Raw genomic sequence first — 242,333 nt, forward strand, 5'->3', positions numbered from 1 at the left:
CAAGTGTTTTTTTTTCTCTATAAATGCAATTTAAAAAAAGAGGGAGTACACAAGAGCAATTCACAAACACAGGACCCTACAAATAATACTGACAAAAAACCTTTTTTTGCACTTACATAAAATTTGATTACTTGGTGGTTGCAGTGCAATGCCCCGTAAAGAGAGAAATAAGAAAAAGAAGGAGAGGGAGCGACAGCAGGCAGCCAAGGGTAGCAGCTCACTTACTTCATGGATTAGGCCAGTTTGTAACAGGGAAGAAGAAAAGGAAGGAAGTAGTAATTCAGATGTAGAGAGAGAAGCGATAGATGATGTACAAGAATTTGCTTGTGAACAAGATACAGGAGCCTCTGCAGGAGAGTTACCAGAAGGAGATGCAAGAGAAGAAAGCCAGTATGGAACTGCTAGTGTAGATCAAGAGAATGTGATGGAGACCGGTGCGGGGGAATTACCTCCAGATTACTAAATAATCTTGATATAAATAAAGGAAGGGGGGTGCCCTTTTTCAGTTTCAGCAGATGCCCCTCAAAAGGTCTGTGCACGGCCCTGTCTTTAACTTAAGACTGTACCTTCGGCTGGGCTAATTCCATGCCAAGCAGGAAACAGAAAACAGCCCAGCTGACATATATTTTCCCTTGTCCCTTTGCTGGTTAGTCACACACCACAACGCCAGCACTGCCTCTGGCACACAGGAGCTGGAGCAGTACCAAATGATTATATACGCTTATTTTCATACACACACACACACGCACACACACATTGTCGCTCTCTCATGTACACCCATAGACAGGGAGACTGTTGCATTTAATAACAATAACATGCAATACAGCTGAGGAAGGGATGTATCAGTTATATGGATCTATCATAAATGGATTTTGTGTTGTGCACAAAATAGTCTCACTTGCTGACCATGTTTTATGTGCACTGCCTCTTGTTACCGATTGCACTTGTTTTGCCAGAACTGAAGCAGGAAAAATATCCACACAGCTTAATTAATGTACCGTGTCAGTAAAGCCTCTTTGCTTGTAGCCTGAAATCTTTCACTGCTTAATACAGGATAATTATGTTGAATTCTCCCTGTCTAATAAAGAAGAATGCTTTTAAAGGCTGAAACTGGCAGGCTGAGCATCCTCCCCTCTGATGAGAGAATAAGAGATATCTGTGTAATTATTCACTTCTCTTTGTGCAAATGGGATGATTACTGTACAAATCAGGTATGTACATGAGCACAATACGCAAAAGGTTCTCTACAAATTACACATGCCTGTGCACACACACACACACACACACACACACCAGGGTGTGAGAGAGGTGCAGATTGGAGGTGGAGTGAGATTTGGTATTTGGTCTTTTTGTATGATTCTGTTGGGCAAGGATTTGTATTTTTATTTATTTATTTTGGAAAGTCAGAGCATCTGAGTTTGATTAGCCCATCTCTCTCTAAAACAACTCCTCATATATTAGTAGAATGATGGAGCAAAGCAAAAAAAAAAAAAAGGTGGAGCCAGCAAAGTTAAAAAATAGCAAAGGCTTAAAAAACTAAAACTAAAACTAAATAAATAAATAAATAGTCCTATAGGCAAATTTGTTATGAAAGTCGGGTTTATTTAATATTGTTTTCTTGTTTATTGAACAACTAAGATATTAGTCAGATATGACTAATTAAATATAATGGAAATAGAATAGATATATAGAATTAATATTTTGGAAAGATTCAATTTTTTAAATAGTAATTTTTAGTGACAGTTAATGACAAATAGAATTGATATTCGCTGACCAAAAAAATATTTCAAGAGCATAAAGTGTTTCTTTTCACAAATAAAATGTTATCTAAAGTGTGTAAAATGCCACTCTATTGCTTCACAACTTCACAGAAATTGTGCAAATATGATTTCTACATAGTAATGTCCCATGTTTTCTGTTTTTGTTTCCAAGCACTCTTTGTTGAAGTTTTTCCAATTAACTCATGGTTTGTATTATGTTCCATTGTTCTGGTGTTTCATCCTGTGTTTGAGTTTGATTCCTTGGTTCCTTGTTTACTTTGACATCTTGCAACTTCTGCATGTACATATTGTGTCCAGCCTTGCATAGTTTAAAAAAATATTTTATAAAAAACAACAACAAGCCAATAAGGTTTTCCAATGGCATTTGGATTACTGCAGAAATTAACAAATATTTCTTACAAGTACACTAAAATAGTTCTTACATGTTTTGTTCTTCACAATATTCTTCACAAATAAACACAACTTTTATGAATTTTGATGCCTATATTGCCTAGGGTCAAAAGCTGAAGTGCGTAAACAAGTTACACCACAGTTGCATGACTTCAACATCACCATTACTAAGTTTCTGAAAGTTCTTTTTTAAAATCTACAAATTGAAAAAGTTTGAGTCGGAATAGTTGAAAATGTGCATTTTATGTATAACACAAGTCCATACAAGTCCTAAATCATAATTCTGAATCTGACATTTGTGTCCGACAAACAAACCAGGCAGGAAAGTTAAAAAAAAGGTGTGTGTTGAGTCTTTCTGCGGTTGAAACAAGATACCTTCTGATGTACTTTTATGTTTACTTCATGCTATAAACAGTAAAGAGGAAGAGCTGATCGACATTAAAAGTCACAAGACGTTAAAGAGCCATTTATTTTATTATTTATTGTTTGAATTTCTTTTAAAAATTTCAAAATTTGAGTTGAAATTTTGTTTCATACTGTGGGAATGTAAGCTGATTAGACACTGTAATAACAACTGATGATGTCATTATTGTCAGGGCTAATCACCTGCCTTTTTGGGTTGGGAGTGTGTGTTTGGATGGTTTGACAGCTCACTGCGTCTACCTGTTTGATCTGAGTTTTCCCCGCCCTGTCAAGTCCCCAGAGATCACTCCTGTCTTGTCCACAGATGTTGTCAAGTGTCCAGAGATCACTCCTGTCATGTCCACAGATGTTGTCAAGTGTCCAGAGATCCCTCCTGTCATGTCCACAGATGTTGTCAAGTGTCCAGAGGTCGCTCCTGTCATTTCCACAGATGTTGTCAAGTGCCCAGAGATCACTCCTGTCATGTCCACAGATGTCAATGTCACCTTTATTTATATAGCGCTTTAAACAAAATACATTGCGTCAAAGCAACTGAACAACATTCATTAGGAAAACAGTGTCAATAATGCAAAAATGATAGTTAAAGGCAGTTCATCATTGGATTCAGTTATGTCATCTCTGTTCAGTTAAATAGTGTCTGTGCATTTATTTGCAATCAAGTCAACGATATCGCTGTAGATGAAGTGTCCCCAACTAAGCAAGCCAGAGGCGACAGCGGCAAGGAACCGAAACTCCATCGGTGACAGAATGGAGAAAAAAACCTTGGGAGAAACCAGGCTCAGTTGGGGGGCCAGTTCTCCTCTGACCAGACGAAACCAGTATTTCAATTCCAGGCTGCAGCAAAGTCAGATTGTGCAGAAGAATCATCTGTTTCCTGTGGTCTTGTCCTGGTGCTCCTCTGAGACAAGGTCTTTACAGGGGATCTGTATCTGGGGCTCTAGTTGTCCTGGTCTCCGCTGTCTTTCAGGGATGTAGAGGTCCTTTCTAGGTGCTGATCCACCATCTGGTCTGGATACGTACTGGATCCGGGTGACTGCAGTGACCCTCTGATCTGGACACAGACTGGATCTGGTGGCCACGGTGACCTCGGAACAAGAGAGAAACAGACAAATATTAGCGTAGATGCCATTCTTCTAATGATGTAGCAAGTACATAGGTTGTTATGGGAAGTGTTTCCGGTTCCGGTTTACCTAATTAATGCAGCCTAAAAATCCTTTAACGGATTTGGATAATAAAAGCATATTAGTATGTTATGTGTATGCCAGGTTAAAGAGATGGGTCTTTAATCTAGATTTAAACTGCAAGAGTGTGTCTGCCTCCCGAACAATGTTAGGTAGGTTATTCCAGAGTTTGGGCGCCAAATAGGAAAAGGATCTGCCGCCTGCAGTTGATTTTGATATTCTAGGTATTATCAAATTGCCTGAGTTTTGAGAACGTAGCGGACGTAGAGGATTATAATGTAAAAGGAGCTCATTCAAATACTGAGGTGCTAAACCATTCAGGGCTTTATAAGTAATAAGCAATATTTTAAAATCTATGCGATGCTTGATAGGGAGCCAGTGCAGTGTTGACAGGACCGGGCTAATATGGTCATACTTCCTGGTTCTAGTAAGAACTCTTGCTGCTGCATTTTGGACTAGCTGTAGTTTGTTTACTAAGCGTGCAGAACAACCACCCAATAAAGCATTACAATAATCTAACCTTGAGGTCATAAATGCATGGATTAACATTTCTGCATTTGACATTGAGAGCATAGGTCGTAATTTAGATATATTTTTGAGATGGAAAAATGCAGTTTTACAAATGCTAGAAACGTGGCTTTCTAAGGAAAGATTGCGATCAAATAGCACACCTAGGTTCCTAACTGATGACGAAGAATTGACAGAGCAACCATCAAGTCTTAGACAGTGTTCTAGGTTATTACAAGCAGAGTTTTTAGGTCCTATAATTAACACCTCTGTTTTTTCAGAATTTAGCAGTAAGAAATTACTCGTCATCCAGTTTTTTATATCGAATATGCAATCCATTAGTTTTTCAAATTGGTGTGTTTCACCGGGCTGCGAAGAAATATAGAGCTGAGTATCATCAGCATAACAGTGAAAGCTAACACCATGTTTCCTGATGATATCTCCCAAGGGTAACATATAAAGCGTGAAGAGTAGCGGCCCTAGTACTGAGCCTTGAGGTACTCCATACTGCACTTGTGATCGATAGGATACATCTTCATTCACTGCTACGAACTGATGGCGGTCATATAAGTACGATTTAAACCATGCTAATGCACTTCCACTGATGCCAACAAAGTATTCAAGTCTATGCAAAAGAATGTTGTGGTCAATTGTGTCAAACGCAGCACTAAGATCCAATAAAACTAATAGAGAGATACACCCACGATCAGATGATAAGAGCAGATCATTTGTAACTCTAAGAAGAGCAGTCTCAGTACTATGATACGGTCTAAATCCTGACTGGAAATCCTCACATATACCATTTTTCTCTAAGAAGGAATATAATTGTGTGGATACCACCTTTTCTAGTATCTTGGACAGAAAAGGGAGATTCGAGATTGGTCTATAATTAACTAGTTCTTTGGGGTCAAGTTGTGGTTTTTTGATGAGAGGCTTAATAACAGCCAGTTTGAAGGTTTTGGGGACATGTCCTAATGACAATGAGGAATTAATAATAGTCAGAAGAGGATCTATGACTTCTGGAAGCACCTCTTTCAGGAGCTTAGATGGTATAGGGTCTAACATACATGTTGTTGGTTTAGATGATTTAACAAGTTTATACAGTTCTTCCTCTCCTATGGTAGAGAATGAGTGGAACTGTTCCTCAGGGGGTCTATAGTGCACTGTCTGATGTGATACTGTAGCTGACGGCTGAATGGTTGCAATTTTATCTCTAATAGTATCGATTTTAGAAGTAAAGTAGTTCATAAAGTCATTACTGCTGTGGTGTTGGGAAATGTCAACACTTGTTGAGGCTTTATTTTTTGTTAATTTAGCCACTGTATTGAATAAATACCTGGGGTTATGTTTGTTTTCTTCTAAAAGAGAAGAAAAGTAATCGGATCTAGCAGTTTTTAATGCTTTTCTGTAGGATATGTTACTTTCCCGCCAAGCAATACAAAATACCTCTAGTTTTGTTTTCCTCCAGCTGCGCTCCATTTTTCGGGCTGCTCTCTTTAGGGTGCGAGTATGCTCATTATACCATGGTGTCAAACTGTTTTCCTTAACCTTCCTTAAGCGTAAAGGAGCAACTTTATTTAAAGTGCTAGAAAAGAGAGAGTCCATAGTTTCTGTTACATCATCAAGTTGTTCTGAGGTTTTGGATATGCTAAGGAATTTGGATACATCAGGAAGATAACTTAAAAAGCAGTCTTTTGTGTTAGAAGTGATGGTTCTTCCATACTTGTAACAAGAAGTAGAATTTACAATTTTGGCTATATGAATTTTGCAAAGAACTAAATAATGATCTGAGATATCATCACTTGGCTGAATAATTTCAACACCATCAACATCAATTCCATGTGACAGTATTAAATCTAGAGTATGATTTCGACAATGAGTAGGTCCTGAAACGTGTTGTCTAACACCAATAGAGTTCAGAATGTCTATAAATGCTGATACCAATGCATCGTTTTCATTATCAACATGGATATTAAAATCACCAACTATTAAAACTTTATCTGCAGCCAGAACTAACTCGGATGTAAAATCACCAAACTCTTTAATAAAGTCTGTATGGTGCCCTGGTGGCCTGTATACAGTAGCCAGTACAAACATAACAGGGGATTTATCATTAACATTTGTTTCTTTGGATAATGTTATATGAAGTACCATTACTTCAAACGAGTTATACTTGTAGCCTGCCCTCTGAGAAATCCTGAAAACGTTGTTATAAATTGAAGCAACACCTCCACCTTTGCCTTTTAGACGTGGCTCATGTTTATAACAGTAATCTTGGGGGGTGGACTCATTTAAAATAATGTAATCATCAGGTTTTAGCCAGGTTTCTGTCAAACAGAGTACATCTATATTATGATCAGTGATCATATTATTTACAAAAAGTGTTTTCGTAGAAAGGGATCTGATATTCAATAAGCCAAGCTTTATCATTTGTTTATCCATATTGCTTCGGTTTTTTATTTGTTGAACCTCAATTAAATTGTTAATCTTAACTTGGTTTGGACGTTTTTTGTATTTTCTAGTTCGGGGAACAGACACAGTCTCTATAGTGTGATATCTAGGTGAAAGAGTCTCTATGTGCTGAGAATTAACTGACCTCTGTGACGGGAGGCAGCTAGCAGACGGTCGGTTTAGCCAGTCTGTCTGCTTCCTGACCTGGGCCCCAGTTAGTCAAGTATAAACACTAAGACTATTTGCCATATTTCTAGAGAGAAGAGTGGCGCCACCCCAGGAGGGATGAAGACCATCTCTTTTAAACAGGTCAGGTCTGCCCCAAAAGCTCGTCCAATTGTCTATGAAACCTATGTTATTCTGTGGGCACCACTTAGACATCCAGCCATTGAGTGATGACAATCTGCTATGCATCTCATCACCACGGTAAGCAGGGAGGGGACCAGAGCATATTACAGTGTCTGACATCGTGCTTGCAAGTTCACACACCTCTTTAATGTTATTTTTAGTGATCTCATTAGCCAGCATATTTTAAATTTGCCAAGATGTCAGGCGCTCTGGCTCCCGGTAAACATTTGACTATGGTGGCTGGTGTCTCTATATTCACGTTCCGTACAATAGAATCACCAATAACTAGAGCACTTTCATCAGGTTTCTCAGTGGGTGCATCACTGAGTGGGGAGAGCCTGTTTAATGTTTTGATCGGAACAGAAGAGCGGTGTTTTGACCCACGACTACGCTGCCTCACCGTCACCCAGTTGCCCTGCTGCTGGGGCTCTGTTTACGGAACCGAACAATGTACAGGAATCCCTGAGCTAGACGCATCCAAAGCCGTATCTAGAGCCCTAACATTTTTACTGTCCTCAATTAAAGTTTGGATGCGTGTCTCTAATTCTGAAATCTTCTCTGTCAGCCTAACTATTTCCCTACATTTATCACATGTGAATCCCTCATCAGCGACAGAGATAGATAAACTGTACATGTGGCAAGAGGTGCAAGAAACAATGATAGGAGAAGCCATTACTCACCGTGCTTGATGAAAATTCTTACTGCGGTTGTTTGATGAACTTGTGAAAAACTGGAGCGAGGGAGAGGAGAAAAGAAAACAGCGATAGGTTCGAATGAAAACGCTAATGACAGGCTAACGAGTGCTAACGCTTTGCAGGTGTACTGCACTCACGGAAATAAAATAAAAGTGAACGATCAAAGTTAATCTGATAAGATTGATCGATAATATCAGAAATATGGTGTGAATTAAGTTATATTTTACCACTTTAAAAAACAGAGAGTGATAGTAAGATAAAGATTCTAGAGAAAAAAATAAAATAAAAACAGCTACACGGAGCTACAATTTGCTACAGAAGGCCAACAGGAAGTAGAGAAAACACTGTCCAACAGCGACATCCGCAGGCCAGATGTTGTCAAGTGTCCAGAGATCACACCTTCAGAGGTTGCCCCTACCTACTTTGTCTGTTTGGCCATAGAGATTGTTCCTGTCTTGTCAAGTCCTCAAGTGTTGTTCCTACTGGTCACATCTGGGCCATGTAAAGTGTTCCTGCCTGTCCTGTCAGACCTACAGTACAGAGGTCATTCCTGCCAGTTGGGTCAAGGCCTTAGACGGTGTTCCTGCCTGTCAAGTTATGGTCATGTAAAATGTTCCTGTCGGTTCGGTTACGTCCTGAGGTCGTCTTTGCCAGTTGGGTCATGGCCATGGAGATGTGTTCCTGTTTGCCTTGTCAAGCCCGCGGAGGTTATTCCTGCTAGAGGTTGCGACCACGAGATCATACCAGACCAGCTATCTGCTGCTTCAGACGAGTCCTTCGGAGGATGTTCCTGCTAGTTGTCAGCCATCTGAAGGGGCTATCTTATCTGTTTTATCCTGTCTTTAAAGATTGTTTCTGTTTGTCTTGTCAAAATCTATCGAGGTAGGCCCCTTGGAGGGGGGGGGGGGGGTACTGTCAGGGTTCGGGGGATTGTTTGGATGGATTGACAGCTCACTGCGTCTACCTGTGTGATCTGAGTTTTCCCCGCCCTCCTTGTTTCTCCGTTGTTAACCTTAATTGTTCGTCACCTGTACTCAATGATCTTCTAATTTTTCCCTTTATAATTCCCTGTGTTTCACTGTTCGTTGCCAGACTGTTGTAACTCTTACCAATAGCTCGAGCTGGTCTGTGTACTCACCTTTTCTTGTCTTCAAGCTCCAGTGTCTTTTGCTGTTTTGCTCTGCCTCTTGTTCTCACGAATGCAGTACTCCTAAAAGATTCCAGCTCTCATTTTTCTGGGTCTCGGCTGTCGAACGTGTTAAACTGTGGAACGATACTCATCTGCCTTGTTTCATCTGCTTTTAATAAAGCTCAATGTAACCCGCAACTAAATCCAGCCCGTTTCTCCTGACAATTATGATTTTTTGAATAGGTTTGCTGAGGTGTTACAGTTGGGGGGTAACTTTCTACATCCTTTGTTTGTTCAGATTTTAAGATGTCACCTCTGAATAACACCTCTTATGCTCTTATAGGCCTATGAATGCCTATAAAAATACATTGTATGCATGCCTCAGTCAGACTTTTGATGGCTGCAACACCACACAGCAAGTTTTCAATAAATAATCCTGCTGATTATACTCCTGGTCTTCACCAATGTTTCCACCTGCTCTGTGTTTTCTTATGGCACGTTGTCAGTTTTCTCTTCCGCAATACATCCAATATATCCACAATGTATTTTTCACCATGTAAAAAAAAAAAAAAGATGTGCGGTGTGAGAACGGATGGCTTGTCGGATATAACAACAGTAACGAAGGGGGTGAGTCTTTGAGAAGGGTCAATTAAACAGTGTGTCAGAAATTACACACTTAGTAGGTACTTGAATTTAAACTCACTTTTGTCACCACTGAAAAAGAATGGTCTATACACAGTATGAATATGGCTAGCATGGCTATGAAATTCATTCGTGCTACATTCGTCATGTTGTCATTGTCGTGTGACCTACCAGTTAGTTGTGTCACTTCACTGCCATTCACAAACCCTCTACTGTGGTATCATTGGATAGTTAAGTGTCAATCAAATGCATATTTCAGAATTTTAGAGGTAATAGAAGGTCGTCCTGGAACTTTTTGCCTACTGTTTTTCAAATACTATGAATTCATACATTCTACTCTTTTGGCATGGTGTTATATATACATAGTATATAGTACGGGAGTATTCAATTTCAGATGCAGTAAAGGTCTTCAGGGTGATTTGAAAATAGCAGGCAGGTTTGTTGGAGCAGGTTGGAACTGCTAGCTCTCCAAGAGCAGGGACGAAAACCTGTTTTTTGTTGCATCACTGCAAAACTCCTTTTTTGGAACCTTTATTTTTAAGAGGGTCTAATTATGTAGGTCCCATAAACAACAAGAATGTCATTATGTTCAATGTTTGCAAGAGAAATCAAGAACTATGAAATCTGTTTCACTAAGTGAAAGTGTCATTGCCTGTATTTTCTCACCACCAAACACTCTACACCCGACAGGTCTATCCCTTCTCCTGCTAGGTGAGAAAGAGATGACAGAGAAAAAGAAACTGAAGTTTCTCCACAGGTGGAAGCCCACACAGCCACGCTTTGACACTTGTCTGGAGGCTAAATATAACCGCTTGTTAACTGAGCATAGATATATCGATCCTTTGGGCTCCTGGCACCTTTAAAGAGTGCTTTCTTTCTTCATGTGGTTGACATGTCACCCTTTGCCCAATCACTCTTATTCACTCTGTGTTCATTGTATGTTCCTTCCTCAGCTCCTGCTGAGGCACTGAAATAGATTTTGTGAGCTCAGTTATCTGATCATATGCTGAACGATTCAAGAATTCAGAGCTTGATATATGTGACAAGGTATCAGCATTTCTTTATGGATATGACAGATGTCTTTAAAACGATATCTTCACATTATGAGGTGTGATACATAGGTCAGCATGTCTGGATGCTAGTAGTTTCATGCTCAGCTCCTTGAAAACTGCTAAGTTACAAAATACTTATCAGTTAACAGTAATAAAGCTATTATGTCCATGGACTGTCTGTGTGTGTTTTTGTTCCCATGTGCTTCATCTCGTGTTAATCAAAATGAATTTAGTTCAGGTGTGTCTTGGTATTTGTCCTCGTTTCCCCATACATTTAAGTCCCAGTCTGTGCTGTCTGTCTTTGTTCTCACATACGTCAAGTTCAATCTCCGTTTCTTCCCTCTGACACAGATCGTGACTGCTATAGTCTTTGAAGACTCTGTGTAGTAGAAAGTTAACATTAAACATTTACTGGACTCCCCATTTCCGCACCTTGCTAAAAAAGCATAAAACACTTAATTTCTTCATTTACTCTCCCAATCCAGTTCCATGAAAGGCATGCTGGGAAATGTTAATCGTCTGCCTATAGTTTCAGTAATGCTACTTTAACACACCAAAAACATGCCATACCAGCTCAAATGGATTAATTAAATTGAACAATTTTTCAAGTATTGCTTAATTAGTTTAGTCAACAGCTAAATTTTATTTTAAATACACTTTAAATAAACTTTTATTTTTTTTATTATTTATTAAAATGTTGAATATTTATTTTATTTTATTTTTAAAAAAGTAGGAAACGGTAGGTTGTTCTTTAATTGTGAACTTTGAATAGAAATGTGTGTTGTAGACACTTCCTGTTTGATGGTGGTGGTTTTGGAAATCTGGAAACATTACAGGGTGGAGAGATTTCCAATACGGCCCGTTCCTCTGAAGGTCCCCTTCAGCCTGTAGCTTGCCAGACGAGATCAAAGCAGCAAATCGATACACAAAACACAGGAATACCAGCAAGACGAAATGGACTTTGAATGGGGAAGTGAAGTGGGAAATGGATTTTTAAGTTGGCCTGGAAAGCATTTGCAAGTGGAATTTAAAATAGAGGGGGGACTGTAAGGGAGAGGTCGTTCAGGCAGTAAAGAACCTCTCCGCTAAAGTGCTGCATGTCCATTATGATCACATTCATTACACAAGCTTAAGCACCAACACATGCCCTGGCTTGTTGATTTCTAACTAAAAAGAGTAATTGTAGAACTGTGCTTAATGTCAAGTGTCAAGCTTATATTGAAAGTAATAAATAAGCTTGATAATTGAACCTGCACTGATGGGACTACAAGGCTGTAACTAAATCACAACGCCAATTGCCTTATAACAAATTAGCCTCAACCTTGAGAGGATCTAGTGTGAGAAATGAGTCCTAGAAACTTTTGGAACAAACCTGAGGAACCTCAAAGACCTATAAGCTAATGAGACCGATAACTTTTCTCAAAGTTTTTAAAAATGATTGAAGTGACCTTCGAATTCATTGGTTTATAGATTTATTCTCCTCTCAGGGACAAATGCTGGGTTTCATTAGAGCAAGATCCTTCACTTCAATATGGATTCTACTGATAAAAGTTGTATTGATGCTTTACTTTGCTCATTAGCCCTCTAGCACAGAATGCTAATAGTGTGCTATACTGTTTTTCCTCTTTGATATTGGTGAGGTAGAAAATTAGGTTGCTAGTTGTTTTTTCAACTATGAGCATTTTAGGCCCTGATGACTTTAAGTAAACTCTCCTAAAACACACTTTTCAAACTCTCAATAGTTTATTTACTTTACAGTGTTGGAGTGCATTTAAAAAATAAATAAAAATAACGCACCTAGAATAACTTTAATATTTCATCTCAAGGAACTTTGCTGATGGTAAACAAAAAAAAAAAAAATGTTGGTTATTGTGGAAATGACACCAATTATGAGAGAGTTTGAAAAATGTATATACTAAAAAAAAAGGCATTCAAAAAGTAGTAAATGATGCAGACATGACAGAAAAGTTTCCAAAATAGTTTTAATATGACCTTCATAACAAAGAAATATAATAAAATTGTATAGTTTTAACAACAACAACAACAACAAAAAAGAATCAACCCCTGCAACTCCAACCCATCTGTTTGTTTGGTTTCATTGATATTTTCACTTTTCAGGAGGATCAGTGTATGCCAGATTGCACCGTAATGATCAGCCTTATCGGCCGAATTACATGAATTTAAAATGGCGTCAGATTAAACTCTTTGAGGGATTTGAGTGTTTAAAAAGTTGTCAAACAACAACAGTAATAGTGAAATCAAATATGTATTTACAATGTTCATACGAGACTTAAAACAACACAATAATAATAGTAATCCTAGGCTGTTAAAAGCACAAAGAGTCTTTCCTTCCCATACCATTAAAACAGTCCTTAAGAATTCCAGCACGCTGTCCCAACGTGAAAGTGAGAAGTGTCCACCAGTGTATATATTATCCAAAGAGAATCCAATAAAGTGAGGTTCTGGAATGGTAAGTCCACAAAGGTAACTCCTCAGTCCAGCTTCTGGTCAAAGACCCTGTCTGTTTGTCATGCCTTCTCTTCAGTTCCTATTTCCTGTCATGTGATTAGTCACATGACAGGCAGACCCAGACTCATTTAAAGACATTGCCACATTAAAATGGTTAAGAGGAATAAAATGGCTAAGACAGCATGAAAACCAATTAAAACTCAAATATACATAAAATCATTAACATATACTGAGCGGGTTAAAACATGTGTCCTGTGTGACAGTGTCACAGCATTGCTAGCAACAGATGTGTAGAGTAGTGTGACCAAATGAGCCATTTTCCCAGGATGCGTCCTTGCTAGGATTTTTATATTGCCTAAAATATCCAGATTTTGGCTGTTTGTGCTGTGCAGATCGATCATTGTATGACATTCACAAGAGCTACTGAGAGCAGAGCAGACGGCTCCTTATGCATTAAAATCACTGTCTTGGTACTTTGGTGTCATACAATGATCGGTGCACAGCGACGCTTCAAGTTGAATGAACGAACAAACAACTAACATGTATTTGCATTGCTTTGATCATTCTCTGTAGATCTCACGTTCTCACATGCCACGATTGGTTGATTATGTACCATACCTGCATGTTATTGGTCAAACTACTTTGGATGTTTTAGGCAATATAGAAATCATGGCAAGGACGCGTCCTGGGAAAATGGCTCATATGGTCATCCTAGTGTAGAGTACATATACACATCCGTTTGTGTGTATGTGTTTTCATATTTTAGCCAAGCTTAAATGCTTTGCCAGAAATGTGATGGATGTGTCACATGTTATGTGTGAAACACATAGCACCATAATGATAAGGTGTGAACACAAGAGAAATTGAAGATGGACAGTGGGACATCCATCACGTCCACGTGGAGATCCAAGCATGCAGTCCTGGGCCATTATTTCAAATTTAAAATTCATCCAGAGGTAATTTAACTTTTTTCATTGTTGCTTTGAGCTCTCACGCTGAGAGAGGACTGAATGTAGTTGATGCTGAAAAGCTGAAAATTTGTGTGTGAGTGCCAATACCCAGCTGGCCTTTCCAATGAATAAAGTCTTTTGGATTACACCAAGCTCCTGCTGTTCACATTTGCAATTCCTACTCAAATCTGTCTCCAATATTTCCATGCACTTGTTTTGATGTGAACATGTTTGTAGCCATATGACCACGAGTGTGTATGTTGAACACAAAAATATATTGTAGAGGAGCTTAAGTGATATAAACACCCCTAAAGTGCTCAGAGTGCTGACTCGGAATCAAATGTTATTATGGCAAAAGCTGGAAAAGATGGCCTTCTTAGTAAGAAGCATTTTAGCAACATTCCACAAATGTGCAAAGCATCTTCTCATAGTTTCATCTGCGTATCTGGTGAAGAAGTTTGGGAAAATGTACCCCGTAAGAGGTTTTCTTAGCATCTGTGTCTTGGTGAGAAATGATAATGCAATATATGGCATGTGATTTTAGCAGTTTTAGTACGGCATCAAATGGGATAAAAACTCAGGCAAAGCATATAGCTCTTTTATTATTAGTGCTCTCAAAGATCATGTGGGATTCATTAGATTTTTCCTTTATTCACTTAACGGAAGTTGGAGACTAAGAACATTATTATTAAATCTTAACAATGACCAAGCCTGCCGTTTTAAAGTGTAAACAATCTGCGCACAACTCCTCCACCTTGCGCGGAGTCAGAAAATATTTTTACCGCCATCCTGGACTGCTTTGTGTCACCTCATTCATCTCACCACAAAATTCCCTCTTGGTCCTTCGCTGGACCTAATCCATTATCGTTCACCCACAAAAACAATATCCCAGGCTGCCGAGCGGCAGACATGCTTCTCTCCGCAGGATGAGAGTGGAAGACGTGGACCTCTGCATTAACCTTTCAGCCGGCTTCTTACAGAAACGCTTAAGTCCACAATTCATGTAAATCACCGTACCACTGTTGGCAGCTCACAGAATAGACTGGTGCAGATTCCATTTCAGTCCTTTTAATTAATATCATCTAATTCCTTCCCCCGCTTTTTAATTGTGTCACCATTCTTTGAAAGAAATCACAATGTGTAATATCAGCCAGTTGGAGCGTCTGACCTGGCTGCTTATTGAAACTTTAAACCCAATAAGGAGACATTGTCCATAGGCTGCAGTTAAAATGAACGTTATGTGTCGCCAGAGGTGACTGGAACATAAAAGCCAATTTGTTTAAGATATTATGCCACTGGAACAAAAACTCACCAAGTCTCATGGCTAAAACTCATTAAGATTAGTCCGTATCTTTGTTTTCATCTGCGCAGATGTTGCCTACAATGATTTATGATTTCCTGAGTTTTATCCAAACATTATTTCAGGGTAAAATATATAGAGAGTTGATATATTCGCACTAAAACTATATAAGTAGTGGGTATTAACAGTTGGTTGTAGGTTTATATTTCACTGTAATATTGGATGTTGACCACTCCAATATTTGCAGTTGGCAGACATTTCACATGTCGGACATGTCTGAAGGATATGCTGTTATCAGTTCCAGGGCGGTGCACAGTGGGGTGGCCCGGTGGCTCAAGCAACAGCCCCTTTGCCCTCATCGGCTAAGGTGCCCCTCTCTAACCACCCCCACCCTCACCTGAGCTCAAAGCATTCTGTTACCACAACACTAAAGATCTGCTTTTTCCGCGAATCCGCTACGTGTTTTCCTGCCGTTCCGCAGCATCACTCGCTACCTGTGTGCCACTCTCTGGAGTAGAGACCACTTCTCAGAGCTTGTTCATCATCAGGTAGATGCATTACAATCCACATTACAGTTAGTGGATGATTCACTGAATTAGTCATTTGGTAGTTTGGTTTTGTATTTCTGTCGGTAAAGTAATTAAAAAGTGATTACAACTAAATATCCACGTTCTTAGAATTAGAATATCTAATAAAATTATTATACACGATCAGATAACATAAATAACACAAAATCTGCTTTTGTTGGCACACTTGAGAGAAATAACGAAGGGAGGCTGCCAAAGGCAGTTCAACATTGCAGATATTAATTCAAAGTTCCAGCAAGCCAGCAAGTAAATCATCATATAGGATATTTAGTAGTTTGTTGCACTTTAGTTCTTGTAATTAAGTAGGCTATATTTCACATTATAATCACGTGTCTTGATACAAGTAATCTATAACAGATTTTATTAAAACCTTATTAATAGTAGGCCTATAAATTATTTAAAAATAATATAAAGTGAAGTGACATTCAGCCAAGTATGTTGACCCATACTCAGAATTGGTGCTCTGCATTTAACCCATCCAAAGTGCACACACACAGAGCAGTGAACACACACACACTGAGCAGTGGGCAGCCATTTATGCTGTGGCACCCAGGGAGCAGTTAGGGGTACGGTGCCTTGCTCAAGGGCACCTAAGTCATGTTATTGCCAGCCCGAGACTCGAACCCACAACCCTAGGGTTAAAAGTCAAACTCTCTAACCACTAGGCCACAACTTCCCCCTCAAACATTAACCACCCTGGATTCGAACCCATGACCTTAGAGGTTCAGAAATAGCGGCTTAGCCAAGTGCACTACTCAGACGAATTTTTTTTCTAAATGAGTTGTTTATTAGTATATAATATAGATTTATGATGTAAAATATTAAATTAAATGTCTAATACTTCTAATCAGGGCCGTGCACAGACCTTTTGAGGGGCATGTGCTGAAACTGAAAAAGGGCACCCCCCTCCCTTTTTTTATATCAAGATTATTTAGTAATCTGGAGGTAATTCCCCCGCACCGGTCTCCATCACATTCTCTTGATCTACACTAGCAGTTCCATACTGGCTTTCTTCTCTTGCATCTCCTTCTGGTAACTCTCCTGCAGAGGCTCCTGTATCTTGTTCACCAGCAAATTCTTGTACATCATCTATCGCTTCTCTCTCTACATCTGAATTACTACTTCCTTGCTTTTCTTCTTCCCTGCTACAAACTGGCCTAATCCATGAAGTAAGTGAGCTGCTACCCTTGGCTGCCTGCTGTCGCTCCCTCTCCTTCTTTTTCTTATTTCTCTCTTTACGGGGCATTGCACTGCAACCACCAAGTAATCAAAATTTATGTAAGTGCAAAAAAAGTTTTTTTGTCAGTATTATTTGTAGGGTCCTGTGTTTGTGAATTGCTCTTGTGTACTCCCTCTTTTTTAAATTGCATTTATAGAGAAAAAAAAACACTTGACTCATACATAAACGTGTTAACCAAAATAATACAAATTAGTTTATAAAACCAAACAGAAACCAAAATCTTTTTATATTGAACTTTATCCACTTTTTTAATGAACTTTGCAAAGAAAAAAAAAAAATTCTCTTTTTTAGCTATTCTGTTTGGTTTTATAAGCTAATTTGTATTATTTGGTTAACATGATTATGAATGACATTGAGAAGAAGGCAAGGTGAGCAATGAGTCAAGTATTTTTGACAAACTTTTTTGAAATGTAATTTAAGTCATTATGTCCAACTCAATTGCAGATTATAAGAGACTATAGCCATAACGTTACTATAACATATCCAACATCTATCCGCCTACCTGGCAAAAATTTGATACTGTGGTGGACCAGGGATGTTGGTCTCTTGAAGGTCTCTTATTCACTACACTTTCCCTAAAATAAGCCAGCAATGAAAAAATAAATAAAAATAGTGTGAAAAGTACAGTTGCAGTGAAAAGCATTTCTGAAGGATCACGTGACACTGAAGAGTAATGATGCTGAAAATTCAGCTTTGATCACAAAAATAAATTACATTTTAAAATATATTCAAATAGAAAACAGTTATTTAAAATTGTAAAAATATTACACAATATTACTGTTTTTGCTGTAATTTGGATCAAATAAATGAAGCCTTGGAATGAATCATGAATTACATTTTGCATGATAAAATATAAAGATTTCACAGTGATCTTCTGTAGGCTAATTTTTTCTTAGTTACTACTACATTACTGTAGTAAAACCATGTTTTACTACATTTTATACATGTGAGGACGAGGGGAGCGTATACCATAACATGATTAGCCTAAATGTTAATAAATTAAGTGTATCAGCAATCATAAATCAAAGAGGAAATTTCTTAGAAATATGTTATCTAGGTGACGAGGATCACTCGTCGCTTTGTGTAAGTTCCAGTACGAAACAGCGCGGGGGACAGCACCTGTTATGATTTTCCGATGGTAAAAACAAATTATATGTTGTTGTATTACTTATCAATATATAGTTTTTGACTAGCGAATGTGTGCAAATGTGAATTTTTTTTTGTCCGTCATTAAAACGGCGACGGCGCCTGTCGCTGCCGGCATCACATTACATTTTCATCTACAGGTTACAAACTAGTTTTTGTAGCTATATAGACGGAGCGCTCAGTTTTTCCTGTGGTAAAATGCATTTGGCCAAAATGGCATTTTATAAAATATGAAATGCTACTGTATGCACAGGCTATTTAAGTGTTGGCTATGTATTGGCTATGACTAGATGGCAAATGCTAGCCCTCTCTCTCAGGCAATGTCCCACATGTCTCAGTCAGTGAGTCAGTCAGACATCAAATAAATAAAAATTTATTTTATTTATAGACATAGCCTTTATAGACATAGTGTTTAGTAGTACTTATTCAAACAACAAGATATTTATTTACCCTTCACAAAACTTTGTTCAGCTCAGCTGTTGTGTACTGTGCGGCTGCTGTGGAACTTCAGTTGATTCAATGAGGGGGCGGAGTTATCAGCTTACTGACAGCTTGGATCGAATAAGATTAACACAAGCTCGTTTTAAGAACTTTCATTTGCTAAATATTTGTAAAACAGACAGACAGATGTGAAGGGTGACCAATAGCATTGATTAAAAAAAATTAAAAAAACACCAAAAAAAGGGCACTTCGGAGTGTAAGGGCAAAAAGGGCATGTGCTCTGCACAGGTTGAGCCCTACCTGTGCACGTGCCTGCTTCTAATACTTTTAAAATGTAGAGAGTGGGGTAAGATTAGCCATTTTTTACTTATGTGGTTCTCGAGATAAGGGAAAATGATGCAGAGGTACAATGAAAGTATCTATCCTATCTAATCCTATCCTAATAAAAGTATTGATATCATTTTAAATTATCAGAATTTACCTAAAGGGTTCTAAAAATAAAGCTTCTTTTAAAAAAGTGTTCCCATGGCTCAGAGTGAGGGGTAAGTTGACCCGTTGAGTCGAGTCAGTGGGTAAGATGCACCATCTGAAATTACCATCTGACCAAATCTGATTCAAACCCATGTGTAATTAATAACAATATAAAAACTAATTTAATAATTTCCTCTTACAAACATTCATATTTATAATGTGAAAAGCATTTTCTGATTCTTATCAGAGAAGGATTTGGTGGACTTGTACACTGTCCCTATCAAATAAACTACAAATAATATGTATATGATAAACTAAACTAGTAATATCACATTAAAACATCAGTTTATAATTCAGAGATTTAACTTAAAGGCTTAATTCACCCAAAAATGAAAATTAGGCTACGTTTTACTATGCCCCGAGGCATCTTAGGTATATATGACTTTCTTCTTTCAGATGAATCCAGTAGGAGTTATATTAAAATTGTCTTTGATCTTTCATGCTCTACCATTCCTTCAGTCCCAAAGAAGTGAAATAAAAAGCACCCTTCCATAAAAAAAAGTGTCTCACATGGCTCCGGGGGGTGAACAAAGTCCTCCTGTAGCGACTCAATGCGTTTTTGTAAGAAAAATATCCATATTCAAAATGTGAATTTTCATGGAAGGGTTCTTTATTTAATTTCTTTTGGACTGAATGAATGTAACACCCACTGACTGCAATGATAAAGCTTGAAAAATCAAAGACCGACTGGATTTGCCTGAAAGAAGAACATCATACACCTAGGATGCCTCGGGGTTGAGTAATTTTCATTTTTGGGAGAACTAACCCTTTAACTACGGTGTCTTATGGTAAGTTAAAATAGTGACTCAATTTACCCCACAACATTTGGCTCACTGCCATTTAAAAAAAAAATTGCTACTGTAGCTTACCAGTTCAGGCTAATATTAAGCTAAATGACTGGCATGGTTTTATTGGTAAATCACCTATATGTATCATAAATATTTTTAGACCTGGATAAATTTACTTTGATGTAACAACCATTACATCTGTTATAACTTTGACAAACCAAAAACCGTTTTTAAAGTAAATGGGTGCCTTCCACTCCTCCCGTGTGTTTCTCCAAATCACAGTTTGGCAGAAATTATTGTTGGTTCCAAAATAAATGGTCACACGACAGCAAAAGTTACCCCACTCACCCCAACTTCCAATGAAGATGAGGCAGTACCAGGCTCAGAGAGTGAGGGAGAGCCCACTCTTATCAAAACATCTACAATAAATTCTGAAATTATTACAAAGTGTGCTGTCTTCTCTTTTAATTGTATATTTGTAACAACTGGATCACTTGTATTAACAAGCACCCACCATTTTGTGCCCCTTTTTTAGATTTGGGCCACTACCCCTCAAAATGTGTGTGTAAATGTATGTGTGGGTTCAATATGCATGAAATCCTGCCAGACGTCTTGCCAGATTTACAGATCCAAACCCAGGTACCCAATGTCAGTGGTGAGTGATAATTGGTTCTGGTTTGTTCCGCTCATTTTTCAGTGCAAGCTATACATCATTACATTTCATTGCTTGCACTTTATTATGTATTATTATAATGGCCAGATAACTGAGCATGAGTAATAAAATGAATCCATTTGTACAACCCCACCCCACCCTCCCCACACACACACATATTATACTATATTGTTATACTATATACTATATACTATCTTGTTTCAAATATAAGACGATCCCCCACTTTTTCAAGATATATATATATATATATAAATTAAACCAAAATGTTCTACTTGGAAGATTTAAAGCTATGTCATGCATTAATCTAAATGCTAACTCTAATGCTAAAGTCATGCATTGTTACGAGAAATATATAAGCTCTCTACTCCAAACCTCCCGATTCTTTCTAGTAGGAGTGAGTGGAATGTGAGACAAATTAAATTAGTGTTCGTCTTTCTAATAAGTTTGCTTATAGTTAGTTATTTGATACTATAAAATGGAGTGTGGTGCCATGATTGTGAGCTTGCAATTGGGTCTGCAGGAGTTTGGGCGAGACTTTGATAGTGCAGCTCGACCACACGATCACTACTGCGCATACTCGGGTTCCAAATTATGAAATTTAGCAAAATGACAGCAGCCATCGTGTAGTCGTAGTATAGTGCAAGGAAGTGGAGATGAGTTGTCCATCTTTTTTTACAGTCTATATGCCCGAGCCAGTGATGCCACCTTGTTGACAAACTAATTAGCGCAAGAAATAAATAAATAAATAAATTACACTGTCCTCTCTAACCAGATTTGATTAAGAACTAAGGTTTACAGGTTTGGCAAGATGCTAAGGGCTACACACTAGTGATGCGCAGGTTGGGGTTTTTTCCAACCCGCGGGTTCTGCATTTATGAAATTATTTGGCCCGCCCCAGCCAGCCCCGCAAATAAAGTAAAATTTCTTGACCCGCCCCGACCTGCCCCGCGCATCGGGGACATCACGGAAGTTACGTTGCTACTTAGACCTTCGTATCATAACCTTATCAATATAGGCTATAGGTAATTTCACTATGATGGTTCGTTCGTGAACAAATCTTTTAGGTGAACGAATCGTTCTCGTTTACGTAATCCACTGACCATAGACAGTAAGACCATAGACTAATTTCTCGTACAATAAAGTTCCTCCCACAGCAGCGTGCTAGCGCATCGCTATTAGCAGCGCATGCGCAGCTCGTGAACAGCTCTGTGAACTGTTTCATCCTGTCAAAAAGAGTTACTCAAGATGTGACGGAGCATGTGACTGGTTGAATGTAGTGAACGAATACGATCTTCTCGTAGGTGAAAGAGTTGAATGAACTGATACATCTCGTTCGTGAATGAAATGAATGAGAGTATACAGGGTCAGTCGGCCAAGCATGTAAATTTCGATCAGCAATCAGCAGATACAAAGTGCAGTTATAGGTGCTTGTTTTCATATTTAGCATACAGAACATAACTCCACGTTTAATCCCCGATAAAACCTCGTGCTTTGTTAATCTGAACAATTTATTTAGACTATTTAATGCAATCATGCACACACTTTAATAAAGCCAAATCAGTTGTTGTAACAAGTAAATACGTTCATCTTTTTCGCCAACTGCTGGCGTATTTGTGTAATATGAAGAAATGGTAAATAATTTTGGTGAACGAACTGAAAATCAACGAATCTCTTGAAAGAATCTAAATTTACACCACTAAATGCAATGCAACATAAATGGATTTTTTTTTTAAAAATTGTTTTTAGTGACCCGCCCCAACCCTCCCCGCAATAAAGTGCCAATTTCTTAACCCGCCCCAACCCGACCCGCGGTTTATGACACGACCCGCGCATCACTACTACACACAACAGTAAGACAAAATGACCGATAAAAAGTGACTGATTTTAAGTGCAAAAATATTAATTCACCTTTATGGTATTCACAAACACCCTATAGTAGCAGAGTGGAAAATAAACCCTGAATGTTTATGCTGGTTTGCACTTATTTGATGTGTGTCATAATGCAGACCCCGCTATTACTGCCTTGTTAGTCTTTTGATGCCTAATGATTTTTGTCAAGGCACATTAACTCAGTGCCATTTTGCTCATTTTGGTTATGGACAGGACTGTGTGAGTTATTCATAAGTGAATGGTCAAGAAGGAGTCCAAACCACTATCGTAGAAATACAAATTATAGTTTGAGAGGGGTTTGCATTTTGTGGTGAATATAAAATTCACATGAGGGAAAAAAAGTAAATAATAATAATAAAATTACTGTATATTCTACATTACTATTACTGCTCCTCTTCTTCTTACTGCTGAAACACCTAAACTCTCAGAGAGCGATCAGGTCAAGAGGTGATTCTCTTATGTGAGCAGGAGGTTGAGAATATACGGGCCAGGATCTCTGAGCCCCCAGAGCAGTGACACTGAGGAGGCCTGACAGACTGCTCCTCTGTCAGCAGATGGGCGGTATCAATAATTCAGTCTGGAGACTGTTGCATGCTGCTTTGTCTCATGTCCTATCAACACAGCTCTCTCACAGTCAGTGTAAGGAAACACAAGGGCCACATCTACCACCTTAGCAGTGATCCCTGAATCTGTATCACACATGCCCATCTGTCACAAATAAAAACTAAATGAGAATCAATAGACAGGTTTACACCAGTGGTATGTGATGGATTTCAGAAATAATTAATTATTTTTTAATCCAAGGTAAATTAATATTTCAGTTCCCCTTTCTGGTTTAGGGAACATCATTTTTAATTTATTTATTTAATTTTAATTTAATTTGTAATTAAAACTACACAAACATACACCCATACACACGTGTGCATATAAAAACAAACATTATTACTAATAATGCTACTACTATTAATATACATTATGGATAATATAGTTTAGGAATAATTCAATAAATGTGATTCACCCTAGGACATGGTAACATGAGGGATGTGGATATATGGCTATAATTATTAATAGTTAATGTCTTTTGAGGTCATTTTTTTAAATCCCCTGTAAACACCACAGGTGTCATGACAGTCACTGGACCTTTAATTTAACAGAACTGAGAGGTCATTAAAAACCAGCTCTCTCATACATTATCATGTCAATTTCACTTTCATTTAGATCTGATGATGTCTAAGTGAGTTATTTATAATGCCATTAGTCTATCCTTTTCCATCAGTTTCCACAGATTTAATCTATTGAGATACTAACATGGCTTTTGATTGACAGGGTATACAGCTAATCACAGTGAAGTGGAGGACTTGCCTCGTCCCAGGCTGTATGTCATGAATTAATGCCGGCCCTGTGCTGCTGCAGTGGCCTAGATCCCGGCCTGAGGTTTACATGCATTGCATATGTAGACGGTGTGAGTGTGTGAAGGTCGAGGGTGGCGGGAGTGACATCCTGTTTCACTTAATTCACTTTCACTATGTACCGCCCCTCTCAGATGCTCATTATTTAACAATTCCATCCACTTACTAGGAGAAATGTGTGTGTGTGCGTAGAAGAAGGGAGTAAGAATACGTTGGGCTTTCCGTCAGGTCTGTAGCCTCCTTTAACTCAGAAGTGTTTGTTGATCCACCCTACCACACATGCACCCAGACATGAGCTAATGTAATATTAACCCTCTGGAGTCTACGGTTATTTTTGGGGCTGTCATGTCCTGACATTTGAGCATTTGTGCATTCATCTAAATGGCTAAAGTGTAATCTCACTGTAATCAGCACAAACTTGGCTATAATAATATGTGAGCAGCATGTATGTACATGATAGTGTTTTTGAGAAAAAAAATGTTATGCATGGTTAGCAAAAAACAAAAAATGTTTAAACACTTGAATAAGGCAATTAAACACATACATATTGTAGCCTAGAATTTTTCTTTCTAAATTATGTGAAAATCATCTTTTTTTACTCACTTACAGAAAACAATATATTGATTAAAATTTTCTAAGACACTTTCTGTTGGTAAAAGTCATATGCGAGTAGGTGTCAACTATTATGAATATCATTGTGATTTACACCTGAGAAGACAAGTTACAAGAAAGAATGTGAGGACAAAATAAATCTATATAAGTTTATGTTTGTAGTCTATTTAGAATGTATTTAATTATCCAACAACATAATTTAATATCCACTTGCGATTGCAGTTAAACAGTTTATTAGGAACAATCAAAGCTGACTTTCAAACTAATTTTTTGCATCATTACTCCAGTCACACAATCCTTCAGAAATCCTTTTAACAATCTTATTTTCTATTAAAAAAACATTTATTGTTATTATTATCATTATTATCATCATCATTATTATTATTATTATTATTATTATTAATGTTGAAAAGAGCTGAGAATATTGTTTCCAGATTTTTTAGGGGGGATAAATTGAAAGAACAGCATTGTTTGGTACATTTGTTACAGTTACACTTATTTGTTACATTTATATTATTTACATCAATCTTTTGAATTATATAGTATTGTATATTGCTATTGAAACTTCATAATATTTCATTTGATTATACATTTAGTCAGGAATTATAGTTTGGAAAAAGTCTTTGGCAAAAGTCTAACTAGTAAAATGTTTACACATTATGTGAAAACTAGTACAAGTATATAACTAATTAAAAGAGGCTTACTCATGTTTATGATCTCTGCTGAATAAAGTTCTTCATTCTTTTTTTCTGAGGAAATCCAAAATGTCAAATCCTCAACCACATCACATCTTTTTGGGGTGAATTAGGTCTTATTCCTCTCATCGCAAAGCAAACAGTAAAATAAAAAAAACTTGAAGAACAGTCTGGCTGCGCTGTCTTCTGTTGTGTGGGCATATTCAAGCCGCACGCTTCAGTGAAACATTAGAATCTGAATAGATCGTTCAGCGCGGGGGCGTGGTCGCATTAGAAGATAATGAAGTGAGACGTGAAAAACGGACATCGTGTTGTTTTCATATGGATTATTTTATCACAGAATAAAAGTAGACATGTCAGGCTTTCTATAGATATCTCTCTCATGTCTCTTTGTTGAGTATTCACTGAGTTACAGTTCATTTTAATGACGCGTTTGTAAATGAAGATCAGCGCAGACAAAGGCTGCATACAACACACCTTGTTTGTTATCTTTATTTTATAAGTGCACAAAGTTCTGTTGTTATTATGTCTGTATACAAAAAAAGTAGACCCTTTACAGATTCGATTGATGTATTGCTCTTATCGATCAGGTTATCAGAAGAAAATGACTCACAGCCTATCTCTCTGCCTGATCCAGAAAGGTCATTTTCTCAGTCAAGTCTTTTCTTCCACTTAATCCTCGTCTTTTATTTATTTCCAGTGAGCCCATATAAAGCTTTTTTTTATGATTTAGATTCAACAATGCAAAGTGAAAAAAAAAAAAATAATAAAAAAATAATAATAAATAAATAAAATAAAATGCACAGTGCAATATTTTTTTATTTAAATCATTTAAATTTGAACTAGATTCCCTTAAAGGGTTAGTTCACCCAGATATCAAAATTATGTAATTAATAACTTACCCTCATGTTGTTCCAAACCCGTAAGACCTCCGTTTATCTTTGGAACACAGTTTAAGATATTTTAAGATTTAGTCCGAGAGCTTTCTGTCCCTCCATTGAAGCTGTGTGTACGGCATACTGTCCATGTCCAGAAAGGTAAGAAAAACATCATCAAAGTAGTCCATGTGACATCAGAGGGTCTGTTAGAATTTTTTGAAGCATCGAAAATACATTTTGGTCCAAAACTAGTAAAAACTACGACTTTATTCAGCATTGTCTTCTCTTCCGTGTCTGTTGTGAGAGAGAGTTCAAAACAAAGCAGTCTGGATATCCGGTTCGCGAACGAATCATTTAGTTCACCAAATCGAACTGAATCGTTTTAAACGATACGCATCTCTAATACGCATTAATCCACAAATGACTTAAAGGTGCCATGTGCAAAAATTGAGGTAAAAATATTCAAAAAATTACCTACACGCATCAAAAGTATGAGAAGAAATAAGGGCAATGATGTCATTAAAGAAATGTCAAGTTATAGTGCTGCAGAGATATCAACCTTAATTAGCAGTAGCATTACTAGCCCCGGCCCGACAGGTGTCGTAATACCAGTTTCGACCATGGGAGGCGGTATGCGGGCAACATAACCACCAGCCAACCTGCAATACACGAATAACTCGCACGGCTTGTGGGCGTACTTATATCTGATGTCAATCATGTGGAAAGTACAGCCCACTACTTCAGTTCAGGGAAGAGAGCGCAAGGATGACTTAAGCTCTTGGCAAGAGACCACCACCCTCTACAGGGAAACAACCGCGCTCGGCATCACAAATCAAATCCGATAAGAAAAGGAGCTGAACCAGAGTAAACATCGGCACTGCTTTCAATCGCTGGAGACAACTGATGGACCTGAAAGAAATGAGGTTCGACACCGAACTTGCAACATTTCTTTTGGATTGGTAAGTTAGATGCTGTTAGTATTTCGCTAGAAGTTTGTTTTATATGTTTGTGTATTTTTTTTTGGGAAGTTATAACATAGAAATGTATCGAAGGCTGTTCTATAAACGTGCTAATGTTAGCGATGGCTAACCGTAGCTGCATTTGATAATTAGCTAGCTATAACTTACCCATTTTTTATATCATGAGTAACCTGCTCTAACTAGTCTGTTGGTCTCCGTGTCCTCTTTGCTTTGTGGTTTTTCTGTACCTGAGAAAATTGATGTGTGGTGTGAAAGCGTGTGAAAAGAGTCAATTGCGTGTGTCTCACGGTGAATGCTTGAGAGTTGCCAGCTCTGGTTACGTTGGTTGGCGCTAGCTGTCTGATGTTGACCAATGATGTTGACAGAATGCTGTCTGTCAAATTAATTTAATTCAAATAATGTGTATATACAACTCAATGTAATATGAACAAAACGAATATGAACATATTCACTGGGAAAGGTGAAGGGGAGTAGCTTGAAGATGCCATGTTTCAAAATCACTTGACATAACCAAACGTCCTCTTATAGCAGCGGTTCTCATTTCCAGTCCTCGCGCCCCACTGCTCTGCATATTTTGCACGTTTCTCTTTGTTAACACACCTGATTCAGATAATCAGCTCGTTAGAAATTAACTCCGTTCATGAACTGTTTTTCAAATGTTCATTGCTCCCTACTCTCTGAGCAGGGGAGATATGTTGAAGTTTACCTCACATCGAAACATTCAATCACTGATTTGTGCTGTGCAGCATCTTTAAACATGGACAACTGTGACATCATATACCTCTGTAAATCAATACAATTTAAATTCACGTCTTGCACACTTCAATGCACTTTGATTGGAACATATAGCTACGTTCGCTTCGAACTGGAATCATGGCTGAATATCCTGTGATGTCCACTTCGCAGGGCACTTATGTTCGAATAGAACAAATGTCTGAAGCGCTAAGAGAAACATTCAAAATGTGCAGAGCAGTGGGGCGCGAGGACTGCAATTGAGAACCGCTGTCTTATAGGCTTCAGCTATGCTCTAGGATTGTTGTGAAGGTTGGGGCGGAGCATAGAGACTATGCCGTTTCTCGTTTGTTACTCTAGAGTAGACCAATTCACTTTATTGAGGCATACTGCCCCCATCTGGTATGGAATGTGGAGTATGACTTGATTTTTTTGCCAGATATGACAGATGGCACCTTTAAGCTGTTAACTTTTTTAATGTGGCTGACACTCCCTCTGAGTTTAAACAAACCAATATGCATGAGTAATGCATGCACTCAAACAGTACACTTACTGAACTGCTGTGAAGAGAGAACTGAAGATGAACACCGAGCCGAGCCAGATAACGAACAATAGACTGACTCGTTCACGAGTCAAGAACCGGTTGCATCGGTTTTCGGATCACCAGTAGTTCTTTCGGACAGTTCGATTCAATAAACCGGTTGAAGAAAACGGTTCACCGGTTCTTTTGCGCTCGACGTAATGGTGTTATTTGCGATGATTGCCCTTGATTCATGCCTTCAGTTTACCCGCGCTCATAACACTAGCACAGAATCAGTTCAGAATTAATCACCAAAAGAATCAGTTCAGTTCAGGCGCTCTGTGTGTCAGTCTGCTTCACAATGAATCACACATGCGCAGTATCATCAGCTACTCGGTTCTCGAATCGGACGCGTCAGGCAGAAACGGTTCTTGACTCGAGAATGAGTCAGTCTGTTGTTCGTTATCTGTAGCTCGGTGTTCATCTTCAGTTCTCTCTTCACAGCAGTTCAGTCAGTGTACTGTTTGAGTACATGAATTACTCCGGGATATTGGTTTGTTTGAACTCAGAGGGAGTGTCAGCCACATTAAAAAAGTTAACAGTTTAAGTAATTTGTGGATTAATGCATATTAGAGATGCGAACTGTTTAAAACGATTCAGTTCGATTTGGTGAACTGAATGATTCGTTCGCGAACCGGATATCCAGACTGCTTTGTTTTGAACTCTCTCTCACAACAGACACGGAAGAGAAGACAATGCTGAATAAAGTCGTCGTTTTTGCTATTTTTGGACAAAAATGTATTTTCGATGCTTCAAAAAATTCTAACCGACCCTCTGTTGTCACATGGACTACTTTGATGATGTTTTTCTTAGCTTTCTGGACATGGACAGTATACCGTACACACAGCTTCAATGGAGGGACTGAGAGCTCTCGGACTAAATCTAAAATATCTTAAACTGTGTTCCAAAGATAAACGGAGGTCTTACAGGTTTGAAACAACATGAGGGTAAGTTATTAATTACATAATTTTGCTATCTGGGTGAACTAACCCTTTAATGGTAAACTAAATTATTTACATTATTATTCATCATATTTACAACAATTCCTGTATTTTGAATATATTTTGTCACAATATTTCCACATTTTCTATTTAGTTATACACCTTTTTTTTTAAATCTAACTCATTCTTATCACTTTCTATTGCTTCTCCAAACTACACATCCCATAATCCCACTTTTTTTTATTCAGGTCACATGATTATAAGCAAGGAGCAGATGGTACAGAGTCATGTGATGTTCTGAGCCGGGTTGAATCTGAGAGGTTCTCCTGCATCTGATGTGAGTGTTAAGTGCTCTCCTAAGAAAAAGGATAATGTATGAAAATTAGCTTTGTTCAGTTGTGACTCTGGTTAAATGGATTGTTCGTTTCAGCTGAGAATGTGTCAGGTGGAGGTTAGTGTTTAACGATGGAGAGGAGGTAAGAGGAAGGGGGAGGGTAGGCCAGAAAGGATGCTCTCTCGTTATCGTGGCATTCAGAAAGAACACTGTATGTTGGGATAATTGCATGTGATGTAATACATACAAACATAATGTCCCATCTGTTATGTGGGCTGAAGAATGTTTTTATGAATGTCTGTGTTAATCCTGAGCTGTGTTATTTGGTTTATAATGGCTATGTGAGGGGCCTGTATTTTTTTTTTTAGAGCTGTTGTGTATGTTTTTTCTTCTTCTGCTGCCCAATCAAATTTTGTACAATTGTTTGTTTACTGTTCGGCTGACCATTTTTCTAAGTAGATTATCCATATTAAGCTGTTGCTTTCCATTTGGGTATATTTTGTTTTGCAGTGTTGGTCAAGTGAAACGAGCCTTGTGCTTTCACAATGTCTGTTGCACATGATGCTAAGCTATGGCTATACTGTACTTTAAACACTTATCAGGATTGTGTGCGATTCAGAAATGAATTGGTAATAAAGTTCCTGCTCAATTCCTGATTTTGAATGGAATTTGAAATGAAGTAACAAACAGATATTGCCATTTAAATCTGAATTTTCAAATTTTACATTCAAATTTTAAAAACACAAGTTTTTTAAATTCAAAGTTCAAAGAAATTAATTTAAACTCTTTTAATATACCATTTTTAAACTAGAAAAGCCTTGAATGCTGGCTCGACAAAGCTTTAAAATCCTTGGTGTTTAAAGGTTTATAGGCTTTACCTATGTGTGATTTGAATTTAAACTTTTCTTTTCTCACTCTTTTTTTGTGCTAATTATATGATGTTCTCTTATAATGGGAAACTCATATTTTCAGATGCGTAAGAAGAAAGCCATAATTATTGTATTTTGTGGTCCGCCTCTCTACCACAACAGAATTTTTATTTATATTACAAAATAATAGCTTGTAATACAGTTAAATCACAGCCCTTGCTTCTATCAAATTATTTATGTATTGCACACCAAAACAGTTTCACAGCACTTTCCCACATTTTGTGAGGTTTTTTTTGCTTTCACATTGCTAACGTTCATCTACCAAATGATTTAAGCTGAATGTGACGTAAAATAAATTGCCACTGACAGGAAGTTAACTGACGAAAGACGATATGAACAACATAATTCATATGCATTTTTTTAAATCATAGTTTTTAAAAAAGTTATGAATGTCCATCATGAAGGTCCTTCTCAGTAAAGATCCTTCATAACGGACAAAGGAGCTTTTTTTAATGGATGAACAGTTCTGTATCTAATTGTCAAACAAAGTCCACTGGTATTGATTATTTCTTTTCCATTGACTAATGTTGGAAATGATAAACAATTCAGCACAACGTTAGTATTTCTACAGCTGCGTTACAAATAAACTAAAGATAATTTAAATCAGTTGTCTAAAGATCAGAAACATCACAAGCTGGCTTTGATAAGTTATTTAAATGTATTTCAATTCAATTCGTACAAACCAGTTCACATATGATTCTTTTAAATAATTTCATTTCAGGCTGACCGGGAATTTAAGTGGCTGTAGCAAGTAGCTGTGCAGGTTTCAAAACAAGTTTGCAGTGTAAATATCTCTGTTAATTCATGACAGTAAATAAATCTCTTGTTTTCTGTTGCTGTGTATGTTTGTTTACAATTACACCAAGTGAAAAATTATTCACTGTCCAGATGGAACCAACCCAGGGTCCGAGTATGGGCTGCGTTTCCCAAAAGCATCGCAAGCCAACTAGATACAGTAGTAGATCCATTGCCACCAATGGTCTCTACGATTAACTTATCTCACGATGCTTTTGAGGAAAGCAGCCCTGGACTGTGGTTTGCAAATTGTTTTCCTCTATGCTAGATTGACTGCAGTTTTAGTAAAATTTAGTCTTTAACATTTCAAAATATATCTCATATGTGTGTATCTATTGCACATATAGGAAATAAAAACCATGTCATGAGGGGCTTGATGAGATTTATAAAGCTTCCCCCCACTTTTTAGATCGTTCCTAAGCCCCTGCTGATAAGACTCATTGCAAAATAAGACAGTTTACCTCAGAATAGATCATATTTGTTCAAGTACAATGGATTACATCATACAATCTCATTAATTAAAGCAAGTCTTTTTGGTTCAAGAGAACGATAGAAGACTACAGAAGAGCAATGCATTGTGGGAAATGAACCTAATTATTTCTTTCTTTCACCACTTTACCTCATCAAACAATACTTCTCTGGCCTTGCTGTCGGGGCAAGACAATTCACAAAGTCCTACATGGGTTTTAAAGCAACCCTCAAGGACCTTTTTAGTTCCCAAAGCTGCCAGACATCTCTCTCTGACTTCAATTTTGATAAACTGATGAGATAGCAAAAACCCATGTTCCCTACACCAGTATGATTAAAATGCAATAACAACATCTTGGTCCACATCTCAGGACCACTTTCATGATTACACTCGCTTTTGATTATATTGAGAAAGCAAGTTGACACAATGGCATCATAATTAAGAAGCCAATTGTCACAATCTTGAAAAATGGTGCATCGTTGGACAATTTCCCAGCCAATCTAAAGATTTTGTTGTGCTTGCGACTCGGGCGAGATTTGGTTGTAATTACTTGACTGCATAAGTAACTTGAAATCTGCATAATTGGACTGCATTATAGCAGCCGGTTGGGAAAGAGCCAGGCTGAGATTCAATGTGTGTACCCCTGCAGACAAGAGGTTTCACCCAACAAGAGAACAAGCTATGTGCTTTGGAGACGTGTGAGTAATGCATGGACAACAAGTATGTCTTAATTCAACAAATAATTGCTGCAATAAAAAAGCGCTTACAGATAAGCTTTGGGATGCTCATAGAAATGATCAGGGCCAAAGCAGGGTAATTTTAGTTTTAAAATATTTTACTTGTGTAGCCAGATATTTAAATAATAGATACTTCTAAAAAGCATTCTAATATGTTGGCACAAGAAAGTTGAAATGTGTTGAATACACACATAATATTGTTTTTTATTGACACTTTTGGTGCTTCAATTTAATGCTCTCTTGCTGAATCAAATGCTAATTTCTTTGTAAAAAATCTTACTTTATATAAGAAGTTTAAGATTGTAGAGAGATTGACTTGTCATTCTCAATGATTCCTGAACTCTTCCATCCAGATCTGTTTGCTGAGATTCTCTGGTGGATCTTTTTTCTTTAGGGTTCATGGGAAGTGTATTTCTTACCTGGAATTTGTCTTTTAAATATAATATTTGCTTTTTTTAAATGAAGTTGAAATTACATTGGCAGATGGCTTCAACTGAAACATATGAATAACCATATACTGCAGCTTTTAAAGGTTTATACAGAGTCATGTGAAATGAATTTTCATTTTAATTAATTTAATTTAATTAGGCTTTCCTCATGCAACATTTCAGTTGGGTTGCCAATAGCTTTGAACCATTCTTATGATGTCAGCCCACATTATGAGGTTGAAAAAGTCAGATCTTATGTTTGCACAAACTCTTTAAAAATTCCCTTATAGACACAGTGCTTCTAGTTGCCTTCACCTAGGCCTGTAACATGCCTCAGATATTTGAGAGATTTGATTGTTGTCTGCTTCATTTTTGTCGCCTCATTTGATTAGAGGAACCAATTGATTGTATCATCTTAGCTGAGTAATTGATTGTAACTGGTTATTAACCTTTAAGAACTTTATGTCCAATGTGCTATTGCATGAGGACAGGCCTTAATCACTCACAAATGGCAGCCATTAATGAGATTAGTTCCTGGTTCTGCTCCATAACTTTATTTGTTCCCGGAGGCATTGACAAGGGCATCCAGATGCTGAAGTTTACTTTTCTGTGAATTGATTTCTTCCCTGTTTAACCACATTCTTTGTCACATTGATAAATGTGGGCTTACCGAATGTAAAATACAATAAATATTACTTTTTAAATACAGCGCGATAGCATTTTTGCAATCCAGGATTTTGAGCAATCCTATGAAAGCCAAATCTCATATGATCTCAAAAAGAAATTTTCTGTCTTTGATTATAGATGAGATTACAGGATATCTGATATTCAATACCTGCACAGCATGACTATCTGTTCTATAGATAGAGCTACTGCACTCTGTGTTTCAGTGTTAATCTGGTGTACATCACTGGTTATTACTTTTTTTTTGTTATCTCGTAATGCTTGAAGTGTACGGTAATATAACGAGAGCCAAAGCCCAAAATAGTTTCTGCACATTATCAGATTGAAATGACACACACTTTGACAGGTTATGGAAAATGGGCAAATAATGTGACTCATTGATGGCAGATTTTACCATCTGCCACATTATGTCAGAGAGTCAACAGCGCATGCATGCTTTATATTATCTCATAGCATGAAATAATGAACACCTGCATTTTTTTTGCATTTGTTTGCAACTTAAACTTTTCAAAATCATTGTGACTTTTTAGATACATCTGTAAACAAAGACTACATTAACAACAACAAAAAAGTGCTTTAGGATTACAATGGTTTTATTCATACAATAAGAGTCACATGTTTGTGAATTATAGTTGTTCCGTTCTTTGCTGATAAACTAAATTATGAATCTGACCTCACGGGTTGTGTGGTATGTTTTGGATTCAATAAAACAAATTGGCTCATATGTTTTTGTCATATGTTTATGTTTTTTGTCCATGAATTGGACTACACTAGTCGCTCAGTGTTTGTTTTTGCGTGCAGTCCTCTATAACAACTTAATAGAAAGGTTTGCTTTCTAATTGTTTATTTGCCTTACATTTTTTTTTTCTTTATCGCATTTAATTTAAATCGCAATCCCACAACTCAGATTAGAATTAGAATTATTTTGTGTGGGCAGTGCAGGAAATACAGATTGAGTAATAATGCAAATGCAGAAAATGTTTCTCATTTGTTTGACATGATTTTTTTTCATATCTGCTTTATTTTGTGGACAATACAAGTGAATTATTAAAAAAAAAAAAGTTTGCTAACAAAACTTTAAGTTTGCCTGAAAATCTAATGTTATACCGTTATTCAGCTTCATCTTTGAATACTGGATGCATAATGCTGTTATATTTATTATTTTGCAACCCTCCAAATTAACATTTAATACCATCACTTTACAATGGTAAGTTCAAAGGAAGCAAGTACGAATAAACTCACTTTTATTAACCTTTTTTTTTTTGATGACATATTGCTGGACCCTGCCAAGGAGATGTCCTGTGTGTCCTTCCTTATTTTATTTGGGCCAGCTATGCCATGATTATCTTGGATTGTGGGAAACCTAGGATGTACTGTAGCTGTAGGGGGAAACATATGTGGTGTGAGGAGTGAACCAGAAGGCTGGAACTTGGAGGTCCAGTGTACCATCTGTTTAACTCCCCTTCATGAGCCAGTGAGCCCTTTGAGCTCATATTGAAATCAGCTCTCCCAAAATCCAACCCTAAAACAGCTTGTAATCCCAAAGGAGGGGGGGGGGGGTCATAATCATGTCCAGCAGTGGGGTACAGCACTGACAGACAAAACAGCCTTGGGTCCTGTGTAAATGTCTACATACATCACATGCCATCATCTCATTAAATAGGCAGAATGGCATTATGAGAAACCAAAAGATTTACCCCAGAAGCTCATTTTAGACACAAATTGTTGCGTTCTGATGAATACCACACTCACACAGCGCAGAAATCTTTAAGTATGCCAATGTTTTTTACATTGACATATGTGCTTCCACAAATATAAATAAACTAGCATTACTTATTTTTATTCAGAGCAAACATTATGTACATTTTGTCTGAAAATTTGGTCAGTGGTTACATGCAGTGGGTCTGTGAGGGACATTTTAATGTACAGGTGCATCTCAATAAATTTGAATGTTGTGGAAATGTTCCTTTATTTCAGTAATTCAACTTAAACTTTGAAACTCATGTATTAAATAAATTCAGTGCACACAGAATGAAATAGTTTAAGTTAGTTTAAATAGTTTAGCTTTTTTAATTGTGATGCTTTTGGCTCAAATTTAACAAAAACTCACCAATTTACTATCTCAACAAATTAGAATACTTTGTAAAACCAATAAAAAAAAGTAAATTTAGTAAATTGTTGGCCTTCTGGAAAGTATTTACTATACATGTACTCAATACTTGGTAGGAGCTCCTTTTGCATTAATTACTGCCTCAATTCGGCTTGGCATGGAGGTGATCAGTTTGTGGCACTGCTGAGGTGGCATAGAAGCCCAGGTTTCTTTGACAGTGGCCTTCAGTTCATCTGCATTTGTTGGTCTCTTGTTTCTCATTTTCCTCTTGATAATATGCCATAGATTCTCTATGGGGTTCAGGTCTGGTGAGCCAGTGAAGTACACAAACACCTTGTCATTTAACCAACTTTTGGTGCTTTTGGCAGTGTGGGCAGGTGGCAAATCCTGCTGGAAAATGAAATCAGCATTTTCAAAAAGCTGGTCAGCAGAAGAAAGCATGAAGTGCTCCAAAATTTCTTGGTAAACGGGTGCAGTGACAATGGACCAACACCAGCAGATGACATTGCACCCCAAATAATCACAGACTGTGGAAAATTTAAACTGGACTTCAAGGAACTTGGGGTATGAGCTTCTCCACCCTTCCTCCAGACTCTAGGACCTTGGTTTCCAAATGAAATGCAAAACTTGCTCTCATCTGAAAAGAGGATTGTCAATGATTGTCTTCTGGACAACTGTCAGATCAGCAGTCTTCCACATGATTGTGTAGCTTAGTGAACCAAAATGAAAGACCATTTTGAAGGTTCAGGAAACCTTTGCAGGTGTTTTGAGTTGATTAGCTGATTGGCATGTCACCATATTATAATTTGTTGGTATTGTGAATTGGTGGGTTTTTGTTAAATATGAGCCAACATCATCACAATTAAAAGAACCAAAGACTTAGAGGGCTTTCACACTGGCAGTTTAGTGCGGAACGGGGCACGGTTCGCATGAAAAATCGCTAATGTGAACGCTGTCATCGGACCCTGGTGCGCACTGGGGTACCGAACCCGAGACTACCTGGAGAAGGTGGTCTGAGTTCGGTTGCTCCCGAGCTGTGGCGCGGTTCGCGTGAATGTGTAAGCAACCCAGCCTTGGGTGCGCACTTGTTCAGGAAGTATCCCGCACATGCGTAGTTTCAATGATATCATCAGTTTCTGAACACTGTCGATATCATTGCTGAGGTTGATTCCACACACTCCTAAAATTAAAATTTAGTTAATTAAAATTAAATAATTAAAATAATTAAAATTAATTATTAGACTGTGCATAATAGCACCAAAATAACAAAAAAGTTACAACTATGCTCAGTCGCGTTGTGTTCTCCATGCGTTTTCTGTGTACGTTTGCGATGACGAAAGGTGTCAGCAAACGCACCTGGGTTCGATACGACCATTGTGTGTCTAAGCAGACCAACACTGCGGGTGGTGCCAGGAACAATCGGGCTCGGACCGCAGCAAACGAGCCCAGTGTAAAAGCCCTCTTAAACTACTTCAGTCTGTGTGCATTGAATTTAATACACACATTTCACAATTTGAGTTATATTACTGAAATAAATGAACTTTTCCATGACATTCTAATTTGAGATGCACCTGTAAATCAGTACAGATCAAATTAATAAAAAGTAGTTTTTATTAGCATATCTTGTTTTCTGAACAAATTGACCATATACCAAAGACATTGCTTCAAAGCAACTTTACCAAAAACAAGCATATCTTTTGCATGAATTAAAAATCCTTTTTACATTACATGGATCTATACTATTTATATTAGTGGCTAAATTTTATTAAACAATGGTTACTTTTTATCACTTGTTGCATGGAGTTTCAGCCTCTGTTTCCCTTTATCTGACGGACTGCCACTTGTAGTGTGTAGTCTTCTGTGTTGGAATAGGCCAAATAATCTTATATTTGTCACCCAGCTCTGCTTTGGGCTAACATTTGTCCAGACACAGACTCACCATTCAAACTCTCTCTCCCCTCCATTTCTTTTTATAGCTCTTTTGCTAGCTCTTTTGATCTGGTGACTTGTTCTTGTACGCTGTTGGTACACGTTGGCCTGTTGAGATGGTTTTAGGTTTCATCCCCACATTCTGAAATTTAATTGAAATGAGTAAGACTGTGTTTAGCCCTTAAGCATCACATCAAGTGGAGTCCTCCTACCACATCTGCTCTGATTGACCTCAACATGTGCTACTGCCCAAAATAAGGCTATAGATGAAGTGTGCAGTGTTGTTGCTTTTTTGCAAAATTTATGGAAGCCTGTTTCTGCAAAAGAAAAAAAAAAAAAATAATAGGGGGTATTGTTTCAACTGAAAGAGTCTTGCACTGTTTGATCTTAAAACAGGTCAGTGCCCCTGTTTTGTGTCAAGTTGCACACCAGTAAGGTTTTTTTTTTTTTCTCTCTTAGGCGTGTTTATAAAGTGTCTTAATTGAACTATGGCCTATTCCTGGATTAGTCTAAGACCTGTCTGTGAAACCAGGTCTATATATCATAATTATGACTTTATATTTCACAATTACTAGAGTTTACACAACTGTGACTTCACATGCAATGTAACTTTTCATATCATACTCTAATTAACGTGAAAATTAGCTTTATTTCCTAATTTTGACTTTGTTGTACTTTGGACTTTTAACCATAATTTTGTTTTGTCAATTTTGATTTTGTCATAGTTATGACATATTATGTCAATTTTAAAATCTATAATTGTAAATTGTAAAATTTCATAATTTCAACTTTTTATTTCATAATTATGAGTTCATAAGTTTTACTTTTTTGTTATAATTTTGATGTCAATTGACTGTCAGAATTATGACTAACTAACTATTTATATAATTTTTTTTCCCTTTTGTGGCAGAAATTGGCTTCCATATATTTATATGATTAACTCTTTAAAACGTAATCTCAAAATTTATTTGCTTTCTTTTTTTCTTTTTTATTATTATTATTTTTGTTTTTCCTTTAAGTGGAAACAGGCTTCTTTCTGTGTGAACCAGTGACAGTTTTAATGAGCATTTTATTTTTTTGATAGATATTGAAAGCAGGATCAAGTGAGCGTGGATACATTAAAAGCATTATCTCAGCATACACAAGCCATGTGCTCCGTTTATCTGGTGAGAGAAGCAAAATACCTAAAGGAAGGATTGTTAAGATATAATTAGCTGCTAAGTGCATCTGCATAACAAAGTTCTGTATATGCATCATTTGCACTGCCATTTATAAATCTAGAAATGGTCACAAACCATTTTTATGTGTTTTCAAATGTAACATTATGTGTGCAGAGTTTTCCCTATGGTTTTGATGTTATAGTAGAAGCAATTAATTTTCATAGAATATTACACCTAAAGTCATGTATAAAAGCAGCTGCAAAAGCACAACCGACTGATACAAAGGGGTTTGTGGATAATTTAGATGACGACCATATACAAATGAGTTGTTGCTTGTGGGCTGCACTCAGATGAGAGCAAATTGGTCTATCTCGAATTTGAAAACTTTCCAGCCAGGATGGCTTTGTCTGCCTTCCATTCACAGTGGAAAAACTGCAGAAGGATCCCAGGTGACTCATTTTAAATAAATTGAGGCAGAATATGTTGATAATGTCACAGTGTCTGGGTTGTGTTCCCTGGGTTTCCACTAGGTGTCCTCAGTTCCCACAGTGTTTATCATTTATCACTTCCTGTCTCCTTATTTGGTCACCTTCCTCCTTGTTTAGTTAATTGATTGTTCCCCACCTGTCTCCTGTTTCCCCATCATCCTTTTGTGTATTTATACCTGGTCTGTCTGAGTCTTAGTCACGGAGTCCTTGTTTAGTGTTAAACGTTAATTCATGTCAGTCAATGCCTTGTCTTGCCTTGTCTTGCCTTGCCTTGCCTTGCCTTGCCTTGCCTTGCCTTGCCTTGCCTTGCCTTGCCTTGCCTTGCCTTGCCTTGCCTTGCCTTGCCTTGCCTTGCCTTGCCTTGCCTTGCCTTGCCTTGCCTTGCCTCGTTTATGTTATGTTTGGATTTACCGGTTTTGACCCTGCCTGGACTGTGTATTCTCTTTGGATTACCCCTTATTAAAGACATACTCGCAATTGGTTCTCTCTCCTGTGTTTTCCATAACACCGAACGTGACAGAAGGACTCCGTCACTGCAAGAGCCAGCGGTATGTCGGCTTATGTCTCCTCCCCAGCCACAGTGCGGGAGAGGAGTGGATTTGAAGGAACTCGCCTGGTGGTTTTCCGGGGAACCAGAGGAGGTCGCCGAGGAGGGAGTGGTCGAGAGGATACTCAGCACCGCTCTCAACCAGGGCCGCCCTTCGACCCGGGGCTCGTGTGGGATGGATTAGAGCCACCGTCTCACCATGGCGGACGAAGAGGAGAGAGGAAGCGCACGTCCGCCACAGTGGCGTCACTGCCCATGATGGCCGCTAGTCCAGTGCCACGAGGCAGGATGGACGCCAACACAGCACCACAACCCAAGGCGATCACGAGTCCAGCGCCACGGTGCAAGATGGCCGCCAGCTCAGCGCCAACGCCCAAGAGGGCCGCTGACTCATTCTTGGACTATTTCGCTACGCTGTCCAAGATCCTAGAGATTCCCAAGACGGTTGACGTCATGGCTGCTGAGCCAGCGCCACAGCACAAGATGGCCGCCAGCCCAGAGCCACAGCACAAGATGGCCGCCAGCCCAGAGCCACAGCACAAGATGGCCGCCAGCCCAGCGCCACAGCACAAGATGGCCGCCAGCCCAGCGCGACAGCACAAGATGGCCGCCAGCCCAGCGCCACAGCACAAGATGGCCGCCAGCCCAGCGCCACAGCACAAGATGGCCGCCAGCTTGCAACCACAGCACAAGATGGCCGCCAGCTTGCAACCACAGCACAAGATGGCCGACTCAACGCCTGAGTCTCCAGACAAGGTGTCACCGACTCGCCAAAATAGAGGGCGGAGGAGGAGGAGACAGGCGTCTACCGTTCCTCAAAGCCCAGAGGACGTTCCCGAGGCGGTGCCCGATGCTGTTCCGGAGGCCGAGGCGGTGCCCGATGCTGTTCCGGAGGCCGAGGCGGTGCCCGATGCTGTTCCGGAGGCCGAGGCGGTGCCCGATGCTGTTCCGGAGGCCGAGGCGGTGCCCGATGCTGTTCCGGAGGCCGAGGCGGTGCCCGATGCTGTTCCGGAGGCCGAGGCGGTGCCCGATGCGGTTCCGGAGGCCGAGGCGGTGCTCGATGCGGTTCCGGAGGCCGAGGCGGTGCCCGATGTCGAGGCGGTGCCCGATGCTGTTCCGGAGGCCGAGGCGGTGCCCGATGCTGTTCCGGAGGCCGAGGCGGTGCCCGATGCTGTTCCGGAGGCCGAGGCGGTGCCCGATGCGGTTCCGGAGGCCGAGGCGGTGCCCGATGGGGTTCCGGAGGCCGAGGCGGTGCCCGATGCTGTTCCGGAGGCCGAGGCGGTGCCCGATGCTGTTCCGGAGGCCGAGGCGGTGCCCGATGCCGAGGCGGTGCCCGATGCTGTTCCGGAGGCCGAGGCGGTGCCCGATGCCGAGGCGGTGCCCGATGCTGTTCCGGAGGCCGAGGCGGTGCCCGATGCTGTTCCGGAGGCCGAGGCGGTGCCCGGTGCCGAGGCGATGCCCGATGCTGTTCCGGAGGCCGAGGCGGTGCCCGATGCTGTTCCGGAGGCCGAGGCGGTGCCCGATGCTGTTCCGGAGGCCGAGGCGGTGCCCGATGCTGTTCCGGAGGCCGAGGCGGTGCCCGATGCTGTTCCGGAGGCCGAGGCGGTGCCCGATGCCGAGGCGGAACCCGATGCTGTTCCGGAGGCCGAGGCGGGGCCCGATGCTGTTCCGGAGGCCGAGGCGGTGCCCGATGCTGTTCCGGAGGCCGAGGCGGTGCCCGATGCCGAGGTGGAGGCCGAGGCGGTGCCCGATGCCGAGGTGGAGGCCATTCCCGATGCGGTGTCCGAGGCCGCTCCCGATGCGGTGCCCGAGGCCGCTCCCGAGGCCGTGACCGAAGCAGTGCCCGAGTCCGTTCCAGAGGCGGTTCCCGAAGCCGAGGCGTCTCAAGTCTCCACAGGCAGTCCAGAGTCGAGTCAGGTTCCAGTTGACCCTCCAGAGGCGAGTCAGGGGCCAGTGAACTCTCCAGAGTCAAATCAGGTGCCAGTGACCTCTCCAGAGTCAGGGCCAGTCACCGTTGAACTTTCAGAGTTAAGTCAAGTCACTGGGTGGTCTGCTGCTCCGCCCTGTTGGACTCCGGCATCGACCACAGGGGCGTGGTGGTCATCTGCTCCACCCTGGAGGACTCTGGCCTTGACCACAAGGGTGTGGTGGTCTTCTGCTCCGCCCTGGGGGGCTTCATGTTGTTTTTTTTTTTTCTCTCCTTTTGTTTTTGTGTTAATGTCGGTCCCTGTTCCTTTCTGTTAGTCTGGCCCTCCGTCCCTCCCCCTGAGCCTCCACCTGTCCGCCTCCCTCCTGGTCTCTGTTTTGTGTCTGTCTTGGAGCGTCTGGGAGCCGCTCCTTAGTAAGGGGGTACTGTCACAGTGTCTGGGTTGTGTTCCCTGGGTTTCCACTAGGTGTCCTCAGTTCCCACAGTGTTTATCATTTATCACTTCCTGTCTCCTTATTTGGTCACCTTCCTCCTTGTTTAGTTAATTGATTGTTCCCCACCTGTCTCCTGTTTCCCCATCATCCTTTTGTGTATTTATACCTGGTCTGTCTGAGTCTTAGTCACGGAGTCCTTGTTTAGTGTTAAACGTTAATTCATGTCCGTCAATGCCTTGTCTTGCCTTGCCTTGCCTTGCCTTGCCTTGCCTCGTTTATGTTATGTTTGGATTTACCGGTTTTGACCCTGCCTGGACTGTGTATTCTCTTTGGATTACCCCTTATTAAAGACATACTCGCAATTGGTTCTCTCTCCTGTGTTTTCCATAACACCGAACGTGACAGATAAGGCCAAATGACACATAAACAGCAGAGCCAGACTTGCTTTATAACTCATCCAAATGCACTGAAGGGTTTATTGAGAAAAAATAAAAAATAAAACATTTGTGACCAGTCCTCTTAGAGCTCTCTAACAAATGAAATCATTAAGGTCCTCCACTCCCTTTCTAAAAGAAGGTTACACAATTCTTCTCTCACCATTTGGACAGGCTGTGTTTTAAGTGTCTTCATATCTTATAAATGTGACAGTATCATCAAAAACATGCCAGCCCATCTTTTCTGAAGCTGTTGGTCTTATAAGGAACCAGCTGAAATAAATAAATAATAAATAAATACAACTCTCCATCATCAAGAACTAGGTGCTGCATGCCACAGACACAGATTTCGTAGTTCACCGACCTCTTATTATATGTACGTTGCCAGAAACCGTGGGTCTCATTCTTTTATAATTGCATCTTGATTTCCTTATCCTTAGTGAATCCGCTTTTAATAAAAAGTTTAACAGGTGCCTAAGCATATAAATTTATTCTTCCCATTATTCTGATGTTGATAAATCCAGATTATTCTAATTGAGAGAGAACATGCTAGCAGGTGGTAATTAGCACAATAAGTGCCCAAACTATATCTGTATACATGCTTTCCACACAACCTATGTATAGCCATTTGTCACTCTCTGCAAGTATATTATTATACTCCCCAAAGACGCAGTCTTGTCTGAAAGCATGCACACATTTATATGTTTGAGTTAAGAAAGTATGCCATTCACAAAACTGGATAAACACAATAAATACCTTTTTTATCTAGGTCAGTGACTATCTTGTTTATATTTTATGAATGATTATTAAAATGTCAGTAAGGAAACTCAAATTTCCTATGTCTTCATGTCCCACAATTATAATAACAACAACAACAAAAATAATAAATGTTAGCAAGCCTTATTATTGCTGTAGTTATGAAATGTGGAATTTAGCCATGTGCTTAAAATTGAAGTCTATGAGGAGGATTGGTGGGTTTAGGAGCGGAAATCTTTAGACATTTTGTTAAATTGTATAGTTGCCAGGGTTAAATTGTCAATAGATGATTAGATCGTGCAACTTTGCCTGCAATATAGTAGTTTGCCTATAAATTAAAAATAGTGTGGTATGTTGAGCATTTCTAACATTAGTTTTAGTTCTGTGCAATTTCCCCAAAGGGTTTTATCTTTAGTACAAGCTTAGTGCAAACTAAGGGACAAGTGAAAATGTTTTTTTTTTTTTTATTAGTTAACAATGTCACAGATACTGTTCATATATGTTGTAAGGTTTAAAAAATTATTAGTAGACTAGTTCTTGATATATGAAATCTGAGATCATATGCAGACAAACTATTACCATATTATCATTATTGTTTTTTACTTTGCTTTGTGTGCCAAACAATGCTGCTATGAAGATAAGCACCTCTGGCACAGGCACAGGCTAATAATTTTCCCATTGTACTATTTTCAAAGCCATGTATTTCCCAGACCTCTTGTTAACGGCTGATTACTTGGAAAATAGTGTTGTGCTATCCTTGGATCTCTTAGCAGAATCCTGTTAGGGAATTCTCATCAAGTTACGACTGGAGACAGTGGGAGAGATTACATTTAGCTCACATCCTCCCCCTCATCATTAACAAGCTTGTTAGAATGGGTGTTTTAATGATGGAATTCCAAACTTGTTTGTTCACCAGCTTGTTTCGGTGGCTTGTTTGGAGACAAATCTTGAATGAAAACATGACCTGGTGTGCTCTGTGAATAACTGTGGAACGGTGAGTCATCAGCTTAGCCACTGCTTTCTTATTTTATCTAAAGGGAGCTTGTTAAGACTCTGAAGATTGTATAAAAGCACCCACCAGTGAAACAAGTTGACAGCCCTCTACTTCCTTTTTGGCTGAGTTTCTATGTCTTGATGTCTAAATGATGCTCATGCCGTGTGGTAAATGTGTAATATATGGCTGATATGGTGTAAAAATGGTGAATCACTTGCACTAGCTAACATGAATTAGGCAGCTACCTGGCACCCTCATCGATGATGATCAATAGGAGAGGCTGGATGGAGGTTATTTTTGGGCGAAAACTTGGCAATTTATCTCAATAATGAGTTTTTCTTATATGTGAAAGGGCAATTGTACTGTCTAAATGTGGGTGGGAGTATGTGGGGGCGAGTGCATGTGTCCTCTGCTTTTGGAACTGAATGTCAACACTATTCGAGCAAAGACTTTTGAAGGGGCAGCTTTAGAGATTGAAGCTTTTAAAATCCCACAAGCAATCCCACTCTTTAGAAGGCTAACAAGAATGCAGAGAGAAAGAGACCAATAACTGTGGAAGAAAATCTATTTCTCACATCGTGTTGCTTAAAAGTATAGTTTCAAACTCAAGAGTGATAACTTTGATTGTTTTATATAAAAAATGGTATCATATACACTCATGTTGCTGCTTTTTTTTTTTTTATCTAGTGAAAAAAATAGATGTTTCCAAGCTGCACTTTCAATATACTGTAATGGAAGCTTGGGGTCACACAAGATACTGTAAGCAAAGATGCACATCATTTTGTCACCCTCAGATGTAATCTTGGATCATTTTTCAGAATAAAAAAATGACAACTTATATATATTTTTGTCTCATTTGTTTGATTGGATTTTCTTTGTCAACTTTTAGGACTTAGGTGTAAAAATCTGATGATCTTTTGGGTTATATTTATGCATAAATACAGAACATTTGTAAGGGTTCACAAACAAGTATAACTGTGTGTGTGTGTGTGTGTGTGTGTGTGTGTGTGTGTGTTTGTGTGTGTGTGTGTATATATATATATATATATATATATATATATATATAGAAGGGATGGCGAACTCCATTCCTGGTTCAGGCCCGACCCTAATTAAAACTCACCTGTCTGTAGCTTTCTAGTAACCCTTCAGACCTTGATTAGCTTGTTCATGTGTGTTTGATTAGGGTTAAAGCAAAACTCTGCAGGGCTATGGCTCTCCAGGACCAGTCTTCACCACCCCTGCTATATAGTGATATTGGAACTCCAAACATTTCACTGTTTGTATCACTCCACTTACAGTATTTCTCACAGCGAGTGTAACGCGGATGTCCAAATCCACTTAAATTTTATAAATGATACTGTTTTATGTCACGGAATGTATGTTTAAGAGTTTTTTAGGCAACAATATACTTGTTTAGACTTAAAATGTGCGGTTTGTTGATAATACATTTTTGATGGTTTCGGATATGAGCTCCAGGGCATCAGTGGCTGTTCAGCACTCACGAACCTGCCGAGAGCAGCCTTACCTTGACCAGATCTTCTAGAATTTCAGAATTTTGTCTCTATAGTGGTTCAACAAGGGTTACAATTAGTTTTGGGTAAATCTGACGGGCAATCTTTTGTCTCATGAATCTATTATTTTATTCCAGAGCAAATAGTTTTGACTGAGGGCAAAATCTCATCACTTTATGTTTTATGTCAAATTGCTGTATTTCAGAGCGCTGCCTTTGTACTTTTGACTGCATTGCTTAGCAACTTTTATGATATATATAACAACAACAACAAAAATAATAAATGTTAGCAAGCCTTATTATTGCTATAGTTATGAAATGTGGAATTTAGCCATGTGCTTAAAATTGAAGTCTATGAGGAGGATTGGTGGGTTTAGGAGCGGAAATCTTTAGACATTTTGTTAAATTGTATAGTTGCCAGGGTTAAATTGTCAATAGATGATTAGATCGTGCAACTTTGCCTGCAATATAGTAGTTTGCCTATAAATTAAAAATAGTGTGGTATGTTGAGCATAGGTGTAAAAATCTGATGATCTTTTGGGTTATATTTATGCATAAATACAGAACATTTGTAAGGGTTCACAAACAAGTATAACTGTGTGTGTGTGTGTGTGTGTGTGTGTGTGTGTGTGTGTGTGTGTGTGTGTGTGTGTGTGTATGTGTGTGTCTGTGTTTGTGTGTGTGTGTGTGTGTATATATATATATATATATATATATATAGAAGGGATGGCGAACTCCATTCCTGGTTCAGGCCCGACCCTAATTAAAACTCACCTGTCTGTAGCTTTCTAGTAACCCTTCAGACCTTGATTAGCTTGTTCATGTGTGTTTGATTAGGGTTAAAGCAAAACTCTGCAGGGCTATGGCTCTCCAGGGCCAGTCTTCACCACCCCTGCTATATAGTGATATTGGAACTCCAAACATTTCACTGTTTGTATCACTCCACTTACAGTATTTCTCACAGCGAGTGTAACGCGGATGTCCAAATCCACTTAAATTTTATAAATGATACTGTTTTATGTCACGGAATGTATGTTTAAGAGTTTTTTAGGCAAGAATATACTTGTTTAGACTTAAAATGTGCGGTTTGTTGATAATACATTTTTGATGGTTTCGGATATGAGCTCCAGGGCATCAGTGGCTGTTCAGCACTCACGAACCTGCCGAGAGCAGCCTTACCTTGACCAGATCTTCTAGAATTTCAGAATTTTGTCTCTATAGTGGTTCAACAAGGGTTACAATTAGTTTTGGGTAAATCTGACGGGCAATCTTTTGTCTCATGAATCTATTATTTTATTCCAGAGCAAATAGTTTTGACTGAGGGCAAAATCTCATCACTTTATGTTTTATGTCAAATTGCTGTATTTCAGAGCGCTGCCTTTGTACTTTTGACTGCATTGCTTAGCAACTTTTATGATGGCTGTTGTTGTTCATTAAATATTAGTTTAATAAATTAGTTTATCATTTTCAAGAAATAATATTTTATATAAATAATAGTATATAGGGGTGTAACAGTAAACAAATATGAGGTTTTGGTAGATACCTCGGTTATAATGTCACGGTTCAGTATGATTTCGGTACAGCAGGGGGAAAACTAAACTCTTTTTTTATGGTTTACTGAACAAGTTGCTTTTCCTTTAACCCTCTGGAGTCTAAGGGTATTTTTGGGGCCTGGAGAAGTTTTGTCATGCCAAAATTTGTCAAATACATCCAGTTATGGTTAAAATTTCCTTAGTGATAAAAATCTACCTCAGCTTATGCTTAAAACTATATGGAGCCCTTATACATTATAACAACTTAACCCAAATTTAAATGTATTACTATTTATTTTTAAATAGATGATCAACACTCAACTTTAAAAGTATGCAAACATGTTAATTGAGCATAATGCAGTTTTTAAATTAACTTATGAATAATACTTATTAACTTATGAATAATACTTATGAATAATACAATGCCTTAAACTTATTTGTTAAAATATATTCATTTGCACAATGGCTGTCATAGCATGTTTCATGACAGATTAATTTAATCATACTGTACATTAAATAATTAAGACACAGGTTTAGTAAAATATAATTCAATTCAATTCAAAATTTATTTATAGAGCACCTTTTTAAAACAGCAGGTGTTCACCAAAGTGCTGTACATACAATATAAAATGAACAGTAAAACTAAAAATAATAAAAATAAAATAAATAAAAACACAATAAAATATGCAATACATACAATAATGATTTATAACACACACTTAAAAAGAACTCCTAACAGGTAACTCTCATACTTTTATATGCTGTACTATACAAATATGTTTTTGAATGTAATTTAAAAACAGCAAGTGAAGGTGCCTGCCTAATGTACAAAGGTAAATTATTCCAGAGTTTCGGGGCCGCTACTGCAAAGGCACGGTCACCTCTGCTCTTTAATCTTGCATTGGGGAAGACTAAAAGCAGTTGCCCAGCAGACCTTAGTGCTCTGGATGGAGCGTATGGCTGTAATAGATCTGAGAGGTATTTAGGAGCAGTGTTATTTAATGATTTAAAAACTAAAAGTAAAATCTTGAAAACAATTCTAAAACGAACTGGCAACCAGTGAAGGGAAGCTAATATAGGTGTAATGTGGTCTTGTTTGCGTGTCCCTGTTAATAAACGTGCAGCCGCGTTTTGTACCCTCTGCAAACGTGTTAGAGATGCCTCACCAACAGTGTTGGGAAGGTTACTTTGGAAATGTAATAGGTTACAGATTACAAGTTACCCTGTTTAAAATGTAATAGTAGTGTAACTTTTTCAATTACTTTATTAAAGTAATGTAACTAATTACTTTTGAGTACTTTTTGATTACTTTTCTAAATTTGTGAAAATTAAAGAATAATAAATAAAAGCACATACATCAACTTAAATACAGTTATCTAATAAGCATGTGACGTATTCTGTGTACTAAACTCCTGAAACATTGGTGTTTTTTTGAAACTGCTGTCTCTGTATATGATGATAGTTTTCTCAAAATAAGTAAAATGCACATGAAGTGACACAGAGCAGTTCTAGAAATTATGTTTATGTGCTCGTGTACTCCTATATTGAGATGGCAAAGGTTGAAAACACTGCGAGCTTCAGTAGGCCTATGTGTAGTAAATGAAACCATGTCTTTGCCATTCATTTACAGCAGGGGCGGACTGGGAAAAAAATTCAGACTGGAAAATTCAAACTCATACAAAGAAATTCATGGACAAAACTATTTTTTTGTATGGACTTGACATAAAAAAGGTTTAAATCTTTAATTTGGGGACATGCAAAATAATTAAAAGTTTTCTCCTTAACTGCACCTTCACTTCCATTTTTCTCTTCAGTCTCTTTATTTTGCCCTGCTATCCATCTCTCTCATGACTTTAATACTCAAGATTGAACAAAACTACTTTACAATACAATACCCTACAATACTACAATATTTTTATAGAAAAATCCTAATACTGTACACGAGTCATGTTTTTCCCTTACAAAATTTACCATGCTTTTATATAAAAGTTTTTTTTTTTGCAAATGGATTTGTATTTATTTTTAAATAAATACATTTGTAAAATAATTTTACATTTTTTGTTATCACAGTTAAACAATAGTAACCATTTTCTCTGGATTTATAGTTAAATATTAAAATGTTAATTTTCGTAAGGGTTGTGTTGTTGTCTGTCGTAGCTCCCCCTAAACCTATAAAAAATTTTTTGTAACATTACAACAGATAATAATGATGTCCTTTATATAGTATTTTGAGTGATGACTGATGAGCAACCTGCTGCTGCTTGATTAAATAAATAAAAAAAACAAAGACAAAAAAGCATCTTTACAGATGAAACTGACCTGAAACCCTAAACAGGAGTTCTGCTTCTCTGCTCCAGCTGTGCGCTTCCACACTCCACTCTATTCTCTCTCTCTCTCTCTCTCTCTCTCATTGATTACTCGGAGTCTGATCCAAACCGTTTGGCGGAGGCGCGGAGAGCGCGCGAGTCATGACTAACACTTGAAAGTGAAAGTGAAGTGACATTCAGCCAATTATGGTGACCCATACTCAGATTTTGTGCTCTGCATTTAACCCATCCGAAATGCACACACACAGAGCAGTGAACACACACACACACTGTGAGCACACACCCAGAGCAGTGGGCAGCCATTTTTATGCTGCGGCGCCCGGGGAGCAGTTGGGGGTTCGATGCCATGCTCAAGGGCACCTAAGTCGTGGTATTGAAGGTGGAGAGAGAACTGTACATGCACTCCCCCAACCCACAATTCCTGCCAGCCCGGGACTCGAACTCACAACCTTTTGATTGGGAGTCCGACTCTCTAACCATTAGGCCACGACTTCCCACGACTTCATGACTTATTAGAGATTTAATTATCAAATGGCGGATTCGCAAATGATCGCTTTAGTACATTCGGCAGGCAATTATACAATAATGATATTAAATAGTGGGGCAAAATCGGCTGCCAGGCCACCGGGAATTGTCCCGGTTCTCCCGGTGTCCAGTCCGCGCCTGATTTCCACAGATACGCAGAATGTGCAAGTCATATATTGCATTTTTGAGGCTTTATATTCACAGACACTAGTCGATGTCATGTTTTGATTCAAGTGTACTGACCTACTTTTGATTTAGTCATTCAAAATGTGGCATATTCCGTCCGCGTTAGGCATTTCGTTTTTATGACTGGATTCTACGAACCAGACTGTATTTCCGCATCCCGGAAATTATTAGGGCGGTATGTCTCAGAATAGTCAATGCAATTTGGGAAAGAAATCAGTTAAATCTGTATGTGGATGCGTGTAAACATTCAAATGTAATCCCCTTTGTAATCGTAAAAATTTCATAAGTAACTGTAATTTAATTACTCATTTTTATTAGTAACTGTAACTAATTACAGTTACAATAATTTTGTAATTAAATTACATAACGCCGTTACATGTAACTAGTTACTCCCCAACACTGCTCACCAATGCCTACATAGAGACTATTACAATAGTCCAGGCGGGATGATATAAAAGCATGGATGACCTTCTCAAAATCAGTAAAAGATACAAATGACTTGACTTTAGATAATTGCCTTAACTGATAAAAACACGATTTAACTACCAAATTAATCTGTTTATCTAGTTCAAAGTCACCGTCCATTAAAACACCTAGGTTTTTTACAACGGGCTTCACATATGACTTTAGGTCGCCAAGATCTACATCAGGGGTATTGATGGTACCACCAGGTCGAAACAAAATGATTTCAGTTTTATCTTCATTGAACTTTGGAGGCCATCCAGGCTTTAATATCCTCAAGACATCTCAACAAAGGTGTTATAGAGTTTGCATTATGTTTCAAAGGCAGATAGAGTTGCGAGTCATCTGCATAACAGTGAAACGAGATTCCATGTTTCCTAAATATGGACCCTAAAGGTAATATATATAAAGAAAATAAAATGGGTCCAAGAATGGAACCCTGAGGGACTCCACATACAAGAGATGCAGTAGAAGACACAAATTCCCCAAGACGTACCGAGAAAGTTCTTTCACCCAGATAAGATCTAAACCATTGTAACGTGGCACCCTTTACACCAACACAATGCTCAAGACGAGAGATCAGTATATTGTGATCTATGGTGTCAAAAGCAGCAGTAAGATCTAACAGCATAAGAACAGCATAGTTACCTGTGTCAGTGGCCAATAATAAATCATTATAAACTTTTAACAGGGCCGTTTCTGTGCTGTGAAGTGATTTAAAACCAGATTGATAAATTTATTGCAAACCATGCAAGTCTAGAAAGGACAGTAATTGTTTAAAAACAACTTTTTCCAATATTTTGGAAAGAAACGGGAGTTTCGAAATGGACCTAAAATTCTCTGTGGGACAAACAGATGGATTCATTTTGTCAATGATGTCTTTTAAACAAGCAAGAGACACTGGCTCAAACTGATTGAAAACAGAGGAGCACACAGAGAAAGAAGACATATCAGCAGAAGGGTTAACAATATTGGCTCTAACAGTCACAATCTTGTCATTAAAAAACTGCAAAAAGTTTTCACATGTTCCTTTGGAAAATTCCAAACTCATTTGTTGAGATGTATTTAAAACAGAATTAATAGTGTTGAACAGAACACGAGGTTTATGATAATTATTTGCGTTGACATTTGAGAAATACCTTGACTTTTCCATTTTTACAGTTTTTTGATATTTAAACAAGCTGTCTTTCAAGATCTCAGACGAAACCCGCAGGCTATCTTTTTTCCACTGGCGTTCTGCTCTCCTGCACTCGTGACTAGCAGCACGGGTAATATCATTTAGCCATGGTTATGATTTTGGCTTAGCACGAATAGTCCTGAAAGGGGCAACAATGTCCAATGCATTCTGACAAGAAGTATAAAACAATGATGTTAACTCATCAGTATTATAATGCTGATTGGACACTGAGAAGGCCATATTTGTGCTTTTAAAAACATCAGTAAACCGTTCTGCAGTTAAAGAGTTAAATGAGCGACAGCGACGAGCAGGAGCACATGGTTTGGGACTACAGAAACAAGAAATCTCGGCATGTGGTCAGAAAAAGTAGCATCACAAACATTAATATTGTTAACAGGTAGACCACACGATAAAACCAGGTCTAATGTGTGTCCGTGCTCATGTGTAGAGCTATCCACAAACTGCATCAAGTTAAGCGACTCCGTGAGATTGAAGAAGTCTTTAACCAATGGCTTGGATGGACAACAGATATGGATGTTAAAATCTCCAACAATTAAAACTCTGTCATACTTCGGCATGATTTCAGCCAGAAAATCCGAAAAGTCGTTTATGAAGCCTTTATGTTATTTGGGAGGATGATAAATCACAGCGCAATAGCACTGGGTCAGGTTGATTCAGCTCAAATACAATTAGCTCAAAGCTTGAGTAGAAGTTGCACTTCACACGCCGGTAGTTTAATTTTTCCTTAAAAATAATCGCAATTCCTCCAACCCGTCCTTTAAGTCGTGGAGAGTTAAAAAAGTCACAGTTTGAGGGTAAAACCTCAGAAAAGGGATTAACTCACTCTCGTTCATCCAGGTTTCAGTCATGCACAGTAGATCCAAGTTATTTGAGGTATAAAGTCATTTAAGATAAAAGTTTTGTTTACCAGCGACCTGGCATTTACCAGGGCAATCCTGGCCGGAGCTGGGTTATTTGCTATCCGGGGCTCACGATTCAACACCCGTAGACACGATCTGTTAACTCCACCTCCCCGAAAGAGGGGGGACACGGAACGGGGAGCCCTTGACTCCTTGTCGGCGTCGACCACCGGTACCAGCCAGGTGTAAACAGGATCCAAAGAACGCATGGAAGTATAGTTGAAGTCGTCTTTCTGATACTCCGCTAATGTTCTTCGGAGATTGCGGGAAACTGCCAGACGGGATTTAATTTTTATCAGCAGGCCGCCACGTTTCCCCCAACGTTTATGTTGCTTTTTCTTCCGAGCAGGAAACGGTGTTCGGCAGAGATACGTACGCAGGTAACTCGTGCAGGTGAGGTGAGGTTTTCGATCCACCAGAATTATAAATTATCATATTTTCCATATTTGATCTAATGTTCAGCAGTATCTGGTGATCATACACCAGAGTCCACATTGTCAAAAGTAGTTAGTAAAAACAACACAAACACAATTAAGGCTAGAGACAACAGACGGCCTGCCACATACACTGGCGCCATCTTGGATTCCACTCATGGAATTTTCAATATAATGACTATATGGCATAATATTTCACAAAATGCTCCTATCTAGACTTCATTTCTCAAGTGAAGGAGCTGTGGACTCTGATGACTTGCTGAGGTAAATTAAATGCTAGGTGACATTTTATTTCCACGCTATATTGTTAATGTCTTTCCTCGGTTGAAACCGGAGCTTATCGCACCCGCTCTAGTCGGTGCTTGTGCTAGGATTATACCAGAACGTTTCTGAACCGTCCCAGATGCGGCTTTCCAAGGGGTTTATACAGCGATCTGTCATGCCACATCAAAGACTGTCAAAACAGCATTTTGTTTTTTTAATTTCCTGAGAAAAAAAAGAAACTGTATTCGTTCGGTATACATGCGTACTGAACCGAAAGACCCGTACCGAAACGGTTCGGTATGAATATGTGTAGTATTTATTGGTAAACTGTGTGTTGTGTGCGTGTGTGTGTGTGTGTGTTTGTGTGTGTGTGTGTGTGTGTGTGTGTGTGTGTGTGTGTGTGTTCGTGATGGTGATTATAGTTACGGCCATTAGATGGTGACTGTTTTTATGAGTGAGTGAGCAGTAAATACTTTTATGTTGACAGAGACTGAAACGGCGTTATAAACAATAAATATACTTTTACTTTCAACACCTTTAATATACAGCCAACCAATGCACTGAGCAGCTCTGTAATCGAAAATCACCCATAACAGATGAAAGGATAGTACAACAAAGATATAGCTTTCCTCAGCAGAGATTCAATCCAATGTTTTATGCTGAATATGACATTACACTGAAAAATGAATGCTTTATCAGATGCAAGTGATCACACTCACGCAGAACCATCACTCTGTCCTAATACTCTACATAATACAGTAAGCTTTTAATACAGTAATGCGATAAGCTTTCAAGTGACTCAATGGTCCTTCATTACTAATTCTAAAGTGACGTTTTTCGAATTATTAATGGAGGCTTGGGCTCAGCTGTTAAACTGTGAACCTGAGATTTGAATCAGTGGCAGAAGGAAGTAGTTCGCACAAAATAGGGCCCCTGTTGGCATATTGTAAGTTTTATTATTATTTAATTTAATAATTATTCCTAACCTGCCTCTGGTCTCTCCTCATGTTTTTATATAATTATAAATTTGAGCTCACTGTGGCTATAACCTTTCTAAGGGTACTGATATATTCCATTTAGGTACTAATATGCACACTTTAGGCACTTATACCTTTAAAGTGCTAATATGTATTGCTGGGTGAATAAGGTACAAAAGTGTACCTTTTAAAAATGTACCAGCCCAGTGACAATTTTTGTACCCTTAGAGCAATATTGTACATGTTTAGAGCAATATTGAGTTGAAGAGATAATAATTAAAATTGGGATGGTTTGAATGAGTCCCCTGTAGGATCCCTCTGTTAGGGTTTTTTATTTTATTTTTTATTTTATTTTTTGTAATAGGATTTTGAGCCTAAATGAGAGCTTTAAATCAGCAGGCAAGCGTTTAACAACATAAAACACTAATATTAGATCATTTTGAATGGTTAGAATGAGCAATAGCTTTAATTATTGTTTTTTTCTGGGGTTTCCTTATATTTGACACCCTTGTGTGCTTTGACGCACATGCATGGCACCATGTCAACTACTGTTCTCTTGACTGCATTGTTATATTTAACAGTAGGCGATGAGTAGGCCTACATGAAATCTGCACCCACAGAACTCTACAGAAAGACAGAACTGGAGCGGCTGCCATTCACCAAGACATTCCTCACAACTTATGTGTTTTATTAAATATTTTGGCTTATTAATTTTAGCCGCTGATAAGTTTCTCACCATATAGTTTTGTCTATAATTATGACAATACATAAAACAATAATATGATGACAAATAACACAGCAAGCTGTTTTGTACAGCTATAAATAACTGGCAGTAAAATACTGGAAAGTTGTTATTATTAGTATTATCTCCATAAAGGATGTATAATTAAATTTATAATGATATTATATATATATATATATATATATATATATATATATATATATATATATATATATATATATATATATATATATATATATATATATATATACAGTACAGACCAAAAGTTTGGAAACATTACTATTTTTAATGTTTTTGAAAGAAGTTTCTTCTGCTCATTAAGCCTGCATTTATTTGATCAAAAATACAGAAAAAACAGTAATATTGTGATATATTATTACAATTTAAAATAATAGTTTTCTATTTGAATATACTTTAAAAAAATAATTTATTCCTGTGATGCAAAGCTGAATTTTCAGCATCATTACTCCAGCCTTCAGTGTCACATGTAACATCCGGTCTACCACATGATCCTTTAGAAATCATTCTAATATTCTGATTCATTATGAGTGTTGGAAACAGTTCTGCTGTCTAATATATTTGATGACTAAAAGGTTAAAAACAACTGCATTTATTCAACATAAAAAAAAATTTAATAATATATATTCTAATAATATATTTTCTTTACTATCACTTTTTATCAATTTAACACATCCTTGCTGAATAAAAGTATTGATTTTATTAAAAAAAGAAAAAAAAATTACTGACCCCAAATTACTGACCAGTAGTGTATATTGTTATTACAAAATATTTAGATTTTAAAAACATAGCTTCTTTTTTTTTTATACTTTTTATTCATCAAAGTATCCTAAAAAAGTATCACATGTTCTGAAAAAATATTAAGCAGCAGAACTGTTTCCAACTTTGATAATGAATCATCATATTAGAATAATTTATAAAGGATCATGTGATAATGATCCTAAAAATTCAGCTTTGCATCACAGAAATAAATGACAATTTAAAGTATAATACATTTAAAAACAATTATTTTAAATTGTAATAATATATCACAATATTACATTTTTTTTTGTATTTTTGATTAAATAAATGCAGGCTTGATGAGCAGAAGAAACTTCTTTCAAAAACATTAAAAATAGTAATGTTTCCAAACTTTTGGTCTGTACTGTATATATATATATATATATATATATATATATATATATATATATATATATATATATATATATATATATATATATATATATTCAGCACTAATAATAATAAGAAATGTTTCTTGAGTACCAAACATGATTGAATTCACATGACACTGAAGACTAATGACCATTGCCATCACGGAAATAAATTACAAATTACATTTTTTTTTTATCAAATAAAGGCAGCTCTGTTAAGCATAAGACATATTCAAAAACATAATAATACACTGACTACAAACTTTTGAATGGTGTGTGTATATTGCTTTGTATATTTATGTACATTTAAAGCATATCACATTTAGATGGTATTTTGCACTTTTATTCACAACAGTGTTAAAATGCACCATAAGTTACATATAATATGTGCATCGTATCTAAACAGGTTAACATCACTGATAACATTTTAGGGAAAGTCGTGCTTTGACTGATTTTATGATGCTTATGATTTTTTAAAGCAATCACCACTGTGCCACATCAGTAATATCTGGGGGGGAAATAGCTTGTATCCTGAAAAGCAAAATTTGTCCAACATTTGGGCTTTCAACTAATAATATGTAGTAGTCAAACCTTTTAGAAAATGCAGTCAATCCCAGACACTCGCTGAATGTAGCCATAGAGAATTGGGGCTGATTGAGAGTGACTGATCTGACATCCTTAATGCCTGTTAATCACTCCATAAAAATATGGATTACAGGCTTTGAGACTGTGCACCACTGGTGTTTACGGACTCTATGAGTGATATAGTATGCACGCACATGCGCACACACACTCACATAAACCCTTAATAAGTGGGCACACTGTTTCTCTGTGTGTGTGTGCGCATGTGAAATAAGCAGACAGCAGTGACAGCAGTGGCTGTGTGTCCTGAGTGTTCTGCTTTGTGACTGTGTGCTCTCGTGCTGTGCTAAGCCTCTCTGTGGTGATAATGGGAGACGGGGAGCAGAATAAGGGGAAAAATTCACAATGAGAGGAAGTGATGAAGCATTCTGTCAGCCCCCTGTCAGCCTACAATCCTGCACAGCCTCTGATGGCTGTATTTATTGCCGGCCCACTTCAACCTCTTCTCTGATAACACGCATTGACAAACTATCTCTCCCACACTTGCTCACCACACACATAAAAAGAGACCAAAGACACTTCAATGGCAGCTGTGGGAATGACACATATACTGTATGCACCCTCCCTTCTTCTTGTCTCTGCCTCTTGCTTTCTGTTTCTCACCTTTCAATTTTTCTTTCAAGGTCTGAATACAGTGTGAGCCCCTGTTCCATTTTGTGAATGTTTTTGTTTTTCTAAGATTTTTATTCATCCAATAAACCGGTGCTTTTTTTACTTGCTAAAGACCTACAATCAAGGTGGTCTATAAAACCACCACTAAAATGTTTATTAACCCAATCACTTGAGCTGTAAAAAATAATAATTAATAATTATATTAATAATTAATAATAATAATTATAATAATCTACCTCATGAACAGTTAAATGTTTCCCACTTAAACTTATGCTTATGCAAAAATGTGCAATATCCTTATATTTATTTGTTACCCCTCCATCCTAGAACATTCCTGCATCTCACTCAATCCTATTCCATTATCATTTATAGCACAATTGTTTATACACTTATTTATTTGCCAATTTGTAAATCTCCAGTAATTTTTTTTTTTTTTTTTTTTTTTTTGTCTGTGTGTTGTTGTCTCTGTTTACTGGAAGCTTATGTCACTAAAACAAATTCCTTGTATGCGCAAGCATACTTGGCAATAAAGCTCTTTCTGATTCTGATTCTGATTCTGATAATTAGTAGTAGTAATTATAAATAGCAATATTACATTTATATAAAAATATTACATCAAATATAATAATAATAATAATAATGACAATAATAATACATTTATGTGATAAATTATTATTATTTCACAGCAATAAATTAACAATTTATTATTTTTTATTATTATTGGCCATTTTTATTACCGGCTATTAATCTATCTGTCTATTAATTTGCTTAAATTTAACTAGCGCTGGGAGTTCCAAGAATTTTTGCTTTTAGTTTATTTCTCTCTCTCTTTTTGCTCTTACAGTCTCTCTTGGTTTCTGTCTTTGGAATATGTATTTTTAGAGCTAATTTTCATGGTAAAGGTTCTGGATTACTCATATTACATAAGGGTGATTATGGTTAATGTATCTCTTATTCCAAAAACAATTGATAAAATGATCGAGGGTCACTTGTACAGCATAACAGTTCTTTCGAACCATGCTTTTCTCCACTAAGCTGGCATGCCATTACAGATTAACATTAAATGTATAGCATATCCCTTAAATGTATTTAACATTATACATTTTTTATGTTTGTGGAATGACTGTTGAAATAAAAGTATTTCATATTAAAACTATATCCACTTAGCTAAATCCTACTTAACTAACTAATCCTACTTCTTACAGCAGAATATTTACATATGATATATACTGAAATATACTCAAAAACAAAAATAGTCTAAGTAAATATCTCTCAGGATCTGAGTGAGCGTGAGCAAGAAGCAGCAAAACATTGTCTGGGCTCAAAATCAAGAAGCAGAGAAATGTTTTATTGCTGCCAAAAGTAATTAATCTTTCCAATCTATGGAAATTAATCTGATTATATGGCCACGTGGCCTGGCAAATTTAATCTTCAATCTCATTCCTCCCGCAGGCTTGGCCACCTCGCCCACCTTCACTCTCTACTTCAGAAACAACACAATCTTTTTCAAGGGAGACATCTGTCATTATCTCCACAGGTCCTCACACATTCTTCTGCACTTTTAGAGTTTAGCTTGCATATCCTGCCTGGATCTACAGAAATGGCTAATAATAAACTTTTAATCATATGAAATGTTTCAAACTTAGCAAAGTGGTTTTGCTTAAAGGCATAGTACAGCCCAAAAAGGAAATAGTCATTTACTCGCCTTCATGTCATTGCATACCGTAAAACTTACTTTCTTCCGTGTGAAACATAAAGGTGGATTTCGGAAGAATATCTTGTCTTCTATTTTCAGTATAATGAAAGTGAATACGTTTTGGGGCTGCCAAAATAGCAAAAAAGAAAGAAAAAAAGAAACATCTTAAAATGATCTTACTGTAAATGTGGTCCACATGAATTTAAAGCTATAAAGCATTAGAAAAAGCAAAAAAATTAAGTTGTCATTCACTAAATTATTACAAATGTATTTGGAATATAGCACACACATTTTCTTCATTAATAATAATAATAGTAATCATCATCATCTGCATCAGTTCAACACCCCTGATGATTTCTGATGCTGTATTTGTGATATGATGGCACTGTAGTGATTCCATTGAGCAGGTCTGCTATCTCTCTGTGCACACCATGTTGAGGGTGAGGGGGTTGACACGCTTTCCCAATGCATTCTTTAACCTTTTTACCGTGTTATACACCCCTCACAAAGTTATTATGAATGTGAGAGACCAGTGCAGATGACGGAGTCGTTTGCGAGGACTGATTTATGGCATGAGGTTTAATTCATGCTCGCATTCACATGAATGTCACTGTGGGGTGAGATTCGTGTCACAGATGCCCCATATTAGTTCACACCTTAAACACTTTGCTAATTAATGTAACTGACACATTGTCCCAGTGCACTGATGAAGTAGCATGTGTGCCTCTGTTTATTGCGCACCAGGCCCCAGGAGTTTGATAGGTCATGGTTTAAAGGGATCAGGACAAATTTCATTCAAGATCTATCAGACGTGTGGGTTTCATTTTATTGCATGTTTTTTACCTGAATGGCGCATTTTGCATTGTAAATTCTAACATTACAAAATTACTACTGAAAATGTATTAATTAATAATAATAATAATAAAAAAATAAAAAAATAAAAAATAATAATAAAAAATTATAATAATAAAATAATAATAATAATAATAATAATAATGGTAATAACAATAATAATAATGATAATAATATTTTAATTAATGATTGTTTATTAATTTGAGAAAAAAAAGAAAATGTAATTGTTGTTGTTAATCATAATATTTATTTATTTATTTATTTACTTACTTATCTACCCAACCGTTACCATTTTGTGTCTTTGTGCATAAAACTATGACTGATCCGTTGGTGTGTTGGCAAAAAAGGTAAAAAATTTTTTTATAAAATAAAATACTACTCTTCCTATTTGTGCATTTAAAATGCATCAAATTGTGGTAGGCCCATGGGTGTGTTGGCAAAATAAATAAATATTTTTTGCTTAATTGATTTGTTTGTGATATATTTAACTGGTTCTACTCTTTCTATAATTGTTGTTATAACGATATGCTTTCTGTTTTTTTTTTTTTTTTTTTCTGTGCAGACTAATACCATTTGGCTGCTCAAGAAATTACTGGAGGACCCAGAATGTCTTACGGATCCATTGATGCGGGCTCATTTGGAAGCAGAAATCCATTTGGTGGGCCCACAAGGCAGGGATACCAGCCAGTAGGTAAAGATCCATTTTTTCACACTCACAGATAGAAATTCTCTTTATTAATCACCAGGCATTGTTGAAATGTTTTGTATAAATCATTCGACAGAGACAAAGGTTTTGGTCCCTCCACATTTACTAAGCCACGGCATTATGCATGTATTCCCTCTCGATAAATCATCATGGGATTAATAAGCCATATGGCTAATTTAGTAACTAATTTCTGCCTCGTCTGAGTTCTGATGTGTTTAGTAAAAAGTAATACGCATCTTGTATTAAACATTGTCTCTGATAGGTACAACAAAAAAAGTTGCAGCTGAAAATATTACATTCCCAAAAGAACTATGGATATGAAATATGGAGAACACTTCTGTTGTGCATGGGGAGAGTAAAGCCTCAAGCCTTACCATGTTAGTGAATGTCAGGTTTTAATATAAACACAGGGTTTTTACTGACTTGAAACTTCCTTGAGTTTCTAGAATGTGATTAATATCAGAGCAGCATAACCAAGTGCATATTGGCTGACTTTTTTATTTTTAGCTTGTTCTGTGCTCACATAATCTGGGTTGACCTTTCATTGATTCAGCCATAAACATAAAACTAAATGTAACAAGCTAGGAAGGAATACTAAGCATAATATGAAGGTGTTGTTCACTTTTACTCACACGTTCTCTAACTACTGTGACCGGCAAGTAACGAAGTCAATTACTAGCTTTCATGTCATTTCAAATGCTTTCCATGATCTTCCATGGAGCACAAAAAATTGATTTTAATTCTAACTGAACATATGATGACTTCCTGGGTATGTTGTGTAATACAGATAATGGCATGCATGATGGGATGTGTCATAAGTGTGAATTTAAGTAACATATTCAGTTCATATAAATTAATTTGCATGAATACAATATGTTTTACAAGAACGTGTTGGAATGTCAGCATAACAGGATGTGCCGTTTTTGCATGGGTTTTTGTAGTATAGTTTATGTTTTTATCAGAGCTGTGCAGGAGAAAGGAAGGGGTGTGACAAATGTAAGAGAACACCTTAAGAAAGAAAAACAACATCTTCCTCGTACAGAACCTCTCACAATCAAAACATGCAAGACCACACAGCATGACCTCAGTAAGTCACACATTGAGAGATCTCTCTCTTAGTCTGAGCGTTTGTCTGCTGCCGGTCCCACAGGACAACAGCTAGAGAGTGAGGCAGCTTGAGTTCTAAGAGACAGGTCTTTGATCACAGGTAGCCTGTCAGCTTTGCTGTGTTTGGGCTCCCGCATCAGGCTGGCTGAAGAGGGGCTCAGGCGATGATCATAGCCAGGGTTAAGTCTCTAATGCATTTGTCAGTCGAGCTAATCTTTCCCCTCCTCTCCCCTGCCAAACCTAACTCCCCTCCAGCAGCATATGCACTTCTTTACCATTTTCTCTCTTCCTCTAATCGTTTTCTCTTTCTCTGTCACTCTGTTTACCGCTGTCATTCTCCTTTCTCATCACATCCATCTTCACTCTATTCCAGCTGAGCAGCACCAACACTCACTCCTGTTTATCTGTTGCTTGTTTGTAAGCTCTCTCTACCTTTCTCTATATTTCATCTTTTCTTGCTTTCTTGCTTGTTTAGCTGGTTGTTCGTTTTCTTCCTTTCTTTTCCCTTCCCATCTGTCTTTCTGCCATCAATCTATCAAGCCTTCCAATGTGGGAAGCATGGAACCGGCCTTTTCTTGCTTCTTATTCCTTTTTCCCTTCTTTCTGCCATCAGTTCCCTCCTCTCACACTTTCTTTTCCTTCTGTCTATCTGAAATCACTCCCTCAATCACCTTTCTTTCTTTCTTTCTTTCTTTCTTTCTTTCTTTCTTTCTTTCTTTCTTTCTTTCTTTTTCTTTTCATTTTCCTTCCTTCCTTCAATCATTCCTGCCTACCCGCAGGCGATGTCACAGCACAACCTGACCATATCTGCTCCTGTCATGGTCCTCGTAAGTGGCCAAACCCGGGGCATGCTGTCCGTCTATGCTGAAATGATCCAAACAGAAGGAAGAAATGAGCTCAGGTGTCGTGCCTTGTTCAGGGTGAGAAAGTAGAACAAACAGCTTGACACCACACATGCATACAACTACAAAACACAGGCCTGATTGTCTGCCTGTTCTAATCTGGTGGGTGTCTTTTGTAAGATCTTTTTTTCAAGGATCTTTGGCATTGTGAGTCGGGGTTTTACATATAAGTCCAGTTACTGCTCTTTTGTCTCATTCTATGAATTGCAACCCTCTCAGACTTCTCAGAGTGCAATTTTGCATAAACCTGTATGATTGTCTGTAACCATATTGCATGATACCAGACAAAATGTGGCAAATTGATGTCAAAGGCAAATTGACTAAGGAATAAAGGTCCTTTCGCTCACAGAAGTAATCAAGCATTCCATGATCACCTAGAAAGGCCACGTTGTGCGTCAATGTCTTGATTGCATTGTAATTGGGGGGCTTTGGGAGGTGGGGGACTTTTAGTATATTTCAGACATAAAAACAGACATAAAAGTGGTATTGGTACAATTCTCAAATCTACAGAAATTATACTGCTCCAGGTCATGATTGGGAATGGTGTTGTGCAAATATTTGTGTGTAACCTCCTGAACCAGGAAATCACCTATAACACTTATATCTTTATAATGATAGACTGATATATCTGAATTATGATTTCAGCAAAACTATCATGTCAGTTCTTCAAGCACTCATGCATGCTTTGCTTTCCTTAGTGAGTCATTGTGCGACAGGCCTGGTGCTTGCACTGCGGGGATGAGGACCCATCTCACACTGTATCACACATATCGTCTGACAGGCATCTCTGGCCTATAAACCCCTCTCTCCCTCAGCTCATCTCAGCTTTTTTTTTTTTACCCTCTGTCAAAGCTCTCAGGCAATACATGGGATTACTTTCTAGTGTTTGAGTTGGCGTTTTTCAAAGTGTGTGTGTGTGTCTCTGTGTGTGTGTGTGTGTGTGTGTGTGTGTGTGTGTGTGTGTGTGTGTGTGTGAGAGAGAGAGAGAGAGATTCATCCTGGCCTCATGCATAACAAGGAGAATGCTTTTGATTAAGTCATTTCCTGATTTGAGAGTATAATTGAACACACTGCAGAATCTGCGTTTGCAGCCTCTACAAACAATTCAGAAAGGGCAGAAGTTAATTTGTCCTGTGTCCCAGATATTCATATAATTATATATAATTTATACTTGATATATTATTTTCTCACCACTGACTAGAGAAAGTGTTTTGTATTTTTGTTTTTCAGCACTTCCTACAATACTTTCTGTCTCTATTTATTTCCAGAGGCTCCTATACTCTCACACCCAAAGGCACACTTCCTGAGCTCTTCAATTTTCCATAACTTTCCGTGATAGACCACGCTTTTTCCCTCCTGAATTTGCGTCATCTACCTTACTTTTTATTTATTTATTATGTTTTAATATAAAAAGAATGGAAAATGGACATTATTTGTTGCGCCAGCCTTATAGATAGAATTATCTGTAGATTTATATATCTATCTGTCTGACATTCTGTCCTGTTTTTAATTCATCTTCAAAGTTTAGCTGATTCATAAAAGATCTAACAAGTATATGATTTAATAAAAGTAATGAAACATATAGATATTATAGATAAGTAGATTTCCCATTTCCAGAAGAAATTATCATCTTCAAAGTTTTAATATAAGCTTGCCTCAGGTTTTAGGACTTGCTTTTTTTATTTTAAATTACATCATAGAATCTTTTTCACGACACTTTTGTTTTGTTTTGCTTTGTGTTGGGTGTATACTATTTATAATGCAAATAAATAAATAAACAAATAAATAAATAACTACAAATAAATGAATGAACACGAATCACAATTATGTAACATATTGTTGTTGCAGTATCGTGGTTACATTTTGAATGTACATTCTAATTAAGTCTAAGGGAGTTTTTCAAGCTTACAAAGTATATGTATGAAGTTAAAATAAAATTTAAATTGAGAAATACAGAGAACTTCTTTAGTACCTGTCCTGTGTGTTGTGTAGCACAAGCATAGCTACAAGTGCTGAATACAGCAGAAATTAAGCTTAAAACCTATTTGTCAATAGTCTTTTGCAATAGCAATTGAACAACAAACAGTTGCTAGTGAAGTCTTTATTAAATATATTTTTATTGCAGTCAGCCAAAAGCCAGTGTGTGATAACTATTCATTCTTAAGATAATTTTTTATATACTAAAATTATTATTGTTTTCTTTGCTTTGTACTGAAGTTTAAAAGAGGTCAGTATACTTTTTTTTAAAAATATTTCTTGTTTTAATTTCTTAATTTTCCACACAGAAATGAATGGGTTACTTTAGTAATCACTTTGTGTTCTTACAATATTCTCCACTTATTACGGTACACATGAAAATAAATTATATTTAAATTCCAAAATATTCTAGTTTCAGTTTAGACTGATTTTTGAGTGTGGCACAGACACTAAGCAAATAACAAATAGACAAATAGCACCATAGGCGACAGGAAAAATGGCAGTTTCCCAACACTTTGTGTGTGTGTGTGTGTGTGTGTGTGTGTGTGTGTGTGTGTGTGTGTGTGTGCGCGTGTTTGTGAGTTTAGCTGAATCTAGGTCTTATAAAAGGGTGAGAGATAATCCTGCGGGGTCTTCTCACATGTGCACAGGAAGTAGTGCCCTTGTGGTTCCTCCTTCTACTGTATATATATAGGGATACTGCTCAATTCAGAGTGAATGAATATGGAACATCCATCTATCACGATGATGGAGGAGAGAGAATGAGAGGTGTGTGCATAGCTGGAGGCCAGTGGCGATAACAGTAAGGGCACAAAAGGTTGTTTCCCTGAAAAATGATCCACTGAGAAAAGCTTATCACGTTTGTAGTACACACACACATACATAAACACGTCTGGTCTGGAAGCACTCAATTAGATAATGTCATACACTTCTCGCTGTCATGTAAAACTCACACCTATTTTTTTTTTTTTTTTAATCTGCTGAACTATCCCATGTGAAATGTCAAGAATTCTGTATTTTCTTGTTCTTTAACATATAATTAATGTCATTTATCATGTCTTAGCACTGAAAACATTTCAGGGATGATCAATATTTATTGATATTGCCTATACAAGTCAGCCCATAGTTACAGTCAACAATGTGTCCTATACTGAGGCTTTTATTCACGATGAAACATCGTTAAAGTTCAGCCAAAATTAAAATTTGCTTAAAAATGACCCTCAGGCAATCCATGATGTAGATGATTTCTTCATAAGAACAGGTTTGGAGAAATTTTGCATTACATCACTTTCTCACCAATGGATCCTCTGAAGAGAATGGGTGCCATCAGAATGAGAGTTCAAACAGCTGATTAAAACATCACAATAAACTGCAAGTAATCCACATGATTCCAGTACATCAATTAACATCTTCTGAAGTCTGTTAAAAAAAAAAATCCATAATTACATGTTTTACTCCAAAAACTCGTCTCATGTGAATCAGGAGAGACATATGCACAGAACAAGCACCATTTACAAGTGAAAACAGCCCAACTAGTAGATTTTGAAGCGAGAGGACAGTAAATGGACTTTTTTTTTTACTTGAGGAAGCATTGTTATGGGTTATTTAAACCAGAATTGATGGTTTGAAGTCAAAGCACCTTAATGTTGGATTTGTTGATTACAAATGCAGCTTTTCATTTCATAAGGTGATGGAGTGGAATCGTATGGGTTACTTGTTGATTATAAGTTTTTATCAGCGGTTTGGACTCTCATTCTCATGGCACCCATTCACTGTAGAGAATCCATTGGTGAGCAAGTGATGTAATGCTAAAAAAAAAAAAAAAAAAAAATTCTCAGTGTGATGCCATGAAGCTGTCAACATTCTGCTTTAATAAAAATCAAAGCATGATTTTAGCAATAAATAGGGGTTTTGAGTCCCTCTAGCATACTCCTGAGTAGCATTCATGAGTTCTTTTTTCTTCCTGAAGGGTTTCTCCTTTATTTGTACAAAAAAAAAAAATCTTTGAGTTATTTTGGGAGCCGCATACATGCTTCATTGGACCAACAAGAATCATGGACAGGAATATTTGCTGCTCTTCCCTTTTCCTCCTCCTTTCTGTCTTTACCTGTGTCTTCTGTACCAAATCCAAAACCTCTCTTAGAGTAGAATATGCTTTTGCGCACATGATTGCCTGTGATTTTACCCTCTCAAAAGTGAGTGCATTAGAGCACAGATAAAGATTTGTGAAAAACAGCAAGTCAATTACAGTCATTTTGAGTGCACAGGTAGACAAAAGCTGAGAGACTACATATTTGTGTGCATTTGCAAAGGACCAGTGGGTTGTACTTTGATACAGAGGTTGTGCAGTGAATTTTTATTAAGAGCTCTTGATGATTACCTGTTCCTATAAGGGTGTGCATGATACATGCTTTTGATGAAGAAAATGACTGTGCCCACACACCCATTTGGGTGGCTCACGGCTCAATCTGTTTAGGTCTAGCTGCTGCCCAGAAACCTGGTGCATTTAGAATTTTGCTTTGTTTGGATTCACTTAGCAGAAATATGGAGACCCTCATAAATAGGATGTGCCAGTTAAATAAAGAGAAACTATATGCATAATCTTAGTAAAAGCAGTGTGTAATTGTAATGATAGTTTCCTAAAGCCTAAACGCATGGCCTCAAGTGGGCTATTGCTTTAATAAATAACAATAAATGATGTACTGTGTATATTAAAATGAATAAATACATTTATAATTAATTGCAGTTATTTATCCTATTTATAATAATTCAATGAATAAATGCATAAATATTCTACCAAAAATGAGTGGTTTGTAAAATGTCATGATTTCTTATGTTTATGAAAGAAGTAAATATTTTGCTCACTAATTTATAAAAAAAAATAATAATAAAATAAAATATATATAAATATATATGTATAAAGATTTGAGTTTGAACTATTTGTTTTATCACTAGTTTTGAATAAATTGGATGGGATACTATTTTAACATCCAATAAATTACCAAACATAATTTTTAAAGGCTGTGCTTACAATTTAACATTTTGTCAGTAGGTAAATACTTTTTTTCCTTCTACAGCTACGCAAGTCAGTCCCTCAGAGCTGCAAGATGTGTTCCAGGAAACCTCCTCTAACATCTTTCAGATCAATGCTAACGGTGAGTTTAAAAAGCCTCCAAATATTCAGAACTTGGATGGCATAAGGTATGAGTCGTGAGGTGAAAGTGACACATTTAAAACAGAAGTTTCTGTCCGTTTTTTTTAGTGGTAACACTTGAGAAGAACCTTCAATCGCTGGGAACATCCAGAGACACAGCAGAGCTGCGGCAGAGTTTGTAAGTCAACACACACACACACACACACACACACACGTAAACATGAGATTGCATGCAAAAGTTGATTTGACCTTAACACCTATAAAAAATACAAATAAAAAAAACTCCCAGGACCTTGTATTGCAGTAGAGAAAAGCAGATTTGTGGTATATTATGATGTCATGATATTCCCTCACATACCTTCAGTGGTTTTAATAGCTTCCCTTTTACTGACTCTAGACCACTTTGAAACTGACCAACATCTGAGTGTTCTCATTGTTTCATCACCTACTGCCCAACATTGATTACTCATCTGACTTTTGTAGTCAGGATGCCACAATTACTAAATTTATTTCCTATGACAAACTAGCTGGTCTGAAATTGCTGTTGTTTGAAATGCATTACACAGTCTGTGTCCAGTGGCCGATCATCAATTATAACAACCATTTGTTGTTAATGAAAGCACTGAAAACCTAATACAGTCTAGTGTGTGTTTGGTTGTTTTCATTTCCCTTGAAGAATCACCATCCCTAGGGCGCAACATGACATCTATTGTTAGCTATAAAGCCTAAGGCAGATTGGCTGCCTAAAACTAAATGAGATAAGCAGCAATGTCTTTCTACTGCTACACCATCTACTGTTCTTGTGAAGTGACTGCACACTAGACAATAAAGAATTATGAGCCAAAATGATATCACGAGCTGCATTACCATGTAACATTTCCCTTGTGTACTGCTACAGTCTTGTCTTGTAGGGAATTTTATGAAGTGTAGGTTTATTGCGGACAGCTAGTCTCAAACACACCTGAGTCATTAGCTGATGTGAAAAGTCTAGTGTGAAAATATCTGATATTTATATATATATATATATATATATATATATATATAGTATCCACTAGCCTCTCCATGTAACAAAGTTGCACCTACTTATCTTGCTCTTTATTCGCATCTCTCACTTTTTCGGTCTTTTGAACTCTCCATTAGGGATGGATATTACAATTCCACTGGAGTTCCTTGATAGTTTTGTTTAATTGGACCTAACTATATACATATAGATGGATGCCTACATTTTGGTGACACATTTTCATTTTAAAATAAATTACTTTTTATAATGACAATTTACTCAAATATTCAAATACTGGTGTATAAACATTCACCATTAATTGCAATGAATTAGTAGTTAGCCCAAAAAATGTGTTTCAAACCTCTTTTTTTTCTTCTGTAAAATACAAAAAGTGGACTTTAAATAATTATTATTTATAAAAGAATTTATAAAGAAGAGTTATAAAGAATGAAATGCAAGGATATTAGTTGTAAAAAGACACAAAAGCAACCTAAAAGTCTAATAAAAGCAGTTTGTATGAGTCATGTGCTATATGTTTGTATGAAGCCATATGATACAAAGTGATCGTTATTCACTGTATGTAAATATTGACTTCTGTTCTAGCGGTGTTTGGAATGTTCATAAGAGAAGCAAATAATGCCAGGATTTTCATTTTTGGGTGAACTATTCATTTGTCTCATCGTGAGCGATGTGTTAAGGAGGAATACATTTAACACAATAACACTTCTCTCATAAGTCAACGGAAGTCCATAAATATCATTGTGAGCAAACCAGCCCACAGTGAATGTACATTTTAAATACCATACTTACCGTAGCTTATGCTTTTCACTTTTTTTTTTCTTTGCTGTCTCTTAGTTGACCTTGAATGTGCTTCCCTACTTGCCAGGTTTAATCCTGCTGCTCCAAACACTTGACAGCTACCCCGTCTCTTGCTCTCTATGTCGCTTGCTCTCTGACTCTACCCATTTTCTTACACTTTCTGCCCTCTGCTGCACCCCAGCCATGATTCTATTACAGCCAGTTTCCACGGAAACCTCACAGTTCCAGGGTCGTACCTCCCAGATGGCGATATGTCGCCCAAAGGCCCTAGCAGACTGCACCCCCCGCCCCCCTAAACTTCCTCACACACACACAAACATTTTCTCACTCTACAATGTCACAGGCAAGCCAAGATATGGACTGCCAGTGTGCTAAAAATGCACTGACTCAGAGTGGACTTCAGAGGCTGGCAATAGAAGATAGACTGTTCCTCTTCAGGAACTCGAGCTGCGTCAAGTGCTTTGGGGAAACGCCTTTGGCAAGATCAACTCTGAATATTGTGTGCAATCTGTTCAATGGAAGGGAGTGACGTCAAGGGCGGGGTGACGTAGCGACCAGGAAGCTATAAAGGCACCTGCCACGCAGCTGACTTCAGCTTCGTGTCATTCAGCAAGCGCTCTGTGTGTGCATGTCTAAAGTCTGTCTTGTGAGTCTTATTTATTGTTGTCTGTCCCTATGAACAACATAATGCCAAAGAGCAAAGCAAAGACACGACATTTGAAGGGCGATTCCAGATCGCGCTATAGATTGTGTGTTCCTCCCTGCCCACGCTACATCACGGGTGGGGATACACAAAGTCTATGAAGTGTAGCCTATGCGTGGTTTGCCTGGGATCGAAGCACGCTGAGTCGAGCCGACTGCCCAGCCGATGCGGACGCTTCGATCCCGGAGGGCTCTCTTTGAGGAGGGAGCCTTCGCCAGCGTTCCTCGCGATACAGGTCCCGCTTTCTCTGAGGCGGAGCGGCGCCGGCATTCGTTGGGTTCGCAGATCGATCTGATGGAGGGAATGGAGACGGGCACGTCCTTATACCTTACCCATCAGATCTGCCCGATTCCCGGGTTCAGAAGCCCCAGCTTCAGTTCTTCCCCCCGAGTATCGGGCTTGACGCTCCGCCTTTCTTTCTACGAGGAGATTGACACGGAGGGCGTCGGCGAGCTTGTAGTTGCACAAACATAAAGTTGCATAAGCACCAGTATACAATAAACAGTGTTATGCCTAGCATTATACGGGCAGCGTTAATGAGCAGCTATTTAATCTCCGAGGGGATTAATATTGTTTGTGTGACTAAGCTATTCGGGCGCTGTCGAGGCAACGCGTGTATTACATCATTTTCGCTTTTTGCTGGTTGTTACATCCGCTTGTCTGGTTATTTAAACTCCATTTAATAAGAGTTAGTTCTATCACTTCAATGTGTACTTTATCACAATCTAGACCGTGTTTACTTGTCTGAATGTTTGACTACATTAAATTGAGAAATTTAATGACTTTGAGAAGTTAATATATCACTTCAATGTGTATTGTTCACAATCCAGACCGTGTTTACTTGTCTGATTGTTTGATTGCTTTAAATTCTGAGGAATATAATCACTTTGAGAAGTCAATATATCACTTCAATGTGTACTTTATCACAATCTAGACCGTGTTTACTTGTCTGATTGTTGGATTGCATTAAATTCTGAGGAATCTAATGACCGTTATCTAACTTCGAGAAGTTCAATATATCACTTCAATGTGTATTGTTTCACTATCCAGACCGTGTTTACTTGTCTGATTGTTTGATTGCATTAATTTCTGAGGAATATAATGACAGTTATTTAACTCGTGAAGTTAGATGTACTGGAGGGACTGCTGGGCGGGAGCAGCCCCCTCCATGTACAAACAGAGTGTTGCTGCCTGTGTTCCCCCGCTTCGGCACCAGAGGCTGAAGCAACGCTCTGGGCCAGTGACTTCCCAGCCTAATCCGAATCAGATGGAGCCGTACTTCAGGCTGGGAGGTCCACAGCCAAGAAGTCATGACACATTTGGTCACGACTACAGAGGGCGGCCCCTACTGGGGTAGAGCGGAGTCCACCTCATTACACGGAGCCCGTCTCACCTCAGGGCCCTCGGGAGGTGGGTCTGCCAACCCTGCCAGAGTTTCAGGGCGCAGCAGCTTCCAGCGAGCACTGCTCTCAGTTATTTCTGCCCGTGAACGTAGCGGGGCTAAGACGCTTGCCGCCCCTTTGGGGGCCTCTTACACCAGAGGTCAGTCTCGAGAGACTGATTCCCTTAGTACATTAGTTAGCAGCGTGGAAACAACTGCCAAATGTATCCCAATGGGTCCTGCACACAATAGAAAGAGGCTGTCGTCGGCCATCCACCGCCGACATTCAATGGGGTTACACCGACAGTAGTCGGCCCCCAGCAGGCTCTGGTGATGGAACAAGAAGTGAATACCCTATTAAGGAAGGCGGCCATCGAGGTGGTCCCTCCTCTAGACAGGGAGTCCGGGTTTTACAGACGGTATTTCATGGTTCCAAAGAAGGATGGGGGGTTGCATCCGATCTTAGACTTAAGTTATCTAAACCTCTCAGTAATGTCACTGAAGTTCAAAATGCTCACTGTCAAACAGGTTGTAGCTCAAATCAGATCTGAGGACTGCTTGTCACAATAGATCTCAAAGATGCAAACTTCCATATATCCATCCTTCCATAACACAGGATGTTTCTGAGGTTCGCTTTCGGGGGCAAAGCCTACCAATATCGAGTACTTCCCTTTGGCCTTGCACTCTCACGGCGCACGTTCACGAAATGTGTAGATGCGGCTCTGGTATCCCTCCGTATGCAGGGCATCCGCATTTCTAAACTATATCGACGATTGGTTGATTTAAGCTCAATCAGAGCAAATGGCGGTTCGACATCGAGATGTCGTTCTCGCACATATGGGGGAGCTGGGTCTGAGACTGAACGCCAAGAAGAGTGTACTTTCTCCAGTTCAGAGAACCACCTATCTAGGTGTAGTGTGGGATTCGACCACGATGCAGGCACATTTGTCTCCTGCTCGGATCGAGCCAATCCTTACCTCAGTCAAGAGAGTCAGAGAAGGACAGTTACTCACTGTCAAGCAGTTTCAGAGACTGTTAGGGCTTATGGCAGCTGCGTTCAATGGATACCTTTTGGCCTCTTGCACATGAGACCCCTACAATGGTGGCTCAAGACCAAGGGATTTTTCCCGAGGGGGAATCCATTATGAACTATCAAGGTCACGCGGCGATGCCTTCGTGCCTTAGACATGTGAAAGAAACCTTGGTTCTTGAATCAGAGCCCGGTGCTGGGAGCTCTTGGTCGCCGTGTAACGCTAGCGACAGACGCGTCCCTCACCGGTTGGGGTGCCACCCTGTCCACCCTGCCCGTGGTCTGTGGAGCGGTCGCCATCTGACATGGCATACCAGTTGTCTAGAGATGCTAGCTGTGCATCGAGCATTGAAATATTTCCTCCCAGACCTGAGAGGCCGTCATGTGTTGGTGCGCACCGACAACACATCGGTGGTCTCTTATATCAGTCACCAGAAAGATCTGCAATCGTGCCCCTTGTACAAGCTGGCACACCAGATCCTTCTGTGGTCCCAGGACAAACTCCTCTCGTTCGGAGCAGTGTATATTCCTGGGAGATTGACTGTGGGAGCAGCCATACTGTCGAGACAGGGGCCGAGGCCCAGGGGGGCTTCACCCCGAGGTGGTGAAGTAGATATGGAGAGTTTTTGGACCTCTTTGCGACTCAAGAGATATCGCAATATCCCCTCTGTTTCTCTCTTTGACCCTGTTAACTGCCCAGTTGGTACAGTTCTGGAGTTTCTCCAAGCTAGGCTCTCTGCGGGGTTAACTCACTCCACCATAAAGGTGTACGTGGCGGCCATAGCTGCTTACCAAGTCCCTTTCAACGGTCAGTCAGTGGGTACACCACCTAGTTACACGTTTCCTCCACGGTGCGCTGAGGCTGAGACCTCCAGTACGGTCCCATGTTCCCCCTGGGACTTGGTTGTGGTGTTAGAGGCTCTTTGTAAAGCTCCATTTGAGCCAATTCATGACTATTACTGGTTATTATTTCTCTAAAGAGAGTTGGAGACCTTCAGGCCCCCTCGGTGGCCCCTACCTACTTAGACTTTGCCCCTGGTATGGTCAAAGCATTTTTATACCCTCGAGCGGGTTACGTTCCTAAAGTTCCCTCTGTTACGCCACAACCCATAGTACTGCAGGCCTTCTGCCCTCCTCCCTTTCGGGAGCCAGACCAGGAGAAGCTAAATTGTATGTGTCCAGTTTGAGGACTGGACGCATACGTCCACAGAGCTGCCCTGTGGAGAAAAACTGACCAATTGCTTGTTTGCTACGGTCCTCCTAAGAAGGGTTCCCCTGCCTCTAAGCAGACCCTTTGTCATTGGATAGTCGAGGCTATCAACGTCTCCTATGAGTCCTCTGGTCTTCCCCTTTCTTTGGGAGCCAAGGCTCACTCTACTCGGGGTATGGCTGCCTCTAAGGCCTTTCTAGCAGGTGTGTCCCTCTTGGACATCTGCAACGCTGCTGGATGGTCCACTCCCTCTACATTTGCCAGATTTTACAATCTCGATATGCGAGCCACTCCTGGCTCTTCTGTCCTCTTGCCTTAGCTGTGCTCTTCGGATACACACTAGGCAGGGGATTGGTAGTCTGGCAGCGTTGGCACATCGTTCCCCAAAGCGCTTGACGCAGCTCGAGTTCCTGAAGAGGAACGTCTCTAGGTTACGAATGTAACCCTAGTTCCTCGAAGGAACGAGACGCTGCGTCGCAGAGCCATACTCCCGGCACCCCTGCTAGCGCTTGCTTCCCTACTCAAAGCTGAAGTCAGCTGCGTGGCAGGTGCCTTTATAGCTTCCTGGTCGCTACGTCACCCCGCCCGTGACGTCATGCCCTTCCATTGAACAGATTGCACACAATATTCAGAGTTGATCTTGCCAAAGGCGTTTCCCCAAAGCGCTTGACGCAGCGTCTCATTCCTTCGAGGAACTAGGGTTACATTCGTAACCTAGAGACATTTTCTGTGATTTGTGGGTATTTTGTTGCATGACTTAAACTATAAAAGTGTTCTTAAAGGGATACTTTACCCAAAAATGAAAATTTGATGTTTATCTGCTTACCCCAAGGCAGAGGCGGATCTAGTAAAATATTGATGGGGTGGCGAGAAGGGGGCAGGAATTTGTGAGGGGTGGCAACATAAGGCAGACATATGTATACTGAAATTTAGTCACTGTTATCACTGTTTGATGATAAATAGTATATGTACACACTACAAAAGGGCACAGGATGCCATTTACAAACTTAATCTCATGCAATCAATGTCTTGCATTTGAAACAGTTCTTATAAGGAATAAGTGACCATACAATGTGATCTCACTTAATAGGAGATAGAAGTGTGATAGAAGTAAGGGGCATTATCACAGGAAAGGCATTAATGTTAAGACACAGGTGATGAGTGGCAGATGTGTGAGAGGGGAGGCAAACTTTTTTTTTTTGACTGACTGTATATACAAAATAAGAAACATTAAAAAAACACTTCTTCATATTCAGCAGGATTTACACCATTTACACCAGTGTCACATTTTAAACTTTGTTTTTCACTAATGCATACAGTATGCATCGACATGTAATTGAGAGCATTCTGAAAGATTAAGTGTTATCAACATGTCAATTTATTATAAGAAACACAAGACTTTAATACCCAATGACATTTACAGCTGGGGGGACTCAACTGATTTTCAACTGTTTATTGTTAATCACCATCTAACTCAACCAGTCAAGAGCTACATTTAGCATGATGTTATATGAATATGGTCCCTGAAGCATAGGTTTTATTAGCTGACAATAATAATAAATTAATAAAAATAGGCACAAATACAAATGTACTTTTAGAAATTGTTTTTGAAAAATATGGTGTTATTTTTTTGGCAAGTTTATATTAAAACATCTATGAAAACTTGTTTGATATTCCTTTAAAAGCACGTTTTAGTAGATCTTTTAATAAGTATATTTTACTGTGCAATTTCTTACATAATTTCTTTGAGTTAGACCAAACTTTTATTTTGGTGGGTTGTAGACATTTGTGGTGGTGGGTTGTAGACAGAGTTTCTGTGTTTTTTAATATACTTTTATTATTATTAGCTATTAGGTCTACTTGAAGTATATCATAATCTACTGTGCAATACAACTTCAACTTTCTGTTGAAATTTCTTGAAGTTATACCGAAATTTTTTTTTGACAGGTTGTCGTAAAGTTTATGTCTGTGTACGATACGAATGAATGATGATAGTTTTATCAAATGAAATGGTGAAATCCTCTCATAGCACGCTTGCGTGCAAATGTTGTACTCTGTAGTGAAGAGCTAAAAAACACCACGCGTGCTTCTGTGTGTGTGTAGTAGTAGAGCACACATAGATCCCAGAGACGTGTAGAACAACAATTGCAGTCTCTTTGACCTTTAATATTCACAGACACTAGTCCATATCGAGATTTGATTAAATGTACAGCCCTACTTTTTATTTATTAATTAAAAAATGGCCTAATTCCGTGACGTTCTGCTTTATACAGCAAGTTCCATTTGTGACTGAATTCCGCGATTCAATCCCATGTCGCTTTGCAAACACAGACGGGGTGAATTTTTGAAATGAAAGTGTGAAAGTTTTGAAGTGGGTAACGTATCACTTAGTAGACTACACCACTGTAACATAAGTAAGCGAAATAACGTTCTTCAACCTGATATTTATCATCTCAAAGTCAACATTACAACTATGCTAGCACTGTGCTATCATTATAGCTTAATTTCTTGATAGACAGATAATCAATTTTTTTTGCCTCTTCTGTGTCTCCTCGCGACTCCGGGTTCCCTCGCTACTCCGCTTCGCGCGCACTCATAAACAAACAAATTTAAAATATAGTCTATTGCCGCTCTGTCGTCTTCTCATGCTGCCTGCATTCACTGCAGTGGGACATTGGAGATACGCGCTCGTAAATTTTCAAATTGGCCATAACTTTTAATTCCTTGCAAGGGGTGGCAAGGCTTTCTTTAAGGGTGGCATTTGCCAGCCCATGCCACCCCGGTAGATCTGCCCCTGCCCCAAGGACATCAAAGGTGTAAGTGACTTTGTGTCTTCAGTAGAACACAAACTAAGATGTTTAACTCAAACCGTTGCAGTCTGTCAGTCATATAATGGAAGTGAATAGGAATCTCGGTTTTGATAGTCAAAAAACATACATAAACAAAACCAAATTAAACCTTGCAGCTTGTGACGATACGTTGATGAGTAAAGATGCAAAACAATCAGTCTGTGCAAGAAACTGAACTCTTTTTATAACGATTTTTACCTCTGATTCACCGCAATGTCTGAACTGTCCTGAGCGCATTTGCGTCGTCTTCTTCAGCCGGCGAATGACACATTTTCTTCTTCTTGCTTTACAGAAAGATTGCAGAATTATAAGTGCATTATTACCACCTATCTCTCAAATGGACCATAGATATTGTCAATGGTCCATTTGATATATATATATATATATATATATATATATATATATAGATATAGATATAGATATAGATATATATATAGATATAGATATATATATATATATGTGTGTGTGTGTGTACACTGTTAAGCATGGTTTATAAGTGAGAATTTAGCATGTAATAAATATCATAAGTCAATTTAATATAAAATAAAAATAAAAACAATAATTAAATAATCATAAAGCATAATAAAATTTATTTAGAATATTAAAAAGAGATTACTTGATTATTGAAAAAAAGAAATTGCTAGTTGCAGACCTAATCTCAAGTGTTAGCTCAACAGCTTACAACTAAAAGTGTTTGTACACATGTGGTGCATGAAAAATCACTTGGATAATTAAATTCGACCCATCTTTGTAATCATAGAAACACACACGCAGCAAAACTAAGTGGATTAATCGTTCACACCCTTTGTTTGTCATTGTGCTCGTTAGAGCAGTACACATTCCGCTCTGCTGCATACAGGGCTTCTGAGAGACACTCTTTGTCTTTGGAATGGAGGACAGACTGCACTGTCTGTCCTTGTTTCTGCTGAGGATTCTGTAGACAGAAGGTGAACCTTATGCTGAGAAGCCTATAAGGACCGAAATTACATTCAAGTAGTTGGTGGTATTGAAAAGGTGCTTTGAAATTATGGCATTATTTACCCTCTGTGACTTTCCTTCTTTTGTAGACCACTAATGGAGATTTAACGTGCCATGTTTTATTAATTTTATATGCAACCATGAACAAGATTTCTTGAGAACTACAGCAGATGTGAAACTTTTCAGTGAGTAATGACTTAAGTTTCAGTGTTTTCTCACACAAAGCTATCGTATGGCTTCAGAAGGTGTATGAGTTTTTTGCCTACTTTTTGTAGTTTCTGGAGCTTCACAACCTCTAGTCACAGTTCACAGACTTTCCTTGCATGGAAAAAAGCAGCACCATTCAAATGCTTCCTCTTTTGTGTTCAAATGAAGAAAGAAAGTTCAAAACAACATGATGGCCAGAATTTTCATTTTAGGGTCTTCACAGTACTGGGTAAAATCTTGTTTACATAGTGACAGTAAATTATTGATAACTTATTGATTCACCCTAATTCTTCATTTTTCTCTCAAATTTTCCCTTCTAAAAAATCTTACCGCTTGTATACTTTTGGAAAGTCTTTTAGTTTTATGGAACTGCTGACTCCAGCCACTAGGCAGCTGACTATAATTACACATAAAATCCACAGAATTATTTTAATTTGACATTTTTGTGAATGCATTGATTATTAGCTTTTCATCACCTCACAAACCCCCTGCAGTTCTTTCAGGAACCCCAGTACGGGAAACCTTGACAGTTTGGGAAACCCCAGTTTGGGAAACCTTGATGCAATGCTTAATGCACTTCATGATGTTGATAACAAAAAAATGGAAAATTAGGTCAAATGTAATCTAAAAGTAATCAAAAAGTAGATAGAATACATTACCTAAAATGTGTAATCCAATAGATTACTTTACTAACTACAATTTATATTATGTAATTCGTAATCAGTAATTAACTACTTTGTATAAGTAATCTTTTACAAAAAAAGTGTTGCATATTTCATTTGTCTGCATTGATTTTATTGTGGTTGTGGTGTTAAAAAGAGTTGAAAGAGTTGAAAGAGTTGACTCTACCCAGCATTGGCTATTAATTTTATGATGTTGAGGATAAAAATAGCAGGTATTTACAATGGCTGCAGATCAGAAATTATATTCAGTATTTCATATATCTTGTACAGGCAATCATATATATTGTAATGTTGTATTTCTGCAGAAAAACATACCCAGTATCAGTCATGACAGTAACGTTATGATTCAGTAATGCAATCTTGGCGGAAGACCAAGCGTGTGTATTATTAATCGTCTGGTCTCCTAAGCAAATGCAAAGTTAACTATGCATAATCAGAGCAATCAGAAAATGAACAGATGATTATAAGCGACTTTACATCACTTTACATTCAAGCTTTAAAAGCAAAACAAGTGCAATTTACTTGCAAACTCATCTAGCTAATTTCACTTCTATTAAACCCCCCCCCCCCCCCCTAATCAATGTAGTGTGAAATATATTATTCATAAAACCAACATACCAAATATGCTTAATGAAAAATGCACCATAAAGACCATTAGCTAAATTAAGCTGGTTCTGAAAACCTGTTGTGAATGCTCACTCCTCACACACAAATAACTAATCAAGTGTTTCAGTTGCCCTTTTAGTGAGTATCTTTTGTGAGCCGTCACAAGATATGTAGTCTCCATCTTTTTGATTATGTATGGCATCACTGCACAAACTTTGCCTTACCTGACAATGTCAGAATAGTGTCCGTCAACATGACTGATTCGGTATGCGTCATTACCCCAGGTCAGGATCGGGGCTTAATGGAACGTTACGATGGGATAATTGTTTTCTACTCATTAACCCTACATTTCCTCTGCTCAGTTGGCAAGTCAACTGTGGACACTTGGTACTCTGGTTTCACGAAGAGTGCAGGAAAAGTACACCAGAATATTCATCAATGCTTTACTACTGAAGTGGAGACCTTTATTTTATAAATGGTAGGGGTGACAACATATAATTACGCATGTTTATTTTTATTTGCCATGTACTTAAATTGTAAAACCTGAATCTTTTGATGAGAACTGAGAGAAAGAAGCCAGAATACAAGCATATTTAATCAAAAGTGAGTTTTTCTTCAGTGAGTGTAACAAGCAGGATAGTGTAGTCGTCCATTCCCTATGGGCATATATATATATATATATATATATATATATATATATATATATATATATATATATATATATATATATATACGTAAAATATTTTTTGTGTATGTTTTATGGTACGATTCAGGCAACCACATCTGCTGTTTTGCTTTCCTCATAAAAAATGTTTATTTTATTTCACAGTGCATGTGATTAAGGCCATCCAGAGAGCGTGCTGATTTGTGTACTTTTTTTTCTGCTCGCATTTAATGTTTGCAGAGTGATTTTACTCAGACTTTCACTAATCCCAATCGCTGTAAATTATGTATCACTCACTTGAAAACAGTGTTGATTATCATGCACAGCTGACAGAAAAAGAAACACGCTGATTGTCATGACAGCAAAAAAAAGTTGTATGATGCAGTGCAAGAAGAAAGGTAGACCTTAGAGTACACTTGCTTATATAAAGTACCAGCTGACAACTCTCCATCATCAAAAGGCAAAATGGAAAATTGGTATATTCTCAGGTCTGTGCTGTGTGGTTATACTGCATCTGTTAGAGATTATAGGTGTTATTTTTATATCCCTAGACTTGTTAAAATCACAGAAAGAGAGCTGAGTTTCTAGAAAACAAAAAATAGAACAGTGTTTATTAGATTTTGAATGCATTCATGGTGCAGTATGATTCATATATAATTCTTGGTTAACTTGATCTTGGGCTATATGACCCAGACTGACTTTTGCAATGCAATGAAACACCTTAAGAAAGAAAAAGATTGTGTTCCTTACACAGCTGTCTGAAACTAAATAAAATCTCACAAAAGTAAATACACAGCATGACCTCAGTACATCACACATCTGAGGGAGAGAAGTAGCTTTTGAGTCACTGTAACGAGTATCTTTGTGTTACAGTATTTTCTGACCTCCAGGTAACCAGTCAGGATTTGAGATTCGATTTGTATCATTCAGGTTATGCAAGGCAGTGTGGAATTACAAAGCTTTATACTTTTGTCTGTCAAGTTGTGTGAGTTATTGCAGAACTGCACACAGGGGGAGACTGGGGCAAGTTATCAAACTTTTTACTCACTTACATACCTTAGTTTTGAATTAATTATTAAATACATGTTTAGCTTATGTGTTAAAAGGTTCTTTATTGGCATCAATGCTTCGATTAAGATCATTCATGGAGTCTTTCAATTCCACAAAAGGTTCTTTGTGCTTCCTTAAATTATTAATATGTCCATCATACAAAAAAATTGTTCTTTTAAGAGCTGTTCACCAAAACGTTCTTTGGAGAACCAGAAAAATGGTTCCTCTGTGGCATCGCTGCAAAAAGCCCTTCTTTGAACCTTTATTTTATTTTTATTTTTTTACAGAGGGCAAGTAATCATCTGAAAGCATCTGATGGTGTTTGGCCTTGGCCTCCTCATTTTCCATCTTCTCGTAGATTCATTTGATGATCTTCAGTAGCAACCCACCTCAGCTGTAGCTAGCAGTAGCCGCATTTCCACTGTCGGGCCAGTGCGAGCCAGGGCTTAAAACAGGCCAGGTGGGGCTAATAGCCTCGGCCCACTAGCACCGAGGCCAGAATAGTGCAGGGTTTCCACCATCAGGCCTGAAGCTCCGCTGCGCTTCACTTAAACATGCCCTTTACATGCCTCTCATGAACAATGTCATGCAACCCCATCATTTCACCAACAAAGAGAAGTTATCAGAAAACTAATAAGAAATAAGTCACTGGAACATGCGCGATCACACACGAACACGATAACAGCGGCCGTTTGTTTGCATGCTTTGTTAAATATTCAAATTCAAAAGCATCGATGTTTTACTATAGAATAAATGATACATTGATCATAATTAAATAATTTATCAGGACTCAAAATTAATCACACAATAATAAATGTATTTATATTTTATTCATTTATTTTTAAACGCTTATGAAAATAGCCTGCTTATTCAGTTGAGTTTGTTTCTGTTTATTTGTAACCACAGTAGCCTATATACGTCACATTAAGAATGAATGATAATTTTTCCTGGTTGCATTTACCATGTTTACTATGGTAACGTTAATGTTTAGCGTGCACAGTGTTTTACATCGCTTATAAATATTTCTGCCTTGTGTGGTGATCATAATCCACATCAGATCAAGTTATTTCAAACACTCGCTGCTGACTGAAAGTGAGTTTTGAGCTGAACTTATTTTAAAATGCTGGTGTTATAGCTGTTATCTTTCTGAAATGATCTGCAGCACTGATGCTCTCCAGACTCAGAGAAACTCCACCTTTGTTCATAACCCCTGCTCTAGCCACAGCTGGCCCGCTTTGGCCCAAGGTTTTCGTCGGGCCAAAAAACCCTGGCCGTTGGCCCCGAGGAAGCCCCAATGAGGCACGATCAAGCCCCGGAAGTGACAGTGGAAATGCGACTGGCCCTGGCACCCACTAGCACGCCCGGTTTAAGCTCGACAGTGGAAATGCGGCTAGTGACTCAGTCTCTGTTCAGTACTCCAGGGCTTCAGGTTGAAGATGGCCATAGCCAGTCAAAGCAGAGGAAGATTCAGATTCTCTTCCACCGACTCTACAGACAAGAAAAAAAGCTAAATGCGGACCATGAACAGCGTTTGGGGAAATAAACTGCTGGGTTTTGAATATGTGGGATGAGTAATAACCGAACTTGAGATTGTGTAGGGCATATTGAGTTTCACATGTTACCGCTGAGGGAACACGGGAAGCTGTAATTGAGAGAATATTTAAGGTGTTCAATGGATCACAGTGTGCAATATAATAAGGTTGAGTCATGGATGTTTCAAAGGGCTTTATTTGTAAACCAAGGCATTATTGTTGAGTTATAAAATGATTTATAGCAGTTAAATTTTTATTTTGTCACAGACAAATGTCTCTCACCACAGGTTTATTTCCTGTTGTTTTTTTTCCCTTTTTTCTCTTCATAGGACTTTCTTCCGTCCTCCAATTGGAGAAAATTCTTTGGTCTGGCCTTGTCCTTAACGTGATTTTTTTTTTTTTTGTAGGTTTTTTTTTTTCTGCCTCTGTTTGTTTGTTGAATATTATCCGGTTCTGTCAGTCAACTGACAATAATGAAGTCAGTTTTACAGGTTTGGAATGATATGAGGGGTGAATATGATTTTTTTAATTTTTAAGTGAACTCTTATTTTAATAATCAGTTTATAGAGAAGTGATGACCTGTCAGAGATGGATATATCAGCTATTAATTCACCACTTCTGGGAATGACCCAACAAGGCACTATCAACCGTGCCCTAAAACCCAATGCCAACCAGTTTAACAATGCCAGGAGGGGTTCTCATATTAAAATTACTGGAGGGGAGAAAAAAAAGAAGAAGTTTTTACATTTTAACCATCATGTAATACACTTCTAGGCAGGAGAAGCTATGGTCTCTCCAAAAATCTCAGCCAGTAATATTAAGTCCATGCATGCAGAACTGTAGAGGAGTGAGTCATTGCACATGTTCAGCCTTGAAACAGACTGATCACATTAAAAGAAGTGCCCAAAGTCAAGCTTTATGGTTGAACTGCTCAGCCATGTTCGACTATTCTCTGGCGTGTGATTAGAACGTTCACTGTGGACCTTTGCCTTTTTTTGTTCACACAGCACGACTGCTGCTGCCGCTATTGTTACAGGTGCTTTTCTGCTCTACTGGTCTCGTTTCTCTCTCATGGACTGAGAATGACAGTGACATGCCCCCACCCATAACGAATGCACTAGAGATATTTCTGCCCGACGCCTCTCTCCTCTCCTCTATCCTCGCTTTTTAAATCAATATTTGATTGGTAGGGGGGGGGGGGGGCCCACTTTCGCTGGTACATATCTCTGGGGAGCAGGAGGCACTCTGGATGGTGGTCTTGGTTTGGGATTTAAAGGAAGGGATCAGACGGAGCAGGGCACAGACACTAAATCAATGGCCTTATCCAAACCCCTTGGTCCGCATGAGGAGAAAACGGAATTTCTATCAGGAGAATATATTTGTTCACTAGCTTCTGACCCATTGGCCCCTTTTTCCCTTCTTTCTTCCATCCAGTTCAGAACTGCAAATATCCAAGCTCAAGTTTTTGACATTTAAATTCTTCTGAATTTTTCCCTTATTTCTAGCCTTTTTCAGGCCATGTTGCCTCTATTTTCACCCCATTTCCAGAGGTGGATTATGACATTGATGTACCCAGGGCCCTTGACACAGGAAGCATTCTAGCATTAAAAACAGCTAGACGGAGAAATAGAAGTGTACAAAAGGGACGTTTATGGGTGCATGAAATCCCATACATCATTTATCATAACCCTAGATTGCTTTGACTGGTCAATGGTTTAAAATAGACATTGATTCAATAAGCCACATCAAATGTTTTTAACTTGCTAAAGTACCTAAATTGGACATTTCTCTGTTATTTGGCATAAAACAGTACATATTTTAAACATATGCTACAAAACTAGCAAGGATGGGCAAATTTAGCAATTTTTGTTTCCTTTCGATTCGTAAATGTGAATTTGAATCGAATTGCCTGTAACATTTGATTTTGGATTACAATGGCAGGAACAGGAATTGTTTCTCAATTCAAAGAAATTCCAGGTAATGCATTCTGGGAAGCGTAGAATATATACCTTAAAACCTCAAAGCTTTTTAAACTCTAAAACTTTTTATCAAGCCATCATTCCAAATTTGAAAAACTTTGTTGATCTAGTTATGAATTAGTTTGAATTTACGATCATTTTAAGTCTATTTCCATTTAATTGCAATTCTCCTGTTTGCTACCAATTCAAATTCAGTTCAAAGTCTTGGAATTGATTCTCAATTAAAATATGAATGCCTCACAAACATGAAGTCTAGTTAATATGAAACGTTTCTGTAACACTTCAGGGCCCCCTTATGGTTTGGGGCCTTGGGCAAATGGGAACAGACAGCCATGTGTTCACATAGTCTACTGCTTCCCTTTCTTCTCTTTTATTTGTGCAATCATAAACATTGCTCTATATAAGTCCAATTTATGCAATTTTGATTTAATCTGCTCTATAAATACATTCAGTACAGCAAACCTCTAACTGTACCGTGCTACCTTTCCTCCATTTGAATTGCTGTCTCTGTACACAACGTCTAAAGGCCCGTTCAAACCAAGCATGATAACTATAAAGATAACTATAAAGATATAGATATTTCCAGCTGATGAACGATACAAACATTGACATCCAATCAGAATCCATCCTGCTGTAACGAGCTCGAGGATTAAAAGCGGCAGACGCACGTGTGCTCAGAATAAACAGACGATATCGTTCGCTGGTGTGGACGCTAATATCGTTATCTTTATAGTTATCTTTATAGTTATCGTTCTTGGTGTGAACTGGGCTTAATCCTTTGCTTCACCTCCGGGGTGGCAGATTGACTCCTGCCTGGAGCCTAAAGCCTTCCTGACATCATGTGTGCTCTGCAGCCATGACACACAGTCCCTCACTGCACAATGTTGTCCCTCTGTCGCACAGTCATTGATATTGATTTACTTAATTGGTTGAGCCTAAGCCATCCAATAAGGTTGTAAACCTATCCCAACTTGGAGAGCATTGCACCTTGGTATAATTAATGAACCGTTTTGATTCATCTTTCTTTGGTTTGTAAAGCACAATTACCTATCTTTTCACCCCTCTCGTTCTGCTCCCTCTGTTACAGACATTCCACACAGCAGCAAACCAATAAACTCATAACAAGCACAAGCCAGCTTGTTAAACAACTCGCTGACATCATCAGCGGGTCTTCACGGGTAAAATAAATATTTTCTAAATCTCTCAATTTCTTATGTTTTTGGAACAATCGTCCTTATATAAGTATAGTCCGTGATATTGGGTTATATCATGAAGCATTCCACTGGCATGTGTTCTAAAATGTCATGGTAAAGTTATGGTGGTGTTAAACTGAACCAGCTTTCATTTTAAAATCATGCTCTTTTGTTTCCTCACAGCAAGACAGGCTCCGTCTGACGAGACTCAAAACAGAGCTATCAGATTCTTTGCAGCGATATGGAGACCTGCAGAAGGTACACATGAAGAACTGGCTTTCCTTTATTTGTCCACAAAATAACACGCGGTTAGGGCTGTAAGAGTTTCTGCAGCAGCTGTCAGTATTGAAAATTTGGGGAGAAATTGTACCAATTTTTTTGTTTGTTGTTGTTAACATTATGTGAGAAATTTATAATGAGGTTTGAGAAAAAATGTATATATGCTGAATGTAACTCTATCATTGTAAACTTAAATCATATCAAATTTAATACAAGTTACTCACATTGTGACATTTGAAAAAATATTTTGTATTCATTTCTGAAATGAGAGCACACCTCAAGCTATTAAAATAATGCTAATTAATATGATATATATGATTATTAATATGAAACTGAATATTTTTCTCTTTCACCTGTAAAAAAAATTGTTGTAGAATTTTCGCTAAAAATATGCTGGTAAATTTCACAAACACAAACAAACCCACTGAAAACCTTAAACAGAAATGTATTCCAAAGCATACTTTAATAATCTTTGTTTAATTTACATTTTTTTTTTACATTGTACATAAAAATAAAGCAATAGACTAACAGGGATCTATAATAAGTTAGAATAAAAATATAATAAAAATATATTTATTGACTGACAAGTAAAGAGTACTAAATGTTCATTTACATATTTCGTGATGTTATATATATATATATAGTTATGTAGTCATACAGATTTTGTTTCTAAGATTCTTTCTTACATTCTAACTAGTTACAGTTGCCTCCATCCTCAAGTAATGAAGATCAAATGGTATATTTTAATTTCCAGCGACAGTGAGCATATATGAAATATTATTTGTCATGTATATATATATATATATATATATTTCTTTTATATATTGTTTTCTTTTTTCTCAGAAATTAAAGCAATTGCACTTGGCAGAGAAATAACTCTATTAAGCATGTGCTGAAGAAGTGTCAACACTGTATTTTGTGTTCGAAGAAATGTCGTTTTAAAACAGTCCCCAGTCTCCTCTTCTGTATCTGTGCAGCCCATTCATGCAGAAATAATATAAACCAGTGAAAAAAGAATCCAATGAACTTCTCTTTAGTTCAGCTGCCGTCACATGTCTGGCTGTATTTGCATATTAATGTAATTTTTTCCCTTCTCTCTGACAGAAAATTGCAGACCGTTCGAGGGCCTTACTTCCTCATGCACAAAAGGACAGGAAACAGGTGAGTGGGCTTTAATATCTAGTTCAGAGAGAGTCCACTTCTTCCTCTTTGTTCTTTCACGGGCTCTTTAACGTCCCTGTGACAGTAAGATAGAGAGTATGATTGCGTGTGTGATTGCGTGTTCATGAGGAGCTCTTTGATGCCCCTGTTTTTTCACCATTTCATTTTCTAGCAGGTCAGATACTGACTGTCAGAACTTCATGACACTTAAAAACCTCCGTCTGCTTATGAAGATTGTTTGGAACCACTAGGCTTGTGGTCCAGAATTTGCAGCCGTGGCAGTCAAAATGTGGTCCAAGATCAGGGCTGGAAGGAATATAGATCCACAAGATCAGATACATGACCTACCTCCTTTATGCAAGACATTTAAAAGGAAAATTCAACCAAAAATGAAAATTCTGTCATCATTAGCTCACCCTCATGTCATTCACCCAGATGTATTTCTTTAATAATGTTGTTCTTATGAAATATTAAAGAACATCCTTTCAGATGTTTTCATATAACGAAAGTGATAGGAAACGCGGGATGTTCAGCCATACAAAAAAAAAAAAAAAAAAAAGTTTAACCTATCCCTAACACTTTCATCAACATTGACAAGATTTTCCATTATTTATGACGTATTAGTTCCCCGCCATTAAGTTATTCCAACAACCTGTGTTTTCACTGTTATACTCTAGGGGTCATTGTTACGGATCTTCTGAAATAGTACAGCGTCTTAAGATCCAAAAACAACCGAAGAAGATGATCAGCATAACAAAAAAAACTTTGTTTACCAGTGGACTGAAGTTTTTTACACAGTTGTTAAGCTAACTTGATCACCAAACATTCAACGGCATATAAATCAAAACTTAATATTACTAAGAAAAATAAATAAATAAACACACGTGTGCACAAAGTTCAAAATGTTAGATTTTTAATTTTTTTATTTATTTTTATTTTTTATGGGACTTAAGAATCACTTTATTTAATTTAACCCTGATCCGAACGCACGTGCTGGAGATATACTACTAATTACAGGAGCGTCTTTACTGTTGAGATGTGCATGAAAATCGCATTCGATTTTTCGCACAGCCCTAGTCTTTGGATTGATTGGCGGAAAAAATGGCTCCACTGATGTAAATAACTTGCTCTTTGCTATAATTAAACCATCGCTCAGCTTCAATCACTCAAAGACTGCTGACTTCTATTTAAACAAACTGTGGAAAATTGATTAAAATTACTGCAATATGAGTCTCTTCAAATCAGAGGTACATTACATAATAGCACCTTACCCTCCAGAGAATTTGGATTATGGAGACATTTCTAAATAAACGTCTTAAACTGGGAATATCCCATCTTGAATGAGTCATGCTAATCCTATGATTTAATGTGACCCCCCTCTCTCATAGTATATCACTTGTGGATTTTGAGAAAATCAAAGCTAATTTTATTGTACTGTATATATTCTAAATTTGAAATAAGGTTTAAATAAGCCCTTTTTGAAGGTATATAATACATTTTAGACAAAATTTCAGGGCAAATTATGCATTCGAGATACGAATGCAGATTGAAGGATAATTTCTGTTGTACATCTTGTCAGTAGACGAGAAAAAAACTCCAACTACAAGCCACTCTATGACCTAATAGACAATGATATCCTCAGTGAGTGGGATACTCAAACGCGCAAAGAAGATGATGTTCTTAGAGTGGTATTGTGCTGGACCGAGATGTATTGGATGTGTTAATTCTGAGAGGGAAGAATACAGTGAGTCATCCAACACATTACAAAAAATAATAGCACGCATCGGGCCTTTATCGATTTCATGCATATGCAATTTGAGAAATTAGCAGATCAATGTGGCTCTCTCTAAGTGACCAATTCCAACCTCTTCAACCCTTCAGTCTGACAGAGAGTTCAACCTAAATGACTAACAAAGGCAGCAGAGGCTTCCTTTGTGATTATTTTGCTGCAGTATGAGGTGACGAGTCATTATCATTGTATTATATTCTCCACAGCCATGAAATGTCAGTGCTTTGTTATTATATAAGATGCTTTGCAAATGGATCTCAAGGAAAGTGGTCTCACTTCTAATATAGAAGTTTCGAAGTCAGGTCCACATCTGTAAATGAGCAGAGGTGGTTTTGGGGTCAGTAAGTATTCAGGGCATGAACATAGAGTCATCCTTTGATTAAATACTACTATGGTACACTTTAAAATTAATGTTAAAATAACTGCAAGAAATATTTTAATGAAGTAGCTGTCCAGAGTTGAACTTAAAAGGTTGACTGAACTTAAGGCCCTTATATACTTCAAGCAAAACCGAAGAACGAAAGTAGGCAAAAAATAAGTTTGTTTGAAAATGCTTGCCAGAAAAGTTTGGTCTGGCCAGTAAACATCTCCACACTACCATTGGTCCATGGCAATTAAGTTATAGTGCTTTTGGGCTCAGCTTTTTTAACATGTAAATTTGCGTGTAAATTTTCTCGGTTTAGTCTGTGGTGGTCAGACAACTGCGACTGAAAATATGAACACACTGGAAAGCTGCTTTATTGTAGAAGTTGTAGTAGAAGTTGGAATTCTAATTTAAAGTGACACTAACACCGTTGGTTTTTTTTTTTTTTTTTGTAAAGCTTCTTACTTTAAAACAATCTATTTGTATAAAGTGATCCATATATAAAAGTGACATCACTTTACTTGTCTGGAGTGCCGAATGGCGGAGCTTGTGTGTGAACATATTACCATCACTGTGATCACTGCTGTTTTCTCACTGCTTTCATTTTTGTTGTGTGTTTATTTTGTTATTGATAGGAATGCGCGCAGCACATGTATACACACACACACACACACAGTATATTTAAATATTAGTGTTGTCAAACGATTAATTGTGATTTAATCACATCCAAAATAAGTGTTACACAGTTACATACTGTAATATGTGTGTGTACTGTGTATATTTGTTATATGTATATAAATAATTGACAGCACTAATATACATACAATATATATATACAATACAGACCAAAAGTTTGGAAACATTACTATTTTTAATGTTTTTGAAAGAAGTTTCTTCTGCTCATCAAGCCTGCATTTATTTGATCAAAAATACAGAAAAAAAATTAATATTGTGATATATTATTACAATTTAAAATAATTGTTTTTAAATTTATTATACTTTAAATTATCATTTATTTCTGTGATGCAAAGCTGAATTTTTAGGATCATTATCACATGATCCTTTAGAAATCATTCTAATATGATGATTCATTATCAAAGTTGGAAACCGTTCTGCTGCTTAATATTTTTAATAGAACAGAACATGTGATACTTTTTTTAGGATACTTTGATGAATGAAAAAAAAAAAAGCTATGTTTTTAAAATATAAATATTTTGTAATAACAATATACACTACTGGTCAGTAATTTGGGGTCAGTAATTTTTTTTTTTTTTTTTTTTTTTATACAATCAATACTTTTATTCAGCAAGGGTGTGTTAAATTGATAAAAAGTGATAGTAAACAAAATATATTATTAGAATATATATTATTAGATTTTTTTTTTTTTAATAAATGCAGTTCTTTTTAACCTTTTATTCATCAAATATATTAGACAGCAGAACTGTTTCCAACACTCATAATAAATCAGAATATTAGAATGATTTCTAAATGATCATGTGATAGACTGGATGTTACATGTGACACTGAAGGCTGGAGTAATGATGCTGAAAATTCAGCTTTGCATCACAGGAATAAATTATTTTTTTAAAGTATATTAAAATAGAAAACCATTATTTTAAGTTGTAATAATATATCACAATATTACAGTTTTTTCTGTATTTTTGATCAAATAAATGCAGGCTTGATGAGCAGAAGAAACTTCTTTCAAAAACATTAAAAATAGTAATGTTTCCAAACTTTTGGCCTGTACTGTATATATAAATCAATGCTGAGCTCATCTAGTGCTGAATCTGAGGATTATATGTACTCTTAAATATTTTAAGAAATTGTATCTCTCTTTGTGTGTGTGGATAGAGCCTACAAACTCCATTCAATGAACTGGTTGAAGAGGGGCCATTGTTCGGAGCAGGGGAGGGCATTGAGGGTGACGGACAAGCATTCCTGTCAGAGATCAGTGAAGAAGATGTGGAGATCCTGAGGCAGAGAGAAGAAGCACTGCTGCAGATTGAGGTGGGAGCTCAATAACCTAATTGTATTAATAAGCCACGCCCAACCCCTCATTATAACAGAGCATGCATTTTCCTCATTTGTTTTCTGTTTTTAATGTTTCAAATCTCATTTATTCCTGTGATGGCAAATCTGAATTTTCATCGGCTATTACTCTAGTCTTCAGTGTCATATGAGCCTTAACATGACACTATGTATATAATACAATATGCAACGAAAGCATTATAATAGGGCTGTATATAATAAGAATTCAGGAATGATCAGTAGATTTATTCAGAGCCCCGTAAAATTGTTGATTTTTGTTATCTGTCCATATAATCGTCAGTGCCCTGCATAGTCCTTTAATTCCAGATTTTCGACACGATTAAAAAGAACATTATCATTGGAAAGAACAGCGTTGCATTACTTACATTTCCATACAAACAGAACCCTCAGGTCTGCATACTCGCTGTACTAGCCACTTTTCTTTAGCAACTGTCTTTTTACCAAAATAGTAAAGACTCAATAGTTTTGTTTATTCTGCTGTCTAGTCCCAAGCACACAACCAGAAGGCTTTTTAAACTCCACTGAAAAACAGCATCCCGTTGCTCCATTGAAGTATGTCTCGTCTTTAGCAAAACAGCTGTTTTCCTCAAGTTGTGAATTTGCACAGATGTGAACTTGCGATGATGTGGTCATTCTATTGTTCTTTGACATCCGTTTGGGACTGTTTCAATGCCATTTGTTTCGGACGTGCACAGTGAGCTGTTTTTTTTTTTATTTTATTTTTTATGCAGGATGTTCTAAGACAAGTTTGAAAATTAAATAAATGTCAGCCCGACATGATTATTGACAAGGCTAGAGGGAAAGCGAATCACGCAGATGAAGCATTTAAAACAAATGACTGTTACTTTTTTGAATAGCAGGGAGTTCAGAAGCAAGAGGTGCCACACGTCCTAATGACTGATGACAACCTCGAGAAAGCCTTGAAATTAAGACAAATGGCTTTCCCTCCTGAAGACCTGTCTGAAGTTCATAGATGCTTGCTTGCTAACGCAGCTACCACATCTGGCTAACAGACAGGCATCAAACAATCCCACATCCCGCAGCCCTCTTAATAAATTCCCATTTATCACACGGACAAAACCTGAAAGGCTCAAACAAAAGCGACAGCTTGTTTTAGTCATAGAGAAATTAGATTTTTTTTCAGGTGATTGGAAGGGTGATGAGGACGACTCTGTGCTCCGAGAGCTCTGACGCAGGTTGCGGAGATGTCTCTGGCCCCGGGCCCAACCGAGCTGATCATATCTGACAATGTGCCTTTCCTGTCTAGCATCTTTCCGCCTTCCCAACCCCCCAAACCTCCAGCCTATTCTGCACCGCCTCCTCACGCAACTCCGCTCAAGTGAATCACCAGCATTTGCAGCCCTGTCTGAGCCCCATTCTCTCTCTTTTCATCCGTCTCTCTCTCTCTCTCTCTCTCTCTCCTCCTTCCCGTTCACTGTTAGATGGATTCCCAAGGGAAATGGAGAAGATGGAATGTGTGTTATCTGTGTAAAGTACAATCAGTCTCCCCTCGTTCACTCTCTCACACTCTCTTTCACTCCAAAAGCTGATCTGTCCTCCTGAGTACTTCGCATTTACTGTAGTGGCTTGTGCATTCAGGCGAACCCTTCTTCGGAGAACTGTTCAAAGGGACAGACACGCACACATAAGCCAGATAGAGGGCGGGGGGTTATTCCACATGCTGTTATGGATTCTCCTTCTTGATTTTCTATGAGGCGACCCACAAGGTTAATGAACTGTACTTCTGGGAAGACTAATTTGATTTGGATTAACCCTATATTGCAGTGAAACAACGGACACATTTGAAGGGAGGAGCGAGACGCCAGACTCCATCCTCCACTGTTTATGACATCAACCCCAGACGCACCTGCCTGACACTTTGGCACTGGCCATCATTTCATCAAAATGAATCAGTAAAAAATAATAATAATAATAAAGGAAAAAATGACTAAGGCATGACTAAGGACAACTTTCAAGGGGAATCTGAATGCAACACCTGGCCCATCCAGGAGAAAAAATACAGGCACGTGTCTTCCCTGCAAATGTGTCCAGTGCATCCCTTTTGCCCTTCAGTGAGAAATGGAAGTTTCATAGTATAGTGGAGCTACAGTAAATGATGTAAATGGCAGACAAGCAATGCTGTAATCTGCTTGTGAATCTCTAGTGTAGTAAAACTCTTAACTCTAGATTGAAAGCCCCTACTTACAAGATTTCATTTAATTTTAGTGGTCTAAGACAGAAAAGAATATATATATATATATATTTGTTTTTTTTCCCCTTAATTCTTTCTCTTACGCAGCTATGAGATTGAGCTATGAGATCCTACAATGTAAGATGTTTCAATTCAGGAAACACCCTTGTTTAGTTTTGGCCTGTAGTGTTGCTCATGCCTGTAGACATGGTGTTACTATACTGTAGGTTGTTCACTTTTTGTTGTTTAGCCAAGCAATGTTGGTTTTTAATATTTGTTTTTTAGTTTAATTATTTTCAGTTAGTTTGCAATACCTTTAATTTTCACTGAAAGTTTAATTCTAATTTATTTATCTAAACTGTGTTAGGTGTGTAACGGGACATGTATTCATCCCGAACCATCACTATGCATTTCATGCAGTCAGATGACGAATACAGTCAGTCAATAGGGGATCAATCCAGAAGGGCGCACACGGTAATGCACTGCTAACTGTCACAACAGGAAAGAGCAGAAGAAGAGACGATCTACTCACCAACCCAAAACATGAACAGCATTGGCACGCAAGGGCTCGAAGAACCGCCTGCTTGTTTTGAATCAGCAGTGTGGGAAAGTTTCGGTTTCTAGAGATGCTATAAATCAGAATCTGTTTTTAGTTTTATTTTGGCCGATCTCTATTGCAGAATTGCGCACAAACTGCATAGCCATCATTTCCCAAAATGTAATTTGTGTGAAGTTTTTATGAAGTCCGTAGAGGAGAAAATACTGTACCCGGCTGATCAAGCTTTAATGTACCTCTGAGAGGAACTGACCATCTTCAGAAATGTTTCCATGGCATTTTCTTTTCCTCTTACCTCCATTTAATGCATATTAAATTGCATTAGCACAGGCTCAGCTGGTTTGTTTATGGCAGTAACCAAGGAAATGCTATAATCACTGCTGTTCCATATGGGGGTACACTTGCATTTTCATTCAGTCCGTCTGCTGTTTTTGTTTTGTGCAAGTGTCTTATGTAGCAAAATCATCATTACTTAATCTAAAGTCAGACCATTCTGTTTTTGCTCACAAATCGTGAAATTATACAATCTATTTCTAATCAAAAATAACTGCTTATTGTACAGTACAGTATGTTGCACAACACTACTGTCTGTTCAATAAATAAATAAATAAATAACTTCTTGTACCAACTTGTATCAAACCACGACCCCAAAACCGAGGTACGTCCCGAACCTTGTCTTCTGTGTACCATAACACCCCTACTAAATGTACTGAATGTACAAAATGTCCAGTGTCTGGGCATGTAAGTGTACGTCATGATCTCGTGATGTTACCATGTGTTGCTGTACTTTGTTTTTGAACATGTAAGTTGTTTTGACCATGGCCATGGCCATGTCAGAGCACATTGCATGCTTTTCTACTCTGATGCATCAAGGCAAAGACATTGTTATTTTTATAACAAACAGCGTGACCCTTGAGAGAACTCTGACTCCATGGTGGTGCTCTTTCTCTCTCTCTCTCTCTCTCTCCCTCTGCCCCCCGCCCCATTAATCCACAGCTATGAACTTTGAAAGACCAGCCCTCACAACTCATTTTTTTATAAATTTTTCTCCTCCCCAATTAAACCATATAGGTATATGACTGGGAATCCTGAACTATATGTTAAGAACCGGTGAACCAGGAAGAAACCTTGAACAACCAGTCTGATCCCCAAAAAAATGACTCTATGAGTCTTTTCTTTTCAGAGAATTAATCAGTTAGAGCAATCACTGAATTAATCAGACTCACTTAACCTTTTCAGTAATTTCGTCATGTCTGACTGCCATAACAGCATAGTTATATATTATGTAAATAGCCTAAACAGTCTAAAACATGGAACATGATCTGTAAAGCATTAAGATTCCACAATACAGTAACATTTAAACAGCATTTAATACTTCAGTATGCTCATAATGTGCTATTATTTCAGGAGCTCTAGTTTTATTGACATCGATCAATCGTTTTTGAATGTGTAAAACAATATTTTTTATGTTTAATGTTCCTTTAAAGATAGCTCTTTAGTTCAAAATATGTTTTTTTTTCTTCATTATAGCATTAATAAGCAAATGGACTAAGATGAATTAAAGATGACAAAAAGAGAGTAAATGTAAAAGGAAAGATTTTTTCTAAGCCGTTTTTGTAGTCGTCACACACTAAAAGGCTCTTACGACCAAAAGAGGCTCTCTCTGATTTTACATTTGCTGTATTGATTTGTTTTTCTGAAAGTGATTTCTATCCTTTTTTAAACATTAATACATGTCTTGCTTCCTTTAGTGTTTGCCATTGGCTTTATTGTGCATCCCTGTGATGTGCCTCTGATTATTTTATTGTTGTTGTTTTTGTGTCACAATCAATAGCAAGTGCTGTTGAGCAACTCATATTCTAGTCCTCATCTAAAACATGACATACACAACACTCCCCCTACCATCTCAGTTATTATTATATATATATTTTTTTCCGAGATTAGATGCATACACACATTCTTTGTGCCCTAAGACTGTGTGCTTTGAGTTTTGAGGTCCTTGGGCTGTGACAGAAAGGAAACATTTGATTTTACATTATAAACCGTTTATTCAGCAAGGGCAAAAAAGAGACGTTTCACGCTTAAGCCCTCAGCAGGCTGTGCACGGAAATGTCATCATTTTTTGGGGGGCTGTAAGCGTGCGCGTAAATCTGCTTAACAGTTTTTCTTCTGTGGCACTGACACCACGTCCTGTTGCCCGTTGCCTTTGGGCTGGTGTGTGATGTGGGGAGAATCTCATATCAGCATTAAACACATTTATCTAGGAGAGTGAGAAAAATGGAGAGAGAGAGAGAGAGAGAGAGAGAGAGAAGAGGCAGGGAGGGGAGAAGGGTGGTGGATAGGATTCTGGGAGGAGGATGGAAGGCAGCATTAGGAGTGGAAAAGCAAAGTGTTCCACAGTTCAATACTGCATTAGTACATTAGAGCAGAGCTTTTCAACCTTTACAGGCCTAGAGACCCTCCAAACACACTCTCTACCAACCCAGTGACCTCCAGTAGAAAAGATTTCTCTGTAACACTTTATAAATTAATCAGATGTATCCTTCTGTACTGATTAACTGAACATTTAAAGCCAACTTGACACTCCGCTCCGGAAACCTGTTTTACTTTTGTTGCATTTAATGTGGTGAATTATTTTGTTTAATGTGATTTCATATAAAACTGGATATTCAAGGAACATATTATTATTATTATTATTATTATTATTATTATTATTATTATTATTATTATTATTATTATTATTATTATTATTATATATGCAATAGTAGCAGTATAGTACGTAGTAACTTTAATACTAGTACAATTTATGGATAATAATAATGAAGAGGAGTTGTTGTTATTATAATTTTAATACCACTAATCTGTTTTAAAATAAATAATTTGTAATAAATTATGAATATATTAAATTCTAATTATTATATTAATGAAAATTAATTTCAGTTTATTTTATTAAAACCTTTTAATAGTAGTAAAATATATGGATATTGTGTATGTTAAGGTATATTTTGATAATGATGATTAATACTAATTATTATTATTATTATTATTATATAGAAATAATAATTAGATTAGAAATAATAACTAGATAAAGGTCAATTATTATTCAGGATAAATTTAAAGTACTTCATTTTGAAATCTACACAGAAAGGAAATCTTGCATTTTTAATACAGAATTTCAGTTCATAGATTTCACTGCAAAATCCTCATGGACTTCGAGGCTGAAAACCCCAACGCTGAATCTGGGTAGTTTCTCAGATAAAGCCCAAATCATTTTAAACTAAGGCTCGCATTGATAGTTTTTAAAGACAGCTGGATTTTTAGGGGCCTTCTGCCAGAGCATTGTCATTTAAGACCACTTTTCATGGCCCAACTGCACAAGCCCCACCTGTTCCTTGAATCCTTTGAGCTGCAGCAATCAAGCAATAAATAAGCTGCCAATTTGAATGCAGTGAGGCTGTTAGACTGGCAAAGATCAAAGCCTTCTGTGTTAGCACAGCAAATACAGCATAGAGCCCAGCACCTCCCCTCCCTAAAACAAAACCTACACACCAAGCATAATTAGCCAGCATCTCCCCAGTCACTCTCCACTACTGTCAGAACAGCAAAGATGGGCATCAGTACAGCTATCGCAAACATAATATGCTCTTTTATTTTCTTCTAGTTTGCAAAAATCAGCCATTTAATGCACAGTCCCTTGACATCATTCTGGAGATTGTTTTATGATTCTGCTTACTTAGTAAAAGCGGCCTTACATAAGTCTTATTATGCCCCTCAGGACCACACAGGCCATTCAAGGAGACTGAAGAACATTTAAATGAAGAAAGAAGAGGTGCGCGATACGATAAGACTATCACTTGAAGCAATAGTTCACCCAGAAATGAAAAACCTTTCATTTATTTTTTCACCCTCATGTCATTTCAAACCTCTGTTGTTGTTGATGTTTTCCAGTGAAAAACAAAAGGAGACATTTTTGAATGATTATTACACAGCTTTTGAGATACAAAAAAAAAAAACTAATAGCACGTTATTATTTAGTATACATTTTTCAGTGTTTTACCCAATTTCCATTATTGCACAATATTATTATTATTATTATTATATGGAGAAGTATCGTGTTTAATTTATTTAATAGTACATTTCTACACACACACACACACACACACACACACACACACACACACACACACACACACACATAAAAGCTATTTATATACACGTGTTTATATATACAGTCAAACCAAAAATTTTTCATTATTTTTTACTGGTGGGACACTATAGTTCATTAATGTAAGGAAGGATAGCCAAATTAAGTAAACTGTGACATATTATACCCTAAAATTCCTCATACATTGGATTACCAGTAAAACTGATAAAAATTTGGGAACCAAAATTATTCAGACAATATTTGGAACAATATGAGAGAGAGAATAATATAAATAATGACTGGATAAAATTTTTTTGGTGAACTGTCACTTATAAAAGGTCAGGTAACAATAGCTGAAATAGTTATTATTTATTTATTTAGTTATTTTTCTGTAGTATGTACTGTGCTTTAAAGGGCAGAAGTTACACTCTTCACACAAAACTTGTATTTCATAGCTCCAGTGAAGTGTGTAGTGTTACTTAAGAGTGAAATTTAGGGCACTTATGGGTCACCCAAAAAAAATTTTTTAAATCCTTGGGGGTTACTGGATGTTTCTGTGTGAGCTGCACAGCCTGACACTGAGCACAAGCTTGAGAATCTGATGCTTAGTTTGACTGACATTTGAATCTGTCCGTGGCCGGTGCGGAGTATAGTTCTGCACGCTAGAACCTATGTTGTTTGATCAGAAGCTGATGAAAAGCTGGTCTGTTTATCCAGCCACCTCGAATGGCAGAGAAATGTTAGTGACAGAGTGTATCTGTCCTGGCTTTTTGAATATTGGGGTCTATAAATGTTGGAAGTAGATTTGATTTTCATAGTTATATAAATACAGCCTATAATGTTTTACAGTGAATCCCAACACACACACACACACACACACACACACACACACACACAGACATTCATTTATCATTCATAATAATATGACAACCATTTCAGTTGAAGTCAGCTGAATATAAGGGTTAAAGACGTGCATATAGCAGTTTTCTGTTTTTGAATTTGAATGATTTAATCTGTAGTAACATTCTTAAAAAATAATAATAATAATTAAAACAGTAGCATGATATTAAATGATGCAGCCGCTGTGGCATTCACACAGGGTTGGTCTCAGACTTTGAGTGAGAGAAAGACTGGCATTTTGGAAAGGTAGAACAGCTGTAGGCTCTGTTTGGTGGTGGGGGGGTTCTAAAGAGACGTGCAGCAGGGGTGGACGGATGGATGACTAGAGTAATGACATGTGCTTCAAGCAAATGATGATTAACACACTTGCACCATATGCAATTCTTATAGAATTAAAAAAGTGCATTGATGTGGCAGTGAAGTAAGCAGTGCACTCGAGAAAGCCATTCAGCACTGCAGAGCCTGTATCATATAATAAAATGGCGCAAGGTAGTCATGGAGTCAAATAGCATTGCTTAGAATTTCTAAGTTTAGTTTGAATGGTAGCTATTTATTTGAATTCCCACACCAGTGCTCTGCTGTGTGAAGAAATGTTCTGTTCCCCAGCTGTTCCTCTCCTGATAAAGTTACTGTACAAATTTGTAGATGTGGTTTCTGGTAATTCTTTGTAAAAATGCAGTGACATTTCTTTCTGCAGGGATCATTTTGCGGTAGTACAGACTCAATTTAGTACCTTCTGAAAACTTTTGCAGGCTCCTGCGCATATTTGTGTTTTTATTTACAAAGGCAAAGGTTTCTGTTTCCAATATGTTTTGCAGCTAGTCACATTGAAAGATCGAGTCTGTTGAGCACTAGCGCTATTTTTCCACATGTTCTTTTCAAAGCAATGTTAATTTACTTGTAAAATATTTAAGAGATTTAAGGTAAGTATTCATTATATTTAATTTATTATTTTATATTATAATTGTTATATTATCTTATTTTCAAATAGTACTAAAACTGAAATAAAAATAAAGGTTAATAGAAATATATAACAAAAATATAATAAGTAAAAACATTGACTACATCACAAAGTTACTGCAGCTAAAACTTTAACAGCTAAAACTTTAAATGATTCACATTCACAAAATAGGTAATATGAGTGTGTTACAACAATTTTTGCTCTAGAATAAAAATTGCAGAAGATAGATTTTTGAGGTTTTGTAAGTGTTTTTCACAATCACATCTCTTCAACTGTCAAGCCCATTATGTGTCATAATTGTGTTGATTAAACTTCACTTATGGCAGTTTAATCTATACAGTGTGAGGTGGTGCTATACAAAATAGCAGCACCACTGTGAGGGATTGTCTGTCTTACAGGGCATGTTGTCTTTTTATATGCCGTGTTGTAGAATTGACAGTACCTGTGATGATTTATGATAGAGCCACAATCTGATATTCCACTGCTTCACCTCATTTGTGTGTATCACCCACGCATTAGCTCACAGCTCACAAGCCAGACTCATAAACAAAACTCACTTCACTTCAGCCACTTCTACACTTTACCTCTAAAACTTTGATATCACCTTAAAAATTTTATTATTATTATTATTATTTTATATTTAATCTTTTTTTTTTTTTTTTTTTGGAGGCTGGAGGTTTATAATATTAGTAAGATTCATATGGGGCAGTAAATGTTAAAAATACATTTACTTTATTTATTTATTTATCAATATGAGACAAAAGGTGGTGACTTGATAGTGTTTTATGGTTTAATGTCCAGTTATGCTGGGATTTAGGACACTTTTTGTGTCATGTTTGGCAACCATTGCAGTAAAGACTGATGAAGAGCAGGCTATCTGTTGCTTTAATCAGTAAGCCATTATTGTTTTGCACGTAGAATGCTAGCATTTGCTAATGCTAGGTAGAAGTTAGTTACAGTAGCTAGTAGAAGCTTATTATATGAGTGAGTAATTAAACAATTATGTAAAAATGAAGATTTTGAGGACACACATAAAATCAATTTGATGCAGTTTAAATGAGGCATCCTAATGAATTTAAAAGCACAAACTATATTTTGACAGGCTTAATGAACTGAACTGAGAGACAAATTTGCTTAGAAACTTAATTTGCTATTTGTGTGGAACAAGGCTGAGCATTATGAATAAATTGTTAATTCTAAGCATATATATGTAGATATTCTGTGGGTCTGTACATTATATATGAATAGACTGCAAATTCGAAGCATTGTATTTATATTTCATTTTGACACAAAATGATGTTTTGGTGGTGCAGAATGAATGTTGTCTTTTGGGAGTGTGTTGCCCCTCAAAACTGTTTTTATCCTTCTTTTTTCACTACAGGGGCTCTCACTCACTTATTTCTGATGGTCAGAGCTCTCAGAGCTGATTGTCTAGCAGTATGAACGAACACTCTTTTTCGCAAGCTATTATGAAGCCATCAGCCACCAACTCACTGTTCGAGGTTTATTTTTTTCTTCTTCTCATTCTATCATTCACAGTTCAATGCTATACTTTCTAACCCTCTCTTGGAGTTACACACGCCCAGCTGGCTGCTTCTAAATATGGAGATTTCAGGTTGTTTGCCCCAGGGGAGCTTTGATACATGCAGCGTTTAGTTCAGGACTTGAAATCAGAAACACAGAGGGTAGTCATATCACATTATCTTCACCTAGCATAACACGTCAACATCATCCAGGGCACATTTCAGCTCTTATAAATGCATAAAAACACTGCAATTGTTGCTTGACCGTAACTCCATGTACTGTGATATTTACTGCAGGTTATCACCCCTATATTAGGAACTCTGATTTCACCTCAAGCTATTTATATATATATATATATCGTATATATAATTGTTATTACATAAATTATTAGGATTTTGTATGATGTACCATATATGTAATTAAATGATTATTAGTATTATTATTTACATTACAGTTATACACTATTAAGCTTGTGTGGAGAACCATGGGGTTGTTTCCAGCCTTCAGATCCTGAAAGCCATTTTGAACCTGTGCCCAGTCATTTTGTTGGGCCTTTCACTTTAGATCATCACCTTTTATCAATGATGCTGCCAGGATTGCACATGGTGTACAAAAACATGGACTGAAGCCAGCATATTCTTTATTAAGAGACATTCATTTTGTTCAGAGCTGCCTCATTCTGTTAGCTTAAGCAATAATAGTGTAGTTTCAATTAAAGGAGTCATTTAGCAGATGTGCTAATCCAAAAAAGACTAAAAATACACTTATTACAGGACAATCCCCCAGGAACAACCTGGGGGTTAAGTGCCTTGTCTTTAATTACCAGCTTTGAGCTTTAACCACTGCAGCCCAGTTTTGCATTTTAAAGGTAACATGGTTTTATTTTAAATCAAAAAGGTTTAATTGGCCGGTCATTTTTGGGACTTCAAACAGTATTTTTGGTGCATCTTTCACCAGTAACAGCAGATGGCTCTATTTTGACTTCAGATATATAAAATATCATGTTGAACTTTATCTTATTATTTCACAATATTTCACATACTGTATCTTGTCCATCCATCACCTGTCAAAAACCATTATAGCTTTCCTCAGTGTTTTCTTGTCTTAGATACTGTAGGCCATCTGATGACTTACAGTCACTCTCACATTCGCTCCTGTCAGTCTGCGCTCCTGCAAAACCTCCTGATGTGTTGCATTCATAGAAGTGTCATTCATCTTCTGTTCTGGAGAGTGTGTTTTTTCCATGACTTCTAGCCTTATCAGTCCACACATTTAATTGGGCGGCTGCTGCGGTTCCTGTCAGCGGCTCTCGCTGAAGTGTATGCGCGTTTGTGGTGAAAAGCAGACCTGTGTGTCAGATGCAGCAGATGTCTGAGATTTTTTATCTAATGAAACAAAGGCAGAACCTTTGAATCCTGTCAGATTTGTGTTTGCAAGCTTTCTCCCTATATTTACGTCTCACGTCGATATCTTTCTCTTTCCAAATAAAAACAGAATGATGTTAGACATGAGCAACTTAATTGTGGCACTAGGAAAAGAGCATCAATCTGATCTAACTGTTCAACATTAAGATGGCTATGTTTCAGAAATGAAAACCAGGGACACTTCTAGTTCCTCAGAATATAAATTTGCATTGCCATTATTGATAAATTGTCATTTAATATATATTGACCATGATAAATATAGTACATTGTGCATTGCATTTTTTTCAAAATCAAAATAAATGTTTATTAAATATTAAGCATTACAGGTGTTTTCAACACTGTTAATAATAAGAATTGTTTCTTGAACAACAAATCAGCATATTAGAATGATTTCTGAAGGATCATGTGACAATGAAGACTGGAGTAATGATGCTGAAAAGCTTTGGCTTAGAAATAAATTACTTTTTAAAATATATTACAAAATAAAAGTTATTTTAAATGTATTACAAATAATTTATAAATTATTACACAATATTACAGTTTTCGTTAAATAAACACACCCGCTGATGAGGATAAGAGACTTATTTGAATGTTTTCTGAAGGATCATTGAAGACAAGAGTAATGAAGCTGAAAATTCAGATTTACCTTCACAGTAACAAAATATATTTAAAACTATATAACAACAGAAAAAAAGCTGTTTAGTTTGTTTAGGTCATTTAAGTAATTTCTTCATATTTCATCAGACATTTTTCCCCACGGATTTCCCTCACAGTGTTTCACAGTGTTTGCTTTGAATTATTCTGAATTCAGTGCCTGTTAGCTACAAATCCAATTCTCAAAGGGGATGCAGCGCCAGGGAGATGTGTTTACTTAAGGAGCCATTCTAAAAATTACAGTAAATTAACTTATGATTGCTCTAACTAGATGTGTATTGTGCTGTTTTTTCTTCACCATCCTTTAAGTTTCTACCATCTAATCAAGTGTAATGACACTTTATATCCTGTCGTTTCTACACACCGAATTTAGACTGTGCACATGCTTTGGTGGGGAAAATAAATATGTTGCTCTGTGATGGTGCTGACGGCCAGAGACAGAAAATGCAGAAACTGTTAAGTAATGTGTGATTGGGGGCCATTTTGGCTCCGGCCAAACGGTTTGTGCCAAGAGCCAGGATGGCTGCCAGTTTCCCAAACAATTGCAGACACCTGTGATGAATGGCTCAATGGTTTAAGCTCCACTGACCCAGCTGCACTTACATAGGGTTGTGTATGGAGAAGAAAATGTGTGTAGAGGGAATTTTGACATGAAACAGCACCAGAAGAACACGTTTGGTTTAAACATGTTAGTTGTCCATGTTGTATGTTTTTTTATATGTTATGGCTGAGTATATTGTGTTAGCGTTGTCACAATAGTTACCAACAGCTATACCAACATTTCACAGTTTTTTTTATTTACATTTTTCATCTATTGAATAAAAACAGCATCTTTTAAAATGTAAAAATATTAATAATAATTTTTATCAGTATTAATTTATTTTTTGTACAGATTCATTATCATTGTTTTATTTGAGTTTTAGTATTTTAGGGCCATCAATAACTAAACTAAATTCTTGATACCAATTTGAATCTACCAATTATCTATTGAATAAAAACAACATCTTTTAAACTTTAAAGCATAAAAAGAAATGTAAAATATTAATACTGACAAATTTCAGGACAACTATAATTCTGACATTTAAAATTTGTATTTTTATTTTATTTTCAATTTATAGTCTAGTTTCACTTTTTCAGAGTTTTCCATTTTCAGTTGAAATGTTTTTATTTATTTAGTTTATTTTAGTTTTAGTATTTAAGGGCAAAATAGTATAATTTAAAACCATTTTTTTTTTTCAAATTTATGGACATTTGTATTTAATTAAATGTAATTTTGTTTGGGAGTCAGGAGAATGTATTTAGCTTAGTTTTTTATGTTTTAAAATGTATTAAGTTTTGATATAATCTGTTAGATATAATTAGTATATAGTATATTTATTATAGCTGATCTACACCTAAGCATCAGCTCCAGTTTATGTGTAATAATGTGTAATCGGTATTCAATAAGACCTACTTCCTTTCTATCTCTCTGCTGTGTTTGTTGTTGTTTAATTAATTTAAAGTAACACAAGAACCATGAGACTGCATAAAAGATCACTTCAGAGCACTGTGATGTTTGCTTAACTCACCTCTGAGCTCCAGCCTCTGTTTTGTTTTTGCAGAGAGACGTGCTGGACGTCAATCAGATTATGAAAGACTTGGCCAGCATGGTGCATGAACAAGGAGACACCATAGGTGAGATCCTATTTGTGTGTGTGCGTGTGTGTGAGTGAGTGTGTGTGTGTGTGTGAGTGTGTGTGTGTGTGTGTGTGTGTGTGTGTGTGTGTGTGTGACTCTATATTTCCAGTTAAGAGTCTGTTGACAAATCCTTGTTTGTCTGGCCTTTTATTGATAATCACTTCTCCCCCATATCCATCCCATAATCCCCTGTGGTGCTGAGGTGCAGTTTCAGTGGAGAACAAGGCATCACCTTCTCCAGCTCAATACATGACAGCCTGAGGGTTAGTCTCTACAGCGTGAGGCCTTTAGAGGAGACTAAGATCAGAGAAGATCCTCAGAGATTCAATTTATATTTAACGGGACAGAAGCATTATTCAGGAGCTGAGTCCCTGGTTACATGAAGATAATTTTGTTATTGCTTAATTATTTAAAAAATGTTTAGATTAAACCTTTGACATTTTATCTTGGACATGTCAGCAGGCATGATCTGTCTTAACATTGTGCTGTTTATAATAATTTATTATTATTATTATTATTATTATTATTATTATCATTATCATTATTATTATTACTATTATTATTATTTAATGGTATATTCAGTGTTGGATATTTAACTGGAAATTTAATTTCTATTGTTTACATTTAGATTACCTTTTAACACTCATAATTTAAGAACACAGTTAAATATAAACTTTAACAAATTTTAAAACTAATAAAATATTTTGAAATATTAAAATACATTTTTAACTGCACATGGTAATGTTGTGATGCTGAAATTCATTTGATTTTAGTATTCTGAATTTACTTGTAAATAATAGTATAGAATATAAATGAGATAAATGATACAAATTATTTTTAATATCAGCCATAACATCTAAATAATTATTAGCCTTTCTGTATTGGCCAGAATTTTAATATCAGTGGATCTTTAGTGATAAATATTATTGTAAATTAAAAAAGCTGTTTTGTTGGTGCTTCACAAGGTTTGGGGGAGTGAACCATGACATGTGACCTGCCCAAATGTGATATTATGCATAAACATTTATATCAGGTGATGGAAACACGTTACTGTTATTTTGGGTAATTTGACATGTGACCCTTAGCCATGACCTCTTTGTTAGATAATGCCCATTCCTGTTCTCTCTCCAGGAAAATTTTCTGTACGCTTGGGTCAGAGTTTGCATGGATGTGCACACATTTTCCCGTCAAGTTTGTTTTTTATAAATCCCACCTTTTGCATAGGAAGTGGCGTACACTTCTTTCAGGGCAGGTTTTGTGCATACCCAATGGTTATAAAAGAGGTCCCAGATGATCAAGATACTACTCCTTCAGGAGAGGTTAAGGATGTGCTTTTCATCCTAATTTAACACTCTCATGGTCACAGTACAACTGCAGCTCAAGGAAAAAGGAGAGAAAATGGAGGCGTAACACAATATGAAAGGAGTTCATGAGAGAAAAGGGATACTGAAACTTTCCTTGTCCCCCACTTCCTTCCTTGCATGGACACTTAACATTTACACAGGGAAATGATGTTGGACACATTGAAGGGTATCACAAGTTATGTGACACAAGTTTATTGTATACACACAGTATACAATAAAACCCAACAATGCCATTCCGCCCTTTAGAAGGACAATTGAGGATGTAGGTGGACTATATTTTATTTTATTTTACTCTATGCCACTTTCTGATCTTCTCATTATACAACATGCATTAAGATTTTCATATTGTTTAATTTATTTTTATTTTGTCACTTTCTGGTTTCTCTTCCCCTGCAAACTTTGTTGATGAAACGATGATGCATTTGTACTGTTCCAAAACCATGCCTATTTCGGCCACGTTTACCAACATTTTTACTAAAATTAAAAGGAAAAACGGAATATATTAAACTAAATCTAATTCAAAATATAAACCAAAGCGGTATGATACTAAAATAACACTGATTATGAGTTTCCACTTGCACTGCCAGACTCACTCTCTTAGAACGTTGTTGTTGATGTGTATGAGATTGTATACACCTACATATGCAAAGTGCAAACATTTCATAAATGGCTGTTAGAAAACATTAGCGTCATTGCATCTAGGCATGATGTTTTCAGTAGTAAGTAAGGCTAGAACAAAAGCCTTTTTGCTCAGAGTCCATTAGAGTTTTAAGAGACTGAAATAGAAGTGGCTAAATTGGTCTCTGCCTTTATACCCAGGGTGTTTATTAAGAGGTGGATGTGAATAAAGTCTCTGTGGATGGCCGTAATTTGAAGGGGTGGAGATAGGACAGATTAGACAAGTAAACAGGTGCATGAATTTTAGATGCTTTTAGCACAGCCTTATGGAAAGGTGGACTTTTGTGATAAGGCAAGAACGATATGCGACGTACCTGAATGAAATGGGTCATGCTTTGTTTTTAGTTGTTAGATGACAGGAAAAAGCTCAATATGCCAATGTTACATGTATTAAAATGTGTTGTGGCATTATGTAGTAAAAAGCTATTGGTGTATTCACATAATAATGGTGCATTCACATTAGCAAAATTTTTTGTGAAATTTTGTAGACAAACAAGGTCCATTGTCCACTGTCAATAACATAGTGATGCATGAAGCACAGCTCACACAAATCACTTTCAAACCAAGCAACTTTCTGTTTGTTAGTTTTGTCAAATTCCTTTGACCAGCTTGAGAATGAGAGAAATCTGCATGAAGAACTTTTTCTTTCTCACATGAAACTCACAATCGCACAGATTCCTACTGAAATTATTTTGCCCATGAAATTAGCAAATGGAAGATGCGACTGCCGACTGCACCTTTAAAGTAGTATGATGACAACACTGGCACATAGCCTGACATGTTCTGATATGATATACTGTATATGTGCAGTTGACTTCAGGTTATGCTCAGTCACCATTTTCATTTGAATTTGTTAGCCTAACTAAATTAAGTATATTAAAAGTATATTAATTTGTTATTTTTTTACTTGTTCACCCCATACACATGACGTGCATGTCCATGTTAGCATTTCCTCAGGTGTGCTTGTATTGTGTGCCACATTTGTCTAACACTGTGTAGTCAGCGTTGATGCAGTCATGTTTATTTACTGCTTCAGCATTGCTTAAGGTTATCTGTGTACATAGCGAGTCTATTAATTCCATAAAGAAGTGATTTGATTCTGAGCCACGAAAGCTAAATTATGTTTTCAACTAATTGGGTGTTTGTTTTAAAGCTCAGCTTTGTGCCTTCCTAACTGGTTGATTCTTTAATTATTTCTAGTCTAATGTTTTCAGCAGTATTCACGGTTCGGGTGTGTGTATGTGTGTGTGTGTGTGTGCGAGTCAGTGGTGACCAGCTGAGGAGTGCTTGTCAAACCTGTTCATTTAGAGTCATTATAAAGTATGTCCCTGTAATTCTTAAACAAATTGAGGATGATGAAAATTAAAAAGCAACATTTGTATTTGTGTTTTCAGAGGCTGTTTGCCCATGTTTGGCAGTCGATAAGGTTATATTACACAGAGCAGGATTCTGCATATAAAAAGCTGAATTAAAAGAGGAACCAGAGCTGGTGTGATTCAGCTAGTTTAAAACAGTGAAGGTCTTTTTGGATCCCAGTGATACACACAATGCTTTATGGTTAACGGTGCATCTTTTATCAATTTGTTTTTAACTTTAAGACATTTTGTTTAGTAAGTGAATTAAAAATGAAACCAAACACTGTTGTTCCTTTGCAAAATTAAGCTTACTAAGCAAAACCTGCTTTTTGCTGTTTTTGGGCAATATGGCCTGATGTGAAGCCAGTTTGAAACAATATGTAGCAAAATTATGTTGTTGTATAAAATAACATATACTTTGTTTATAATAAGACAATCCCAGAATACATGTTTTAGTAAATGTTTTCGAAAGGTTTAGCTTTTCTAAATGCTAAAACCTTTGGAGCCTATGGAAATGTCAAATACTTTTATTCAGTACTTTTATTCAAATATTTGTGTGCTGTATTTTTGTATATTTAGAGTATCAGGTCATTAGCTTAGTGTTGGTAACATCAGGCTCTAAATTGTGCAACAGTCATTGTGTCTGCATTGATTTTTGACAGTAATACATAAACTGTTCAAGACAAACCTACCATGAAATATTAAGCGATGAGGTATGGTGCTTTAAATATTATTATTATTATTGTTGTTTACATCAGGGATAGGCAACTCCGGTCCTGGAGGGCCACTGTCCTTAGCTTCAGGCCTCATAAAAACTCACTTGCCTGTATCTATCTAGTAATCCCAAAAACACTGATTGCCTTGTTCAGGTGTGTTTAATTAGGGTTGGAGCTAAACTCTGCAGGACAGTGGCCCTCCAGGACCGGAGTTGCCTATCCCTGGTTTACATTATTTGTTATGTTTTACTAGATTCTCCAGGAAGAGCCCCAATGCCCATTATTTTGAAGAGAAAGGCAGCCAATCAGAAATGTTGCTATTATTAAGGAAACAAAACTCCAAAAAGGCCAAAACCACTCATAAGTGACCACCCATTGACATGAAGCATTGCATCATGTGCCCAAACTCTCAAATATTTGTAAATATTTAAATATTTTGTGCATAAATTATTTATAATCAATGACTGTAAATAAATTGTTTAATATTGTACCATCATTTAGTTTTAGCAGTAATCTGCAATGCTTCATGGGACTTCATTCTCTCCCTAAAATAATTTAAATGCCCAGTATTGTGCCTTTGTCTGATTTTTCAAATTTGTAATATTATGCTTTTCCTCTTAGAGTTGGTTGGTTTGGTTCCCAGTTTAACACTCTTTAGAGCAGAATATTTTGAAAACTCTATGGAGGGAATAAATGAGAAGAATCCTTCTGTATCCTTGGCTGTTGAAAAAATGGGTGGCCACCATGGAGCTCTGTTGAAATCAACTGAATCTCTTGTGTGCTTCATGTGAGAAGTCATTTGTCCCATTTACATGAGTGACAGTTTGCAGAATTGCTATGAAAAGCATCTCTCAAATCATTCGCTTATGAAGTTCCATTTCAGTTGGGATGCTTCTGTATAAAATAGCTGCCTGTGTAGACCGTAAACAGCGAGGAGACTTTTGGAACAGCATTGCTCAATAGCTTTGATAAAAATCCATTTAGAATGTCTTTTTGACACAATTGACACTAATAAGAGGCTGGTTGCCCTGCAGGGTGTGTTTAGCAGACATGGCTGATGATTCATCTAGCACAGAGCCTTCTTTTCAGTTTCGCTATTGAAATATTGATTGATAAGTCTCCGTATGATGTGTCATCGCCTTTCAGTGTTTCTAAATGAGCCATTTCTCATTTCCACCCAGATTCACTGGGCCTATATTGGGAGTAGATCATCTTAGATGGAGACAGAAGAAATGTTCACGCTGGGAGGGTTCTTTTGGTCACTGGAGTAGATACTGAGCACTTTCTGAATATCGTGCGGCCCACACACACTTTCAGATATTGCTTTGTGTAAACTTTGGTTTGTTTCTTCCTGTCTGCAGCACCCAGAACCATATTCTCGCTATTTTTCACTTTTGTGACTCGATGAAGCTTGTTGTTCAAGCACCTCGGGCTTGTGATGAGAAGTACGGGAAACTGTGATGTGGTACAACAGGTGCCTACAGGTTTAATTATCCCAGGGAGCTACTGTGCTCCGCTCATTTAAAATGGCCAATTTAGCTGTTTCCAGAAATGTGGGGTTGAGATGAATCCAGGTAAGGAATATGGGATGAAAGTTTACAAATTGATAGCACTTTTTAATCCTTTAGAAGGCCATCTAACTGAATGATGAATTAAAAAAAAAAATAGACAAAAAACACATTCCTGAACAAGTTTCCAGCTTCTTTCCATGCAAACACTCCTCTGCCACATCTCACGGTGACGACGGAGACCAGCACCAAATCAAATCAGAGAAAGATAAACAAAACCTCATTATTTTCTCCAGCTAGGCGGAGATGAGGTCTACAGTGATCCCCTCAGCTGAGCCTGCCCTGCTTTAACCCCGCTGTAACTCTCCCGCTTTTGCTTTCGTTCTGCACTCCTGTGTTGTGAACCACACATTTGTTTTTAATTGGGAAGGGAATTGACTCTGCATTTAAATCAATGCTCTCTCGCTAGTATAAGTACATGTGCATTGGAACAAGACACCTCATTTGGATTATTCAAAGTTAATAATTGGCTGTCTTTGCTACAAATTAAGGAAGCAAGGACATAACTGAGTCTTTGTGTGTTTTTAGCTGATTATTACACCGTATGTGTGTTTCTAAGCACAATTCTCAGCGGAAAATGACCTTTTTTGTGAAGGGTTTCTTGAGTAGAATATTAGCTAATCTTCTTTTGGTACAGAGAGAGATGTTAAAACTATTTGTTTATACTTTTATACTAGATATACACAAATGGTCATACAATAATAATCAAGATAAATGTAAAGTACTTTCAGTGATTTGTTTTAATTCATTTAATAGCATCAAAACACGATTATGGAATGATATTGCGACATTATTCAAAAGGCATTGCAAATTGTATTTGCAATAGCGTTTTCAATTTGTGGACGCATAAAATGTGACATAATCCAAACGCAAATGCAAATCGCACATTACCGTTTTCATTTTCGATTAAGTGAACGCACAGTGTCTGCCAAATCTAAAATGGAAATGCAAAGTACGTTTGCAATTGTGTTTTCCATATCTTACGAGCTATTAGCCTGTCATATTTAAATAGCAATATTAATTACCACATTTGCCTTTTCACTCTCTCTGCACTGTGCATGTAAACTGCCAAAACTCAAATGGAATCGCAATACCTTTTGCATTTGAATTTCTAACGTCTACACGGAAACCTGTCAATCAAGTGACGGGGTGGGGCAATTTTATTGGGCGTGTTTGCATTGGGAAGTGAAGATCGTACTAAAATGTACCATGTTTTTACTAGGGTAAATATGAGTTAGCGATAGTGTTTATAATTAAGCCACAGTAGCCACAAATGTACAGTTGTCTGAGACGTTATGAAATGTTCTTTAATATCATGAACCATAAAAACTTAGTCAGTGTTCTGCTATTGTTTATTTTCATAAGAGGCATACACAGGCCATAAGTTAAGACGGTCACAGATCTGGTGTTGATTCAGTGTAGCTTGGTAGCTGAGTGGTTAGTGACTGTTATCTCTAACGGCATACCATCTTTTAGCGCGTGTTCGAAACCCGGGCCAACACAGACGTTCTTTATTTTTTTGTTTATCCTACTAACTTCAGCCGCTGATTTCGGACTTGCATCCTCAGTAGTTCAGACTTTGTGCTTTCGACTTGGGAGTGTGATGTCTGCGAGGACGCAGGTCCGGTAATTCTGCAAACAGCAGCGTACTTGATAACATGTCAGCTCGCCTTGACAACTGCAATTTTCCTCACTGTATGATCGCCCGTTTGGCGGCTGAAGTCAGTAAACAAAAAAATAAAGAACGCCTGTGTTGGCCCGGGTTTCGAACACGTGCTAAAATACGGTATGCTATTAGAGATGACTGTCACTAACCACTGACCTGTGTATACCTATTATGAAAAAAAAAAAATAGCAGAACACTGACTATATTTTATGGTTCATGATATTAAAGAACATTTCATAACGTCTCAGACAACTGTACATTTGTGGCTACTGTGGCTTAATTATAAACACTATCGTTAACTCATATTTACCCTAGTAAAAACATGGTACATTTTAGTACGATCTTCACTTCCCAATGCAAACACGCCCAATAAAATGGCCCCACCCCGTCACTTGATTGACAGGTTTCCGTGTAGATGTTAGAAATTCAAATGCAAAAGGTATTGCGATTCCATTTGAGTTTTGGCAGTTTACATGCACAGTGCAGAGAGAGTGAAAAGGCAAATGTGGTAATTAATATTGCTATTTAAATATGACCGGCTCATAGCTCGTAAGATATGGAAAACACAATTGCAAACGGACTTTGCATTTCCATTTTAAATTTGACAGACACTGTGCGTTCACTTAATCGAAAATGAAAACGGTAATGCGCGATTTGCATTTGCGTTTGGATTATGTCACATTTTATGCGTCCACAAATTGAAAACGCAATTGCAAATACAATTTGCAATGCCTTTTGAACAGTGTTGGGAAGGTTACTTTGGAAATGTAATAGGTTACAGATTACAAGTTACCCTGTTTAAAATGTAATAGTAGTGTAACTTTTTCAATTACTTTATTAAAGTAATGTAACTAATTACTTTTGAGTACGTTTTGATTACTTTTCTAAATTTGTGAAAATTAAAGAATAATGAATAAAAGCATATACATCAACTCAAATACAGTTATCTAATAAGCATGTGTCATATTCTGTGTAATAAACTCCTGAAACATTGGTGTTTTTTTTAAACTGCTGTCTCTTTGTATATGATATGATGATAGTTTTCTCAAAATAAGTAAAATGCAAATGAAGTGACACAGAACAGTTCTAGAAATTATGTTTATGTGCTCATGTACTCCTATATTGAGGCGGCAGGGGTTGAAAACACTGCGAGCTTCAGTAGGCCTATGTGTAGTAAATGAAGCCATGTCTTTGCCATTAATTTACAGGAGGGGCGGACTGGTAAAAAATTCAGACTGGAAAATTCAAAATCATACAAACATATTCATGGACAAAACTATTTTTTGTATGGACCTGACATAAAAAAGGTTTAAATCTTTAATTTGGGGACATGCTAAATAATTAAAAGTTCTCTCCTGAACTGCACCTTCACTTCCATTTTTCTCTTCAGTCTCTTTATTTTGCCCTGTTATCCATCTCTCTCATGACATTAATACTCAAGATTGAACAAAACTATAATTTACAATACAATACTCTACAATACTACAATATCTTTATAGAAAAATCCTAATACTGTACACAAGTCATGTTTTCCTTACAAAAATTGACCATGCTTTTTTTAGCCTATATACAATAACCTTTTTTTTTGTTTTGTTTTTTGCAAATGGATTTGTATTTATTTTTAAATAACTCAATTTGTAAAATCATTTTAAATTTTTGGTTACCACAGTTAAACAATAGTAACTATTTTCTCTGGATTTATAGAAATATATTAAAACATTAATTTTCGTAAGGGTTGTGTTGTTGTCTGTCCGTAGCTCCCCCTAAACCTATAAAAAAAATCGGATTGTTTTTCAGCTAAATTACTACTGTAACATTACAACTGATAATAATGATGTCCTTTATATAGTATTTTGAGTGATGACTGATGAGCAACGTGCTGCTGCTTGATTAATTGAATAAAAAAACAAAGAAAAAAAAGCATCTTTACAGATGAAACTGACCTGAAACCCTGAACAGTATAGTTCTGCTTCTCTGCTCCAGCTGTGCGCTTCTAAAGTCCACTCTCTCTCTCTCTCTCTCTCTCTCTCTCTCTCTCTCTCTCTCTCTCTCTCTCTCTCTCTCTCTCTCTCTCTCTCTCTCTCTCTCTCTCTCTCTCTCGAATTGATTACTCTGAGTCTGATCCAAACCGTTTGGCGGAGGCGCGGAGAGCGAGTCATGACTAACACTTCCTGATTTATTAGAGATTTAATTATCAAACGGCGGATTCGCAAATGATCGCTTTAGTACATTCGGCAGGCAATTATACAATAATGATATTAAAATAGCGGGCAAAATCGGCTGCCAGGCCACCGGGAATTGTCCCGGTTCTCCCGGTGTCCTGTCCGCGCCTGATTTCCACAGACACGCAGAACGTGCAGGAGATATATATTGCATATTTGGGGCTTAATATTCACAGACACTAGTCCATGTCATGTTTTGATTCAAGCGTACTGACCTACTTTTGATTTAGTCATCCAAAATGTGGCATATTCCGTCCGCGTTAGGCATTCCGTTTTTATGACTGGATTCTACGAACCAGACTGTATTTCCGCATCCCGGAAATTATTAGGGCGGTATGTCTCAGAATAGTCAGTGCAATTTGGGAAAGAAATCAGTTAAATCTGTATGTGGATGTGTGTAAATATTCAAATGTAATCCCCTTTGTAATCGTTAAAAACTTCATAAGTAACTGTAATTTAATTACTAATTTTTTCTTAGTAACTGTAACTAATTACAGTTACATTAATTTTGTAATTAAATTACGTAACGCCGTTACATGTAACTAGTTACTCCCCAACACTGCTTTTGAATAATGTCCGCATTATCATTCCATACACGATGATAACAGCAATGATAATGCTGTTTTCTCTCTTCACAGACAGCGTTGAAGATTACATTCAGACCACCTCATCGCATGTGGAATCAGCCAATCACGAGCTTGCAAAAGCTAGTCATTATCAGGTATGTTATTGACTACCTGGGAAGCTGTTGCTTTGATAACTGCATTAAGGTACACAATTACACAATTATTGTAGCAGGTTTGTTTATTGGTTTCAGTTGACATCACACAGTGAGATTTTCAACATGCTGTCATTCATTAGCTGCTCACTTCAGTAATCACCCTTCACCAATTACCTAACAGGTAGACCATAAACCCTTTTGAAAATTAAAATTTGTCATTGATTGTTCACAAGCTCTGTCTGAGTATTGTCTGAAGAAACAAATGGTTGTATTACCCCTTTGTTTACCCTGATGTCATGCTTGTTGTTCTGTTTGTTTTTCTTGTTTTTTTTTTTTTTGCATTCAAAGTATTTATTTTATCTGTTCATGAAACAGTTATGCTGCTTTAATACTTTTTTTTGTGGAAGCCATGATTTTTTTTTTTTTTTCCCAGGAATTTTTGATGATAGAAAGCTCAAAAGAGCAGCATTTACTTGAAATTGAAATATGTTGCAACATAATAAATGTCTTTACTGCCACTTTCTGTCATTTTAATCCATCCCATTAATTATGTATTGATAAATATGATCAAAGAAGGCTGTGAAAATTTATCTGCATTGTTAATCCTTTTGATCTTTTATTTAAAAATTTCACAAAAATGTATCCTTTCATTGGAAAATAAGAATTTAAAATGGGGGGAAATATCATTATGAAATAAAGGTTTTTCTCTAATACACATTGGCCACAATTAACGGCACCCTTTTATTCAGTACTTTTTGAAACCTCCATTTGACAGTTTAACAGCTCAAAATGTTCTCCTGTAATGCCTGATGAGGTTAGAGAACATCAGAGACTATTCCTTCATCCAGAATCACTTCAGAACCTTTAAATTCCCAGCTCCATGTTGGTGCTTCACTCCTCTCATTTCTATAGGGTTCAGGTCAGAGGACTGGAATGGCCATAGCAGAAGCTTGGTTTTGTGCTCAGTGACACTTTTCTGTGTTGTTTTTGAGGTTTGTGTCTGAATTATTGTACGATTGGAAGATCAAGAACAGAGTCAGTCACTTACTGATTTTTTTATCTGGTATTTGATAGAATCCATGATGCCATGTATCTAAACAAGATGTCCAGGACCTCCAGCAGAAATATAGCCCCATAACATCAAAAATACAGCAGTATATTTCATTGTACACATGGGGTACTTTTAATCTCTGTGTCCACCAAACCCATCTTGAGTGTTTGCTGCTATAAAGATATTTTTTTTAGTTTCATCTCACCATAGAAGCCAGTCCCATTTGAAGTTCCAGTCAAGTCTGATAACTGAATATGCTGGAGTTTGTTTTTGAATGAGCTAAGATAATTTTTCTTGAAACCCTCCCAAACAACATGTGGTGATGTAGGTTCTGGTTGAATTTTTAAAGGTTTTCTGAACCAGAGCCTCAACTATTTTCTGCAATTCTCCAGCTGTGACCCTTGAAGAGTCTCTCCTTCTCACCATGCATTAGGACGATATAAACACACGTCCACTTCCGGGCAGTTTTGTTACATTTTCTTTTGGTTGGAAATTCATGATGGTGGACATGCAAATTTTCACTGCTCTAGCTCTTTTCTTAAAGCCACTTCACTAATTTGTGAAGCTCAATTATCTTTTGCTGCAAATCAGAAGTATATACTTTGGTTTTTCTCATTGTGATGGATGATTAAGGGCATTTGGGCTTTGTTTACATTCTTATTTATATTTCTGTGAAACAGGAAGCCATGGCTGGATAATTTCCTGTTTATAATCACCCTGGACTGCTCAAAATTGTGAATATGAATGGGAATATACGTCAGATATATTTTACTCATAAGAATTTCTAGGGGGTCCAATAATTGTGTTCAACGAGTATTTGAGAAAAACCTGTATTTTATAATGATACCCCCCCCCCATTTATTTATTCTTATTATCCAACGAAAGGATACATTTATGTGAATTTTTTAAATAAAAGATCAAAAGGATTAACAATGCAGATTAATTTTCACAGCCTTCTTTGATCATATTTACCAAGGGGTCTGATATTTTTGGCCACGACTGTACATATATATATATTATTTTTTTCGTTTTTTTTTTATTCTTCACTTCTCATGGTATTTTAGAAATCATTTCCCTTCAGTATCATTTACCTTTTAGCTCTGTTGTCCAGTCATATAAGGGTAATTTGAGACACTTAATCATCTGTTGTTGTCTGCTTAGGGTATGTGGGGTATTTCTACTTTGACGTTTGTTTTCTTAAATTCCCATCTGAATAGAGCAGTAGGTGATTAGAGCATGTGGCCTTTCATATAATTCCTTCCCTGGGATTCACAATAAAAACACGGGCTAATAATGGATTGCATTCCATTGTATTGCATGTGTGCTTACCCACATTGCGTCTGCTTCTACCTGTCCACCAATTCCTATCCATGTGAGTGTGTGTGTGGCAAAGCAAATGAATGTCCCAAACGGGTGCTTTAGCGTTCCTCTCTTGGCCATAGTTTTCTCGCCTCTTCTTTCCTCCACTTACAAGAGTGCAAGGGAGTAAATGAGTGAGTAGCAACAGCTTTTGGATTAATTGTCATTTCATTATCTCAAGGAGAGCTCAACCATGACCAAACTCACACAGAGCAATTTAGCACTTCGCCAGTCCTGCTGCCGCCCACCCTGAGGGGCGGAGGGAAGCGCCTGACTTAGGGAGCTACCCCGTTTCCTTCGAACATCTCCCATAAACCCATACTGTTAAACATGGCACGCACAAGTCAATTAAAATAGTAAGTAATTTTCTTTCCACAGACCAAAATGACAGTTAACGAATGCAGAATTTTTTTTTTTTAAATTATAATCCATCAAGCCAAAAGCAGATCCTCTCCGCTCAGTCATGGAAGGTCTGTAAGTGACAAGAATGATGTTGTATCAGCCCCATCAGAGTTCAATGGAGCATGATGGAACATGATTGTTCATTACCATGCTGCTGCTCCAAACTCTAAACTCAAATGAACAGACACTGAACAGAGTTCACACCATAATACACAGACTCCAGACTTCATTTACCATTACTCATTTTCTCACTCTTTCCATTACAAGCCCACTTTTTCATGTGGAAAAGTGCTTTACTGGGTGCTCTGAACTTATTTGACTTCATTCAATTTAGTGCTAAGTTCAAGAAGTACTTTTACAGTTATTGTGTCCCTTTTCCTGTAGCTAGAAATACTGCATTTATAATTGCATGATGTTTATAATTGACTAATTTAGACACAATACTTACAGTTATATATATCTGTCTGTTTCTGCACAGTGTGAATAGGTCTGAGCCACAGGAGAGCCTTTGTGTGTCTCTGAGAAACACATGGCAGTGGTGTTTCATTCCTTTTTTTTTTATACTGTTGCTGCACTACTGTTACTGTTTAGTGTTTAGAATGTCTATACTATTTATAGTGTTTAAGTTTCTTTTATCAATGCATTTATTACTTATTTTCAACTTGTTTTCTGGTGTCTTAATGACCTGCAAATGTTATTTTGTTTATATGTACCCCTGGGTGCATACAGTGACAACAAGTGAATATAATGACAACATCTTAATGACCCCAAACTTTTGAACCCTATACGATATATTAATTTGTGTGATTTATGCAATGAATGAGCACTGTTTAACTTCATATTTTGCTTGAAGATGTGTGTATATAAAATATGCATGCTTTTAAGGGGTGATGAATCATATGACTTGTAAACAGTTTGCTTTAAAGAAAAGGTTGGTATTCACTGCCCTTACCGAGATGAGACACGATGAAATAAAAAGAAAATCCTCCTGTATAATACATGCAATATAAACATATGTGTATTAGAATAGACATGGTTATCTAGTAAAACCAATAGCGTAACCACTGTTGTTCAACAAATGCATTCACATTTTTCATAGATTATTGCTCACACATAACTCATGTCTGGTGTGTAGAAAGTGCCTTTGTGTGAGTGTGTGTGCGTGTGGGCTGTGTTAGGCTGTATTTATGTCAGTTGGATGATCACGTGGCCTATAGAGTGTGACAGTTAGCGGGGTGTTGGATTATTATTTGCTATCTTCTTCTACATAAGCTGCATGCTGTCCCGATCGCACTGAATCCATACAGACCAGACGGCTTATTTGTGTGCCCAGAGCAGATTCAATGCTTCAACATACCCACCATAACCCTCCTTCCCACACACAAAAACATAAGAGAGCCAAATCGGGATCTAAGGAGGACAAATGAAATTCAGTTTATTAGTATCACTGCTACTGTTGTGGATACTTAGGGTTGGGGACTTGATGACACCTTAAATCATGCAGTTTGTTGAGCAGAGGTGTGCTGTTACATTTCTAAATGCTGTTACATTTGAAAAATTACTGTATCTTCCGGACTATAAGTCGCACTTTTTATAGTTCATAGTTTGGCTGGTCCTGCGACTTATAGTCAGGTGCGACTTATTTATCAAAATTAATTTGACATGAACCAAGAGAAATGAGCTAAGAGAAATGAACCAAGAGAAAATATTACCGTCTACAGCCGCCCGAGGGTGCTCTAAGCTGCTCAGTTCTCCTGTAGTCTACACTGAGCAGCACAGAGCTCCCTCTCGCGGCTGTAGACGGTAATGTTTTCTCTTGGTTCTTGGTTCTAAATAAATGCGACCTATAGTCCAGTGCGACTTATATGTTTTTTTCCTCATCATGACGTATTTTTGGACTGATGCGACTTATACTCATGGGCGACTTATAGTCCGAAAAATACAGTAATTGACTTGAAGGAGGGTTCAGAGCCATATCCTGAGACCACTATCACATTTTTGACTTGGCAACAACCAAGATCCAGTGAATGGGTGCCATCAAAAAGAGAGTTCAAACAGCTGATAAAAACATCACAATAATCCACAAGTCCATATATTAACATATTGCAAAGTGAAAAGAATCAAATCCATTATTAAGGCATTTTAACTCTAAACTGTTGGTTCTGGACAAAATATGCATCCATAATTCATAGAAACGCTTTCTCCACCCATTAATTACAGAGGATCCACTGATGAGCAAGTGATGTACTGTAATGCTAATTTTTTTCCATATCTGTTTTGATGAAGACACAAACTCATCAACATCTTGGAAGGCCTGAGTAAACTGTCGGTAAATTATCATTTTTGGGTGAACTATTCCTTTAAAAACTACTTGGAACACTTTAACAACCAAATAGCATTAAAAAAAAAAATTATAAAGCATCACTCGCATTTTCTTCAAAATGGGTAAAATGTATTCCCATTCAGTATGTGAATTAGTGGTGCATTTTCTGCTCTTTTGTTGTTTAAATGTGGTGCAGAAATAGGACTATATTGATCACAGCATAGAACATTTATGTAGTTTACTTATTCTTTGCAAGAGTATTGCTCCTCATGTTGTAAGTTTGTCAAGTTTGTTTAATGAATGCAGAAAGCAGCTGATCAGTGTCCTGCTGTGATCAGGCACAGCAATGCAAATCAATCAGGCAATGTAATTTAGGTAATGGTGATAAATAAAGTTTAGCTGGTGGTGATGACTGCGACACAAGCCTGCCTGTAATATTGGAGCTGAAGTAGAATGAATATGTATGTGAATGAGGGGATGTTGTGGAGAGTTTAGCTCAGGAGCATTATTCTCTATGAGGTTGAATGTGGCAACTGGCCAAATTGCCAAAGTCGCTGCTGCTAATGTTATATGCTTTATGTACTGTATATAAAAAGGCTCTCTGTCTGGTAAACCCTGACTATAATATAATATATTGTATGTACAGTATGTGTGTGTGTATACACACAAATAGAGTGAAAGTTCCTGCTGACATTAAAGTTGCTGACTTACGGATTTATTTAATAAAAACAATTCTTAATGACTTATAAATGAAATATAAATGACTTATTAATGACTTATAAATGAAAGTTATTATAAAGTGCTGCCTTTTAAAGTGGCAGGATCAAAGTGCAACTTTAAAACCTTTCTTGTTCACCTGTAACGCTTTCTTCCACAGAGCTTTCACACACTTGTGTACATCAGCTTGAGGCAGAGAATGGCTCGTGTTTGCCAAAGGCTAAACTGCAAAGTGGGGACCTCAAGTTCTTGTATATTTGCTGTGTCTTTTAAACTTCATAATCAGGAAGACTTGGATTCTGAATTTTTATGTAAATTGCGCATAAGCCGATTACAAGCCAGGCAGTGGCAACACTAACATTATTTATTTTATGGACCTTTAATTTTCTGAGCAAATGAGATAAAGGCAGAATAATATTATGTGGGTAATCATCATGCTGCATTATTATGACATTATCAAGACGTTTCTCATGTCGTGCAAGATAAAAGACTCCCTCCCCGTCTCTGTCTCTCCTAAAACCAATGTCATTCTGTTTCTCGTGAAAATGCGACGTCCACCTGTATGTGACTCAAATGTGTTAAAGTGAAATTTGCTGCATTGTTCAGGGTTTGCTACAGCTAGGGGTTAATTTGGTCGAGTGTCTGGCACAGAGGTTTAGCAGATATGTTCCGCCCCTCTTTATGGCTGGAAATCCATTTGTGGTCACATGCCCTCATATAATAGTCCATTACAAGTGGAAAATTGATGGTTCTCCTTATGTGAAATCATTCAAATTTAGAAAAAATTACCAAGAATTAAATGACCTTTTGAGGCAATTGTCCCATCCAGCCACAAGGTGACCTGAATAGTAAAATAGGTCTAAATAAAGCGCAAAACAATTAAAGGTATAGTTCACCCAAAAATAAATGCAAAATTTTTTTAATAAGAGACAGTAAAGATTTCTATTTCAAATAAAAACTGTTCTTTTGAACTTTTTAATTATCAAATTTTACTGAAAAGAAACGTATCCTCAAATATGATCAGTACAACAGCTTTAAATACCTTGATAATAAGAAGAATTGTTTCTTAAGAACCAAATCAGCATATTAGAATGATTTCTGACGGATCATGTGACACAGAAGACTGGAGTATTGGCTGCTGAAAATTCAGCATTTTAACATACATTAAAATTTGAAAACAGTACAATTCTGAATTTTAAGAATATTTACAGAAATGTAATTTTTTTTTTTTGTCAAATAAATGCAGCCGTTCGTGCACATGAGACTTTATAAATAAATAAATAAATCAATACATTACCAACCCCAAACTTTTGAACAGTAAATTATGGGTGCATGTTTATACTTATATTTATATTTATACATTTAAATTATGAATGCATATTTAAACAGTAGTTTAATCAATTATAGGAATACCCCGGAAACTTTTTCAATATCCTGGTGCCTTCGTTTTAGTGCTTCTTCAGCAGCTCAACTAAATTGAGTACACACAGAGAGAGAAATTTAATTTCCCTTTTTCTTTTCTCTCCTCTCACCGGCACTTCACTTCATCAGCTTTCTTTTTATCCTTAAGTCATTTTTCCCTTCTCTTTCTCACTCGGTGAACGTCTGCACTCTCCATCTCCACCTCGCTCCCCCACATCAGGAAAAAATTCAAGCTCCGAAATGGACCAGCAGTTGTATTGTCACCTAAAGCTTTTTTGTTCCCTTTTTACCTGATTTATTTTCCTGTTTTCTCTGAATGACAGACCAGGTCTGGGTTAACACAAAGTTAAAATCAGCGCCTAGAGACTGAATTCTGAGTGATAGAGTGAACGAGGGAGAGAGAGAGAAAGTTTATAAGGTGCGGTTTTGGAGAAATGTAAGAAAGAAACGAGGGAATCTGTGGTGACCAGCTGCAAGAGAGGAGATAGCAGAGAGAGGCTTTTAATTCCCAATCCCTACAGAGTCTTTGAAAATTACCAATCTTCTTATCACAGATGCAGGGCTGCTTATGCAAATTGTTGTGGAGTGGAACGTTTAAACAGAAAATTACTCAACAGCAGTTTTTTTTTTTTTTGCCTCCTTCTCTCCCTCCCTCCCCCCACAAGCACACTTCCACATAGAAAGGCTGTTTCCAGTCTCTGATAAGAAGATGAATTGCTTTTCGCGCTCCTTCATCACCTTCAAAATAAATAAGCATTGTACACTAGGCAACATATTGTAGGCTAGAAATGGATTTCTGGTCAATGTTGGCACTAAATAAATACTGTATCTCCATATGTAAAACAGTGTGCTAGTTTGTCATTAAGATGCTCTTTTAAAACATCTATCATTATATACATTTGTAATATATATATATATATATATATATATATATATATATATATATATATATATATATATATATATATTTCTTTTTTTTCTTTTTTTTCTTTTTTTATAGATATTTATAGATAATTTATAGATAATTTTATAGATAATTTATCTATTGTAAGTCGCTTTGAATGAAAGCGTCCTTCTGCCAAATGATTATGTAAATATTAGGGTGGAACAGTTCAACTTTTTCACAGTTCAGTTTGTTTCACGGTTTTAGAGTCACGGTCTCGGTACCGTTGTATGTGCTATGTTTATGGAAAAACTATCCTTTAAAAAAAATATATATATATTATCACATTATTAAGAATATTCTAACTACAAGCAACAGCACAAATAAAAACAATAGAGTAAAGATACAAATAAAATAAACCCGACTTTCAGGGTTTTTTTAGGTAGGTCTTGCATTAGTTTTTAGGTACATAAATTAAAGTAATCAAATGTAAAATAACATTGCATTTTGGACTATAAATTAAAGATTATTCTTTATTAAAGTAAAAAAAAAAGCTTTTTAATCAAGAGCAGTGAGTGATTTCTTTGTTGTTGCTGTTCGATTAATATAAAGACTGTCACTTTAAGAGAATGCACTGATACAGTGTTCGTATTAATATTGAACAAGAGTGAATGATTTGTAGAGGTTTTTTTCATCGCTGTTGTTGTAATGTCTGGGAATCCAGAATGCGCATGTATCAACAGAAACATATATTATTTGAACCCTGTTTGTTTTACGTGTTATTCATAGTAAACCATATTACATATGCTTTGTCAGATTTAAGTTGAACAACTGTCTCAGCGCGTTTTTTCAGTGAACAGTCCCATCCCTAGTAAATATAAATGTAATTCTGACCGACCTGCTCTCTTACTGGAGAACATGGCTGGGATTTTGCAGCAACTTGCTGCGTCTGTGGCCAGGGCTTTCCTCCTTTTTATACGTTCCGTCTCTGCTCCTCCTTTGTGTTTACGCTCCATTTTTTGCGTGATTTTCTAAGATAAAGTCTGCCTCTGGATATAGCCAATTAGGCAGTGCTTCGCTGATGTTTGGTCATGTGGTGGTGTTATTTTCACTCAGCGATCGCCTGATTCGTAGATTCCTAAGACGTCTATTAATTCGCAGTTGCATACCAGCCTATCGCACGTCAGCCTGATTGACTGCACAGCAGCAGCCGGCAGGCCAGAATGACCTTCAGGCCACCGGGAAATGTCCCAGTGCTCCCGATGGCCAGTCCGCCCCTGACTATGACTGCTGCTCTTTCTGGCTTTGTCAAACAAACAAACAACAACCAAAAAAAAAACTATGGGAATCAGGGAAAGGCATTTCAAAACCACATAGAATCTAGGCTCCCAAAAGTCAGAGCCGCCTGCCGAGTCAAAAATATATATGCATGTATTGAAATCCACTCAGCAAGCAAATTTTTTGTGTTTTTTATTATTCCCACACTTGTTGGTTGCATTGGTTCTAAACTGGATCTTAATTTCTCAACATGATAAAACAATAGATCCACTGGGGGGTTGGTCTTAGACACTGAAAGTCCAAATGACACTTTTGGAAGTTTTTCAAAATTCCTATGAAAACAGAGCAGGGCTTTCTCCCACCACGGTGCATCATCAGAGACGAAGAGCATCAGAGAGCCAGATGGGTTTTGCAAACGCTGTTCAGCCAGAACTCGAGCGCGACGGAAAATGTGGCTCTCTCATGCTTGGCCAACAGCTCATGACTCTAGGTCACAATTCAATTCTGTCTTTGAGAAATCATTTTCAAAGCATGTCTCTGTATTGGGGAGAGAGCCTATAGAGGTCAATTGATGGCAGCACCTTCATTTCGTATGGTAGTATTGCATTGGTGGCGGGAACCTGTTTGGAAAATTATGGTGTAATTTTGTTCTTTTATTCCATGCGGGTCCTTTTGTACCTAGAAGGGCCGTTCGTACTGGATAATGACTGTTGATTTATTGATTTTAACAGTGGCGGGCAACCGAGAAAGAATTTATTCTATAGATTTGTGTGTGTATGTGTGTGTGAACAAATCTATTTGACTCATGGGTCTTGCTTTTGTTATTAGTCTATTAAGAGTATTCTGCTGGATGTTGTCTGAATGCATTTTCAGTTAATATCATCCTACTCAGTATTTTCAATACCTTGATAGTGGCTCATTGTTTTCGTTCATGGATATTTTTGTTTATGTATATTTGTTTTGCATAATTTACTCACCCACATGTTGTTTTGAAGCTCTATGCCTTTCTTTCTGCTATGGAGCACAACATAGCAGATTATTGATGCTGATTTAAGTTGAACAATGAAAGTAAATGGTGACCAGGGGTTGTCAAGCTTCGTATATTCATATTCAAATCTTCATATGTCATATCAAACAAGTCATATGATTTTTGTGAAAAAAAGCCAGAATGTTAAGCCATAATTGTCTCCACTGCAGTTCACAAAACAACAAATTTTAATATATGCATATTCAAATGCAGAAGTAAGATTTGAGTGCTACAATGAAAATGAAAATGATTTTTATGGCTCTATTTTATTTTATTTTATTTTTTTAATTATTGTTATTATTATTATTTTAGCATTAAAGCCCCTGGTCAGTATTCACATTGAATGGAAAAGAGCAGCATGAACATTCTGCCAAAAAAAAAAAATCTAACCGTTTTAGAATGACATGAAAATTATTATTATTTTTTTTTTTTAATCATCTTTATCCTTAATCATACAGTAATATCTCAAACCTTTTTCTTCTTCATTCTGTATTCCAGAGGCAGCTGAGGAGAAGGAAATGTTATCTGTTAATCGCTGGAGTTCTGCTTCTTACTTTGCTTATCATCATTATTGCAGTCTCAGCCAGAAAATGAGATCAAGACCACAGGTGAGCTACGTCTGGTGTGCCCAGCCTGTAATATAAATAACAACATAAAAATAAAAAAAGTGAGAAAAGATACTCGAGGGACAACACAAATCAACAGAACAAAAATAAAACAAATATGAAAAATATATTATTTTTAAGCAAATTTATAAAATCTGTGAGCGATATAATTGAGAATTAATGTTTATGATTATGTTAATGAAGATTCTGATTTTTAAATATATATACTGTGTGTGTGTGTGTATATAATACAATATAGATTAAAAAAATCTACAAAAAACATTTATTTATTTATTTATCATTCATTGGCCAAGTATACCATTTCAAACTTTGCTTCCTCATTTCAGGTAGTACTAATAACACGATGATAAAACATTGTAACATTTATCACCAAAATGCAGTGCAGAACATCATAATCAATTAATTTTGACTGAAGCAGGTCATTAAGACATCTGTCGTCAACACTGAATAGTAAAACACCCAAACGTCATAATCTTCTCTGTGAAAAAAAATAAATAAAAAGGTGACGAAACAATCTTGCTTACCTAATTGGTTCTTGACATTTGTGTAACCTGAATTGACATATTAGGATGCTATTTTTCACCACGAAAAGCCACTGCGGTGAAAGCACTAATATTTTACCCATGGGCAGGAGTGGGATTTTATCAGTTATTACCTCCTCATTCATCTCTGAAAGGCCAACTGACAATTACACTCTTCTGTTATTCATTTATCCTCACAATCTACTTGTATTCATTCATTGACTCATTCATTAGTTCATTGTTTTTCTCGTTCATTTGTCTGTGAGGAGGAAGAGTGTTGGAAACTGGATGAGGAGTGACTCCATTTCCATGAGATGTTTATCTATGTGTTCGATCTCTCACGGCCTCCCTCGGGGAGACGAGACTGAGTGACAGCCTGGACTCCCTCTCGTATCGATCCGTATACCCTCTCCGCTCTCCCACTTTTCCTCTGGCAACACACACACCTCCTTTTAAGCGGCGTGTGTGAAACTGAGAGTAGATAGCATCTTTAATTAAGTAGCTCTTAACTCGCATTTGTGAAATAGGGTGAAACAAGGAGCATAAGTTGTTTGAACTTTGGTGCTAAGATCTCATCTTTTACGCAACGCTTGAGCAAATAAGAACAGTTGAGAGATTTTGTCACAAAAAAAAATAATAACTCAAGCACGCTCTGCCATGTGCACTGCTTACAAATGGAGAACTCTTTAGTACTAATTGATGTAGAGATTTCAATATTCCATCGCTTCTGTTGTTTTGACCTACAATGATCTCATTTATACTGGTATTATGTCTTTTAGAATTTAAAAACTAGATTTTAACTCTTTTTTTTTTTTCAGAAAAAAATTTTAATGGATGCATTTCTTTGCCTAAGTTGATGTTATATTATGCGATTGCTGCGGTGTTCTGAGTGTTTTTTAGGATGCTACTGTGCGGTTGCTAGAATGTTCTGAGTGGTTGCTAGGTTGTTGTTATCATTTCTGTATAACCAGGGTCCCCCTTTTTTGGGTCAAGTGCAGTTCACCCAAAAATCTCATGCTGTTCCAAAACTTTACAAATGCCATTCACACAATTGTCATTTTAGTATCACTGAGATATTATATAGTTTATTATTTTTTTCATAGTTTATATTTTATTAATATTTTGAATCCATTTCTGTAAAACCAGGGTCCCCCTTTTTTGGGTGAAGTATAGTTCACCCAAAAATCTCATGCTGTTCCAAAACTTTATAAATGCCATTCACACAATTGTCATTTTAGTATCACCGAGATATTATATAGTTTATACTTTTTTTCATAGTTTATATTTTTTATTAATATTTTGAATTCATTTTTATTTATTTATTTATTATTTATTTGCTTGTTTGTTATTTTATTTTACTATAAAATAGTGAAAAATATAGTCCAGACCAAAATTATAATTGGAATCACTTTCTGAACATTTTGAACAATATATGGTATTTTTCGGACTATAAGTCGCACCTACGTACAGTATAAGTCGCATCAGTCCAAAAATACGTCATGACGAGGAAAAAAAACATATATAAGTCGCACTGGACTATAAGTCGCATTTATTTAGAACCAAGAACCAAGAGAAAACATTACCGTCTACTGCCACGTGAGGGCGCTGTATGTTTTCAGGGGGTAGACTATAAGCACCTAGCAGCATAGAGCGCCCTCTCGCGGCTGTAGACGGTAATGTTTTCTCTTGGTTCATTTCTCTTGGTTCATGTCAAATTAATTTTGATAAATAAGTCGCACCTGACTATAAATCGCAGGACCAGCCAAACTATGAAAAGAAGTGCGACTTATAGTCCAGAAAATACGGTATCTGACAAACAATGTAAACATCTGACTTTCAAGAGCCTGAACATTGGAAACTGTGTAGATGCTTATCTTTTTTTTTTCTTTCGTGGTATAAACAGGTCTTAACTATATTCTTGCAGAAAGCAAAAAATATATATTTTAAATACTGGATTGTATTTTTTTTCACCACTCAATTCCTGATTAAGCATGTGTTTTGTTTCTCAGGCTGATTCTATGTTTCTGGATAACTGCTTTAAAAGACCCATGTAGCAACATGTACCAAATCATGTTTTCAGACCCTCTGATTTTTAGAGAAAGGAGTGGTGAAAGGGAGGGTTTCAGTGCCATAACAGACTATAAGCTCATGAGAGCTTGCCAGCTTGTGTGCTAGGGACTGGCTCCAAAAGCTGAATAGATTTATAGAGACTTAACAGCTCTGAATCTATGTAAACATGGGCCATTCAGTTCTAGTGAGACTTGTTTTTATTGCATGCCTTGCACAGTTTGTGATTATTTCTGTCTACATCTCCTTATAACCCCAAGCTGTTCGCAGCCTTAGTGCACTTTTTTTTAGAATTTTAGAATTTATTTATAAATTAGAATTTATCCCTGGGTGACAAACAGTATAAAAAAGGTACACCTTGCATCAATTTCAGATGGATGCTCAGGTAAGCAGACAACACTAAATACAGGTTTAAGCAGGTCCAAAACATTTTGTGATTCATCATTCAAGCCATTTTTGAAGTGTAGTGTAAATGACAATCAGTGTGTGTGATCTGGACAACAAGGACCTCTTACACATCTGTCAAACAGTTCCAGAGATTGATTTATTGAAATGTTTCAGTTTTTTATTTTTTTTATTTTTTTTATTGAAATGTTCCTTTTTGTTTATCTGTTTATTTAATTTTCACAGTGATTTATTTAAGTATTGGACTTTTTCTCTTATTTCTCTATTGTATTTATTTATTGTACTTATTTTACTGTGTAATATTATTTATTTATTTATTTTTACTGTAGTTTTATTTTATTTTATAGTGGTGTGTTTATGTAGTGCTTTGGTTTTATTAAATTATAGTTAAATTATAAATGTATTACTAATTATTATTCAATTATTAAATGTAAATATTTATTTTAATTGATGAAACTGCTAATCAAAGGTTCAAAGCGAAATGCACTTGTTAAATGCTTATATCAGGTGTAAGCAGAAATGTATGATCTGATCACCCACAATGGAGGTTAACATGACCAGGTGTACACAGGGCCTTAGATGTTTAGAAAAAGTGACAAACTTGGGTGGTTAATAGTGAGATCCTTCACAAAAGCAAAAGTGTAAAGGATTAAAAAGGTGCAAAGGATTACTGGAAATGTGCTGGACTGATGTGGTTGGAAACAGACTGGGTGGCAGAGGGAAGAGCATATACCAGTAATTCATTATATATCAGTTTAATGATTCAGCAATGACAGAAATATCCGGGGAGCCGCTTTGTCTCTTAAATCAATAGCCCTGCGCTTTATGGTGCTCTAAATAACAATAGCTGCTCCTTGACACTTATTCCTGCGAGCTGTGTTGACAGTGCTGCCCTTACATCTTGTTTACAGACTCATTTGGGTGAAAGAGATCCTTCAATATGCATGTCAGCGGCATGAGCTAACTGCAGTTGATCCTTCTGCTCTGAGCTGGTGAAATTGAGAGCAATCTGAGAGCGGCCCCAACTCATTGAGTCACCAATTGCTTAAAATGAACCCTCAACAGCATGACAACAGACTATTAAAGTGTTTTAATGTTGTGACCGCTATACGTTATCATATAGTAGGAGCAGTCTGTTCGCAAGTTTAACAAGGAACATGAGAATCTTCAAGCATTTTCAGACCCCAGTGGTGTCTGAACCCCTGAAGTAGATCGCCTCTTATCTCATGTCAGCAGAAGTCTCATGTTTTGACGGGTGAAATTTTTCATTTTATTTAGTGAGCTGTCACTTTACTTGTTCTGGTTGGTGAGTGAATCGAAATCTAATCTTTTTGATGTTTTTCAAATGTAAAAAAAATAAAAATAAATTTTTTATTTTACATTCTGTTAACAAAATTACCTACTCTATAAGATAAAATATTATAGAGCTGTTGAGTCATGATGTCAACTAAGGCTTAGGATGGTTAAAAAGTATTGTTGTTATTTTTATTATTGTTATTTTTTTATTTTGCTCTTACTCAGTGAGAATGTGACAGACATTTACATTGTTGCATACAATTAATGTTTCAAATAAATTCCAGTTTTTTAAATTTATTTCTGTTTATCAAAAAAAATAAAAAATGCCACGGTTTCTACACAAATATTAAGCAATACAGCTTTCAGCTTTGATAATAATTGGAAATGTTATTGAGCATCAAATTAGAATGATTTCTGAAGGACATGCAACACTGAGGACTGGAGTAATGACTGCTAAAAATTTCAGCTTTACCATCACAGGTATAAATTATATGACAGAATTATATTAAAACAAAAAAAAAATTTTTGTTTATTTTCACAATATTACTGTTTTTACTGTATTTTTGATCAAATAAATGCAGCCTTGGTGAGCATTCGAGACTTCAAAAATATAAAAAATCTTGCCGACCCCAAACTTTTGAATGATATTGTAGATTTTAGCAACTTATTAACAACACTCTAAAAAAAGCTTTGGGTAAAATATGGACTAACCCAGCTGTTGGGTTAAATTTTGTAATTAAAATTTTAACCCAAAAGTTGGGTTAGTCCATATTTGACCCAAAGTTGGGTTGAAACAACCCAGCATTCTTTAGAGTGAAGATTAAAAAAAGAAATGCTGAAACCTAAGAATTCATGCATGAAGTGTTCAGTGTGTATAATTTACACTTAAGTAATGACATGGACCTTATTTAACTGATAAACCAGTATTTAAAAAGCCCATAGCCTGAAATTGCTATATATGTTTTCCGGGTTTTAGGACTACAATCTGAACAGCTCTATTAAGTCAATTTCTGAAGCGGTTTTTCTCTTGGAGTCTCAATGTAGGCTACAGTAGGTTTTTTTAAAGGGATTTCTGTCTGTATGGGTACATTTGGCAGTGCAAAATATAACAAAAATCTGTCTAGACTAGAAATAAAACAATTTAATTGCTGGTATATTTTGCCATAGATTAAATGTCAGAACAATATCGGAATTAGATTGTCACAGTGTAAGATTAAGTTAAGGCACTGAGACTAGCCTCATATCCAGCATATAAATGTATAAACGGATCTGTGTAATGTGCATCTGTGTTTGAGTGTGTTTTATGTTTAAGCTATTGTGATCACTGTTGTTGCTTTCCAACCGTGAAAGTGACGTGACATTCAGCCAAGTATGGTGACCCATACTCCGAATTCGTGCTCTGCATTTAACCCATCCGAAGTGCACACACACAGAGCAGTGAACACACACGGTGAACACACACCCGGAGCAGTGGGCAGCCATTATGCTGCGGCACCCGGGGAGCAGTTGGGGGTTTGATGCCTTGCTCAAGGACACCTACAGTAAGTCGTGGTATTGAGGGTGGAGAGAGAACTGTACATGCACTCCCCCTACCTACAATTCCTGCCAGCCCGAGACTCGAACTCACAACCTTTCGATTGAGAGTCCAACGCTCTAACCATTAGGCCACGACTTCCCCAAAGTCAATGATCATAGATAAATGATCATAGATAAATACCATTTCAGATCATCTGCCATAAAACATTGAAATAACCACAGACACAAGTTATTTATCTATGATCATTTATTGGGCAATAAACACACAAAGATTGCAAACACTCACTAGTTTCCATTTTCCAGAATCAAACCTGTGCAAAATACAACCTGGGACTTTTATACACTTACCATGCTGAGCAGCCATTTTGCTGTGTTTGCATGTTCACAGTGTGTGTGCGTGTGTGTGTGTGTGTGTGTGTGTGTTCACTGCTCTGTGTGTGTGCACTTTGGATGGGTTAAATGCAGAACACGAATTCTGAGTATGGGTCACCATACTTGGCTGAATGTCACGTCACACTTTTCTTTTCCACTGTGTGTTGGGGTATGTTACCACGTGTGTGCCAATAGAGCACCCTTCACCTGGCTCCAAGCAGCTTCTGTATCACTTTTGCCTCCTATCCCCCCACTCAATTCCTAACATAGATATTTGCCTTTAAATTGGCTTCTTTGTATTTATATGAATAACATAATTCTGCACATTGTACTATGAGCTCAATATTTTGTTTTTATGATGATGTATGGGTCACCATACTTGGCCGCACATCACTTCACTTTCATTTTTCAACACATCATCAAAAAACAAGGTTTTGTGACAGTGATTGTGTAAGTTTAAAAAAAAAAAAAAAACATGTAACTATAAATTCTGCCATGCAACTGTGACTTGTCTTTTTAAGACTCTACACTCTTTTTAAGATACAATTTTTGACTTGTGTAAAGACCAAAATAATAACTGAATTTTATTGTAAATCTTTTGTGACACACTCAGCACTGCCTAAAAAGGAGCCTGAATTGAATAATAAATGGATACTTTAGCCTCAAAGACCATTTGTACACAACAGGGCATCTCACCAGCTCCTCTCTGACTTGTTTACAGCCCTTGTTTTTTGAAGGAAAAGTATAGCCAGATCTGGTGAAGGGAATTAAAATCTGTGAGAAAATGACTTCTTGGAAATTCATTGCTGCCATAGAAACAGAACAGTTTAGTTTATGATGCAGATTAACTGTAGACCCTGACAAATAAGCACAAAATATATGCACAGTGTAAACCAAGGATTCAAATGTTATAAAATGTTTTATTTTTTTCAAGAGATTTTTATGATAAGACCGTTTTAAATTCCAGTTCTATTACCAAGACCCTGTCATTCATTTCTGTATCAGTTTGTGATTTTCGAATGCACAGCCCACATAAAACCCACAGTCTGTGTCCAACCTCATGTGGGCTGCTCTTTTTGAACATGCTAGAAGAGCACAAAGCCAGCATATTTCTCATATTTCTGCAGTTCTCCTCGGCATAGAACTGCACGGATGGGCCAAGTCTCAGTTTGACCCTTATCATGTCTTAGACCGACCGCTGAGCGGCGGATTAGTGGGCTGGCCTGCACCTGTGTGGGCGTCCACTGAAGCACTGCAGTCAAACCGTGCAGCCAGACACCATCACGGAAAGAAGGGACATAACAGACCCAACCACCCACTATAGGCATGCTGGGAAGGGCAGGGGAGGAGGGCAGAATTTACCCCTGCTTATCCTTAGAAGCCTTTATGTCTCTCTTCCATCACTGCTGCTCCTGGCTTAGTGTGTTGCCTTTGGAAATGTTGACTGGTTCAGAGGGAGAAGGTATTATGGGAGGGGATAGTGGAACTCTTTGAGATGGTTTAACGGTCAGTGTTGCCACAGCTTTTTTAATTACCTTGATTATTCTTTTATGCTAAATGACACATTGAGCCTATATTATTGTAGTATGTATTAGTATTATAAAGTCGCTTTCATTTTATATTTTCAGTTTTAAGTTTTAGTATTTTTATGTATTTTTGCCATTTTTATTATTTTTATATTTCATTTAGCATTTTTTTAAGCTTTAATTTATTTTTATTTCCATTATAGTTTTAGTAATTTTAATAGTTCACCAGCTGCAAAAGAAACATTTCTAATTTTCATTTAAGTTTCATTTAATTTTAAGTTTCATTTTTTTAAATTAAATTTAAGATCAAGTTTTTTCTTCTAATATTATTTAAATTATTGATTTATTATTATTTCAGATTTGAAACTATGATTAATGAAATAATAATTTATTCATTTGACCTTTTTATTGTTAATAGTAATAACATTGAGCAAGATATTCATTCATTCTTTTCATTTATTTACATTTATTTTAAGTTAATTTAATTTACCCTTCATATTTAAAAAAAAGTTTACTCTTAAAGTAAAAGTTCATCCAAAATGAAAATTTGCTGAAAATTACTTACCGTCAGGTCACCCAAAATGTATCAGAACAGATTTGGAGAAATTTAGCATTACATCACTTGCTCACCAATGGATCCTCTGCAGTGAATGGGTGCCGTCATATTTAGAGTTTAAACAGCTGATAAAAACATCACAATAAAAAATATTTCTAATTAAATTTTATTTTTAGATTTTAGACATAGTTTATTTAAAATTCTCACCTGGAAAGACTCCAGACATCCTCCTCCTTTTCAGAGGTGGATGTAGACCAGTCATAGCCACACTGTTGGTGTATAGGTATCAACATATACCATATAGATCAAACAAACATTGATCCTGTCAAGGCGTCAATACACTCACTTTTACTCAGCCATTTTTTTTTCCAGGAAGAACACAAACACCTCCTGACTGGAAGTGAGTAACAGTTCAGGAAGGAACTCCACAGAAACCCCCACAGCTCTGGTTACAGATACAACCATCATATATCCAGTAATAAACGCAACACAAGTCAAATCTGAGATCTGTTTGTTCTTTTGATTTACACACACCTCTGTCATGTCAATCAAGGGTGACAGGACCCAGTGACATGGCAACCACTGTGACAGACAGGCCATATAGCTATAAATCAATCCAAATCTGACCATTGCACTTTTGACATATGACTACCTGTCAGTCAACGCTGACTGTATGTACATAAATCAGGCCATAAATCAGGGTCATAAATCATCAAGATTGGAGACTAAGGATATGATAGTAGTACTCACAAGTCATATACACACATCTACTCCAGTTTGAGCTTTTAGGATCAACTGAGGCATCCAAGCTTATGTGCGGCTTGTCGTTCTCTCTAAACTGTTAGCAGGACTGAAGCTGAATTTCAAGCACCGTTTTTCACTGATAAATATTAAAGAATTAATGCTCAGGAAACATTTTTATATTTAGCTGTTAAAGCTGATTTAGCCTCAGTGAAACAGAGCAGACAGGTTCCTGCAGGAAGAGGCTTATTCAAATGAAAAAGCTAAGTTGACAACACTGAGCTGGTATTCACCATGATGAGACATTGCAAAGATGAAAAGAAAGAAATCCGACAGAGGCACAGAGGGAGTGAGAGAATATGTAAGGGTGCCTAGAGTACTAAACATCAGACCTTCAAGCATTGAACATCTGATTTAACATAGCCCTATGCATGTTGTTCTGTCATTTCATGAGCACAGTTCATTAATGCATTTAATATTAGTTTAATATAGCACATTAAAGATGTGTTATATTGTCAAGACAGTAAATAATGCTAGTATTTTATTTTAATTGTTAATATGAAATCACAATACTGATTTAAATGTTTTAACTCTGTGTTATTGCAGGTTTTGTTACTTAAAAAATAAAATAAATAAAAATAATAATAATGAATGAATAAATAACATTTGACAAGCAATGGCAAGTAATACACTTAATTAATAAACATGACATTTAATTTATGTATTTTAATAGTATTTTCTTGTTTCAGTAATTTTTTTTGCAGCTTACGAGTAGTCAATGTTGCTCTGATTAGAATTGCACCCATTTTTTTATATTATTTTATTATAATATATAATATTTTTTCCAGCCTGAGGTTAAATGCTTCTTTCAAGGGCAGAATGGCAATAACTCAGCAACTCGATTAGCCTGCAGCAGTTTCAATAAACTCCTTAGGTTAAGAAAACCCTTGGTGGTGATTTCACAATAGGGTTTTCTCAGTTTAAGGGCTTCATTGCGACCAGCCCATGATCTTTAACCGCCCCACAACCACCAGGACATTAGTGAAGGTCATTTTCTACTTGCTACTAGTCAGTCGCAGCCGTCAGAAATAAAAGGTAGCTTGGAGTCCTAGTATATTTAATCCATGTCCATGAACAAGTGTGACAATAAGCCTTCTGTATGGACTAAAATCCTTTTAGGCAAAGCGTTGTGGGTGAACTTGCCTGATGCAAATTCTAAACCCCATTAGCTTTGAGGAACTAGTCGGCTGCATTGAGATTAATGGCAGGACGACTACTTGACTTCATAGAGTTATTTCACTGCTTTTGGCCAAGAATAAACAACAAACTTAATGCAAAACATTACTCACTTTCTCCACTGACTGATAGAAGTTTCTGAATTCACTTGTGATGAAGTTTGTTGATGCTCTGTTGTCTCCTTTTTTGCTGTACGTTCCTTTTTTTGTTGCCTTTATGTGTTTGGTTTTTTTTAAACGATCCAAAGCCAAATGAAATATGACAGACTGCAATTTGATAGAGCCTGTTATTTAAAGTGCATTTACAATGTTTTATATCGATTTCTCTGTCATGAGAGGAAAAAGGAGTAAGAAAATAGAAATAAAAGGTTTAACAAACTGTTTCCTACCTGCAAAATAATGCTCTTTTCTCTGCAATGAAGTGATTTTGTGAAATTAGGGGATATGGATTTGCAGCCGCTATTAAGGATAAATGCTGAGTGAGAAATGTTATATGCAATTTTCCATTACAGGGTGAAAAATGAAAATCCTTATTAACTATTTTTTAGTGCTGTCAGCTCGCTCTGAACTTTACTCATGGGGATTACTGACAAACTCTACGGATGAGAAACAGGCGCTGAAGCTCCCATGTGAGAAACAGATGTGTGGCAGAGGTATTATAAGTTTTCAGAGTCCCAAACCTAAACGTTAGTAGCTTATAAAAAGGAAACAGAGAGATAGAGAGGACACCTCTCTGAAATGGAGGATGACAGAAATCACACTTGTCCTCTTTTTATTTTTTATTTTTTTGGACATGCTTCTCCAGGTGTCACAATTAGATAACCCCCTCCCAGCTTCAGCTGCTAGCTAGTGTCTACAGGAAGAGCTGAGATTAAAAGCTGATAGGTCAACTTAATGTGCTATAGACGCCACCATTAAAAAATTGAAATTGTCAGTTGAGGAATTGAAAGTGTTATTATAGTCAAAAGATCATTGCAAAGTTGTTCAATCCATGGGGTCCACATGGAAAGATTAGAAGATTTTTTTTTTACAGTCAGTCCCTGTAACATCCAATTATTTAGATATGTAACATGCACAATAACATAAATTACATTGCACCATGAAATATATTATAAGAAGAAAAGCACAAAACAGAATATATGTACACTGCCAGAGGGGGCAAAAACATTTTAAAGATTTTTTTAATTATTTTATTTTATGTTTTATAGATGAAAGTCTCTCTTATGCTGTATTTATTTGATCAAAATACTGTAAAAACAGTAATATTTTGAAATTAGTACAATTTCAAAAAACTTAAAACTTATTCATATAAAAACTATAATAAATGTAATTTATTCCTTTGATGGCAAAGCTGAAAACAGCCATTACTCCAGTCTTCATGATCCAGTAGAAATCATTCTAATAGGTTGATTTGGTGCTCAATTATTATTAATCATTTTTGGTGGTCAGATATTAGTAATGGTTCTTCTTATTATTAATTATTATTAATGTTTATACTACTTAAAGAATGTTATTGATGATATTGCTCCTGTAATAGTAATAGTAATAGTAATAGTAATAATCCTCGGAGAAAATCAACAGCAGTACAGAGTATGAAAAGACAATGCAGAAAAGCTGAGTGGATGTGGCAGAAGACGAAACTTGACATTCACTATAGCATCTATAAAGACAGCCTTCATGCTTTTAATGTGAAACTAGCCACAGCTAGACAGAATTTCTTCTCAAACCTTATAAACAGTAACTTAAACAATACTCACACTCTTTTTGCAACTGTTGAGAGACTGACTGACAATCTTGATAACACCATTTTGAGCAATCATATACCAATATCAAATCTTCCTTTTATATCGGAGTTCATCTTCAGTTCTCTTTTCACAGCAGTTCAGTCAGTGTACTGTTTGAGTAAATGAATTACTCCGGGATATTGGTTTGTTTAAACTCAGAGGGAGTGTCAGCCACATTAAAAAAGTTAACAACTTTAGTCATTTGTGGATTAATGCTTATTGGAGATGCGAACCATTTAAAACGATTCAGTTCAATTTGGTGAACTGGTTCAAGAAGATCTGGTTACATTGAGTGATTCGTTCGCGAACCAGATATCACAAACTGCTTTGTTTTGAACTCGCTCACAACAGACACGGAAGAGAAGCCCATGCTGAATAAAGTCGTAGTTTTTGCTATTTTTGGACCAAAATGTATTTTCGATGCTTCAAAATATTCTAACTGACCCTCTGATGTCACATGGACTACTTTGATGATGTTTTCCTTACCTTTCTGGACATGGACAGTATACCGTACACACAGTTTCAATGAAGGGACAGAAAGCTCTCGGACTAAATCTAAAATATCTTAAACTGTGTTCCGAAGCTAATCGGAGGTCTTACTGGTTTGGAACAACATGAGGGTGAGTTATTAATGACATAATTTTGATTTTTGGGTGAACTATCCCTTTAAGTCTACATTTCCACTTAAAAAAAGAATGAATGAATACATAAATAAATACATTCTATGATGATATCAATCTGTCAAATAATGATGTTGATAATGTCAAATCCATTGTCAAAAAGGCAAACTAAAGGTAGGGTGGTGAGTCATCTTTTCCCATTTACAACAACTAGCATTCCCCACACAACAACTAGCATTCCCCACACTCTGCCTGTGTGCTTTTAGGAATGGGGGAGGGGTCTTTTTTTCTTTTTTCAACAGGGCAAGTGGGCAGGTTGACAGGAAGATGTTTGAATGGCTCTCAAATAGCTTGTCTATTCACTGTTGGAGGTGTAAAAGCTTATGCACTTAGTGAGTAGACTCCATTCTGGTGTGTCCAAAGACATTTGTATCTTATATTCGGTCAGCTGGACTTGAATGTGAAGTTTCATACAGTTCTCTGCCTTCAACCCATCAGAGTACTCGCTCTGTGTCTGTGGAGGTGTGGAGGTACCATTTAATTCCCTCTCTGACAATCAGTACTTTGGCTGTGAAGAGTGCTTGGCTTTGATTGATATGAGCTATCGGAAAAAGGCATCAGGATGTGGCTTGGAAATGGGGCAAGATGGATGCTTTTGGAGTGCAGGCCCCATCTGTCCACATTGATTTGCACTGAATAGTGCCAAACTACTAAATCTTAGAACTTTTGGATTGGGAAAAATAGAGGTGAAAACCCTTTTATCCTGGTCTGGAGTTAAAACGTCATATAAGGCTTTTGATGTCCTTAACAGCATCTATTGATTGCTTAAATTCATGTTAGAGCTGTGGACTCGCAGTTGCGCATATGTTCTGATGCATTAAACTGTCATGCTCACAGAGAGTGTATTTGAGAACAGCATGCAACATTTCCTGGTACCCTTCCCCATCTTCTTTCCATTTATTCCAGGTCCTCTTTTGACTGCTCTTGTATATTGTAACTTTGTCAAAGTATACACTTGAATTTTCTCTCGAACATCTATATGAGGTGCATCTTGGGATGCTTGTTGTAAACTTTACCTTTACCTCTTTCTTACAAAATTAGTTTTAACTAACTTTTAGGTTTTGAAACAAGTAAATAAGTAAGTAAATAAATATTTAAATATATTGTATTTGTCTACAAACAAACATAATCCTTTATATATGTTTTTTTTTTTTCAGTCCATCAATTAACATCTATTGAACATCCATGAAGTGTGAAACTGCATGCTCATCAAGGTGTTTTTTAACTTTAAAGCTTTGCTTCCAGCTAAATTCCAAGTCCTCTATCCATAATATTTATTTCTCAAGTGAAAAAGACATCGTGTCTTAATCAGGAGAGAAATATGAACAGATCAAGCAATGTTTACAAAGGGAAGAGAGTCCAAAACAATTCTAAACAAATAAGTTGGTGGATTTTGACGTGAGGATGACAGGGAACAAACTTTTTCACTGTTGGAACTATTATGGTTTATGGCCAGAAGTGATGGTTTAAAGTTAAAATGCCTTAATAATAGGTTTGTTTTCTTTTAAATATACAGATTTTTGCTGACATTAATTTATGGAGTGGTGGGAATTACTTGTGGATTATTGTGATGTTTTCATCAGCTGTTTGGACTCTTCTTCTGATGGCACCCATTCACTGCAGAGTATCCGTTGGTGAACAAGTAATATGCTAAATTTCTCCAAATCTGTTCAAATGAAGGACTCCGCTTCATCTTGGAAGTGAATTTTCAGCAATTGTTCATTTTCAGTGAATTATACTTTGTTATTTTATCTCATATTTATTTGAAAATATATTTAAAGTTTTTTATTAAATACATAATCAACATAATGTATTCAGTTTTCGCTCAAATGACCTCAGATTCAGTCTTTACTCATTGCAAACAATGACCTTGTGAATAAGGATAGTTTTGCAGTGCATAGGAACAGACGGGCTCTTTTACCCCGGGAGCTTTGGTCCCATTGCACCCTCGTCTTCAGCTATTGCTCTGGTTTGCAAGTTTATGTGCTTATGTCGAGGAGATTCCTCATCTCTTCAGGCTCTATAGCTCCCCTCTCATGTCATTTCCACTCAGAGAATGATGATGGTATAAAGGCTATAGTAGCACAGTTGGCATGAAGGAAGAGTAAGACTTGTGAGCTCGGTGGCTGGGGGAGATCCTCCCCATGGTGGATGTGAAGCAGTCTTTGATGTGGACGTAGCCAGCAGAGCAAGCTTCTTGGCCAGAGAGACAGCCTGGGTGGAGGTTGCCCTCTGATCTCTGTCACTTCAAAGCAGGTGTTCCTTCTTTCTCAGTTGCCCATCCTTTCATCCTTTTACTCCTTTTACCATTCCCCTCACTTACTGCCTGCTCTCTCTCATCGTCTCAGACACATAATGCTCTTCTGTCATTTCTCTCTCTGCCTCTTCCACTCATTATTTTTTTTTCCCAGATGCACACACACCCACCCCCACACACACACATTAAAAACCTCCTCCTCCACTTTTTGTCAGAATCATCATTTGACATTTATGTTGTTGTTGTCCTGTATATTTCGGGAATTCATAGGAGACGTTTAGTTATGTATCTGGCTGTTTTTGAAACAATATTGCAAATCACAGTGTGGCAAGAACAATTATAAAACACAAACATTTATGTGGCATAAAAAAAAAAATGTATAAAATAGAAAATTCTCTAACGGTGAAATGTATATATATCTCACAAATGTCACCTTAAAATTAACAGGTATAGGTCATCCAAAACAGTCCTGTTATAAAAATCGGAATGACATATTTTTATGCATATAATAGAAACAAACCAAACAGACAAAAAGCAAACAGAAATTCCCATTTAATATGTATGCATGCAATAACTTATACACTACCGTTTCAAGTTTTGGGGAAGATTTTTTTATTTTTATTTTTTATATTAAGCAGCACAACATGATAATAATAAATAAATCGTACTTGATCTTATTGATGTGTCACTGAAGACTGGAGTAATGGCTAAATGCTAAAAATTCAGCTTTTTCACCATTGGAATTATTTAATTTTAAAAATAAATTGAAATATAAAATAGATATTTTAAATTGTAATAATATTAACGGTTTTACTGTACTTTTAAAGCAATAATGCAGCCTTGGTGAGCATAAAAGGCTTTTCAAATAAATTGTTTGTTTTTGCTTTCATAGAAGAATGCAGAATTTTTCTAGAATTTCTGTCTGCATTTCACATTTTTTTGTTGCATCCCACTTATAGTAAATACTGTATGCCTACTGTATGCCTCTTTTTTTCCCTTTTATTGGCCTTGTTTTGTTAATCTCCTCTTGTGACAATCCTCATACATTTTCCGTTGTTCTGTCATTATCTGCATTTTATTTGTGTGTGTGGATGAAAAGCCACTCCACATGGGAAGGTTAAAGTAGGTAAAGAAGTACATCAAAAGGCTGCAGTGCCCTTCACTCTTATTTTATTGGACAATTCGGAGTTCTCCATGTGTCAGCGCTGGCCTCAGATCAGCCCTGCAGACCCAGACGGGCAGAGACAGGTCATTTGAGATCAAACTTACTGTTCAGACCCTCTTGACGTGAATCCTTAGGCACAGTGGGTGATATGAGTCTGAGGGAAAAGAAAGATGGACGAGAAGGTGGGTGACATGGAACACTTTAAAAGATGTGGGTAATTGAGCAGACAGTGGGAAGTGCTTAGAGACATGCGGCTGGCTGGTCTTGTACCAAGTTACATAAAAGCTGATTCATCCGGTTTGGTCAGTTGCTTACAGAAACGTTCACATTCTGTTGCACAGATGGACTGCAATTGTTGATAACAAGTCACATATGTATGGAATATCATACAAGCAAGAGTGCTGTTGTGTTAAATATCAGCTGGAACATATATTTTCTAAGTTAAAATAAATAAATAAATACACACAACACATCCGGCGTAATGGCGGCGAGTGTTTGATGCAGGCTGGCCCGCAAGATGCCTATTTGACTTCAAATAACTTATTTTCATTTACGCTACGAATGTAATTATCTTTCCGAAGAGACACTTTATATAAACAACGTCCTCAAAGCCTTTGATCTAAAGCGCATGCTCATCATGGAGCAAGCAGTTACAAACAAGTTTATCGTGGATACTATACAACAATTGAAAGTTGAAATGCTTTCACACTTCGATGCAAAAATGGTCAGTCAAGCTTAACGTCTATCACTGGCTCTTTATCAACTTTAGGCGAACATGTAGCTGAGCTTTAACACAGGGTCAGCTCCAATGAGGATAATTTATCTGACATTTAAAAACGCCTGAAGTCAATCGAGGGTGAAAATTCCTACCTGAGGGATAAACTGGATGAGCTTGAAAACCGAAGCAGGGCCTGCAATCTCAGTTTCATTCATGTTCCTGAAAAAGCTGAGGGTAAAAACATCCACGGGTTCATCGGTGGCCTAATTACAGAACCAGAAGAATCTTGCTCCGAGGCCTATCCTGGTGAAACTCCTCAGTCTTCAGGATAAGTTTAAAATCCTACCTCTTGCCCGTGAAAAACATGATCTTAAGTACAACTGAAAACGTGTTCATATATTCCCGGATTTTAGTACCAGTCTCCGCCAAAAGCGTCGGGAGTTTGACGTTGTCAAAAAGAAACTTCGTGAACTTGACATTGATTACTTCTTGCTCTACCCTGCTACGCTTAAGATTATCTCCGATGGTAAATCTGTGTTGTGTAAGACTCCAGGGGAAGTTGAATCGTTTCTTCGAGATTTACAACGTTTACCTGAATGATGGACTGCACCTGTTAAGAAGGTAGCTTATTGATAAAAGGTTTTGGTTGTTGATGTTGATTTGCCATTAGTAGCGTAATCGGGACTTATTTGTTTACATCTTGAAGGTTATATAATATGTAAATGACTTAAATGACCCGAGACCAGAACATTGAGATGTTTTCTTTTTCCTTGTCGCGCTCTTTCAACAGCGCTACAAAATGAATCCCATAGCTGAAAATATTATTCGTTTTTTTTTTTGCTATGGGATGTTTCATACTGAGGTCTGAACACAGGGAAATTTATAAAGCATTCACAGTTAATAAGTTGCGGTCTTAGCCTGCATTATTTCTCTCTCTATGCCTTGGCCCATTTGTGTGTGCATGGAGGTATGCTTGTTTATATGTATAGGTCACAGGTCGGAGCGGACCACAGATGTCGGGAGTCACGCCCCTCCCTAGATTTCCACCTCGAGGAGGTCCCAAGAACACCCCAATGACCAGACACACAAGAGACGGTAAGTATTAAAACGGCTTTATTAAATTACTAAAAAAAAAAAAAGGTATAGGGAAGGGAGGGAAGCTAAAATCCAACTCTCCAATTGGGGGAGTATCAATCTCAAATCTCTTAGACTCCGTCATGGGAGATCTCGGTAAGTTCTTCACTCCTCTTTCCTTCTGGCTATGTGACGACAATCAGCTTATTCACAAGTGCCCCTTTGTTCTAGCTTGCAGGAGAGCTGCCCGGGGCCCTCTCCTTTTCCTGGACGTATCAGATACAAGTGGCAAGTATTTAGAGTTTGAATACATGGTGGATACCTGCTGCTTCTCGTGGCGAACTCCAAGGCGGCCCAGCGGGTTGGACTCCCAGTCGTCCGGATGCTGGTGGAGCTGCACAATGGCTGTCGGGACCCGACTGAGACAGTACTGGTAAGTGTACGGGAGGTGTTTGCGGTTTCTGTATCCAGAGTAACGGGTCGACGTGCAGGTAGACACTTCAAAGGGACCTGCTAGATCTGCACAAGAACATCCCAGTAAGTATGACAGGACTGGACATGGATGGTGGACAGAGGGGCCACTGGCTCTTTGCTCGGGGCACAGGTAAGTCTGTAGGAAAGACAACTGAGGCTTCACTTGGGCATACAGGCGAATGTACAACACAATATGCTGGCTTTAGCTATAGGCATAAGGCAAGTACATCAAATGTAACTAGGGCTTCACTGGGGCATACAGGAGAGTGTACAACACAATATGCTGGCTTTAGCTTTGGGCAATAGCTTACGGTGAATATACAGGGAAGCAGAAAGTGAAGTGACATTCGGCCAAGTATGGTGACCCATACTCAGAATTTGTGCTCTGCATTTAACCCATCCGAAATGCACACACACAGAGCAGTGAACACACACACACTGTGAGCACACACCCGGAGCAGTGGGCAGCCATTTATGCTGCGGCGCCCGGGGAGCAGTTGGGGGTTCGATGCCTTGCTCAAGGGCACCTAAGTCGTGGTATTGAGGGTGGAGAGAGAACTGTACATGCACTCCCCCCACCCACAATTCCTGCCGGCCCGAGACTCGAACCCACAACCCTTCGATTGGGAGTCCGATTCTCGAACCACCAGGCCAAGACTTCCCCACAATTGGGATGTTACTCACACATTTTGGGGAAATAGACGTCAGGCGTTCCTTTTCTGAGGTTTACCAACTGCTGATAGGGATGCGGGTCGAAAGCTGCTGCTGCGTTGGGCCGAACACGGCCTCCGCTGATGTCACACACAGGTTAGTTGTTTCACCCAGGGAGTGCTACACTGGGTGGGTCGGACGCTTCCCTCTCCTTTCTGCCAACCAACAGGGTGGGTCTTCTAGACAGGGGCGAACCTTTGAAGAACTCCGCAGCAGGTAATACACGCACAGCTGATTTCCTGCTCCAGCAGCCAACTCCTCACCATTAATACTTCCCACTATATCCACACTGTTCTTACTTGAATTTGTTTCCCACCTCCGTTACATGGGGTAGAAGGGTCAGGATGTCATCGACGGCATCTAATTAGAGATGTTGTTTTCTTCGCCCGCCTCAGTACTCACTCCCTCCACAGGATTTCGTCGGGCCTGAAAGGTGGTTTTTGACGACACAAATACAGCACAACACTGCAATTTTCAAGTGTATACACTCACAGCAAAGGACAAAGGCTCACCCACTGCACTCCACACACTCTTGGTGAATTTAGGGTCAAACCCCCCGTCTGACCAAAGACTCGTCCTGGAAATCGTGAGAACACTGATGCAAAGAATATTCAGATTTAAACGTCGCCGCCACGACACCCCAACGTCTTCTCTCACTCCTGGTCCCGGCTCACCCACAATCCTCCTCCACGGTGGGGCCGCTCACTCACTATGCCAAAAACTCAAAAAGGCTCACAGATAGTTCACTCCAGATAATTATGCTGCCGTACAATGGTTTGGAGTACTCACACCGTTACTAACACGAGGTCTCTTTTCCCTCTCCTTTCCAGCTCCTGGATACTTCTCCTGCTGCCACGTGACCTGTCCAAAAAGGGCCTCCTTCAGCGATATTTCCGGTGAGTCTTCCTATTCTCAACCACTCAGAATTCGTTACACATGTCCATAGAGCATTTCACAGTTAGACAGACATCCCAATATACTCAGCCCGGTTTCTGTTTCTGCCAAACCCTTGTCTCCGTCTTCGCCCAGCCAACGATATTCCTCCGCCTTCTTTCCGCTGCCCTTGCCCAAACACTCCAACTCACTCGCCGTATCGGCTGGAATAAAACAACACTCCTCTGCAGTTTCTGAGGCCCTCTTTATACTCCTCCCTCTCTTCACACTGCCCAATCCGCGATCGCCCCGTTCATCTATCCACCTGCGATAAATGAAACCCTGATTTCCTTCCCCGGAGTTCCCGGAAGTAACCGGTGTTTGAGGAATTATGGTCCGGGCGGAACCAATCTCCGTCCTTTTAGTTCCGCCCTTACAAAGTCACTCCGTGACATATATGTTTGTGTTTGTGGATAATTGTTTGTAAATATATGTGTGATAAGCTCACCTGTAATCATCGCCCTTTTCTCCCCGTTCCACCTGTTTATTTTTATTTTTTGATGACTTTGTATAGGTAAAGGTTTATTTGTTATTCATTTAAATATTATGAGTTTGGTACATAAAATTGATTTGTTAAGAGCTTGGCTTTCTTACAATAAGCCCAGTGTCATTACACTTTCTGAAACATGGCTGAATAGTGATATATCCGATGCAGATGTTAAACTTGATGGTTATAAGTTGTTTAGAGCTGACAGGGCCTCTCGTGGTGAGGGAGTGGCTACGTATATATCTTCTCATTTATTTTCTGAACTCATTATGCCTAAGGAGAAAGCTGTACACTTTGAATGCCTATTTGTTAATATTGCTTTTCATGAAAACAAGCAGTTAACTATAGGCAACATTTATAGACCTCTGAATTTCCCTGTTGACTCTACAAATTGTATTCTTGCTACTAATAATTCTTTAGACCATGCAAACGAGCTGATTTTATTGGGTGATTTTAATCGTAATTGGCTGGATCGTTCATCTTCTCACGAGAAAAGTTTGTTTAATAGTCTAAACCTCACTAAAGTGATTACAGATCCAACTAGGGTAGTTAATAAATCCAAGTCTCTTTTGGACTGGATTTTGGTTACTCTTCCTAATAGAATTTCTAAATCTGGTGTTTTGCCAGATTGTTTTAGTGATCACACAATTGTTTTCTGTGTATGGAAAATAAGATTGCCCAGTCTGCCGCCTAAGGTAATTAGAATAAGGCAATGTAAAAATCTGAACACAGAAGCTTTTATTCAAGATTTAATAAGCATTAATTGGTCCAGGTTTCAAATAATTCCTTATGTTGAAGACGCCTGGAACTTCTTTCTCTCAGAGGTACTTTTAGTCATTGATAAACATGCACCTTGGACATCTGTAAAGGTCAAGGGTAGTCATTTACCTTGGATTGATGGTGATTTAATAAATTTATTTAAACAACGTGATAAAGCCTGGGTCAGATTTCGCAAGACAAAGGAAGCTGCTGATTGGTCTGATTATAAGAAATTAAGAAATGCCTGTACAACTAAAACTAGGAATGCAAAATCAAATTACTATAAGCACTCTTTATCAGATGACATCAAAAACCCTAAGAAATTTTGGAAGAGACTTAACTCTTTAATTAAAAAAACCAATACAAGTCCTCCTTCTAAACTTAGAGTGAATAATAACATTATCACTGACCCTATTTTAATGGCTAATGCCCTCAACCAACACTTTGCTTCTATTGGTAGTTCACAATTATCTGAGCTCTCTTATTCTACCACAACAAATACTGTGAACAATTTCTCTTTCTCATTCTCAACAATTTATCCCTCTGAAGTCCTTCAGGCTATCTCAGAAATAAAATCTTCTAATGGTGCTGGTCCTGATGGTCTGGATATGAAGTTTATTAAATTTTCTTCTCATGTACTAGCATTTCCACTATGTGATTTATTTAATTTATCACTTTCCACCAGTGTAATTCCATTAATGTGGAAATCTGCGAAGGTAATACCATTACACAAAGGGGGTCATTCACTTGATGTCAATAATTATAGGCCAATTTCCATAATCAATAATGTAGCTAAGATATTTGAAAATCTGATTTTTAGGCAATTGTCTAAGTATATTAATGACTTTTCTCTCTTAACTCCAAATCAATCTGGATTTAGACCTCATCACTCGACAACAACAGCCCTTACATTATTTACCAATTATATTTTTTCGGCACTAGATAATAACAGGTCTACTGGTGCAATCTTTATTGACCTCACTAAGGCATTTGACATGGTCAGTCATTATATTCTTCTCGACAAACTATATGCTATTGGTCTTTCCGAATCAGCTGTTCTATGGTTTAATTCATATCTGCATTAAAGATGTCAAAGCGTGTCTTTTAATGATGTTTTCTCCCAGGCTAGAATTATTGAAACAGGTGTCCCTCAGGGTTCTTCCCTAGGGCCTCTTTTATTTTCCATTTTTATAAATGATCTTCCACAATTATGCTCAGACTGTCAGATTTATCTACTGTATATGCAGATGACACAGTTTTGTGTACATCCAGCTACGATATATCTAAGATTCAAACCTCACTTCAATTTGATTTTAATCTTATTCAAACATGATTTTCATCAAATTTACTTCTGTTTAATAAAAACAAGTCTTATAGCATGTTTTTTGCAACTAGATCTGCACTCCATAAGCAAAATAATTCTCTTCATGTTAAATTTATGGATGGTGCACCTCTAAAGAATGTTGAGGAGTTTAAATATCTTGGCCTTTGGGTCGACTCCCGACTTACCTTTAGAACTCATATAGATTCTATTGTAAAAAACATAAATTCTAGTTTAAGAATATTATACCGCTCAATTAATTGTTTTACAAAACAGATTAGATTAAAAATTATTACTCAACTATTATTGCTCATAATTGATTATGCGGATGTTGTTTATCAGAACACAGCTGATATCAATCTTAAACCTTTGAATGTGATTTATAATAGTATCTGCAGATTTGTTTTGAGGTGCCCATTTGGAACACATCACTGCCAAATGTATCAGTCATTGAATCTTCTTTCACTAAATTCTAGACGGCAGTTTCACTGGTTGCAGTTTGTTTTACAAATGCATTTTTTGTAACTATCCATCTTATTTGAAACAATATTTGATTCCATATCAAACATCTTATAGCTTAAGAGACACGGACCATCTTTTCTTTTCTGTACCAAAGATATCCAAGGAAAGTGGGAGGAGAGCATTTAAATTTAAAGCCCCTTCTGATTGGAATGCTTTACCTAGGTCTTTTAGATCAATTTCCTCCTTCTACCAGTTTAATATGTCTCTTCTTAACTATTTGCATACCAGTTGCAACTGTTTTTCTGATGTTTGACATGAATATATTTGTCTAGATGAATGTCTCTAATTGTCTGTCTAATTTTTAATGGTTGAATTGGAGACGGGTGGGTTTGATGTGATGGAGAGCTTTATTTTGTTAGTATGTAGGTTATGTATGTATGTGAAGTATGTTTTTTTTTTTTTTTTTTGAGGTCCCCTCGAAAACGAGATGTTACATCTTAAGGGGTTTTCCTCTTCACAATAAAATTTGACAATTTGACAATATATATATATATATATATATATATATATATATATATATATATATATATATATATATATATATATATATATATATATACAGTACAGACCAAAAGTTTGGACACACCTTCTCATTCAAAGAGTTTTCTTTATTTTCATGACTATGAAAATTGTAGATTCACACTGAAGGCATCAAAACTATGAATTAACACATGTGGAATGATATATGGAATTATGTACATAACAAAAAAGTGTGAAACAACTGAAAATATGTCATATTCTAGGATCTTCAAAGTAGCCACCTTTTGCTTTGATTACTGCTTTGCACACTCTTGGCATTCTCTTGATGAGCTTCAAGAGGTAGTCACCTGAAATGGTCTTCCAACAGTCTTGAAGGAGTTCCCCGAGAGATGCTTAGCACTTGTTGGCCCTTTTGCCTTCTGTCTGCGGTCCAGCTCACCCCTAAACCATCTCGATTGGGTTCAGGTCCGGTCACCCTCCTTCTTGGTCAAATAGCCCTTGATGCCTTCAGTGTGACTCTACAATTTTCATAGTCATGAAAATAAAAAAAAAACTCTTTGAATGAGAAGGTGTGTCCAAACTTTTGGTCTGTACTGTATGTATATATATATATATAAGATATATATGTATATATCTTATTTTTCGGACTACAAGTCGCACCTGACTATAAGTCGCAGGACCAGCCAAACTATGAAAAAAAAGTGCGACTTATAGTCCGGAAAATACGGTGTATATATATTACGGTGTAATATATATATATATATATACGGTGTTTTTCTTTTATCTTAGAAAATATATGTTCAAACATATGTGACTTGTTATCATCAACAATTGCAGTCCATCTGTGCAATAGAATGTGAACGTTTATATATGATTGTTTGTTTTGTATTCCACTGATAATTTTTTAAAAGTATTATCCATTTATGTTTTTCACAATTTCCCAAGCAATTATGATAAATAATAATACAATATTTTATATATATGTGTATATATACATACATACACTGGCGGCCAAAATGTTTGGAATAATTATAATCTATTTTTATTGTAAGAAGTCTCTTATGCTCAAAAAGGCTGGATTTATTTGATTAAACACACAGTAAAAACTGTAATATTGTGAAATATTACCATTTAAAGTGACTCTTTTCTATTTGAATATATTTTCAAACTTGATATATTGTAACCTGTGATGGTAAAGCTGAATTTTCAGCCGACATTACTCCAGTCTTCAGTGTTACATGATCCTTCAGAAATCATTTTAATATGCTTATTTTGTTGCTCCGTTATTATCGGTGCTCACTTATTATTAATCATTTTTAATATGCTGCCTATTTTTGTAGATTTTTTTCAGGATTCTTTTATTCTTGGTTTACTTATTTATGTATTTATTTATTTGTATTAACATTCTAAATGTCTTTAATGTTACTTTTGGTTAATTTAATGCATCCTTGCCTAATAAAAGTTTTCTTTTATTTTCTTAAAAATATTAAAAAGCAAAAATGGTTTTCATCACTGATTAAAAACTATAATAATAATAATAATAATAATAATAATAATAATGTTTCTTGAGCAAATCAGCATATTAAAATGATTTCTGGATAATTATGTAACACTGAAGACTGGAGTAATGGCTGCTGAAAATTCAGCGTTGCCATCATAGGAATAAATAACATTTTGAAATACATATTTAGATATTTAGATATTTTTACTTGAAAATAAGACAAAAATACTGATTACGAAAAGTTAATTGTGTGTGTGTGTGTGTGTGTGTGTGTGTTGTAGGTACCACACAAGATGAAAACATAAGTTTGATGTTGGATAACAAGCATGGAATACTAACCCACATCTAGTGACAAGGAATGATGCCTCCCTAACTCTCATTTACTTAAAGGTTTCTTGTTTGCGCTCTGAATAACGATAATTTCAGATGAAAGTGATGAGCTATGGCCTTTTATGGATTGTCTAGTTGGGTGATTAATGAACCACTTCAGTTAAACAAATTAGGCTTGCACTTAAAACTTTAAGTCTGACCACAAATCCTAATTTACATTAACCAAACCTCAGGAAAATGTTTATAATAAAATGTCCAGTTTGCTTTGAAACCAGTTAATGACAGTACTAATATATATATATATATATATATATATATATATATATATATATATATATATATATATATATATATATATATATATATATATATATATATATATATATATATATACATATATATATGAAAATGTCCTTGTATCTTCTTGTACTTTGGTTCAGATATCAATATTATCTCCTTCATAATGGTGTTGACATGCTTTGTGACATTTGACCTTTTTTCAGAAATTCCTGTTTCCAGTCTGCTGTTATCTCTCCTCAACTTCCCAGCAAAATGAGAGTCTACATGTAGAGGTTCACCTGCGCTCACTTCCTCTCTTCTAATCTCTGTCTGTACTTCTTTCGGATTATGTGTATGCATGTATGGAAATGTGGGTGTGTGTGAATGTTCATTAATGAGTCTATTTTTAATCAGTGCTTTGTACTGTGATGTGCAATTAATTGCTCCTTACCTCTTCAAAGTGGATTCGAATCAAAGAACAAAATCCAAATAGACTAAATGTTGCTCTAGGCTTTTATGCCAATGTTAAAATCTACTTTCTGTCATTTATCTCTGATTCTTGAGTACTGAGACAAAACTGGCTGTGGTTTTGTTTGCCTGTAATTAAATTTGGAATTAAAAAAAAACAAAAAAGAATTATAATAATAATTTTAAAAAGTTTAATTAAGGTAGTTTCATACTGATTATTTCTTATAATTTGTATGACAGAGTAAGAATGTCAAGGTTATGAAATTAATATAACCACAATAAAATAAATGGTACATTTGTATGAAGATCACCTGATTAATTTCCCAGTCAGTGTTTTGTCCCATATCTCAAGAATCAGTCTTATGCTAGTTCTCTCAAGTCAGCTCATATTGATCTTTTGCTACTTACACTGTGCTCAAAATACATGTGTATATTTATTTTTCTAGGGCGCAAATATATAAACTGTGTCAAAAGTGTAAAAGTGACATTCTTTTTAGGAACATTATTTGTAAGACAATTATTTGTTTTAAAGAAAAATAACTGGTACATTTCTCTTTAAATATTGTAACCTGCTGTCTGTGTTTAACTAAAACTGGTATAATAAACTGACATTTCGATTGCAGGATTTAACCTACCATTATAGAATACCTGTTGAGAGAGAAAACTGAGTTATTGTTATTATTTGCATAACCATAAAATCATAAACATGTTTTTCATGAAATATTATTTCAAAGGTTCAGTATTGTCTTGTATTGCACTGCTCTTAATATTCATTATCTAAGTTGATTTTTAATTGTTTATTTGCTTGCTTTTATTAAACAGCACAATGTAAAAACTTTCAATTTCCTTTGCAGTCTTGTTTACACACACACTCAAAGCTCATAAAACCTCAGCAGACTTTGATGGAAAGAGGACTGACACACAAATAATCGAAATAATGGGTTTGTACTGGCTCAGTCATTCACCTACTAATCAATTACGGGAACTTCATGGCACACTCTTCATTCAGAGACAGTAACAAGCTCACTATGTTTTCCCCTCAGAGTGATTATTTTATTTTAACTGTTGGATTATCTCTACAGTAAGCTGAGAAAGTCAACGAAGAGTTTGAATGGGGTATAATGCTTTTTTTTTTTTTTTTTCGGTTGATCCACCATGACTAATGGCTGCTACAGAATATTAATGCTTAACATTTTAACATATATTAATTAATCATAATGGAACAATGCAGGTAAATGTGGGGTCAGTAATTTATAGTTTATTTTATTTTATTTTTTAAGAAGTAAGCAATTGCTCCAGTGTTTAGTACAGAAGCTTTCTCATTCAAGCCTTTTTTTTTTTTTTTTTTGCAATTCTGAGAATTCTCAGATAAAAAGTCACAATTATATATATATATATATATATAATTATTATTATTAATTATTATTATTCCGTGATAATAAAAAAAAGTATGGAATCGCAAACTTTTGAACAGTTGTGTGTGTGTATCCAATTATTATTATTTTTTTTAAATTGAAAACATTTTGTGATATTAAATGTTTGTTCAATGTTTTGTAGCATATGTCCATATTTATCTTCTCTATAACAAGACTAAATCTAATTTTGTCCCTCAAAAATCCCTGTAGAAGAACTGTAGATGCTAACATGCTCTCTATTATTCCTAAATCCATCTTTCCTAAATCCGTTTGGTTGCTAAAATGTAGGCTAACTGGCAGCAACAGTACATCACTAGCTTCTCTTGGCTGTCCCATTTGCAACTTTGTAAGCAGGGGATAAATTTATTGCTCCTCTAGGCCTCATGAATCAGTGAGCTCTCTATAGTGAGAATTAAAGTTTTTCTAATGGGCCGAGCTACTGCAACATATTGGTGTTTGCAATCACAATACTGTAGCTACCAAGGCTTGATCAAATTTTGCAAAACAAGTCATTGAAGGAAACACAAATATTAGAACATAATCTGCCACAGGCAATTTGCTCACTTTATCAGGAACCATGCTGAAAAAAATAAAAATAAAATCTTAAAATAGTGTTAGATGGTTCTAGCTGATCTGGCTGGTCTTGCAGACTAATACATTATAACAGAGCAGAATCCCACTAAATACAGAAACACAATTCCGCATTCTCATTTATCTTTCCAAAGTGTGCATTTAATAGCTACAGCTGCATAAATAGACAGTGTTGGGGAGTAACTAGTTACATGTAACGGCGTTACGTAATTTAATTACAAAATTATTGTAACCGTAATTAGTTACAGTTACTAAGAAAAAATGAGTAATTAAATTACAATTACTTATGAATTTTTTTACGATTACAAAGGGGATTACATTTGAATATTTACACACATCCACATACAGATTTAACTGTTTTCTTTCCCAAATTGCACTGACTATTCTGAGACATACCGCCCTAATAATTTCCGGGATGCGGAAATACAGTCTGGTTCGTAGAATCCAGTCATAAAAACGGAATGCCTAACGCGAACGGAATATGCCACATTTTGGATGACTAAATCAAAAGAAGGTCAGTAGCTACACTTGAATCAAAACATGACATCGACTAGTGTCTGTTAATATAAAGCCCCAAAAATGAAATATATGACTTATATGAAATCAGGCGCGGACTGGACACCGGGAGAACGGGGACAATTCCCGGTGGCCTGGCAGCCGATTTTGCCCCACTATTTAATATCATTATTGTATAATTGCACGCCGAATGTACTAAAGCGATCATTTGCGAATCCACCATTTGATAATTAAATCTCTAATAAGTCATGAATTGTTAGTCATGACTCGCGCGCTCTCCGCGCCTCTGCCAAACGGTTTGGATCAGACTCCGAGTAATCAATGCGAGAGAGAGAGAATAGAGTGGACTGCTGGAGCAGAGAAGCAGAACTCCTGTTCAGGGTTTCAGGTCAGTTTCATCTGTAAAGATGCTTTTTTGTCTTTGTTTTTTTATTTATTTAATCAAGCAGCAGCACGTTGCTCATCAGTCATCACTCAAAATACTATATAAAGGACATCATTATTCTAAGTTGTAATGTTACAGTAGTAATTTAGCTGAAAAAAAAATCAGATTATTTTTTTATAGGTTTAGGGGGAGCTACGACAGACAACAACACAACCCTTACGAAAATTAACATTTTAATATTTAACTATAAATCCAGAGAAAATGGTTACTATTGTTTAACTGTGATAACCAAAAATGTAAAATTATTTTACAAATGTATTTATTTAAAAATAAATACAAATCCATTTGCAAAAAAAAAACAAAACAAGGTTATTTTACTTTTATATAGGCTAATAAAAGCATGGTATTTTTTGTAAGGGAAAAACATGACTCGTGTACAGTATTAGGATTTTTCTATAAAGATATTGTAGTATTGTAGAGTATTGTATTGTAAAGTATAGTTCCTTTTCAGGAACTCGAGCTGCGTCGAAACGCTTTTGGGGAACGTCCCTGACGAGACCGACTCTGAATATCGTGTGCAATCAGTCCATCGGAAAGGCGTGACGTCACGGGCGGGGTGACGTAGCGACCAGGAAGCTATAAAAGCACGTGCCGTGCAGCTGGCTTCAGCTTCGAATCTGTCAGCAAGCGCTCTGTGTGTGCATGTCAAAAGTCTGTCCTGTTGGTCCTATTTATTGTTGTCTGTCCCTTAGCCATTAAAAGATCGCTAAAACAGCTCAATATGCCAAAACAAAAGCAAAAGACCTAACATATGAAGGGCGATTCCAAGCCACGTTATAGATTGTGTGTTCCTCCCTGCCCTCGCTACATTACGAGTGGGGATACACACAGTTTGTGCGTGGCTTGCCTGGGATCGAAGCACGCTGAGTCGGCTCTCGAGGGGGCCGACTGCCCGCATTGTGAACGAATGCCAATGCGGACGCTTCGATCCCGCAGGGCTCTCTTCGAGAAGTGAGCCTTTGCAAGCGTTCCTCGCGATGCCGGTTCCGCTTTCGCCGAGGTGAAGCCGCACCGGCATTCGTTGGGTTTGCAGATTGATCTGCTGGAAGGTATGGAGACGGGCACGTCCTTATCTCCTACTGTACCCACCAGATCTGCCTGATTCCGGGATTTGGAAGCCCGAGTTTCGGCTCTTCCCCCCGAGCGTCGGGCTTGACACTCTGCCTTTCTTTCTCCGAGGAGATTGACACGGAGGGCGTCGTCGAGCTTGTAGTTGCACAAACAAAGTTGCATAAGCACAGTATAAAACAAACAGTGTCATTATACGGGCAGCGTTAGTGAGCAGCTATTTAATCTCCGAGGGGATTAATATTGTTTGTGTGACTAAGCTATTCGCGCGCTGTCGAGGCAACGCGTGTATTACATCATTTTCAGTTTTGATGTGAATTTTTCCATACCCGACCGCGTGTCTGGTTATTTTAACTCCATTTAATAAGCAGGAGTTGGTTCTATCACTTCAATGTGTACTTTATCACAATCTAGACCGTGTTTACTTGTCTGATTGTTGATTATTTTTAAATTCTGAGGAATATGACTCTGAGAAGTCAATATATCACTATATGTGTACTTTATCACAATCTAGACCGTGTTTACTTGTCTGATTGTTTGATTTCACTAAATTCTGAGGAATTTGGATTGCATTAGATTCTGAGGAATCTAATGACTGTTATCTAACTTCGAGAAGTTCAATATATCACTTCAATGTGTATTGTATCACAATCCAGACCGTATTTACTTGTCTGATTGTTTGATTTCATTAAATTCTGAGGAATATAATGACAGTTATTTGACTCATGAAGTTAGATGTACTGGAGGGACTGCTGGGCGGGAGCAGCCCCCTCCGCGTACAAACAGTCACGACTACAGAGGGCAGCCCCTACTGGGGTAGAGCGGCGTCCACCTCATTACACGGTGCCCGTCTCACCTCAGTGCCCTCGGGAGGTGGGTCTGCCAACCCTGCCGGAGTTTCAGGGTGCAGCGGCCTCCAGCGAGCACTACTCAGTTATTTCCGCCCGTGAGCGTAGCGGAGCTGGGATGCTCGCCTCCCCTTCGGGGGCCTCTTACTCCAGAGATCAGTCTCGAGAGACTGATTCCCTTAGTACATTAGCTAGCAGCGTGGAAACTACTGCCAATGTATCTCAATGGGTCCTGTGCACAGTGGAAAGACAATAGTCGGCCTCCTGCAGGCTCTGGTTATGGAACAAAAAGTGAATACCCTTTTTAGGAAGGAGGCCATCGAGGTGGTCCCTCCTCTAGTCAGGGAGTCCGGGTTTTATAGCCGGTATTTCATAGTTCCAAAGAAGGATGGGGAGTTGCGTTCGATCTTAGACTTATGTCATCTAAACCTCTCAGTAATGTCACTGAAGTTCAAAATGCTCACTGTCAAACAGATTGTAGCTCAAATCAGATCCGAGGACTGGTTTGTCACAATAGATCTCAAAGACGCATACTTCCATATCCATCCTTCCACAACACAGGAAGTTTCTGAGGTTCGCTTTCGGGGGCAAAGCTTATCAATATCGAGTACTTCCCTTTGGCCTCGCACTCTCACCCCGCACGTTCACGAAATGTATGGATGCGGCTCTGGTATCCCTCCGTATGCAGGGCATCCGCATTTTAAATTATATCGACGATTGGTTGATCCTAGCTCAATCAGAGCAAATGGCGGCTCGACATCGAGATGTCGTTCTCGCACACATGGGGGAGCTGGGTTTGAGACTAAACGCCAAGAAGAGTGTAATTTCTCCAGTTCAGAGAACCACCTATCTAGGCGTAGTGTGGAATTCGACCACGATGCAAGTACGCTTGTCTCCTGCTCGGATCGAGTCGATCCTCACATCAGTTGAGAGAGTCAAAGAAGGCCAGTCACTCACTGTCAAACAATTCCAGAGATTGTTAGGGCTGATGGCAGCTGCGTCCAACGTGATACCTTTTGGCCTGCTGTACATGAGACCCCTACAGTGGTGGCTCAAGTCCAAGGGCTTTTCCCCGAGGGGAAATCCACTTCGAGTTATCAAGGTCACGCGGCGGTGCCTTAGACATGTGGAAGAAACCTTGGTTCTTGAATCAGGGCCCGGTGCTGGGAGTTCCTTGTGGCCGTGTAACGCTAGCGACAGATGCGTCCCTCACCGGTTGGGGTGCGGTCATGAGTGGCCACCCTGCCCGCGGTCTGTGGAGTGGTCGCCATCTGACATGGCACATCAATTGCCTAGAGATACTAGCAGTCTATCGAGCATTGAAATATTTCCTCCCAGACCTGAGAGGTCACCATGTGTTGGTGCGCACCGACAACACATCAGTGGTCTCTTATATCAATCACCAGGGGGGTCTGCGTTCGCGCCCCTTGTACAAGCTGGCACACCAGATCCTTCTGTGGTCCCAGGGCAAACTCCTCTCGATCAGAGCAGTGTATATTCCTGGGAGATTGAATGTGGGAGCAGACATACTGTCGAGACAGGGGCTGAGGCCCGGGGAATGGATGCTTCACCCCGAGGTGGTGAAGCAGATATGGAGAGTATTTGGCACAGCCCAGGTGGACCTCTTTGCGACTCAGGAGACATCGCAATGTCCCCTCTGGTTCTCTCTAGTTCATCCAGCTCCTCTGGGACTGGACGCTATGGTACAGACCTGGCCGAGGCTTCGTCTGTACGCTTTTCCCCCTATCGCTCTGCTCCCGGGAGTTCTGGCGAGAGTACGCCGGGACGGGGCCCGTCTACTACTAGTAGCCCCGTTCTGGCCGGGCCGAGTATGGTTCTCAGAACTAGTCTCGCTCCTCGACGGCTCTCCATGGGAGATACCGATCAGGACAGACCTACTCTCACAGGCGCAGGGCACGATAATTCACTCTTGCCCAGAGTTGTGGAAGCTGTGGGTGTGGCCCCTGAGGGGGCACAGCTGTTAGCAGCTGGTCTCTCAACCGAGGTTGTTGAGACCCTACTCCAATCCAGAGCTCCCTCTACGAGGAAACTGTACGCCCTGAAGTGGAAGCTCTTCAATTCATGGTGCAGAGACCGCCAGCTTGACCCAGCAGACTGCCCAGTTGGTACAGTTCTGGAGTTTTTACAAGCCAGGCTCTCTGCGGGGTTATCCCACTCCACCTTAAAGGTTTACGTGGCGGCCATAGCTGCTTTCCATGTCCCTTGCGAGCACTGGACGCATACGTCCACAGAGCTGCCCTGTGGAGAAAATCAGACCAATTGCTTGTTTGCTACGGTCCTTCTAACAAGGGTTCTCCTGCCACCAAGCAGACCCTTAGTCGTTGGATAGTCGAGGCTATCAACGTCTCCTATGAGTCCTCTGGTCTTCCCCCTCCTTTGGGGGCCAAGGCTCACTCTACTCGGGGTATGGCGGCCTCCAAGGCCTTCTCAGCAGGTGTGTCCCTCTTGGACATCTGCAACGCTGCGGGGTGATCCACGCCCTCCACATTTGTCCGATTTTACGATCTTGACATGCGAGCCACGCCGGGCTCTTCTGTTCTCTCATCTTAGCTGTGCTCTTTGACTACACACTAGGCAGGGATTTGGAAGTCTGGCAGTGTGGCACATCGTTCCCCAAAAGCGTTTCGACGCAGCTCGAGTTCCTGAAAAGGAACGTCCCAAGGTTACGTATGTAACCCTAGTTCCTTGAAGGAACGAGACGCTGCGTCGTAGAGCCATACTCCCGGCACCCCTGCCGGCGCTTGCTTCCCTACTCGAAGCTGAAGCCAGCTGCACGGCACGTGCTTTTATAGCTTCCTGGTCGCTACGTCACCCCGCCCGTGACATCACGCCTTTCCGATGGACTGATTGCACACGATATTCAGAGTCGGTCTCGTCAGGGACGTTCCCCAAAAGCGTTTCAACGCAGCGTCTCGTTCCTTCAAGAAACTAGGGTTACATACGTAACCTTGGGACGTTTTGTTCAATCTTGAGTATTAAAGTCATGAGAGAGATGGATAACAGGGCAAAATAAAGAGACGGAAGGGAAATATGAAAGTGAAGGTGCAGTTCTGGAGAGAACTTTTAATTATTTTGCACGTCCCCAAATTAAAGATTTAAACCTTTTTTATGTCAGGTCCATACAAAAAATAGTTTTGTCCATGAATTTGTTTGTATGAGTTTGAATTTCCCAGTCCGCCCCTCCGGTAAATTAATTGCAAAGACATGGTTTCATTTACTACACATAGGCCTACTGAAGCTCGCAGTTTTTTGAACCTCTGCCATCTCAATATAGGAGTACACGAGCACATAAACATAATTTCTAGAACTGCTTTGTGTCACTTAATGTGCATTTTACTTATTTTGAGAAAACTATCATCATATACAAAGAGACAGCAGTTTAAAAAAAACACCAATGTTTCAGGAGTTTAGTAAACAGAATACTTCACATGCTTATTAGATAACTGTATTTAAGTTGATGTATATGCTTTTATTTATTATTCTTTAATTTTCACAAATTTAGAAAAGTAATCAAAAGTACTCAAAAGTAATTACAACCCGAATTCCGGAAAAGTTGGGACGTTTTTTAAATTTTCATAAAATGAAAACTAAAAGACTTTCAAATCACATGAGCCAATATTTTATTCACAATAGAACATAGATAACATAGCAAATGTTTAAACTGAGAAAGTTTACAATTTTATGCACAAAATGAGCTCATTTCAATTTTGATTTCTGCTACAGGTCTCAAAATAGTTTGGACGGGGCATGTTTACCATGGTGTAGCATCTCCTTTTCTTTTCAAAACAGTTTGAAGACGTCTGGGCATTGAGGCTATGAGTTGCTGGAGTTTTGCTGTTGGAATTTGGTCCCATTCTTGCCTTATATAGATTTCCAGCTGCTGAAGAATTCGTGGTCGTCTTTGACGTATTTTTCGTTTAATGATGCGCCAAATGTTCTCTATAGGTGAAAGATCTGGACTGCAGGCAGACCAGGTTAGCACCCGGACTCTTCTACGATGAAGCCATGCTGTTGTTATAGCTGCAGTATGTGGTTTTGCATTGTCCTGCTGAAATAAACAAGGCCTTCCCTGAAATAGACGTTGTTTGGAGGGAAGCATATGTTGCTCTAAAACCTTTATATAATTTTCAGCATTCACAGAGCCTTCCAAAACATGCAAGCTGCCCATACCGTATGCACCCCCATACCATCAGAGATGCTGGCTTTTGAACTGAACGCTGATAACATGCTGGAAGGTCTCCCTCCTCTTTAGCCCGGAGGACACGGCGTCCGTGATTTCCAACAAGAATGTCAAATTTGGACTCGTCTGACCATAAAACACTATTCCACTTTGAAATAGTCCATTTTAAATGAGCCTTGGCCCACAGGACACGACGGCGCTTCTGTACCATGTTCACATATGGCTTCCTTTTTGCATGATAGAGCTTTAGTTGGCATCTGCTGATGGCACGGCGGATTGTGTTTACCGACAGTGGTTTCTGAAAGTATTCCTGGGCCCATTTAGTAATGTCATTGACACAATCATGCCGATGAGTGATGCAGTGTCGTCTGAGAGCCCGAAGACCACGGGCATCCAATAAAGGTCTCCGGCCTTGTCCCTTACGCACAGAGATTTCTCCAGTTTCTCTGAATCTTTTGATGATGTTATGCACTGAAGATGATGAGATTTGCAGCCCTTTGCAATTTGACGTTGAGGAACATTGTTTTTAAAGTTTTCCACAATTTTTTTACGCAGTCTTTCACAGATTGGAGAGCCTCTGCCCATCTTTACTTCTGAGAGACTCTGCTTCTCTAAGACAAAGCTTTTATAGCTAATCATGTTACAGACCTGATATCAATTAACTTAATTAATCACTAGATGTTCTCCCAGCTGAATCTTTTCAAAACTGCTTGCTTTTTTAGCCATTTGTTGCCCCCGTGCCAACTTTTTTGAGACCTGTAGCAGGCATTACATTTTAAATGAGCTAATTAAGTGGATAAAAGTGTAAAATTTCTCAGTTTAAACATTTGCTACGTTATCTATGTTCTATTGTGAATAAAATATTGGCTCATGTGATTTGAAATTCCTTTAGTTTTCATTTTATTAAAATTTAAAAAACGTCCCAACTTTTCCGGAATTCGGGTTGTAGTTACATTACTTTAATAAAGTAATTGAAAAAGTTACACTACTATTACATTTTAAACAGGGTAACTTGTAATCTGTAACCTATTACATTTCCAAAGTAACCTTCCCAACACTGTAAATAGACATTTAGTAAACATGTCAATGGGGAACATTTGTCACAGCGCTGCATTTCCATCAAAGCTTCCATCATGATGGCAGTCACTTACACAAACATAAATGCAGAAAGCATGGTCAATAACACAACATTGTTTCCACTGCTTAGGCAATGGTCCAATTTGACAGATACAGGATGTAATCACAAAGAGATCGGAGGTGTGTTTGTCATGGAAGATTTATAAAATGGATCTATTGTTATGCAGAGCCGTTTGAAGGAATTTGCGGGCCCCAAATAAAATGGACATAGATGCCCCCCGACCCCGCACACGCACACAAAGCCTACAGGAACCACATAGCCATACAGTTTAAGTTCACCCACACTTTATATAAATAAAAAAGGTTTACAGTGCAAATACTGCTTGAAAAAAATAGTTTGGTGGGAATTCAATAGTGATTTGCACTGTTTTTTTCTAATAATATGACAGCACACACTTATCAGTTTAAACTCTGGGCTGTGCAGGATATCAGCTATAATTATAGAGCTTGTGGTACCTTGTGCTATATAGAGGAAACATCAGCACTGAGAAGTGATGCATCTGTTGATATTGAGGATGAAGTTGATGGTGTAGCTGGAAAAATAATTGAAAAAAAAAATCTGAAATTACCTGTGAAGTACGTTTTACCATTTCACTGTTAGCATATTGAAAGAGGTCACTAGCAGCTCAGGGGTGCGTTTCCCAAAACCATAGTTGCTAACTAAGTTAGCAACTTTGTTGGTTGCAATGCAATTTCCCATTGCCAACCAACTAAGTTGCTAACAGGTTAGCAACTATGGTTTTGGGAAACGCACCCCAGCTCAGTGAGAGAAATACACTCTACCTTCATCAGTGGAGGTATCCTTAGGAAGAGCCTGAGGGCTGAGAAATTTAAGCAAAGCACCTTGAGGGAGAAAGAAAAGATGGTAACACTTTATAACAACAATCATTAATAGGTGGTACATTTATAGTTAATTAATTTTTAGTTAATTGTCATTTAACTGTTAGCAAACAGTATTTTTACTTATTATAAAGTTTACCAAAAACTTAAAGATATGTTAGCATTTCCATATTTTGATATTAGAAGGGAAGGGATGCAGGCAGCTGCTTTCACTACCAATGCTTAAAAACATCCCAAGCTAATGTTTGATGCACGGAATTTATTGTGTGGTTTTCCTAACCACCATTTGGTAAATAGATTATCACGGTGGAATAGTATAGCATGCTATTTACTATGCCACTTTCATCAAAACCTATTACAAAGCGGATTAATGCGTGCCCAAAACACAGGTTTAATCTTTGACACATGGAAGGCGGGATGGATTTTCCTGTACGCAGGAGGAAGTTTGAGTCGGAATAATAAAATCTCTCTCAACAGTAATAAAATCTAGCGCAATGTGGGACCAGGGTCTCGAAGGGACCGACAGCAGTTGGAGTAACCCATCCGGGGGTCGATTGGAAGTCTTGCCAGTGGCACAAACCGAGTAAGCCAAAACAAAACTGCGGATGTCGCGAGCCATTAATGGCCACCAGAATCGTTGCTTCACCAAAAAACTGGTGTGATTTACTGCTGGATGACACGCTATACTGGAACAATGACCCCACTGAATGACGTCAGACCGATACTCCTCTGGCACAAACAAACGGTTCGGTGGGCAATCGGGCGGAGGCGTTACCCCTTTTAGGGCCTTCATGACCTTCGATTCAACCTCCCATCTGAGAGTTGAGACCACTAATGTCTCGGGTAAAATACAATCGGGGGTAGACGGGCGTTCGGAATGGTCAAAAATACGAGATAAAGAATCGGGTTTGATGTTTTTGGAACCCGGGCGGTACGAAAGAGAAAAGTCAAAATGTCCGAAAAAAAGTGCCCACCGAGCCTGCCTAGAGTTGAGTCTTTTAGCAATTCTAATATATTCTAGGTTCTTGTGATCGGTCCAAACGATAAAAGGTACCCCTGACCCTTCTAACCAGTGACGCCATTCCTCCAGTGCTAACTTGACTGCCAACAATTCTCTGTTAACAATGTCATAGTTAAGTTCAGCAGGTGACAAACGATGAGACAAAAACGCAAGGATGCATCTTGTCGTCCGTGGAAGAACGTTGGGAAAGAACTGCTCCTACCCCCACCTCTGACGCGTCGACCTCCACCACGAACTGACGTGATGGATCAGGGGCAACGAGGATGGGAGCCGAAACGTAGCGGCTCTTAAGTTTGGCGAATACAGCTTCCGCTATCAGACCACCTGAACGTCGTTCTGGGGGAGGTCAAGGCAGTCAGAGGCGTGGCTAGTTGGCTGAAGTTGCGAATAAAACGATGATAAAAATTGGCAAACCCCAGAAACCTCTGTAGGGCCTTACGGGAATCTGGATTTGGCTAATCTATCACAGCCTAAACTTTGTCAGGATCCATACGCATTCCCTCAGACAAGACGATGTACCCTAGAAAAGGAACAGACTGTGCATGAAAAATGCATTTCTCCGCTTTGACAAAAAGCCCATTCTCTAGCAACCTTTGAAACACTCGTCTGACGTGCTGAACGTGTTCCTGGAGAGAAGACGAAAAGATCAATATGTCATCCAGGTAGACATATATGAATTGGTCAACCGTATCTCTCAGCATGTCATTGATGAGTGCCTGGAAGACCACTGGGGAGTTGGACAGCCCGAAAGGCATAACCAAGTATTCAAAGTGCCCCCTAGGGGTATTAAACGCGGTCTTCCATTCATCACCCTTCCTTATGCGAACCAAATGATAAGTGTACGTAAATCCAATTTTGTGAAGATGGATGCTCCCTGTAATCGCTCAAAAGCTGAAGACATCAACGGTAAAGGATAAGTATTCTTTACCGTGATGTTGTTCATCCCTCGGTAATCAACGCACAGTCGCAGAGACCCATCCTTCTTCCCCACAAAAAAGAACCCCGCCCCCGCTGGAGATGAGGAAGGTCTAATGAATTTGGATGCTAGAGAATCTGAAATATATTTCTCCATAGCCTCCCTCTCTGGAACAGAAAGTGAATATAACTTGCCCTTAGGCGGAGACTCACCTGGCACTAAGTCTATGGCACAGTTATAGGGACGATGTGGAGGAAGAGAAGCAGCACGAGACTTACTGAACACTTCTATCAGGTCCTGGTACTCCCCGGGCACGTTAGACAAATTCACTGCCTCCTCCTGGAATACAGACACAGGTACAGACGAACATGCAGACACTAGACATGACTCATGACACGTATTACTCCACATAGATACAGAGTTGTGACCCCAATCGACTCTGGGATTATGCTGTGTGAACCAAGGATGACCGAGTACGATGGGTGCAAGAGGTGAGTTCATGAGGAGGAATGTTATTGTCTCAGTGTGGTTGTCAGACGTGATGAGAGTGATGGGTACAGTAGTGTGTGAAATGTTGGGAAGCTGTTGTCCATTAAGAGCAATGGCAGAAATCTTGTACGTGAGAGGGGTGATAGGAATGTGAAGACGGTGAGCCAGTCCTGAGTCCATAAAATTACCTTCTGCCCCGGAATCCAGTAAAGCCATGGTGTCGTGTGTGTTGGTTGCCCACCTTAGTCTTACCGGAAGGAGAGTAGATGATGATGGTGATGATGAGGTCTTCTCGGCGGAGATCCCACCCGATAGTAGCCTCATAGTTACTACCGGGCTCGATCTTTTAAAGGGCATGAGTGGATGAAGTGGCCCGCCTTCCCGCAGTATAAACACAGTCCTTGGGACCTCCGCCGTTCTCTCTCCTCACGGGAAAGCCGAGCTCTACCCACCTGCATGGGCTCAGGATCGCAAATGGGACTGACCGTATCCAGGTTGTCAGAGCGCAGGGTCTCCGTGCCGCAAAACGGATGGTTCTGTTGGAAGCGACCCATTCTGCTCAGCCAAGCATTCACTCGTAGTGCTAATTCAATAAGTCCATTGAGACTGGTAGGAAGGTCCAGCATATAAATCTCAATCTGGACTCGGTCAGCCAACCCATGCAGGAATCTGTCCCACTGCGCCTCCTCATTCCATCGGCACTCTGGAGCCAGGGTGCGGAACTGGATCGAATATTCCGACACCGAGCCGTTACCTTGGCGGAGATCGGCGAGTAGTCTGGCCGCTTCCCTTCCCCGCCACCGCACGATTGAAGACCCTTTTCATCTCCTCGGATAGTGCCTGGAACGAGGCGCAGCATGGGTCTTGATTCTCCCACACCGCTGTTCCCCAGAGAGCCGCTTTGCCCAATAACAGCGTCAACACAAATGCCACCTTTGACTGTTCCTGATCGAACATCTGTGGCTGTAATGAAAGTGCATAGAACATTGGGTCAAAAATGCTCTGCAAAACTCTGGTTCACCTACATACCCATCCGGTGTAGGCAGTCTCGGTTCTCGCCGCGGCTGCGGCTCTGGTGGAAAGGGCTGAATGGGCGGTGTGGGCGGCGCAGTGGGAACTCTTAGCTGTTGTAGTTGTTGGGTGAGCTCGGACACCTTCGTCATAAGTGCTTGGACCGCCCGTCCCGTGATAGAGATGCTCTCTTCTTGGGTGTCCATTCTTGCGATGCTTCGAGCCGCGAACTCGTCCCAAGTCGTAGCGCCTGCTACATCCATAATGAGGTCAGATCGTTCTGTTACGTAAGACAGAAACAGGATGTAAATGCAATAACGCTCTTTATTAGTACTCAGCACAATGGTCAGAAAAAAACTGAACAAAGACGGCTGTCTGCACAGCAGAACAGACGGGCGGACACAACGCAGGGTGAAAGCTGTGACGCAGGGACCTCGGTGGACAACTGGTGAAGGTGCTCAGTCCAGTGATGATCCCTTGTGAATGGTACTCTGGTCCAGTGCAGTAAACCCTTGTGACGGTGCTCGGTGATTCAGTGCAGAGCATAGAATCCAGGAATGAACACGACGACGACATGGGGAATCCAATCCAATGAACAGACACAGGAACGGGTACAGGAAACACACCGGGAAGCACAACGATCTGACAACATGAGACACTGGTTACTGAACTTATAAAGGGAACAAACAATTGAATCCAGCTGGCGCTACTGATCACGGCTGATCAGTGACCACGCCCACAGACACACACAACAGCACACTAGACGAGAGAGAGACAGTGAATTTATGAACCGTGACATCTAGCTGGCATTGATCGCACAAAAGAACTGTCTGCGTGCAGTCGGAGAGAGTGTTTACGCAACGGGTGCTGCAGTTTGGCATCAAGCCTTTGACAGGTTGGCTCTTATCACTGACATATGAATAAATGTCTTCCACCACTTCATAACTTCTCGCTGTCCAGCCTGCTCGCTCACAGCTGCTTTTTTAAAGAGCAGCAAAATGTCAGGAATCCCAAGTCATAAGCGTAAATATATATAGGTGCCATTTTATGGCGTGCAGATTGTTTTGGAGTGCATAGTGGTAATTTATGTTGTAGATGTGACACTGGTTGTTATTTGCATGTCTAATAATGTTAAGGCTTAAATTAGAGGCAAGTTTGGGGCAGTAGTGATTGCTTCATGATGGAGACTTAATGTTCTTGCACATAAAAAGATACCTGCTTTCATTGAGTCACCATTAAAGGCTCTGAAAATACAGTCCCACATCAAACGTCCACATATTTTGGGCATTGATATGTAGATTTGGAGGTCAAATGGAGTCTGCCAATTATCAAAAATTGTACATGGCATTGTCATGTTGTGCAAACTGTACACTTTACACAATCTCCTAACTGTTCTATAGCATTTTGAAGAAGTTGATTTAAATTCTACTGGACTGCGAACACTAATTGTCAACTAAAGCGAGGCAATACATGATTAGGTGAAGCTGTTCCAGGCAGCACTTTTAAAGGGGCCAGTCAGTAAAGAGGTGTTCATGTGCTACATAGGCCTCTTATGCATAATGCATCTATCCGTGCATGTTTAGAAAAGTAAAACTGTCAGGGTCAGTTAGACCTGGCTGGAAGAAGATTGCACCCACATCCCACTAAGCATATGATTCTGTCCAGTCTGTGCATTAACACTCTGTTTTTAACCTTTGGCTTCATATGCAGGCACTAGCAACTTGTCTCACACCTAAAGAACACAGTACTTAATAATCCAGCGAATAAACCTTTCTTTTCACTGTACTTGACTTGGTAAGTCAAGTACAGTGAAAAAAAAGTTGAATGTGAGAAAAATAACATGTATGTTGAGAAAACTTGCCCTAATAAGTGTTTTTGCATGTGTACAGGCAACTTTAGAGTAAAAAGTTTCTTCATGCATTTTTTAAGTGGTTAAAGTGTCCTGTGTTAGAGGCAATAACAGCATGTCTGCTACATAAGATCCATGCTATTTCAAGGAGGACCTTCCAAGAGATCTTGATAAAAAAATAATCTTATCTTAAATGGTTTCTAGGTGGTGGAATTTGAATGTTTGCAAATTCTTGTCACCAGGATGATGATAACTTATTAGTCAGGAGACAGACTGGATGATGATGAGATCAGATCTGTGTGTGGAGCACTGGCTGACTCCTTGTGCATACAAAACTAATTACATTACTGTGAGATCTATTGTGAGCTCTGTTTGACCTAAGTTAGAACCATCTTGACCACCATGTTTGACCTACATTTTTCATCAGGGTAGTACAGTTCAACCCATTCCTTCTCCTTTGGATCAAAACAAGGGCCCTCACTCAAACTCACAATGCTTTTATGTAGTCGATATTCAATTAGATAAGATGAAGCATGACAATCAGTTTCCTTTTTTCTATTTACATTTCTTTTGAACATCCTTCGCTGTGGTGCAAGCTGAAAAAAGGATGAGAAGAATGCATCGCTCTCACCCTGGAATTTGCAAACATTGAAATGACATTCTGTCAGTGTTTGGTGTGTGCAGAGATGTCAAGAGAGACATGCTGAAGACTAGGCTGTCACTGTATGCAGTCAAGCGCTTATTCATGAAATGGAATTACTGACAATTGCCAGGCATTCTTCTGAAGCTTCCTGCCATTGCTGGACTTTAAATCTATTAGTTGGCTTGAAGCCCTTTTTTCTCACTGGTCTTGAGGATTCTGTTACTGGGTGAGTGCATATGATTGTGAAGTGCTTTTCTTCTGTGATCATTTTCAAAAGGAAAAACTGGACAGGAATTATCGACAGAAAGTTATGTTCCAAGAAATGGGCACTGATGTTGCTATGGTTGTAGCTAGCTACTATAATATAAATGTATCATTATTAATGTGCTAAACCATTGTCATTAAACATTTGAAACATCTGAAATGTTGTTTGTAGCAGTTGTGAATATAATTAGCAATAAATATATGTATTTGAGCACTTAATTTCACTGTTTATTTATTTATTTATTTTTAGTCATTTTCAACTAGAAGTAAAATAGAAAATGCAGGTCAAATTTCCTATATTAGATTTCCTAAACTTCACACACTCACACCCAAACATACCTATGTAGGTACTTATTAAAAACATACGTTTTTAAAAATAAACATAACATAAACATAAATAAACATGCTTCAATAATGTCATTTTCAGTATGATGTGTGTGTGAGTTACTTTGTATAAAAAAATTTCCTTACTCATGAATTGAAAAACCCCATTATAAAAACCCATTGGAAAATCTCAAGAGAAAATGTGTCAAATTAGTCTTCTGGGTTTTGACTTCAAGGCTGCAGCCTTTTAGAATTTTGCTGTTTATTAGATTATTATAAACTGGAACAAAACAAGAGAGTTATTTTGTTTCCTTTTTTCTTCCGAACAGAGCCGTTTCCAGACTGTCACGGACATAAACTCGGAGAGATAATTTACTCAGAATATTTTAACAATGAAACACATCACTCGCTTCTCAGAGACTGACATTATTATTATATACTGACTTTGGCTGAATGTAAATTTCATTGTAAGGACAGTACAATAGTGCAAATCATAAAACAAGTGAAAGTAATTAAAGAGAATCAGAGCATCATGACCATTTAGTTTAATTACATTGAATTGAATTTTATATTATTATTATTATTATTCAGTTTAATTGTGTATAGGGTGTTTAAATTCAAATTATTTCAATACTTATAGTTTTATGTAGTCAGGGTTTAAAGGCACAATATGTAATTTTTCGCCACTGGATGGCGCGTATTTAAAATAAACAAAGACCAGGTAGCGTAGTTTGATGACTCCGTGATTGAGTGTGGAATCATGGGAGTTGTGGTATTCATTCCTATAGCCGATGCAATCCCATGGGACTCAGAAATCATGTTTATGGATGAGCTAATGATTTATTAACGTAGTGGAATGAAGTAGGATGAGGCTGAAAGCTGTCGAAGCAAAACAAGGCAGCTGAATGGGCACAACACATGACTCGAAAGCAGCGGAGCTTTCATTATGGCACAGTCGACCCCTTCGCTTCTCCCGATGGTGCGTATGTGGGGGAAAAAAAGCAGCGCTGTTTTATCATACTAGATAAGTTTGAAAGGGGAAGTCGTGGCCTAATCATTAGAGAGGTTGACTCCTAACCCTGAGGTTGTGGGTTCGAGTCTCGAGCTGGCAATACCATGACTGAGGTGCCCTTGAGCAAGGCAGCAAACCCCCAACTGCTCCCCAGGCGCCGCAGCATAAATGGCTGCCCACTGCTCTGGGTGTGTGTTCACGGTGTTTGTGTGCAAGTCTAGTGTCTCGTGTGGCAAGTTCAATGACGCAGGTAATGATGATTCTCTCCGGCAAATCAGTGATCATCATGGTTTGCACGTTACATTTTGGTGATGGTACAGCTTGCTTGGAACCTTAGCCGATGTGGTACTGAAAAAAATAGCTGGTACCAGGCACTGTACAGTACACAGTGAGAAACCCCCCAAATGTGATTTGTGCCATGACTTGCCGTGCAGTACCCTGCAGTGGAAAAGCGCCAATATAAACACTTGCTAGTGGTGTATTCATTAGGGTGCTAAACAAGACAACATGAATAGGGCTCATCTCTGAAAACTGTAAAAGGACGAGATATAAAGGCTTTTTGCAGTGTGTTGCTTTGAAAGATGATCAAAGGACTAAAGCTGAGCTACATAGAGGCTGGAAACTGATGTGGAACCAAACATCAATTTGTGTCTGATAACGTCCAATTCTCAAGAGGTCAGAAGTTGGCCCCTTTTAGCTTCAGAGCCGAGACTAATGAAGACAGTGCCAGTATTAGCAAACACTTACCAGCAGACACGAAATGAGAGTTCAGTTATCATGATCCTTGGCCTTCATTAATCAATTAAAAGTCAGACACTGTCACAGATACTATATATTAAAGTCTGTTCACCATTTATATATGACATTCTAGTCTCCAATCAGCCTCTGCAAGGCAGGGATGTTCCTTAAGGTTTTTTTTATTTATTTATGTTTTTTACTTTTTTTGATAACTATAAGGGCTGGTTTTTTGATCATCTTCCAATTGTTGTTGTCTCCAAAAATCATTCAGAATTAATTATCTTGGATCAGGCTGTGTGCATGAAAAACGCAAATTGATCACATTAGTAATCATAAGAATTTGTACATAAAGTGTTATTTTAGCACATATTTGTTTTCATATATTTTACATAGACATTGAAACGTATATTATCAACATTTTGAACGCAATTTAAAGTTGATAATTTTACATATGAACCACTTGAAATTTGCAAGACATTTGAAAATGTCGGTTAACCCAGGCTCATGGAAAACATCTGCCTGTGTTGACATATTTGCAAAAATTATATTACATTACTTCTTGCACGTTTTGCAGCAGTTTTAAAGTGAAATGTCCAGTGAGTGGTGCTAAAAAGCATGTTAAAATTTTCTCTGAAAAAATTATGTGTGACTGCTGCAAAATGTTATTGCTTTGGTTCATGCACATATCCCAGCAGTTTGGAAATCAAATGTATAATGATTTGTCCCTAAAGTTAATGCTTTACCGTTTTTTAAAATAACTACTTGCACTAAACCTTACCCTAAACCCAATCAATAGTTAAAAAATAAATAAATAAATAAATCTTTATTTGCTGAAGCAACCATGCCATTTTACCTGTTTTTTACACAGCTCTGAGCTCTTTTGTTGAACTGTGTTTCACTGGACTCATACCAAATGATCCAGTGCTGTATCAGGTGAGCTACTGAGCAATCTAACCTTTATGTTGGAAAAGCCATACATATGGAGATCAATATGAGATGCAAACATGAAAATGTAATAGTTTACATATCATGCACTACAGTATGGTAAGAGTTTTTTGAGGTGATAATGTAAACATAGTACTGATCAAAAAAACTAGACGAAAATTCTTTCATATATGTTTCAATGCTTAAGGTAAACTTTACATACATTATAAAGACCTGGTAAAAGTAGGATTTCTGAAAACGTGCCACACTCACATAAGGTTGAACTGGAATGACTCTTCAGCATACAAACTTGCTAGTGCTCTGATAAATGTAAAACAGGTGGATGTGTGCAACCTAAACAGAGATAAATGTTTACAGTCTGGAGTGTGTGTGTGTGTGTGTGTGTGTGTGTGTGTGTGTGTGTGTGTGTGTGTGTGTGTGTGTGTGTGTGTGTGTGCGTGTGTGTGTGCGTGTGTGTGTGTGTGTGGTTTCTATCCACTATGAATGCTACAGCACGTTTTTTGTTGATCAGTGCACTTCATTGCTGTTAGCTGATGGTAGTCCTAGCCTTACCACTCAATTATAAGCTCTTTCTCTTGTGGATCCAGCATGCAGTCCTCATCAGAGCAAGCTATTACCTGGCCTAATTACCAGACAGCCAAGCATAAGCCAATAGCCGCTGGGAATAACCGAACCTGTCCTGCTAGACAGAGTGACCCTCACACCCCTGAAAAATATTGCCATCTATTTTAATAGAGCTTTACATCAATTCAGCCAGCACATGCATGCAGGCTTGCTGAATACTCATATGATATAAATTATTATAATGTGTCTAGAGATAAGATGCAATAATTTCTTTGAATACCCAGAACCTTATTGCAGAAATGGGATATACAGGCTTTGCCAATCTGATTGAAATTAGTCAACTAAAGGTTCTAGCATTTAACACACACACACACACACACACACACACACACACACACACACACACACACACATTTATTTGATAATGTATTTGATCAGAGTGAAAAAAAAAAAAGAACAGTAATGTTGTGAAATATTTTTACAATTTAATACATTTGCTTTCTATTTTAAAATGTTATTTATTCATGTGGTGGCAAAGATGAATTTGAAATTTCATCATTACTCCAGTCTTCAGTGTCACATGATCCTTTGGAAACATTCAAATATGCGGATTAAATATATATTATAGATTATATTTAATATATTTTTTTGTAAGAATGTAAAAGTCTTTAATGCCACTTTTTTGTGGATTTAATGTGTCCTTGTTGAATAATAGTATTAATTTCTTTAAAAAATCTAAGAAACTCTAACAGTTAAATCCTAAAAATATGTATTTCCTTAAATAATAATAATAAAAAATCCAGATGTTCAGTTTGGTCTCAGACTTTTGAACCCCACTATATTTATATTAAATGAATAAAACACTTGACAGCTAATAAAGGTGTGCCATTACAAGCTTACATTACTAACGATAATTGAAATATTTTGTCACACACTAAATTCAAATTAAATCAGTTTATCTTTTTATAACACAAGGGAAATTAATTCTCATACACTCAATCTTGACTTAATTAAACAGTGTAATTAATTAATGTAGAGCTTTAAAAGCCATTGTTTAAAAATGTGTTTTGAAATATTAGCATCAGGTAACTGCGGCATAAAGTTACAGCATGATTTTTATTAACAACTCTTTGTGAAAACCTCCATACTTTGTGTCCACCATCATCATTCGATTTGTTCTAGTGTGTGTATATAATGAAAAATAACTATTTCTAACTCAAGTAACTATGTGAAACTATAGGACAAAGCAAGAAACGACCTACAGTACAAATATACAGCAGTATTAAAATAAATGTTGTGTTCTTGCTCTCCTGCTGTGTGTGTGTGTGTGTGTGTGTGTGTGTGTGTGTGTGTGTGTGTGTGTGTGTGTGTGTGTGTGTGTTTGTGTGTGTGTGTGTGTGTGTGTGTGTGAGAGAGAGAGAGAGAGAGAGAGAGAGAGAGTGAGTGAGAGTCTGTTTGTCACTAAATGAGTGAAGCTGTTTCATAGATGAGTTACATTACAAAGACCAAAACAGCTGCAGCAGAGGACCTGACCAATTCATTATTCGTTTGTTATTCAATTACAAAACAAAGACAGTGTCTCTGAATTCTTATCATAACAAATTACCTCCAAACAAATAATTACTGTTGGCAATAAATCTCTTGTCATATTTCACTATGACACAACATGCCAGGAATATGTTCAGATATACCAAGAGTTTGCTCAGTTTGTCCACTCTGAAATTGTGTTTGTGAGCATGTGTGCCACTGTCAGGCATTTTTACTAGAAGTTTTTACCTGCCTGCACTTTTGTAATGGCAAGTTTGCTCTCAACGTTGAGTGAAAGAATGATAATATTAAGCACTGGTGCTCCCTGTGAAGATGGAGCAGTTCCTCTAAACTTCTCTTAAGCGCTTAGCTCACTGAACCCAATTGGGAATGAAAATCAAGCAACATTATCTTGACTTGTCTGGGTTTCTAAAACCTTATTTGAAAATAAGGCTTAAATCAATAGAATAAACCATAATAGGCATTATTTTTGGAGCGCTGAACAAAAATTCAGAACACATAATCCTATTATGAAGACAAAAGGTTAAGTGTTTGAAATTCTGGACCAAACTGTTGACATCCACACTGAGCAGAGACAAAGTCTGAGCGTCCTTGCGTGTACAAATTTGAAGCCTCATTGGATACACGATATATGGAGATTATGTGTGAACTTTAATCACATTCCATCCTCTTATTAAGCGAAACCCTATCAGATCAGCAGATCCTTTTCCTATTTAACTCCTAAACTCTGGAATAACCTACCTAACATTGTTCGGGAGGCAGACACACTCTTGCAGTTTAAATCTAGATTAAAGACCCATCTCTTTAACCTGGCTTACACATAACACACTAATAAGTTTCTAATATCCAAATCCGTTAAATCCGATTTTTAGGCTGCATTAATTAGGTAAACCGGAACCAGGAACACTTCCCATAACACCTCCCATAACACCCGATGTACTTGCTACATCATTAGAAGAATGGCATCTACACTAATATTAGTCTGTTTCTCTCTTATTCCGAGGTCACCCTAGCCACCAAATCCGGTCTGTATCCAGTCCTACTGATATCTCCCAAGGGTAACATGTAAAGCGTGAAGAGTAACGGACTTGTACTGAGCCTTGAGGTACTCCATACTGCACTTGTGATCGATATGATACCTCTTCATTCACTGCTATGAATTGATGTATGATTTAAACCATGCTAACATACTTCCATTAATGCTAACAAAGTGTTCTTTCTAGTCTATGCAAAAGAATGTTGTGATCAATAGTGTCGAACGCAGCACTAAGATCCAATAGCACTAATAGAGAAATACAACCACAATCAGATGATAAGAGCAGGTCATTTGTAACTCTAAGAAGAGCAGTCTCAGTACTATGATACGGTCTAAATCCTGACTGGAAATCCTCACAGATACCATTTTTCTCTAAAAAGGAATATAATTGTGAGGATACTACTTTTTCTAGTATCATAGACAGAAAAGGGAGATTCGAGATCAGTCTATAATTAACTAGTCCTTTGGGGTCAAGTTGTGGTTTTTTGATAAGAGGCTTAATAACAGCCAGTTTGAAGGTTTTGGGGACATATCCTAATGACAATGAGGAATTAATAATAATCAGAAGAGGATCTATGACTTCTGGAAGCACCTCTTTTAGGAGCTTAGATGGAATAGGGTCTAACATACATGTTGTTGGTTTAGATGATTTAACAAGTTTATACAATTCTTCCTCTCCTATAGTAGAGAATGAGTGGAACTGTTCCTGGGTAACTGCAGTAATCCGGATCCATTACATATCCAGCCCAGATGGTGGATCATACATTTATACAGTCTCAGTTAGTCTAGTATAGAACGCATAGTCAGGTTTTTTTTTTATTATTTATTTATTTATTTATTTATTTATAAATGAAAATACAAGAAAAGGAAAAGTGCTAGTATTAGTTGGTTAAGTGCAGGCGAAAAAGATGAGTCTTTAGATGTTTCTTAAAAACGATTAAAGACTCAGCTGTTCGAACTGAGATTGGGAGGTCATTCCACCAGCTGGGCACAGTCCAGGAAAAGGTCTGTGAGAGTGATTTTGAACTCTATACAGCTGGGCTCATCAACCATTACTCCTGTCCTCGAAGGAGTAATGGTTGATGAGCCCAGCTGTATAGAGAAAGTTGTGATGAAGCAATGGGTTAGCTGGAATCACCAGGAGTTCTGTCTTTGTAAGGTTAAGCTGAAGGTGATGGTCATTCATCCAGCTAGAAATGTCAATCAGACAGGCTGAAATGCGAGCAGCTACCGTCGGGTCATCTGGCTGGAATGAGAAGTAGAGTTGGGTGTCATCACCGTAGCAGTGATAAGAAAAGCCATGCTTCTGAATGACAGATCCTAATGACGTCATGTAGATGGAGAAGAGAAGTGGTCCAAGTACTGAGCCTTAAGGAACCCCAGTAGCAAGGTGGTGTGACTTTGAAACATCACCCGTCCAAGACACACTGAATGATCTGTCAGAGTGGTAGGACTTAACCCACAGGAGTGCGGTTCCAGAGATGCCCATCTTTCTGAGGGTGGACAGGAGAATCTGGTGATTAACAGTGTCAAAAGCAGCAGACAGGTCAGTTAAGATGAGTACTGAGGATTTTGAAGCTGCTCTTGCTAGTCGCAGGGCTTCAGTAACCGAGAGCAGAGCAGTCTCAGTTGAGTGGCCACTTTTGAAGGCGGATTGGTTGCTGTCCAGGAGGTTGTTCTGTACAAGGAACATAGAATGCTGGTTGAACACGGCTCGCTCAAGTGTCTTTGCAAGAAGAAGAGAAGAGAAAGTCTTGAAGAGTGTCCGAGCATCACAACAGTTGTTAATTTTGTTGTGGTAGTAGGATGTTTTAGCCGTGAAGACATTTGCAGAGAAGGAAGAGAGGAGACACTGATACACACTGAGGTCGGTAGAGTTTCTTGATTTCTGCCATTTCCTCTCTGCAGCCCTGAGTTTAGAGCGATGTTCACGGAGAACCTCGGACAGCCAGGGGGCAGGTGGGGCGGTGCGTGCTTGTCTAGACAACAGTGGGCAAAAGTTGTCCAAGCAAGATGTTAAAGTGGAGCAAAGAGTGTCCGTAGCACTGCTCGTGTCCAGAGCTGAAAACTGAGAGAGTGCAGGAAGTGAGGATGAAACCACAGAAGATAGGCAAGATGGAGAGAGTGAGCGTAGGTTCCGTCGAAAGGTGACCTGCGTTGGAGTGTGAGGCGCTTCAGGAGTAAGTGCTAGGTTAGCAGTAATGAGGAAGTGGTCTGAGGTGTGCAGTGGAGCAACTGAAGAGTTGTCCACAGAGCAACAGCGCATGCAGATGAGGTCCAGTTGGTTGCCTGATTTGTGAGTCGCTGTAGTAGACACTAGCTTGAGATCAAATGAGGCGAGCAGAGTTTTGAAGTCAGCAGCCTGGGATTTAGGTTCTACCTCACGCAGGTAGAGTCGATTGTCTTTACACTCGTCGGTCTTCACACGAGGAGGACTCACATGAGGGCTGCCGCGACCGCTGCCGCGGTGAAACCTACCGCTTTTGTATTTGCCTGATTACCTGTGATTGAAGTCAGCTGGCCACGCCTCACTATTTAGCAGATCGAAACTGGCAGTCCTGCGATAGGCATACGCAAAACCAAGCACCACTTTCAGCACCTATTTACCAGGGTAAGACACACACAATTTAAACCAAAAACTTTCCTAGCAATGACGATCACACAGTAGTCTAATGAGAAAACGAGACAAAACACTCACACGCTGCTGTTCTTCTCTGTAGCTCGACTGTTTCTTCTGCACCTAGATCAGCACCTAGAAAGGACTTCTACAGCCCTGAAAGACAGCGGAGACCAGGACAACTAGAGCTCCAGATACAGATCCCCTGTAAAGACCTTGTTTCAGACGATCACCGAGATAAGACCACTGGAAACAGATGATTCTTCTGCACAATCTGACTTTGCTGCAGCCTGGAATTGAACTACTGGTTTTGTCTGGTCAGAGGAGAGCTGGCCCCCCAACTGAGCCTGGTTTCTCCCAAGGTTTTTCTCCATTCTGTCACCGATGGAGTTTTTGTTCCTTGCCGCTGTTGCCTATGGCTTGCTTAGTTGGGGACACTTCATTTACAGCGATATCGTTGACTTGATTGCAAATGATTGCACAGATACAATTTAAAATGAACTGAGATGATGACATCACTGAATTCAATGATGAACTGCCTTAACTGTAATTTTGCATTATTGACACACTGTTTTCCTAATTAATGTTGTTCAGTTACTTAGACACAATCTTTTTTGTTTAAAACGCTATATATATATATATATATAAAACGCCACTGCCTTCAGTCGATTCCCTTTATACATTTCAGACTGTAAAGCAGGCAAAGAAAATCATCTCTGACCCCTCACATCCAGCGAACCACCTTTTTCAGCTCCTTCCCTCAGGGAGGCGCTACAGGTCACTCTCTACCAAGACCAAACGCTTCACAAACAGCTTTTTCCCCATAGCCATCAGGACTCTGAACTCCTCTCTTTAGTTTAGTTTTTCCTCTCATACACTACGCATGGTCATGTACCCACTGTATCTTGTATTGTTACATGTTGTGAAGTGTATTGTCTATTTGTTGTTTGTAATGTATGATGATGTAGAGCTTAAACATACTGTACCGAAAACAAATTCCACCGGCATTGTCGTGTGGCTAAATAAACAATCTATCTATCTATCTATCTATCTATCTATCTATCTATCTATCTATCTATCTATATAAATAAATGTGACTTAACTTAATGAAGATTAAGTTAGGGTTAGGGTAAGGTTAGATGGCTAGTGCAGAACCCAGAAAGAGCAGGATTCACTCGGCCCACGTATGTAGTTCAAAACAGAGTAGAAAATGTTTGGTCAATATTAATATAAATGAATATGTCATTATAGTTAGTCTGAGATCTTATTGGCATAAAGTTGTCTTTTTGATTTTGTTTTTGTTGTATTTGCTAAGAATTAATTGCATTCACTGGCAACATTGTTTATTTGCATTATGAGTGCGACACAGATACCTGAATCATATTTTTCAGATGTTAAAATTACCTTTGACTACACCGTGACTAGGTATATGCCACTAGGTTTTCCATCATTTGATCATCATTTAATGAATAACCACTGCCATTATCAACAGAAAATGTAAAGTATTTTTTTATTTTTGTTGAAATTCTGAGTTTCATCGTCTCTTGAACATAGTTACCAAACTGGCTTGTTACAGAAAGATTATGAAACAGTTAAACTCACTTATTATTATGATTATAAAATGTCTGATGGTTTTATAATGAACTAAGAAGCAAACAGACAAATTCTAATACTTTAGAGTGAGCATATGATAACTCTAAAAGCTCCACTACATTAGTTAACAGCCTAATTAATATTGATTCAAAATCCTAGCCTTTAGAATTTAGATGGAACCCAACAGACATAAGCACATAATCAATATTGCCATTGGTCCTTTTGAGGACAAACACATAATTTCTAATTTATAAAAAATTCCCTCTTATGAATCAGAATTCTATTGAATGCACTTGATGTTTCAGGTTTGTTAAAAAAAATGACAGAATTAATGGTATCATGATATCATGACAAATAAAAAGGTATGTCCTAGAGTGTTTTTTCGTTGTTTGTTTTTTTTATTTACCAATGTTAATGATGCGAATATAGTATATAGAAGTTACGAAGAAAGTAAGAAAAGTTTATAATCCCCTGCGACAATGGGTGAGACATGAGTGAAGATTTGGGGAAAGAAAAAAGAGATTCAATGTTCAGTGGAATAACTCATAGAATACTGTTAAATTCATGGGGAAAACAGAGTGACCAGATCACAATAAATAAATAAACAAAAATAATTTGGCTTAATTTTTCGGGCTCATGTTGGCTACCACTCTCATTCGGTATGAATGTAAATGTTTCCATGGTTGCGATGTAACATTTAATTGCTAACATATTATTTCTTTTGTAAACAAAGCTTTGATCTAAACTTGTCATAATGTTCACCTAAAACAGGATTCACATTCACAATGTTATTCTACCATATGTGGTACTTGGTCAAATTAAAATTTGGTCAATTGAGCCTCTTCTCATTGACTAACTTTTAGTCAGCAGAAAAGTTTTGTGAATTTAATCAATTAAAATATATGATTCAAAAGAATGTTTTGTTTTAGTCTGTTTGTTACACAAAGTTTTTGTGTGACTTTGGAAGACTTCAAATATAGCGCACAAGTCATATAGACCAATTTTATGACACTTTTAGGGTGCATTTTTTAGCTTAAAAGGCCCAGTCTCTGTTATTTTTATTATAATGAAAAAGAACGGAGACTGGGACTGTTAAGCTATAGGAAATTATTTTTAAAAAATCATTTTCTTTGAGTAAATGAGGACATTTTTTTATTATTATTATTTGCGTGTGAACTGTCCATTTATGTTTCATGTTTTTAAGTCTTTGGATGCACATCTCCTCTTTCAGCAGGGCTCCTGTACCTCAGCTAGAGGTAAAAGTAAGGAGAAGAGAATAAAACAAGATCTAAGAAGATCAATAAATGTTTCATCAGATTTAAAGGATGGTATTACGCTGAGCTTTATGGCGGCTCTGACACAGTTTCAGGGTGGTCGAGTCCTTGGGAATTTAAAGAAAAGTTTATGGCGCTGTAAACATGCTACCATTCTCTTTTCCATTTCGTCCACATAAAGTGCAGACAGATCAGTAAATCTGCAATGCATGGAGTTTATGGTTGCTTCTCTCTATCTCTCTCTCTCTCCTCTACCAGTGCTCCTCATCCACATTGATGTCCTTCACACTAGTATTCTAATAGGGCCGATTTATCCTCTGATGTTTGAGTTGCTGTACAATTGCTGTAAAGTAAACATAATGCTTGCACATTATCTCAGCGCTGTGTTTATATTGCTTCTGATCTGGCCCGTGATAAGAGAGCACAGCAGTCAAAGTGCACAAAAAACAAAGCAAACAATCACTTTCGCTCACAATCTCATTTGTTTGTCGAAAACATCAGATACATTATAATAAGCAATGCAATTCAGCATGTCATTTGCTTAAGTTCAGATTTTTTTACACAAATGTTTTATTTGACAAATATGAATGTTGAATTTGAGTTCATTAAATCTACATTTACGATCAAAAATAACTACTAACTGCTGTTAGAAAATGTGTTTTTATGTCCACCAATTTTGCATTTATTTGATCAAACATACAGTCAAAAAACAGTAATTATGAAAAAGTATTGCAATATTAAGTAACTGTTGTAAGATATATTAAATGATGTAAAGCTGAATATCAGTAGCCATCAATCCAGCCTTCAGTGTCTCATGATCCTTCAGAAATTATTCTAATTTTTGCTGATTTGGTGCTCAAGTAACATTTATTTTTTATGATCAATATTGCAAAACAGTTGTGCTGCTTATTTTTTAATAAAAAAAAAACTAAATACATTTTTCTGTTGAAATTTCAGGATTCTTTGATGAATAGAAATTTCAACTGAACAGCATATTTGAAACAGAAAACTTATGTATCTGTAAAAGTCTTTACTATCACCTACTATCGAGTGTTAATTTCAAAGATAAAAACAAAAACTTTTCAATGTATATTAAATGAAGTCCGTTTCTACTTTACGTAAGTAGAGAGAGTTCCAGAAGCAATAATATAATAAGTTAATATAATAGCAGACAGTCAAAAACAAAATCTAGGGATTTTTCCATATATTAAATTCAGACTTTAGTAATTGAAATGGACACCTCATCCCAAATCTCTCGAGGGGGCAAATTGCATCTAGCATTTTCTGTGACAAAGCAGCTGGAGTCGCAATAACAGGACAGTCAGGCTGAATCATTTGAGCCCTGAGGCTACTTGAGGAGATTTTTACCCTTAGAAAAACGATCCGAACTGAGGAGGAGGTGGAGGGAAACCTGCAGTGATGGCTTTGTCCATCCTTATTTTCATATTCCAAACCATGCTTTCTATATGTACTATTGCTTTGTCTGATACGAGGATTGGATGCTGTGAAGGAGTGTGATTGTTTTGTTGTCGGGGAGGCAACAGATGGGAGACTTTATTTACAGAAGAGCTGATAAATAAGGGGATTTACAATGTTTAGCCTAATCATCAGATGCACATGGAGCAATGAAATCTTCGCACCAGTATTAGTGCCATTAAATGAGAAAATGACCTAAATATTAAAATCCATGTGATTCTAATTTCCAAACAACAACAGGAAAAATAATGCATGATTTGTTGGTCAGTTTGTGAATTTGTGAACTAGAAATGTATTACAGTGTACATAGTTTACAGTGTCCTGTCCATTTGGTGGCAGTTGTGTGATATTTTAAATAAATCCAGGTCATTATAGTCCTAAAAATTAAAATGAAATGCGAAGAATCAGTGGTTTTAATTATTTAAAGGAGTCGGTCACCCCAAAATGAAAATTTCCTGAAAATGTACTCATCCTCTGGTCATCCGAGATGTAAATGAATTTGTTTCTTTAGCACTATAGATTTGGCACAATTTAGCATAGCACCACTTGCTCACCAATGGATCCTCTGCAGTGAATGGGTGCCGTCTTACAAACATAGATTTTCACTTTACAAGACATGATTAATGATGGACTAGAGTCATGTGGATTACCTGTGGATTATTGTGACGTTTTTATCAGCTGTTTGGACTCATCATTATACAGTATAAACAAATAAAAACAAGGGTTAGAAATAAAAAGAGACATGTTTGAAGTGTCATATCTAGTACAGCCTCTGTTCAAAACGTTCTTTTATTAGACTTTATGAAGCTTGTGCGTAGCCAACGTTTCTTTGTTTGCACAATTTATAGAAAGTACCTCGTATGCAATCTATCTCATCTGCCGCCGGAGAACCCCAAGACGCTGACTGTGACAGGTTGAATGCTCTGGGCCCTCCTCTGTGGATTCTCACACCACGTAACTGACTGTTGTTTGGATTCATAAACAGAGTGATTGAGTGCTGCTGGCAGCCTGGCTGCCATTACAGCCAGTGCTAGCTGAAAAACGACAGCGAGGACTAGAAACGAGGGAAATCACACCACTGTCCCGCTGACAGCTACTAATCATTTCCTGTGTTTGTGATCTTTGTGGCCCTTTACCACTGCTGTCCATCACACAATACATTTGTGCAGCCCAGTTGTTTCCACTGAATGATGATATATGTTTGAAAGAACCCTCTGAAATATCAGATTAGCTTTGGTGCCAGCACATGCAAAAATGTTGATATTTTACAACTTTGTTACAGCAACTCATCTGAGAGAATTTCTTAGGTCCAGAATATATATGAACACTTCCAGATACTCAGATCACATTTGCAGATGTCTGAAATGATTTAGGCACAAAAATCAAAACAAGTAGCATCTGAACTTTCTCAGAACCAGCTTCAATTTACTAGCCAATTTAGCAATTACTTTTAATCATCTGGGCCTAATACTATTTATTTATTTATTTATTTATTTATGGCAATTTATGCTTTTATAAATATTATTTTTCTTTTACATGTATACATTTAACAGATGTTTTGCCAATGCAACTTATAATGTAGGCCTATTATAATAAAGTCAGTTTTCACTTATGTACCATTTATTTGAAAAATGTTAAATTGCATTTAAGTGCCATTTATTTTGATGTTTTTGAAAAGTGTGGCTAAAATGTGCAAATACTTGGGACCACATTATTTAAATTGGAAGAGCATATAGCAAGTACATGCAGTGTCCTGGGAGTGCTTGTTATGGTACAGCTGTGAGGGCAATGAATGAGACATTCACACTGGAATAAAAGCCATGGCAGATAATGAGCAAGGACAGAGCATGTTTTCATAGATGCTTAATAACTACAGATTAAATATTCATATGCAATTTCTGTGTTCAAATAACAGATACATGTGAGCTGATTTTCACTTGAGATCATTCACTTGAATGTGTTGGCCTCTAGATCTAGATCCAACAAATTTCAAATCCAGCATGTTGAAGATATTTCAAGTGTAGACCCCAAATTGCCTTGAGGCCTGCCTGAGGGCTCTATTTCGGCTCTAAATGCCAGTGATCACTGCATCCTCTCTCCTTCTGTGTCAGTAAAATATATCCCTAATGTTTTAGTGCTGCAGCATTTATTTATTTATTTTTTGCAGTTGATGCTGCTACAGGGATAATGAATAAACCCATATCCCGGAAGTTCTCTTTAGGCTATATAGATTAATTTAAAACATTTTGTACTGCTATTTTGTAATATTATTAATAAAAACATCAAGCTTAAAATGTACAAATTACAATAAAACATGGCATGACATAAAATATGAGACAATGCATTTGATTAAAATGATTCAAATACATTGTTATATTAAATATGATAATAATATGTATATACAAATGTATTATTTGATTCAAGTATTTTTTATGATTCAAGTACATTATTATATTAAATATAATAATAATAATAATTTATTCAGCAAGGACACATTACATTGATTAAAAGTGACAGTAAAGATTTTTATTTCAGACTTTCTTTTCATCAAAATAAGGGAAAAAAGTATCATGCTTTCAACTAAATCATTAAATGGGACAACTGTTTCCCACATTGATAATAATCAGAAATGTTTCTTTAGCACTACATCAGCATATTAGAATGATTACTGTAGAATCATTTTACACTGAAGACTGGAGTAATGGCTTTTGATCAAATGTAACCTTCATGACCATGAGAGACTTCTTTCAAAAACATTAAAAATATTCCCGATCTAAACTTTTAAATAGTATACATTTTTTTTGGAATAATCGTTTGTAGACAATAATGCTTTTTACAAGCATTATTAGAGCTAGTAGTTTCAGCATCAGTCAGCAGAGGCAAACAAGACCATGCTAACTAGTCAAACCTTGGATTGACTCGACATTAAGGGTACATAATACTCATACTCATAATACTTATTTTATTATTAATTAAAGAAGTATTCATTAAAAGTAATAAAGTCTGAATTCTTCTAGAGATGGAAAACCTTCACTGGAAATTTTGATTAAGAGACAAGGGTGTGCTGTGGCTTTTATGGTGATTTTGAGACATTTTTTTTTTTTGTATCAGAGATTCGAGGGAGCCTAACAGCCTCAAAGAGGTAGTGTGAGGACAGAGTCATCCGCTCTTTTGCTTTGAAGAACCCACTTTTGCCCTTGTGCTCAATCTGTCATCATCCCCTTCCATTGACAATGCATTAATCGCAGAGGCTCAAAGAGGCTTTTACCCAAAGTCTCTTATTCTTTACCCTTGGCATCGTGCCGCTGGTTCAAATTCTATCGGAATAGTGCATGTTCAATGCTGTGGAAAAGTGGTTTGTTAATGTGTGTAGCAGGGCCCGTATTCTACTGTATATCTACCGGGTTTCAGTGCAGATGTATAAACACAAGTCCAATGGGAGCTCTAATCAGAGCAAGAGTGCACTCGAAGGCCATGCAGACTCGTTTGCTGCCGGGTAGAGCTGATAGATGGGCACACTAAGACTGGGCCACAGCGGTTCTGCCCCCTTCCTGCTAACCCAGCCTGACATCTCTAGTGCCCACCTGCAGCTTACGTGTCCATAGCCCTGACTCATTGGCACGCTGCAGAGAGCCTGATGAAAATAGCCTGCCTCCACACCTTCTTTTATCACACTCTTCATATGTTTACTTGTGTGCAACCGATAGTGGATTGTGATGTACTTTTTGTAAAACAATCTAGGTTTGTCTCAAAAGCGTACAGTTTAAATTAACGGAGGGGTTGGCGACGTGTACTTCTGCCATTTCTTGCGCTCAAGACATATATGCTTGAAAGCTTTCTTCGTTTTATGGTTTCTTGGTTTGCATTTATTTTGGCCCGGCAAATTTGCAAATTGCCTCAAGGGGGGAAATGGATCAAATAATGTAATTGTGTGTTTCATTAGTTGTGCTATTTCTAACAACACTTCAGGGGATGTTTATTGTATATGGACCGTGGTAACGTAGCAACACGGGAAATGGCCATATAATGTGAATGTTAGAGGAACTGATCATCCATCACCTGTGTAGGGCTGATATTTTCTCTCAAAATCTTCAGTTACTAGAAATGGATCTGTTTGATATATTCAGTCTTGATTTGCCCGATCGCTTGTGGCAGCAAATTAAACTGAGTTATTCCTGCTGTGATGGTTTTCGTGTGACAGGTCTATGGTTGTTTCAGCAGACAGAAGCTCCTAAATGTGGTGGAAGTACTCTAAAAATAACCGTAGAAAAAGTCAACAATACCTTGTTGTTTCCCGTACTGACAGGGCTTCACTAATTTTCATAAAGATGCTGACTAAAGGCTTGTCAATACTGTAAAGGATCACATTTGTTCCACTTAATGTAAATGTAGTTTTTGTGCAGCTCACTTCTGATATAATGTCGCTGAAATTCTAAATAAAAAAAAATGTCATTGTTTATTGTTTAGTCTGGTAAAGAGCAGCCTGGGGCAGTGTAGTATAATTGCAAGTGTAATTGTAATAATAATAATAAAAAATGATGTCATTAGTATTTATAATTATTTAATATGTATACTTTACATTTCTTTATAATTTATATTTTAATTTAATTAATTAATGTGTTAATTACATCAAGTGAAAATTATAACTAGCAAAAATTGACTTATAACAAAATTATTAGATGATATAAAAGTATAAATTTAGGAGGAATACTCAAAGAACCAAGTTAATGACATGGGCCACTGACCCGCCCCGCTGATGCCTCTATACATTATATTTGGTAATTGGCATATAAAAGGATTATGTGATTTAGGTTTTGGGATTAAAGAGTTATCAGATACTCAAGGGCATGTAATTCATCTTGTTTGTTTGCATTGAGCTCTTTATGGAAACATGACTTTGCTCAAAGCACATTGTTAACTTAAACAGTGGCTTGACCCATCTGTATTGCAGTTTTGAGTTTGCCTCCAACCAAAATGCAGTCATTTTGTGTTTTCTGTGGTAATGGAGATCACCCAATGATTTGGAATGGCAAGCACAACCAGCACAACCTTTTAAACCAAGAGGGCTTGTGCATGTGGAACAAATTGCTATTATTAAAGACTCAAATATGTATGAATAATTAGCATAATAATGTAAATAATAATTTAATAATTTTGGTTTTCTTTTATCTGATTTAATATATATATATATATATATATATATATATATATATATATATATATATATATATATATATATATATATAGTACAGACAAAAAGTTTGGAAACATTACTATTTTTAATGTTTTTGAAAGAAGTTTCTTCTGCTCATCATGCCTGCATTTATTTGATCAAAAATACAGAAAAAACAGTAATATTGTGAAATATTATAACAACTTAAAATAATAGTTTTCTATTTGAATATACTTAAAAAAATAATAATTTATTCTTGTGATGCAAAGCTGAATTTTCAGCATCATTACTCCAGCCTTCAGTGTCACATGTAACATCCAGTCTACCACATGATCCTTTAGAAATCATTCTAGTATTCTGATTCATTATGAGTGTTGGGAACAGTTCTGCTGTCTAATATATTTGATGAATAAAAGGTTAAAAAGAACATTTATTCAAAATAAAAATTATTATGCATTTATTCAAAATAAAAATAAAAATTCTAATAATATATATTCTAATAATATATTTTCTTTACTATCACTTTTTATCAATTTAACACATCCTTGCTGAATAAAATTATTGGTTTTATTTAAAAAGAAGAAAGAAAAAAAATTACTGACCCCAAATTACTGACCAGTAGTCTATATTGTTATTACAAAATATATATTTTAAAAACATAGCTTCTTTTTTTTTATTATTCATCAAAGTATCCTAAAAAAGTATCACATGTTCTGAAAAAAATATTAAGCAGCAGAACGGTTTCCAACTTTGATAATGAATCATCATATTAGAATGATTTCTAAAGGATCATATTATAATGATCCTAAAAATTTAACTTTGCATCACAGAAATAAATGATAATTTAAATTATAATAAATTTAATAACAATTATTTTAAATTGTAATAATATATCACAATATTACTTTTTTTTTTTTTTTTTGATCAAATAAATGCAGGCTTGATGAGCAGAAGAAACTTCTTTCAAAAACATTACAAATAGTAATGTTTCCAAACTTTTGGTCTGTACTGTATAAATAAATATATATATATATATATGAGTAGTACCAAGCAGAAGAGGTTTGGTCAATGTACCATAATGTACATGTAATTTCTCATGTAATGCGAATATTTTTTAATGAATCCAGGTCTCATTTGTTAGCCCATATTAAATATAATTTTGCGCCTTTCGCTTCAACACACTGCGGCTCTACGGTGAGATCAAATTGATCTTGGCCCGTCGTTGTGACAAAAAGGTATGTGAATGGATGGATTTTGTGGAAATGTGATAGGATGATAAAAATCTGTTGAATGTCAGACGTGTTTAAGGCCGGTGGCTGATGCATGGATGCGTGCAAGTGTGGACGCGAGTGTGTGTGTGTTTGCACTTGTCGTCTTGTTAATTGTCTCTGATTTGTGCATTCATTGAGTTCTCTTGTCAGTACATGAGGAAATTAATGTTTTATGAGTCAAAGTCTTTTAAGTATGCTCATTCCCCAGCCTCAAGCTGTCACTTCTAATTCCACTATATTCCACTTCCAATTCCCTTCGCCTTCCCAACGAGGAATATGATGGCTGACGTGTCTTAATTACAGGAGTGTGTTTAGCCTGAGCATGTCACCTCATGGCTCATAGGACACTTATGCCACAGGTTGTTTCTTGATCAGTAGTCACCTAATGCCTTTTTCTCTTTGATCTAGGTTTGCATTTGTAAGTCTAAAAAATAAAAATTAGCTGTGAGACTTCACTGCCTCGTAAACCACAAACAATAAAACTCTGTCTGTGCTCTCATGCAGTATGTTTAGTGAGCACAACAGGAAGGTAAAATGGATCATGAGCCATACTAGCATTAATTTATTTGCGAGTTGTTAAAGTCCATTCTAGGAGGCTGATTTTTTGGAAAAGGTCAGCCATCGTTAGTGTAATGGCAAGGTGAACACAAGCAGCACAAATGAATGAATACTGACGGTAACCAAGGTAACTGTGCATATTTATGCAGTGCATCCTGTTTACAACGAGGGACAAAATAAAATGAAACGTTTGGTTGTTGTTCTGCCAAAGCAGTGGTGCAGAGCAGCATTCTATCTCATTAATAAATGTCAGATAAGATCCAGTGCTGTGACTTCCAATCCCCAAGACACATTTAGCATTAATGCTGCACAGCGTAAAATCAATAACCACTGGATAGTAATGGCCAAAATCTCTTTGTAATAGCAGACAAACCTCTAACTCATAGGTACAATTCTTAGAAAATGCTAAGTAGTTAGCTTGATTAGTCAAGTCATTATTGTGCATTATCGAACGTAAAGGTTCAAGTTAGAGCCCCTTCAGCTTACCGGATAACAACAATACCATTAAATTATCCACTAAATGAGACTAAATGAACGGGTGCTTAAAAACAAGTCGTGAATAAAAACATCAACAGTGTTTTTATACTAATTCTTTAGTACAAATAGTTCATGGAAATGTACAATTAGGGGCCATACACACAAGGTGTTTTTCTTTATTTTATTATGTAAAATGGTTGCTGAATGGACTCTTTTGACTGTTGCACTTACATCTTGAGTGCAATAGTTCAAACAGCTGATAAAAACTCACATTAATCCACAAGTAATCCATATTATTCCAGTCCATTATTTAGGCACTGCCCCATATCCAAAGTTAATGGGTGCCGTCAGATTGAGAGTTCATACAGCTGACAAACTTCACAACAATCCACAAGTAATCCACAAAACACCAGTCCATCAATTATGTGAAGAGATGTTTATTAGTAAAAAATAATAATAATAATCTTATCATTAAGACGTTTTAACTTCAAGTGGTCACCTTTGGCCAAAATGCAAGTCCATAATGCATAAGAATGCTTCCTCCATTTAAAACACCCATCCCCTGCTGTCCTCTCACATTAAAATCCATCAACTAATTCGGACTGATTTCACTTGTAAACTGTGCTTGATCTATACATATTTCTTACCTGAGAGACAAGATGACTTGCAGTAAGAAGCAACGCTTTGAAGGTAAAAACATGGTTATGTATTTCTTTACATATATAAACATGCAGTTTTTCACTTCACAAGACATTAATTGATGGACTGGAGTGTTGTGGATTATTGTTATGTTTTTATTAGCCATATGGACCCTCATTCTGATGGCACCCATACACTGCAAAGGATCCATTGGTCCCTAGGCTCTTTTTCATTCAACTACCCTGCGTTTTGCTTTTTGGAAATGCAAAAGCACCTTCTGCGGGAATGGTCCCTAAACCATTTGTTTTCCAGCATCTTAATTCTAAGCCGCACCACAGAAATGTTTCTTTGTGTGTGCACTTTTGGAGTCCGTTGGAGAAGTGGGAGATCTGTGTTTGCCCCGAAGTGTAGGCATCAAAGCCAGAGGGGTGAGGATAATGCATTTGGCTCCTGAGTGTGTCACATGTGGCTCTTTTAATGTGACAGCTGGACTCTTTGGGCGCTTTGGCTGGGCATGGACAGCCCGGGAATGCCACGCTAATGGTGCTCGGAGGGTGACAGCCGCGGAGGTACAGGCCCGTTTCAGCCCCTCTGTCAGCCCACATGGCTGCTCTGACTGATGTCTTGGTGCAGATTTCCTCCTCCGTGTGCCACTCACCTACGAAGAGGCCGGCTAATTTAGGCATGCCCGATGACAGCCGCAGAATGGCGAGATTAGGCCAGATTTTTTCTGGGGAGCTGCAGTGCACAGACACACAAGTGTCTCCTTTTCGCATTATACTATTCAAAATTGATAATCTCACACATCCTTTCATCAGACAGAAATCCACTTGGTAGTCCTCTCTTTCTCTTGCGAATAATGGTAATGGGCATTATTTTTCTGAATTGTTACTGTAGGTGTTTTGCAGTAATAGATATTATTTTGAGTGGGGTGTGTGGTGGTTTTGTTAAATCTTTTGTTCACTTTGGAGCTATGTTTGGAATAGCATACTAGCATACTAGTATGTATACTGTGCACAGTATGCCAAGTTTTTTTTTACTTATAACTTGATTAAACTGGCAAAAGTTAACACATTTTTACACAAAACTGATTTAAAGATGCAAAAGATCAGTTTTAATTTCCAAGATGATAACCGAATAGCACTAATATGCAGCATAATGGATTGTTTGAAACATTTTTGTATGTCTACATTACTTTTTTAAAACAGTAATAAGTATAGACAGTCTTCATGTACTAACATGTGATTTAAGTGCTTGATTTTGAGTGTTTAATTCACAACTTCTTATATCACTGTCTACACTCAATTTTTCTCTTGATATATTGTACATTAACTGTTAGATATATTTTAATGCTTTTGAAAGATGTCTCTTGTGTTCACCAGGACTTCATTAGTAGATTTTTTTTATTTATTATTAGTAATTTCTCATCTTCTTTCTTTTAACAGATGCCACTGAGCATGGCATCTATTTCTCATACTCAGTATCAGGCTATAAAAGGAGCTCCCAGTTGTCTTCAGCTGGCTTTTTGGCAGAGCATAGTGGAGGTATCATTGATTTAAGTGCTTCATTTAACTCTCTATATCTTTAATGCCATTTTAATAACAATACAACACTTTCAGCCTTCTAAGAAGATAATTAGATAGATAATTAGGAGTGCCATTATTGGAAAGATTTTTTTATTTTCTTTCTTTCTTTCTTTCTTTCTTTCTTTCTTTCTTTCTTTCTTTAGCTTTCTTTTCCTTTCAAGCATTATTCACTAACTCTGTGTATTTCCTGTGGAAAAACACAATTTGGTCAAAAATACAGTCAGAAAAATGAATTCCGGATAAACTATTATTTGTATTAGAAAGCTTTTCTGAAGATACGTTTAGTTTTGAAACACCACAGACTTGAATAGGTGGATGACAGCAGTTGGCTGTTAGAAACTGACGAGCCTTTTTGCGAGGCTCCAGAACATTACAAAAAAAAACAAAAAAAAACACTGTGGTTGGTTGATTTAGCCACAATTTGGTCAGATGGGCTGGTGGAGATAAGGAGAAATAGCCCAGCTGCTTCCAGCAGTGTGCTTAAGTGCCCTTCTCACTGTGCTGTGTTTCACGTTGAGCCAGGCACTGTAATCTGCGTTTTATTTGTTTTACAGTAAGACTGGTTCATTTGGGAAGGTAGCCAAACCATGGAACATTGGTTAATGATTATGTAAGCATTAGTTGGAACTAGCCTGTGAGTGGTGAACTAAGAAAAAAAAAAAAAACACTGTGTTGGATATATTGAACTGTCTGTTCTGTTCCTTTGTATCCATCACTTTGACATATTTGTTTTATTGGTTGAATGATTAACACTCTGGTAAACATCAGTCCAACATGTTAAACATGATTTACTTTTGTATATACCGTCTATACTGTAGACCATTTTGAGTCTATAAGCTGGCCAGTAAACAACATTTTTTTATTTTCTATGTAAGTGCGATATTCTGAAATTTGTCCTAGAGAGGGCATTGCTGACCTTCAACCCTGCAGCATTTAATGTTGAAATGTTTTGGATGTATCAGGGTTGAATGGTCATTGCGCAATATATGTTTTGTGAGAGAAATGTCATGGATCATTAATATTTTGGGATTCACTGCAAGGCTCATCAAAATGATTTATGATTTTAGTCTGTGATATATTAAATCATATAAGGTTGACATTTATTAAAACTAACAGATTTCTAATTTCCTTTTCTCTTGGAAACTTTTTTACCTTACCCTTTTATTTTTGTTACTTTTCAAAATGCTTTTCAAAAGTTTTTTTTTTTTTTTTGGCTTGTCCCATACATATTCTTTCAATCTTACATTTTGAAAATACGTGATATTATGGTATCTGTGTACAATTTTTTTAAAATTATTAAACTTTCTTTACTTTCTTGACAATATATAAAAGTTTATATTGCCAACAGTGTCCGTGAAGAACAGTTTGAAGTGAAATATGAGGCATGTGGTTTGTGAAGAAACAGAAAATTTAAGGTAAATGTCACTCGCGAGCAGAATATTTCAACCATGTATCGTTTGCAATTGTAATTTTTGTTAAATTATTCAAAATGTGATACTGTTATTGAACTTTGTGTATTTAGGATATATAGTATGCATGAAATTAGCATAATTTAATAAAAGTCAAAATTCTTCAAAAGACTTGTGTCATTTCACATCTGTTTCATCCACAGAATATTATCAAGCACAATACATAATTAGACATTTAATGGAAATTATATCCTAATGGATATGTTTATGATTTTATGGACAAAATGACAGAAGATCCATGTTAGAATATACAATGTTAGGCATTAATAATGCACAAATAAACTAGTAAGAAAGTGAAAGGTAATCTAAATGTTTACAGAGTCAGGTTTATAGTTAAAGAAAGACCTTTAACAATACAGTTGTTATTTATTAGTATATAAAGCAAATATAATAATAATAATAATAATAATAATTAGCTAAGCTTTTGTAGTTAACACCTGTAATGTGCTTGCTTACTAATCAAAAGCCATGTAGCAATGTAGTAATGTAGTAAGCCAGCCTCGATGAGGGTCAAATTGTTTTTTTATTGTTGTTGTTGTTGTTTCAAGGCTCTACATATGTCTGTTTGGATGAGATAGGAGTGAACCAAGAGACACATCTCTGTGCTATCTCTGCTTGCGACATATGTGCAGAGAAGGTGCAGTGTGTACAATAAGCCAGTATTCGCCGGTGGAAGCCTGCCTGCTGCCTCCCGCTCGCCTTGGTACTACACAGAGGATGACAAACGACTGAATGGAATAAAAACTTATTGGTGCTGGGGTAAATGGAAACAGAAAAATATGTAAGGGGAATAGAAATGGCAGGAGGGAGCTGTGTGCGATGTGTGATAAGGCAGGTCGAAAGCTTTGAGTTGAGCTGAGCGGGACAGTGAACCGTGTAAGTGTGTGTATGTGTGTGTGTGCTTTTAGGGGTCTGCAGCAAGGTGAGTCATGCCTTGCAAGATCTTTCTCAGTGGAGTTTTAGTCTAGAAATGATTCCAGTCTGAACAGATTGGGGCCAGATGCTGCAGGTAAAAAAAAATAATAATAATAATATATAAAAAAAATATATATATATTGTTTTACCATGTATACAATATATTGCTTTACATACACAAAATGTTTACATTCCCTCTTGAGCATCTGCTGGCTGTTTTTACATGTACTGCAATCAAAACACTTCTATTTTTTATTTGATGTATATGTATGTATATTTATTGTTATCTAATTTGTACTTTGTCTTTCTATTTTGTGTGATTTGAATGTTGCATCACAGGGCCTTAAAAATTACCTCCTTTGAATACTTGTATATCGATGGTTTACCAATAAAGCTCTTATGAATCTTGAAAAAGTAACAAAAAAAGTAACAAAATATTGTTGGCATGAGTTGCAATGCATTCTGCAGGACCAATAATTACAAATAATAACAAATATTGCAGATATTATAATAAATGTAATGTTATAATCATTTTAGATTGTTAAAGATTACAGATATCCAAGTGAAAGGCTTATATTTAATGATATGGAAATAAAACATCACAATACAATAATATGTTTATTATAATACTATTTAGTGATTTATTCAGGTCACAATAATGAATTATTTGGTGTTTTCTCATCAAATATTTATTGATTAATTTGGTTAATCAGCATATCATGTAATAAAATCGACAATTTTCAATATTAATATGTGCTTTTTTAAGATGTTTATTAAAGGTGCAAAAAGTCAAACAAAAATTATTAAGAAGCCAATATTTTACTTTCTCGTGCAGGTTTTTTTTTTTTGTGTACAGAACTCATTTAAATTTTGGTTTTCAGCATAGCATTTAAAGGTGTCATGAACTGCCTTTTTATTATTTTGTACTATTCTCTGAGGTCTACTTATAATGTTATCAACATTTTAACATAAAAAAACATAGTTTAGAAGTAATTGGCTATTTTCTTTCTGTTTTGACCCCCGTCATCATAACTCTGTTTGAAAAGTCGTGGCTGATTGTAGACTCGGAATCAAACGCCCACGTGGATCTGTAATAACAGAGAAAGCAATAGTGACCACATAAAATAGTTACTAAAACTTGTGTGGTGTGAAATTACTGTCAATATAATCTACAAAGCATCTTCTTGTGCTTCAAATCTTGTGCTGAATTGTGTTTTGTTTGTAAATGAATCCATGGTAAAATGAAGTCAACAGAGGACCAAGTTCTTACTGACGCGATCTGGATCTTCATTAAAAATAAAGTTCATACACTCTTTTCTAATGTCAGGATCAGAAGAAAGGCAATGCAAAGACTTGGCAGTGAACAGCATCTTGTTGTCTTTGAAGTCATCTTTATCATTTGGTTTCTGCGTAGACCTGCATTTGCCTCTCTCGCTAAAAGAAGAAGTCAACAATACAGTGCACCGCTGAATGATGTCAAATGATTTGTGTGAACCAAGTCTTTGTAATGGATCAGAATCATAAAGAGAGACCAAATTGTCACATTGTTCTCAATTGAGCTGGAATGCACAGCCTGATCTCACAATCAAAACGTACATATTTAGACGTAAATTAAAACTGTCCAATACGTATGTGCCTTTACGTATTTACAGTGTCATTTACGTATTATCTGGACGTAATTACAGGTTCGATACGTATCGAAATTTACGTAAAAACAACCTCAAATACGTACAGATAGAACGTGTTCTCTGACCAGTCAGTTATCCATAGAAATTTGCTCATGAAGCTGCTTTTCAATGCGTATCAGATTACTTTTTTAAATATTTATGTATATTTTCCCTTTTTATAATTTTTTTTTGATAAATGTAAGATCCCTATACCTCACCCAAACCTAAACCTACCCATTTTAAAAGAATGTTCAAAGAATAAAACATAATAAAACACAACTTTAGTAAAAATATAACATTAAAACGTTATTTTGAGCCACTAACGTTAATCTTACACCTACCCCTAAACCTACCCATAACCATTTCTTAAAACTACATAACGTTACTGTTATAAATAAACAAATAACAGATAAACAAATATCATGTTAATCATTTATTTTTTGCGAAAAAATATCAAAAGTGGTACCAAAAGTAGTTCAAATGATAATGAGTTCCTCTCTGGAGGTAATAGTTTGTATAGGGTACAGAGCAGAATTTAATTTATTAATCCGTGAAATAATGAATCTGTCTTCTCTCCGTGAAGGCGCACTGGCGCAGTAGCAGTACTGATTTCAAATGTCTATCAACTGAAACACGACATGTCGCAATCTGTGACGAATTATGTGAGAACCAATGAGAGTTCGATATTAGTGCCGTAAACCATGTCGTAACGTTCCTGGAACACGCAGCGCTGGGCTCTGATCTCTTTCTTGTTTTTTTTTTGTTTTTGTTTTTTTTTTTGTTTTTTTCCTATTTCTTTTTTTTTTTTATATATATATATATATTCTTTATGACTTCCCAATGTGATCACACCTCAATCCAGTAGATAGCGGTAATGCACAAAGATTGCAAACTGCCAATAAAATTCACTGAAGAAGAAGAAGAAGAAGAAGAAGTAACGTTCCTGTGGCGCACTGGCGCTATTTTCAAATTCGAATCATAACGAGCGCGGGCTTTGACTGTGACGGACGCTGTTGCTGAGAATGAAGATGAAGATCGACTGATATGGATATGTTCCTTGAAAACATCTGGATTCTAAAGATATGGAGTACAGCAAACAAATAAAATGGATGTGATTTGTAATTTTATGCTGTGCTTTTGTGTATCTATGGTTTGCAGCATGCACAGAAATGTTATTTCCTATTAAGTAGATGAGTAAACTGCTTTCAATAAATTCAATAAAAACATTTATTGATATGACAATTAAATACAACAGATTTAAATCATTAAAGCCACGATTTTAATATTAATACATGGGAATTTATATAAATTCACACTTTACGTTAGATTCTTTACGTTTTTTTAGCTGCTAACACGTAAGTATTTGTACGTTTTACTGCTATAAATACGTCTAAGTTGTACGTTTTTATGTGCATGAAAACGTAAGTAAATGTACGTGTGGTAGAACCACATTTAACGTAAAAATACACACGTATTCTCATGAGATCACGTTGGAATGCATAACATAATCCTTACATTCCCAACATACTAGATCTCTCATCCACGATAATTTGCCTACATTGATCAGAGTAGAATCATTCAATGCAACAGGAGGTTGGGCAGAATGAACAGGTTTCATTCACCCTTGTGACTGAATTATAGCAGAATATTATCTCCACATCTGAAGAAGCTTTTTAGCTCTCATGACTTCACAATGGCCCTCAGTCCCCTTCGGTCTGCCAACCAGGGGGCCGTCTCCCTGAGACACACACCATCATGACCACAAACTGCTGTGCGATATTACTCTTACTTTATTGGGCTCAACTTGATGGGTTTCTGTAGCACATTAAACAACCTTTTAACCCTTTACATCCTTGCCGTTCCTGTTATTGTTTCTTGTTCTATTATTTCTTCCCGTTATTCTTTATAACAGATGACATAGCTAGAGACTCACACAAAAATCACATTTTTAAAGTGAAGGGAAAGACTATAAACTTTGTGGATTATTAACAATGGTCCGTGTACTGTTGTCATCATGAGAAGTGGCACAGGAGAGAAGCAGATGGCATGTTGAGCTTGGGGAGCAGAAAGGAGCCAAAGAAGGAGACAAGGGCTCCAGACAATGGTGGAACAGACTGCGCTTCAGATGAGCTTTCACAAGCTCCAAATGAAAATGAGCATTTGTTTCAGCTTTCTTTTTGTGTGTGATGGGTATGATACTGCTCATTAAATCTCATTATTGGAGCCAGTAATATCCCAGGTGGCACTTGCCTTAGAAAGATATCTTCAGATTCAGCACATCTTACTGAACGTTTTGCGGCAGAAGGTTGGGCTAAATGAGAAACACCTGGAAACGTCACTATGGATTTGAGAGTTTGGAGTAAGTTAGAGACTCTTTATCTTAAATAAAAAAAATAAAAAATTCTATAGATATTATAAAGAGAACAGGAAATAATGGGAAACTGCTGGCCACAGCTAAAATAGTGTGCTAGAAACTCATATTTATTTTTCATATACCACATAGCAGGTTATTTTTAGTCATATTAAAGGAATAGATCACCCCAAAATGAAAATGTACTGAAAATGTACTCACCCTCTGGCCATCCAATATGTAGATGAGTTTGTTTCTTAATTGGAACAGATTTGGAGAAATTTAGCACTACATCACTTGCTCACTGATGGATCATCTGCTGTCAGTTTTGGGTCAACTATTCCTTTAAAAATGGTTGAAGAATGTAGATTTTACAAGTTTTCTTTGGTCAAATTAGAAGAAATGCCGCATTTCTATACATATATGACTCCTGAAACTTTGCCGCATATAAGTGATCACTGGTCCTCTTAGCATCTTGAAATACAAAACATATTAAAATTCCAAATGGATTACAGCCAAGAAAGCGTGTATAGAGTGTTCCCCTTATAATCATTAAAAAGCGTCACTCATTTCAGTTAATTGCCATCTCACAAATTTCTGTTATAATCAACGAAGCTCTTCACTGTTATGTCTTATCATGTTACACGTTACATGTTTTTGGTTACTATGGCGAGTGGGGCGGGGCCGAGGGACGTGGGAACAAGGAGTGAGGCCGGCAATGATTGGGCAAATCAGTGGCACCTGCGGCCCACCGCCGGTCTCGAGTCCCACGTAGGAGATGGAAGGATATAAAACTGGAGCGACGACAGTGAAGGACGAGAGAGGACCAGGCCTGGGCTTTTAGTTGTGTTTTGGTTTTTATTTGAGCGCACCAGTCATCCGTGAGGGGCTGGTGCGCTGTTTTGTGTTTATTTTTGATTGTTAAAGTTCCATTTGATTGTCCGCCGGTTCCCGCCTCCTTCTTCCCGATGATTATTAAGGTTTAATCGTTACAGTGGTGCCGAAGCCCGGGAGAAGGAGGGACGCGCTGCTGAAGATCCCTCGCCGCTGTGGGGAATCCGCGGTGCCACAGAGCAGGCGAGGAGGATGCCGCCATGGACGCTTGAGGCGGTGGGCTGGAGCGAGTTGCCGGGGACGGGCGAGCTCGCTGCCGACCGCCCGCTATCTGGAGGGGCGGCTGCCTTCCGTGAGGGAGCGGAGGATTCAATTTGGGCAAATCATTGCCGGCCTCACTCCTTTTTCTACGTCCCTCATCTCCGCCCCACTCTCCACAGTTACATTGAGAGACTCTCGAGTGTGCAGCACTGCACAAAACTGGTGTATTCTAACTTAAACGCTTTCCCATTGTATTCAAGAAATCAACAGAACATGTCGGTGAATGGCTACATTGGTCAGTGCTACAAAAACACAATGAAAATAGAAACCTTTGAAGCTTTCCAGAGTTCACACACACACAAAATAAAAACATACTGTAACAAAACACTGGAGCATTTGAAAAATATGTTTTGCCAGTATCCTATTTTTACACCTTCATCTGATGTGCTCTTGCTTTCATTTCATTCCCTCTAGCACTCCAGTAGAACTGGACCTGGATTAAATTAATTGCAAAGAAAAATGTAATGAGTATTTCATACATGTTTTTAGGTATGTTATAAAATTATAAAAATAATAAAAAATATAGAACCAAAGGTATTCATAAAGCAATAGGCATATGTTACTGATAGCCACAGTAGTAGTGCAAGAGGGCTCTTAGTGCATCTGTATAGAGACAATAAAAAAAGCTAGAAATACATTTGGCATTTATAAACATTAAAAAACAAGCTTTATATAATTATTAAGATGAAATACAGATTTTGAATAATGAAAATTACTTTTGTGTGCTTATTCTATCCGATCCATGTTTGAACCATTAAAAAAGAAACTGCATTTTCCATATTTAATTTCTGGTTTAAAAAAGAAAAAAAATGAAGAACAGACCTAAAAATCTAACCAAATTACTTTTTTATTTTTTATTTTTAAACAGAGTCCATACCACAACTACAATGATAACTGCATGCAGGAACTGTAATGTTGGAATCACTTTCAAAAAGATTTTCTCCAGGTAATGAATGATTAAAACATTGACAGCCAATCAGAAACCATCCTACTTTGAAGAGCTTGAGGCAGACAGCATAACTGCAACATGTTAATGCAGTTTCTAAAATAAATGAAGATTTACTGAGCAAAAATCATCTGAAGCCAGATGACTTTTTTTCTAACCTGCCCCACCAAAACAGATTCATTTCAGTTCCAGTGACTGTTAGCACTCGAGAAGGTCAACTGCCGACCTTTAAAACCCAGGTACAACAAATCTAACACCTCTCTGTACATCTCCCAGCAGGGTATAAAGAGCACTGTTGTTTTCAAAGGCTTGTGTATGTGTGTAAGAAAGATAGAGAGTGACATACAGGCAACTTGCTCTTTAGTGTTCATGGACCTGCTTTGACCATTCCAATATGGCAGACGGCTTATACATAGCAACCAATAGAAACAGCCGCTAATAGAGAATCTACCTATACAGCCATGGCCAAAAGTTTTGGCAGTGACATCAATTTTGTGTTTTGCAAACTTTGCTGCTTCAGAATTTGTAGATTATTTTTCCACGTTTCTATGTTATACTGAAAAACAATCATAAGCATATCATAAGTTTTAAGGCTTTCATTGGCATATATATATTGTGGCGGGAGGAGCACAAGCCAGACACAGTGGGTGTGGCGTCAGGCCTCGGAGGGGATTTTATTAACAGAAAATCAAATAAAACAAGGGATAAAAGTGGCCAAAGGGGAAGAGTGTCCAAAATGAACAGGGAATCTGGTGTCCTCGTCGTGCTGCGGGGTTCGTGTGGGTCGGGCAGTGTTCATGGAGGAAGGGTCCAGGTAAGGGGTGGAGTCCGGCGGCCGCACGCGCTCCCCTCTTCGGTCCGGGGCGCGAGGGGCGGCGGCTTCCTCTAGCGGCCGCATCACTCTCGTTGGAAGGCCCGGCATCCTGGCCCGACGGCCGTGCAAACGGGTGCGGTTCCCATCCAGATCGTGGGTCCGGCAGCTCATGTCTCTAGTGGCGCGGGAGTCCCTCAATGCACCCTTCCTGGACCCACGAGGACACCAGTGTACATGCACGGGGAAGAGACCGGTCTCCCGAGGAGAGGCGCGTTGGGCTTTTAAACAGCGGCGGTGATGAGGCTCCATTTCTTTCAGGTGTGCCCCATCACACGCCGCCAGCCCTGACTCGTCCAGCGCCCCTCCTCTCACACACCCACTCCAGTCGGGAGCCTGGTGAAGGGCGGCGATTTAGGACGGGGTGCCGGTGACAATCAGGGAGGAGGAAGCTGACTCGTCACATTCCCCCTCCCAAGCGACATCCCCGTCATCAGGGCGCCGCCCACACGGGAGTGCTACCATCCTCAACCAGGCTCCAAACGGTCTGAGTGGGCGGGGATTCCTCTCCGGGCAGTCCTCCCTCTCGCAGCGCACCGGAACAGGGACAGAGAAAACGGGTTTTAGTGACAGCCTCAACCAACCACAGGGTAAAATGACAATAACAGAGAGGTCACTTACCCCTTTTGTGGCTGGGAGGCTGTCCCCGGTTTTCCTCCGTCCCAGTCCGGGTTCTCACGAACGTTTGGAAGCGAGAGGGAGTGACGTCACCAGATGTTTCCCAACTGCGCTGTCTAGGCTCCGCCTTGCCCGCATTCTCTACCACTGTGACATTCTCTAGCACAAGACAGACACAGTGGGCGTGGCATGCGAGAGTTAGCGGGATCGGTGCCCGCATTCTCCACCACTGTGGTGGGAGGAGCACAAGACAGACAGAGTGGGCGTGGCATCAGGCCTTGGAGAGGCTTTTATTAACAAAAAAATCAAATAAAACAGGGGATAAAAGTGGCCAAAGGGGTTCGTGTGGGTTGGGCAGTGTTCATGGAGGAAGGGTCCAGGTAAGGGGCGGAGTCCGGCGGCCGCACGCGCTCCCCTCTTCGGTCCGGGGCGCGAGGGGCGGCGGCTTCCTCTAGCGGCCGCATCACTCTCGTTGGCCGTGGCGCTGGCAGGGGATGGATGGCCCAGCATCCTGGCCCGACGGCCGTGCAAACGGGTGCGGTTCCCATCCGGATCGTGGGTCCGGCAGCTCACATCTCTAGTGGCACGGGAGTCCCTCAACGCACCCTTCCTGGACCCACGAGGACACCAGTGTACATGCACGGGGAAGAGACCGGTCTCCCGAGGAGAGGCGCGTTGGGCTTTTAAACAGCGACGGTGATGAGGCTCCATTTCTTTCAGGTGTGCTCCATCACATGCCCACAGACCTGACTCACCAAGCGCCCCTCCTCTCACACACCCACTCCACTCGGGAGCCTGGTGAAGGGTGGCGATTTAGGACGGGGTGCCGGTGACAATCAGGGAGGAGGCAGCTGACTCGTCACAATATATATATATATATATATATATATATATATATATATATATACATAATGTGTGTCAATATAAAATGAGTCAATATTTACAGTGTTGACCCTTGTTCTTCATAATCTCTTCCATTCACTCAACACCACAACAGCTTAAACAGCAAACTTTGCTAAATACAAAATTGATGTCACTTTTAGCCAAGCCTGTACATATCTATGTGAATTTTGATCAGAATTTCACCAAACTCATCCTGTATTACTGTGATGACATTACACACTGTTAACAGTGAGGTTTAGGAATTAATTCAAGGGTCATAGGCATGTTTGTAATATACAGAGATTTTGCCTGGCCTTTCCTTTTTAGTGGATTTCCACTCAAATGGGCTGCATGTCTATTCGAGTGGCTGTTGTTTTGGAAGAGCTCCATGGAGGATACAAATTGCATTATTCACGGCATGCAGGCCAGTAATGGCAGCAATGAGCGATGGGCTCCTTTTCGCTACTGACAGGGAAGGTTGAGAGAGGAGCTCTGTACAATTACCACTGAGTATCTGCTCGATCATGCTGCTCTACGGCTAAAGTGAAGCAGAGGGATGCTGGAGGCTTGCCCCGAGGGTTAGGGGTGTTTGAACAGGTGTTCAGAAGTTCAGATCCCAGGTGAAACCTCTCTCTGAAGGAGCAAAATTTCAGCTGTCACTTTTGAACATCTTGTTTTGCCCAGATTTTAAATGCTTCTGTGATTCATTATAAATAACAAAACTAAATCCACTAAATGTTTGAATTTGAGTAACCAAAATACATTTAAAAAACTATTTAAATAAAATGTACTACTTTTAGATTTCAATAAGGCTTTTTCTTACATTATCTATGAAAACTAAATCTAACTGAATCATTCTTACTTGACATATAGAACAAAATTTTTAGTTTAAATTATAAACCTTGTTTGTTTAAATATGTGTCTAATCATTATTATTAAAATTATTAAATTAATGCTATATAATATATAATATACTTTTAATGATAATTCTATGCACATTATTAAAAATCAGTTTTATATACACTCTTAAAAATAAAAGTGTTTCAAAAGGTTCTTCAAGTGAGGCCATAGAATCAGGTGTAGGCAAGTTCAGTCCTAGAGAGCTGCAGTCCTGCACAGTTCAGCTCCAACCCTGAAAAAACCCTTACCTGCCTGTAGCCTTAGTAATCCTTAAGACATTGATGAGCTTGTTCAGGTGTGTTTGATTATGGTTGAAGCTGAACTCTGCAGGTCTGCGGCTCTTTAGGACCGAACTTGCCTACCCCTGCCATAGAAGAACCATTTTTAGCTCCACAAAGAACCATTCGGTCAAAGGTTCTTTAAAGAACCATTTCTTTCTTACTTTTTTATAATCTGAAGATGTTAAAGGTTCTTTATGGAACTATTTAGACAAAAAGGTTCTTCTATGGCATCATTTTTAAGAGTGTATGTGTATGTATACAGTACATGAATCTTTTTTTAAATTACATTTACATTTATTCATTTAGCAGACGCTTTTATCCAAAGCAACTTACAGATGAGGACAGTGGAAGTGGAGGGTCAAATAAAGATGGAAAAGATGGGTTTTAAGCCGATTCTTGAAGATGGCTAAGGACTCTAATTTAAAAGTCCGGAAAAGTGACTTTGTGATTCTTTGGGATGGCACAATCAAGCGACGTTCACTTGCAGAACGCAAGCTTCTAGAGGGCACATAAGTCTGAAGTAATACATTTAGGTAAATGGGTGCAGAGTCTGTGTTAGTTTTGTAGGCAAACATCAATGCCTTGAATTTTATGCGAGCAGCTATTGGAAGCCAGTGCAAATTGATAAACAGAGGTGTGACGTGTATTCTTTTTGGCTCATTAAAAATTAATTTTGCTACCCCGTAATAAATTGTAATGGTTTGATGGAATTGGCGGGAAGGCCTACCAAGAGGGCATTGCAATAGTCCACCCTGGACAGAACAAAAGCTTGAACAAGGAGTTGTGCAGCATGTTCCGAAAGAAAGGGCTTGATCTTCTTGATGTTGGAAAAAGCAAATTTTTTTTCAGCAATGTGATCTGAGAAAGTCAGCTGATAATCAATCATAACTCCAAGGCTTCTAGCTGTTTTTGAAGGAGTTATGGTTGATGTGCCTAACTTGATGGTGAAATTGTGATGAAACGATCGGTTTGCTGGAATCACAAGCAGTTCTGTCTTGGCAAGGTTGAGTTGAAGGTGATGGTCCATCATCCAGGAAGAAATGTCTGTTTGACAAGTTAAGATGCGAATATCTACCAGGATCATCAGGATGGAATGAGAGGTAGAGTTGTGTGTCATCAGCATAGCAGGATGAGTTTTGATACTTCTGCCTCAGAGAGTGAAGAGAAGGATGTAAATGAGTGTAAGTTTGCTGGTGATACGAGCTTGACTGATTGTGGTGTGGAAAATTGTGCACTAATGTGTTTAATTTTATTAATGAAAAACGTTGCAAAGTCGTCAGCTATTAGAGATGAAGCAGGATGGGGAGGAGGAGGACAAAGAAGTGAGGAAAATTTTTTAAAAAGCATGCGAGAGTTAGACAAATTGTTAATTTTATTATGGTAGTATGTCATTTTAGCAGTGGAGACATTAGCAGAGAAGGAAGATAAGAGTGACTGATACACATTAAGGTCAGTAGTATTTTTGGATTTGCGCCACACCCTTTCAGCAGCTCTAAGCTTAGAACAGTGTTCATGTAGAACATCAGATAACCAAGGGGCAGAAGGGGTGTTACGGGCTGAATTAATTATTGATTAATTAACTATTGATTAAATTAATAATCATAATCATAATCATCCAACTATGATTTATATATATATGTATATATATATATATATATACATACTCTTCTCCCTGTATACAAACGAATGCACTGCAGAAGACCCCTCTGTTAAGCTCCTGAAATTTGCAGATGACACTACCATCATCAGCTTCATACACAATGAGTCTGCATACATACAGGAAGTTAAAGAGCTGGCTGTCTGGTGCAGTCACAACAACCTGGAGCTGAACACACTCAAAACATTAGGAATGATAGTAGACTCCAGGAGGAACCCACCCAATCTCCCCCAACTAATCCAACATGAACAGCACTGTTGCTGCAGTAGAGTCATTCAGGCTCCTGGGCACTACCATCTCTCAGGACCTGAAGTGGGACTCTCAGATAGATTCCATTGCTAAAAACAGTTCTACTCGACCATCATTGAGTCCATCCTGTGTTCATCCATAACTGTCTGGTTTTGTTCAGCTTCCAAATTAGACATCAAGAGACTACAACAGACAGTCATGACTGCCGAGAAGATTATTGGTTCCCCCCTGCCCAACCTCCAAGATCTTTACACCTAAATACTTCTGCATTATATTGCATTAATAATTTTTCAGTTATTTTTCATATCTACTGTGTAATTCCTATGTATGTCTGCACTATTGTGTATGTTTGCACTATGTTTTTGTGTGAACTAAATCATGAAAGAATAATTTCACACAGGTTATATAAACAAACACACAGTGTTCTTAACACACATACACACATTTCTTGTTATGTCCACTTCACATCTGCACACGTCAATCCTCTTTTTATGTGGGGAAAGGGCAAGCATTATCCTATTATCACAACATATTGACTTATGAAGTTCATCTGTCGTGGGCATGATGGAGATACAGGTATCATTTTGGCGCAGTGTGAGCCATGCTTTAATGAAGTCATTTATCTCTGATCTACAGCTCTACACCTTACCTTCCAAACGAGCCAGTGCAAATAACTGACAGCGGAAAATGTCACTTCAGAATTAAATGGGTCCTATACAATTAGGTCCTGATTAAATGATATGAGAATAATTGCTCTAAGTGTGAGGCTATAAACGGGTTACTAGTCGACTGAGTTTAAGTCACAGCAAGTAAATCTGGCCCAAGAGGCAGACGGTGGAAGGTTATTTTTAAGTACAAGGTGCATGACTTGGCTTCAGAGGCAAATGAATAGGCTATAGTGAGTTATTAATCTCCATTACTTCATCCTCCCGTAATTTTGCTCATTACACACATTCAGTTCTATCTAGTGGCCTTTTTCTCCTTGTCCGAGAGGCTTTGGTGCATGATAAAGAGAGAGATGACTTTAGTAAATTTCAGTTCTATCTTGTTAATCCTGCTCCCTCCGCATTCCTTTATGAATAATGCATAAGGTGGAACTGTTGACTTTTTCCGATATTACCTACAGTATAGCCAAAATGATTATGCAGAGTTGCCAAAATAAATAAATATCCAAAATATTATAAATGGACACCAGAGGCGTGGATAACTTATGTGCATTTATCAGGGAATGAAACACTGAATGAACATTTCTTATCCTCCTTCTCCCATTAGATTTTTGTTCTCTGTGTGATTTGTGTGAATTAAAAATGTAATGCCTCAGCAGTTGTGTGCAGAATCGTTTAAAATGTAATTACTCTTCAGTTGATGGTTGGCAGGATGAAGGACAAATGACAGTATTATTGGAGCCAAATGCTCTAGGAGGGGCTGTTGGGAAGTTTGCATGTCTGCCTCGCTGACATAAAACTGAATCTACCAAGCAGAATTTGGGATTACAGATGATTTGTGATTTGCAGTGCATGAAGTAGGGAGTAAATGATGACAGAATTGTCATTTTTTTGGGTGAATCTCTTTAAAAAATCCATTCCTTTTAGAAGTGAAACACATGCAATGCTTCCATATTTACAGTGTTGTCTGATATTTTCTCTTTTTGTTTTATATGATGTGTTTATGTTGTATTCTTACCTCATTGGATTTGACACAAGCAAGAACTGTAGTTCTCCTATTACCTAGTATTACCTAACACGGTTCCTTGTGCAAGGCATCGAACCCCCAACTGCTTCCCGGGCGCCGCAGCATAAATGGCTGCCCACTGCTCCGGGTGTGTGTTCACAGTGTGTGTGTGTATTCACTGCTCTGTGTGTGTGCACTTTGGATGGGTTAAATGCAGAGCACAAATTCTGAGTATGGATCACCATTCTTGGCTGAATGTCATGTCACTTATAAATGATATATAAATACTTAAGATTTCCAGAACTATTTCTTTAGATTGTATCTTTGTTTTGCTCTAGCCAGTGCATTAATGTCCAGCTGTGAGTGAAATTAAAGATTCGAGTTGAGAGCACACGCTGGGGCCACTTGTCTACAGGATCCACACCTGATATGCCTCTAATCTATTATCACTCTGCAGATGCGGTTTCACCCAAGACGCCTCTCGTTTTGCTCAACAATGTGACTGCTTTTCCACCTCAGATTGAGGACTTGTTTATCTACACACAGAAGAGCCATGTGCTCGTGCCACATGCTTTTACATGTACCTGCATGCACATACTGTATATGGGTTTAATGTGTGCTGTTGCTCTCTATACAGTATGTGACTCAGGTATGAAAAGCAAGTAATGAGATCTCCTCTTAGGTTCTCTCAGACAGCATGTCAGCAGATCACAATTTGTGGCTGTTGGAACGGTAGCTAATTAATGGTCTGGTCATAGACAAGAAGCAATTGGACTGCACTTGATCTTGTAGCATTTGAAAGCTATGTGGATTTTCTGGCCAGTGGATACCAAGCAATGCCAAGGTCATGGGTTTAGTTCCCAGGGAATGTGATAAAAATTAAAATGTATATCTTATATGCAATGTAAATTGTCTGACATGTGTGTGTGTGTGTGTGTGTGTGTGTGTGTGTGTGTGTGTGTGTGTGTGTGTGTGTGTGTGTGTGTGATTTTTCATCTTAGTATTTTTATTTATTTAAAAAAGGAGTAATAAATAATATTACAATTTAAAATAACTTTTTTTCTGTTTTAGCATATTCTAAATGTAATTCTTTATTGTGATAGTAAAGCTGAATTTTCTGAATCTTTAATGTCATACGATACCTCAGAAATATCCTAATTTGACGCTAAGGAAACATTTTTTTGCATTTGAAAGCATGCATTTCAGGATTCTTTGTTGAACGGAAAGCATAAATCTTTTTCTACCAATCTGAAAATCTTTACTGTCACCTTTGATCAATATAATGCATTCTTAGTGAATAAAATAATTAAATTTAAAAATATATATATAATTGTAAAATATTTCTAGATTCTGTCTTTTCTTTTCTTCCCATGAAAAAACTGCTTTTACAAGTTGCTTGAAGGAATGTATCGAGAGATTAACTCATGTTTCCCAGAATATGTAAATGGTTGACGTCAATACCATGATTCTGAACTACAATTTCTGCAGCTTAGTTTATTTATTTTTTTTTCTTCTTCTTCTTCTTCTTCTTCTTCTTCTTCTTCTTCTTCTTCTTCTTCTATGATATTGTGTTATCATATCAGAACACAAGTGATGGTGATGCAAACTAAATCTTAGATTGGACGATCCCTACTGACAGGATTTGTCACAGTTTGATTGGTCCGTTTAGACCCCGGCAAACTATCAGCTCTTTATCTCTTGGTAGCATTATCACAACTGACCACTGCAGATTAGTGACTGGCAGGTGATCCTATACTTTGTGGGCATGTGTGCACTGGGTATGGTGGTGGAGGTTTCTGAGTTTTCTCCAGGGATATCCCTTCTACAGCAGAGCTCTTACCTCTACCCGGTGGGCATTGGTGAACCGTGGCATGGGGGGTTAATCATATTGTCCCTTAACGTCTGTGCTGGTGCTCTGAGAGTGGAATGGAGGAGAATTTATGGCCTCTCCTATGTGTGTTAGTGCTGCATGAGGGGCCAGAGCAACGCGTGGTCATCATAGTTTGCACTCTTATGGTGCTCGGGAGAGATTACACTGGAGGAGAGGTCGAGGGTAGAGTCAGAATTAAACAGAGCTGCACGATTTTGCCTGAAGCGAGGAGTGATTTATTTTTTTTAAGTTTGCTCTCTGTCTAAGATTACTCCATCACGATGGAAGAACATGTTAAAGACACAGTTAATGCAGTTGCATGTCAGTAAGAATTTATCATATGAAACATAGTGTTAAATTTTCATTTTAAGGTGAACTATTCATTTAACAGATTTCATCCTTTTCTTTTTTTTATTTCTTTCTTTCTTGTTTTTGTACCAAAAGTTATAGAATTTTTCTTGACTGTATTCATATTTTCATATTTATTTTGACCTTTTTAGAATTAAACATCTGAGCGAGTGTGCGCTAGTACAATTTAATTTAATTTAATTTAATTTAATTTAATTTAATTTAATAATTGTACAACAAACAATTTTATTATATATATATTATTATATTTATTATATATATATATAATTTTCAAGTGGTAGAGCATTGCATTAGCAAGCGCAAGGTTGGGGGTTCGAATCCCAGGGAACACATGTTAGGAGAACATTATTAGCTTGAATGCAATGTTAGTTCCTTTGGATAAAAGTGTCTGCTAATGCATAAATATAATTTACAGTTAACAGCTGGCAAAGAAAAACATAATAGTTCAGTTACATTATGAATGATTAATGTTTAATATTTCTCTTTAAATATCAACATTCTTATCTTGTTTTGCAAACACAAATCAGCAAAGCCTATAATCATTTGAGCTCGCTATATCTGTGAGCTCTTAATATTTTTATGACAACAAATAATGCCTTTCTCTCTTGCACTGGTCTTAACCTCGCTCTCATTTAAACAGTGTAACACACATAACGCACACACTGAAATCGCCAAATGTAGAACTGAAACCCATCCAAATTCACAGCATGCTCAAGGATTTTCACACATGCCCAGTTTTATGACTGGACAGTAAGCTTGCAGCCAAAATGTGACCGTGCCTGTATTGATTTACTGTCATTCATGCAGCAGGTGTGTAAATTGGCTGCAGAAGGGCTATTGTCAAAGCAATGACATGCTGGGGATGCCAAAAGGGAGGCAGAAATGTGGCATTCCAACAAGTGTTGAAAGCAGTCCATGAATTATATAAAGAATTTCAAGGTTTATGAAGAAATCTCTAGTAATCTTTGGGCTACAAGTTGTTTTGGTTATCCCCATAGCACAATTAGCCAAATGTCCTTTACAAAATAAATAAATTTTTGGATGTCTTTTTGATTATTATTAATCATATTTGATACATACACATTAATTGCTGACATTACAAAAAAAAAAATGCTATTCAATTAAACATTTTGTACATCAAAGAACACAAAAATATTTAGCAGCACAACTATTGGCAACATTTATAATATTAAGAAATGTTTCTTCCAAAATCAAATCAGCATGTGGCACTGAAGCATAAGAGACTTCTTTCAAAAACATTAAAACAAACACATACTTTTGAGTCTTAGTGTACTGTATGGATTTACCACTCCAAGGGCCCTATTTTAATGATCTAAACCCAAAAGTGTAAAGCCCATGGCACAGGTGCACTCAGGGTGTGTCCAAATCCAATTTTGCGGTCCGTGCGCCGGAGTGCATTTTTGGAATGGGTTGTCTCTATTCTCTTAATAAGTAATGGGCGTAACGTTCAATAAACCAATCAGACTGTCATCTCCCAATCCCTTTAAGAGTGAGATCGCTATTTACATGGCGGAATTTGTTGGCGGAAAAGCTGAAGAAACCGATCTGCTTGTGTGCGAATTAAAGCGCGCGAGCAGATCATCTACGGGACAAGCAGGAATCCACCAAAGCTTCCTGAGGTGAAGAAAATGAACTGTTAAGTGGCCAGTCAATCTTTCAGTCATCTGCATTGGATGCAGGCTTTAAAATAGCTCCGCGCGATGAGTGAGTTAATATATATGTGTGTGTATTGACACGATTGTTCAATTAATTAGCCAATTTCATTCATCATTATAATTAAGAATAGGCTGAATTTCAAATAGGTAGCCTAATTCTAATACACGCAATGACTATCCATCATAAAATTTTTATATTTATGTAGCCTACACAATAATATTCTTTTCCACTGAAATCCTTTTGTTTTTAATATTTGGCATGTTTGTGTGATGCGCATCCCTGTGTGTAATAAGCAAAGTCAATGCACACTGTGGACCTGCCCAGAGGCGCAATTTCTACCAACGCGCTCTTAACAAAAAAATATTGCGCCATGGACTTTAGACTTTAGACCAGGTTTGAGTTAGTCTATGGCGCAGTCTATTTTCAGTTCCTTAAAATAGCAATGCGCCTGAACACACCTCTTTTTTAGACCAGCACGCCCATGGGGGCACAAATGGGCGCAAATGCATTTGCTAATTAAACGACGTGGCGCTGGACGGGGAAATGCGAATGGCGCCGGACTGAAACTAGCAAGCACACTTGCTCTGTGCCTTGCGTCGCATTGTGCTGGGTGTATGATAGGGCCCCAAATGTTTTTGAAAGATAGTTACATTTTATTATTAGTTCAGTGATTACAAAAAAGACTACATTTTTGTGTTTTAACTACTTTTGAAGGTTTTGAGTGTTAAATGCGTCAAACTCATCTAATCTGCGGCCTATTATGCATCAAACTAAGATTGATGTAAAGACACAAAGCACTGCCATCAAGTTAGCATTTTTAAACATTCGCTCACTAAAAAATAAACCATTTCTAATCAATGACTTTATAACCACAAATAATCTGGATTTTCTCTATGAAGCAGCCCCTCTTAACTTTACTTTCATGAGTGTAAGCAGGACTGTTAAGAGAGGTGGAGGTGTAGCTGCTCTATTTAAAGACGTCTATCAATGCAAGCAAGTGTTATTTGGTCAGTACTTGTCTTTTGAATATCTAGGGATTGTGCTGAAAGGTGCTCCACTCATTCTGTTTATTATTATTTACAGGCCTCAAAAATACTCTCCAGCCTTTGTTGAAGAGGTCACAGAAATGTTATCAATGATTTCCTCAGAGTTTGACTGTTTTGCTATTGTATGTGGATTTTAATATTCACATAAATAATGCAGAAAACAAAACTACAAAAGCAATGATAACGGTTCTAAATACTTTTGACCTAATTCAGCATGTGCATGGACCCACACACAAAGGTGGACACACTCTAGATTTAATCATCAGAAGGGGTCTAAACATTTCATCCATTGTTATTAATGGTGTAGCAATATCTGATCACTTCTGTATTTTCTTTGATATATTGATCTCTGCTACCACTGAATCTAGGTCTGTCTCTGTCAGAAGGAGATGCATAAATGAGAACACAAGTGGACTATTTATGGAGGCTATATCTTTAACACCAAGCATTTCTGCAGACTCTGTTGATATTCTCCTTGATTCCTTTAACTCAAAAGTTAAGAATGTTATTGATGATATTGCTCCAATAATAGTCAGTAAGAAAAAAAAGACAGAAATCAGTTTGGAGAAGATCAACAGCAGTTCAGACTATGAAAAGACAATGCAGAAAAGCTGAGCGGATGTGGCGGAAGACGAAACTTGAAATTCACTATAGCATCTATAAAGACAGCCTTCATGCTTGTAATGTGAAACTAGCCACAGCTAGACAGAATTTCTTCTCAAACCTTAGAAACAGTAACTTAAACAACATTCGTACTCTTTTTGCCACTGGTGAGAGACTGACAACCCCCCCCCCCCCCCCCCAAGTCAGATTCCCAGTGAAATGCTCTCAGCCAGCAAATGCAATGAGTTTGCTTCGTTCTTTTCAGAGAAGATCATCAATATCAGGAAGGCGATTGGCACATCCTCAAGCAATGCAGAGGTCAGATAGATTTGGCTACAATATCAAAAAGATACTATGTCTACTTCTGAAGCAATTGATAGCAACATTTTGGAAGAAATAGTGCATCACCTAAAATCGTCAACCTGCTATCTTGACACACTTCCCACATCTTTTTTCAAAAGTGTGCTTAATTGTTTAGAAGCAGATCTCTTAGAAGTGGTGAATGCCTCACTTCTTTCTGGGACATTTCCAAACTCCCTGAAAACTGCAGTTGTCAAGCCCCTCCTGAAAAAGAGCACTCTTGATAACAACATTTAGGATCGAGTCAGTTAGAAATACCAAGGGTTCACACAAAACAAGGGGAGTCCGCTTTTAGTTACTATACTGCCAGCAGTTGGAATCAGCTTCCAGAAAAGATCAGATGTGCTAAAATTTAAATCTAGATTTAAATGCACATTTAAAGGATCGAGCATGTTCTGGTATGGCCGTAATTCAGGTTTTACTGTATCCAAGGTCTCTAATGAGCTTTACCCATCACTTTTTTACAGTTTCACCAGCAGCATGACTCATAAACACCCCCACAGTGGCTTTACACAAACTTGCCATTCTCCTCTCCTGTCAGGTTCAAACAAACACCAGCTCAGCACTGTGAAAATTATCAATGTAGCACTTTGTTTAGACAAATGATGTTAAATAGACTAATTACAAAACACCAGGGAAATCCGGGGGAAACTGAATCGCAGGGCGGATCCATTTCCGAACATTCCAGGTTTATGAAAAAATCTAGTACACATGACGAAGGCCAAAAGAGAAAGAGCAGGGTTACATCATCTTCCAATCTTTCTCTTTTTATGTCAGACAAGAACAGTCCACTCTGTCTATCAAACCACTACCTACTGGGAGGAAGAATTGGCATCTGGCGGAGGCAGCAATTAATGTCTGCCGAAAGAGATGCTTTCCATCACCTCCCTTTAATAGCCAGCATGTGGAGTGCATGTGGAGTGCATCTCGGCAGATGTTACACAGGAATTCATTAACGCCGTTACCAATCATACGCCTCCCTTGTAAGCTATTACCCACAACCCTGGGTATGAGGTATATTCTAAATCCAGCACACAACACTCCCCCGACAACTGTCATATACCACATAAAACAACATGTGGCGTTTGAATGAGTGGTCCTTCCGGCCTGACTGGAGAATAGCTTCTGGAAAGAGAGAGGGACGTGGGACTGCTGCAGTATTTTAAATAAAATTCACAATACAACAGAGTCTTTGGCTATGTTCGTGCCACAGTCCAAATCTAATATTGGTTTGCTTTTTTCTTCACATGTGACACAGATCTGTTTTTAGATTAATAGTTTATATAATGGACCACTGTAAATACTCCATTCCTAACATATAAAAGTCATATATTTTCATGTTAAAAATAAATAAATAAAACACCTATAAGAGCACTGTAAAATATTTGATTCTGAAGGGATGGTTAAATCTATGGCTGTTACAGTTTTTCTCGATTGGTTTGGCTCATTTCTTGAAACCGAGATGACATTCTCAAAATAACATGGACAAATCTCCAAACCACCTTGCAATTGTTCACAACAGAATGTCATTTTTCATTGGTTTTATCAAATTGCAAATGCTTTAGTACATGTCTCAAGTGACTCTGTGCTTTTTTTCAAATGATTATGTACAAGTAGCTACAGTTAGCACAATGAGCCCACATTTAGCACATTTTCCAAATAAATAGATCTTGCTGATCTAAACTGATTAGTTGATTTTTCAGTGAATGGTTACTCTCTCCAAAACATATCAGCATGGTTTCATTGTGTAAGTCATCATATGCACAATTGTCTGTTCAACTGTCAAAATTAGTCAAAGATATAATACCATGAAAGAATTTCTTGGAACATTTGATAAATTTATGACAGTACTTGACAATCAATCAGCTTGGAGGTGGAGGGTGTATGAGCATCAGGCTCAAGACCAGAGGGCCCTGCTGCATGCAATGGATGCTGCATGTGAGGACATCACAGGGGATCAATGTAGGGGATGGTTGAGACATTCACGCCGTTTCTTCCCTCGCTGCATCGCAAGAGAAAATATCCGTTGCGATGTGGATGAGAATTTATGGCCTAACAGAGAGCATCCTGACCATGAGGATGGTGGCCAGGAAAAAGAGGGTGACAATGGCGACCACTGAAAATATTACTGTACTATAGTTCTGAAACTTTATTTACAGTATGGTAGGCTAGAGTTTTTTTTGTTTTTTGTTTGTGTTTATAACTGTTCACATTTACAGAATCCTGTATATGTTTTCTTTTCACAGTATGTTCTCTAATGTTAACATTTCTTTGTACGAATAAAAATGTTTACAGTTTCCTTGAGTATGAGTGTTTTATTGGAGGCTGATTTTACTGTAAAATCTTTTAGTTTTATTCATAGTGGTATTCTGTTGCTAGACCTGTGCCTCAGTGACAAAACGTCTAAGCATTTTGACTTGCAGTGCTTAAACAATGCCAAAGGTATAATGCATTTTGGGGGCATTGACTATTTATATGAGAAGGATATTTAGTTTTGACACATGGATAAACTGTTTTGGGAGAGATATGAGCTTTTGCAGGGGATCCATGGTGTTGTGCTAAACCATCCAGGTTATTTTGACAAAAGCACTAAATGAATGCACATGGGCCAAGGCAATTGAGAAGGATCTGTGCTATTTTGACTGTACTGACCTTTTATATGGGAAAGGAATCTGCTTTTGAAGCATGGAAGAAGAGTTTGGGGAAAGATATTTGATTTTGCTAGTGAGCTATAATGTTGAGCAGAACTGTAAGACTGTTTGGCCAAATGACCTTATGGTTTTAAAAATGTCATCTCGGTTTCAAGAAATGAGCCAAACCAATCGAGAAAAACTGTAATACAGTGCAATATAATCAGTTTTTTTTTACAACAATTTTTTCAGGTCTTTGTTGCAGACACCCAGTTTGACAACCCTTTTTTCATGACAATTCTAACATTTTTAATTATGACTGCGCAGAGTGATTTTATTGTTATTATTATTATTTTTGCAATGTCACATTATGGGCATTGCAGAATTAATCCATGATTATTATTTTTTGTCTGAATTACACACTAATCAACATGCAATTTGATGACGTCTGGCACTTTTTCACTAAAATTGCATCCATTTATTTGTACCGGGGTAGGTTCATTTATACATTTCATTTAAGAAGTAGCTTTTTAAATCCAGTGACTGATAGATAGATAGATAGATAGATAGATAGATAGATAGATAGATAGATAGATAGATAGATAGATAGATAGATAGATAGATAGATAGATAGATAGATAGATGGACGACGGAGAGAGAGAGAGAGAGACAGATAGATAGATAGATAGATAGACAGACAGACAGACAGACAGACAGACAGATAGATAGATAGATAGATAGATAGATAGATAGATAGATAGATAGATAGATAGATAGATAGATAGATAGATAGATAGATAGATAGATAGATAGATAGATGGATAGAGAGAGAGAGAGAGAGAGAGACAGATAGATAGATAGATAGATAGATAGATAGATAGACAGACAGACAGACAGACAGACAGACAGACAGACAGACAGACAGACAGATAGACAGATAGATAGATAGATAGATAGATAGATAGATAGATAGATAGATAGATAGATAGATAGATAGATAGATGCATACATAAATAAAAGAAGTTTAGGCATTAGCTAGAAAATGTACCCAGTGTTGTCAGAACAGCACCATAAGCTTTTTAAAGGGACATTTCCCCCTAAAGCAACCTGCGTTAAGTGCATTGCTCAAGGCCACAATGGCGAAGACACATGGCTTGCTTCTTGTGGAGACCTTCTAATTACCAGCCCTAACCATTATTCAAATGGCATTAAAAAAGTAAAATATACATATTAAATGAAAACCTAAACAAGCATTTTGATAGAAGTTAAAGTTGAAGCACTAAAATTGTAAATAAAAAGTAAATAATAATCAAAACTAAAATAAAATAATAAACCTAAATAGTAACATAAAATATAATAATAAAAAATGGGAGGGAAAAACACATTATAAAATAACTAAAGATTTAAACTAAAATCAAAATTGAAGCTGAAAATATAAAAATAAAAGCAAATTCAGAATGTTAATAAAAATGTAAATAATGAAATAACACTGGAAACAAACAAACATAAACCTGTCTGGCTGTTGAGTCTATACATGTTGATGATGTGTGAATGCTGAGTGTCAGAAATGAATTGCTGATCATCATCATTCATCAACCAGGTTTAAGCCTGATTTACAGTGGGATGCTTTCTGTTCAAGAATAGAGTTGTCAATCATCTTAAATACCCAATCCACTGTCAGATCAGACATAAGACTGTGCCAGTGACAGATGGGTGAAAAAAAAACTACCATACAAATGGCATGAAAGTAGAACCCACTGTGGAAAAAGCCATTAAACAGCATGGAGCTGAATTAGTAAAACACACTGTATGTGTATGCAGTGACTCAGGAGGAGGGTTTAAAAGGTTGTTAGACTGTGTCAAATGTCAGTGTTTTTGATGAATCGCTAAAAAGCAACAGTTGAAATGAAGTTTTAGTCCATTTTACTGTGTATGTGTGTGTAGTTTTGCATGTGTGACTGTCTGACAGCATTCCCAGAGAGGCCACATGGGAACTGCTGTCACCTCTAATCATCAAGACCATACAAACACCCCACAGTGCATTGAGCAGTGAAAGAGAGAGAGAATATGCAACACTAGTTGAACCAATATGGATCCTGTCATGTTCAGAGCGACAAAGGGAAGTCCAGATCATGAAATGTTAATTTTTGGTAAGATAGGTCATTATTTCCAACATTCATTCACAATGCGGCTTTTGCTGGCTTCACAATATTCTTTAGAACTAGAATATCTCATGCTAGAAGTGATTTATGGATATCTGTACTCAGTTTTCTCTGCAGGATTGTAAAATATTGCCACCTCAGGAAGCACTTTATGTAGGGCCCCAGATATCTATTGTTTACACGTGTAAGTGTGCCTTCACACCAAAGGCTTTGCATTACTCATGCACCCCTGTCTTTCATACCATCTAAAATGCCATTAAGCTGTCAGCGTCTTAAAAATGTGTGATTAAGGATCTCTCCTCATATCTGCTGAAAACAGCTGCAGCAGTAAATAGTCTAAGGTTTCCTCTGTATCCTTCCCTTAGCTTTATTTATTTTATTTTATTTTATTTTATTTTATTTTACTGCTTGTATATGTAAAGTAATGACAAGAGTGTTCAAGCACAGCATTCAGCAGTGTAGCCCAACAGAAAATAAATAAAAATAATGTTTAAATGTTGCTTTTGCATCTTTCTTTCATTTTTGGCTTTTTAAGAATTTTGGATAAAAGTGTTGTTTTCAGGAATTTCAAAGGGATAGTTCACCCAAAAATTAAACTTCTATTGTCAGCTTTTTGGTTTACCAGCATTCTTCAAAATATCTTGCATACATCAAAATATCCATAAAATGACAGAATCTTAATTTTTGAGTGAACTATCCCTTTAATTTTCATAATGCTGACTGGGAGCCTTTTTATTCAGGTCTGTGCATTTGTTTTAAAACCTACCAATGTAATTTGTCTAACTTTGTTAAAATAAAACTTCAGACTTAATACATTATTATATACTCATTTATTTACTTCAATTACTCTTCTATGTTGTTCTTTATAAAAGCTTGCACATGATTTTGTGTTTCAGCTTTGGTAAATGTTTTCAAAAATAAGAAAAATTTTGCCATGGACGATTTTGCACTCAACACTTTATGATGGCCTTTCTTCTGCTGAAAATGAGAAGAAGAAGAAAAGAAAAACTAATGGCGGTAATATGTCTAATGCAGAGCAGTTCTTGAGCATGAGTTTTCTTTTCTTTAGCTTCTGATTGAATGAGTGGCGATGCCTATAGTTTTTCTTTCTTTTTTATTTTTAATATTTAATTTATCATTTGTAAAAAAAACTCAAATAATTTTATTTTTTACATTAAAGTTCTTTAGATTGTATTATTTTTATTAATATATTTACTGTTATTATTGTTTCTTCTTGGTAGCTCATATATCCAAATGTCCATGTGAGGACAGTGTCCTAATAACATTTTGGACACAGCTTGATTTCTTCAAATATTCTCTCTGCCATTGATTTCACTTCATTTCAATTGGTGTGTGAAGTGATAAACAGTCCAAATAATGTCCCTGAAGTGCTGTAATCTGTTTAGAGGGAGAAGATGGGTGAAGAGCGGCGTTAATTTCATCAGAACGCTGACTGACTGAATACTGGTGCCTGCCGTTTCAGTCTGCTGGAGGAAAAATGACTTTCCTCTTTCATATCATTATACACCAAAAATACTCCCACATCGTCCCCTAATGAGAAAACTCCATTACACCCCACACAAAATCACTGAAACAAGTGTGTCTGCTTGTGTGTAATAGTGATATGCACGGATGGGGAGTAGATAACGAGATAATTATGTTTATGGTGAGACATCATACCTGATAAACCTCAAACATTCATACCATGGTCACGCCACAGCTCCCACAATGCACCGCCAACCACCTCTTGCTGACCTATGACCTCTGCTTTGCCACCAAAAAACACACACAAAAAAAAAGTTGCCAGATGTGATTCACTTTAGTGGATGCTGTCCTTCTTTGAATTTGTTCAATTACTCTGTTTTTTTTTTAATAATTCAAGGCCAATGAAAAATTTAGAGTCCTTTGCTTCAGTGTTAACAAGGAAAGCTACTCTGCTTTCATGCAGCCATCATGTGTGCAGGATTTGATGTCATGAGTAATTTATGATGGGACACCTTGTGGAAACAGAAGGGGAAATGTTTGGTGGTCAGCACAGCCAGTCGCAGACAGGGCACCTGTTTCTACACCTGCATTAAATCAGGTGAGCTATTTGTCAACGTTTGCTCCGATATCATATTAATGAAGCTGGGAATCTGCAGTTATGAATTATGAACATGACAGGCCTTATTCTGCAAGACTTGTAATACAAGACTTCTGGTGAGCTATATGTACTGTATGAGGAACCATTGCCGAACGTCAGGGCTTTGAAGGCTCTAAAGCTGCAGGTGGCAACAAGGATTTATTTAGCCTCCTCACACACCCCAAACTTTAATTTGATTTATTGATAATTTTAAAGAGAAGATTACAGAGGCTTGAACTTTGTTTTTCTTCCTTTTCTTTCTTTGCTAACATTCTCCAGCTTTAATGGTTTCTTCAGGGATATTGACTGATATATTATCTTCTGACTCTGAAAGCCAAGGTTTTCCGATGGTCAATTACTCTGCCACTGTGCAACAGGATAGAGAAAAGGGAAAACAGAGGGAGAAATTTCTTTCAGTGGTCTGGTGGTAAAAGAATGTTGTGTTTGTTATTTAGAAAATAATAAAATAAAATCCCCCTGGCTGAGCTATGACCAAAATCAGTTGAGAAGCAAACATTAAATCAATATCTGTTTGACAGAGCTATTCATCTGTTAACCTTTCATTGTATTAATGTAATTGAACTGATTTTAAACATGGCACCATTGTTATTTTTTTCATACTTCTCATTGCTCTGGCTTAAAAGATAGTTCATTGATTCACAGAGCCAGACTTTTGCATTAAATTTGTTTGTATGTTTGTTTGTTTATCAAGTTGATTTGAAATACATTATTAACAATAAATTGGTGCAGGAAAATCTTTGGATATTTTATTATGCATGCTTATTTCATATAATTTTTTAATTGACATTGCCTTTGCCATCATCTAATTCTTACTTAAAGTTAATGTTTAAACACCGATAAAAAATAATATAACTGTTAAATGTAATCTTTTGCAAATATCCAAAATATTACGGAGTATTCATTATGATGCTTAAATTCTCTTGTAGTGTTTAAAGCGATTGGTTTTAGTTCCTCTTCAGGAACTCGAGCTGCGTCAAATGCGCTTTGGGGAACGTGCTTAGCGTGAGCGACTCTGAATATCGTGTGTAATCAGTACAATGGAAGAGCGTGACGTCACAGGCGGGGTGACGTAAGCGACCCGGAAGCTATAAAAGCACGTGCCGCGCAGCTGGCGTCAGCTTCACGTCTTTCAGCAAGCGCTCTGTGTATGAATGTCACTTGTTTGTCTTGTGAGTCTTATTTACTGTTGTCTGTCCAGTTAGAGCTCCTAGAAATGCCGAAGAGCAAGGCGAAATCAAAGCATAGCGAACCTATAACATACACGTTATAGGTTGTGTGTTCCTCCCTGCCCGCGATATATAATGGGTGGGGATACACACAGCTTATGCGTGGTTTGCCTGGGAGCGAAGCACGCTGAGTCGGCTCTCGAGGGGGCCGACTGTCCACACTGTGAGTGAATGTCGGAGCGGCTGCTTCGTTCCCGGAGGGACCTCTTCGAGGAGGGGGCCTTCGCCAGCTTTCCCCGCGGTGCTGGTCCCGCTTCTGCTGAGGCAGAACGGCGGCTGCACTCGTGGGGTTCGCAAGTGGATTTGGTGGAGGGAATGGAGACGGGCCAGTCCCTATCTCCTTCCACTTCCGCCAGATCCGGCGCCCAATCCCTGGAGTCGGAAGCAGGCTCTGCGGTTCCTTCCACCCAGGGAGAGGGATCGACGCTCCGCCTCTCTTCCTCCGAGGAGGTCGATGTGGAGTCGGTCGATAGGGATTCGCCACCCCATTCGCCGCAATATGAGGAGCTCTTGGAGGTGGTTACTCGCGCGGTGGCCAAATTAAGTATTGAGTGGCCCGCCGAAAAAATGACTGAACCGCAGCAAAGCAAGCTCGATGAACGCTTCCTGCGCGTGAGTCAGCCACCTCCCAGCCAGGGCCTTCCATTCTTTCCCAACCTGCATGATGAGATCGCCAGGTCGTGGAAACGCCCATTCTCGGCCCGCCTCTACATCCCCTCGTCTGATTACTATGGAAATGTGGTGGGGATGGGAGAGCACGGCAATAGAGCGATGCCCCGGGTGGAACAGACGCTCGCGAGCTATCTGTCCCCCGGTGCGGCATCGTCTCTGAAGGCCCCGGCAATGCCCTCAAAGCCACTCAGAACAACATCGGCTTTGGTGGGCAAAGGGTATGTGGCTGCAGGTCAGGCTGGTGCGTGTCTGCACACCATGGCGGTGTTACAGGCGTACCAAGCCAACCTGCTTAAGGAGCTAGACCAGGGAGAGGAGATCAAGTCACATGATATATCTGAGTTAAGAAGGACCGCTGATCTCTCCCTCCGCGCCACCAAGGAGACCGCCCGAGCGATTGGGCGGTCCATGGCAGCTATGGTGGCCGCGGAGAGGCACTTATGGTTGACCCTGTCTGATATGAAAGAGTGGGACAGGGTCTGCCTCATGGACGCCCCGATTCAGCCGACTGGCCTGTTTGGTGATGCAGTCAATTCTGTCGTCGACAGGTTTCAGGAGGCCCGCAAACAAGTGGCAGCGTTCCATAAGTTCCTCCCTCGTCACTCTCTTGGGGCATCTGGGCGGGAGATGCCCCAGCCGCACCCTAGCTCCTCATATCGCGAGGCCCAGAAACAGAGCGGCCGAGGTCTTCTCAGCCCAAACAAGATCTTAGGGCAGTCATAGAAGCTAAGAAGTCCTCGGTCAAGAAACCCTGACGCCAAAAGCCCAGGGTTTCAGAGGGCAGCCTCTGCTGGGGTAGAGCGGTACACACCGCAGTACACGGTGCCTGTCTCGCCTCAGCGCCCTCTGGGGGCCAATCTGCCAACCCTGCCAGTGTTCCAGGGCGCAGCGGTCCCCAGCGAGCATCGGTCTCAGTATCCTCCGCCCGTGCGTGTAGCGGGGCTGAGACACTCGCCGCCCCTGCGGGGGCCTTTATAGACCTGAGGATCTTAAATCGTTCAGTTATGAGATTGAAGTTCAAAATGCTCACAATCAAGCATGTTGTAGCTCAGATCAGGTCCGAGGACTGGTTTGTCACATTAGATCTCAAAGATGCATACTTCCACATATCCATCCTTCCACAACACAGGAATTTTCTGAGGTTCGCTTTCGGGGGCGAAGCCTACCAATATCGAGTACTTCCCTTCGGCCTTGCACTCTCACCCCGCACGTTCATAAAATGTGTGGACACGGCTCTGGTCCCCCTGTGCATGGAGGGCATCCGCATTCTCAACTATATCGACGATTGGTTGATTTTAGCTCAGTCAGAGCAGGTTGCGGCTCTGCATCAAGATGTCGTTCTCGCACATATGGGGGAGCTGGGTTTGAGACTGAATGCCAAGAAGAGTGTACTTTCTCCGGTTCAGAGAACCACCTATCTAGCCGTAGTATGGGATTCGACCGCGATTCAGGCACCATTGTCCCCTGCTCGTATCGAGTCAATCCTCATCTCAGTCGAGAGAGTCAGAGAAGGTCAGTCACTTACTGTCAAACAATTTCAGAGATTGTTGGGTCTGATGGCAGCTGCGTCCAACGTGATACCTCTTGGCCTGCTGTACATGAGACCCCTACAGTGGTGGCTCAAGACCAAGGGATTTTCCCCAAGGGGCGATCTACTTCACACTATCAAGGTAACGTGGCGCTGCCTCCGTGCCTAAGACATGTGGAAGAAACCTTGGTTCTTGAATCAGGGCCTGAGGGCCGGGGAATGGAGGCTTCACCCAGAGGTGGTGAAGCAGATATGGAGAATATTTGGCAGGGCTCAAGTAGACTTTTTTGCGACTCAAGAGACATCTCAATGTCCCCTTTGGTTCTCTCTAGTTCATCCAGCTCCTCTGGGACTGGACGCTATGGTACAGACCTGGCCGAGGCTTCGTCTGTACACCTTTCCCCCTATTGCTTTGCTCCCGAGAGTTCTGGCGAGAGTACGCCGGGACGGGGTCCGTCTGTTGTTAGTAGCCCCGTTCTGGCCGGGCCGAGTATGGTTCGCAGACCTGGTCTCGCTCCTCGATGGCTCTCCATGGGAGATACCGATCAGGACAGACCTACTCTCACAGGCGCAGGGTACGATAATTCACCCTCGCCCGGAGTTGTGGAAGCTGTGGGTGTGGCCCCTGAGGGCGCACAACTATTAGCAGCTGGTCTCTCAACCGAGGTTGTTGAGACCCTCCTCCAATCCAGAGCTCCCTCAACGAGGAAACTGTACGCCCTGAGGTGGAAACTCTTCACCTCATGGTGCAGAGACCGCCAGCTAGACCCAGCAAACTGCCCAGTTGGTACAGTTCTGGAGTTTCTACAGGCCAGGCTCTCTGCAGAGTTGACCCACTCCACACTGAAGGTTTACGTGGTGGCCATTGCGGCCTACCACGCCCTTCTCGATGGCCAGTCTTTGGGAAAGACACCCCCTAGTTACACGTTTCCTCCGCGGTGCGCTGAGGCTGAGACCTCCAGTACGGTCTCGTATTCCCCCGTGGGACTTGGTTGTGGTGTTAGAGGCAATGTGCAAACCCCCGTTTGAACCCATTCAAGATATTTCAGACAGACATCTTATGCTTAAAACCTCCTTTCTGTTGGCTATCACCTCTCTGTGGAGGGTAGGAGATCTTCAGGCCCTCTCTGTGGCCCCCACTTATCTCGAGTTTGCACCTGGCATGACCAAAGCGTTCATATACGCTCGAGCGGGATATGTTCCTAAAGTTCCCTCTGTTACACCACGACCATACGTAACCTAGAGACGGTTTTAGTGTTTTATAATTTATCTGTTAAAATGAAAATAATTACCACTGCTAGCCATTTCTAAAGTTTTTTTCTTTTTTAAATAAGAGTACTATATTTTCACAGTTTATATTTATAGCGTTAATGATTGGATACAGTCAAAAAAATCTGTAAAAATGGAGCATGATATACTGTATTAATATGAAGAAAATAAATCTGATTTTTTTAGAGGTGTTTTACCTGTATTTTGAATTTTACACTGCATTGCGTTATGTTTTAGAGTTAAGAGAAATGTCTGTAAAATGAATTCATTAATTAATGGATTCAGGGCTGAAAATTACCAGTACATTTCACCTTCTTCTTCTTTTATGCTGGAGTTTATGCTGGATATTCTTTGTTTTTTTATAGACATTTGATCTCAGACAATAAGATTTCATAATGCATGACTCTTAACTATTAATAAATTGTCACATAAACTTCAAATGTCAAGTGAAGGTGAGAGTTTATCTTCCTTTTTGCAATACCAGTATGCTTTGCGTGAAAGTCTTGCAAATGACTATATATCTTTTATGGGGGTATTGTCCTGTCTTGTTTATTGTACTGTAGCCATGTGCATTCAGTATTAGACACAGTTAATTCTTTCATAAAGGGGAAAACACTCAATTCTGAATAATTCATACAGCACAGGGGCCTATTAAAGGTTACAAGTTACAACCTCGTGAAAAAGAAAAAGGAGGAATTTATGGTCAGTCTCTTTATGCTTTCAGCATCTGCTGCTCCTACGGTAGGGTTCCCAGGACTTGCCCTCCTGCAAGTTCTTGAGTCTTCTAAAAGGTCTCCCACATTAATCTTCCTTTTAATGTATTTAATTGAGATAAGAATTGAAAACCCCCAAGGAGAAGGAAAATGGGAGATACAAAATTCTTCAGAGGGCTGGTGGCCAGAATAATGGAGATCTAGGAGGTTTGCTGTAGGCCCCTGGTCAGCTCACAACATGGGATAGGAATGAGCACAGCAAGACAATAACTTTTATTGCAATTGTGGCTGTGTATGTGGTGTGTAATGGGTGTTTCTTCAACTATGGCCACTTTGACCCTTTGCCCTCTCATAGGAATTTTACTCACCTCCAGGTCAAACAAAATAAAACATATAATGGTTTTTTTCCTTACAAACATCCAGCTATTCACTTCACAAGATGTTAATTGATGGATTGGAGTCATGACGATTACTTGTTAGAGCTGTTTGAACTCTGATGGCACCCATTTATTGCAGAAGATCAATTGGTGAGCAAGTGGTGTGATTTTCTTCAAATCTGAAGAAACAAACTCATCTACACGTCATCTAAATGACATCTCGGATGGCCTGGGGGTGATTACATTTTCAGCCAACTTAGATTTTACTATTCCTTTACTATATACATGCATCACAGGATGATTCTCTCTCTCTCACTCTCCTCTAAAAGTCATTACCATTTCCACCAACTCAAATTGTGTAATTTGTTTAATAGTATTCTGTGATGGAAATGGCATTAAAAAAGACAAAGACATTCCATAGCTCCTAAAATAAATAAATAAATAACACGTCATATTTTCATGAATTTTGCATAATTTGAAAAAAATATTGCTTGTTGCACAATAAAAATTATCAGTTGACCAATGTATTTATCTTGATTTTTCTTTATTTTATTTATGTTACGTCTCTTGACTTCAAGGTGCTCTTGTTATTTTTTTGGTAAACAAGTACACAGGGGATTTTTGAAAGAAAGGGAGAAAAAAAACACTTTATCAAGAGCTGAACAATTCATTATAGTGAGGGACATTTTTTTTGTAAAATCAACGCCTGGGACATATAAGTGTTATAGGTTGCAGACACACCCACATACATTTATGTAAACACGTGTACTCTGATACTGTTACACATGCATTTGTCACAGGTGCATCCACAAACATGATCTGTGCAAAAGCTGCAAAAACAAATCACACAAATATCTAAACATCAAATTTATACAAAGACAAACACCCATGCACACACGCACACACACAAAAAAGATCATATTTGCAGTGTAAGTGCCAGTGGAAAGTGCTTCAGAAGATCATTGGTGCCCTCTGCTGCTAGTTGTGTGTTTAGAGACAGATGGGAACCCAGAGGGTAGAGAGGCATTTAAACCGTGTCCAAGCTCATGTGATGCTGAAAGGTCATTCTTTCACACACTCATAATAAATCGGGTGGAATTAACTAGGTCACTTTGATCTGTGACCAATCTAAGGTGTGTACAGTATTTTAATGCAAAAATCAAATTCACTAACCAACCTACTACCTAGTTTAACCAGGTCAAGTCAAGTCAAGTCACCTTTATTCGTATTGTGCTTTATACAATATTTTGTCAAAGCAGCTTTACAGTGTCAAATAGTTTGTTAATAATGCAAGATAACAATAATAAGGAGTAATTTTTCCAGTGTGCTATTCACACAGTGTGAAGACCAGGTGCTAAATGCTATGAAATAGAGCTGTGTTGTGAGTATTAAAATTAAAGGTGCAATAAGTGACCGTCTTCAGAAACATTTTTTGTTATGCTGGTTGAAAGTCTCTTCACATCCCGATAGCGATCATTAATTTCAGTGGTCTAAATGTATTTATATGTATTTATTTATTCTGTGGAAGGCATAGCACCAAATGTTTGTGCTATCAAACTGTAAAAGGTTATCCAATTTCTTCAAGTATTTAAATCCCGGCTATTTTTACAACCATCGGCTGTGCAGGATTGTGACATCTTCGAATATTCATCGATTATTAAAGCAAAACGGAACGAAAGAGATCTCAATGTGGTACTCCATTGTTTTAATTAAATAGAACAAAGATAGAAATCAAACAATGTTTAGATTTTTCAAGTTTTTAGGTATTCAGGTACAGAAACATTAAGGACACCCGCTCGGTCACTTTAAGAGACAATGCTTCCAACATAATGATGCACATATTTTGGTTCTCTGCGTCCACGATGCATGCACAGAACACAGCATGTGGGTGCACCTAAAAGGTTGAATACCCTTGTCCTATTCTACAACATTTGAGGAATGATCAAAGCAGCTGTGGTTACCTGCGCTTTAGATTATTTCAGTGTCTGCCTCACTTATACCCCCCGCCCCCCCCCCCCCCCCCCCAAACCCCTCCCTTTTTTCTTCAAGGAGGCAGGGAAGTTTTGAGAAATGATCACACCTTTGATGGAAGTCCTGCAGATTTATCAGGAAAGAATGTTGTTTATGAAGAGCGTCCAATGTAGCAGCTCATCTTACTGAGATTGGCTGAGGTACAGAGAAACATTTGAGAAACGATTTTTTAAACGAAATGGTTGGTTTTCTGAAATAATGATAAATGTGGCAGACAGTCGCCACCTACTGGTGTAATAATATAGTTTGCAGAAGGAGTTGCTGGACACTTCATTTAATTACATTGTAAGTGTCTTCCTTTATGTAAGAGACAAGTTTAAATTATTTTCTGTTGTAATTGTGCTGTCATTTGAGCTTAGCCTATATTGAACATGGAAACATTTGCTCAGGAAAGGCCTTAAAGAAAGAAAAGTATGATTTTACTCTCTGAAACTTTTGTCTGAATCAATATTTGACAACTTCCTGACCCTATTCCTCTTCACAAGTCTGAATTGTCTTTGTCACAGTCAGCACAGCTAGACAGAGAGTCAGCTTTTAATCTCTCATTTAAACCTTATTTCCTCACTCCTATTTGCTATTCTACCTTACCTCCTTTTGCCCTCATTTGACACTTCAGTGTCTCAATGCTTCAACTTTAATGCCTCCTCTTCTTTGTTCCCCAGGCAGTCTCTGAATGTGACAGAGTCATGAACCGTCCTGCTACTGTTCAGCTTTGTGGAGTTTGATTTGTGTTTGGACAGTTTCTCTCCAAGCATATGGACAAGAAAGTAAATCGTATAGATCTGGAACAACGTGATACTAAGTAATTTATTTTCATTCTGTGGTGAATTAATCCTGTTAAAGATAATACATCCTCTATCAATCTGTCTCACTTGCTCATATTGGTTTAGAAGTGTAAAAAAATATGGATTTCCTGGAGATAAATTTTTATTGCATTTATTTACTGGATGAATTTGCTATAGAAGTGAGTAATAAAAGCCTATCATTTGTTGTTGGATCTGTGGCCTAGTGGTTACTGCTCATGTTGAGATGTAGTAGTTGTGTGGTCAACAGAAGTTTGAATCCTGCTTGATTTATAAATAAAACAAAATAAATCTGTATAAATAATAATAATAATTAAATTAATGCATTTAGCAGATGCTTTTAGCCAAAGCAACTTACAGTGCATTAAGGATAAAAAGTTTTACCTAACATGTGTTCCCTGGGAATTGAACCCACAACCTTTTGCGCTGCTAACACAATGCTCTATCACTGAGCCACCAACTTATGTTGTTAATTTATATTAATAATAATATAAATAATATGTATTAAAATTTTAATATGTATAATAATATTAAAATTCTGTTAAGATTTTCAAATGTGGTTAGGAAAAATATCTTATGCTTATATTAAATATTACAATTTAAATTAAATAAATTTTTTACTACTTCTTTAAAAAAATCTTAATTTTTTTTTTTTGTGCTAAATGTAATATACATAATATATGTAAAATATATTATCACAGTTGAAAAAAGGTTGTGCTGCTTAATATTTTTTGTGGAAACTGTAACTCATTTTTAAGGAATCTTTGATGTATAAAAATACATAAAAGTTTTTACATTTGTATAAATTAATATAAAAAAAATCTATACATGTTTTTAATATATACTGTGTGTGTGTGTATAATTCTCTGTACATCTAGAAATAAACTGCCCAAAAATTTCACAAAAAGATTCCTATACTTTGCCTTCTACATAATATTCTATATAATAAACCCCTGCTTAGTGCTAATAGATTTGGTGTTTAGAAATTTTTTTGCCAGATAGACATCACATAGTGGCATTAAACCAAAGAGGAAGTGGCCATATGAAGACATCAACGCAGAACTCATTATAAGATAATCACGGAAAGTCTAAAAACCTATCCAAGTCTGATGGCAGTTAGACAAATTAAAGATGGCATTGTTCAAAATATAATATAGACTAATTAAAGTGGCATCATAAATCCACATTTAATTAGATCCAAGTTTATTGGATTGGAACTTAAGAATTAGATTCAGTTTTTTGACTCTGCAACAGGCAAATTTTTCGGTTTCAGCTGCCAAATCGCTATTGTTGGTTTTATCACATTTGTTAAATGATTGTTTCCCGTTTCGTCCAGAGTTACATGAGTGTCCCATGTTGAGTTATTCAGGATCTCCAGGATTTCCATCCCATTAAAGATTAGCAGAGGCGTTCTGTTCCGGATTAGGTGCTCCTCCACTCACAGACCTCCTGACGCCTGCAGATAAGTTCCCTGCTGGAAAGTGAGTGTCACATAAATAATACAAATTGGGAAATTGCTTTTTTTATTACATTTTTTATGTTGTTTTTGGATTTTTAAGTTTGAAGTTCTCTTTGTACCCACCGCAACTGCTCAGAGGATAGCTTTGATGAAGTGAATATAAGATGAGGGTTACTTGTACGCTGTGTTTTGTGGATGATAGCAGAATATATATATATATATATATATATATATATATATATATATATATATATATATATATATATATACCATAAAATAAACCATATACCAGTCAGCTATTTTTTATTTTTTTAAGCATTGATGTTTATTAAAGGGTATAGACAGGCTCTAAAAACTGCTAGGGCAGAGCATATCCACAAACTCATTGAAAATAACCAAAACAATCCAAGGTTTTTATTTAGCGCAGTGGCTAAATTAACAAATTACCAGACGCCACCTGATTCAAATATTCCACCAACGTTAAATAGTAATGACTTTATGAATTTCTTCACTGATAAAATAGATAACATTAGAAATACAATAGCGAATGTAGATTCTACAGCGTCTAACACTTCAGTTTCATCCATCGCACCCAAAGATAAACTGCAGTGCTTTACAAATATAGGACAGGAAGAGCTAAATAAACTTATCACTGTATCTAAACCAACAACATGTTTATTAGATCCTGTACCCACTAAATTACTAAAAGAGCTGTTACCTGTAGCCGAAGAACCGCTTCTCAATATCATTAACTCGTCGTTATCTTTAGGTCACGTCCCAAAACCATTCAAGCTGGCGGTTATCAAGCCTCTTATTAAGAAACCAAAACTAGATCCTAGTGTACTGGCAAATTATAGGCCTATTTCAAATCTTCCATTTATGTCTAAAATTTTAGAAAAAGTTGTGTCTGCTCAATTAAGCACCTTCCTGCATAAAAATGATCTGTATGAAGAATTTCAGTCAGGTTTTAGGCCCCACCATAGCACAGAAACTGCACTTGTTAAAATTACAAATGACCTACTTCTTGCGTCAGATCAAGGCTGCATCTCATTTCTAGTCTTACTTGATCTTAGTGCTGCGTTCGACACCATAGATCATGACATACTCATAGATCGATTACAAAACTATACAGGTATTCAAGGGCAGGCTCTAAGATGGTTTAGATCCTACCTGTCCGATCGCTACCATTTTGTTTACTTAAATGGGGTGTCATCTCATTTATCAACCAGTAAAATATGGAGTGCCACAAGGATCCGTCCTAGGTCCCCTTCTATTTTCAATATACATGTTGCCCCTTGGTAATATTATTAGAAAATACGGAATTAGCTTCCACTGTTATGCTGATGATACTCAGCTATATATCTCAACAAGACCAGATGAAACTTCCCAATTATCTAAGCTAACAGAGTGTGTTAAAAATGTAAAAGATTGGATGACAAATAATTTTCTCCAATTAAATTCGGATAAGACAGAGATATTAATTATTGGACCAAAAAACACCACACAGAATCTTGTAGATTACAATCTGCAACTAGACGGATGTACTGTTACTTCCTCTACAGTCAGAAATCTGGGTGTTATATTGGACAGCAATTTGTCTTTTGAAAATCATATTTCCAATGTTACAAAAACCGCATTCTTCCATCTTAGAAACATTGCCAAGCTACGAAACATGTTATCTGTTTCTGATGCAGAAAAGCTAGTTCATGCTTTCATGACCTCTAGACTGGACTATTGTAATGCACTTCTAGGTGGTTGTCCTGCTTCGTCAATAAACAAGCTACAGGTAGTCCAAAATGCAGCAGCTAGAGTCCTTACCAGGTCAAGAAAATATGATCATATTACCCCAATTTTACAGTCTCTGCACTGGCTACCTATTAAGTTCCGTATCAGTTACAAATTATCATTACTTACCTATAAGGCCCTAAATGGTTTAGCTCCTGCGTACCTAACTAGCCTTCTACCACGCTACAACCCATCACGCACCCTAAGGTCACAAAACGCTGGACTTTTGGTAGTTCCTAGGATAGCAAAGTCCACTAAAGGAGGTAGAGCTTTTTCACATTTGGCTCCCAAACTCTGGAATAGCCTTCCTGATAATGTTCGGGGTTCAGACACACTCTCTCTGTTTAAATCTAGATTAAAAACGCATCTCTTTCGCCAAGCATTCGAATAATGTATCTCTTAAATTGTGAGTGTAGTTGCATCTGCATTTTTATTCTTTAGCTTGGGTTAAACTAATTTTACTTTGTTGGATCAGCAGCTATGCTAATGATGTCTCTATTTTGTTTCTATGTTTTGCCACGGGATTTACATCCCGTGGTAACTAGGATTTACACAAGCTCCAGTCTGGATCCAGAACACCTGAGAAGAGATGATGCTGACCCTCAGAGGACCCCAGATGATGCTAACCTTGAATCAACAAACAGAACTAACAATTATTGCTACATGTGTGACTGCATCCTATAATTACTATTAATTAATAATATTGATAGTTCATCATCTAGCTGACTACGTCTTGTATTATTATTATTATTTTTATTTTTCTAAAATCCTGTCAAACGTGCACAAACTACTAGCTACTACTAAATATTGTAGAAACATAATTTTCTGTAAAGTTGCTTTGTAACGATTTGTATTGTAAAAAGCGCTATACAAATAAACTTGAATTGAATTGAATTGAATTGAATTAAAGGAAAAGTTCACCCAAAAATGACTCTTAGGCCATCCAAGATGTAGATGTAGTTTTTTTTTTTTTTTACTTTATTTGTAAATTTGTTGGATGGATCCTCTGCAGTGAATGGGTGCCGTCAGTCCAAACAGCTGATAAAAAACATCACAATCATCAACAAGTAATCCAGTCAGCATCAAATAAAGTCTTGTGAAGTGAAAAACTGTTTGTAAGAAACAAATCCATCATTAAGGCATTTTAAGTTTAAACGGTTTCTTCTGGCCAAAAATAGAGTCCATTATCCATAATAAAACAAAACAATCCTTCACCCAGTGAAAAAGATCATTCCCTGTTGTACTTCAGTCTACAACAAAATCCACTGGCATATTTGTTTAGAAACTGTTTTCGACTGTTTTCATTTGTAAACTATGCTTATCTGTGCATATTTCTCTCCTGATTCAGACGAGACAACTTTTTCACTGGATAAAGCAATATTATGGATGGAGAATTGTATTTTAGCCTGAAGCAATAGTTAAAAGTAATTCTTAATAAATTTGTTTATTACAAAAACACAGTTTTTCACTTCACAAGATGTTAGTTGGTGGTCTGGAGTCGTAGGGATTACTTGTAGATTATTGTGATGTTTTTATGAGCTGTTTGGACTCTCATTCTGACAGAACCCTTTCACTTTAGAGGAACCATTAGTGTGCAAGTGATGTAATGTGAATTTTTTTCAAAATCTGTTCAGATGAAGAAACAAACTCATTTACTTCTATGATGGCCTGGGGGAAATTTCCATTTTTGGGTGAAAACTCTTTCTTTAACATTATCAAGAACTCCCTGATAATATGCAAGTGTCAGCATAGGCTTAAAAAGAACTTTTGAGTCACGTCCAGCTGATATACACCACAAGAGTGTTTTTTTTTTTTGGAATACATATATTCACACAAGAATCACAACTTAAAATCAGACTTAGAAGTTTATTGATTATTGTCCATAACCAATATAAAACGTTTAGTGATGTCTTCAAAATAGTGAAGTTTTGAATGCAGCATTTAATTGACACATTCAATATAAAAACCCAAGCAGATCTGCAAAATTGACTGTGGCTTTTATTCAGGATTGGATATTTATACAGAATTTTTACTTTATAGATGCGGAACAATGACACAACTTGTGGCAGCACTTTAAGTGCCAGTGCAAATGGAGAGTGCTAGGATGTAAGTTTGGTTATAAATACTCATCTTGTGGTTAGTGGTGATGTACCAGGAGTTATTTTTAAGTGAAACTCCCTTTGGGTGTTCTGTTTATAATTTGGAGAGTATCAGACAATATCATTTCATTTGTTTTGGCTCTGGCACAGTCATTCTGAACAGGGCTTAAACTAATTAAGCAACTAGAGACAAAGCAGAAAGGCACCAGGAATTGTGCATCTGAATACTGTCATTTATTTCCCTTTAATTGTCCACAAACGTAAAAAAAAAAAACATGTATGATTGGTCAGTGGGCATGTTCAAATATAGGCATATTATATGTATTTGACACCAAATTCTGTTATTTTCCTGAAATCATTCATTTACAGAGCCCGTAGACCTTTCTCATCCTGAAGTCTCAACAAGAGGGATGGAGGATAAGGAAAAATCTGTGCATGACCTCAAAGACTTATGAACCAACACCATGCACAGAAAACAAGAAATCAATAGCATGAAGGTATATTTTGCTAAAAGGATCCTGTAATAGAATCATCCTTTCTTTTTTTATCTAAAAAAAAACAAATAAAGAAAGAAACACTTGTGTTTGACACTAGTGTTTCAATTAGATTTATTATAAAAACAAAATGTATATTTTAATTTAGCAAGGACACATTCAATTGATCAAAATATATATTTTAGATATTTCTGAATCCCGAGATTTCAAAAAAAAAAAATAAATAAATCAAGGTTTCCTTAGATATATTAAGCTGCCCATGTGTTTTCAAAATTGTTTATAATATAAGAAATGTTTTCTTACGTTTTATAAAAGATCAAGAGGCATAAAAGACTGGAGTACTGGCTGAATATTGTGGGTAGTCGTGGCCTAGTGGTTAGAGAATTTGACTCCTAACCCTAAAAAAACGCCTTTTTTCCCATAGGTTATACATGCGCAAGGGTTCACGACACCAACTTCATTTACGTCTCTATTCAGAATGCCGGTGTTGTGCCAAACACTTAAACAAATGCTCAATTTCATTTGTTTTATCAGTGTACAGTACAATATTTTGAATTATTTTCGAATTATTTTGTTATCACCCTCTTCTGTGTGGATTCCATCTGATCTTGCACATACCACAACTCGCTGTCACCAAATCGTCTCCGCTGTCGCAAAACCTAAACTGTACGCATGCCTCAGTGGAACCAGATGATAGGCTTAAATATTTCCCGGCTTGACTAAAAGCAGATGATTGGCTTTCCAGCTGGGGGGGGGGGGGGGGGGGGGGGCATGTGCATACAACCACCATCTTTGCCGTATAGAGCATCTCAGTCCCGCCCACAGCCGGTGCCGGAAGAAAGAATTCAATACAATTTCTGCATTGACAGTTGGGGTATAAGCCATAAAAACGTAACCATACATGGTAGACTTAAAACCAGCTATGACTGTACTAAGCAATAGTATATGCTCATATAAATGCCAAAAGTTCACGGGGCACTAACCTTGTTTTGAGATAAATGCCTTTTATTTGCGATGTCTTGGATAAGTACTTCATTACCCACAATCCTGAACAATCCCACAATCCCATAGTGATGCATCTGATTGTTGTAACTCGTGTAACTGTCCTGTTAAACCCCGCGAAAGTCCGTGAAGACTGAAGATCATTAATAAAAAAATAAAATAAAATAAAAACCTGTGTTGCATTTTTGCACGGTAGACTTACAGTATCAGTGCAATCATGATCTCCTTGGCTGCCATGATGGCTTTTTTCAAGGAGGAAAACAAAAGTGTTCAAAGGGGTGAAAACCACTTCAGAGGGTCATGTAACGTTAGCTGAGTGTAGCGTGTCTGAGGGTCAGCTTGTGGGTTTTGTAAGGGCCAGCATGAGGGACAAGACCTACAAAGTTTTGGTGCGTTTTGCAGGGAGGTTGGTAACGTTAGTTAGCATTAGGGTGACCACCTGCTAATAAGCCCAAGGGGGGACAAGGGGTACGTTTCTGAGGGACAATGTGGGACACCCCATGAGCAGACTCACTGATAGTGGTTTACCCATTTCTAGCACATACCACCTTACATGGTATATTAATAATGCCCTATTCCCCTAAACATGTGTTATTGCTTATGTATGCTCATGACAGAATTGACAGATGCACTTCCACTTACGATTTACTTTAGCCTATTTTATTAATTTTTCATTACAATTTATTCACTTTAAATAAATTATAATATAAAATTATGGGATTAAAATGAATTGTAGTTGCTCAACACCACAGGAAAAGTAAAAAAAAAAAAAAGTCTGACATCACAACTCAAGGGAAGGGAATTCACTCATTCACTAATCCCTATATAGTGTATGGCATTGAGTTTACTATATCAGGAAGGAGTGAATAAATAAATAAGTGAACGGATTCGGACAGTGACTACACTGCGCGTGAGACTTGGAGCTGTTGCAAAAACATTGCCATGTGTACTTTTATATTACATCTACCGAATTTTAGAAAATAATACTAATAGCAATAATACTCAAAATTACTTTATATTGCAGTTATACATACCTCCCGCGTCAGCTTTGTGGTTTCATCGATATATATATATATATATATTTTGTAATGCTTTTATGTTCATAATCATTAATTGCTATTAAAATCACGTACTGAGAACAAAAATAAACACACATAAACGTTCATAATTATGTATTTATTACTTTTAGTATCTTGACACTTGCTCAAGCAGCGTTTTGAGCTCAGATAAGATGGTTGTTGAGCGTCCACAGGCGACTGTTAATTTTACATCGGAATACACTACCTGTTATTAACGGAAAAATGTAAATTATCCACCAAATTATCATTTTTGTAAGTTAACAACGATGCCACCTCAGTAAATTAGTCAAATAGTAAACGGAGTTATTGCCTACATAACATATTTTAATATAAATAATGTAGGAAAAACGTTAAAACAGAAATAATAAAGATGTAAACTTCATCTCTCATTCAAACTCGCTCGCTCCCGCTCTCGCAGTAGCGTGCTGAACTGTCAAGTAATGTTCGTTTGGCTGCCTGGGGCTCGAGGATATAGAGCCATCAACTTTTTTTGAGCAAGCATTGATTTTGCGTGACACAGTCTCAATTTGCGGGACGCATGAATTGGGCTTCAAACGCTGTGCGCGCACGCGCTACGCGGGACGGGTGGTCACCCTAGTTAGCATTATCATCCACTTTAGCTAGGCTACTGTTGCCTTTATATGGTACAAGTCATATAAGGCATTTTATGATGGCACTGTCAAAATATTTAGCCTAGGCATAGCTTTTTGTGCATTTACTTAACATTTGTGTAATTCATGGCAACGACATGTGTTGACGACTGAGCGGTGATTGCAGTCAGGTACAAAGCACTGCACCATGTTGCTGACGTTATTGTTAACCGCTTTCACACACGCACACAATTTAAAATACACGATAAAATACACGATGATAAATATAAAATTCAATACACAATACCTATATAAAACACTATTTATTTACACGATTAATACTGAAAGAACTGCTATTAACTGCACATTCACTATATAAAATAAAATTCACTGGAGGAAAAGGTCTGTATGGCCGTCGTCAGATTTGGAAGTCGCTCAAAAGGCTCTTTCGTGGTTGTTGCTTCAGTCGAATTCAGTGAGGCGCGGTGGTTAAAGGAACACTCCACCGTTTTTTGAAATAGGGCTTATTCACATTATTTCCTACATTTAGATAGGTGGGCAAATGCATTTTTGCGTCAGTGCATGCATTGTTTTAGTTTGACTGGGTCGGCGTTAGCTTAGCTTAGCACAATGAATGGAATCCTTTGTTGCCAGCTAGCATGGCCTGAGTAAAAGTGATCAAAAAAATTTAAAAAACCCACCTAATTACTTCTTGTGGCCTGCGTATTCACAACGAGTACAAATAGCGATCCAGATTAACACTAGGCGATTTCCTAGGCAGATATTGACTTGGGACTATATTATGGGGAAGCACAGGCGAAGCACTGCTACTTCGGTGCAGAGATATCACGCAACACATGAAATCCCATGACTTCCGTCAACATACCGGCGTGAATAGTAGCTGCCTGGCTATTTTCCTTACAGTACACGAATGGCGATGAACTTGGCTGATTTTGAGAGAGACGAAGAGGGTGACTTCTCAGACAGTCAAGAACCAGAACCATACCTATTTGAACCAGAGTTTACAGAAGATGAGCTGCGTGCTTTGGAAATAGAACGACAGGAGGAGGAGGTTGCGATCGCTCGTGATGAGAGCAAACATGAACTGGTGGTGTGAATGTGGGGGAATATGCCAATCTATGCCGACGGAAATAGAGTGTCTATGCTGTAGAGAGTGGGACATGTTTTTGCCATTGATGACCAGGCTCAACACGTCAGATCAAGATGAGCGTGCCCGAAGTTGTGTCACATCTACAGAGGATTTCATGGCGCTGATCCATTCTGCAGTACTCGATTTTTTTTCCGGTGTGACAAAGTGAACTGGAAAAAACGCCCCACGACGAATGGACCAAATGGACAGCTGTCCACAGAGTAAGTGATTATTTTAATCATGACGCATGTATAGATCGACCCATATTATAGCTGTATTCACATAGAGTTGATGTTTTCACAGGCAATATAGGTTAAATAGGAAGAGAAATAAAAGACAACTTACATGTGCACTTTGTTCTTCCTGTGTTTTCAAAGTAGTCCTCTGGTGCAAAATGTTCTTCGCAAACACGATACTGCTTTATTTTGTTGAGAGGCGTTGAACTACAGATCTCCAGAGCTGCTAGCCATTTATTTCTCAGTTCCACATTAGATGGAACTCTGTGAAACATTACATTCGTGTATGTCCTTTGCTTGTTCTCACAACCTTTTGCTATGCAGGTAATAACCATGTTTGCTGTAACTTCTCAAAATAAATCATCCAAAAGCGAAGACACTCTGTGCAGGTCACGCCGGTATGTTCTTCTTCTTCTGTTTTTTTTTACGCGTTGCACGCCGCTATGTTGACGGAATTCGTGGGATTTCATGTGTTGCTTGATATCTCTGCACCGAAGTAGCAGTGCTTCGCCTGTGCTTCCCCATAATATAGTCCCAAGTCAATATCTGCCTAGGAAATCGCCTAGTGTTAATCTGGATCGCTATTTGTACTCGTTGTGAATAAGCAGGCCACAAGAAGTAATTAGGTGGGTTTTTAAAAAAAATTTTGATCACTTTTACTCAGGCCATGCTAGCTGGCAACAAAGGATTCCATTCATTGTGCTAAGCTAAGCTAACGCCGACCCAGTCAAACTAAAACAATGCATGCACTGACACAAAAATGCATTTGCCCACCTATCTAAATGTAGGAAATAATGTGAATAAGCCCTATTTCAAAAAACGGTGGAGGGTTCCCTTAATGGGATGAGCAGATCCTTCGCTCGAAATGAAAATATGTACCTGGTTATCCTCAGACATGCTCTAAAACTCTTTAGATATGGATTTTTCCAAAAGTCAATGGGAGAAATGAATGGGAAATTTACTTCCGGCACCTAAGCTCTCTCGGGCTGTGGGCGGGACTGTGATGCTCTATTGAGGATTGAGGAAGTGGCATGTCTCTTATAAATTGTCTCTGGCTTAGTACAATAAAATAAACAAATCAAGTTTTTTAGGTACATTGTGCATGTTGGAAAGCCATATGTGAACTGGAGTCAAGCCAAATCTAAATCCAGCCCTCTGAAACCACACAAAAAGACTAAATTGATTTGTATTGAAGCTTTGAAGCTTTATAAACAATACAACACATTTTACAAAACATTTTTCCATTTTTTAGCTCTCAAAGTGAAAGCAGATTGGACTAGCAATTCCCATGTAATTGTGGCCTTTGACTTAAAAGATTTAACACGCACACATACAGTCTACACCTGTTACATTAGTATCTGGAGAACAAGGATATAATGAAGTCTTTTTTGGGGGCAGGACTAGAGAAGACACTGAAAGTACTGAATGCTTTGATGACCTTTGGCTCAGCCCATTTGGAATGTTAGTTCAATAACTATTACTCAAAACATTTTATAATGGACTCTAGTTGCTCTCACATTAAATGGAAGAGGTTAAAGAGGACAGTAGCTGCATATCTTGCCACTCAGTTCGTACTTCTCTATTCTCATCCCTATTGATTTTCTGTGGGGGTTTTTTGACTACCTAGGGATGCCACAAG

The 242,333-nt window shown here is 37.8% G+C and overlaps 1 protein-coding gene across 2 annotated transcripts; it reads left to right on the forward strand.

The window, feature by feature from the left end:
- The first annotated feature begins 29,711 nt into the window (after positions 1–29,711).
- Positions 29,712–154,435, forward strand: LOC132103270 (t-SNARE domain-containing protein 1-like). Of its 2 annotated transcripts, none has more exons than XM_059508232.1 (12): positions 29,712–29,778; positions 61,186–61,314; positions 68,393–68,470; positions 68,578–68,647; positions 86,248–86,338; positions 86,537–86,611; positions 87,737–87,793; positions 91,801–91,956; positions 105,954–106,026; positions 116,237–116,319; positions 127,280–127,398; positions 153,378–154,435. In XM_059508232.1, exons 2-11 carry the CDS (start codon positions 61,230–61,232, stop codon positions 127,373–127,375), a joined length of 864 nt encoding a protein of 287 aa, XP_059364215.1. In that variant the 5' UTR covers positions 29,712–29,778; positions 61,186–61,229; the 3' UTR covers positions 127,376–127,398; positions 153,378–154,435. The 2 variants fall into 2 exon arrangements, with proteins under 2 accessions (XP_059364215.1, XP_059364216.1); XM_059508233.1 differs by having other exon boundaries at positions 127,280–127,389; positions 153,362–154,435.
- The last annotated feature ends 87,898 nt before the right edge of the window (positions 154,436–242,333 follow it).

This window comes from Carassius carassius, chromosome 24, assembly GCF_963082965.1.
Source record: "Carassius carassius chromosome 24, fCarCar2.1, whole genome shotgun sequence".
NCBI classification, from domain to species: Eukaryota; Metazoa; Chordata; class Actinopteri; order Cypriniformes; family Cyprinidae; genus Carassius; species Carassius carassius.

Excerpts from the sequence above, each read along its gene's own strand:
- LOC132103270 (XM_059508232.1), top strand. The coding sequence starts at position 61,230 with ATGTCTTACGGATCCATTGATGCGGGCTCATTTGGAAGCAGAAATCCA. Across the intron at positions 68,471-68,577 it reads CTTTCAGATCAATGCTAACG|TGGTAACACTTGAGAAGAAC; the intron begins GTGAGTTTAAAA and ends CGTTTTTTTTAG. Across the intron at positions 91,957-105,953 it reads AAGCACTGCTGCAGATTGAG|AGAGACGTGCTGGACGTCAA; the intron begins GTGGGAGCTCAA and ends TTGTTTTTGCAG.